The sequence below is a fragment of the Sinohyriopsis cumingii genome, chromosome 2 (genome assembly GCF_028554795.1).
Source record: "Sinohyriopsis cumingii isolate HCF-2022 chromosome 2, ASM2855479v2, whole genome shotgun sequence".
Taxonomy (NCBI): Eukaryota; Metazoa; Mollusca; class Bivalvia; order Unionida; family Unionidae; genus Sinohyriopsis; species Sinohyriopsis cumingii.
In genome coordinates, this window is record NC_142962.1 from 116,569,902 (window position 1) to 116,858,259 (window position 288,358).

Here is a 288,358-nt window from a genome sequence, read left to right on the forward strand (position 1 = left end):
AATCGCTGCACGGGCATTGGACTAACATAAACTGTAGCTTGTACCATTCATGTTGCGTGATTTCCAACATATACATCTGTAAAATTGCGAAACGCTAAAATGCACTTTCTATTTGATCAACGTTTTCATAATCCCAAGGGCGCCCGCAAAATATTTTTAATGGGAGTGGGGGGAGCCCATGCACAATCCACTCACCGCATGCCAAAATCCCCTCGTTACAGAAAAGTGGTTCAGAGTCTAAAATACACAGTTCTGGTATTTGATTGTCAGAGCAATTTTGTGGTTCACCGTTTGAGTTGAATGACAATTGACCATTTTCTAATACTCTTGTACTGTTAGGTTGATTTCCATTTCCTTCTTGCTTTAACTAATGTAGAGTGTATGTACATTTTATGTAGAGTGGGAGAGAAAGAATGGAGGTTGAGGTTGAGGCGGAGGGGAAGTAGAAGGAGGAAAGTACGACTAAATGTGCAAACTATATATTATCGAAGGGCAGATATATTTCCTAAAGGGAAAATGCAGCTGTTCCAGGGGTGGTTTCACCAGTGGCAATAGCACTTGTACTGCCTTTGTTAACATATCAGATTTTTCACACTGATTAAAATTAATATCCCATTATCAAATATATAATCAATTGATACACTTTGGTGACACATTATACAGTCAAATATTATGATTACATTTGTGTGAAGTATTTAGAAGGGGTTAGTGAACTTCGTAAACCGAGGCCGACGTTTGGAAACATTGTTTACAGAGAAAACGAAAAATATGTTTACAGAGAAACCGAGAACTATAGATCAAGCCTCAGGAGTGGATACAGGATATCAATTTGTGCGGTGACTCGATATCATTAAGGTATTGATTACAACAATATTGTGTAGGCGGCGATTTTTATAGGAAGCCAGGGTCCAAATGAAAGTATTGGTTTTTAATACTGATTTGTTGTTATTTTTTTACCTGCATGGTATGAGTACGTCTTATAAATGATACGTTAGCAAGATACATAATCATGCACAGTACTTAGTTTAGTTCTTAATATCTATTATTCGCTCTACATAATGACACAATAGCTGGAACATGTCGAGGGACAAGTAACAAAGTTTCCATACGTTTCTACCTAAAGCGATATGTTTATCATGGAACAGTAAAGAACATTCACAGACATGCCCAACAATTACGTAGTTAGCTAGGTAATACTATGCAGTATAACCCTATAGTGCAGTCAGCTTGTCACCCTAATTTGTTCGCTTTATTCACCGATTAAATTTGTCTATCTAATCACGGGATTCTGTTTTCTCTAATGTGTATTTTGTTTATTTAAACATGTGAATTATTATAAGCATGATTGCTTCCCTGTGCCAAAAATATAAAAGCTTATTGTTCTAGACACGCATCTGTGTTTGTTTATGTGTGTGCATGTTCTTTTACCTGAATATCGATCATACAGTAATGTAAAGTTTTGTAAATAGAGCGCTTTCTTTTATGTTTATTACTTGACTTGTCTTTCTCTGTTGTGTAAGTGCCTTAGACATTCAATGAGAGTTGAAAGAGCTCAGGTTAGTTAAAACTAGTTTTACGCTATTAATTACTTGTTTTATTTCACATTTATCAAAAGTATGCTCGGTCACGTGCGCTTGAAAGAACTATTTTTCGCCATAACAGATTATATGACTTTGGATAGTTTTATGCTGTTTCGTGCTAGAAATATTATTTGTTCCAAACATGCCTCTTTGTGTATTTGCTCATTTTCTTTGAGTAACTTTCACTTATGTCTAAATATTTTTATGTCCGTACTTTTAGTCCAATTCCCTCCTTTGTGCGAATTTAAATTCATACCAGGATACCTGACTAGTTGGAACACAGATTTGGTATGCAATTCATATGCAATTATTTAACAAAGATAAATTATTGTATTATTGTTGTTGTTGTTATTCTAGGGTTTAACGCCATTTTTCAGCACAAGATAGGCTATACATGGCGGCCAGTATAACTGGTGGAGGAAGAACCCTAGAAAACCCAGGGAAGAACCACCGACCCACGAGAAGCTACTGGCAGGCTTTCCCACATGCTCACGCTAGCCGAGTCTTGGACTCGAACCCACGCAGACAGAGGTGAGATGGCAGCGATCCGGAACGGTGAGCGCTTTAGACCACTCGGCCACTCGTGGCCCCTATATATATATATATATATATATATATATATATATATATATATATATATATATATATATATATATATATATATATATATATATATATATATATATATATATATATACATACATACATACACATATATGTGTGTGTGTGTGTGTGTGTGTGTGTGCGCGCGTGTGTGTGTGTGTGTGTGTGTGTAAAGTGAAGTGTCGAATTTTGAATTGTATTGAACGTTAAAGTTGAATGCATTGAGGATTAAAAGTTTATCACATTACTGAAACTGAAGCTACGGATGGGTCACATCGAACTCTCTTCTTTTCTCCACCCATGTCAGTGGTAAACTGGAAAGGCTAGAATGTATGACTCAGTGAGATTGACAAGGGCATTACTACGCTGTCCTGAGAAAGTAAACTTTTGAGCTACCAACCATAACCGCTTGATAGGAACCCATGTCAAATTATCATTTTCAAAGGGAAATTGATATGCCCTGTACTTCACAGATTCTATGCTGTCTGAACTCTGACGGAAGAAATGATTATCTTGGGAAAAAATTAGGAACCGCTGTTTACGATTGTCCAGAGTAAATTAAGGCGTACCCTTTAAAAATAATGTCTTAAAATTCCTGAAGTTTGTTGCTGTGGACGCCTAAGAAGAATAGCATTTTCCTCGTGGACGTAGGACGCACAGTTTATGTAAGAAACAGTATTAAGGTACGCACTTTTAATTTCCCACGTAATATTCGATTTTTGATTGTTTGTTTTATGCACAATGTGTTGGTATGACTAGGATTCATATTATGTACCGTTTATTTAATTTCTCTGAAATATGTTGAATCTAGTGTTGTTTTGCAATTAATCTCTTTAATTTTACAGTTACTAGATGACTGACAGTTTTGACGATTGCTTGGTATCCAAGTTTTCATATGTTTACCCCTAAATCTCTGTATGTGCCACTTTCTACATGTATAGGGTTATATGAAATAATTTCCCTTGTCTGTTATAGGGTTATATGAAATAATTTCCTTTGTCTGTTAGGACGATACTGATTATCGTGAGTTAACAATAATTGCACAATTATATCTGATTTTATAATGTTTAAATAATCTTGCAAATTAGGTATTGCTGTGAGTTATAATTTTGTGAATTTTATGCAATAGTAACGGAGCATATGGAAGCGTAGGTAACGAGATACGGTAACGTTGGATATAACGCCAACGTGTTAATTATGGCCTGTCTCTGCGAAACGAGAGTGATGTTCTATCGGATTAGCTCAGAATTTTTGCAGTGTGGATAGCTAGTATGCTTCTGAGTAAAATATGACGGAATTTATGTACGTGTAGAAAGTGGTACATACAGAGATTTAGGGGTAAATTTGTTCTTTAAGGAACAGCTTTCTGGGGAGAGACAGGACAGTCCAAAGACGGAAGTCCAAAGAAAAAGTGACTAGTTCAGAATAAAGGACAAAGAAGTCCCGAATTGGTAAAGCTTAGCGAATAGGAAGGTTCGAGGAAACAAGAAGACGTTGATACAGGGTAACGGGAGGAAGGTGATACAATCAGTCGTGGACATTGCGCTCTTGTTACCACTCGTTATTATGATGAAATAATCCAAATTAGACACTGCTATTGAATTCTAATGACATAATTTAGATTTAATTGGAACTGCCGCTTTTAATTTGATTTGATTTTAAAAAATTCTTGTCTAAGGGGGTTCGTATTTTATTATTTCTTCCCAATATTATTGCTCAGTTCTCTGTTGAAATTCTATCTTTCCGCCCCTATCTGGCTGTACTATCGAGGGAGGTCATCCTAAAGATAACGCCATCCAAATCTAATGAACCACCCAGCTTACTCAGAGGGCAACGCTACAATACATATATATTTGTATGCAAAAAGCTCTAAAATTGATGCAAGAGTAATATAATACCAGTATTGAAGTATTTTTCTGTAAAGCATAATATTGCTTAATAATTAGTAGAAAATAACTGTATTAAGCTTGTATGGTTATATTTAAATTAAATACCAAACTTTGCACAAAAATACTCTTAATACCACTCGACGTTCTCCGTAGAAGTACGTGAAACTGTAGCGAAGATGTCTGCAGCTTATATCTTATGGTAAAAGTTGGGAAACATGCCTTCTGTAAAATGACTGGCAGAAAAATGCACCTGCATCAGTTCATGGCACATCTAAGTCAGACAGGCTAAATGAATTGTAAAATCTTTAATTTAGCAGTGTTGGATATCAGTTTTTAACATATTTTAAGTACAAATGGCGGGCATGAAGCGCAGGTTTCATATTTCAAAGACTGTCAAAAGACTTTAGGTATAGAGTAAATATTAATTCACTACCTGTTATAATATTATCCATTTTAAAATTATTTGTATAATTGTTTTAGTTTAAAATTGCAGATAGGCACATGAAAAGGTATGTCACAAGTTACGGTCATAGAGACAGTTCATTTCTGTATATATACAGCACTCTCGTTCATGCAGACCTCTCGCGTGTCACTATGGCATCTTTGCCAGTAGATGGTCTGCTGAAGGTCTATACAAACGACATACTCTGTCATTCCCTCACGTCAAGAAATAATCTCGAAATGTTTTGCACGAATACATATCACCTTGATAGGAGCAGCAGAGGGGCTGTACAGACCGAAACTTTTTGCACAATAAACCCCTCCAGGAAACTATTCCTCGATAGAGGGCTTATTTCGACGAAATAAACCCTTCTATTCAGAATACAGGACAAAAAAAAATGTCCCCCGAAAACTCGAAGAGTTTCCAGGGACAAACTCGTTGAGTTTGCACTGACAACTTGGGTTACTTCAATAAATCTGAAACAGTTTCCGTGGCGGGGTCGTTATTGAAAAATCCATGGGTCGGGTCCATCCCCTCTGCTGCTCTGGGAAATGAGTTTCCAAGGAAAAACATTTTTATGTTGCAAATAGTGTATCAAGTCCAATACGGTATCTTGTTCTGGGATCGTGTAAATTTATTGTCACAAATCCGTGAGGTTTTCTTTGAGCATGACTGAAGAAATTTTTAAATTTATTTAAATCCATATCGCCACCACACCAGGTTTGATGAATATTTCTCAGTGTATGTGTATCAACTCCATTGAATATCGCAAGAAGATTACAATTATCCCTGATTACTTTAGGAATTTGTGTATAACGCTGAGTAACATAAATCACATCAGTGTTTTTGTGACGTCCCCGGGAAAATATTCTTGCGGGATTTTTTTGCTTGTCCAACATAACATCATCATACACTACTAGGTTGTTAATTGATTCATCAAGATCCTCGACGCTGGGGGCTTCTTTGATATCAGTGATAAATTCAACAACATCCTCACCGTCTTTACTCAGCGCGCTTGCACTCTCATTAAAATCTTTTATAACGTTATAGCATCGTTGATCATCTACAGATGGAGCTATCAAATACAGTTTATCCCATTTCATCCACTTCATTATCAAGTTCAGCAACAGCTGTGTTTTACCTGAACCGGATGGCCCAATTATAATCGCGCGGATAGAGTTTGGTAGCACTGAATTATGCTTAACTGGCTCTTTCTTTTTTGTCGCAGAAAAATCTGTAATTTCCATTTGTATATAAAGAATAATAATTATGGATCTATATTGTGTGAAGTGTAAGGCACGAACCCCTACGAATGATCTAACAACCATTACAACAAAAAATAACAGACAAGCACTTTCTGGTAAGTGTACGCGATGTGGCACAAAAAAATTTAGATTTCAAAAAAAAAGCGAGAATTTAGCGGAGGTGACATTGCAGCCAAACTTGGAAAGCTCCCCGGAACTCCCTGGGCAAAGTATCCCGGAGAAAAACATCTCCCAGGATACAATTACTGCGGTCCAGGGACCCGACTAGATATCAGACTTGATGAACAATCTAAACCAAAACCGGGAGAGTATCCGATAAACGCTATCGACGCAGCGTGTCACATACATGATGTTGCTTATCGAAGTAAAGATCTACAAGACAGGCATATCGCGGATGTGAAATTAATTCATGCACTAAGCGCCATAAAAAATAAATCATTTAAGGAGTCACTCGCTAATTGGTTAGTAAGATCAGCGATGAAATCTAAATTAGTATTAGGCGCTGGATAATTAAATAAAAATGCAAGCGATTTATTATTCCCCAATCGGATACTGGAGAGGTAACTCAGCAATTAATAAACTCGCCAACGCGGCATCAGTAACACGCGAGGTTGCCAAAAATTGGCTATCAAAACAAGCAATATGGCAAATCTACTTACCACCACCTCGACAAATCAACTTTGCACATTTTGATGTTAGTGTGCCCAATGAAGTTCATCAGGCTGACATACTATTCCTGCCTCATGATACTGTCCGTAGAAAAATATACAAATACGCGCTAACAGTAGTTGATGTTGCCAGTAGATACAAAGAAGCAGAACCGTTAGCGACTAAAACAGCGTCCGAAGTCGCCTCTGCGTTTAAACGAATTTATCAACGAGGACCTCTAAACTGGCCACGATTATTACAAGTTGATCCTGGCAAGGAATTTCAGGGCGCGGTGTCATCACTGACAAAGCAGCATAACGTTACCATACGACGAGGACATACTGAAATTCATCGGGATCAGGCAATTGTTGAGCGATTTAATAGAACACTCGCTGAGAGATTATTCGGATACCAGTACGCGAGGGAATTCATTTACGATACGAGATCTCGTGAATGGGTTGCAAGACTGCCAAACGTGATAGCCGCACTGAATAATGAAATTACCAGAACAACAAACATGAGACCTGTAAATGCAATCACAAAAAAATATATACCCCGCGTCAGTGAACGCGGACAACAGCAACAAAATGTTTCAACGCAGCCAGGGACGCTAGCGTCCCCACTGCTGGGTAATGTCACCGTTAGGTATTTATACGAACCAGGCGAACTAGAAGGAGGAAAAAAAAGAGCAACCGATCCCACATGGAGTGTTACTACACATAAGATATCCAGCATAACCAGATGAACTGGGAGAAACGCAATCTACAGATTAGATTCGACTGCTCCTCAACGCGGATTTAAACGCGAGCAACTTCAGGTGATTCCCGAGGATACACAATTACCACCCCGATCACTAAAGTGATCCGCACTGAAGTGATTCAATCATTTAAATAACTGCAGCAACACCTCTGCGTCGGTTACACTCAAGACAGGTCAACATCACATTTTCACGTGTATGACCGCGACTGCTATCTATTCTATCTACGGTGAATTGCCTTGGGTCGTTTTTCGAATACTGCCACAGCAATAAACAATTACAACTCGCACAGTGATTATTCTGCTGTTGTTGTAATTGTATTACAAATTCAACATCCAAACTTTGTTTGGGATCAAACTCTCTACCATTTTTTTTGTCGCTCTGTTTGTAACCGGCTAATTTCTTTCTTATTGTGTCATCAGCGATTGAGCTGTCGTTGACAACATCATCTAATACAATTCTTCGTAACTGACCTATCCTTCTTACTCTTGACACGGCTAAATAAACTAAATTTGACCACTCGATGCGATCATCAACAATCCAAACTGTTGTATCTGAAATAGTTAGTCCCTGCGAACTGTGGATGGTCATAGCGTATCCTAGCGTCCACGGGGATTTGCTCATTTTCAGTGCCTGTTCAACAGCATCAACATCAACTGTGACAATATCATTTAATACTAAATTCTGTTTCTCCGGACCCGACGCAGTCAGGCGCCCTGGAATATCAACATCAATATTCTGCAATCGCGTATCAGCTGGTCTATAACACAACGGCACTGGCAACATGGGAAATTTCTTCTGATGTAACTGAAATAACCGCTGCTGAAGTGTGTCCCTGACTATCTTTCTACTTGCCACAATTAAATCACCTGGTTTCCACCTTTCCCAAAAGTCGCTCAGCGAAGTCTCTGGAATTATTTCACGCATTATCTCACACTGGACTTTATTGGTTTGTAGCCTGATCAGTGCCTTAAACTCTTTCAGCGTTTCATCGAGTGCTCTAACATCGTTAGTTATTTCCTCATAATAATCTACAAAAGTTTTCAGCCACTCGTGTGGAGATTCACCTGTAAATGGGGGTGGTTGACCATGATCGCCGCACATCACCACTGCGGTATTTTTCTTTAGCAGCCAATCCAGAAACTGTTTTAATGTATCCAACGGCACAGTGTCTATCTCATCCCAGATGATTTTCTCGGGAATATATTTCGTTCCCATTCGTTCAGGTGTCCACGTGCCGCCGCTGTATTTGAAAAAACTGTGATACGTGCACGCGTTAACATCCCGTTGTCTCATCTCCCTGGCAAGTCTGTGTGTGGGTGTTAGCACAATCATGTCAGAGTTTCTAAATAATTCAATCGCTCGAGTTGTTTTACCAGAACCACCAGGACCGTTCAGATAAACTGTTTTGTGTCTTGTAACAGGATCGTGCACCGGCGGCAACAACGAAGTTGCCCCCGACGAAACCATCGAAGATATTTCTGCGCTGCGATACTCATCCTCGATTTCAACATCAGCCGATTTACAATATCCGTGTAACATTTCATTCTTTATTCTCCACGAGCCCCACGATGGATCATCCGATATAACATTATCCAACAGCGCTGAGTGTTTTTTATCAATATAAAATGAATCCGTTGCAACTCTCACTGCGGCAACAGGGAATCTATTGATCATCGACAACAAATTTATGGATACATAAGCCAGCATCGAAGATCTCAAATGTATGTACTGAGATGATTCTCCGTCAATATAACTAAAAACAGTCCCTAGTTTTTCCCCGTTTGACAGAAACACATCTTTGCGGTTACAGAACATGTTGTTCGTGGCTGCATCAGCGACAATAAGATCCAATTCAGTCTTGTCCATGATTAATCGACTGTGATGTTGTTTATGATCATACGCTCCACCTTGAGTGAATTTCCCTATTATTCTTCGTCCTAGATCTTTTGCTGTGCTTTCATCATTTCTGAGTTTGCTTTTAAGTACTTCAGGAGCTTTCTTGATGATAGCGTCGATAGAAGTTTCTGGATATTCTCGTGACCAATCTTCGATGACTTCTTCTAACGTAACCGGCGTTGGAGTTGGCAACCAAACTTCGGTTTGACGACAATAACATATAATCGCTTCGCTGACCGTCAGCGACAACAGTATTCGACTGTCAAGCATGTATCGCAATAACACTATCGGTGCCCATCGCTTCTCAACGAAATGTCTGCCAAACCAAACATAACACACAGGATGTAAATCCTTAGCGAATTTAAACGACGACACACAAGCAAATCCGGTCAAGTCAAAATCGGGTAAAACACCGTTGACAGCTACTCTTGTCATGGTATTGCCAGCGTGGCCAAACCGTTTAAAATATTCGCTGCATTCTCCACGCCCAAGGAAACTTCCTGGATAACACGCCGTCATGTCCACGGATATCATACCGCGGTGATCATACTGAGTATTCCACAAACCGCCGTGTCCGTATTCGACACAGCTCTGCTGGATATCAGCAAGAAAACTTTTCGGAGTTGGTCTCCATGAATTTCGTTCCCGGGCTACATGCGCGACAACACCCGGTACAGTAAAACAGTGTGTCAGTAACGTATCAGTGTTGCCAGCATGATATTTTTCTGCGAGTTTTTTCATTTCCTGCTGTAACGCCATTGTTCTGTATATTTCCCCGTTGGGTCTCACAAACTGATCATATTCTCCATCTTCGCTACTTCTGAATAACCACACAGACACTGGATCGGTTTTACTTATCTGATAAATAAAATCAAACATGCTCCCAGAATTGCTTTGCAATTCCGGATAATACTTCACAACACGGTCTTGCGGAAATATCCTAACCGAGTCAGTCCAGGCGTGACTGTTATGATCGATAATAGTTATTGGTGTTCCACGGGAATTGTATTTACACTCATACAATACCTCACCGGTTAACGATGAAACCGTTATAGGAAATTTTAGTAATCGCTCTAGCTCAGCAACATCATTTATTGACGCTCCTTTATCCGCTACTCGTGTCGCCCACGCTGTTATTTTAGTTTGTCTTAGCGGTGTTAGGCCGTTTCCTCGCATTGCATTTTTAAAATGTTCCATTACTCGCTCAGCTACACAATTCAACACCGACACCTTCATCGGTTTGAGTTTATCAACGCGTGGTTTCTTCATCGGATAAATTCCATAAACAACTGCGGTCACAGGATACGCTCTGGCATAATATGGTATATCAATCCCAACAAGTACTCCCGGTTTTGAGTCTTTACTTAACAGAACGGTTTTTCCACGAACGCCTCTGGCATCAAGAACAGGGTCTAGTTTGTCTCTGATAATCCACGTTCCCTCGCCGACTCCAACAATAAATTTTATCTGTACGAAATATCTTCTATCGTCGAGATACCCAATTATGTTACGCGCGATTGTATCGTTCATGGTAGCATCAATGATACGGTCACGAGAAATGCTTTGCATTTCCCGAGAAACGCTCGCGTTTCCGAGGATGATTGTATACGAAGACCACGTGTGTGCGGCACCATCACGACGAAACTCTTCTTTGGCATTCTTGATAACACCAATTACCTCTGCTAACTCTCTTCGTCGTGGATCAGCGGTTAACCGGTCAAGATCGAATCTAGAACCTGATATGGGTTTTATTCTGGATAGTCTTTCAAAACCCATTATTATAATTAAGACAAATATTTAAATAGACAAATATATTATATGATGAACCAATGCAAGTGGATCAAACTAAATTCATCAGCGCCGTGTAGCAAACCCTGCAGAGGCGAATACTGTGGACAACATGCTCAACAGGTCCGCGGTGGGAGTCTAGGACCGATACCGTGTATCAGATGCGGCATTGGAGTACGAGGAAAAACGCAATTATGTTCAGCGTGTGGTGGAAAACGCTATCGAGAACTAAAACGGTATTATGATAAAAAAAATCCAGACTGTGATAACGCTCTCAAATGCGAGCGTGATTACATAAATAAGTTTTCAGACAAATTATGAATTAGACAATGATTTGCTTATAGTATAATGAATCAAGAATTCGTCCGACATCCAACTATTCCAAATTATGAGGCAAACCGAGATGGCATAGTGAGAAACTACAGGCTGAGGAAACAAGTTGGTACAGTTGATAATGCTGGTTATTTAAGATTTACTGTTAGGAAAGGGAGGTATTTATGTCATCGTTTCGTCTATGAGGTTTTTAACGGAGAGATCCCTAAAGGCCTTGTCATTGATCATATTAACGGGAACAGACTTGATAACAGTATTGAAAACCTTCAAGCGATCACTCAGAGCAAGAATACCATACGAGGAAGAGTTAAATGTAAAACAGCTATAAGAAGAGCAGTGAAATCTGTGAATGTTGAGACTCGTGAAGAAATAATATTTCAATCAATGAGCGCAGCCGGTAGGTATTTCGGCATTTGTCCACCTTCTGTACAGCATGTCGCAGATGGGATCTACAAAACAGCATTTTCAAAGAAGCTCAAACAGAAGATTTCATTCTGTTATATAACTCTTATCGTTGACACAAACGACGATAACTCCTCCGAGAGTGTGTAACGCTTTGCAGAGTTGTCGTTGCTGGTCAGAGGATTTGCTCCCCCTAAGAAAGCCACCTTGATAAAATATTTTATCGAGTTCATAACATGTAATCATTTATTTACCGTAGAATATATATTTTTTTACAAACAATATCCTCGTTTTACTGAATATATCCGACTGTTTTGCTCTTCTGTGCTTGTTATATGACCGCGCTTAAGAAAACATACAATTAAAATATTTTAAACAAGTCCCGCCCACTGCTAGAGCGAATTTCCAACTCGCAAGTAACAGTTGGGTTATATACGAAATCGCTCCCTAAGACCTTTGGGTCGATCGAAAGTCAGCACGCGCAAGCAAAACCATAAATTTAATCCGCCAATGGCGGGTGTCTTTTGTGCACCATCCAATGGTCGATTCAATGGATGGTTTTGCTCTGCTGCTGACCGTAGAAAATGACCCACCTGTGTATGTTTGTGTCCTCATAGGATAAGGTCTTAGGATAAGTTAGGATAAGATTACATGTTCATTGTGCCTTTACTTGCTGTCATACTCGAATCAGAGGTTAAAGGTTGTCTGTTCTGTACCGTCTCTTAGGATAAGATTACATGTTCATTGTACCTTTGCTTGCTGTGATACTCGAATCAGAGGTAAAGGTTGTCTGTTCTGTACCGTCTCTTAGGATAAGATTACATGTTCATTGTACCTTTGCTTGCTGTGATACTCGAATCAGAGGTAAAGGTTGTTTGTGTTGTCAAATAAATGTTTGCCGGGCCTGCTAGAGAACTCGATCCTAGAAGCCAGGGCTGTCTCGTCTTGTAAATAAATGTGCCTCTGAGTCACTTGGCAGTCAGAGGGGTCCGTCCTTAGGATAAGTTACGTGTTATATGTTTGTCCTTGTCAATTCACTAAACACGTCCTCTTGAGCCTATAGAACGTTATTTGACGATCTAGAGGCTCTTGCAGGGGATAAAGTGTTTCGTGTTACATGTTGTATTGTCATGTCGGAAGCAGTCCTCGTAGGGTTCTAGAACGTTATTTGACGATCTAGGCCCTTGCAGGGGATAAATGTTTCCGACTGTCTCGTTTTGTTTTGGAAAGCTAGCGTTTCTCATGCAAAGTGTTTCTATTAAAAATATAAAAATATATAATAATATGAATCACGAAAATATAAATACCATACTTGTTGAAATTAAAGAATTACAACAGCGAGGTTTTAATATTTTACTAGACACTGAAACAATTATGTCAGATTTTGAATCCTTGAATGAGCTATCACGCTTGGGGAAGAACAATCTCCCTGCTCGTTATAGGTTCATTAAGGGTTTGCAAGATCGTGTTTACAGATCACTTGCCGGGATAACTGAAAATCAGGTATCTGAATTTATTCCACTGTGCCGTGCAGTTGAGAAGATTCGTCTTGGATTGTCACAAGAGTATGAGACTCGAAAATTAATTAGCACCAGGGTGAGACGGTTAAAAGGTTATATAAAGAATCTAGACACGGAAATGCCTTGCATTTCTGACAAAAATACTAGTGTTTCTGACTACGAGGCCGACAAGGAAGTATAAACCGCATAGCGTGTGACTCACAGCACAAAGTGAAAGTAGAACCTGAGAACGCTAGCGCCCCCCCCCCCCCCCCGCTTGGAGTGTAAAGCACATTTCCACGGGTAAAAAAAAAAGTGTATTATTTTTTTTGCCCTTGGAAACTCAAAGAGTTTCTCAAGTGAAGGGCGCTTTCAGATTTTCAGGATTTGCTTAAGCGTTTCAACATCAATACAGGAATGAGAATAGTTCATAATCTGTTCTCGTTGACACCAAACTATGATCATATGATTTTGCTGTAGCTCTGTTAATTGTGACGGAGTTAACAAGAAGTCTTCGTCACCATACACGTCAATAACTATTTTAACGGGGAAATACTGTTCTGGGAATGTCTGTATTTGAAATGCGGTTTTTATTGCCTCGTAAAGAATTTGCTTATCATGAATATGAACTCGTGCATGAATGTACTCGGGTTGATACATTATACACAACCGTTTTTTTTTAAATGCGTGCTAGCACTTTCAACGATAACTTATGCTGGTTTTGATAGGGTATTTGCACGATAAAATGACGAAAATGGATCAGTGCAGAAAAAAAAACTATTATAAATATTATGGATCCCTTGACTTAGGACTTCACCAGTAAGTTTATACTAACAGTCTCGTCACGCAGGTCCAACAAATTCCCCCTCTGGTCGGTGAGTTTGAAATTTATCGTTGACAACCACGGGTTATGACACCGTAGATAGACCGGATTGATTGGTTCTTGCACAATCAGAAAACCAGGGGGGTCTCTTGGTGTGAACGTATACAGGATAAACCCCTGTTGTGCCGTCGTAGTATCTGATGCGCTGTAACTGCCATCGATGACGTCACATACAAGATTGACCGCAATAACATCTGTGATATTTACGATCCCGGGTGAGATGTGTCTGCCATCGGATGCTGTACTGTTGTCGTGCTTGAGAATAACAGGTTGTGGTTTTATTCGTTCGTACGCGGCAAGAATATCTTCGAAAGATTGATCGATGAGATCAGAGACTGATTTTCTCAGCTCGGGCACGTTATATCCAGGAAATTTAAAATCTGAAATATCATTCACTTGAATACCATATTTAATTGCAAAATCTGCTCTGGCTATCTGTCTATAATTATCATCGATATAGTCTTTAAGATCCAGTAAAGCCTGAATTATTCTTAGATTTATAGTTTCCATGGCCGATGCGAGTTTGTTTAGTTTTTCTATGGTTGTGATAATATTATCACGCGGACTTGTTAAATCAGAAATATAATCTTGGAAATATACTCGCAGGAGTTGTAGCTGTTGTTTATGTACTAGATTGATCGGAATAAATAATTCAGATTCTATATCATCTAGACGGTAAACACGGAGCTCCTGCCCCCCCTTAACACGTGGAGCTTCTATACTCCAAGTATCGGGCATTAAAGTACTTTTTCTTGCTAGTAATTGATCTGCAAGGAGTAAATAATAATTGTACTCGAGGTCGTGTAGTGCTTCTTTATAGGTCATAAAATCCGATTTTTCAGGTTTTGGTGGACGAGGTTTAACCTCGGGGGCCTTTGGCCATCCTAATAATGTTCGGATTGAGCTGTTATAAATATCCACGGCGTATCCTGGCGTTGAGATTTCAATGACCGCAGACAGCGTTGGTTCATGAGCTGTTATAGATATTTTGGCTTCCTTGCCGGTGATTCGTTTTATTTGGCGTTGTATCTCATTATTGATTTCTTCGATCTGATAACTCCCAGTGGGAAGTGTAATTGTATTCCAGTCAAGTTCACCCTGTTCGCCGGAGTCGGCTTTGCTTTTCCCGAACACGAATGAATTATTTGGCTGCAGACCACCAAATGATGCCGACCTAACATTGGGCCAGCTGTGATACACACTGAGCTTTGCTAACGCGATTTCACTCACTGGAATTGGAGTTCGAAAATTAATACCGAATTCTGGTGTCGTCGAGGACACTGAGATCATTGTGGTCCTTACCGGTGTTGTGTTTGTGACTATTTGTTGAAGCAGTTCTATTGACATTATTTATTTGTTTAGTTTTCAAATAGTCATTGTACGCATCTGACATTAGTTTGAATTCAGAATCTGATATCGTAGCGTCGCTACTTTGCACGTCTAACGATGATGATATCAGCGATGATAATTTCTGATATGCGGTCGTGGCTGTATTTAATTTTGTCGTGTAATCGTGTAATTTTGTGTTAGCACATGATGATATTTTTTTTGCTATGATGCCGAAAACTCCAGCTGTTGTTGTGGCCGCGGAAACACAGATCGTGGCGGCGACTGCTGCAGTTACCGGAGTGACCGCTGATAGTATTGCTCCGGCAGATGCAACAACGGCAGATACTGAATAAACCATAATATCCAGCACTGTTATGCGGCGCTTGTATTTTTTTACTTTTTGACTAGTTACTTCGATGACAGTTTTTAACTCAGATTGCCACTCACGGACTTGATTGTATCGATATTGTTGAGCATCTGGCGTCGTTGACATTATTCAATTACGCGGTAACCAATTGAGGCGTTGCAGCGACGAATTCCAAACAAAACCAGTAAGATGTTGCTGTTAAACTATCGTCCTCGGCTTCAAGCATAAATGTTTCCTCGGTTCCGCTGTTTAGTATTACAGTGCAAACCCCGGAATACTTATCGGTGGAATGTCTCCAAGGATATGTTGTGAAGATTTCAAATTTAGCGGCTGAAAACACAGACAACCTGTAAACACCAGTGGCTGTTGCTATATATTTGATAGTGTTATTTTGTCGTGACCATGTTGCGAATCCCGATGATACCGTGAATACGATGTTGGTGATATGCCCCGGAGTAACTCCAGTGGGAACTTTAATCAAACTGGTTTTGTTAACGATATCAGGAATACCCGATACGATATCCTGCTGTGTTTGTTTGATCGTGTTAATGTCGGTCTTTACATCAGCGAGTTTTACATCGACGACTGGAGGAGTCCCAAAGAACTTATCCACGACCTCATCAGTTTTTACGAAGTTTCTTCGAAATCTTGTAAACGCGCCCACGTGAACATCATGCTCTGCACGCAGCGTATTTAGTTTACCGTTGACGATGTCCACGTATTGTTTGTTTGACGCATCCTGGTCGGATTCGGGATTCGCTAACGCGGTTATTTTGTTGCCGCTCATGCTGAGTTCGCCTGTCATCGTGTCACCGGCTTTTTTCACACATTTATCAACACCTTTATCAATACTGTCTTTGATGCTTGCGATTGATATATTCGAGTCCTTGATCCGGCCGCCATCACTAAATGCAACGAAGTTATCCTTGGTAGCTCCAAGAACTCTGCGAATTATATCATTCCACTTAATGTTGCTCGTTCTTAGTTTTCCTTGCCTGTCTTGGAAAATAGCAACTTCATCTGGGTCAACTCCAGCTATATTCAAAAGATTATCGACTTCATCTTTGGTCGCATATTTTGAGAGATCAGCATCTGTGCTTGGTTTACCTCCTCGTGTGAAAGGTCTTCCGTAAATATCCACCATTATTCTTATTGCTGTTTTTCAAATGCTAGCATTTCTCGATGCGGTATATTCATACACTACTTTATGAGGAGGAGTTGCTGGATTTCTTGAGATTGCATCAAGAACATTTAAAACCTCCCTCCCACAAATGGGCGGATCAATTAATGTTTGTGTTGGTAACGTCGACTGCCACACTGGAACATTAGAAAATCTGCTGACATACTTGAGAAACTCAACTGGCGGTGCTAAACCGTACGAATCAAAATAGATAATTCCACGTGGATCGATCGCGTAAGCAACCCAGTGAGTTCCCGGACCATCTTTGTTGTCGAGATTGATAATGCCAGTTTCTGGATTATTCGGTCGTTGCGGTAATTGATCTCGCATAAATACGCCTCTGAAATGTTTTACACGCAATTTTTTAACAGCATCGAGTAAATCAAAATTGCTCAACGGCGTTAGAATTTTTTTGGATACCATGATGGTGGAGTTCCTGGTAGTCTTAGACCGCGTCCCTTTTTTTTCTTGTATCCTTTTCCCGTTGCCTTTTTTAGTGCCATTCCAGCTGCAGTTCCAACTGCACCGAGTGCTGCGGCTTTTGCTACGGCTGGTGCTGCCGCGGCAATCAACGCCGGTATTGCTGCGAGAAGAGGAAATATTCCACCGGTTTTAGTCATGTCCTTGATAGCTGCAGCAGAGAAATCAAGTCGGACACCGGTTTTTGCTGTTAGTGCCTTATTAAAATGTTTAAGCTGAGTATTAGTCAACGACAATTTGTTTGGACCACCAGTAATCTGATCTCGTTTTAGTGTTATTGATGTCCCGCACGTGCTTGCGTTCTTTGATTGCAATTTCTTCGTTTGACCGGAAGTCAAGGTGACATTAACATGACTGTATGACATTATATCCTAAGTTTGATTTTAATTGCGTTACATATTCTCGATTGGAGCGTCGATGACCCTCATTCGTCCGCCAACACCTTCAAGCAGCATTGCTTTATTGGAGAGTATGACAGCAATCGCTCTGTAACCACCAGCAGGAACACCTACACGAGCTCGGAAATGTAGGTCGACAACAGATTGTTTAACCAGATCAAGATGTTCCAGCGAAAAGTAATAAATCGGATATAAACTCATAAAGTCTCGCTGTGATATTTGCAGGCCAGTGTCTACATTAAGGTCGCGCCCCATAAATGACATCAGACGATGATACGCGCGTGCGACACGATGATGTTCGAAATCTATTAATATATCCTCAGATGGCTCCTGATGCCCATTTATTCTCAACGAAACTTCAGAAACTCCAAGTGTATCAAATACCATTGGATTTCTTTCCTGGCTATCTGTTCTAGCACGGTATTGAAATGCAATGAAAATATGTCGTGGTGCTGATACTCCTTGTTGCGATGATATATGCCATGTAAACAACCCACCATTATCACCCTGAATAACGTCTGTGGTTGTTGTTTTCCAGGATAGCAGTGATTTACCGCCCGTGTCCATGAAAGACAACAGTCGTTGTTCTTCGGTGATTGACGGAGACAACACTGGCATCCACAACCACAGTTTAGTTAGTATTACCTGACCAGGGGCAACAGCAGCATCTCGCCAGATAGCGTCATTATCATCAGGTTTTCGCACAAGTACAACTGTGTGTTTGGCACCGAATATGACCTTGTGGACATCTCTGCAGAATCCAAAGATGTGAGACAATGGAATCACACCTGAGAACTCTTCATCTCCACTTAACATCGATCTACGTGTTGCAAAACCCAAATTAAAATTTTCGTTCATCGATGCAACTGCGTCACCGGCATTATTCATTGTTACATTCCTGTTCTCGGGGCTGTCGGTTATATCCTTTGCAAACATCATTGATGGTCCGGCTGATCTGGTGTAATCATCCGAGTATCTCGCCAACCCGAGAATTGTTGTGGCAACGTCGACGTTATCATGAATTGTTTCAATTTCTTTTCCATCTATCATGTAAATAGCGGATTTAAATAACGCCATGATGCCGTTGTTAACAAATCCAACTCGGTCGCCGATTCCGTAGTTAGTGTTATCATTCTTTAAAAGCCTACCTTCAACTTCGATGAAGGCCTCAGCGGGCAAGAAGTATCTACTTGTATCCTGGACCTGTAGTTCAATTCTTCCGCGTTGGTTAGGATCACGTGCTTCATAAGAATAATATTGAAAATCACGTACAGAATCATCTTTAAGTACTGGTTTGGACATATCAAACGCGTCATTGGATTTTCGTGCAAACATTATTATTATTTGTGATGATCTAATTAAAATGTTATCGTCACCGGAAACCACTACCAGCTATCAAATTAGCAGTTACACTATCTTGCAACGCTTTGGAGGTAATTCCTGCTGTTGCGATCTCAGCTAATTTCTGATTTACGGCCTTATTTACTACGCTACTAACATTTGCCGGCATAGCTTCAGTGGATGGTAGTTTTACTGGCACCAACCTCTCGACTGGGTTTTTTTTTCGTATCAGCTGTGCTAGTCGATCCTTGATTGATTGAAATGCTTTCCCGGCAAGACTACCAACAGTGCCAATGGCTTTATCCTTGACAACATCAGCGGCTTTCATCGCGAATTGTTTTGCTAACGGTCCAGCTTTCGGAGCGATTCTTGTGACTAAATCCCTAACAACATCACCGACTCCATCTCCGTAAACAACCTCGTATACTGGTAATCGTGAGTTTACTACTCTGACACTTCTTGGTCTGCGAAAAGAATCGTGTAGTATCATTTTATTTAATTATTGTTTATCTAACTGAATTTGCTAGCAAATTTAATTATTAGTCGCTGTGGTAACCGTCTGCGAGTTCATCAATGAGCCCCCGGTAGATGCTGATATCCATGATGCCACGCTGAAATAGTCTCTGACAGATATCTGCGGCTTCATTTATAATTTCCGGAGAATTGTTTCCGGCACGTCTTCCTCCGATGAGAACTTCCAACCGTGATACATCATCGATGATATTATTAGGGCAGGCAATAAAACCGGATCCTAAACCCTCCCCTGTTGATGGTACAATTCTTGGGGATAAAATGTCTTGAGGCAAACTTTCAGAAGATGTTGTTAAGCTAATTATCGGCGACCTAGTTTGTTTGAATTTTTGGCCCCGCGGACTTCCTTCAGATGCAGCCTCGTATTCACTTAACGGAGTTAGGTCAGGATCTATTGCTCTTCGCCGTGAAGGATATTGTTGTCGTTCTGTGTGTTGCAACGGTGATTTTTCTTCTTGAGGTTGCGATGGTGGAATTTCAAGTTTACGTATAGCATCTACAAGTCTATCGTATTTTGTATCGTCCCTGCTGATTTGTTTTTTATTTTCACGTATACGATACGAATATTTGATAAAATTATCATCTGTCATAGAACCGTGTTCTGGGTTTAAAGACACATCTCTTCTAATCAATCCTAACAGTATTGTCTCAGGTAATTTCTCTTCTGGTACATTTTTAAGAAGTTCAATATAATCCGGCGTAAATCTTTTGGCGGGGTCAGTAATTCTCCCTGTTACTCGCTTACCAGCAGGTACTGACACAACAACTTCATCGGGTGGAGGCGGGGGTTTAAGTCCAGCTGAAATATCCTGTAAAATTTTCCTTTGCTCTATTAAAGCCTCTTTGGTAACAGCTGCGGATTTTTCAGTAGCTTTGGTCACGGGTTTAAATAATTCCTCCGTAGTCTCTGCAAAGCCTTCCCGTGCTTGCTGTCTTAGTTGTAATTTTTGTCTGACACTATCACGGACAGGAAGAAATTTCTGAATTGCTTCGAGACGTTCTCGAGCTAATCTAGTCGTATGTGCTTCTCCAATATTTGCCATTATTTATTTGTCAATGATTTAATTCCGCTAACATAAAAATGTTTTTCCTTGGAAACTCATTTCCCAGAGCAGCAGAGGGGATGGACCCGACCCATGGATTTTTCAATAACGACCCCGCCACGGAAACTGTTTCAGATTTATTGAAGTAACCCAAGTTGTCAGTGCAAACTCAACGAGTTTGTCCCTGGAAACTCTTCGAGTTTTCGGGGGACATTTTTTTTTGTCCTGTATTCTGAATAGAAGGGTTTATTTCGTCGAAATAAGCCCTCTATCGAGGAATAGTTTCCTGGAGGGGTTTATTGTGCAAAAAGTTTCGGTCTGTACAGCCCCTCTGCTGCTATAGGTCAGATGATCCACTCCCCATCCCACGCGACACACACACACACACACACACACACAAACATCCTACAGGAGTGCACCACATACGTTACGATAGAAAACGCAGATATTGTTTAGAATATAACTTTGTCTCCTTCCGCGCTATAATTTACCGTAGTATACCATGTGAACAATACATGGTCATGAAGCTGGGCTGTTGTTAGGTTAGACAGCAAAGATAGCCTCAGTACACAACCTTTTACCACCTGTTGAGTCCGAGTCAAAGGCTCCTCTATTCAGTACTCCCCTTTAATGGGGGTGATCGTTTTAAAATTGATGAGTAGATACGTGTGAGGTTTTGGAGTGGTATCGTCATAATTCTGCCAAGTGTTCCTAACTGTTTGGTTAGTTCTTGTATTGTAGATTCGTGTCTTGTTCTTATAAATTATATATGCTCTAATTTGTTGAAATAAAATATTAAATAATACTGACATTACGATTGTGTCCTTATCGTGTAAACCAAAGGTTAATTTATTATTTGTCTTCTCCTAACATGTCATGAAAGATGACACGATGTTGTTGACTAAAGGCAGACTCGGTCCCATCGTATTGGCGAGGAACACCTTCTATAAATGAAATCGAGTCTGCTCGACTTTCTTTGAGTGATGTGAAAAACCGATTGCCACTTTTTGGTAACACTAGACGATCAGTTAGAGTGGACGATCAAACAAGTGCCACCTGTAATTGATCAAACATTAGACGAATTCGCTTTTACCAGAACCAATTCCAGCTATCAACATGCTAAAGGGAGGACGAAGATACAATGCCTATCAACTTTCATGATAAAACTTTTTGTCAATCACTTTGAGCATAGAGGAAGTGGAGGAAGATGGTGCTCCCAATTCCGAGATTACCTTCAAAGACACAGGACATTTATGCATTTGAGATACGTTTAATGTTTTTCTTTTCTCCAATGTTTTAGTACAAAAACCCATCTTTATTTGAAAAATTAAAACACGAAAATGCATAAGCCACATATAATAATAATAATAATAATCATCATCATCATCATCATCATCATCATAATGAGGACTTTGTATAGCGCCTAATCTTTAGAAGCTCTAAGCGCCTTACAACATTAGACAACACCTATAAGATAAAAAAACATATATAATGATATGATTACAATAACAAACACCATGAAATTAGAAAACATAAAAAACATGCTGAGAATATTTAAGATAGGAAACATTATTAGGTCTTTAAGTTTGTTCTTTCAGTGGAAATAAGTGAGTTTTGAGAGCACTCTTGAATGGGATCACTGTGTCTTTGTGTCTACGTTCAGTGGGCAATTTATTCCACGTTGCTGGACCCTGGTATGCAAAAGAACGATGTCCATATGACTGTGTTTTCATAGTGGGAATAATGAGTATATGATTGTTAGAAGAGGAGCGTAAGTATCTTGCTGGTTTGTACACATGGGTGAGGTCGGATAGGTATGTTGGACTAGTGTCCGTCATTGAAACGTAGCACAGAGAACAAATTTTGTGTTTGATTCTGGATCGAATGGATAGTCAGTGTAGGGTACAGAGCAGCAGGGAGGTGTGCTCTGATCGTGGTAATCGAAGTATGATCCGAGCATCTGTGTTTTGAACGTTTTGAAGTTTCTGGAGTAGATATTGAGATGAACCAGACATAACTGAGTTACAATGGTCCAGCCTTGAAAGTACTAATGAACACACAAGCGTTTTAATGGCATCAACTGAAAGATATTTGCGAATGGTGCTGATGCGTCTCAGCTCAAGATATGCAGCCTTGCACATGTTCATGACATGTTGGTGCAATGTGAGAGTACTGTCCAGAGTAACACCTAGGTTTCGTACTGATTGTGTGAATTTAATGTTGGTGTTGCTGATATTTATTGTTTGAGGTAAAGGATGTGAATGAGAAAGTCTTTGTGTTTGATCAGAATGGCCTCAGTTTTATCATCATTCATCTGCAGCTTGTTACATGTCATCCATGATTTCACATCAGAAATGCACCTCTCTACACCTTGGATGGTAGCATCAACTTCAGTTGGGTGGTTAGATTTCTATATTTGGGTGTCATCAGCGTACAATTGGTGAGACACTGGATGATGATCTATGACACTTGAGAGGGACTGAGTGTACATAATGAAAAGAGCAGGTCCAAGAACAGCCCCCTGTGGAACACCACAACATAGATCAACTGGTCTGGAGTGTATTCCATTTGCCGAGACAATTTATTACCTGTTGACCAAGTAGGACTTGAACCACAGTAAGGCTGTATCATGAATGCCAAATACATGCTGGAGACGGTGAATTAATATATCATGGTCTATTATGTCAAATGCTACAGACAAATCAAGGAGGGTGAGAACTGTAATCTTTCCGCTATCCAAATCAGAGAGAATGTCATTAACTACTCTTAGAAGAGTAGTTTCAGTATTGTGGCAAGGGCTATATGCAGATTGTACATTGCTAAAAAGACTGTTTGAATTCAGATGAGATACAAGCTGGGATAGAACAACCTTTACTAAGATTTTTTATATGAATTTGAAATTAGAAACTGGGAGGTAGTTCTTTAAATCGTTATGGTCTAGTGTTGGTTTCTTGAGCAGAGGCTTTACAGTGGCAGTTTTGAAAAATGATGGGAATTCCCCTGATGAGAGAGAGGTATTAATAACATCAGTTAGTGAAGGCAATACTGGATCTAAGCACTCAAGCAGCAGTGATGTTGGAATTGGATCAAGTTCACATGACTTTGGTGCACTCTTCATCAGGATTGTACATACGAAATCCACAGAGACAGGTTCAAATTCTGTATCCCAACTGTATGGAGACGACAAGTCAATTGAAATTGTGGTGTCAAGGTTATCGAGAAGGTAGTTGGAAGTGGTGCAGATTGGTTCCTTGACATTAGCTTGTTAGTACTCTCGAAGAGCTCTTTGCAGCTGGAATTTTCCATGATCTTAGTAGTGTAGTGGGCTGATTTCGCTGCATGGACTATATTTGTGACATTCGTCCTAGCGGCTTCATAGATGTGCTTATGAATAGTGAGTCTAGTGGAAAACCAAAGTCTCTCAGCTTTACGGCGGTCTCTTTTAGCAGTGCGAAGCTGGTCCCTAACACTGCTATACCATGGAGAACACTTTTGAATTGATACTCTGCACTTGGTAGCTGGGGCATGTTTGTCGAGCAATGAACGCAGGCAGTTATTGAATTGTTCTGCTAATTCCTTTTGTATGGAGAAATTATATGCAATGTTTGTAAAAACAAAACACAGAAAGAATATTTTTATCTCAACCCTTATTTAACAGTTCCTTTTTTAGTGATATGTACTTGGTGTCAACTTTTAGAACAAACTTAGTGGAGGCGATTTCGAAATATAAGCTGATAAATGATGGTAGGTTTAACAAAGCCCACACGATATTATCTTTATATTGAATTGGACTTGGATCGTTATCAGATATTTTGTATTTTGGTTATGTTTGATCCCAAAATAAGTATTGAAGGAGTTCGTTGAGAACAATGAGAGAAACAGAAGTTTGCTCACGGATGCCGGCATCATGCAATAGGTATAGTGTGGACCTATTATATCCATATGTTGCAATGCATCCCCACTTTGAAACTTTCTATTCAACCCTTGTTCGACAGTTCCATGTTATGGACTTGCTCTATCAGTAGGAAAATTTCGAAAACTCTTTGTCGATCCGATCTGGAGAAACCGTGAGCTAACTACTTGAAGGGTGTGTGGGCGATGGGTAAAATACAAGATACATAAATATAGGACGTAACATCTTAAAGAAGAATGATCGGAAGGCTTCACTGAATGTTTATTTCTAGGCATATATTCGACCTGTGGAATTTTGCGGAGAGGAATAAGCGAAAACAGGGACATCACTAGTCACATGAGTACACAACTTTCGCTTCCTACATGTTAATGACATCAGAGGTCCTATAGTCATGTGATATCAACAATGATCATTTTCCAATGTTGTTATACATAAAATTCAAAAAATTTAAATAAAAGTCACATAATGTTTGTAAATAAATATAATGCACACTTAATTCTCAACGTATTTATTTTGAGAACAGCGACCAGAAACCTGTTGATATCGTAGCAAGGTGGAGACAACCAGATTCTTCAAGTATTAAGCACGTGTCAGCGATGTTTTTGTAGGTATCGCTTGACTACCGCATTGACATGTTCTCTCTTCTTGGTGAATCTAATTTCTTCAAGTTGCTGCGACCATTACCGATTTCTGGTTTGTTCATTTCGGAATATTATTTTGAGAAGTTCGTATTCTTCCGTCTTTCTATAAAAATTAAATAAATTTCATTTATATTTTCGAATTGTTTAAATACAAAAACATTGGAATGATTTCTTTTGTTGATATCACGTGAGTGTTAGACCTGTGATATGATTGACACGTAGGTTGCGATAGGCAATAGACTCTGACCCTACAACCCAACATAAATGACCAAATGTCTAAAATGGGATGGCTAGGGTCAGAGGAAACTCAGATTAGTTTTCCGTCAGACAACATAATATATTTAGTTAAAATGGAACCGCGAATAAAGGCGTAGTCGATTAGAGCATCAGCATACTATGTAAATGATTTAACGCCTACAAAGAAATCATTATATATTTATCAGTTTGGTCAAAATTTCAACATTAAAGTAACAGGTAATATTCACTATAAAATGCCTTTTATGAAATTTGATGCAACCAGAATGGTTGTAATGTAATATATCGGAGTCATATTGACATGACACTGAAAATTAGAAGAAACAGAAAGATTAAAAATAAAATGAGTCAATTTCGATCAAAATCTGTTAAGTAGCTTTGAAGTTAGCAGCACCAAAATCTTATTAGCTTTTCCTGATTTTGCTCAGATCACATATAAGGAATACTAATTTTAAATAACTTTAATTTTTTTAACAGTATTTGAGACCTTTTTCTACTATTTTCTACAAAACACAAATAAATTAACATTCATGCTTAAATAAGTACAGTCTTAAATGAGATAGAATAAATATTCTTTTTAAATTTGTGACCAAAATATGAGCTAAGTTTCTTTTTTTCTTCTTCAGAACAAGAAAAATCTCTCTAGGTTAGCACAATATTTCATGCCTGTCTGTTTACGTATCAATAAGGTGCATACAAAATAATGCTTAATTTAAATTTCGATTTTCAAATGCTACTTAAATGTTCCAAACCAGCTATCTTAATGTATAGCGTCAACTTCCACATATTACCACATATAAATAACAACACAATTGCCTTTAAATTTGAATTATAAGTGATCATTAAAAATTAAAAGCTTTTAATCTCTTAACTGACATTAGAACTCTTTATCTTAATAAGGCTGACATAAGTTATCTCCCCTGAAACTGTGAACCTGAAATACTTCGAGAATTTCTCAAACGATTTTGACGCCGCCTTCTCTTTCGTTGATATTAATGCGTCCCCTTTCTTTTATTTTAATTATTTATAAACTTCAGTGTCATTTTAAAGGTTATGTACTAGAGAATATCAGGTTATATATTTTATAAAATAGATCTATATACGTATTAATCAATATTATTGTTATAAATATAAATCGTTGGCTATTATTTAGAGAGATATAAATTCATTTCAATGTTTTGTTCTTACTGTTGGGTTTTCACATGGAAATTTCAAGTTCCTAAACACTAAAATATCGGTGACAATATGCATCAAACCAAATTAAAGGGCAACAACTCTCAGATCTTTCCCAGATGTTGAAAAAAAATTGCTGGCAGGGCGAGATGAAACTATTGATCAATCTACATGAAAGAAAGTAATCTGGAAACATCACCGTGTGCTGACTCGACTTTCGCGCCTGTATCGATCCATGAGAAAACTGCGTGGGCGATCATCCTCCGGAGTCAGTATTACATGTAGGCGTTGGATATGAATCACAAATCTGCCGCCTGCGATTAAAACTGTGCAGACGGCACAGTGGAAGAATGTCAGCTGAGGCTCGAATAACTACGGGGATATTCCGGCATAGCAAAGATATTGTCATATATGCGAATGTATGAAACTATTGAAAACGAATATTAAGCATTGGAACTTGTTGGCATAATTGATAGATTTGATTGTTCAATGAATTTACGTTTGGGAAGGGAGCGTGCGAGCGCGCAATAGAAGCTGAAGCTGAACACGTACAGTAATTTTTACATAAGGTGTTGGTAAATTTGGGACCAAATGTTTTACGGTCGAGTTTTTGGTAATACCATGTTCAAAATATTTACAATGTTATGGGAAGAATATCAAAGAGTTGCGTTCAGAATATTTGCATGCAATTGTTATCTGTTATGAAAAGCAAATTATTTAAAGAAATTCAGTTATTAACGGATTACTTTTATCTTGATGAAAATTAAATAATAGTTATAGAAAACTTGCTCACTGGCAGCTTGTGAAAATATTATTATTTTTTAATTATCATGTCTCGTTTGAAGTTTTACTCGTCAGGTCATATTAGAATATACGTTCAAAAACAAAACATGTACATGAATACCTTCTTTAGTGACTACTTGTATATAAGGACAACCCGCTTATAAAGATATATATCCATTGGTCCCCTGGTTCATAAATTCCACTTTCATCTGGTTCCTCTGGATGGATTTTACACGATTTACAGTGCATCATAAAGTTGATTACATTTCTGTTTGCTTAGGACTTCACCAGTAAAGATTTTACCAACCTCCTAGAGTTATCCACTTTAATATGGTTGTAATTATACGCGCTGAGTAGACACTAATTGGCTGTCGTATGAGAGACTGAACGGTGAGGATATACGTTTGATTTCATCGATAGGTTATGTTAAAAAAAATAAACAGTCATTATATACTTATCTAAGATTAAAATAACTTTCGTTTATTATTGTTTAATTCCGTGAATTCATGCCCGTAAATGAATACAAGTGAACTGAGTTGAAAATATTTTAGCATGAATGGTTGTTGTGTTAAATTGAAACGTAACATATTTGCTTAAAATAACACGATTTTTCACCGCGGAAAACAGCAGGTCAAGGCCGCCTAATTATATGAATGAAAGCTTGAATGCCCTTCACGTGAAAATGTTCCACTAAACTCAGAATGAACTCTGACCAATCAATAGCAATGCAATGAGAGGACGTAGTATTCACGTACATGTATTGCTACCATTCATTAAAACTTTTGATCTGAATGACGTATTGACTGACATGCATACGTGATGCCCGGAAGGGCCATTGTCTAAAATTATATAACTCCAAGCAGAGTTTCAGACCCAGCGTTTCGGGCAGCAATTAAGATATTCAAGAATATCTAGTGACATGTTTATGCTTCATGCGAATATGAAAATAAGTTTAAAAAGTAGTAATTTGACTAGTAAAGCTCGAACCCTCCAATATTATGTGCAATTCATGGCTAATTTGTATCACTTTCAGCCGTACAGTACTAAGAATTCGTTCTTAAATAATTTAAACGATTTTCAAACTTTGAAATGTTAAAAGCATTTGTCAAATTAAAAAGAAAGTTTTTCGTTTAAGCCTATTCCGAGGTTATATTCTTATGTCACGTGTTAGGCTCGAATAAACAGTAACACAAAAAAGATTAAAAGCAAGGTTTGAAAAAATATAATAATTTATTTCCTTGGAAAATTCTGTAAAAATGGAAAAAATATGAACTTACGGTTTTAAGAATCAAATCCAAAAATAATAAAAGAATCATCCACGAATGCAATTTTTAAGTCCTAATAGCAAAATGTTCTAATGATTTCAAGTTCGAATCCCGACAAAGAATCCAAACTGGTAGACGATGACGTATGTTGTTATCTGTAGTTTTGAAGTCCACAGTTCCTTGTAGAACCAAGAAGTATCATCTAGGTTTTGGAAATCTGATAAATTTTTATAAAGACTGTCCTTGTTCAACAATTTCACATGAGCACACATATTTACCAGGAAAAAGAATTAATCCTTTTGAATCCAAGTAATTTAAAATAACTCCGAACAGCACAACATACAACTTCCAGTCTAAGAGTCCAACTAACTAAGAATATCTCTCCAAAACAAAGGTTATATCGTATTCTAAAACGCAGAAAGGGGGTCACATGACCATGTTCCAGAACCTCGTAGAAATTATGTGCTTGTTAAAGATTACGTACACCTAATGAGGCCCTGACGTAAACCAATTATTTTGCTCTAAAAAATAAAACAATTTAAGAAAAGGTATTTACATCTTAAACACGTAGTCCCATCATGACCTCGACAACAATCAATCATTTCAAAATAGAAATAGAACTTATTTACGTGATTGCTACTAATTTTGAATCAAGGTCAGGATCTATATTAACACCTGGTGTTTACTAAAACAGTCAAGGTCAAACTAATGTCTCGAAAAAGTATCATCTCCAGTGAATAAATTTACATTACAATATCATGTAATAAAAAATAAAAGAATTTAAAACTGAAAAACAATTAAATTGAAATAAATATATATTAAATCAGATATAACTAAATCAAATAGACATAACACTTCCCCCATAAAGAAAAAGAAAGATTTATACATAAAGCTTTCGTTTTGCCACAGTCTAAATTATATATGAGGTTACAAAGAGCTCAAATAAATTACACACAGTGTACATGAAATAATAATATCTTTTCCCTTGATGTTCCTGATGTCAAGATTATATTCCTGAAACAACAATCTCATCCTTAGTAGTTTTTGATTTTGTTCCATCTTGCCGATGAAAGTAAGGGGGTTGTGGTCACTAAATACAATAATCGAAGAAGGAGCTGAATTTGGGTAAATTTCAAAATGTTGCAATGCCAATATCAAATCCAAATATTCCTTCTCGATTGTTGAATAATTTCGTTGGTGCTTATTTAATTTCTTAGAACAATAGCACATTGGATGATCAATACCATTTTCATCTTCTTGAATCAAACTTGCTCCATCCCCAACATCACTTGCATGAACAGACAGTTTAAAAGATTGGCTAAACTTTGGAGCTGTAAGTACTGGCGCGCGTTTAAGTATGGCTTTCAATTTGTCAAAAGCTTCCTGATATTTTTCAGTCCAAAGGATCTTGTTTTTCTTACTCACTAAATTTGTCAGAGGTTCAGCAATTATAAATATATTGGAACAAAATTTTCGATAGTATACGGCCATACCTAAAATTCGCATCAGTTTCTATTTATTAACTGGCACGGGAAATTCAGATATAACCTTGACTTTAGCATCTATATTTTTAACTTGTCCATGTCCCACAATGTGTCTTAGAAAAGTTACACTAGCACGGTAGAACTCATTTTAAGATAAATTAATTGTCAGGCATGCATCAGTGAGTCTGTCAAAGAATTTCCGAATGTTTGCTAAACGTTCTTTCCAGGTGTAGTTGTAGATAATGGCATCATCAATATAAGCAGCACAATTGTTTAGACCAGAGGTAATCAAATCTATGAGACGTTGTACTTGGTGACCCATTCATACCAAACGGCATCACTTTATATTGGTAAAGTCCAACTGGAGTCACGAATGCCGAAATTTCCTTTGCTCTTTCTACAATTAGATAGTTCACTGACCCTTCGTCATTAGCAGGTACCTCGGGATGTCTCCATTTTCTCATTAGAATTCCATTTTTAATGAAATAACAGACATGAACTTCTGCAGCTTCAGTTTCACTAACGGCCTTCTGAAACAAACAGGAGTACTCAGGATCTTTCTCCTGTTCGAGAACAAGTGATTGTCAGTTATCACCCTGATTAGAATAAAGCGAATGAGTCACTGAGAGAGGATCACTGTGATCAATACCTTCTGATGGATCCGAAGAAGAGGTGAGACTGACCCCAGCAAAAGCCTGACCAATACATGTGTCAGCTTAAGGAATATATTCCTTATCAACATCATTCTCAGGAGCTTTCTATGCCATACCTCTGGTAATTGTACAAGCTGGGAATAAATTAGGGAATTCTTTTTCAATTAGATCAACTTTCTGGTCCGAGCAAGGCATATCAGTTACAAGTGGATTAACCACAACCTTGTCTCCAGCTAGGTCGTTGTCTAGTAATAAATGAATGCCCTCAACAGGTAAAACAGAGACCATTCCGACTGTCACGGGTCCTGAGACTAAGTATGATGACAAATTTACACAATGGAGAATAACATTAACAAAGCTGCATTCTACTTCCAGATATGAACACTCTCATTAGAAGAAGACTTCTCAGGAAAAGGCAAAGTACCTGACAATAAGAGACTATGAGAAACTCCCGTGTCCCTTAAAATTTTAATAAGGATAGGATTGGCCGAATCACCCAAGAGTGATATAGAACCCTTCGATATGAATGGTTCATGATTCTCCATAATAAAAGCAGACTGCGGTTTATTTGACCATACAAAGGTATTGATTTCAATACACGACCGTGACCATGACCTCTTAAAAATATGAGCATTTGGAATAGCTCTGTCGTGATTCTGATGCTTATTTTTCAATTTGTAGCAATAATAAATAACATGTCCTTTTTTCTTGCAATAGGTACATGTAGGAAGAGACAAGGATCTTGAATCAAGCTTCTCTGAAGTTTGATTTTTAGAAGTTGTGCCAGATTGAGTCTTAGAAGGACTAGTAATATCTTAGAAGGGCTAGTAGTAGAATGAAATACTTTTCTTCCAGAAGACTGTTGAGTATAAGACTTATTTACAAAAGGAACATTATAAGTTAAAGAATACTACTCAGCAGCACGAGCAGCATTCTCCAAGATTTCAATATGATGCTCGTCAAGATAAAACTTAATGTCAATATGTACACAGTTTTTGAAATCTTCCAGCAATACAAGTTATTTGAGACTTTCATAATGTCGTTCAAATTTCCTGGCTAAGCAGCGTCTATCAAATAAATGCTCTTTTTATCTAGCAAATTCGACATGAGTTTCTCCAGCTTCATTTCTTTAGCTTCTGAATTTTTGCTGATAAGCTTCAAGGACTAACGCATAACCCCTTAGGATGCATTCTTTAACCACATCATAGTTACCACTTTGGTGAACCGACGGTGAATTGTAAATATCACTAGCCTTACCAGTGAGTACACATTGTAATAACTGAGTCCAATGCTCCCTTGGCCATTTCAAATTTTCAGCAACTGTGTCAACACGAGTAAAGTATTTGTCTATTTATTTTCCTCTGAAAGGGCTTCTAATCTAATATTGTTTGCATGATCAAAACTTAAATTTGGATTTGAAGTATGAATGTGTCTTTCACTTGCCAGTTCCATTTCTTTTATAATAAATTGATATTCCCTCTCTTTCTCTCGTTCTTCTTTTTCTAATTGCATTTGCATTTGTTCTTTTTGTACTTGCATTTCTTTTTCTTTTTCTCTTTCTTCCGCTTGTTAATGCATTTGTTCTTTTAGTAACTAATTTTCCTTTCTTTCTCTTTTTCTTCCTCATCGAATCATTTGCATCTGTTTTTCTTTCTCTCATTTTTTGTCTCTCTCTCCTCTATCTCATTTCTTTTTCTTGTAATTGCATTTGTCTTTCTTTCTCATTTTCTTCTTTCTGAAGTTCCAGCTTCCTCAACTCCAATTCCATCTTGTATCTGAATTCTAATTCCTTCATTTTTATGTTAGAGTCTGATACAGACTTACTGATTGAAACCAAAGCACTTTTATCCAAAACATTCTTTTCTACCAAATACTCAACCAAAATATTTAATTCCTGTTTTGTTAAGGAAGCCTTTGCTTCAGAAGGATCGTATTTTCTGGCAAGTTGAATCAATTCATCTTTTTCTAAAAGATCTAATTGTTCCTGGGTAGGATTTGAAAGAAAAATTTCCACTTTTGATGACATTTTAGAAAAATCTTGCCGATTTCACTAAAAAAATTAAAAACTTGAGGAATTCAAATTTCAAAAAACAAAGTTTTCTGAAACATTCTATCCAAAATTCAAAATTATCCCGGACTAGCCGCCCATTCTTATGTCACGTGTTTAGGCTCGAATAAACAGTAACACAAGAAAGAGTGAAAACAGTAAGCTTTGAAAGATTATAATAATTTATTTCCCTGGAAACTTCTGTAAAAAATGGAAAAAATATGAACTTACGGTTTTAAGAATCAAATCCAAAAATAATCCAAGAATAATCCACGAATACTATTTTTTAAGTCCTAATAGCAAAATGTTCTAATGATTTCAAGTTCGAATCCCGACGAAGAATCTAATATGGAAGACGATGACGTATGCTGTAATCTGTAGTACTGAAGTCTACAGTTCCTTGTACAAACAAGAATTATCACTCCGGTTTTGGAAATCTGAATAATTTTTTAAAAAACTGTCCTTGTTCAACAATTTTACATGAGCACACGTATTTTAAGGAAAAGAGAATTAATCCTTTTGAATCCAAGTAATTTGAAATGACTGAGAACAGCACAACATAAAACTTTCAGTGTCAGAGCCCAGCTAGCTGAGAATATCTCTCCAAAGCAAAGGTTATATCGTATTCTAAAACTCAGAAAGGGATCACGTGATCATGTTCCAGAACTTCGTAGAAATTATATACTTGTTAAAGATCACGTTCACCAAATGTGGCCCTGACGAAGCCAATAATTTTACTCTAAGAAATAAAAAAATTTTTTTGCATCTTACACACGTATTCCCATTATGACCTCGACAACAACCAATCATTTTAAAATGATAATAATATAACTTATATACGTGGTTGGGACTAATTTTGAATCAAGGTCAGGGTCTAGATCAACACCTGGTATTTACTAAAACAGTCAAGGTCAAACTATTTTCTGGAATAAGTATCATCTCCAGTGAATAAAATGTACATTACAGTAGCATGTAATGAAATATAAAAAATGTTTAAAACTGAAAAACAATTAAATTGAAAAAAATAAAAAATAATTAGATCTAATTAAATCAAATATGCATAACATTATATGATCATAATTTCGAACAAAACATCCAGGTTGGGAAAGATCACAAACATATTCTTTGTTCTCTGTGTACATCATAGACTTTATATTAGGAGGGTAGTTGTAGCTAAATCGGTAGAGTATCGGACTCGCAATCCAAGGGTAACGGGGTTGAAACCCGTCCAGGAGAGCACGGTTAGGCCTCTTCGGTGTGCCCTTGGGAAAGTCAGTTTGTTCCCATATAGAAATTCACGTGTTTAAAGTTATGTTAAAACCAACAAAAACATCACTAATACAGAAAATTCGCAGCCGAAAAGTTCATTTTGTTCAAAATTGATAGATCGTAAGACGATGAATTCTGCGTTCTATGCAGAAATTAAAATTGTGATGGAAAGATTGCAAAAATCAAGATATGAATTTAAACTGAACTGTGAGCAATTCTTTTGGTCATTTCAGCTTGCTTGATGTTTACACCAATATCATATTTAGACCTTGGTGTTAAGCTTAAAATGTTTAACATCTCATATATGAAGGGTGCGAACCGGTCCGATGACAGCCAATATTATTGTATAATAGTTATACTCATGGACGATAACGAGTGATAGACATAATGTGTACGAATAATAGGCATAATGTGTACATAAATAAATAATGAAAACTCGACGTTGCATAAAAGTGGAGACGTAATTTTATGACATTTCGACATTTTTGTACTTTCAAAGATTTTCGCGGCTGTCAGAAATCGCGAAAATTAACTGAACCAAATCGAATTTGCAAAATCGCGAAAACATTTCCTCCTGCACTGGAATGAAATGCATGTAACTGGAAAATTGCAAAAACGGACGAATTTTAGCAAGCAAAGTGTACAAAATTGGAAATTCACCAACATTTGACATTTATACCTGATATCTCATTGTAACACAACTTCGCCATGTTTCCGGGTTTTGCACATATCATCAGTTGGCTGTGCGTGGGTGTTTGACATTAATTTATGAAGCAGTTGACAGGAATCGATCGAGCAGTTTAAACACTTCCCCGTAATAAACTGAATGGCACACGCGAATAGCATGTCCGTCGTACCCATCTGAGAAAAACATCGACCTTGCTCTGCAGTTTCACGAAGCACTTGCAGATTTATTTCTACATTGTTCAGCTAACTTGAATAAATATCAAGTAGACCATGTTCCACCAAATGATAGTACTATCGCAGATCTGTGCATTTGTAGTAGATGTGCAAATATACAATAGCATATATATATATATATATATATATATATATATATATATATATATATATATATATATATATACTATTGGGCTATAAGCGATCGGTTTGGTTTCCTCTGGAAATATGAATGAGGTTTTTGTAGTGTTAGCAAATATGCCATTCATGGGGTTGCTAGGCTAAGTGAGAATGGTTGTCAGATGCGTTTGCTTTCTCATCGAGGCCCTGTATGGTTACCTAGCAACCGCCTGTCCACACTTAGCCGCTCAGGAACTACAAAGGATATTTTGGATGGCTTCAATTTAATATGTGCTAATAGAACTGGGCCATGAAAACAAACACAGATTTTGATCTTATATCGACTGAATTTATATAACTGGTTTGTTTCTAAAGTCGGCACCAAAGCTGGCAGTTACATCCAATAAATGATTATTAAACTAAAAGGCCACAATTGACTGTTTTGAATGCATTGATTATTTTCTTTTTAAAATGAGTATTGACAATGCGCAATATATTGACCACTTAAATTTGGCAACAAAGAATGATTTGTTATATTGGTTGTAAAATCATGCTCGGTGGGGTATTTTATGATTTAGAATATACAATGAACTTGATTCAAGTGAAAATGATTTCAGACAGGACAACTTATCATTCTAGACTTAATTTCTAAATTGAAAAATGTGTCCTTTACAAACATATTTTGGTTAATTATATACCAAAAAGAATTATATGGGACTATTCATTGTTTATGTTCAAGAATATAGTATATAATTTCATTTTATTCTTAGTAAACTATACATATTTTTGTAAAGCACATCTTTCGCAATTATTTGCATACAAACAACCAGACGCGCAATGAAGGTCACATGCATATACATATCTAAAACAGATAATTTTTTACGTTGAAAGGAACAACGTTTGAAACAATGAACCCTATTATTATTATTATTAGTATTATTATAATCAACCACCTCTCATAAGAATCCATTTTTATCGTTTAGTAAACGTGGCTGCCGAAGGAAGTTTTGAATTTCTATCAGGAAGATCCAATTCCTCGTTCGAAATGAACTCTTTTCGAAATCGTTCGGTTCAACTTTGCTCCTTCATATGACAGGTGTATAAAATAACAATCTGACTTTAAAAATCATCTGTTGACAGCAATGAGAAGATATTCTGTTATTACTGCACGATAACAAATATGCATTGGCTCTATTTCTCCTCAAAAAAAAAAAAAAAAAACCGGAATAGGAGTTCCCTATGTTCTGGATGTACAGTAGTTCTTATTAAAGATTCGCTCATTCTGATTATGCAGATGCTGTATAATGGGAATCAGAAAATGGGTATCAGAAAATGCCCTTTTGATCAAACATAGAAAGAAAGAACTAACTGGTGATCATCCTGCTAATTCTTTATATATATATATATATATATATATATATATATATATATATATATATATATATATATATATATATATATCTTCTTACACACCTCCACCTGGTTCGGAATATAGCTCTGAATAATTGCCTGCTAAAGTAGAACTAGCTAAAATTGTATTTTTTCTCCTTCGTGACTCAAGCGACATGACTGCTACTGTATCAAATATTGGAAATAACATTCTTTATAGAAACCAAACATAAATGTTCGGTCTCGATAACTATAAAATGGACTACATAGACATGTATGGTATGTACCCTGTGTTCCATTATTCAAAAAATAGAACGAGGTACTATTTGGTTTTTTTTGAACGTTTGTACAAATAGCAATATGTTTCTTTGTAAGGAAGTGTATGTTTAAAGATGAAGTAGGAAATGCACAACCCATGGTAAATACCCGTTATTTATTAGTTACTAATTAATCTGAATTATTTAAGTGGCTTCCAATTGTTATTACATTTTAAGTGCTTGTTTTTAATCATCCGTTTTCAGATTTTCACTTGGATATGCCTTAGTATATAACATTCAAAAAGTAATCAGCAACGTGTATTACGCAAAGAACTTGACGATTGTCGGATCTAAGACGGAAAGATGAATTTCGCGCAAATATAAATGTTCAAAAGATGAATGATTTCTATTTTGAACTGCAAGAAGTTATAATAAAAATAAAACAAGTCGAGACAATGTAAATAGAATGATAAAAGTAATAGTTTTATTTTTTGCTGAACTGACATTTCTTCATTAAGGGCATCTGTCGCGAACTCCTGGATTGGTAATGTGCGTTTGAAATCCAGAAAACATGACCACTTGCTTAGAAAAATTCAAGAAAGTTTAAGAAAATTCTTTCGTTTTAAATTATCACTTGCAGAGGACAAAATGCATTTTACAATAAAAGATCCAAAGTGATACTAGAATATGAAAAATAATATTGGCAAGAAAAGCCGTGATCAAAATCTTGCAATGAAAGATATGTTTGAAATAGTCCAAGGACATAAACGTGTGGACTCAAGTAGTGAGGAGCTAAGTATACCTCCAACGGCGGAAGCGGTGAATGGTGTCGAGATCACGTGTCTGGATGACCCAATTACAGCTGAAAAAAAAGTTTTAAGAATTTGTTGTTAAAAATCTAAAAAAAATAATAAATCAAGTTCAAATGATAAAATACTGAATGAATAAACAAAAGCTCAACTGCTGAAATGTTAACTGTGTATATACAACGTTGTGATATATTCCATCGGCATTATGGAAAAGTGTTTTAATGTTATATTAAAGATTTATAATGATATTAAATCAAGCATCTGTGTGGATATATCAGTAACAATAGGGAAAATCGGTCTCCAACATTGTTCTCTTTATTCCTAAAAGACTTACAATTATTTCTTATTAGTCATTGGTTGTCGAGGTTGTGCTTTAACCCACAAACATAATGATTTTGTAAATATATTAAATGGTATCTGCTTTTCTACACTGATAATACTGTACTCGTTGCAGATATTCATACCAACCTACAATGTATCCTTAATACATTAATACATTTATTAGATATCGCATACACTGGAAGTAAGTTGAAATAAACTAGCTGAAACATAATAAATTTAAAGGTTTCATTCCTGTAGAAATGGTCATGTGAAGGTTTGCTGTTTTATTCGTTTGTCTTGTCTATGTTTTTTATTTGCCTTAAAAAAAAGACGCGTTCAGAGTCGAAAACACTTAGGCTAGTTAAATACTAGTTTTGCACTGTTAATTGTCAGCTTATTGCATATATATATATATATATATATATATATATATATATATATATATATATATATATATATATATATATATATATATATATATAAGCACGCCTCATGTTTCATGATAATGGAAAATTCTCCAATATCCAGAAAAATCTAGTTTCTATAAATAGTAAATGTATGTATTTACAAAGTGTATGCATAATTTTGCACGTGCCTATTGTTTGGCAGATAAAATTGTACGATGAGATTATATAAATGCTTGTTAAATCTGGGGATTAGTAAGATCTGATTTAGTTTAAAAAGGAAGAAGAAAAATCATATTCCTTCCCAAGAAGCATATTGAATGTCAAAGAATCTGCCCCTCTGTATATGGTATCTGGTGAATTTGGTCGATGCCTTACAATTATCAACATTAAACTTGCAAGATTAAAATACTGGGCTAGATTAGTTAATGGTCATGAAGAAAAAGTATCTTATATATTCTCTCTTGTACAAATATTTTTAAGATAATTGCTATGACATTGAATGGATCCACGCAGTAAAAGCTATAATAGATATAATACGTATGAAGAAACTAATGTTTTAAGCCAGTTACATGGTTCACACATACAGTAGAAATACGACTAAAAGTTGAGCATCTAAAATTAATACTTTGACTAATGATCTTAGAATAAGTTAAAAAATATGTTAATTTAGAAAAGATATAGTTTTCATTATCGAAAAATAAATCTTAAATCAAATCAATGGTTTCCTGTGGAAACTGGTACGAGGAATAACGTTTCCTATAAAGGAAAATAGTGTATACTCTGCCAGTTGCTTGGTATTTCATTTCCAGGACTAACGTTTGCAAGGCTTAATCAGCTAATGCCTGCAGGTAACATACAACAATGACAAATGTGTGCAGGTTCTTTGATTGTATTTTCATAATCTTGTAATCCATGTTAAACAGTACATTATGATATCGCATGCACTATTTATATTCATTTTCTAATATAGCTCAAATATCGTGAACTGTACAACCTTAATGTAATAGTCATGTCTTGTCCGGTCTTGAAGGCCCTTATTCTTAACACATTAATCGTAATATTTTAATTGATTAACGACTGATTGGCACATCCTAGGTGATGCATTAAACACTCAAGATAGATCCAAATAATAATAGTAGTAATAATAATAATAATAATAATAATAACGATAATGATAATAATAATAATATCGAATGAAAAAATTTAAAATGTTTTGCATTTACATAATTCTGATCCTGGTAAATCCAATATATTACCCTTTTAATTGTTAGTAAAAACATATGTGCCTTTTTTCTCATCCTTACAGCGACAAAATCTGTTACAAAATAACCCAAATCTATAAAGGACTGCACTGCAAAGTTATAGTAAGAAAGATAGAGAAATTTAGAGGTGAGAGGTAAGATAGATAGGTCGATAATACAACATACAATCTGGTTTTATATACATGAGTGCTACTACTACTGATAATAATAATAATAATAATAATGAGCATCCTATAATTCTGAGTGAGACTGATGATTGTTTAACATTGATAATGCCAATACAGGAATAGTATGGTCATATTTTCATGAACATGATACCTCCTTTATGTTGCTGGACACGAAACGTATTATTAAAACAAAATTAAATAGATAAAGCAAAAGGTAATTAATTTAATAATAATAATAATAATAATAGTAATAAAAATAATAATGATGATAATAATAATAATAAATTTAATAATAATAATAATAATAATAATAATAATAAAAGAAGAATAAATTTAATAATAATAATAATAATAATAATAAAAAGAAGAAGAATCATATTATTATTATTATTATTATTATTAGAAAGTGCACATTTTAGAAACCTTAAAAAGCGTTTCTCTTACTTTGCATATCTATCTATTTATCTATCTATCTGTTGCTCTGTCAGTCCCTATGTATGTATGTATGTATGTATGTATAGATCCAAATAATAATAATAATGATAATAATAATGATATGCATGTATGTGTATGTGTGTATGTATGTATGTGTGTGTGTATGTATGTATGTATGTATGTATGTATGTATGTATGCATATATGTATGGATGGATGGACAATGCACGCAAATGGTATCTGCAGGTGCAATTGCTACAAACGTTAGACTTAGAACTTATTGTTATTCGTCAATTAAAAAACCTCTTTGTGTTCTTCTTCCGAATGTGATGAAATGAAGAGAAAAAAACCCATCAATAATCTAAAATAGAAAAAGGTAGCTTTTAAGTCTTTCTCTCATTCAGTTTTTAAGTGTCTGCATAAAGTAGAGGTAACGTCTTCCCAAGATATATACATTTTTTTGGTTTCTTCGTTTTAGAAATACATTTTTAAAATAAACAAAATTTGCTGTTTTCAGGCAAAATTTTAAATAAATTTAAAATTTCATCATCTGATTGATTTGGATCTGGATTGTCAAGCACCACCTTCCTGCAAGCAGCCAAACAACGATAATGCTCGATGTTATGATAAGGATTCTATATCCGCTTAACAAGAATACAATTTTAGGAGTTTCAATTTAAAATTTCTTAACAGAAAATTCTATAAATCTTAAAGTCATGAAAACTGATTTCGACCCAAAGGGTTCAAATAAAAATCTATCCATTCGGCTGTATTCTTGGTCTAATTTGAACAATTTGAAACCATGGGACTGCCTTGCGGAGCTTCTCTTGGTCGAATTTAATTTTCTACCGCTTTGTGAATTTTCGGAAGAAGATAAAATACATTGGTCTTTAATTGTTCGAAATCAAGTAGTCGAGTCCTGTGCATGCTGCCAATCACAGCAGGGAACATGGAGTATTCTAGTTTAGAGATAGGAAACAAAGTTTTTAGAGACAAAGTAAGTTAGCATGTTCTTGATGAAAGAAAGGTGTAGCAGAGTTAATTATCAGCTGGAAGAAAAACATTACATTCGGAGATGCCTGTTATTGCCAAACCAGCCTTAATTTTCTGTATAGATAGTCTAAGCACCACTCGTTTGACTATCATTAATTTCTACGGCGACATTTTTAACCTTTATTTACATGTACGGCTCAGACTTCTTGTCCAAATGTGTCAGGTGCTTGATCTTGGCAACAGGAACATACTCTGTCCTGTGGTGGCATGTGTTTGTCGAATAAATGCTAAACTGAATGCGTCGATTGGTATAATCTTCTTACAAAATTTACGTATGGACCCGTATTCGTGTACGTCCGCATGTTTGGATGAATTGGTCCAGTGAAAGGTCACGTGATAGTAAAACTGGGTGCATGAGTGCATACACAATCGGCATATGGTTTGTCAGAATGTCGGCAGTTAAAGGTGTCAGGCGTCCATGCTGTCATTTTGTCAACTGAGTTAGGGTGGCAGTGTCCAGTTTCGTAAATTGGCCCCTGGCTAATTTCTTAACTTAAGGCTATGGTGTGACTTTTTCATTTATTATTGTTTACTATTTAAAGATATGGATATATTTGTGAACTAGTTGTTTCGGGCTCGTGTTGTTCTTGAAACTGATATCAGGCATGTACACCTTCCATAGCTACTCTGCGGTATGTTGCTAGGGAAATACCAATAGTCGGCTAGGAAGAAGAGCTAGCATCCCATAATAGTAAACACGTGGGTTTGGGACAAGTAGAAGATCTCAAAAACGGCTTGAATGACAACTGTTTTCGATTGCTTCAGACTGTTTAATACACACTGTTTTGCAGAAGTGTCATCTATAAAAAGGGCTTATGTTTTCACTTTGAGCATCACGTGGTGTCAAAAATGACCTTCGGACGTGAAAATTGCCTGTAGAAATTTGGGATTGGGGTGCATAAACTTCTTCTGTCCTGAACTGCCATTTACTTCTCTGGTCAAGCGGATGATATTCTTTATGCTTTGTTTTAATATAGGTATCTAAAAATATGGACTTTTTTTACCTCACTTGTGTATTTGATTTTTTTAATGATTTTTTATACTAGGTCGCTGTTTGCGGCATGAAATTTGTACATAAAAACTGGCCCCTGCCCCCTTAAGGAAAGTTGATAATTTTTGTGTGGTGCAGTCAGCCACATCTATTATACTTTTCTGTTTCTTTGTGTACATTTAAATAATTTGTATGCATTAGCTTCATTATATTTCCTTCCTTTCTCCATATTTCACTTATTATTGTATGTAATGGTCTTTGGAGAGGGAGGTAACTGTGTTTTGTACCTCAGTGTGAGAACCGTTTGCATCATGAGAAAGTAGCATATTTTGGGCCTAGCTTACTAAATATGATAACAAAATGGTGACCATAATGTACTGTCTTGGTCTTTCTTAGCTATCAAGGTTTGCACCCCTATTTTTATGAATATTATTCACATTTCAATACAGACACACAGAAACAATTAAATAACATGTCAACATGCATTCTTAAAAGTAAGTGAACTCCACAGGCGCAGATAGACTTCAGAGGAATCATATATAAACATACTGTCGTGAATGTTTAATGTCACCAGTGGAACGGTCTTAGAAATAATGATTCATATGGCATATTTCTGGCTATATTTTGATGAGAAGAATGAAAGTTTTAGCACACCAACATAGTTTCTACCTTCATGACCCCATTGTGAAGTTGACTGAAGAGATTCATATCTCACACTTGGGTGACAATAGGAAATGTTTCAGTTTCTCCTCTGAAATTCGTATGTTTTCACTGATTATTAAAAGTACATCACTTGTTTCTTTTCTTCTTGCAGGTGTCAGTTTGCATGGAAAAAGATTAGGATTAATCGGTTAGTCATGCTGAAAGAAACAATAGGTTCAATCTCATCCAAGTACTCATTCTGATTTAAGTGCACAAGAGAGTGACTTTGACGGACAGATTTAGCTTCTGCAGGAGTTGTTTAATGGTACGTGCTTATTAAAAGCCAAGCAGGTGAAATGCTTTTTACTTTCAACTGAATTTCCACGGTAAATATTTCTTCTATACCGTATCTTATTATTTACTATGATTTTGTAAACTCCAGAAATCAATAAAGTCAGTTGTAAGTGAATTGGTGTCTGAGAAGAAATGTCTCTGTTAAACTGTATTGAGTAATTGTATATGTATGGTTGATTTCAGTGGCTATGTATCAATGAATTCATTTGATATGGCGCTTTGTAAGTTTATCAGGGTCCCACACATCATTATATCAATATTCCAGCATGGTCTAATGTTAATTGATTCAACTTTGATCTCTCCAGAGTAGCTAGATTGTTGCTGTGATCACACTCCTCCCCCAAACACACACACACACACACACACACACACACATAATCAATATTGATGTTGCTATCAACATCTCCAAAATTATAATGAAAGGTTAGGAACTGCTGGCTTTATATCAGTCTAATAGTACTTCTAAAGCACATCATTGACTTAAATGTGTGATTTCTTTTAGTTTGCTAGAAGAGTTTATAGAAATGTTTACCTATGTTCATGATAACTAACCTATCATTTCTGTCATTCCGTCCTAAATTTTATAACTTCCAAATCTCTTCTTGACATTCATGAAACATTGTAAAGGAATTTTGATTCTGTCCTGATGTTATGGTGGTAAACAAAGACTAAAAACATTGTAGGTTGCAAACAATTTGAAATCTTTCAAGAAATGCAGTCAGTTAACTCACAATGTAAATAATGCAGTGCTTTTTGCCGCAAAGTAGTCACTTTTCTAATAGCGTATACCATTTTTAGTTTTGCGCACAAAACGTTTTCCTTTGTACCATTTTACTAGATAATGTCTATATATGTGATATGTACACAACGTTTGACATAAACCGTTTTCAGCCAAATTCTTAAGGTGGCAGAGTCCAGTTTCGTAAATTGACCCCTGGCTAATTTCTTAACTTAAGGCTATGGTGTGACTTTTTCAGGTATTATTGTTTACTATTTAATGATATGGATATATTTGTGAACTAGGTGTTTCGGGCTTGTATTGTTCTTGAAATTTGTGTCAGGCATGTACACCTTCCATAGCTACTCTGCAGTATGTTGATAGTGAAATACCAAAAGTTGGCTTGGAAGAAGAGCTAGCCTCCCATAACAGAAAACACATGGGTTTGGAGCAAGTAGAATATCGCAAAAAACAGATTAGATGACATATATTTTCAATTACATCAGCCTGTTTAGTACACACTGTTTTGCAGAATTGTCATTTAGGAAAAGGGCTTGTGTTTGCACTGTGAGCATCACATGGTGTCAAAAATGACCTTCGGACATGAAAATTGCCGGTAGTAATTTGGGATTGGGGTGCATAAACTTCTTCTGCTATGAACTGCCATTGACTTCTCTGTCCAAGTGGATAATATTCTCTAGCTTTGTTTTAATATAGGTATCTAAAAATATGGACCTTTTTGATCTCACTTGTGTATTTGATATTTTTATACTAGGTCGCTGATTGCGGCATGAAATTTGAACATAAAAACTGGCCCCTGCCCCTTAGAGGAGGTAGCTACACCATACAGACCAGCTTTAGGAGACGAGCTGCTTCTGCTTGTACGCCTGGCGTAGTTGTTAGAAACGGCATGTTAGTAACAGATTATGATATACAAAATTAGGTGTATCGGTCCTATTGCGGAAAACCTAAAAGTAAGTCCCACTGGTGGCGTGGCTAGTTTGTTTGTTAAAATGTCTTTGTTCTGGTGTCTGCCAGTCTGATTAAAGTGAAACTTCTAAACTGCAGCTCTTTGCCACGAGTTTTATAACAGTGGTCTTCACTCCCGAAACCGTATTTGCCAAAATGTGTTTGCACTTTTTCTTGACCACTGTTGTGCTTTTAAAAGGGTATCAGACACACAATAGTTAGACAGGCAATTTTACAGACAGAGACAATAAATAGATTCTTGTTGTATTATCTCTTTTTAATTAAAAAGTGCACCAGTCTGATGAAACACTATGATATATTTTTCCAAAATGTAATCCAAAATTCATTTTAAGGAAGGAAAAAAAAAAGAAAGTATTATTATCCATTTAGTTGTTCCTTTGAGAAAACGTTGCCATTTCTGATAAAGCAAATATCTACATTCTCGTGCCGCATGATGACCAAACACAGATCAAACAGACCAGTGTCATCCAAAGGTCTATCAAAATTACAATTGTATTGTATCTCGAAATAGATATCAATATCTATTAAATAATTTTAGGAACTGTCTTATTGTGCATTGAAATATCTTTGGAAGGCTCGTTCTGTAATGCAGTATTGTTGGCATACCTGACACAATCTTCGTGTTTTCTAAATAATTCGTATAGAACCACGAAATATTAGGCACGGCATGCACCCAACAGTATTGCGTTTTGACGGTCTCGGTAATTTATATGTTGTATAAAATTATCGACCAATCAGATAGTCCATTTCAAACAAAGCCCTAGCCTTTATTGTTGGTCAGTTCAGATATTAAAGTTTAGCGGCAATGAACGCGGAATAACATAATTGACTTTTTTAATAATGAAAACGACAAATATTTCAGAATAATGAAAGCGGCAAATTGACTGGTCGATAGCAATGTCCCTATAGCATGACCGACCATGGGAATCGGCCAGATTACGCAACAAAGGTGTGTGTGTGTGTGTGTGTGTGTGTGTGTGTGTGTGTGTGTGAGAGAGAGAGAGAGAGAGAGAGAGAGAGAGAGAAAGAGAGAGAGAGAGTGAGATGAATACAGCATTCAGTAGAAAATCAGATACGGTTGGCGCACATTGATCTTGACCCCATATTTTACCTTTAGTTTTGTTTATCATGTCAAAATAGCTACGAGACGATTTTTATTTAGATAAATATAATATTTTTTTTCTTAACAAAGTTCAACTCCTTTATGCACGTTCGTGTTTAGACATAAGCAAACGAAATCACATTTCAGTTCAGTAGACAAATGTCTGCCACACATGATCTTTGTCGAACATCTTAGTCACTAAACATTTACAGAGACCACCGGACTCAGATTTTTCCTCTCTCTAAATGCCAAGCAGCTTTCAGCAAGAACCTTCGGTTTGGGATAATAGAGCGTTTTTATTCAAGTGTCCATTTGCAATTGCCAGATCGAATGTTTCACTCTGAATATGAAAACGAATTACACAATATAATACAATATCTTAAACAATCGCTTCGTACGTAAGAAACTAATTGCAAATGCATGTCATTTACTACTTCGTTTACTCGGCATTTTGAAATTCAGTGTCAGTGAGATAACACGAGAAAGAAACCGAACAATACTTATAGTTTAGGTTGTGGATTTTAATTTGTGCATGAAACGAATTTCAGTTTCTTGACTTACCAAGTGTGTTGTGTGGTGAAAGTCTGCATCATCACATAGAGTTAGTTAGGTCTGTAAGAAAAGAAAATGGAATGCGTTGTAATTCATAGCAAAAAGTTATATTTTAAGACAAATCAAATCATTATTGGTGTGTATTCTAATGCATAGCATAAATGTTCATACGTCAAGACGAGTCGCAACTTCATGATCAGTTCTACAGGTCATACTTGGAATGTATGATGATAATACCGTTCGGACTACTTCGGTTATTTACGAAACTACGATTGGTGGAGAAGTTGCGAATGCATGGAACTATTTTTTCATTCGCAATTTCTCTGTCAATCATAATGACTAGCCTATTGAAGAAATAGCCGAGGTGGTCCGAATAAACTTTTTTATTCTTTCTAATGCTAAGAAATATCTAGAATGTGTGATTTTTCTGTAAATTACTGTGACAAAACATTCACGAGGGTTACACTTGTCACAAAAATAGCAGAGGACATTTCAGTTCACGTAAAGATCTCCGGTACCTTTCATAAGTATTTAGAGTAGACGAAATCATGTTGGAAGACAGGCCGCCCGCTATGGCCAGCGATGTGTAAAGTTTGTCATATTAAAAACGTAAAAGAAATGTAGTTCGCAGTAGACAATAAACGGTCATAGGTTGGTATTTCTACAACAGAAAGAAGTGCATTGACGTGACCTAATTTGATTATTAATAGATCTTTGTGCAATAAGAAGCATGGGAAGGAAGAGTGTGTGATGTGTGTGATTAGGATTTTTAAAGTCGCTTTAACACTATTTCAGTCATATCGCTACGATGTCTGCAGTGTGACAGTTTATAGTGATGTCCAGTACTGGGGCAACATGCCGCAGACATGGAACATGATGTCCCACCCAGTCACATTATCCTGACACCAGGCCGAATTTTTAAATTAAGCTTCTAACCAGTGCTTATAAATTTAAATATTTTGTAATGATAATAAGATGAATGATAAGCTAAAGCTAGACAGTACGCGGTTGGCGTAATTATAAAAGGAAGAACGTCAGTAAGTATTGATAGCGAGTACTAAATTCATAATACTGGGGAAAAGAAAAACCTATAATGTGAAAACTTACTCAATCAAAATGTACGTTGGAATAATATTAACTGTCAAAAATTGTAGGCTTTTGGATATTTCAAATAAGTACTGTACTTTCTCACATCATTTGATATCAGAGACATTTACCATACTCTAACTAATTGACCCGTTTCTTCCAAAAATATAGTCTTGTACTAAGTGTTAACACATCATATTATGTGTTATAATCGTTAGTAGTGAAGGGAGGCACATTAACGACAATGGGAAAATACATTACAGACCCTCTTGGGCAGGTTTAGCGACAAGACTTTTCATATCACTCTCGACACGTTTAGCGTCAATGGGAATTTAACATGGGGAATATTGGGCCTATATACCGACAAGGGAAAGATGGGGTGTTGCATAGGCTCAATATGCGGGGTGGGTACACAAAGATACATAAGCACACATATATGGCAAAGAAAACAAATATCTTTTTGAGGTATATTATTGGCCCTGAAAAGGGCCTTTGGGTTTTTCTTCTATTTTCTCCAGTTTTTCAACCATCCCCTCACTTTTTTAATAACTCCTTTCTTCTTCTTTTCATGGTCTGGTATCAGTCAGGATGTCCCATGAATCTAAATATTTCCTGCACATTCATCCAGGTTTCGTTCATTTTGTCGAAGTCCTCTTTATTCTTTCTGTTTTCTTTGTCCTTTGTCCTTTCTTTATTTATCCCAGGTATCTTTAATCTTTTTCACCTCTTCGTCTAGCATCATTTCTCATAATTTCTGCTGCTTTCTTTAATTGATCTAGCCCCCCACTTTACAAAAGACCACTCTGTGAAATTCAGTATGTCTTGTAAAAAGAACCTCACTTTGATCACATTATCAAGGGCCTGCTTCAATACTCCCACCCTCACATACTTATGCTGAATGCAGCCTCTTAACTTTTCTACTTCCTCCACTATTATGCCTTTCACTAGATCCCTTATTAGTTTCAGTCTGGTCACTTGACTGTCACAAAATCGTTGTTAACTGGATACCTCCATTCATGTTCAAGACTTTCCGCTATATAGACTGCATCATCCATCCAGTACTAAGTTGCTTAACAAATCCATTTTCCAAAGGTGTTGACTAGTCTGCGCTGGGTAGTCAGATTTGCTTGCTTGCTTAGTTTGATTATAGAGGCGTTCGCACATGTTGCATGTGCCCTTCAGTCAATATCAGCACGGCGGACTGATAATTATTCGTGGGGGAAGGAATTCGTGACTCATCCCCCGCTCATTTATGTGCTCAAAGAGCTCTGCTGATTTAGCCTCAGGTCTTGAGACTATTTTTAAGTCCCTAACGACCCAAATGGATACCTTTCATGAGTAGGAAATCGTTCCACATCTCCGTCATGTACGAATCTCCGAGAGAGGCCAAGGCCTACTTCTGGACTTGCTCCTGTAGATGGTTATTTGGTAGAAATCACCAGGGCTGGCTTCTCATGTGTAGTAACAGGGTTGTGCTGCTTGGCTGGGGAAGGTCTTTTTATCTTGGGTTGTATTAAATAAGTCTGATGTATTTGTTTCAGCTATCTGAACTCTACCAACATATCTAAGAGTACAATTACCGTTTGACTTTCACGGTATTCCTTCTTTCATAGACCTTGTTACTTCTCTGCTACTGCTTCTTCTTCATGTCGTTTCCTTCTTCTTGCCTCTTTTTCTTGCTGTTGATGTTAAAGGAGAAAAGATTGTTCTGCTACTTTCTGCTGCTGTAAACATTTATCAAATTCTTTTTGGGAAAAAGAGAGAAAATCAACTAAATCCCAGTTAAAATCGGTTTCTTCTGGAAGAAGGACTGTGTTGACTTTGGTAGCCGCTACTATGCCATCGCTTCTCGTCTACATGGTCAGTGCATCCCAATTCATCGTCTTCTTAGTTTCCGTCATGTTCGTAAACTCTGTCGCACTGATTCACTGCTCACAGACGCTAGCGCATCTATAAAGGGAATATGACGTCACAGGCAACCATCTTCGGATTGGAAGACAGACTCCGTACTGAATTTTGTAACGCGTGTTGGCATAGGTGAAAAAACTCAATCCATTTCGATACGCTCTTCCACTATAAATAACATCGGTTCACTTCGTTCTATTCACCTGTTCTCGTAACAAGATATGAACTAACGTTGAATCATCGACCCTCGTATCGTCAATTCTGTTCCGTACGGACTTACCCATGTATGTCAGATCATCATGGACAATTAAACAATTAAACGGATCACGGATACGAGCCTTTGGAAAAGAGACATCTATGTTGAGAGACAAGGCTGTCTGAAGAGAGTTTTATCTACGGTCCAGAAGTCAGAAGAAGTTGGAGGAAGAGGAGAAGGCCTATGTAATTCCCTCTATGTTCACGAAATGGTGTTAACAAAAACACCAAAGGCTCTTTTCATAGCCAATCCACTGTAGCTTTGCTCCAAAACCTTTATTCTCTTGTCTAATTTTTTTAGTCGAACGTATATTTTAGTTGTGATAGATTGAAGTTCATCTATGTATATGTGATGTATATGTCAATGTATTTGTCTCTATTGTATTTGTCATTAGCTAAAGTAGCGAGTATACAGGTAAAACCATTGCCACATTGTTGCCAATGTCCATACCGTGACGTCATCTCACCTGTTCCATTCCTATTGATCCTATACAACAACTCAAGTTTACCTTGTCGGTATACAGGCCCAATATTCCCCATGTTAAATTCCCATTGTCTCTAAATGTGCCGAGGGGTGATCTGAAAAGTCTTGTCGCTAAACGTGCCAAAGCGGGGTGGGGTCTGTAATGTATTTTCCTATTTTCGCTATAAATATAGACAGAGAGTCAAAAGCAATTGTAGAAAAAGGAAAGAAAGAGAGACAAATGAGCTTAACTGCCGAAAGAGGAACGAGAGACAGAAAGAGAAACATAAGATAGGCTAATACATATGCCTAGAAAAAAGAGAGAGAAATACAAATGCAAATACAAAGAGGACATGAAGAAAGGGATTTTAGTCTAGATTAAAAGAATTAGAGCTGGCAAGTGGAAAACACCTCCACCCTTAACACAAGTTCAAGTTTTGATGATATCTGATATATTAGATTAGTAAACCCTTTTATAGAAAAGGAAGTAGATAAATATATTCAGTTTGAAAAAAGAATGGTTGAGAATTTAAAATCCACAAGAAAGCATTGGTTTCTATTATTACAAAGTGTACTTATAATTACTGGCAAAGAATGTGAAGTCTACATTTCACTCTCAGTACACGAAAGTGTTTAAGAAATGTATCTTGAAGTGTTATGAGTTCATACATGAGGCATATCGACGATGGTTTATGAAGTGTATAAAAGAAACTGAACATATCCAAGTCGAACTAGCAAGAGCAAAAATAAATTATTCGATAGGTGGTGCTCAGGGAAGAAGGTTGGTCAAGACTACAATGGCCTCAATCGACACATACTAATTGAAAATTTCAAGAATTGCGTTCACGTTGAAGTTAGGACCTATTTTGATGAGCAAAAATCGAAACGTTAGAGAATATTGTGAGTACAGCTGATGATTATTCCTTAAATCACAAAGTTTTGTCAGTAATTATTAAGCTTATTAGGTTATTGTTAAAAAACATGTCAGTCTCAAATGAGCACTTTTAAGTCACTATTTGGCACAAGTTTAGGGATCAGGTTTGTGATACGACTGATCAGAAAGCCTTATCTCTTTCTACGTTCACCTGTTGCAAGAAGAAGTGGCCTTTTATTTCTGATCGCTACAGCTTGCAAACTAAGAAACATAATCCAAACAGAGCTATTCAAAATGATTTCATATTGAAAGCAACACATTGTTGGGTTAGATACGCTCTGATTTTATGATGGACAATTATGAACCATTCAAGTCAAAAGGTTCTATATAGCGTATTAGCAATTCTGATAATCCTATCCATATGAAAATTTTAAGGGACATGATATTTTCTCAGAGTCTTTTGTTCTCAGGTACTTTGCCTTTTTCTTGAGAAGTTCTTCAAGTGAAAGTGTTCTTATTTAAGGAGTCGAGTGTGTCTTTGTTAATGTTCCTTTCCATTGTGTACATTTGTCATCAGACCTAGTCTCAGGACCCGTGACAAACAGAACAGCGACGTCGTTACATATGAAGAGTAAGAATTCATTACTAAGCGATGACCTGATAAGTTTGGGGTTAATCCATTTATAACTGACAAGCCATGTTTGGAATAGAAAATCCATCATATTTTAATGAAATTCCTGATTTATATCCATGTTGTACATTTACTAGAGCTATGTCGAAGAAAGCTATCGAGCATGATGATGATCAAGAACTTACTTCTTTAGCTAAAACGTGGATTGATAAAGTTTGTGATGAGGTATTTTTCTTTGCTCCTGGTATGGATCAATCGACAGGTATTGATCACAGTGATCATCTTTTTAATTCAATCTCTTTATTCTAATCAGGGTGAGAAATGACACTCATTGTTGAAAATGAACGAGATCCTGAAACCTCATGTTTGTTTCCGAGGGCTATTATGGAAACTGAAGCCACAAAAGTACCTATTTGGTATTTTGTTTAAAATGGGGTCATTGTGAGAAAAGGAGATATTCTGAGGTACCGCTTGTGACAAGTGGTTAGTGAGATATCACATAAATATTGCTTCTAAGTCGTATAGACAGGAAATTCTTGGTCTAGCCCTTGAAAGTCCTTACCCTCGACATTTAGGGACCAATAAGCCTTATCACATGTCTGGCATGATTTTATTTGGCCGAAAATCAAAAACGATGTTTTGAAATATTGTACATCTAAGTCACACTTGTCAAATGGTAGAAAAAGGCAATCAGATGATACCCGAGATTCGCCTGCAGCATGTCTATGCATCTGGGAAACCATTTAGCAGAATAATGGTAGACTGTCTAGATCATTGCCTAACACCACGTCAGGCAACCAATAATTGGTAACCATAACAAGTGCGTCCACAAGATTCTTATGGGCAATAACTTTGAGGAATATTAAAACTAAAAGCTTTGATTAAGTTATATTTACAACAACTTGGCCCTCCCATATCTGTGCAATCGTATAAAGGGTCAAATTTTGTATCTGCAATTTTCCAGCAAGTTATGCATTACTTAGGCATCCAGCAATATGTCTTCTGCATATCACCCTGAAAGCCAATGGGCTTTAGAAAGATTTCATCCAACTCTGAGAAATTTAATTCGGTCATATTGTTTGATACTGGAAGATATTGGGACGAAGGTCTTCTTTTAATTACCTTACTTTTATCTACAGGATAAAAAACACAAGTTATACATTATTATGGTTGAGTTTGATGTTGCAGGAATACCATTTTGTCATTCAGGCACATCATGTGTTTAGTAGTATTTTATTGCTTCAAATACTTGTTGTGTAATTCGTAAGACTTCATCTTATCTAATTTTTAGTCATATGTATATATGACTAATAGATAAAAGAAAGCTTTCCAGTATAAATATTTCGTTTTGTTTACGAAGGGATATGTTCTGTATTTTGAACTTGTATTATTTGTCGTCTTTTCTTAAAGAGTATATGTTATATATGTTTGTATTTTGTTCTTGACCTTGTCCTATATCCAGTTCACTGTGTACCTGACAGGGGATATTGATTTTGTAAACAACATAATACGTAGCTAACATTTCTCAGTGAGTATTGAGTAAATTTTAGGATCATTAGCAATAGAGGTAAACATATTTATCTTAACATGTGTATATGACATTCGAATTCCGCATGCACAAAGTAGTGTACTAGATGTCTCCCATGATTTTATAATAATTTAAGTAATATATCTCCTCTTTTTGACAACTTAGACTGTTCTAGAAATAAACATTTGACTGTCATCCTGGTTCCATTTGTGTGTCTTTGCTTTTAATATAATGTTGTCTATTTGAGAAATTACACATTGTTGCCTTAACTTGTTGAAGTGGAATCAGTCTTATTGTTGTGTCCCCTTTTTCATTTGGGTGGAACTATTTATTCAAATTATTATTCACAGGAAATAATAAGTGCAATCAAAAGTATTCTACAACTGGATTATTAATTTGGACTTATTATGAATTCAGACAAAAACATTTTTGGATAATATTATCTTGATACATCCATTGAATAGTAGCACGTGATCACAATCAAGGCCGTTGGCACATTGACACGTTCAAGACTACGGCACATCGACACAATCAACATTTCAACCTATTTGGAATACCACTGGATTTCACTTGGAACTTAATACAATTGGTACTGTGAAAAAATTTGTATGACTATTTGGGTTTAATTTCACAATACTGTAAGTTCTTTTGAAATTTTAACTTTGTGTTATAGGGAAATAAATCATATGTTGAATTTTACAAAAACATTTTGTGGTATCGTGATGTAATATTATACATATTACATATCACTAAAATATAATATGTTATATTAATTTAAATAATACAGTAGTTATGTGTTGAACAAAAGCAACTCTTCTTGTTGCTGCATACTGAAGCAATCAAAGTCAACTGTTGACATTAACGGATCAATCTCGGCTGTCGGTTCAAGTCAAGTCTAAGCAAGTCCATATTAATATGTCAACATAATGGATTTTGTCTGGGAATTGTTGTTTAAGCATTGAAGCTAATAATTCGGTTACTGGGTTTGATTTTATACATGCATATATATATAAATTATATTTTTCTCTTATTATGTTTTTTCTTCTTTACTTTATCTACATATTAAAGATTAACTTACATACAGCGATACTGATTTTAATTAATTACCTTATTACAAACTTCATTAAACAAGGCTTCCAAAACATACGCCATAATTTTATGTGTACTGAAAAATAATAGTTTTTCTTCTTAAAAATATTCAGATGTCATTAAAAAAATAGGATATATAACTTGTGCTGGTTTATGGTAAACCATTCTTCTTGCAAATTAATCTGACTTCTAATTAATTTTTTTAAGTCAAATCAACACGATATTTAGATCGAACTGTTGATGACATCTGTAATGCAAGAAACGAAGCAAAACAAACAAAATATAACTACCAGTGTCATAACCTAACTTACAGCAAGCTGGCTATATTCACTACAAACTGAGTACACTTTTTTTACCTATTTAATTGGGTTTGTCTGCATGCTATGCGTAAAGGATGGACACATGCTAGCAGGATCATCGAAATCGATGCACAAGATGAACGAGACATTACAATTTTGTTTGCAATAATCAGTCCTAATGTTTTTATAATGATTTTGATACGTTACTTTCAAAGAATATTTGTTTCTCTTAGCACCATTAAAATTATAATAATGGGGTGCAATATTTTCTAATTAATTAGCAACATACCGAAATGAAACTGAAACTTTACATGGACTTAATTAAGGAGAAATGTTAAAACGTTGTCTAACTTAGCGATGAATTCCAACATGCAGGTGATAAAACCACTTGCTGACTACATCATTTTGCCGATGCACACGATCCTATCGCATGTATATAAAGTTCCGGTGTCATACGTTTCACATAGCTTTTGTAATGTACATGACCCATACATTAAAGAATTTCAAGGAAGTAGTCGGATAAATATATACCATATATACCATTATATTACCTTTAACGTAACGAAGACCTTATTTTCCCCTAGCTTTCAAAGAAGTCCGATGATAATATGATACAGTCAGTCAATCAACCTTTAAATATAGACACATACAAAACTTTGGTTAATGATAATTTTAAGGGTGTTGATGGTACCAACAGTTTCTGAATTTTGATCACGAACCTGTGAGTGGAGCAAGTGGGTACTGGTGAATTTACATACATCTCAAATGCCTCTCGAGTTGTATGTTTCATACATCTGAAAACAAATTTAGCATATTTGGTCAAGGTATGCTTGCGGGGCCTTTCACATCACAAGTGAAATAATTCCTTATATCAAAAAAGATTTTCCTTTTATTACATATTTTTCAACGCAAAAATCTTCGATTTCCATGGATTTTTCTCCATGATGTGACAATATGATTAACGGCTGTACTACTTCATCAATAAAACGAAGTTCCGAATTTAAAAATAAATAAATTAGAACACTGACGTTTTACAAATTTAGATTGTACATATGATAAATAATGTATCCTGTTAATTTAGATTGTACATATGATAGATAATGTATCTTGTTAATTAAAACATTTCTCGTGTAGATTGTCATCACTGTTGGGTTGGTATAATGTTGCTGTTGTTGTTGCTGTAGGGTTTTCAGCACATGATAGGCTATACATGGCGGCCAGTATAAATGGTGGAAGAAGAACCCGGGAAAACCTCGGCAAGAACCACCGGCCCACGAGAAGCTACTGACAAATTTTCTCGAGTACCCATATTGGCCGATCCCGAGACTCGAACCCACTCAGACAGGTGAGACGGCAATGATCCGTTACGGTGAGCGATTTAGACCACTCGGCCATTCGGGTCTCATGGGTATAATGTAGAAACTTGACAGAAAGGTCAACATAGATCAGAACGTAACAGCTTTAAACATATTTTGTTAAGGTTTGTGTTGCTTATTTGTTTAATTTTGCATTCAGACACGAATTTTTCCATGTTGGCTAGCTTGCTGTCCATTTCGGTAATAGAGGCCTCACCCAAATTTCGATTGTCACTTAATTCGTTATGCAAAAGACAATAGAAATGATTATGGATGTACGACGGTCACAGTTATTGCCTAATCAATCTTATTACTATATTTGTAATCAATATATTTTCTTAAAAATATGTACCGTTTGTCGCTGAGTGTAAAAGATATACTATACAGTATGGGTAACAGACAATATCGAATAACAACAACAGGTCGTGAATGTTCTTACAATGAAAATTTGCATAATTCACGTGGAAAGCAAAATAGGAAAACAGTTAACATTTGAATCCTGCCTTCTCATATTTGGAGTTCAGTTATATGCGTTCTCTTTGAGTATATAAACGGATGCTAGAGGGTCAACAGCCATAATACGTTCATAGAGCTATTCATCATGAGAGGGGGAGAGACGGGGGGGGGGGGGGAGACAGATAAACTGAAATAGGCCTAGATATGGAAATACAGGCCTGGATAGGATACATAAGTGTTCATATACTTTATAGATATTTAGAAATATAAAATGAGAAAGTCATAAGGGATGACAAGGAATATTACATTATTGGCGATATTAGAAATGATTTACTTAATGAACAGAAGAGCAAATACCTCTTTATAGTTTTGGAACGACTCATTTAGTAATGGAACCCACTAGAATAACAGCAAATTGAAAAACTCTTGCCGATCATATGACTACTCACACTCCAGAAAATGTTGCTAAGTTATATATCCCTAAGACTGGACTGAGTCATGACTATGCCATTCTCCTTACTCGAAAACATGCATCAAAAGTCCTTAAACATGTTCACAAATCAAATTCGTACATTTGTTTCAATATTTTAGCAATACGAACTGACGGATGGATTTTAAACAAATTCCATAGAATACTAAAACAAAGTTGGATTTTAGGCATATCAGTTGACTTGTGTTTGAATGTAATCAATCAACTCGTACCATTTAAAATGTATAGAATAAAATATGACCGTCATCCAGGCTCAAGTACTCCAAAACATTGGATGCAAAATTAAAATAGTGACTACTTGAATTCTGCAGGTAATAAAGAGTATAAAATCGAGAGAAATGAAGTGACAAATATGAGCAGAAAAGTTAAAAATACCTCTTATCAAAACGCTATTATGAAAATTAAGTTTACCTGTGTGGAATTTATATAATGAATAGCAGATAGAAAAACCACTAATAATAATTCATCAATTAACAACGATACTTATTTTACAACAACCTGTACCAATGTCAAATATTTTTAATTTCTTATTTCAAAATGTGGTCTCTAAGCTTGTAGAATCTAAAACTGTATCAGAAATCTCACGATTCAGTAGATTGTATGGTCAAAGGTAATCTGAAGATTACAGACTTTGAAAATCTGGAATATGTTTAACATTTGTCCTGCAATGATAGCAAGGCACTGACATTACCAAATACATACGAAATTATAAGACAGGCAGAGGGTTTCTAAATGCATCAGAATGTGTTATTACAGATATAGTCACATTCGTCTGTAATCAAAATTTGCACAACTGGCAAATGCCACCATTTCTAGAAAACAGCATAGGTAACAACACTCAACAAGAATGGACAAAAGATGTGGTAGAAAAATTTCGACTCTTTGTGTGTGTGTGTGTGTGTGTGTGTGTGTGTGTATATATATATATATATATATATATATATATATATTTGATTTGATTTGGAAATCATTATCAATTAAATATCAATTAAATCTGTTAATGTGGTACAGTTCAATACACTGTTGGATAATGGACACTTAGAAAGTGGCTGTAGGTGGACACGTTCCTGAAGCTAAAGGTGTAAGGTGTGACACAATACTTGGAAGCATTTTTTTGCTCTTCGTATAAATGCCCTTCCCCAGAAGGCTGGACATATCGCATGCGCGAATGACTAATATATTGACAGTGCTACTCTCTGATAAAGTAGCTGCAAAAATGAACTAAAAACAATGTTCAAATGTTATTAAAAGAGAATTCAAATGTGTGGAAGGAAAATGCCATGGTTATAATATTTAAACAAAATAAATGTTACATTATAATCACACAGGGCTGTATTTTTGATAAGCCAAAATGAAGCATAAAGTTTATGTCAGGTTAACTTTAGAAATGTTATTCAAAAGCAGGAAACCTAATAAAACTAAACCTAAAATCAATGACATCCATGAACTTTCAAATCATAAAAACAACGACATATCTATTTTGAAACCTTTTACAATATTCTGATAAAATTATATAGAATAATAACCTGGAACAAACAATCTTCTTGTATGCAAAGATTTTTATGGAAGATATCTCAGTTGAATGTAATAAAAGTCTTTTAGCTAATAGGACAGGGCCTGTCCACCTCATCCTGCCACCTGTAATATCATATGCTATATACACTTCATCATATTGCTTTTAGTTAATAAAATTGAGCCAATTCATCTCATCCTGCTACCTGTAATATCATAGGTCCTATTCACTTCATCCTGCTACCTGTAACATCGCAGGGCCTATCCACCACAGCCTGCTACTTGTTGCTAATAGTAGGCATATCGACCTTAACTTACTACTTGTGGCTAATATCATAAGGCCTATCCACCTCATCCTACTACTTGTAGTTAATAGCATAGGGCCTATTGTTCACCTCATCCCGCTACTTATAGTTAAAAAGCATAGGGCATATTTACCTCATCCGCTACTTGTAGTTAATAGCATTTCGCCAATCAACCTTATAATGGTGCTTTTAGTTAATAGCATAAGGCCTAACAACCTCATCCTCCCACTCTTAGTGACTATGATCGGGCCATTCCACTTCATCCTGCTACTTGTAGTTAGCAGTATAGGGCCTATCCACCTGAACCTATTACCTATAATATCATAGGACCTATCCACTTCATCCTGCTACCTGTACTATCATAGGGCTATTCCACCTCATCATGCTACTTTTAGGTAATAGCATAGGGCCTATTCACCTCATCCTGCTACCTTACCTTTAATATCATAGGGCTATCCACCACATCCGGCTAATTATTGTTATTAGCAGGCATATCCACCTCATCCAGTTAGTTGTAGTTAATAGCATAGAGGTTATCTACCTCATCCCCCTACTCGTAGTTAATACTAAAGGGCCTATCCACTTAATCCTGCTACCTGTAATATCAAAGGGCCTATCCACCTCATCATGCTGCTTTTAGTTAATAGCATAGGGCCTAATGACCTGATCCTTCTACCTGTAATATCATAGGGCCTATTCACCTCATCCTGCCACCTGCAATATAATCGGGCCTATCAACCTCATCATTCTGCTTTTAGTAAATTTAGTTAATAGTATAGGGCCTAATCACCTGATCCTTCTACCTGTAATATCATAGGGCCTATTCACCTCATCATTCTACTTGCAGTTAATAGTAGGCAGATCTACCTTATCCTACTACTTGTAGTTAATAGCATAGGGTCTATTTTCAACTCATCTCGCTACTTGAAGTTAATAGCATATCGCCTATCGACTTCATCATATTACATCTAGTTAATATGATGGGAACTATACACCCCATCCTGCAACTAATCTTCATGCAAATGTATGTTGTTACATATTATGCATGTCTTGGACATTGACAGTAGTTTCATCTACAAGTGTACATGCAAATTAGTATGGGTTTGTAACTTTGTGTACATGAATGTATATGTGTGTTTGCGTGTGCGTGTGTGACTGTACATATTCATGCATATATATGAGAGATGAGTAGTGATCGATTGCACTCTGTGTATATATATATATATATATATATATATATATATATATATATATATATATATATATATATATATATATATATATGTACGTATATCTTACAGGACCTCAAGGTAGATTAGTTCAATTAAGTAACTAACTGAGTTACCCTTTTTAAATAAACGACTTTGTTGTTTTTATTATTATTATTATTATTATTACACTCTGACAGCATTGTTCGTCATTTCCAAAACCTCAGTGAAGGTAAAGACTGCAACTTTACTTTGGACCTCAGCCAACAGACACACACTAAAATATATCTACGACCTAAATTCCTCAAATAAAAGTATATATATTTGATTTAATTTATATTTAATTTAATGTAATTGTTTGTTTGTTAGTTTAATTTTTTAAAATTCCATTATATGTTATTGTATTGTAATTTTATTTACGGGATTTGACATTGTCCAGAAATTTGATTTAGTAATAAACAACTAATAATAGAAAATTTGTATCTAATCTGATCTAGTTCCTGACCTTCATTCAGAACCAATAAGAGTTGTGGTAAACGACTTTTTATATTTTGTTTATTCTCTCTCAGAGTACAATTCATAAAGTGAAATCGAGGCCATACTTGGAGTACGTGACAATTAAAATGTATAAATTAGGCTTTTCCAGAGGATTGGCCCACATCTGGGCATCTGTTTTACGTTGTAGCTAGATTTATTATTGACGTTTTGAGAAAGAATAGTCATTAGTGCCTTAACACTTGAGAATTTAGAGTGTTTTATGTTGTGACCAGTTCTGGGCTAATTATTTTGTTTTCTTCAATTTATTTGGATTTCAAGTTTGTTTTCCCTGGAAATACTAGTGCTATAAATTTAAGCAGGATTCAAAATTTGGAGAAATTTTATTTTGTGATTCAACAAAGAACAGCTGACACATCAGTACGACACACACACACACATGTATGTGTGTGTGTGTGGTGTGGTGTGGTGTGTGTATGTGTGTGTATTGTAGTAAAATCGTATGACCAAGGAAATGTGTAACTAACGTATATGTCTGTCTTTGGCATATCTGACATATTAACGTTTCAAAGAGTATATGCTTCTTTTAGGCTAGATACACCATTCGGGCAGCAACACTATTAGATACAATAAGTCACAAGCAACAACATTAGATACGCCACCAATAACAATATTAGAAACACCATGCCAATAGTAACAATATTTAAAACGCAATAGCACCACAAACAATGTTAGAAACGCCATGTCACCAGACACAATATTACATCTTAAAAGGTGTCATCGCCTCTCGCGAGGAAGCTTTGACTCTTAATTCGCCGTGAAACAGTTTATGATGATTGTACTTAGTATTTATATTTCCCACTTTAATTTCCTTGAAATGCAGTTAAGAATGTTAAAACATTTTGTTTCAGATTTGTTAGAACATACTTGTTGCTGAAGTAAGAAGAATCACATAAAATCACACGTTGTATTTTTGGACGCGATAAATCGTCCACAATCCAAATGGATTACCAAGATTTGAAAAATACAGCGAAAACCACATACATAGTTTTAAACCTATCAGAGGTAGTTAAAGTTACAAAACTGATTTCCAGCGTTTAGACTAAATCAAGTTCGTCGTCAGAGGTAGAAGCAAGTTAGCAAAGTAATGCAAATACGTGGCATATAATTTGAGAGATAACCTGGAACATTTACATAACTGAATATCAGTAGAAATACAAAATGTTTAAAATATTGAATAATTACATAAATCAGATAAACCACTTATGCTAATGTGAAAGACACCCACCCACAAACAACGACACATATTATGTATTTAACGGATATAGATGTATATACATATTTCAACATTGATATCACAAACATCATTAACAAGAATATTCGTCATCACTCAAAAACTCACTGGGTCCCATGGAAATCAATGTCTTGTGTACAAACTTTGAAAACTTCCAGTAATCGCAAACTCAATCCAAACATTCTGGCACGCGCACTATCTTGAGAATTTGCTGAAAAATGTTTTCTTCTTTATTTTTTGTTTCAAATAACTGTATTCTAACCCGATTTATAGCAATAAATAAATAAAAGAACCAAAGCAAACTAAAATAAAGCCTATATTTTATCAAGCCTAAATTTAATCATCTGTGTTAAAGGTATCAGTCAATTATGGATAAATAAGATATTGTTATGGAAAATATTTAGAAGCATCATAAATACTCATAGAAAATAAGAAAGGGCGTATAAATAACATTACAAAAACGTGAAGAGGGTTGAAATACCATAATAAAGACTGCAAGACTATGGTAATAATTCAGCTTACGGACACATGGTGGCCGAGTGGTCCAAAGCTTTCGCCTTCACCAATCATTGCCACCTTACCTCTGTTCGCGTGGATTCGAGACTCTGTTCGGCCAGCATGGGTTTACTGTCTGCAATGTGTAGCTTATCTTGCGCTGAGAAAAAGCGTTGAACCAAAAACAAATGAAACAGCAACAACGATCAAATTTAAAATCAAAGTATAATAACATTTAAAGTCAAACATCACGTAAGCCTGAACAGTATGAAGCATGGAATTGGAATATTTCCTTGCATGGTTTACGACAAAAATAATTTGAACGCACATTCAAGTGGCGTACGATAATTGTATTTTATAGGTTACAGAAGCAGAAATAAAGATATAGCCTTTACGAAATACGACAAAAGTACAGTTTGATCGCAAATAGACAAGACCAATTAAAATGTGCTTAAATTCATAATTTAATATCATTCATTCTCTATTATTTATGTGAAAAAGAGTATGGTATATGTTTAGAAATAGTATTAAATATCACCTGCCACTGAAGTACAGTTTCATTTATCCAAATGTCTACAAACTCCTAAAGTTATCTGACGGAACATTTGTCATATTAAGAGCAAGATACCGTTAAATAATTATATACAATCTCCCAAGTGACAGTACTTCAGATTAATATCTAGCATACATCCTTGCCCAACACTCACTGCGTCACTTGCATATTGTAGAGTTTCAGAACTCAATGACAGAACACGACGACATGCCATTTGGATGATATGATCCCTGCACTCAGATAAAGAGCTATCAAAACGTAGAGAACTTGATGATCATGTGACCTAACCATGGCGGAGATTACACAAGCTATATAACACCACCGCTATCAAGACTTTCAAACACCAAAAAAAAATGAGATGATTTAAAACTGTTGACTGGCTGGTTCGTCTTTTGGTGCAGTAATAAACGGACAGGTGTTGCAGCAGTCGTAGCTGCTGAAGCAGACTTGGAGGAGTATGCACATTGGAATATAATAGCACCAGCAGATGCTGTACCAACCGAAACAGAATGGCAGAAGCAGCTCATCCACAATATGATAATCCTAAACTAAGGTCAGTCAATCCTGATTTTTTCTTCTAGCCTTTTTAAGTTATCTTTGATCGGCATGTTTCGATTGCTGTGTTGTGCACTGGTTTTACGGCCAGTATAAACTTCATTAAAGAACAACACAGCTGCAGGAAATATAATCAGAGGCTGCATTGACGAAAACCGTAATGTACCTGTGAGAAACATGTTTATTACACTAGAATGTATTTCTGGTATAGGGTGTAGCGTTATAGCAATTTCGAAATCGAGTCAATGTCTTTCGATGTTAAATAGAAGGTGTAAATCACTCCGCAATGCGAAGTAACCTCGTTTCCTATTCAACACACCCATTTTGCATATATTATGTGAGACGCATATGAAATTTTGCTTATGTCAATTAGGTTCAAACTTTTCATTGCTAAATCGGGTGAGCTGGGTAAATGCTAAAGATAGAGAAAAGACTTTAAAATTTACTATCAAACAAAACTGAATCTGAAAGCTGTATTGTATACAACTTTCCAGATGGAGACGACCTCATTGAACAACATTCTACCAGGAAAATCAATACCGTTATTCAGCCCTTAACTTTGCGTGGGCGTTGTAATAGCACTTCTACATGTTCTAGAAATTGATATATTTGTATCGCAAAATATATTGACAAGAAAGTAAATGGTAGTTTTTGTTCAATAATTAGTTATTTAATTAATGCAATTATATAATGATAATATGATACGTGTGGAGATGGTGGTGATGATGATGAAGAGATGGATACATACATATCCTAATGTGAAATTACCGTAAAGTTGTTTTTTAAAAGACAATTGTTTTTTTTTTTTCAAAAGTATCTATGAAAGAATTTGAGAGATCCTGAAGACTATTTGTGCTGTAAAACACCATTTCTTAAATATCAACAAAATAATTGGTTAACATTAAATTTAAAACAATTATTAGTGAGTGAATATGTATATATTCGATAACCAATAAATTAAAAGACAAATCAAATGCTTGAGGGAAATTAACGAATAATGATAATTATATTAGCAAAGTCTGTATTGTTTTTGTTGTTCTTACAGCTGATGCTATTACTATTAGTGAAACAAATAATAATTTTACAAAACATAATACTAATAATATTAATAATAATAGTTCATCCAGAACGACAGAACTGTGCTTTATTTAAGGCGAAAAATAAAAACTAAATACAACAACATAAACTATATTGTATTCTATAGTATATCATACTGATATTTGTCGACAATTTTGAAAGTGACATAATGCGCTCAATAAAGTAACTAAATATAATACTGCATACGATCTAATAAGGAATTGATTGAACTTGAAATGAAATCAGATTATTATGTTTACAATGTTATAAATGTGGCAATCATGTTTTGGCATCAACCAGGAGTTCACGACACACTTATAATTGAAGCCATTTTAAAAACTTTTACAAAACCTTATTCCCAAATAGATATAATATTTCTAGATAAATATCGTACATTTGCTAAACAAACAAACAAAATAAGCAAATAATCTTTATAAATTCCGACAAATTTTAATTTTTTCTATGAGCTATTTAACAACACACTGCAAAGGCGGCACTGCATGCATTACCTTTATTCCCGTATCCGTTGTGTCCGGAATAGCAAGGGCTAAAATCTACACTGCAAATCTTGATTTTCACAGACGAAAATGTAAGTAGGTATAGTCACCAAATGTAGATTAATATTTTGGTCCCTTGGAGCTGTAGAACAGATTTTGCATTTTGGGAAACGTCTGTAACTGCGCCGTCGCTTATATATAAATAAATAAATTTATATATATATATATATATATATATATATATATATATATATATATATATATACATATATAAGTTTACACGTTTAAACTTTATTCCATGCCAATGCCTTAATTGGTTAATTGTGCATATAGTCAGCATTGTCACCGCAGTCGTTGCCATGATAACCTGGTCAGTTTTTAGGTGAGAGTCGGATAATAGTTCAACGCGTTTCAGGTCTCGTAATTGTTAATTTAATTTTACCCAACATTTAATTTCAGTTTTAACGACATGATAAGGCACGCGCTAAGATAAGAATAGTAGTTCCAAGCCATATCAGTGGATTCTTTGACTAGGAACATATAAAAACCTAAATCATTGTTTCTGTTTTTTTTTTTGGATTCAAGTTTCTTTTTCCTTAATTGTGCTTCGTTTCCTGTTTTGTTTTGTTTCGTTTTGTTTATCAGGACATTCGTCCTAATAGAACAATAAAAATGTAGACCTTGCATAAATCATCTGACCCTACAAAAGGCGACTTAAAGAATAAATTTTAGGAACTCATTTTGCAATAAAATAATATTAATATTACTGGTAATAATAATTGCAGCAGCAACAACAACAACATCAATAATAATAATAATAATAATAATAATAATAATACTTTATTCAGTAATTTAGTCTACCAGCCCATATTATAAAATAAAATACAAATAAATAGAATGCGTGCCATGGTTTAAAGAAGTTAAATATGGTGTTCATCATGAATAGAGATACATAGTATCCAATAATCCGTGTATTATTTTATAAATATGTTACTACCTCTAAGTATATTATTCACTTTGTGGATAAGGTGTTGTACAATCTAGGGTAAACTAAACATTTATTCAGCTTTTTTTACTGACTACTTCATTTAGTTGACCTGCCATGAACGTTGGATATTACTAGGTGATCTTTCAATCCTTTCATGTTTTGATGAAACAATGCGAGGTGCTTTCTGAATGATTTTGTGTACGTGTCTTCGTTTATTTAACTATTTCAGCCCCAATTTGTGCCTACGCGTCTTGTGTCGTTTGGAAAGTGAACGAAGCGACTCGTCATAATTAATGCACCACGAAAACTGCTGAGCTTTATTTCGAAACATTTTGCACTTACTATGAAGCCATTACTTCGAAATCGTGAGGAGGGGTACATATGCATTTTAACCATAGAGGAGGGTTATTTATCCATTTTAATTATAGGAGAGGGGTTTATATCAATTTTAGCTCGAGCGGACGAGTATACATGTAAATTTAATCAATCTTATTTAGGCAATCTATTCTTCAACAGGTTTTTAAACATAACAGGGGTGTAATTCTGTAAAAGATAATTATATTGAAACTGTTAAAAAGCTATATCTCTAATGACAACTTGGTTAGAGAAGAGATACATAATTACTTCACGTTTACCTTGCCTTGAAATTCAGAATTTTCATATTCAAACACTTTGTATGTTAAGGACGAATGTGTTATAAATAATGTTGTGTTATGCAACATTATTGACAATATAGTAACGTGCAACAAGGAGAATCAATGCTTTTCTTTGCAAATGTTTCATTACTTCGCATATTATTATCGTTTCAATTTTGAAAGTTATGGTCGACATTTTAATCTCTTCTCAGGAGAACTTAATTATTTTTCTCCTGATCCAAAAACACGCCACAGCAATGAATATTAAGTATTACATACCTATCAATTTTGATTATTTTCCTTGAACTTTATGCCAACCATAACTCGACAATATTTTAATTTTGACATATTTTGTCATTATATATATGAACATATTAAATACTCATCCAGCAAAAAAGGGTATATTTTCTATGGATTTGGTACTCTGGTCAGCAAGGTTAAGTTCGTGATAAATTCTTTTGTCGCTTATGGTTCTTTTCATTACGAAATAGTAGGTTTCAATATTTTGTTTTCATTTTTGAGCAAGAAATATAAAATATTCGTTGATTACCTTCCTTGCCCCTATATCCTGAGAACAAAAAGCAACCCACAGACAACGTTAAATTGGATAACTTGTATGACCTATGAAAACATTTTTTTAAAAATTTGACCATAAGTAACTTTAAATGAAATCAATTACTTTCTAAACAAACAAAAATAAAACAACGGGGAAAGCGTTGGACTGCGCATTAATGTTTCTAATGCAAGGAAGTTAGCTGAGGAAATCTTGCTTGTGGGCCTTATTGTCAGTGGTAATCGTTTCTGAAAAGATATACTACTTACGATGAAAATATTAAAAACTGAACACATTAGCATATTTACAAAACTATTGGTAGAAACCTAAAAAGAATTTTTTTAAATAATCTATTTTGATAGTGTTTTTTATTTACGGTTTGGCACGTCACTATCGTACGAGAAGGTGCTTTTACGCCAGCGTAGTTAGGTATCCTCAAAATTATGTCACAATTTCTGTATCAATAATATGTATATAGATAGAGAGGTAGATAGATAGATGAAAGAGTAGATACTTAATACATGGAGTTCATAATGCAAATCTTGATTTCGATACATTTATGGTCCCGGTTTCTTCAGATTTTGGTCGAGTCTATAACAAACTTTAAATCTGATATCAGAGACGTATAGAAATATCCATTTAATATTTGTTCTCATATGATTCCATAATGAATCACTCATACAAGGACATTGCTGATAATATGCTTAATTTTGTACAACATTTAAGTTGTCCAAAAAAGCATTCTTGTAATCATTTTGATCCACATTACATAAAACAACGCTATTTACTTAGAACTTTCACGGAAATACTTTTATAATACAGAATGCAGGGATTTGCTTTTTCTCGTAGCATTTTTATTCATGTTTCCACTCATAATTCATGATCAAAGCTTCTGGCTGCATTTTTCTAATTCCGGCATCAATTAATAATTCTTAACCAAGGCTTTTTGCTGCTTTCTTCAAATCGTGGCATCCATTCATAATTCATAATCAAAGCTTCTTGCTGCACTCTTCAAATCTTGGAAAAGGTTTACGTACGTTCAGGTACATTTGATCGACTAAAGAGAAAAAAAAATTACAAGATCTTTTCTCTTAACGTTCTGATGCATTATTTGATATTTCAACACCTATCATTGTTCCTAATGCCAATTTACATACGGCAGTCGAAGGATTTAAGTGTTCCACGTAGATGAAGTATTAAACTGGAGAAACTATATTGAAACCCAACTCTGAACGCTTATCCACAGTATAAAAGGACTAGCTCTATAACCTTTGTAGAACATGCTGAAGGAAGAACTATATTAACTTTGTAAAAAGTAGAAGGAAAAACTCTATCAGCTTTGTAAAACATTGAAGGAAAAACTCTATTAACTTTGTAAAACATTGAAGGAAGAACTCTATTAACTTTGTAAACCACTGAAGGAAGAATTCTATTAACTTTTGTACAACGTTAAAGGAAGAACTCTATTAATTTTGTAAAATACTGAAAGAGGAACTTTTTAACTGTATACAATATTGAAAGAAAAACTCTTTTAACTTTGTAAAACATTGAAGGAGGATCTCTATTAACTTTGTAAAAACTGGGAAGGAAGAGCTGTATTAACTCGGTAAAATATTGAAGGAAGAACTCTATTAACTTTGCATACCACTGAAGGCAGAACTCTATTAACTTTGTAAAACGTTGAAGGAAGAACGCTATTGACTTTATAAAACATTGAAAAAAAGAACTGTTAGCTTTGTTAAACATTGAAGGACGAACTCTATCAGATTTATAAACTATTGAGGAAAGAACGTTTTAACTTTGTCATTCGTTGAAGGTAGACCTCTATCAACTTTGTAAAACATTGAAAGAAGAACTTTTAACTTTGTAAAACATTGAAGGAAGAACTCTATCAACTATGTAAAACATTGAAGGAAGAACTATATTAACTTTGTATAACACTGAAGGAAAAACTATATTAAGTTTGTAAAACATTGGAGGAAAAACTCTATTAAATGTGTAAAACATTGAAGAAAGAACTTTTAATTTTGTAAAACATTGTAGGAAAAACTCTTACAACTCTGTAAAACATTCAAGAAAGAACTATATTAACTTTGTAAAACATTGAAGGAAGAACTCTATCAACTTTATAAAACACTGAAGGAAGAACGCTATTAACCTTGTCAATCGTTGAAGGAAGAACTCTATTAACTTTGTTACATATTGACAGAAGAACTCTGTCAAGTTTGTAAAACATTGAAGGAAGAACTCTATCAAGTTTGTGAAACATTGAAGGAAGAACTCTATCAAGTTTATTAAACATTGAAGGAAGAACTCTATTACATTTGTAAAACATTAAAGAAAGAACTCTATTAAGTTTGTAAAGCATTGAAAGAAGACCTCTATTAACTTTGTAAAACATTGTAGGAAATATTCTATTACTTTGCAAAACAGTGAAGGAAAAACTCTATTAAGTTTGTAAAACATTGAAGGAAGAACTCTATCAACTTCATAACACACTGAAGGAAGAACTCTATCAACTTTGTACAACACTGAAGGATGAACTATATTAACCCTGTAAAGCATTGAAGGAAGAACTCTATTAAATTTGTAAAATATTGAAGAAAGAACTCTATTAAGTTTGTAAAACATTATAGGAAGAACTCTATTAAGTTTGCAAAACATTGAAAGAAGACCTCTATTAACTTTGTTAAACATTGTAGGAAGAATTCTATTAACTTTGTAAAACATTGAAGGAAAAACTCTGTTAAGTTTGTAAAACATTGTAGGAAAAACTCTATTAAGTTTGTAAAACATTGACGGATTAACTATATTAACTTTATAAAACGTTGAAGGAAGAACTCTATCAAGTTTGTAAAACATTGTAGGAAGAACTCTATCAACTTTGGAAACCAATGAAAGGAGAACTTTTAATTTTGTATAACACTAAAGGAAGAACTCTATCGGTTTTGTAAAACATTGAGGGAAGAACTCTATCAACTTTGTAGAACATTGAAGGAAGAACTCTATCAACTTTGTAAAACACTGAAGGATTAACTCTATTAACTTTGTAAAACGTTGAAGCAAGAACTCTATCAACTTTGTAAAACATTGAAAGAAGAACTTTTAACTTTGTAAAATGCTGAAGGCAGAACTGTAACAACTTTGTATAACATTGAAGGAAGAACTATATTAACTTTGTAAAACATTGAAGGATGAACTTTGTAAACGTTGCAAACAATATCGAAGGGTGAAGTAGCACCTCCGCATCTTGTTTCGCTGAGGAAGGAAATGGTAGAACTTGTCATCGTTATCAATTAATATAAGTTTCACACGTAACATGTATATGGGATAGAAACTGAGATAAAACGCCTGCAGAATTCTCTTTGTCACTATAAGACCTAAAGCAAGATTTGGTAATACAATTTGCACTACATTTTGCCCCACAACTGATAAACATAGATTTGCATATTCATCTTTGCCATTTAAATATTTTTTTTGTTGCATTTTTAAGTCAAGGACTTTTGTTCCTATGCTTGCCAAACATTTATTATTTGTTTCCAATAAAAATGCGCTGTTTTCTTTTTCGACAGTTGAAACAATAAATCTGCAAGGTTATTTATATAACAACATTCCTGTTCAAAACTATTTGTTCGGGAATTCCATGGCAAGAGATGTATTTTCAACTACTTACGAAGTTACACTATTCTTTACTTTGTTAACGATTGTCTTATCAACAGCAAGATCAGACATATGTTTGATAACAGTATGTTAGCTACGGATATATATTAAAATAATATGACCACTTTGTTATTTATACAGCAATAACTCAATAAATACCAACGAAGTTTACTCCATTCCGTCAAGAGATCAAGAGAGCGAGATCAAGAAACAAAGATTAAGAGAGAGAGAGGGAGGAGCAAAAACCTCTGAATTTCTAAATTAACAGAAATTGAACTTGTATTGTACTAGGTACGAAAACTTAGAATGAATATATGTTTTAGGTGGTATGGTCCAGCTATATATTTCAAAGGTAACTAATGTATTTGAGAGAGAGAGAGAGAGAGAGAGAGAGAGAGAAATATTGTTGTGGACGATAGTGCATTTCACACATTAACTCAAAGGATATAGGAACACGTTGCATATATGGATCAACATGTGTCTTCGCCACCAGTGAGAGAAAGCTCGATTTATCAATTATCTGCATATTACTGTAAAACGAATGATATTCAATTCTAATAAAAACAGCTATTGAAACAAGATTCCAAAGTTTATTATAATTATTTCATGAAAGTGGACCCAAAACTAAGAAATTACAAAAGGATAAATTTGTATACATTATAGTGACGTCTTATCTTGCTTAACCTAGTTGGGTAATCTCTTGTCTTGCCAACTACTCGTCATAGCTTTCTATTTCCCCATTACAACTGGGCAAGCACTTGTCTGACCAGCCGATAGTGATATCTTCCTATTTGCATAACTTGTCTTGATAATCAAGAGTGATATATTTCCCAAAGGCATTAGGGCGGGCTTGTGTCTGGCCACCCGACAATGGTATCTTCCAATCTGCCCAGCCCAGTTTGGCAAGTTCTTGTCTGGCCACCCGAAAGTGACGTCTTTCTATTTGCCTTATCCAGCTGGGGAAGCTCATGCATAGCCACTGAACATTGATATTTTCTAATTTGCTCAAACCAGCTGGACAAGTTCTTGTCAGGCCACACGATAATATCTTTTTATTGACTAACCAAGCTGGGCAAGATCTTGTCTGGCCACCCGATATAAATATATTCCTATTTGTTCCAACCGAACAGGAAAGCTCTTGTCCAGCCACCCGATAATGATAGCTTCTTCTTTGTTCAACCTAGTTTGGCAGATTTTTGTTTGACTAACCGATACTTATATATTCATAATTGCTCAGCTCAGTTTTGCATCCTATTGTCTGGTTATGCGATTGTGATATCTTCATTTTTGTTAAAACTAGTTGTGTAAATTCTCGTCTGGCCACCCGATAGTAATAGCTTCCTATTTGCTAAGCCCAGTTTGGCAAGCTATTGTCTGGCTACCCGATAGTTATATTTTCATATTTGTTCAGTCAGTTGCCTGGTCACGATATTTTCTAAACCCAGTTGGGCTAGCTCTTGTCTGGCCATCCAAATATGTAATGATTCTCACCTAGATGGCAATTGAAATAGTTCGCGATACAGTGAAAGTTCAGGTATGCCAAAGTTGACTGACAGTTGACACACTCATCCGAGTGGTCATTTTGTGGTCGAATATTACTTGTTATAAATGCTATATGTGTTTGCATAGGTCAGCTTAATACGTACATATATTATTGTAACTTTAATTCTGTGGGTAACTTATGCAAACACACACTGCCAAAAGTTTGAGTTTATGATATGGCCCTATGTCGTACACTTTCAGAATAGAGTTAGTTATTTTTTTACAAATTCGAAACGTTATCAGCTGACTTTGACATCTCGTTTAACGTAATCAGTCTTCGTCTTGCGACCGTTGAAGATCCAATGAACAGATATCATATATATATATATATATATATATATATATATATATATATATATATATATATATATATATATATATATATATATATATATACACACACACATATATATACATACACATATATATACATACACACACACACACAGACACACACATATATATATATATATATATATATATATATATATATATATATATATATATATATATATATATGTGTGTGTGTGTGTGTCTGTGTGTGTGTGTGTGTGTATGTATATATATATATGTGTATGTATATATATGTGTGTGTATATATATATATATATATATATATATATATATATATATATATATATATATATATATATATATTCCGCTTTATGTAATTCGACATTTAATCACTATGCTTGATTATTGAGTAGTTTCTCATTCGCTCTCTTTCTCGACTTCTGTGTGTCTTTTTATTGACATTTCTACTGCAACTAGCCACCATCGCGTGAATGTTCTCTTTGATTAACTAAGCGGTCTATTTTATGCAATTTAAAACAGCCTTCATTATAAACATAAGATATGGCTAGTCAGCTAATTCCTAGGCTGTCTTTTTGAAGGTTCATATACTTACTGTGCAAAATGCATTCTTTGTTATTTCAATACAAGATTGTTGTACGAAAGTGAATGTCTCTTGTTTCTCACAGAGAAACAACTGTTTTAATTTTGTGGCTTCCACAAAGCCACGAATTTCAGGCCCCTTCGATAAAGACAATAGTATCCAACTACCTTACAGAGAATATGAACTTAAGAACTGGAAAGAATGTAAGTACCTGCATATCCTCGAATGCTGATGCTTACGGAACTTAAACAGTCTGTGGTATTCTTCGGTCAGGATTTCTGAATTCCCTAATATTTTATAACATATTACACTTTCAAAGAAAAAATCGTTCCCGAATAATCTAATTGTTTTTTCTTCTTAAAAAAAGAATTATTTTTTTGGGTGGGGTGGGGTGGGGGGTGGGGGGGAATATAGTTCCACACGTATAACTGACAGAAACTGAACAAATATTAAGCTGATATTAAAGATCTATAAGCAGTTGTTCAAACTTTATTGTTTTTTTTAACCTAATATTTCATATTTGAAAGCCAGAAATTAAGACTGTATTGGAACTATTTTAATATGAAGGTTGAAACTCAATTGGACTTAACAGCTCAAAATCCAAGTATTTTTCCGAGCAATATATTATAAGGTTTGCTACAGAGCTTTTAATATTTGGGACTGGATTGACTGTCGGCTTTACTTTAAATCTGCGTGATGCAATGGACATTTCCATCAATGTAGCACTTGGCACTTAACGCAATAAAATATAAGCTTCCACACACTTTCCCATAAGTGCAAAAGGTTAATATTCTTGTAATTTCATTTTGGTTGCCAATTACAAGCTAAACTGCTTTTTCATCAGCACAAATGTGTATCTGTCATTTGATATTATCTGTACATACATACATACTTACACCGGGGTACATTTCCTTGCTGACGGAATCATGTGTTTCGTCTTTTTCCAAGAGTAGAATACTCTTTATTTCTCAGTAATTCTCTATTTCTCATGTATTAAATATCTCAGCAAAGTTTTGTGCAATGTAAAAGTAAACAAGTAGATAGTATTGTTTTGCAAATATCTTAAAATACGTGGGAGTCTCTTCATTAATCTAGAAAGTTCTATATCTACTAAATCAACCTTATATGGTATCATGACAAACTATCGCCGCGATTTCTACAAAATGTGTCCAAATCTTTCTTTAACTCTCTTACCTCTATGACCCTCTTCTACTACATAAAGTGGGGGACTTTTAATTTTAACATCTTATCTCTGTAATGTAGTATTTTAATTAAACATTCTTTATATTATATAATTTATTTCACCACAAAGATATGAATTAAATAACATTATACATTTATATATTGTCCATTGGTTTATTATCAGTTGCGGATGATGTTGAATTCCTCTTATAGTATATTGTATTTCAAATGGCTACCATAGGGTATTATCATCATCAACATAATTCTAATAAACAGTCAGTAGAATCAGTATTAGGGATAGAATTACCCCAGTAAGAGTGTTTAGAATCACCATTGCTTGGGCATGTCTTCTTGCGCCTGCTGTTATTGTTTGCCATTACTTGTTTCGCAAAATGTAACCTTTCTTATTTGATGATTTTGATAGATACATTAACCTATTAGGTCAGTTATAGATACAGCCTTAGTCATTGGTTCAATTGTAGATACATCCTTAGGTATTGTTTCATTCATAAATGCAATCTTAGGTATTGGGTCAGTTATATATATAACCGTATGCATTAGTTTAATTAATGATACAATCTTCATCATTTTTTCAGTTATACATACAACCTTAGACATTGGTTCAGTTGTAGATACATCATTAGGTATCGTTTCATTTATAAATGCAATCTTTGGTATTGGTACAGTTATGGATAATAGTTTAGGCAGTAATTCATACGTCACCTTTTCAGCAAATACATTAGTGACCTTTTCAACTAATATCTTAACAACCTTTTTCATACAAACATTCGCTCTCGTATTCTCTATATATTATTGTGGATGCCTCAGTGTACTTCCATACATCAAGCAGTATAAAGAGTATACGGATATCATAAATAGTACATAGAAAGCAGGATAAAGAGGAGTTTCCGGATATCATAAATAGTACATATAAAAGCAGTATAAAGAGGAGTATACGGATATCATAAATAGTACATATGAAAGCAGTATAAAGAGGAGTATACGATATCATAAATAGTACATATGAAAGCAGTATAAAGAGTATACGGATATCATAAATAGTACATATAAAGCAGTATCTAGTAGTTTAGTTAACAGAGACGCCAATGAGCAAATGTTTTGATATTTGTATTTCATATTAATTTTAATTTTACACTTTTTCTTAGGGGTAGTACAGAAAAGTTGTTAAAAAATGTTATATCGAGAAGTATAGATAGGTAAATTGGTATTTGTGGTTGATAATATTTAAGAAATGTAAATTCTGTCAGAGGCCTGAACGAATCATAATTTTTCACGGAATAGAAATGAAGTCATTCACCAAAAAAAAACCCATTCATTTGTATTATTGAGTAGATGAACTATACAAAACCTTATTCATTTATTGCGAAGGAAAAATACAATAGAAGACAGTGTCGTGTGTCTTACCTCTAATTTATAACCTTATTTTATTTGTAGGATTCTATATAAACATATAAACATACACCTACAAAACAACATGATTAGTTTAAAAGGAAGACATGATACACATACAAGACATCAATGGCGTATAAAGCTGGGTTTCAGTCAACGTCATAGGCTTCCATTATTACATCCCTTTAAATCAGTGTCCACCAACTTTTGATGACCCTGCCATAATAAATTTATATGAAGAAAATTGAAAATGCAAGTGATTTTATGTATTCCATCCATTTTAAAACAATAAGATAATTTAGTGTATAGCCAATAGTATATGCAACATACTTCGTATTCCTACGGTCTGAATATTCAATACAATACCGTTTAAAAGTCATTTTGGCCTTCAGCCCATAATGCAAAAATATATTCATATAAAGAAAGAACATCTGAACGAAATACCTTTAAATAACTTACAAACAAATAAAGTCTACTTTTGTTTATGCTTTTGCAATATTTGACACACACATTTTGATATACAAGTGACACCAGTATTTTAATTGTTTTAAAGTGCACTGATCATACCGAGAAATGTTTATAATTAGTTCGTCCGTCAATTTGAATATTTTAAGCAATTCATAAATGCATCGAATTCATCTTCAATAAATAACTTCAAAGAAAGGTGACCCAGAACATGACAGACAAGTGTTTTAGGGCAGACAAATCTGATAAGAACTGGAGTACTTATTGTACAAAGTCCATGTATAAATCGCTCTAAGCGGGGAATCCTTAGTTCTGTTTTTGCAAATTAAGTACGGAAAGAGTACTAAATCACAGGAATGTGGATGCCTTTCTCAATGTTTGTTAACACTGCTGCACTGAGAAGAATTTATTAATGTAGTACCAATATAACCTCAATAAACTCAGTCTATCGAAAGTAATAAATTCTTTTATGTATGTATATGGTTAGAAAGATAGGTCTGTAGGTCGGTATCTTGGCGAGTAGCTATATATTTAGGCATATGTCCCTCTCTCCCTCCTCCTATTATATGTTTGGTCGTCCATCTATATTTGTTTCCATATATAGTCGATCCATATCGACCCTCCTCGTAAAGTCCAATAAAAAAGCTCATTTAATAATATATCCGCCATACTGGTTTCGATCAAGTTTTGTTTCGCTCTCTTTTAGTTCATTTCAGTGAAAACCCATGCTTATTGCATTTGACGCAGACAATATGGATATGCCATCTTCGTTTTTTTATAGCATTTTTAGAATAATTGTAGCCCTCTATGGCCTTCGATAAGGTTTAGAATGACATTTTTGCGAACCAGAGTCCATCCCACCGGGCCTATTGCCTATGTCAACAAACCTGGCAATCACAATAAAATAGAATTCATAAGGCATTTTAAACAAAACATAAGACACCAACCTCCCACTGTCCCTGATTTTTGGCATGTGATTATAAACACATCCCTAGTTTAGACAATGATCACTTGAGTATGGTCTTTACTAGTCTGATACATCGTCATTTTACAGACAAGTTTGTCTGCAAATGTTTCCTCGATTTCATGGTTTCATGAATACACAAATAAATCACAAATGCTGATTCTTTAGAAAAGCAAAGTGTTGCCTTACCAAAATTAGTACCGTCAAATTGTTTCTTTCTAAAACATGTTTACGTAAAGGTTGCGGTGTAACAATGACATTGTGCTTGAGATCTTAACAAATCCAGATCAAGCGTTAATTTCCAAATCCATCTGCTATATTTGCTATTTCGTCTGAGAACACCAACCCAATCCCCCGTTGGATTGGGGATATAGAATGGGCCATATGCGCACCCACACGTGTCATAAGAGCAATTAACAGAGGCAGGAGCCGCTTTGGATCAGTGGTTAGGACTCGCGACTGAAACGAAGTGATTTTGAATCCTGCGACTGGATTAGCCAGGGGCGTCAAACGTGGTGTGATCATTTTGCAAAGCACTTTATTCCAAGTGCTTCATCGCTGAATAACTTACATGTGTTGTCTGCTGTAAAACACAGACCCTCTTCTGCGCAGGGAAATGTCGTTTATGAAAGTGTACCAAAACTATAAAACCATTCAGAACAGGCTAGCGGTGATTATATCACATCTGTCATTGTAAGTAGATGAAGAAAAATAAGAATATTAACACAAAAGCTTTACAGATAATCTTATCCTGGTAGATTATGCAACAATTTTAATCCATTTTATCTCACTACTGATGACTTGTTACTGCCAAATAAATGACCCTTGAACTGACCATTCCGACCGAGAAGCATGAAAACACTGTGTTTGCAAAACGGAACTAAAAACATTACATGATGATGGGACTGGGTCCACATTGTCTCAAACGGGAATTAATGTTACGCCATCGGATGAAAATGTTAAAAATGTTGGTAAGTTTAATATTGTGGATTGGTATAAGTACGAGGGAAAATGTAACACTAAAAACAACACCTATCATCCAACACACCATTTAGAGTGACCATTACCCAGTCCATAAAGCCCAAACAATAATAACACTTCGTCTTTAATTTATCACTTTGCTGAAAGAATTACACACCTAAACAGAGAACATTGTCATAGTTGTCAAATTAATCATGATAGTCCGAACAACATTCCAAAATGCTTGATCGCGAGTGAATAAAAACGTTGGAAGGCTCATCTACAAGGCGCATAGACCTGCAACTTTAAATTGTCATATTAAGACTTGTGCAAACATTCCTTACATCCGCACCAGTCTTTGAAAACGAAAAGCATCGAAACTATCTCGCAAGGGAGGATCGAGACTTCCAGTTCAATGACTTAGTTGACAAATATTTTCAGAAAAAGTGGATTGGAAATCAAAGAAAAATAACAAACACCTGTGAACGTCATTACAGTCTGAAAAAATTGGTATATGCTAAAGGTGAGCAAACTCAACGAGAACTTAAAGACTTTGGAACCTATGCCATCAGCAGCAATAACAGTCATCGTCCAGGAATCCGTCGGGTAGCCGCCTAATTCCATAACGACTACAGTGATATATACATTGATTCTTGTGAATTACCCACTCTGAAAGACATCTCCGACTTTTTGAGACAAAATGCTGTATACAAACTGAATATTTGAGATTACAAGGAACAGATTTGATTGTGTATGGACAATGTTCTGTTAATTTTTTCATCAACGGAGTTTGCACTTTTATTAGAAAACTTACTGACTTGTTTTAACATGCTTTATCTAGATATTCTTACTAAATAGAAAGGTTCATTTGTAAAATTCATTTTCATTAGCACAGACACGTTGTGTGTATTGATGGCAAAATGAAACTCTTCTCAACCATCTTTGGTAGTCTAGTCTTACTCCACTACGCTTTCAACCTTGTAAATACGTTCATGTTTAATGTTGTTATATTCGTAAATAAAGCGAAAGAGACTCGCCCAAATCTCTCTCTCTCTCTCTCTCTCTCTCTCTCTCTCCATAATTAATGGTTCAGTAAATGGATGTTTTTCCTTCGCGTCTGTAATTCTCACACGTTTTGCCATCGATTGTCCATCAGACAACCCATACGGAAACGAATTAATGTGTTAGTAATTTAACAAGCCATTATGCATATGAACAGGTTAAGGCACCACCTGATTAAGATGTTAGAAGAAACTGGAGAAGAAAACCACAATTTTCCTCCAAATCGCCTTACATTAGCCTCAGAATTGAACTTACTAGCCCAGGAGAAGAGGATCCCTCTTCTTCTAATATGGAAGATAATAGAACACATGCTAGAAACTGCAGGGATCCAGAAAGGTCAACTGAAACATCGGAAGGAAACAACATAGACCCAGCAGCTGAGCGTCCAATCTATAAGTACCCAGTACGAAGATAGGACACAATCTACATAGTCAATACCACCACCAATCAAACCTCAAGCATGGAAGCTAGGAATCAGCCCGCAATGCCATCTGTAACAAAAACATCATCTCAGGAGATGAAAAAAGAAATGAAGGAAGTAAAAAGGATAGGAGAAAAAGAAAACGACTGTACCAGGAAGGACCCAGAGATAAAGAAGAAGAAAAACCCACCTACCTACTGCAACAGAAATATCACCAAAAACCGAAAATCGGAGCAAACAGAGGGTCAAATTTCAAGAAGCGACAGAGTGTAAAATTCAGCCCTCTTCATCAACGTCGAAACAAATGCGGGAGATATGAACAATTTTTTCAGGTATTTCTAAAGACAAAACACTAAGCAGACCACTGTCACCAGTATCTCCTAGACTAAGCAAGTGATCTGAGAATAAATGGCATAATGGGAACCCAGAAGATACTGCGCTACACATAGAGGATCTCCAAACAGTCTCAGCAACAAAAATAATAGTTCCTATGTAGTGGGCAGATATCCAGGAACCTTAGAGCAGTCGAAAACATAAGATAGCTGCAGGACAAATGTAGTAGCTGCCCAGTTACCCTTCTGTAGCTCATCTTGAATTCTCTTATCGAGATACGGGAATTACCAAATCAGCGAATCACACTCTGACTTCCGATGAGCAGCCTCACAGTAGACGAATCACTTACTTAGTACAAAGGTTTGCACCAGATGGAAATTTGAGCTGCCCCACCGACTGCAACCGTACCTGTTTCTAGTGATACAGGGTCCACCTCAGCCCATGTAAGGGCTAAATGAATTTCACAATTGCTTAGGGTTTTCACTTTGGTTTCGAAGCTTAATTTCGAAAAGGAAAAAATGATGTGCAAAACAAGCAAACTTTAATTGTATTTAACTTGATAAATACAACTTTTCATTACTACTTCTTTGTTGTGCTCAGTATGCAAACAGATCTATTCAGAACTGTCGAAAGGAAGAAGAGATATTTGCAAACATGTCGGGGTTTATGTTTCTTTGTTTTCGTGTATTTTCTTTTTTGCTGCGATATACAAAAGTAGTTGGGCCGGATAATTTGTGTAGGCCACGGATAACATTTATGGATGTATTTTTACCCAGTCCAAATATCTATATTTCTCAAACTTTTCAGCAGATCTACATTTTGCATTATCTTGATTATAGTACATATATAACACTGTGGCTTTAGAGATGGAAGATTATAGGTCCTAAAATCTCAAAAGGTTCTAAATCATATTGCTATTCTCGAAAAGAGAATTGAGGAATTTCTGACTTCTAATGAGCTCATTGACTATTTCTCAGAAGTAAACAGTGCTTTTGAGAATTCAAGATATTAAAACTGTATTTGAGTCGTTTAATGTAAATTAAAAATTGATAGCTATAAACCGAATAGTAAAAAACGTATTGAAAAATTCAATTAATGAAGTAAATTTTAAATGTTTAGTCTAATGGTCATGGTATTGCTATCTCATAAAATCAATAACACTCAATCTTTATATTATCGATCACAAATAAAGAATATAATTTCTGTTCTTGATACTTTCATAGAGTAAGTAGTTACCAAAGATGTGTCTAACCGGTCAATACCGTAACGTTTCTACTTTTTGCATATATAATTATTATACGGTTCAAAGTCGGTATGGTCTTAAACCTAGTGTTTGTTGACATTTTATAGATGCATTTACTTTACCGGATTTTATTGTGTATTGATCTGGTACTTTTTTAGAAACTTTACACAGCTTTTTGCAATGAGATGGTTGAATGTCGACCCAAATCAGCATCAATAAACTCTGCCTTGTAGGTTACTCAAAACAAGTAACTATTCTGGTGCATTTAGGCTTGTTGGGTTTCTGTCATTACTTGATGCCAAGTTTAAAACTGAGAATATAAATTATCTAACTTTCCAAAAGAGACTGGCAGATGTATCATGAATTGTTTATGACATGTCCGTCCATCACTTTGCTAATTTCATACAAATTTTCATGGACTCTTGTAGCATGAAAGTGTCATCTAGCCGCGTGATATATGTACCTGTGTACCGTGTCTATTTTTTTAAAATTCACACATGGGATTGTACACAATGAAGATGCTCACATGAAAGGAGAATCTTTAGTATAAGCGTCGGTAATGCTGCTTCAAATTTGTCCATGGTGTCAAATACCAATAGTTCTACTAATTCTGTTATCGCTGGTCTTTTAAGCATAGAGTCAAATACGATGACGATATAGATCTGCGAGGGTTAAATTAACTGAACACTGTAAAATATATGCTTTACTTCTTACTTCAGGGACCACTAATCGAGTCATAAAATATTCAAGGGATGACCAACTATAGCGACTTCAAGAATAAAAATGGTGGGGGGGGGAGATGTGAGCTTGTAAATACAGCGAATGTCGTCACTTAAGCTGTGAACTAAACAAATTAACATTGATAAAAATATAAAATGAACCGAAATTAAATGACTTTTTGGCAACCATTGAGTGCAAAAATGCAGACTACTAATTCCATGTTGTATTCAGTAGCGCATGTGCTTTTCGGAAAGCTTTGTAAATCAATATACAGTAAAAATAACAGAGCACATAACAAATATAGAAACATTAAGAATTCTTCATTTTTAAAAGACTAACACAAACCTTCCAATTAAAATATGTCAGAAATTTGATTGTAATACTAATACTTAACTCGTAAGTTTAAGTCTTAATGACATTAAGAAACAATTTAGAAAAGCGTTACATTTTCTTAATTCTAAGAATAATCACGAAAACAATACCGAAACACATTTGAACCAAATTTAAGCGTAATTTTATTTTTAGTAATATATGCATTGCTTGTCAATGTCTACGTTACCCATGCCATATAGAATCTTCTATAGTACTGATTTTATTTTATCAATATCATAAAAATATACTTTACAGCGATAGGTAAACCACATAAGGGTACATTCTGATATAATGCAAATGGGCTTGATGTTTGTGTATTCGTTTAATGTAGCAATTGTCGCACTGTTTGCAATCATGTAACATTTACCGTTTTGCACCAAACCATAACATTCGGTTTACCACATTGATAATTTCGAAGCAAGAATATATCTCAAACTTTTACTAAAATATCTGATTTGATTCAAGGTTTACGTGATATAGTCAAGAGCAGATAGGGGAGGGAATAAATTCTGATCAGAGTGTATCCATCACCTCCTATTCTAACATTGGGCCTGAAACAAGCAGAACGTTTCCGAGAGTAAGTCTTCTTTTACAGTTAGATAGTTGCAATTATGCTGTCGAACCGCTTGAAATGCAGGAATAACTTGTTCCCCCATAAAGTATTACATCCCACAGAGCCTTTGCCTGCCTGTGTACGCGCCCCACTCCCATTCAAGAAATGTTACTGCGTCCGCGTCTGAGAGTTGCTAATAAAATTAAGTTTAATTCACAGCAATAAAGATTAAACTATCTTATGTTGCTTTAGATGGAGATGAAAAAGTCTGGCCATACTTACAATATTCTAAATTTACACGTACTTGAAAGAGATTGGAAGAGCCATAAAAATGGAAATGAATGACAAGCGAGATTATTGATCAGGGAAAATTCATTACCTTCGACAACAATCTTGCGTGCTCCGTCGAAACGACCCACTGGCTTCATTAGCTTTTAATGGATTTCATTCACAGAGCATGTATGTATGTATGTATGTGCGTACGTACGTACGCACGCACGCACGCACGTACGTACGTATGTAGCGCTTATGGTACTCCAGCACAATAAGTAGCTTGATCACAATTCATGTAGCAAGCACATTTCCGTTACATGAAGAATTCAAGAATGACTGCTTAGGCAAAACTTTGCACTTGAAATAGTTTTCAGATCAACTGTAAGCATTATATTATAGCTACTAAAAGAAACTGTAGATTTTCTTTTTGTTATATATTTGTAAGGCCAAAAAATCATTGATTTGCATGGATTTGCTTCTCCGTTCTGATTCAGTGCGATCAACGACCGCATTACTACACCGATAACAAGAGCTTCCGATATGTCACACTAATGCTGAGACCGAGACAATTTGCTCACAAATTTAGACTATACACATGATGCTTCGAATTGTGTATTTTGTCAAATTAATGCATGTTTTCGTGCTAAATGAAGAAAGGTAATGTTCTTTAACATATATGTTGCTCAGATGGATATACAGAACATTGCGAACAACATTGCCGAGGTGGTGGTGCTATGGCAACGTGACAGAATGCTACAACAGGATTCAGAGAGTTACATGTTGTAATGATTACGAGCTACCTGTAAGGACTTTGGCTGCTATTTTGTTTATATTTGTATCTGCATTCAAACGTGATTTTTTTGGCTTGTTTTACTTAAGTTTTTTTTTCTGGGTGGGGGCAACCGTGCAATCTATTTCTGTAGCAGGCGCTGAGCCCTAATTTCGATTATCTTTTAATTTCGGTTTGCAATCGACACTAATGAATGCCTGATTTCTCCATTATTTTCAGGTATTATTATGATTGTGATGACAATAAAATTGCCAGTCAAACAATTATATTACTATATGTAATCGCTACGTACTCCAATAAATGAAGCTGCAAAACTTGAAATATGAAACGCGACTTATAACACCTCAGTTTGAATCAACACATGAAATTGAAATCCTCGACATAAAACACTGAAAGTTCACATGCAACTTTCTCATTGGTCTAGCTTTTTTGTCTACTATGGCGCCTCATACAAATCTTATATACTCGTCACCGACTCGAATGTAGCGCACCCAAACTAGTCCTTTCAATAGAAACATTGTATCAGCTCCTTACCTTACCTGTAGTACCGACACAGTCGAACATTATTTATTTCATTATCTGATATGCATTGATGTAAGAAATAGATAATTGTAATGTTTACAGTGCCTGATATTATATAATGGTAAAACTAATGGAAGATGGCGTGGAAATCAAAGAAAAGTTTCTATACGTTTCGATCTAAAACATTGTCTTCCTAAGGAGACATTATGTACCTAACATTCGCAGAAACACACACATACAAAGAGTGAAACCTGGAGAACAATGCGTATTTATAGTCTGACATACAGAGGAAAGACCATGCAGAATAATGAATGGGTCTAAAATGATGATCGTAATATCGCGAACAAATTTTTGATCCTTGCTATCATCACAATACGACTTCGCGTGACCTAGGTCAATACGTCATTGCCAGGCGATTGTGTATCATGGGACCCCATCAATCGGTTCCATCGTCGCTAAGGGAATTCCTCTGTTATCTGGCGATCAAACTTGGTCAGTTCCGGTGTTTGTCAAAGTGGGAGCTCTATAGATATTATGAACTTTTGAGAGAGCGACAGGTATAAGGTGAAGTTGTTTGCATTTTCAACATGCATGGTTTAGTGAATTTTGGAATACCTCTATGTTTCTTTCATGTATTGTGGTTGAAATTGTTTGGATAATATACTTGTGGAAATTGAACATGATCTAAATGCATAACTAACCAAAATGTGCTCTCATGTGCTTTAAAAAAACAGCCTGAATTAGTCTAATGTTCACTATCTTTAGCAGTTATTACAAAAGGGAAAACGAACTTCGCCAGACTAGAAAATACCAGCTTCTGAAAGTGCAATGAATGAATTACCAAATAAATAAAATGTAAAAAAAAATAAAAAAAATGTATCTATCTATCTTTTTGGATGAGTACTATAATTATCGGCTAAATGTAGGTCACTATCATCTTAATTTTAGACTTGAGTACATCTCTTTTTATTTGGGAGGCCAAGTTAGTAGGAAGCGAGACATAGCGGTCACTTTTCCGAAGGCGGCATCTGCGTTGTCAACAATTAACGGGGTTATTTTTTTGGGGGTGGGGGTGGTATATTTCCTACACCCCTTTACAAATTCTCATGATACATGGCATATATAATTATGACCCTAAAATAATTAATTACATAACATGCTAGCTAGCCCCTTTTACCTTGGGTTCAAGTTCACTTCAAATTTGCGTTAAAGCTTCGGTTGTTTTTGCCTGTGCTGATATTTTCTAAATTCCTTAATAGATTCTCATTATACTATGCATTCGACATAACAAAAGTAAGACAATGAAACATGCTTCATCAACCTTATGGCACCGGCGACCAGATCACAGTTGTTTAAAGTTTACAATCAGGTTTGGGAAAGGGTTTTCATTTGCTTGTATTTCCAAAATCATTTTGACTAGTTCAAAAACAGAAAGTGTCATAACGAAGCAAAGAGTTCGTTTGTTGACAGATCGCTCATGTGGCCTAAGTGGTTATAGTGTCCGCCTCGGATGTGGAAGATCGCGCGGTCGAATTCAGGCCGAGTCACATCAAAGACATAAAAATGGTACTAGCTGCTGCCTCGCTTTGCGCTCAGCATTAAGATGTTAGTGTTAAGACTCGTCGGTCTGGTGTCAGGATAATGTGACTGGGTGGGACATCATGGTACATGTCTGCAGCATGATGCCCCAATGCTAGACACCACTATAAACTGCCTCACTGCAGACATATTAGTGATATGTCTAAAATTGTTAAAGTTATGTTAAAAATCTAAATCACACACACACACACACACACACATTTGTTGACATGCACAATTGCCATTTGACCTTTGGGATAAAGTTGTTTTATTTGGTTTTGTTTTGTTTATATTTTCTGAACCACTGGATGCATTTTCTTCATACTTCTGATGACTCATAACGAAGCAAAGATTCTTCTGCGACGCACACTCTATCCCATTTGATATTTGGGTCCAAGTCATGCAGGAGCTTTGCATTAAGGTTTCAGCTAAGTTATTTTTTTCATTCGCTTTTATTTCCTAAACACGCTGGTGGATTTTCATATATGGTCGTTCCATCCTTGGATATTGGGGTCAAGGTCACACATTTTGCATCACTGTGTCGATTGTGGTTTCAACGTGTTCCAGGCTTCCTTTGTTTTGTTGAGTTTATCAAGTTTATATGCATCACAAGCATCGTACTTGGTGTAGAGACATGTCTTAGCGAGTGCAAGGATGTTGCAAGGTTGTGACACATAAATCAGTGCACTAGAACTATAAGTAACAAAAATGCGCAAGATTGTCATAGGCGGCACATCGCTTTCTCACTTGAGAAATTCACACACACACACACACACACACACACACACACACACACACCACAACCGGGCCCAGCCATTTTAGAATGGCGCCGTGACAGAATTTCTTTTCTCTTTTTTACTGCCTGTCTCAGTTTTTTAAATTCTCATATACTATCCTCAACAGAGAAGCTGGCATCCAGGTTTCATATATACTGATAAATACAGGTTTGATCATGAGCACTCAAAAATTTTAAGTTATTGAATTTTTTATATCATGGTGTTTGCATAGGTTTACTATGGGAACTGAATTAATAGTGAGTCCTAAACAGATATCCACTGTTTTACAGCGACCACTGGGGGGGGGGGGGGGGTCATGTTGTGGTCACCTTTATATTAGCCAATGGAAATGCAGCTTTCAGAAATCTGAAAGTGAATCTAATCGTTCGGCACACTTTGCTACTTCAGCCGTAATGCTCAGTCTTCCAAATGCGAAGATATAAGACTTCATCTGATTTGATTAAACAACTAGCGACTATAGAAATAGCGTAGTCACCAAAACATATCCCCTATGTGGTCGCTGTCAGACCTTCACGTAGGACAGTGGAGATCTAATTTTAATCAGACTAGCCAAAGGCATGCCAGAAACTTTCCTCGATCCCTTTCCACAACATTATGCTACAGTCATTACACAGCCATAACATTTTAATGGAATTCAAACAGAATTTATTATTATTACTATAATATATATATATATATATATATATATATATATATATATATATATATATATATATATATATATATATATATATATATATATATATAGAACGAGAGAGAGAGAGAGATAGATAGATATATAGATAGATAGATATTCCCATCATTTTTTAAATATTTTATATGATAGCTGATATGAATCATATTCGTATCAAAATTAACTCTGTACACATTTTTATTTCTTCTTAAGATAAATCAGTCAATTTATTCTAAGACTACCACCTGACCATGAAAAGTCTTACAATTCTTATTTGCTAATTAAAAGCCTAATTCGCCTAATTAAAAAACTAATTGGCCGACTTAAAAGCTTTTGCTGTATGATAAAACAATTTGGTTTAAACTTTGATCAGCATATTCTGGGAAAGGTGTCGGATCGTCTATCACAGTAATAAAGGTTTACAATGTATTAGCGCACAAAAGCTTCTTGAAACAGCCTTTCATTGTCTATTAGGTGTCGGCTTGTATCTTAACAGTTTTTACACCGTCTTCTTAAAGTTTGTTACAAAATTCAATGTTTCCTGATCAAAACAATATGTTTTCGTGATCTTAATTTAAATAGCATTAAGTTTACATATTAATCAGTAAATTGATTTAAAATTTCAATATGCGTTGCTTGTGGTCTTTTCTCTATGCATGGTGCATAACAGAGACATGAGTCACTAGAGTGGTGGATCAAGAAATATCGTGTGGGGGGATGGAAATAAGTGGGGTATTGATCTGAGGAACGGAACCCCCTTACGGGCTCAGGAGAGCGAAGCCCACGGAAGCTCCTTCTGTTTGGACTTAATTGTATCCATTTAACTGTAAGGGAAACTTACAAAAGGAAACAAAAATTAAGACGTTTCTCAAGTCTACTGTTGTCGTCCTATATATTTTGCATATAAAATTGCCTCACTTATCTTGGCCTTTGTAGAAGGAAGTCCTTTGGCAAACTTTTGACCAATGTCAATCTTTACTACTATAATAGTACTAATGAATTATATTTCTCGAGCTTAGTGTTACAAAGTCATACATTATCATTTTCGGACCCCAATACAAGAATTTTATCAATATGAAATGGTATCTTGGCTCGTCATGTTTGCCGGTCACCGATTCGGCAACACACCTGGGTCACCGGATTAACTCAAAGCTGACGTCGCATGACGCAATACTCGATGCATGCAAGAAAGGGAAAAAATCTTTTCACGGTCTGTTTGGTATTGGCATTAAACCGAATGGTTTAAATCCTTTGGTTGCTGCAAATGTAATTAAAAAGGTAATTTTCCCTTCAATGTTTTATGGAAGTGAATTATGGTGTAACATTTCAAAAAGTGACCTCGCTTTATTGGATAAAACTCTGAGGTATTTTGCCAAACATTTACAAGGTTTTCCAATACATACAAGATCAGACATTGCCCTGGGAATGCTAGGATGGACATCAGCGCAGTCCGAAATTGATAGAAGAAAATTGATGTTTTTACACAGATTGTGTTTGATGCCTAACAATGTACATACTAAACGTGTGTTTAACGTTGCGTTATTTCACTTCATTCTGAGCGGATGCATGTCAAGCTGCGGGTTAATTTCAAATTTATATTATACCTCAAAGAAGTTTGACTTGCTCGGGTATCTAACTGATTATTTACATTATTCTGAAATTCCAGATAAACATAATTGGAAAGAAATTGTAAGGTCAAAAATTGTTGGTCTTGAAAATAGCCTCTGGAGAGTTCGTATGTCTAATCAAGCAGATTTTGATAGATTCTCTTCGATACACGAATACTTACGACCTGCCTCAGTGTGGCAGTGGGCTAAAACTAGACAACACACTAAGGTATTTACATATGTAGCTAAACTATGGGCTGCTGTTCCACAAACACAGCTTGATATGTGTATTAGATGTGGGAATGTTTATACAGACTTGATACTTCATTGTTGTGTTAGTTGTCCTTATATGTCGAACTTTCGAAATTCTTTCTGGGATTTCCTTACTGATAAATTTCCCCTGAGCCTGCACATTACGTTATTTAATGCAGAAGATGAGCTGCAACTACAATATCTTTTAGGTAAAAGGTTACCATCAGGAGTAATCGACAAAGAAAACTCCAAGCTATTCGTCCTGTATGCAGCATACTTTGTCATGCAGTGTGCAGCTATCTTCTGTAAATAAGGTACTGAAACTTGCAACTTATGAGTTGACGAACACTTTGTTGATTGATATTGTGTAAGAATTTGTATTCCAATATAGAATTTTTTTTTTTTTTTTTTTTTTTTGTTTTTTTTTTTTTTTGTTTTTTTTTTTTTTTTTTTTTTTTTTATTGATTGTATTCAGATGATTTATTCTTATATCATGTAATCTTCCATGGAAGGAAATAAAGATGATGATGATGATGATGATGGGAAAGGTGTCGGATCGTCTATCACAGTAATAAAGGTTTACAATGTATTAGCGCACAAAAGCTTCTTGAAACAGCCTTTCATTATCTATTAGGTGTCGGCTTGTATCTTAACAGTTTTTACACCGTCTTCTTAAAGTTTGTTACAAAATTCAATGTTTCCCGATCAAAACAATATGTTTTCGTGATCTTAATTTAAATAGCATTAAGTTTACATATTAATCAGTAAATTGATTTAAAATTTCAATATGCGTTGCTTGTGGTCTTTTCTCTATGCATGGTGCATAACAGAGACATGAGTCACTAGAGTGGTGGATCAAGAAATATCGTGTGGGGGGATGGAAATAAGTGGGGTATTGATCTGAGGAACGGAACCCCCTTACGGGCTCAGGAGAGCGAAGCCCACGGAAGCTCCTTCTGTTTGGACTTAATTGTATCCATTTAACTGTAAGGGAAACTTACAAAAGGAAACAAAAATTAAGACGTTTCTCAAGTCTACTGTTGTCGTCCTATATATTTTGCATATAAAATTGCCTCACTTATCTTGGCCTTTGTAGAAGGAAGTCCTTTGGCAAACTTTTGACCAATGTCAATCTTTACTACTATAATAGTACTAATGAATTATATTTCTCGAGCTTAGTGTTACAAAGTCATACATTATCATTTTCGGACCCCAATACAAGAATTTTATCAATATGAAATGGTATCTTGGCTCGTCATGTTTGCCGGTCACCGATTCGGCAACACACCTGGGTCACCGGATTAACTCAAAGCTGACGTCGCATGACGCAATACTCGATGCATGCAAGAAAGGGAAAAAATCTTTTCACGGTCTGTTTGGTATTGGCATTAAACCGAATGGTTTAAATCCTTTGGTTGCTGCAAATGTAATTAAAAAGGTAATTTTCCCTTCAATGTTTTATGGAAGTGAATTATGGTGTAACATTTCAAAAAGTGACCTCGCTTTATTGGATAAAACTCTGAGGTATTTTGCCAAACATTTACAAGGTTTTCCAATACATACAAGATCAGACATTGCCCTGGGAATGCTAGGATGGACATCAGCGCAGTCCGAAATTGATAGAAGAAAATTGATGTTTTTACACAGATTGTGTTTGATGCCTAACAATGTACATACTAAACGTGTGTTTAACGTTGCGTTATTTCACTTCATTCTGAGCGGATGCATGTCAAGCTGCGGGTTAATTTCAAATTTATATTATACCTCAAAGAAGTTTGACTTGCTCGGGTATCTAACTGATTATTTACATTATTCTGAAATTCCAGATAAACATAATTGGAAAGAAATTGTAAGGTCAAAAATTGTTGGTCTTGAAAATAGCCTCTGGAGAGTTCGTATGTCTAATCAAGCAGATTTTGATAGATTCTCTTCGATACACGAATACTTACGACCTGCCTCAGTGTGGCAGTGGGCTAAAACTAGACAACACACTAAGGTATTTACATATGTAGCTAAACTATGGGCTGCTGTTCCACAAACACAGCTTGATATGTGTATTAGATGTGGGAATGTTTATACAGACTTGATACTTCATTGTTGTGTTAGTTGTCCTTATATGTCGAACTTTCGAAATTCTTTCTGGGATTTCCTTACTGATAAATTTCCCCTGAGCCTGCACATTACGTTATTTAATGCAGAAGATGAGCTGCAACTACAATATCTTTTAGGTAAAAGGTTACCATCAGGAGTAATCGACAAAGAAAACTCCAAGCTATTCGTCCTGTATGCAGCATACTTTGTCATGCAGTGTGCAGCTATCTTCTGTAAATAAGGTACTGAAACTTGCAACTTATGAGTTGACGAACACTTTGTTGATTGATATTGTGTAAGAATTTGTATTCCAATATAGAATTTTTTTTTTTTTTTTTTTTTTTTGTTTTTTTTTTTTTTGTTTTTTTTTTTTTTTTTTTTTTTTTTATTGATTGTATTCAGATGATTTATTCTTATATCATGTAATCTTCCATGGAAGGAAATAAAGATGATGATGATGATGATGATGGGAAAGGTGTCGGATCGTCTATCACAGTAATAAAGGTTTACAATGTATTAGCGCACAAAAGCTTCTTGAAACAGCCTTTCATTATCTATTAGGTGTCGGCTTGTATCTTAACAGTTTTTACACCGTCTTCTTAAAGTTTGTTACAAAATTCAATGTTTCCCGATCAAAACAATATGTTTTCGTGATCTTAATTTAAATAGCATTAAGTTTACATATTAATCAGTAAATTGATTTAAAATTTCAATATGCGTTGCTTGTGGTCTTTTCTCTATGCATGGTGCATAACAGAGACATGAGTCACTAGAGTGGTGGATCAAGAAATATCGTGTGGGGGGATGGAAATAAGTGGGGTATTGATCTGAGGAACGGAACCCCCTTACGGGCTCAGGAGAGCGAAGCCCACGGAAGCTCCTTCTGTTTGGACTTAATTGTATCCATTTAACTGTAAGGGAAACTTACAAAAGGAAACAAAAATTAAGACGTTTCTCAAGTCTACTGTTGTCGTCCTATATATTTTGCATATAAAATTGCCTCACTTATCTTGGCCTTTGTAGAAGGAAGTCCTTTGGCAAACTTTTGACCAATGTCAATCTTTACTACTATAATAGTACTAATGAATTATATTTCTCGGTCCGGAAGAAACTATCTTAGACCACCGAATGTCAAAGCAATAGTTATTTTCGTAAGAGCGTATTTACGTTGCTCTTAATTTTCTACATTCATGAATTCGTCTCAGATTTTTTTATCGAAGCAATTAACAATTTAAAAGACGCTTCTTGAACCTTCAGTAGCTTTTAGAATCATTCGTCAGCTTTTATGGAGGTATGCCCTTCAACAATAAGTGAAACCAGCAATTTTGCTATGCTGCCTTTTTTCCCGTACACGTATGAACGCCATAGCAAGGATTCCGAACAATAATAATAATTCCAGTTTAAGTTTTCGTCAAATGAATTATATCAATCTTCTGTACGTTTCTTACCCTGTGCAGCTGTAGTGCATTTGTCTTCCTATTAACACGCTTTATGTTAATACCCCCGACGCACCCCATCCCACCCCTAAAAATATCAAGGTTGGTATCCTCGAGGTCATCGCTTTGCTATATAAGAGACCACTGCGGTGGCCTAATGTTTAGAGCGTCCGCCTTGGATGCGCGAGGTCGCGGGTTCGAACTCCGGCTAAAACATCATAACAAAGACTTATAAAAATGGTATAAGAGCTACTTCGTTTTGCGTTCAGCATTAAGATGTTAGTGTTCGGACTGGTCGGCCTTGTGTCAGGATAATGTAACTGGGTGGGACATTCTGCTACATGCCTGCAGCATTTGATGTCTCTAACTAATATGACAAATATGACAAATCACTCCAATGATATACAAAGATTGAAATTAATATATTTACAACGTAAACATCAGGAGTAGGGAGTAGAGGAAGAAAGAGAGAAAAAGTAGGAATATATATTTTATCAATCAGTGTAATTTACTCTTAGCGTTACGAGCTCTCTGGGGCATTATATTTATGGTACATTTTGGACACAGAAACAAACGACGGACCATCTGCACCGTCCTACGCGTATACTTAAGAACGATACAGATTATGGCTATTAGTATTTGGTGTCAAAGTTATTAACAATTTCCAGAAGATCCGAAGTGTTTTACTTAATGAGAGAAAAATAAACAGCAAGCAATGCACATTTATGTAGACCATATATTTATAAATAATGGCATGATCTCCGCACCAACCCCCACCTCCCTACATCTTTTTGTGTCTAGATAATTTAGTACAAACGGTTATGAAATATAAGGATAACATAAATACAAAGATTAATGATTTAGCGCATAGTTTTATGTCATATAAGGTTAACACAGGTACGAAGATTAATGATTTAGGGCGTAGTTTTATGACATATAAGGATAACACAGGAACAGAGATTAATGCTATTGCGCGTACCATTATGAGATATAAGGATAATATGAGTACAAAGATTAATGATTTAGTGCGTACTGTAATGAAATAAAATGATAATTAGGTAAAAATAATAATGATTTGGCGCGTACCATTATGAAATATAAAGATAAGATAGGTACAATGAGAATCTATCTAAAGAATCTCATAACCATTGCACTAACGAAAGGTCATTTGTTCTTAATGGTTAAGAACAATCATTGACATCTTCACTGGATCTTAGTTGCCATTAATACACATAGTTTCGATAGATCCAGTGGCCTAAGTGGTCAGAGCGTCCGCCTCGGATGTAGGAGGTCGCCAGTTCGAACCCCGGCCGAGTCACAGACGTTTAAAAATTCTACTAGCAGCTGCCTCGCTTGGCGCTTAGCATTAGGAGGTTAGTGTTAGGATTTGTCGGCTTACTGTCAGGATAATGTGGCTGGGTACGACATCATGATACATGTTTGAGCCATGATGACCCTGTGCTAGACATCACTATAAACTATCAGACTGCAGACATCGTAGCGACATGACTTGAAAATTCTTAAAACTACGTTAAAAATCCCAATCATACAAACACACATACAAATTTTTAGATCAAAAATTAATATTGAGGACAAAAAATCGAAGGTTTAAAATGTCGAAAAGAAGTAAACTAAACTTGTGCTCTGACTACAATTTAAGTTGAGATATTATTAAATAACTTACTCATCGTATACACAATACTGATGGCATGGAATTTTAATATTTTAATTGCACGTTTAACTTCCCAAACAAATAAGGGAAAATAATCTACTTAGTGTTTAAAACGATTACTTGCACCGGCTGGCACAAAAGTACTCATAAGAAGTCGAGTACTACCTAACATTAACAATCTTCTATTACCACTACGAAATTCATATGCAGAAGTTTTCAATGTGTTGAACGCACGGCCTTAGAAATTTATCTGGAATGAATCAAGGGACGATTTATCGAAATATTGTAATAAAAGATCGCAAATCTGATGGACTAAAAATTGTAAATATTTGTGAAATTTATCCATGCACTAAAACTAACATGAATGATAAAATGTTGCCATCAAATTCAAAATGTAAATATTTACAAAAAATCTCAGTAATGAACATAGATCATTATATCTTTAACAAATAAGGAATGAAATCATTTCTGCGCAAATGATTTTAGAAACCTTTATAGAACACAATAAGAAAATTTATAATTGAAATTAATAAGCATTTTTTAACAGACGCAAATATTGTGATATACTGTGAAAGTGTTCTTTCAATTAAAACAATGGTTCGAGAAAGGAATAAGAATGACCTTGTGAATGAAGAAGGTACATGGATAAACTTAATACTTTTCAAAAGCAGGTGTTCTCTAGTAAGTAGCTTTATACTTCTCAAGGTATACTATCACAGCTAAATGTAATAATACAAAGTTAAATATAACATTTGATATTATTCTGTGACAACCATTTACAAACTCATGCATATAATGTGGAATAAGCAATTTCGAAATGTTGTAGGAACGCATAAAATACAAATATCTAAAAACAATTATGAAATTCCAACTGCAGGGAAAAAAGTATAAATTTGGAATTTTGATAGTTTACATACAACAAACTGGATTTTTAAAGTTACAAACTGCTTCAGACTTTGTGGGATGCAATTCTGGACATTTTATATAGAATTATTACTATAAATGTTTTCTTAATTTTAAAACAAATGATAATTTCAAGGAAGCTTAGTTCTTTACGATGAACCTATGAGTCATATCTTTCTTGGGGGGATTGCTAAATGTTTCAAACTTTTCACAACTATATGTTGCGAAGGATCCACTGTAATTGCCCATATGCCTCAATATGTATGCTTCTTGATTTGAAAGTAATTGCACATATGGATAAATATGCATACTTGTTGATTTTAAAGTAATTGCACATGTGCCTCAGTCTTTTTACTTGTTGATTTGAAAGTAATTGAACATATGCCTCAATATGTATACTTGTTGATTTGTTAGTAAGTGACATATGGCTCAATATTTATACTTGTTGATTTGAAAGCAATTGAACATATGCCTCAATATGTATACTTGTTGATTTGTTACTAAATGACATATGGCTCAATATTTATACTTGTTGATGTGAAAGTAATTGCACTATCCCTCAATATGTATACTTGGTGGTCTGAGAGTAATTGCACATATGCCTCAATATTTATACTGTTGATTTGATAGTAATTGCACATATGTCTCAATGTTGATACTTGTTGATTTGATAGTAATTGCACATATGACGCATTATTTATACTTGTTGATTTGAAAGTAATTGCATATATGCCTCAATGTTGATACTTGTTGATTTGAAAGTAATTGCACATATGCCTCAATCTTGATACTTGTTTATTTGAAAATAAAAATCATAAGAAAATAAATACAAATAATTTTCATTGAAAATAAATTGCATATTAAAAAATTGTTTAGGTGGTTGGGGTTGGTAGAACATGACTTTTAGATAAGGCTTAGGTAGAAACAGCACAGTTTTGAAAGTCACAAGATGTCAATATCTGACTTGAATTTCCAAGTTCCAGATTGATATAAAATAGATTTTGCTGCTTGACTATATGATCTAACTCGAAGTTACTAATGTGGCAAAGTTACGATTTGCGTGTCAGCTAGAATAACAGTTACATGTACTTATAATATTGCAGATTTGCAGTTACTAATCCTACTGTTTAATTATGTCCCAGTGTGTGTGTGTGTGTGTGTGTGTGTGTGTGTGTTCAACTTTATATTATCACATGTGGAGATATAAGATTTCGCATCATGCCATGCGACGTTTGATTGTTTGGGCCTACAAAAGTTGTACCTCCAACAACAAAAAGGAGTATCCTGTGAGCTAGAGGACACACGGTACTAATGGTAATGAAAAATGGGAACCAGCCTGGATATGGGTGAACATAGGACACACGGTACTAATGGTATGGGAAAATGGGAACCAGCCTGGATATGGGTGAACATAGGACACACGGTACTAATGGTATGGGAAAATGGGAACCAGCCTGGTTATGGGTGAACATAGGACACACAGTACTAATGGTATGGGAAAATGGGAACCAGCCTGGATATGGGTGAACATAGGACACACGGTACTAATGGTATGGGAAAATGGGAACCAGCCTGGATATGGGTGAACATAGGACACACGGTACTAATGGTATGGGAAAATGGGAACCAGCCTGGATATGGGTGAACATAGGACACACGATACTAATGGTATGGGAAAATGGGAACCAGCCTGGATATGGGTGAACCTAATAAAAGAGTATATATTGGTTAGGCTGACTAGGTTTGTTTTCTAATGTAAGTTATGTTGTAGGAAAAAAGAATATTTTGAGAGCTTATCCTATTTGTAAGTGGAAAAAAATAGAGACATTGTTTTATTGATGGAATTTCAGTCCTTTAACAGTCTTGAATTTGGAACACTCATTACTAAAATTAGCACCTGACTCTTTGGTGCGGAATTGAAAGCACATGTTTCAAACACATGCAGGTTCAGAAAATACCGCGGCTCATATCCTTTCCTCTATACAGAAGCTGACATCCAGGTTTCATCTATACTGATAAATATAGGTTTGATCATGAGCACTCAAATATTTTAAGTTATTGAATTTTTAATAGCATGGTGTTTGCATAGGTTTACTTTGGGAACTGAATTAGTACCGTGAGTTCCATAGACAGCCACAGCAATACACAGTGACTCCACATATACAAGTGCAATTTACTTTACTATAAATGCAATCACGTGGTTCTATTTGTGGATAACCAGCAAAATTAATACATTTGTAAACCACAGAGTGATATTAGGTAGGATATTAAATGCACAGTCAGATATATCAACTGTTGCCAAGAAGGGGGGAGGGGGAACAGTGTGTAGATTTGACTATGTTAGGTGGAGTGTTTAACACTTTGGTTTATATCTAAGTGATGCATATATAAAATTTATACAATTTACCATTTATAGAGTAATTACAGTAGGCAATATGATATTTCCTAGTTGTCTTTTGAAGCAACATTATTCAGATATGATCGCTGAACTCTTTTCCACCATGCGTAATGGTGAAGATCTCTCATGACTTTGCATTCCTCTAATTTCTTTCAATGAATGTTCTGAAAGTACACATTTTGCATTTTAATGGATTATGTATACTTTACTTTAGTTTCAAATTATATGTCTTCTGGGGGAATTTTAGGTATTTTTGTTATTTAAATCTCTTTTTCTGTAATAAGACATGTACATATAGATGGTTACCTTGACCTTTTACTCATGAATTACATAATATGAAAAGGATGGTAATATATTTCAGCATTAAATTGCAGAGCAATAAATGGTGATATTAAAAAAGATGATTCTTATTAGACAGCTTTATTTTAATATTTTTTTCTTATTTTCTTAAATAAAGCTCAAATATTTAAATGTTGCCTGAAATGCTCCACTGGTCTTTAGGTGAAGATGAACTTGCAATATAATGTAATATTCACAAATGTAATCTTTGACAAGCAGACTATGCACATTGCTTACTTATGTATTGAACTAGGGCTGTCAAGAAAATCAAAGGTGAATATACACGATACTAATGGTATGGGAAAATGGGAACCAGCCTGGATATGGGTGAACCTAATAAAAGAGTATATATTGGTTAGGCTGACTAGGTTTGTTTTCTAATGTAAGTTATGTTGTAGGAAAAAAGAATATTTTGAGAGCTTATCCTATTTGTAAGTGGGAAAAAATAGAGACATTGTTTTATTGATGGAATTTCAGTCCTTTAACAGTCTTGAGTTTGGAACACTCATTACTAAAATAAGCACCTGACTCTTTGGTGCGGATTTGAAAGCACATGTTTCAAACACATGCAGGTCCAGAAAATACCGCGGCTCATATCCTTTCCTCTATACAGAAGCTGACAACCAGGTTTCATCTATACTGATAAATATAGGTTTGATCATGAGCACTCAAAAATTTTAAGTTATTGAATTTTTAATATCACCGTGTTTGCATAGGTTTACTATGTGAACTGAATTAGTACCAGAAGAACAAACAGCCTTACATTTAAGACAAGGAAATTTATCTTGGATATTGACATTTGACCACACGCCGTTCGCTTCTCGCTGGAGTTATTTCCCCTTACGTCATGGACCACAACGACAAAAAAGCCAGGTGTGATGCATTTGCTGAATCGGACTTGCATGGTTTTCAGATAGGTTCTAAATAGTTAAGAAACTGATAAAAATGTAATTTACTGTTACAGATTATGTCAACCCAATCCTACTGCTTTCTTGAGTCATGTATATTTATATGATCAGGCCATGAAAGTTAGGTGATATTACGAAAAGGGGGTTGGGGTACGAGTTGTGCGGAAAAGTGAGTCTAATCTTCTAAACGTCGATTTTGGAGCATAATACAATTATATTAAAATAAGATTCTTATTACATAAGAAAAAGAAAATTTTATTTTCCTATTTGAATACCGCAAAAGCTGTTTTTATGACTTTTGTTGAGAGAAAAAAAACTTCTTGCCAAACTTTTTAGTGCCACGATATTATATTATACTTAATTTCTTTTTATTCAGTAGGAAACGAAAGTAAAAGCAAATTTCATTTCATACACTAATTATATAATCACAATGAGAACAATAATGAAAAACGATGTCGCTTTTCGAGACATTTTTTGATAGTGTGTGCTTTACTGTCCTAACCTATATGCCTACACGGTTATATTTCATCGATCCGCTTATTTTAAATATCCACACATGGATATGAGTTCAGGAACATGGTGTTCCCCTTGAAAATTATGTTGTGTATCTGCTTTTTGAAATAAGGTTTACGTTATATCGGTTCAAGGCCTGACCTTGTTGACCAGCTTTGTATTATCTGAAAGCGAACGTGTTTGCGAATTTGATGGGAAAATGACCTATCGTATCTTAGGTTTTTATTTAATGTTCTGATAAACACAAATTTATTCATTCCTATTTTAATATCAGTCTGATGGAGCCACTTTTAGATGTGTTCAGATATAATTTTACAGGAATCTTTATTTATTTAAGTAATTCAATGGAATTATTAATTGTTCATTGACTTTATTAACACGACCTTGGGATTACTGTGAATTCATTCAAAGACATTCTGGATAATATCATTTTGATACATCAATACTAGAGGTACATCAGCACGTTCAAGACTATTGGAATTCATCCAGAACACTCTTCATTCTTGGACTTGTGATATATCTTTTAGAATTTGTAATTTAATACATAATAATGTAAATTCTTCTTAAAATTTAATTTTATAATTAGAATTAAATTATTTGTTGATTTTACAAAACTTGTTGTTTTTGCTTGTTTCTGTTACTTAAAGACTATAGAGTATTAACAACCTCTAATCATCAAATATTACATCCAAGAGTTCTACAAACTTACACCGGTATAGACAATGTCTTTTTTACAAAGACTGAAAGTCAAGTCACGATATTCACACATTTGCGGTATCATAATGCAACCGCCATTACAAACATATTGATTGGGCTCCATGTTAGTTAATAACTAACTGAATGGGTAAAAAATAAATTAACAAAGCAACAGTGCCTCACAGGCGCTGTCGCTCGGCTGGTAGATAAGAATTTCCAGGAAATCAAATTAAAACCGTTTCTTCCTTTTAACTGCTGGGTGCTAAAACCATCTCATATTCTTGAACGATAACTTCAGACAAACGAAGGCATCTTGACATTTTGTAAGAAAACTTATGTCGATATGACCACACATTCAGAAGGAGTGACGAAAACATGATTTCTTTTTCATTCAGTAAAGGTGACCTTGGTCCTTGACCTTATGACCTTCAAATCGATAAGCTTCTTCTTTGCACAAGTGCAAGCTATCCACATTAATAGGTAACCGTAGATGGTGGAGAACTCATGTCGAAGCTATGTTTTCTTTTCTTTCTTTTCAGTCACAGTGACCTTAGCTTTTGACCCTGAAATAAAATAGAATTCTTTCGTACACCTAGTACAAGTGATTAACAATGTTTGGCAATTGTAAATACTGGACAACTAGAGTGCAAAAATTGGTAAGAGACAGACGAACGGGCAGCATATGTGCCGCCTTATCGCAGGTCAATAAAAGTAAGAAACATACTTAAATCATCGGGAACGTCGCTGCCGAATTTCTTGAGGTACTGCTACTCCCTTTCTACAGTATAAGGTTAGGGTACATTTTCTGTGATGAATAAAATAAACCCCGAATATTCCGACCTCGATTCAGAACTGTGTGTTTTGGTTTCGAGAATTTCCATGGAGCTCTGCTTCAAAAGCTGGGACGCTTTCTATATATTTTGAATGTATAGATTCAGATCCAAAATTTGGAGCGTATATGTTGGTTCCAGCTCGGATGGCCTGGTTATCATGTATCATGGTATCATGGAAAAAAAGAAAGAAAGAAAGAAATAGAAAGAAAACAACCACAAAAAGGGAAATGACAAAATACTTATACAAAAGTATGTATCGGATTGTATTATTTACACACATGTGTTGTCTCTGTGATGTTAACCACCTTAAGACATATTTCGTACAATAAATAAGAAACATCGAAGCAAGTACTGACTGAAGCAAAATAGGCTGCAACGAAAATCTAAAGCAAAACGTCCAACATATGCATTATGGTAAAAAAAATTACTAAAATAATGTCAGTATAGACACTTTCACGTGTATTTGAACGTATATAATATGATGCCTAATACTGACTAGCTTGTTTCAAAATATACAGCCGATTAAATCAACACTGTTAAGCTTATGTTAAATCATAGGCTCTGTAAGATGCTAGAATATAAACTAATTTTTTCAAATAAATTTGTGTTACTGCATGATTTTTGTCAAAGAGAGGAGTCTTTTACAACCATACGCTCAGAAATTAATGCAACGGCCAGAAATTGATCTTTTTCATATTTCTTGGACCATTACTGGCATCAGCATTAATATGAACGTATCTGTGCGTTCGCGTCGTTGCTTGTACTACATTTAACAACTGTGATTTCTTGGGAGAGATACAGCTTTTTTAAAAAAAATGCGGTAATAATGCAGATCGAAAAACCTCAGTCTTTGTATGCATAATTGCTCTGTATTTCCATTGATAACGCTTACGTTGTACTGTGTGTACTCGTTCAAAAGTCGGGTCCAACTGCAAACAAACTAAACAGGCGCAGATCTTCTGTCCCGTAATGCACCAGTAGATCAGGCCATATGTAGTTGTTCTTTTTTAACTAATCATTAGAACAAATAATACACTATAGTTAAAAAATGGTTAAGCGACGTATTCTAATAACCTAATACTGAGAATTTGACCAAAATTTACACAACTGTTTGAAGGCCCTAAAATCCTACACAAATGATGCTGCTCTGTCATCAGATATGACTGAAATTGCTAACAATAGAAACCTTGAAACGATTTTTCGTTTCATAATCAATCAACATATGTTGAAGAAAGTTTAAAATAGCAACCTAACACCCCAGATATCTCCGGCAACTGCTCTTCCATTTGGTCATCAGGAAGATGTCAGACAAGGTGAGAAATCATTGACCCACTTTGTTCTCTTGTTGCCATGTCTGTTCAACTAGTGATGTGCCTCTTCTTTAGAAAACATCACTTAAGGAGATTTCAATTTGAAGGATAACTTGCCCACGGACAAGTGTAAACAAAGAAAATTTTGCTCAGAACAGTTGTTTCCCCATAACGATTCATTACTAAGCAATAAAATATGTATATATGTTTAAAAAATTGTAACGAAATATAAACATCATCAAAACGAAAGAGATTTTTGTTAAGACAAGTGCAGTTTTAGTAGAAAGATCGGTCTCATTGGTATTTACAAATTGCATTGTCTGGAAATAAAGACTAGAAATAAAGATAATAATCCATCTCTAGCGAATAGCGAAGTATTCTTTGCAATACTATTCTGCAAGGTACACTTTTTATACAGGTGCAATTCTGGGTGAAAATATCATATGGTATCAGCTACCGTAAAGGTAGATAAGCAATTAACAAACTTGCATATCTCATATTATAGGAACGTAACAAAATAATCCACGTTTTTAATTCGACTGAAATAGAAAATGTGCTGTGGGACCAAAAATTACATTCGAGTTTTCAGGTTCGAATCTTCGAAGGTAACTAAAGGCTTTGCGTCCGGATGAGGCGTGGCATTAGTATTATGTCGAGTTTTCCAGTCACTGACGTTCGACTGTTTGAGGTACACTGTATATCACGCTTTAGAAATTGCTATTGTAAAAAGAAAACATGTTTGGATTTTCAGAGTTGAATGTTATACTCGAGATTCTCTAGTTAAACATATATTAGTGTAAAGCAGCTCTTAAGGGTGCATATTCGCACAATTTAGTTGGATATCCTCTGACCCATAAGGACAATTTCTGTATAACAAATTTACTGCGAATTAATAATAGTGTCATCAAGTCATGCCACAATCTCTACGTAATGATGTATAATACATTTTAGTCATTTTATCTGGACAATTGTAATATAATTTCATACAAATAACTATTCACACGAATATACGTACATGCTAATACACACACTTACACACACGTTCACACACGCACACACACGAAACAGAATAGGTAAGAACAATGTTGTCATATTTGCGCTAATTGTAAGCCATTTTAAAGATCTAGTAATTTTAAAGCAATTGAACACACGCACACACACACACACACACACACACACACACATAGAGTTACATATATGAAATACAAATGCAAAGACAAATAAGTGTATCACCTGACGCACTGGATCTCTAGAAAGTGGTTACATATAAGAAACAAACAGTGATGACACCCTACACTGATAGAGTGAACTAGTAGTACACAGTTAATGTGAACTAGCCGTACACTTTTTGTATCTACGGATCTATTAGTAAAAAGGCTAACACTCGCGAAGCAAACAAACACAAACCGAACAATGAACGCTGGAAAAAAAAAACGTAAAAAGAAACAAAATGATATTATTTGCGTCTTCGTGAAGTCTATCTCTCTATCTCACCCTCTCTCTCTCGATCGATCGATCGACTGATCGAATGATCGATCGATTGATCGAATGATCGATCGACCGCGCTCAGCATCAAGAAGTTATTATTAGGACTGGTCGGCCTGGTGTTAGGATGTGAGTGGGTGGTACGTGATGATATAAATCTGCAGCGCGATATCCCAGTGCTAGACATCACTGTAAGTTGCCACACTGCAGACATCGTAGCGATATAACTGAAAATTTAAAAACTACGAAAAACTTCCAAGTCAAACACACACGCACGCACATATTATCAAATGCGCACTGAAGGTGGAACGGAAACAAAAAGAAAATAAAAATGGTGCACCTTTTAGTCAGAAATTTGAATTTAGCAAGTGCGTATAATTTATCTGATCCATTCATTTTGTCCTATCCAACTAGGCTGACTCGTCCTATCCAACTAGGTTACGTCGTCCTATCTAACTAGACTGACTCGTCCAATCCAAATATACTAACTGGTCAATATACACCAAAATTTTTGAAAAACATTGCTAGTTGATGTTCTCTTCGTTAACCGGTCGTCCACTTGAAAGAAATAATGGAACAAACTCTGTGAATATTACAAGAGGCACGGCCACGACATAACATGGTTGAATATAGAAAAACTTCGCATGCCATATTAGGTTGTTCAGTTAACAATTTTGGATAGTATTATGTGGCATGCTCGTTCAATACCATCGTAAACAGGAAGCGTTTTTGGCATGCAGGACACGAATGAAAGAAAATATCAAATAAATAAGTGAAGAAACAAAAGGCACTAAAAAAAGAGAAGTCAAGACTTTTAAATTACCTCTGTCGTTTGTTTCGACATTAATAATTATGAAATCACATGTGAAATTTTAACTGCAACTGTACGTGTTAGCCGGCATATAAACACTAAATCATAACGAGTGGAACTAATGTCGGACACATTAGTGCGAGAGTCAACTAAACCAGTGGTGACATAGATGACAAACAAGCTTCAACTTCATCCCTGATTGTGCCTTAGTTGAAACATAATGCTGCAGCGAGAGAGCATCACACGTCTTTCTCCATATTTCTTTGGGCCGACTTCTGTTTCGTCTCCTATCAGGGGTCCAATGGACGGCTCTCTGGGCGGTGCATCCAGTGGCATTTTGTATACTTGTCCCAGTCATTGCCATCTTCCTTTGTTTACAGTCTGGACAATATATAATATGTCCTCTAATGATGATCTTCATTTCTGATCATGTTTGACCATGATATGCCAAGACTCTCCTTCAGAAAACACGTTTCTTAAGAGTTCAAGCTTTGTGCTATTCTTGATGCTAGCTTTCAGCGTTCAGTAGCAGCAAATCCTGGCCTTGGTCTTAAGTCCAAGTGGACTCGACTTCCATGAATATTTGCGTCTTCGAAGGTTTGATTTGCTTTATTAATTCTAGATGCTCTCTCTCTCTCTCTCTCTCTTTGAAAATATTTCCAAGCTGTGTGAATTCCTCAACCAACTCATTAATCACACAAATTAAAACTAAAATACTTAAAGTTATGGTTAGCTTAGAATTTATGTACAAGTACAAATCTTGAATTATATATAAAATATTAAAAGCGGAATAAATAGAGTTCCATCTTTTCACCAGCGGGGTGTTTGCGTTTGAAACCTGTCTATAAAGGCCACGCCAGACATTTGTATAAACTGGTATTCTTGAGCAAGTGACCTTTATACACAAGTAAATATGTGCAATAGTAAGTATCAAAAGGACTGTGCTCTATAGAGGTGACCTATATAGGAGATTCTGATTAAATTTTATTTAGTTACATAAATACGGTAGAAGGAAAAATTTGTCGTGCCTCATAGGTCGTGAACTTCCGATTGCCACAGAAAGGAAACATTAATCTTTGCTAATGCATACTGCGCAGAGTGTCCGCGGCCACTACACACCCTCGAGACTATTAATAATGGAAGTACAGGTGAAATATAAATACCTTTGTCAAAATTACCTAAGATGTCACGTCCAAAACCTTAAGTGTGGAGACATTTCCATGAAGATTGTAAACAGTACATTAAATAATAATAATAATAATAAGAAGAAGAAGAAGAAGAAGAAGAAAAAGAAGAATGTTACTTATCTCTTATTCGGACAAGGTGGTTTAAGTAGGCTAACACTATGATATAATGGCGAAGGATTAAACGCGCTCACGAACTGGATGACAATGTGTTTAAAAACACTGCTTACATAAATCAAAATATTATGTATATGTTGTGGAAATGGTGGTTCGCATCAGAATATTATTATTTTAAAAAACATTTGTATTAAGGCATATTTTGAACGACATAAATACCAACGTTTCCAAATTCATGTTGAACACGATGGAACACAATGAGGGATCATTCGAAAAAGTTAACCAATATATCCTCTGCGGTGAATTTTGATAATGGAGTCTTAGAACTTATTTCTGTTAGGGGCACAAAAAAATCTTTTCTATTAAAATGGATATCCAAAATAACAATATAGAAAGAAAAGAAAATTAAAACGTATTGCAAGTATAGTTATTAAGTAGAAACGAACGTATACCAAGCACCTACAGCTTCCTTCTGGATGAGAGCCGCATAAAGATTTTTGAATATACCCGTGTGATATAAATGTAACCGGATAAAACCAGGTCGGTATGTAATACATGTCTGAGCTATATAATTCATAGAATGTTCAATCGGAAACATCATGAAGTATATATATTCTCATATCATGGAGAGGTGTTTTATATATAAATGGTATTTTAAGGTCAGGACAAAAAGTCGTATACGAAATGGTAAATAGTATCCATCTGAATGATTGGTGTATTGAAAACAAAGTTTGCTTGCAGATGAACTTGACATGACTTCTCCGGAATTATCTTTACATCATCTACAGTGATGATCTTATGACCAAGAAATATAGAATGTTAACTATAGCAAAAATGAAATGTGATCGTTGTATAAACATAATATGGACAGCTAAACGTGCATAGCCTGTAACAAATTATTATTTATATTGTAAACTACCATTTTAACGTGCTAAAAATTCACGAAGAGGAATGGGCAGTGGAAAGTAATATTAGCCCAACACATATCCTACTAAACATAATGAAGACAGTTAAAATCGGAAAGTATTCGTATTGGTGCAAAACATAATATTTTGAACATTTTCTTTCTTCACATGCTTAACTTAAGAAATTTTGGTCTTGTATAGAAGCATATATTTTTGTAAAGCAGATATTTAAGCTGTAAAATGAGTAATGCAGTGTGTTGTACCACATTTAAGTAAAACTAATAACTTGCTAATTGTAATAGGAAAAGTAAGTACCACGAAGTTTCAATATGGAAACATTAAAAATGTGTATCGTATTTGAAGATGGTGGCTCTTAGAAAATATTAACTGGAAAATTTCATTTTGATATCATTAAAAGATAATACATATGCAATATTAGAATATCCTTTAGTGTGTATTTAAATTATGATAAGATACTGTATACAATATTGTAGTGGGCATATTATTACGATCATCTTTCATATCAATGTAATAATTGTTTTTACTAATCGAACATACTAGAAAATGTTTTACATTTTATATGATATTATGAGCAGCAAATAATGTAAGGTGGCACATTGGATGATTTTCCAAATATGCACACTTAGGCTATGAGAAAAAAAATGTACCTCATTATTATTATTAGTAGTAGTAGTAGTAGTAGTAGAAGTAGTAGCAGTATATACAAATAACAGCATATTTACACAATATAATGAATGACCTAATTAAGATTCACACTGTTTGCTTTGCCTTGTGTATATTTGCTTACTCGCTTTTGTTTTGTTTGGGTTCTATTCTTTTTGTTTGATTATTATGTTGGTTATTTATTTTTTTCAGCATTCGGGTAATTGTTTTTGCATGAAATTTCTAAACTTAATTTTGCTCCTTTCTTTTTCCATTTTAATTCTCTAGGAATTGGTGTCTAAAATAGCGGTCGAAAAAGCAAAATGGAAGGATACACACACGACCTTCTTTCCGCGTGTCTTGAAACTACAAAATGCTATGAACAAACAAACAATATTTTATAAGTTTCCATTTTATTTTTGTAAAATCATATAGTTTCCATTTACTTTTTGTAAAATCATATAGTTTCCATTTCATTTTTTAAAATCATACAGTTTCCATTTTATTTTTGTAAAATCATATAGTTTCCTTTACTAAAGATGATAATTTACATATCAAAAGATAGACATAAAATGTTAAATTGTTTAATGATAACAGAAGGAACAAATTTAACATTAAGCCGCACTTTTTGTTAAGATAAACGCAGCACAATGCACCTTTAGATTTTCTCAAACGGATTAAGAACTATTACTAAGGATTTGTTGTTATATTATTCGTATTGCTACTCACTGTAATCATACTATTTGAGAAGTGATATAATTAGCAAGGACTTTGGTGAAACTCATCATGCACACGGAATCTACGATAACATACCGTTTTGTTATAGCATCTTTCTACCTTCGTTGATGGCATCAACGGTTTTTATATAAATAATTTTAACAATTTCCATGAAAAAACCACATTGAAACAATTATTGAAATTAATATTTAATTTTTTCAATTTTTATTCAAAATGTTCCCTTTCTGAAAAATATTTATCATAGTTCTTTCTCATTTGATTGTGGCCGGGTGGCCGAGTGGCATAAGACGCTTGCCTATACATATCACTAGCATTTCACCTCTGTCCGCGCTGGTTTCATTCTCGGGCTGGGCCAACGTGTGTATTTGAGAACCTTTCCAGTAGCTTCCTGTGGTTCCGTGGTTCTTCCTGACATTTCCTGGGTTCTTCCTCCACCAAATATACTGGTCGTCGTGTATAGCATATATTGGGAACAACGGGTGGCCGAGTGGTCCAAGGCGCTAGCCTTTGCAGATCACCGACGTCTCAGCTCTATCCTGTGATTTAAATCTATAGTTTTTGTTGTTGTAATTTTTGCTCATGACTGTAAATTGTAGTAGTAGTGTAGTCTGACTATACAACCCCGTTTGCTTGTACCCACCCCCCGCCGATTTCAATAACGAAAACGTTAAACGATATAAAAAGTGCAGAGAACTAAGTCAACTGAATCATTGATTTATAATTTCTAACCTGACTGTGACCAGAATGGCACAAATACTGGCATCCCTTGCACCTTTCATGCTTGACGAACTTTCCATACCAACACGGCGCCATACTGCGTACACTATGGGCTAGTTTATTTCCCTCAGACAACATAATGACGTAGTTTATCCTGTTCGGTAACTGTCGGATAATTCCGTAAATTACACAAAGTTGAGAGTTTGGAATTATATCCCTTTTGCATATATGAACATAGAAATTAAAGGGCTTGTTAAATGAACATGAAAGGCAAGTTTGTTGTTGTCATTCTTTTCATTTGCCTGAGTCGACATTGTAAATATCAGAAGCAGATGACTTATGCATGTACATCTGTAGTGGTGCACACACCCCTTTGCTGAAAAGGAACTTGTCTAGGAACTTGAAATGGATCTCGAGCGTGTCCGTCTATTATATTGAAAACTTCCGTTAAGCATGAAACGCGCAGATGATGACGGTGTTAGGGTCACTCTACTCACAGTCAGGTTAGAATTATAAATCAATGAAATGAATTGACTAAGTTCCTTGCGCTTTTTATCACACTAAAGGTTTCCATTATTGAAATCGGTACGGGGATACAAACAAACGGGTTGGTATAGGCAGACTGTAGTAGTAGTAGTAGTAGTAGTAGTAACAACAACAACAACAACAACAACAATAATAATAATAATAATACTTTATTCTCTAACTTAGGCCACCGGCCACACTACAAAATACAAGTTAATATAATGTGCGTCATGGTGCAAAGAAGTTAATTATGGTGTTCATCATGAGTATACATACATAATTTCCTATAGTCGGTGCATACTATTATTAAGATGTTGCCACCTCCATGTTTATTATTCACCATTCGTTTGAGTTATCAAAGACTGTCTAAGACGAAAAGCCGTATGGATATAATAAGGTTTCTTATAATTAACATATTACTATGATTCATTAGAGATACAAATATTTCTACAGACAGACAGAGATAATAAACTTCATTAAAGCACCCTTTCTTAAATGGTCATAACCTGGACAAAGGGAAACAAAAAGTATTTCATCTTCTACCAAATAAACATTATTTTTCCGGCATAATTCACAATACCTATTATTTTTCCCAATCCCGCTGTGCCTACAGATCTCTATTTTCAGCGAATGCGCTGAGCACCTAAATTTAGCAAGGAACGTCCTAAGAAAATATGATAATCCACGATAAACCGAAGCGAAATAACCTGTACATGTTAGGTCCATGTACGTGTAATAAATCCAAGTCCATGTAATAGAACCACGGGATAGATTCTATTTGTAGAGCGTAAGAGTGCCTGCAGATTGCATAGAATCTATAAATAGCTGCTTTTATAGGTGTATACGAGCATTAATAATAGTATTAATAATAAGTCTGTGTACTAATTTTAGGTCGTTTTTCATTTGATAGATTGATAAGGTTGGCTTTTAAAAGAAGTTATTTCCTATTGGATGGGTTGGTCAGGGCTCTTTTACGATGAAGGGTATTTGCTACACGTCACGTAATGAACAGTAGAAAAATGCGTTCTAGAGCCGTAAATGCGTTGTAGAACTGTATGCTTGTATATGAATGGAGAACTGGACAACGGATCTGATTTCTATTTCGGATTCTTATTTCATATGTTCTAGTGTTAATTTCAGTCTGCAGATGGATTTAATGTTTTTTTTAGGTATTAATTATGAGGAAATATTTCTTTAGATTATTCATTGGAAATAAACAGTGCTCATTGGATAAAACCTTTCCTGGGACTATTGTGAATTGATTTGTATGTGTTCAGGACGATGCCGTTTGGATACATCAGAACTGTTGGCAGACGAGTACATTCGAGGATTCGATTCTTTAGGACTTGTGATAGAAGTTTTGGAATTATTTTGGATTTAATTCATAATACTGTATGTTCCTCTTAAAATTTGATCTTCATACGTTCATAATTAAATTATGTGTTCAATTTTACAAAATAGTTTGGTTTTGCTTCTTTCTTTTTAGTTTTTGACCATAGAGTCGTAACAATCCATGTGGGTTCGATTTCCAGACTCGGCCAGCATATATACAGTCAGCCATGTAGAGTCTTTCATGTACTGAAAATGGCATTAAACTCAAAACAACAACATAGCATATTTTGTGGTGAAAATGGCGCTAAACCCATAATAACAACAACAGGGTTCTCTTTTCATTCCTTAATAAAATTTGTAGATCGAAATAAATCTAACAGAAAGTATGCAACTGTTCGATAATAGGTTTTGTCGTCATATTTTTCTTTGTTGGCTTTGTTTGTTTGTTATGAATGCTGCTTGAACGCTTGCAGAAATGTTATTATATTGTTCTCAAAATTTCCCTGCCATTTTCAAATCTAGATACTCGACTCTGAATTCACGGATAGTGAAGGGGGTTATGTAACGTTATCATCAGGACGTAGTACAACAGTGACTACAAACTAAATGTAACACGTCATGATTCGGGACTTAATTACAATTTTTTTACTTGCAGGAAGATTGCTACACAAGGCATAAATCTTTCCAATGTATGTAATAAAAACTGGACAAAAACCACTAAACACACCATTGAAAAGAAAAGACAACACAATTATGTGATTGGAGTTTAGGTAGTGCCAATGACCATGACATATAAGTAGGTTACAGGGACATATGAACAGACAGATGCTACACTCGGTACGGGTCAGATATTTTAATAATACGCTTTAGACAAGTAACAGAAGCAAACATGAAGGTCAATATATAGCATTTCCATGATTGTTAAATAATCATTCGACCAACATGGCGCTGATAACAATTATAGATAGTTCTCAGATGACGTCATCTGCCGCTGTATTTGTAGTCAGCGGGCAGATTTGGCTTTATATTGTGTTTGGAAACTGAAATAAATTCATTGAATCTCAAAATTCTTTTACGAAAATGACATACATAAACAGAACGCAAATCTAGCTTTACGTTAGTATCTATATTTGTGATTTATAAGTTGATTTTGCTTCACTGTGACTTGTTAAAAATCTTAATTTTTTTTTTGTGATTGCATATAGGAGAAACTGCAAGTTGCCGATCGTCCAGGTAAAACGGGCAGAATATCGTCTGCCAGTGGCCTTATCGGGAAGCATCTATATCCCACTGAGAATCGAAAGCTCTAGACTCTAGAGCAATGGCAACAATGAGTATAACTCCGCTGACATATTTATCAGCAAAAACAACTGAACTGATAAAATCAAGAGATATTTTTATTTTGCTCTGCATGATTAAAGACCTCATTATTACACTAAATGGTCATCGAATTTGCCACCATTTCTATCAATAGCAGAAGACACTCATACACAACACATTGCTTTGTACTGGATAATCGAACTGTTCTTTCAGAGCATTAGCAATATTTACTAATTTAGTTTCTCGAAAATAAGAGTTCACAATAATAATAATAATAATAATAATACAATAAACAGCAACAAAAGAAGTAGAGCAAGAAAAGGACAATAAGAAAAAGTGGTAGGGGATTATATAATGTAAAATGGTTTGAATCAATGTCAGCTCATTCTTTTTCCTTTCCCACATCATATCAAAGCACCAGTAAATTCAGTATCATCGATGTAAAAGCTGTAACCGAAGACATGCATATTCTGTGTAATTTGTATTATTCCGACCTCAGTCATAATGCATGCGAAATGGACCGACATGTAAGAGCCATCAAGCTTTCATACATATAGACTAGAGGAAAGAGATATCCTTTAACCACTCAATTCTTGAACAATCAATTATTGCATGCAGTCTTAAGTTTTCTTGTGACAATTTAAAAGATAATTAAAACGAAATTAATTCAACTCAAACAAAATTTTAAAAGTTTTACATTTTTGAAATAAGATATTTCACGTTGTATTAAAAACCACCTTTATTAGCACTATAAATTACTGAATTTGATAACAATTAATACATCTCAAACTTTAGCTTCGTTATCACCATTATCTCAAATTGGAGAGAACTTTCGCTTTAGGTCATAGATAGATAGATAGATAGATAGATAGATATTCATTTTACACTAATCTAATGTATAAGTTATGCATAGGGGGAATTTTAAGTTACAATTTTATATTTACATTACAGCGATATTCAATCGCGCATGATTCAACTACAAATATATGAACAATAAAATCTGCTACAATACAAATTATATATTCCATCTCCAACTTTGATCTTATGAAATAAATAACGGTGATTCGAAAGAGAACTCTAACCTGTCTCTTTTAGAGATTATTAGTTTTTTTAGGTGGTGAGGGGCGGGGGTGGAAGGGAGTACGGAGGTGGAGGAAACAGATAAAATATTACTCCTACACTTTTGATTGCAACTTCTTGTGTTCAGTATCATTTACTGATGAGAAAGCTGCAAAATATCCAGTATTAATTTGTGATGTCAAACTTCAGTACTTTTGCAATGCATCAATTTAGGGTAACAAAATTGTTTCCTTATGACTCAGTCTTAATTTACACATCTGTGCCATAGACTATGTGTATTAACTGAAATCGTTAATGTATACGGTGTTAACAATTGCTCCATTAGAGACCTTTTACCACTCAAAATTAATTGTTATTGAAGAAAACTAATGCAATTTGTTCGGGTTATGTATTATTTTGTCAAAACATAAAACTTCTTGTAATTAATTGTTTCAATTATTGCTTTACATGTGAAATACATAAACGAACAATGTGAAAGACATCTTATACAAATTATCTGGAGAGAGAATTTTGATTGTTTGATAGTTTTCCATTAGTAGAAGAAGAAACCAAATATTGAATATAGAAAAACACTTCTTTTTCTCTCAAAATGTTTAAATTTTTCTCAAGATTCCTGATTAAATCAGGCAATGAGGTTTTTTTTCTTCCCTAAGCTACCCCTGCTATTGTACAATTAGGAAAGATGCATTTTCAGAATTTCATGCGCAGAAGAAAAATGATGTCATAAAAAAAAGACAACAATGAAACATTAAAATGCAAAATATGAAGTTCCAAAATAGTTCGCTGAATAAAATTCATGGGGCACAAAGTCATGACAGGTTGTCACCATTAAGCATGGTGGTAGAGACGTAAGTGATCATATATAAACATAATGTTTCAAAACATAACTAAGAAATATCACACCGCTACCCATAATTACTATATAAATGGGAAATTGTGTAAACTTCATATATCATATTGTATAGATCTTAACTAATATACAAACCACATCACCTTGCATAATCAAATCTATACACTCTTCACACTGCACCCCGTTCCCCTTTCAATGCAACAGTTGCCATATCCAAAAGTGTTAAATATCACACTGAAGGTCACTCTGAGGAATACAAAAGATATTACTTTTGCTTGTTATCCGCAATATAATCATAATGTTGCATTTATAGTAAAGCTAATAGCAAACGTATACGTGAAACCACTATAACGCTCTTTTGTCTGTTATTATAAGACTCAAGGTACTAAATCGGCTCATACAACAGACCTATGGAAACACCATTATATTAAATATTTTAGATTTACGAATGCCCTTGATAAAACCTTTAATTATCGTTATAGACATATTCTTGATGCCAGCTTCTATGTAGAGAAACCCAAATGAGCTGTGGCTTTTTAAGAGTTAAATATGTTTGAAAACGTGTGTTTTAAATTCTACTACAAACAAGACTTTGCTAATTTCAGTGATGAGTTTTCCAAACTTTTGTCATTAAAATTGCTGAAATTCTACCAATAAAACATTTTCTCTATTTTGTTTTCAGTTACAAGTAGGATAAGATCACAGAAAATTCTTTTTAATGAACCCTTACTTTCATGATCAACCACTTCAGGCCAGCTAAACTTGCACGTATTCTACATTATGTTCACCCATTTCTAGACTGGTTCCCATTCTGTCATATAATTAGTATCATCAATCCTCTCACGGTAATAATATATCTCCCCTAATAAACCCATGCAACCGCCATGATATGAAGCATGCAGCAGCTTTAAATTACTGAATGCTCATGATAAAACCTATATTTATCGGTACAAAAATAGCCTTGAAACAAGCCTCTCGGTAGAGAAACCCAAACCCGTAGGAGCTGATGCATGTTCTGAATCTACACGTGGTTGAAACATATGTTTCCAATTCCGCAACAGAGTCCGGTTCTGATTTCCTAACTCTTGTCTCTAAAAGGGCTGAAATTGCCTCTATTTCCTTCGTCCATATCATTAGGACCGTGAGTCATATAGGTTGTAAGGGACAGTATTATGCACAGATTTAATGTAGCATCTACCGGCCTAAGATAAAAACGTCACAAAAAGTAAAATACTCAAGTGAAGTAAAAAAAAGATCCATATTTTTCGATACCTATACTGAAACAACAAATAAGAATAATATTCAATGAACAATTAGAACAAAACGAGTTCATGAACCCCAACCCCAAATTTATACCTTCATTTTTCACGTCCGAAGGACATTTTGAACACCTAGTGATGCAGTGTAAACACATGTCATTTTCCATGGTGATAATGCTAAAAACAAAAAACAGTATGCATAAAAAGAAGTTTGATGCAATTTAACATAGTTGCCGTCCATGCCATTTTGTTAGATAATCTATTTGCCTTAAAACACGTCTGCCGCTACAGGGGGCATTCTAACCGAGTAATGGTATTTTACTGTCTATATACTGCGAAGTAGCAATGGGAGATGTACATGCCTCAAATCAGTTTCAAGAAAATCACAAGCCCGAAACAATTTAAAAAATATATTCGTAACTTTATTATTAAACATCTGCCCATGTTACATCATATCCTTAACATTAAAAATAAAAAACAATTCGATAAAGGGCCAATTTACGAAATTATTCCCTGTCACCATAGCACCAAAACCAAAAACCTAAGTTCCGAATCTTTGTCGTTGATTACATGTACAAGCATAAGGAATCTGCTAACCCCAGATGACCAGTTTAACTTTTCGTTCCAGCGCATTCCTTTCATTGAGAAATTTATCTATTAAAGTTGTGTAGTGTTTTCCCTTGAATGAGCTTAAGTCCATGATCATACAGAGCTTGTTTGTATCGATCCAAGATCCTGATAGTCACATCTTGTCTACCGTATCTACGCTTTTGTTTCTTGCGATCACTGTGTGTCCAAATATAAACCGTTTTATAATGTATGCGTCAGTAACACAGGAACATATTTACCGATTTTTTAATGGCAAAATTATCTTTGCAGGGCAAAACTGCTAATCTATTTCGGAATGAATGCGACTATTTTGAATATTATGTATATTGAAAATGGATACCAAAATTTAAAACCAATTTAAATTAAACCTAAATTGTCTGTTGTTTCCGATGCATCTACATTTGTTTCAACTAATCTGTTGATTTATATACTGTAGACTTAAATGTTGAGGTCATGACCTTTACGTCATTTTTTTTAAAGAAGAGATATCATTGAAGCAAGCACGATCTAGACGCATTCATTCCAAAGTGAATCAGAAGATCGCATTGACATACGACAATGCTACAGAGTTATACACATGTACATATTTCACCCTCAACTACTTGTAAATAGTGGTAGGGTGAGCTTCGCTTCATTGTACTGTATTTTAATACATAATCATGCCAGATTTACCTAGTACTTGTATATGTGCGATTTGTGACGTCAGCCGTACTCGAACATGGCAATTGCATCAGTTTTATTGTTATTTGTTCTTTATTGCATCATTGTTGTAACTGATAATGTAATGAAAAATACATACTCTTTGCTGCGCACAAAAGCTGCTCATGAGTACTCCGCCATGACTTCCATCCCTGAGACACAGCGTGTTTTCCATTTCGGCACACGTCTGCACACAACAAAACCACGAATGAATGCCCTCTTTTGTGCTGACCGCATACATCACAAAACAGAGACTAATAATTACGTAACGAGAGCTGACAAACCTTCAATTTATAAACGATAGTCAAAGAGATAAAGGAAAAACTTAACCTAGAACGATTGTATGCCGAGTTATTACTTGTTTCAATGATTTGTTGTGTAGCTAAGCAAGAGCCTCTGCTGCGTAATCATTTTATGCTTCGTCGACAGGAACATGAAGAGCTCGCTCCTGTTAGCTATTGAGTTAAAGGTACTAAAGTATACATTTCAAAAAAGGCTTGGACCTTTTCATACTAGCTCAGTTTAACACAGCTCGAAGAGAGAATTAATCGAGGTCAGGTTGCAAAAGAATATGGTATTACTCAGATTCCACTATATGCTCGATGTAACATTGTACCAGTACTAAGAATACACTACAAACGAAATAGGTCACGATTGCCACTGATCCATTGGGATTGGTTTTGGTCTCGAGCCGTACCGATTGGACTGCTTTCTTTTCTTTCACAACATTTGCCTATTTTGTGCATGCTTGTATTATAACCTCTTCGTTTGAAATCTTGGATCCGATTAAATCTAACAACTCTAGGACCTGAGTTTGAACTTGCAATTTTACTTCGACCAATAAAAAATATCGTTAACATTCAAAAGTCATTTCTGATTGGCGGTAGAAGGAACTTAATCACATACTCATGCTCAGAGTTTTCCGATCCCTAGGCCTGGCCCCACGGTTATGACACACTGTACGCCCAAAATAACTAGGGGTAAAATGCCAAAGTAATTTCAGTTTTTTATTTTATTTATTTGGCGTCCATTCGGACATTCGTAATACATGATATTACTAATATTTTATAAAGTCTAAATCCACTTGGAAAAAAGTTATACAAAATTAAATTTCTAAACGTTTTAGTTCCGTTCAACACTGATGACACCCAAATATACAAATCTAGCCACCCAAATGAAGTTGATGCTACCATCCAAGGTGTACAGAGGTGCATTTCTGATGTGAAATCATGGATGACATGTAACAAGCTGCAGATGAATGATAATAAAACTGATGCCATTCTGATCACAACACGAAGACTTTCTCATTCACATCCTTTACCTCAAACAATAAATATCAGCAACACCAACATTAAATTCACACAATCAGTACGAAACCTAGGTGTTACTCTGGACAGTACTCTCACATTGCACCAACATGTCATGAACATATGCAAGGCTGCATATCTTGAGCTGAGACGCATCAGCTCAATTCGTAAATATCTTTCAGTTGATGCCAACTAAAACACTTGTGTGTTCATTAGTACTTTCAAAACTGGACTATTGTAACTCAATTCTGTCTGGTTCATCTCAATATCTGCTCCAGAAACTTCAAAAAGTTCAAAACACAGCTGCTCGGATCATACTTAGAGTACCACGATCCCCGTTGCTCTGTACCCTACACTGGCTATCCATTCGATCCAGATTCAAACATAAAATTTGTTCTCTGTGCTACGTTTCACTGTCGGACTCTAGTCCAACATACCTATCCGACCTCATCCATGTATACACACCAGCAAGATACTTACGCTCCTCTTCTGACAATCGTATACTCATTATTCCCACTATGAAAACAAAGCCATATGGACAGTGTTCTTTTGCATACCACGGCCCAGCAACGTGGAATGAATTGCCCACTGAACTTAGACACAAAGACACAGTGATCACATTCAAGAGGGTTCTCAAAACTCACTTATTTCGACTGCAAGAACAAACTTAAACACCTTATAATGTTTCCTACCTTAAATATTCTCAGCATGTTTTTTTTAAAAAAAAAATGTTTTCTAATTTCATGGTGTTTGTTTTTGTAATCATATCATTATATGTTTTTTATCTTATAGGTGTTGTCTAATGTAAAGCGCTTAGAGCTTCTAAAGATTAGGCGCTATACAAAGTCCTCATTATTATTATTATTATTATGCCAAGGCAGTTCTGTTACTATATTGCAAGGTTTATGCTTTCGCATGAAAGTATATGTAAAATAAATAGCGTTCATCCTTATCTGCCTGCTGAGACTACTCTCTGCCATTCATAACTTTTATGACCCTGGATAATAAGGAAAAACACCAAGCTACTAGAATGTTTATCATTGATGTGTATATTTCTTGTTTTTTTTGCTAGGTTGTTTTTCCCAAATGAGATTTTTTTATCTGTAAATTTATACAGGGCAATGCAACATATATATATTAGAGTTATTACACAAGGCAATGCAACATACACATATTAGGGTTATTACACAAGGCAATGCAACATACACATATTAGGGTTATTACACAAGGCAATGCAACATACACATATTAGGGTTATTACACAAGGCAATGCAATATGCACATATGAGGATTATTTGAAACGTTCTGAATATTTTGCTATCAACTTCTTTCTTTGAATCTGTTAATAAATTTAACGTCGATCTATAGATAACATAACGACCATAAAATAATATGCAGACATATGCGTGCGACGTAATATAAGTAAATGATAATGACATAAAAATGTCGGAGAAAGTTGTAAAAAAAATAAATTTCTAAACGTTTTAGCTCCGTTTAACGTGTATGCCAAGGCAGTTCTATTACTATGTTGCGAGGTTTATGCTGTTCGCATGAAAGTATATGAAAAACGAACAGCGTTCATCCTGATGTTATCGGAGAAAGATAACAATTCTGATCTGGAGCAAAGAAAAATATAAAATCCGGGCGCTCTAAAGGTGCTCCTAACTGATATCAGACCGACCTGGATAACGTTTACCGATGTTTATCTGTCATGTCCTACATTTTTAAGTAGTTTTATCATATTAAAGATAGTCTAGAATCCGTGGAACATGACCCACGTTCTGGATGACCGTTGTCCAGGATTGGTAATGTGAACTGCTGTGAATAGAGCAACTGACACAGATGCTTGACGCACACTGAAAGATATTTCTTTTATTTCGAAGATAAATTCCTGAGCTGTTTTAATATATTAAAGACTCATTTGAAGCTCAAAAAGGTTTGAGCAATATCTGAACCGCATTTATTGACGGCTGGTCAAAAAGAAACAGTGTTAAAATCACTGAATTGCTACTCCCCAAATAAGAAAAAAGAGTGACCAGTGCGTTTGAATGAGATTGTCGCGGGTAACGAAATACTGATTTACTTTCTTTTAACCCGACTGAAGCGAAAATAGTAAAGTTTGTATCGAAGAAACCGAGCACGGATCACAAATCGCTCGACACAGTCGGACCGCAGTGTGGTTTTAGTTGTCGCCAATCTGCTGTGTTTTCTCTGCTAGTCTAACTGGACATTTGTATGCTTCCAAAGTGTTGCCAAAATGCTGAGAAAAAGTAACCACCCGTCCAAACATCGGTACCTGAGTTATCAATCTACTCCAAAGTAATGTACCGGCGCATAAATCCGCCGTCGTCATGGCCAGATCAGCTCAAGTGTTGGGAGTCGGGTGTCCACAATTTCAAAAAGGGCCCTGACTTTCCTCTAAAGGGCACCAATGCAAACGTCTATGTGTCTATTTACTCAAAGTGTGCATAGTACCCCCAAAACAGCACAAGAAGAAAACTATGGTCAAATTTCATTTGACAAGTGACTGTACGTTTGTGAACTTTTTTTTAGCAGGGGAGGGTTTTCGACCCATCCTCCTCCCTATTGCGGCCATGGTCGTTACATATTTTCTGTAGAAGCACAGCATCAGATTTAGGTCAAAGTGATTTTTGGCTCAATCCTGTTATCAACGATTCCCTTGAGGGTCAGAGTATTTGAAGTGCACGTTTTCTATGTATGAACAACATATCAAAATGTGAATTTAAAAAATGGCATTTGAATGTTTGATAATCAGACCGAAAAACTGTTTATTGGTCTATGTGGAGTGCATGAAGGGGATGTTCTAATGTACTGTTTATTAATAAAGAATTTTGTTGCAGAACATTATGATATTTAGAACCTTGTAAAGACCCTTCGTACTGTGACTGCTGTTAAAAGAAATTTTAAACCAGCAGACGAGGTACCAAAATTTAGCGAGAAAACATAACAATGGGGAACTTGAAATTTAAGTGGTTCAATCCATGTGCACAGGTATGCTCAAAGGTCTGTTTTTATATCAGGTTGTTCAAGACTGATTGATTAATTCTTTTCAGTTATTAACGCTTGTATATGTAAATGAGAAAATACAATTTGCATCAGCTACGAGAAACCAAGTTCAATCTATACGCATTCTACATACAAAATAGATTCCTCGATGCCATTTGACTTCGCCATCCTTCTGTGGTCGAACAGTATACTACCAGCGGAAACCGTTGTACTCCTTACCACAGAGCATTACAAGTTTACGGCATATTAATGCAAACATCACATCTGGTCAAGTAAAACATATACCGCGTGTAACGGCATAAAACATATAAAGAGCATGCCTGCTGCGAACAGCACAAACTCACACTTGCCATCACATGAGTACACTAATAGATGCGGGAAAATTCTCTTCTTTCCATCTAAAATGTTAAGCAAACAGTATAAACCCTGATAATCCCGACCCATTGGTTCAGTGTTGTTTCTATTTTGGTGGGCGTTTCATATGGGTAAATACTACTGCCGCAATTGTAGATGAATGACGATAATAATGGCATAGGATTATGAGATAGTCGCCCATAATTCGGCGCAGATCATACAGGCTGATAATCAATGACGGCCCCTATAGGCTCCGCCAAATGCAAGAAATTTCTCCGACACCTCTATATTGAAAATAACAGTACAAGGAATACTTACCTCCGTAACACACTTCTCAACGTTCATGCGCGGAGGAAATATGCATGTCATGCATAAGGGACCAATACTTTACCACATACGCTGTGATTTTCTTTCCAACCATTCTTTTATCTCAAGATTGTTCTAAACAAAACTATAAGGATATGATTAATATTTGTTTTACAAAACAGAGCAAGAATATTTCTGGTCAAGCTGTCTGGGGGCTGGATTTTCTTTTAAGCAATTCTACCAGACTAAGGATTAAATGGTAGGTCCCTAACGCCATAATATAATAGGATGGATGGCCTTGAGCTTTCTCGTGTAATAGAGCTATCACACGGTTAATCTCAGCTTCCACGATGTTGAATCGATTTTTCATTCAGCTTCAGCACAGAAAGAACGTCTCTATGGGATATTCACAGGACTTAATTTATGAGTCGCTCACTGATGCAGAGTGACTCATTTGAATCAAGGAAGGAAGGGCACATGTTGACTTATCGATGATTCAGCCTGCTACAATGTCTCCATTAAACAGTGCTGTTCGCTGCTCGGAAATTAATCCATTCTGGTATTTTTACATCTTCATTCATCAAACATCCCTTTGAAGAAAAGAGCTCAATGAATTCCAAAATTGCCAGCTAACAAGAGCTGCAACATGTGCAATATGTGTTATCAATATTTGTTCGCACCGAGATTCTACACTGACCGGATGGGTGGATGGTGTGGGGTGGATGTGGGTTGCATTGCAATCCCTGCACTGCTATTAGAGTTTGAGTTTAATTCGTCTATGCATTTCAGCAAAGCTGTTCGCATTGTTGGCACTGCAAGTACACAACTTTTACACTACTGCAATACAATGCAGTTTGCAGATACAACGTTATTAACACTGGTGTCGTTAAAAATGTACTGATAACCGGCATTCATATAACTCTGCAATGATATTTGCTTACCGTTGCAACAACATTGTAATACCGGTGGGACTGTTCTTAATTTTTGCAGCGGTAATTTTACCTTTACAAATTGCAGTTCCAAGGGCAAAAAAAAAATTTTGCGACGATAAACATTACCGTCAGAATATGATGTACAAAAAGGAGTAAGCTATCTGTAGGTTACAACAGGATTCAAATATCATAGTAACGCCAAATTTTGTTGATACATCAATAATTAATGCCCATACATGGATAAAATGTACTGTTGTAACAGTATTTTAATTTACAACGATATCCACATATCGTTGCATTTGTGTTCTAACAGTGTACTTTTCTGGCATATCCATTGCACCAGCATATTTTTCCCATGCAAAGTTAATTTTTGTGTGACAGCTATGAAAATTAGCGTTACAACAGTACGATTAGCCGTTGCTGCAATATAATATATAGGATCTCAAATGGGAAGATATTCAATATTGAATTTATGAAACTAATTGAATAACGTCCAGTTTTTGCGAGTTTCACAAAATTTAATATTAAATCCTTACTCATCTGAGATTCTGCTTATCAGATATTTTCTATGTTATTGAATAGTTTCGATAAAAAAAAAAAAATGAGTTTCATCATTTCTTTTAATTCTGGTACAGACACCACACCTTTCAATTCTTGCGCGTAAATAAGATAGTCCTAAAAGCGAATTTAATCAATAATAGTTTGATAACCAGTAACATGGAGATTCTTTAACTAATTCTAATTAAAAGAGCAGCTGTCCTTCCAAATCAATAGAACATTTGTCATTGACATAATGTTTCTTTAATGGATCTCAGATGGAATCTTCTGTGATGTCACACAGTTTAGTCAGATCAGGTAAGCTGGAGTAATTGATGCGTCATTTACATGGATTTCGAACAGGCTATTAAGAATTTTTCAACCAAAATTTGTGTGTATTTCACTATAGTCAGTATTGGACACTGCAGTGAAATGTAGCATTCCAGTTTGTTGGACATTCGTCTATCGGATGATACTGAATGCATTACATTACTATATAAATTCAAGTTCGACCATTCAAAACAAATTCTTTTTAAGGATAAAACTGATATTTTCTGACTTACCAGGAAATATGTAAGATTGTAAAATAATCTAATTCTTGCAAGCAAAATAAAGATGACAGACTTATGTCATGTATATATCATATTTTGATACTGTCAGGCCCTTACAATATTTATTTATTTATTTATTTATTTATTTATTTTAAAAGTAATCGTCTTTTATTTAATCAACATTATGATTAGCCTGCATAAATTCAGCACGTTCCTCCTTCTACTGTGACATCGACTATGTATAGTAATTTATACCAGTGCATTAACTTAGCATTTTTTTAAAACAAAATGTGAATTCTAATGTTGTAATACTTACGTTCATTGTCAACCATAAACGTGACAGGGAGGGCAAGGTTCCGCATAAAAGAAACCATAAAATTGCAGTAGGCTGTTTAATGTAACACGCACTTTATAACTGTGGTTGAAAAAATAGAAGAAGAAGAAGATGATGATGATGTTGATGATGATAATGAAGATGATGAAATTTATAATCACAAGAGTTCCTGAGAACCAAAGTGTGAAGTGGTGATCTTGAGGTACCATTTCGGTGTCATTTATATTAACCATATGGGAAAGTACTAAGTTTACACTATTAATTACAAAGTTAGTCAAAGTGTTTTACTTACAAAACTAGCCGAAATGATTTACTTATAAAACTAGTTGAAGTGAAAGTGACTTCTATTTAGTAGCAGAAACTCGAACACAGTATCGGATGCCCGACTGACTAGTCTTTAGATTTATTAGAAGTGATGTGCAAGAATATAATGTAACTAATAATGGATATAAATGCACTCCTTTAACTACATGAAGGATGCTCGGCGTTTACATCTACATGAATACCGTGAATATCTGATGAATACCGTTGGAATATTCCCACACGACCTGCAGAGTTTCTTCGATGCAAATAGCATTATAAATGAGGGTCTCCAATTAAACAAATGTTACACAAGTACCTTTTAGCGTCGCTTTTAGGTGTGTGTGTGTGTGTGTGTGTGTGTGTGTGTGTGTGTGTGTGTTGCACCTCTGTGTGCATTGAGCAATATATTTTAATATGCAAGATGGAAAGACATAACAATTTGTTTTCGACCAACCTATGACTAACAATATCTGTAAGATAAAGGCAAACTGAGTTCCATTTCCAACCTATGACTAACAATATCTGTAAGATAAAGGCAAACTGAGTTACATTTTGATTTTCTGTGAATTAATACAAGTAGCATATGATTACTACAAACGCAAATTATAAGCCTGAGACTGTGTTCAAAAGAAAGTTTGCCACAAACCAACCTGGAAATAAATGCGCAGAATGAGCAGAATCTAAAATTTTGATGTAAGTAACCACCGAAACTCCAAATTTCAGGAGGCAGTATATTTTAGGTTTCAGGAATTGCGAACAGAAAATAATAGGGGTAAGATTTCAAGACTTTGTTTTAGGAACGAGATTTACCAGTCGTAAAAACTTCAAATGCAGATTTACAATTAAGAGCATTTAATTTATGCTATGTCACGAATTAGTGGAATATTAGGAAAATTTATTCACTGTCCGGTCAATATATATCAATAACGTTATAATCAAGAAATTCGAGCAGTTATCAGACACTTGCGTGGACTAGTCGTAAGTATGGCCGTCTCGGATGTATACAAACCAAAATTCAAATCACACAATAAGCATATGAGTTTTCTTCTTAATTTTTTTCAATGCATCGTTAGTCTTAAATTGATAGGATGAACTATGTTACTACTGATTTTTTTATGTGCGAATACAAACAAAACACAACAGAACACAAACAGCAAACCGTTGACATTATCGCGTGGGGTACGGTAAGAAATCCACTTCCTCCTGTTATACTCACCGGTATTGCTAGCCAGTTCGTTTTAGCATAAACTAAAAAAGAAACTGCGTGCTCCGACTGAGTAACGGATACGTGTCCTCCCGTGAATGAAACGTTAAGTATGTACTTCTTTCCCTCTTTCATGCATACTATCCTCTGTGCATTAAACTGGGTTTTGATTGTCACGGATAATGCAATACCTAAACGAAGTGAATATTTCTTCAGGACTAACTGAGTCAGATCTAAACCGACTTTACCGACGTGCAACATGTGTGATCTTGATATGTTCAACAAACTTATCAATCACTGTATGGACAAATACAGTTAATTATTATCACTCCAATAAATAACTCTCTAGATAATCTGATATATTCTACTTTAGATGTTCAAATTGCAAACGTTCCTCCTGTCCACCTTCTCATAAGTTATTCTTTTAATCTCTGAAGAACGTTAGGACTAACACCATAGAACCACCAGTTATCAACCAAAGCACACGCTAACAATGCGTAGCCGTTGCAAATCACACCATGAGAAATAGAAAGAAAATAACAAACAAACAATCTCAATAACTTCTGTTATAAAATGTTACCTCCACTAAAACCAATATGGATTTGCTGCTGCAGTCTATAGTTTTCTATTTATAGCTTCGCACGAGAATTTGTGGCATTAAAGAGCTTAATCTATTTGGGAAACTCCGCCGGAAGAATACTTGTCTGCCAGTATCGCGTTACCGATCAATACATTCCCGGAAAATAAAGTAGCTTTAGAGACAGCGATAAATGCCAATGCTTGATTGTCGTCGATGACGTCAATCGTGACCTCTACTATCAGTTTAAATTCTATCCTTTCAAAGTGAAACTGGTTGACTTACTTTATTATTCAATAATAATATTACAGAAATATGAAAGGACATCGTAAACAATTAAATACATTTGTTTTTTCTTCTATATGTTGTGACATTTAATATTTTTGTTACTCACAACTGACATTGTCAGACACTTTTTACTTTCTCAGGATGGCCTTTCACAAAGTCTATATGATGTACTCAGATGCAAAGACCTTTTTCCGTGTGCTGCACAAGATTATTTTCCATGCTCTGCACTAGATTTATTTTCCATATGGCTATGCTGCGTAGATGTTTTTTTATGCATAAGTTTTTATTTTCCATGTGCTGCATATAATTTATTTTCCATATGCTACATAAGATTTTATTTTCAAGTACAAGCTATTATTTTCATGGATAAGCTGTTATTTTTCATATGTTGCATAATATTTATTTTCCACTTGCTGCATAAGATTATATTTCCCATGTGCCACATCAGCTTTTTTATCGATGTGCTGCATCATCTTTTATTGTCCATGTGCTCCATAATATTTATTTTCCACGTGCTGCATAAAATTTTATTTTTCTGTGCTGCATAAGATTTTATTTTTCTGTGCTGCATAAGATTTTATTTTTTGTGCTGCTTGAGATTGTATGTTTCTGTGCTGCATGAGATTTTATTTTTCTGTGTTGCATGTGATTTTTTTTTTCTGTGCTACTTGAGATTGTATGTTTCTGTGCTGCATGAGATTTTATTTTCCTGTGCTTCATGAGATTTTATTTTTATGTGCTGCTTGAGATTGTATGTTTCTGTGCTGCATGAGATTTTATTTTTCTGTGATGCATGAGATTTTATTTTTCTGTGCTACTTGAGATTGTATGTTTCTGTGCTGCATGAGATTTTATTTTTCTGTGATGCATGAGATTTTATTTTTCTGTGTTGCACGAGATTTTATTTTTCTATGTTGCACGAGATTTTATTTTTCTGTGCTACTTGAGATTGTATGTTTCTGTGCTGCATGAGATTTTATTTTCCTGTGCTGCTTGAGATTTTATTTTTCTGTGCTGTATGAGATTTTTTCATGCATGAGATTTTATTTTCCATGTGGTGAATATGATTTATTTTCCATTTGCTGAATAGAAAAGGACTACTTCATTTTAACAGATTAATTTATTATTTTTGGGCTTATGCAGGAAGCACTCGTGCGTGCAGGAAATATACTGGAACGGAAACTGAGTGTGTTGAAGTAGCATTAACTCGTATTAGTCGTTTAATTATAGACTGATCGGTCTTTTTATATGTTTGCAATTTTTCATAATGAATTGTTACAATATACGATTCTCAGGAAAAGTATTCCCTATTTATGTGGATTTTATTTACTTTATACTGAAATAATACATGGGGAAACGGAAAACAAACAATCAAGGGAAAAAATCACTAACTATCGCCCCTTCACTAATGGGGCGCCAATTACACGTGCACAAAGTGAACCGCCAAAGCAACCAGTCTTGTACACATTACGTGTCTCTCAGCAGCACAGTTTCAGGCATTCAAGTGCAAGTTCGAGATAAAACTTTCAACCTCACAATAGCTAAGATACATCATTTGATACAGTTTCGGCATCTCGAGATGCATATTATCAGAGAGATTGTATTCTGGATCGATTCTGACCGATGAGAAGGGATACCGACTAAATTGTTCTTTCTGAACCAGGTGTTGGCATTCTAAACTTATGCCTGGTGCGATACTATGATGTCCTTAACACAAAGCAGGCGAATTATAAATTATCTGGGATTTTACATAGTAAAACTACTTTGCGATACAATTCTTCAATCGAAATAACTCATTTTCATAGATTACACCTTTGAAAATGTATACAACGATTTTATGGGAAAAAGCATGTACTGACACCAAGACTATGATAAATATGTGATCCTACATGATTTAAAGAACTTTGTATAAGTGAAGACTGGCAAATAATCCATCCAATAGCAGAATTCTTACAACATATCTTAAGGGTTTAATGAGTTCCCTAATTTTTGATAATCCTTCGTGTTTATACAGCGGGAACCAAGCTGCAGTTGAATATATATATATATATATATATATATATATATATATATATATATATATATATATATATACAACCACGTACAACGTAAATGTGCAAGCACAAAAAGGCAACAAACATATAGCATGCGCAATGAATAAGGCAATATCTACAAGAACGGTTCATTAGAAAGAACGTTTGACTTAAGAAGTTAAATAATATGTTGCAATAGGAGCAGAAGACAATAAAGATACTAGCATACATTTAGTGAAATAGTCATCATTTGGGGATGAATTTCATTTCAACATAATGTAAATATTTATCTCCGTGAAACGCATTCGAAAACATTATAAACGGACTTAAAAGTTCTCTAAAGGTACTCTGGGACGCCTTGATCGAGAGTGTTAGTACATAATGAGGAATTTACTAATTAAATACATACTTCTGAGTATCACAAAGCAAGCATAACTGAAATAAACTTACTCGTTGTTAATTTATTCGTACTGTCCTTCGGCAATATATAATTCCTACGCAGCAACAGATGGGACATGATAAAGTTGGTGTCAGCAAAAACTAATAAACTGTCAGCTATTTCCCATCTCCGGGCTGTTCTTTTTCGTCTTCTACATGGGCCTTCTATATTTAGCCCGAGTTAACTATATTTAGAGACTGCAAAAGTTGTGACTCATAAAAGGCATCACATGAATTATGTGAAACATTGAATGAAACTGCCAGCCATAATATCGACAATATGTTTCAGGAGGCGCGTTAGTTGTTATTAAAATGCTCGACAAATAAAAAGTGTCCAAGAAATACAAACAAGTGCAAAATATTCAAGATCTATAATAAACAAAATACCAAAGCGATCTATTTTTAACAAAATATGACGTTATTCAATGTATCGTTTAGAAACAAACAATGCAATGATATATTTTGCACCAAAAATGTTCAAAAAATCAACCAAAAAGAAAAGAAAACTTACCACATTTTGAGCTACATTATCCAATTCAACAACTTTGCATCATTGAGCCTCGGAATATTAACCAAACAGAACTGGAACGATCGATTCGACCCAGCCACCTACGCAAATCCACGTTGCTAATGGTTACAAGACAGCTTAGTACCTATTTCTGACGCAGGCAAGGTCTGGAGGAAAACTTGTTTACCGTTAGAGCTGGGGCTAAGAGCTAAAAATAGCATCCATCACAAATTCTCGCATCTGAGGCTATCATCAGTTGCTGCTGTTATGCTACCACTGAAGAACTGCAGCCAGCTCTGTACAGCTTACTATTTTATCCACATCAAGACTGAAGTGTTGCTATTTCTAGTTCACTAATTGTGCATTAGCCGTGTATATTGAAGACGTGTTACTCTGGTAATATTTCCTCTTTCGAATTAATATGGAAAGGTTTCTTCAAGAAATGTATCTTTATTACCAATAAATTTATATTTTGAAATGCTTCAGAGATTAGTTATATTACTGTTTTTGTTGTTGTTGTTGCCGGTGTTGTTAACCGTTTATAAAAATTCTTTCATCGTTATTATGAAAATATTCCAATATTACTAGAGGTTTATCATGTTAGTGTGTGAACAAATGAATGGTTGGTACAAACAAGCCGGACCTTATGTAACTATTTTAGTACTAGTTGTTTTAAACAGATAAACTACACAACTAGTACATATGCAATATCCATACAATATCCATGATTACTGAGCTTTCCATTTACGAGCAGCGTTGACAAAACTGACCAATCAAACCGTTTCCAAATGTATATTCCAGTATGATATGGCTGTAGTTGTAGTGTTTTCTGATGTTCCTATAATGCTACCCATGCCTCCCAGCCCTCTCTCTCTCTCTTTACACACACACATACACACACACACACACACACACTTTGTAATTATCATACTTCCATTTATATCTCAACACAACTTTTAAATTGCTTTAAAATAGTTCTTGGCGTTTTTCGCGGCACGAAATCGCACCACAGTCTCGAACTTATCAAATGTAATTCATGGCTTGTACTAGCGTTCCAGTTCTCATATTTCTAGATGTGTACGTCAAGTTTTACGTGAATATGAGTCGAGAGAGTATTTTTAAACAACTCTATTTGTCTCAATTTAGCAGAAAATCCCGCAAGTGTGCAAACATTGTTTATTGACCATGGGAATAAATGGACCTCTGTAGAATTCGCGTATTCTTCATTAATCGCACCCCATAGCTATAAACACCGATGATTTCTTTATTGTCCAGTGCTTCAGTCACAAATACCTTCATGATTAGCATCCATAGTACCATAGTACATTCAACAATGCGTTGCAGCTTTTGTATCAGTACAGTCTTCAATGATTTCCTACATTTGATGCCTAGTATTATCTAAATAGTCTCTCAGTTATATTTCAAATTCATTCCATTGAATACCTACATCCAAAATGTCTAGGAGAAATGTTCTGATTTGTGCAATCCTGTTATGTCACTACGTGCGACACGTTTCTGTTAGCTATGAATGCGCATGTTCTGTTGCTTGGAATTGTTTGGTGCCAATCACGAAATCGTAAAATTTTCAATTTAAATGTAATATATATATATATATATATATATATATATATATATATATATATATATATATATATATATATATATATATATATATATATATATATATATAGTGTGTGTGTGTGTGTGTGTGTGTATCGATGTACGATTTATATTAATAGTCTTTAACTGGGAAACTGAAAGTCTAAATGTTCAAAGGACAGGTTAATAAAAGTTTGATATGAGTTTCACATAAATAGTATCACCAGTGGGTTCATAACCATAATTTACTCTAAAATTCAACAGAGCGTAGGTCTTCGTCAGAACTCGCGCTTGTGCATACACAGCTGAAATTTCCAAATATATATTTAATTTGAAAGTTTTCCATCATGAAAGTTATTTGCTCTAACCTAGCGATGATACTTTTTGGTGTCTTAATATTCTCCATGATGTCTTATTTTAGTTCAATATGTTTGCAATCATTGTATTATTGTTCACGTGTGCAGAGGCATGAATAAAAACGTCATTTGCCTTGAAGAGGTGTTCTCGTTATTTTCAGCACACAAGGGATTGCTTGTCTTCGCTGCATGAGAAAGTTTGGAATTTTTTTGCTGGGAATAACCATATCTGCAGTTTGCCATTGAAGCCACACTTACATATACATACATGCTTTTTGCTAGATTTAGATGGTTCGAATACATAATTATTGATCATAATCTGCTGATTATCAATCGTGGAACTATTATATACAAGAGCAGTAAGAGATTTAGATATGTATCGATTCGTGGTTCTGTTTTTAGAGCAACCTGCTAATGGTATAAACGATGATAAATTCAAAGAGACAGTGAAACTATTTTTTTGTTTGGTGGTAAGGCAAAACCCAAATTTTTAAGAAAATATTTTTATTAGCATGAGTAAATGGACTGTTTATAAGGTTTGATGAAATTAAACTAGAACCAATATCCAAGCTTATAGCCCCTGCCACTTCAGATGCATTTCCAAATATAATTATAAATCTAAAACCCCTGTGCAGAATCAAGGATTCAACTGATACGCAATCTTCCTCAATTGTTAACAGATGCATTATTAAGAGCCCCTTTCACCTTCATATCAAACGAATAGATAAAGATTCTATATTCATTTACCATTAATGCAATAACAAAATTAAATATTTCTGCAGCTTGACTAATAAAGTTTATAAAGAAATGTAATATAAACGTTACGTTCGTATTTCACTAACACGCTACTAATTTCAACATATATAGGGTAATTTGAAGTCAGCAAACTGTGATGAAGCATAATCAAGTTTATAAGTAGTACTTACCATTTACGGCGTAGTCTGAGAATTAAATATCCGTTGAACAGTATAAATAGAATCGACCAACTTCTTCATGCCTAACAAAATATATCAGTCATGATTTGCAGCCTCAGAAATTAGTAAATTCAGATATATCACTAAAATCCAAAAGTAATATACTTCCAGGTAATTCATTGTGGAACTTACTGGGTATTTAATCATGGTCATACATCCTTTACGTTATGATTATCCAGCTTGTTTTAATCTGGTCAACTGAAATATTTATAGGTGACTCATTTATTAAATTTTGCGTTCAATCCAGTTTCGAATGCTCTATATTTCCTTCTGTTGGTGATTTAATAGTTTTTACTTCCTTTACTAAATGTTAGAGCCTTTGTATTGAATTAATTGTTAGTTAGTTTCGTAATTTCATTTGTTTCCGATAAGTTTTGTTCTATCTCATCAAAGTCTTTTCTTAATCGTTTAACCCTTTTGTCTAATTGGTCAATATTTTGTTATACCACACCAATAATATTGGCTAGCTCTTGCTCTGTATTTACCAAATTATCTGTTAGAACTTGTTCGCTTTCTTCTATTGCAGCAGATAATGCAATTTTGAGAGTTATTAAATTAAGATATATAGAATATTTATTTTATTGTAACTCTTAAGTCAAAAGAACTGATAAATCGTAAGTCGTTTCCATAGACCTAATCATACTTTCACTCGCATTTATTTTGTTTTTTTCTTTTCATCTGTTTTATATTTCTATCATAACTCTTCTTTTGTGAAATCTATACAATGCTTGTATTAGCGGTTTAACACAGCGTCCATTAAGATCATTAAATAAGTTTCTAATTTCCTGATCGGTTTGTTGCATTTCATTATTTAGCTATTTCTGTAATTGATCAAAATTCTCATAGTAAAGTATTATAGCGTTCTTTACTGCAGTCTTTTATTGATTACTGTACTGTTTCATTGTTATCAGCTAACTCGTCTATCGGAAAGTTTATCCGTTGTTCAAACGGATGTAAGCGTAACTGAATATAATTCCCTCCGGCCTTGTACATCTCCCACATTTCGCAATGTTAGTGCAGAATTAGACAATGTATTAAGTCACAGATTAAACATGTCCAATGTATCTAAAATATTAATCAGATGATCATTAATCTCTCTTTACAACTTTTCGATTTGTGTCATATTATTAGCCTCGAAAGTCATATGTACTTGTGCGTTAAATCAAACTTAACTAACTGCATCACACTTTTCTATCGAATCTGTTACATGATGCTGTTACTCAAACTTAAGTCGCTGTGTAGTGATTGACTTAGTGAACCATTTATCTCATTACTAAATGTGTATTTCATAGTACAATCACTAGGACCTCTCAAAGATGTTTCGGGGGAGGGGTAGTATACCTTAATGTGAGTTTACGATTAAACGATTAAACGCAAGCTCACATGCCGTTCGCGAAACATAAAAGATAAAGTCATACCGTGCAAATACATCTTGTTTCCTCCTTGGTTTTAATGCTGACAGTTATTCTGTATATTTATGTAGAGTATTAGTAATATATGAAAACGGCATAAATTGCATTTTAATAATTAATGACTCTAAAAGACTTTAACAGTATCCATTGAAGTAATTATTTGTGTGATCTAGTCGATGAAGGAAATATACAAACTTGTAGACTTTAAAAACCCACAAACTGTATCCGCGATGAATGTTTGTACATGTATGTATGTATGTATGTATGTATGATTGTGTGTGTGTGTGACCGTTCTTCATTTTCGTTTGTTGCAGTTATTCCCTCCTTGAATATATTCGTGTACGTTTCCAAATTGCAGAAATCAGCTACAATTAAACATTTTTATTTTCATTCTTATCGTTAACGCAACAGGATGTATTATTTTCTTTTTATTTGAAACATTGTAATAATCAGCAATGATAAAATCTATTTTGAGTAATTAAATGTATAGTTTACCATCTCTGTAATCAGATATGTTTGGAAAATATAATTCATTCGCAGGACATCCGTGGACGGCATTATAAGTATGCTTCGACACTTTCATATATTTTTCTTTAAATATCGAAATTTTTTAAAATCACTGGTTTTACTTATCACGTGGAAATAGTCTTTACCAGAACTGTTTGCACTCTTTATTCCGCTTTCTTTTCGCAGTAATAATTATCTTACTTTTTGTTCTGCTTTAGACATTGTGCTGGTGATTGTAAAATGTACTTTGCTTTTTTCATTATTTTAATGAAAGTTTATGTTGTGCTATCCGATAATCAATCATTAACTGACTGAATGAAATAAGAATAACAAATTGAATGATTTCACTAATGTTCATGTTAGTTGGTAAATCATATTTTGATAGTGCTTATTTCCTAAAATGCATAGTGTACAAATAATTAAGAGTTAAACGTAATGTTTCACGGTAGGTAGGGATAACTGCGTTGTAATTTTCGCATGCAATTTATAATTGTGAATGTTAATATCTTTATGTCTTATTTCTGGAAATGGTTTTAATCCTTCTGATCCTTTAACTAATTTAACTGGTTCTTTTCTCGTGTGTTTGTTTTTAACAAATAGAGCAGTTTGAAAATAAAGGTCGGATTCTGACGACAACAACTACACCATCTATGAAGTAAATAATTCTGGATTTTTAACGTAGCTTTAACAATTGTTCAGTCATATCGCTACGATGTCTGTAATGTGGCAGTTTATAGTGATGTCTTTTAGCTTTGGGGCATCATGCCGAAGACATGTAGCTTGATGTCCCACCCAGTCACATTATCCTGACACCAGGCCGACCAGTCCTAACACTAATCTCTTAATGCTGAGCGCCAAGCGAGGCTTCTGTTAGTACCATTTTTGTAAGTCTTTGGTGTGACTCGGCCGGGGTTCGAACCCTCGACCTCCCGCATCCGAGGCAGACGCTCGAACCACAAGGCCAACGGAGCGGTCTCTTCTGATTTTTCCTATCCTGAAACTTTTTCATTGGACGAACACACGATGTTATCTAGTGAAAACGGATCAAACGTAATAACATTCCATCGGAGAAAGAAATTCAAAATTGCAGTAGAAAAGTATATTATTTAAAACTTATCTTTATTCGTTGACTATATTTAAATCTTATTCTTTTATTTGTTTTGAATAAGAATACTATTATCCTGTTTTAGTTAGACTGTATTTTATTATGTACATTAGATACTTTCACTGCGTCAGAGTGATACAATTGCATCGATTGTTAGACATCTAATTTCGGTGTCCTTGTTAAGATTTCTGACATCCTAATTGTGGTTCCTAATGTTTCTTCTGTTGATTGCTAAACTTAATGTGCTTTAAAATTATCGTGCTAGCACTTAATCATAATCTTTGATGCGAATAGCAAATGGCAGATGTTGTTTAAATAGAACAGGCAAATATACATGAGATCAAGACAATTCAACTACAGCTATATTTGCTACTATATCGACCATCATTTATATATACTACACATTCATAGTTGACATTATAATCAAATATATTCACCTACTGCTACTATGTCACTTAGGTCTATCTGACACTGACACTGAAATTTTAAATAATGAACATAGTGAAACTTTGTCATTTTGGTCTATCTGACACTGACACTGAAATTTTAAATAATGAACATAATGAAACTTCGTCATTTTGGTCTATCTGACACTGACACTGAAATTTTAAATAATGAACATAGTGAAACTTTGTCATTTTGGTCTATCTGACACTGACACTGAAATTTTAAATAATGAACATAGTGAAACTTTGTCATTTTGATCTATCTGACACTGACACTGAAATTTTAAATAATGAACATAATGAAACTTTGTCATTTTGGTCTATCTGACACTGACACTGAAATTTTAAATAATGAACATAATGAAATTTTGTCATTTTGGTCTATCTGACACTGACACTGAAATTTTAAATAATGAACATAATGAAACTTTGTCATTTTGGTCTATCTGACACTGACACTGAAATTTTAAATAATGAACATAATGAAACTTTGTCTCTCAGACATCATAGAGATCTTCAGAATGAAACACCAAACAATACACGTAACGAAAATTCAAGATTTTAATTACTGCAAAAAAAATGTTATTCGATATCTCTAATGCTGGAACAGGACGAAGTGGATACTGCTTTGGACACATTTATGGAAATTAGATGACGCAATGCACGATGAAGGTAGAAAGAAAAAAAAATGCAATGTACATGTCAGATGTGATCATCCAGATGTGTCCTCAATTAAACAAAAAAAGGCTTGACTAACACTGTCAATTGGCAAAGCATCCTGCAAATGGTGGACTTAACAACAATTTAGATGTGTTAATACGAGGTGAAATTTGACTTGATACAAGTACCGTAGGAACATGTATAAAGCACAGCTAGACATAAACAAGAATTACTTTAGGAGAGGTATTCCGTATCTTAAGATCGCCTATCGCACCTCCTGCCCATGACTCTATATGTTAGGTACCATTTTATGTTTTAGGGCATGCCAAACAAGAACATGTTACCATTGCAAAGTGTGGGTGCACTTGCTCTGTTCGTAGATTATTTAAGTGAACTCCAAGCGCAATATTTAGGGTACACAATTAAATAATGGTGGAATGTAGTTGCATTGCTCCATTGGAATTCTTATATGTGTAAGTTATTTGCTATTCTTCACTTGGCCAATATATTTCGATAACTCATCTGTAATTAACAACAAACTTCATCCTAATACCTCAAACTATTGTCCACATGAAGGTTTCAGTTTTGTTTACAAATCCACAAGATAAGTCTTGAGGTATCCATGTTCCTGTGTATTCGACGGGTACTTGTTCGTAAGTATCATCCTTCCTCTGATCAGAACCTTTAATCTGAGTCAGCCCATGTTTAAATATATATTTGTTAACATTTCTAGTCTGCAAAATTGATAAATGATGTTAACTTGAGAGCCAAACTGACCTATGTAAAAGCACCAACTCGCATATTATAGCCATTTACTAGGTTAATATCTTGCAACACTTGAAAATTTAAATTCCATGCTGAGAAGATAAAATTATTGCATTTCTAAATGGCGTTTATTTAAGACAATACGGACACTGGCATTTCGATGATGTCTCGATATCGATAGCTTTCTATCACCAATTTATTGACCCTGTGTACTCTTGCATAAGATTATATGCGTCAGGGAAAAGAAAACTTGTAACACTGCATGGCCTGAAAGCTAACAGCAAATGGTTGTGTTAATTGTCTTTAAAACTACTTTTTCAAACGGTTGGTGCCGAAATAGCGTTGATGAATAAGAGCTTTTGGAATGTCGCAAAGCTATTGGAATAGAAGTTGTGTCTACTTCTTCCTATAACAAATTATTTTTGGAATCAATAAACACACATCAAAAGCGTTTATCTGAACACACAAAAATGAAATATAAATAGTGCGATATTGCAGAATAATGAAATGCTGGTTTTAAACAGATACCAAACACCAGATTCCCAGAACAAAACTTTAATTTACATTTATTTGGGATGATCATGTGAATAATAGGCAGATCAATTAAACAAGAATTATTTTCATATTGTATTCGAAAAACAGGTATTAATAAAGGGGTGGAGTACGAAATTATTATTTTGTATTTAAACTGATCTGCAGGTATATTTTCATGGACGGATTTTATAAATATTTAAATTGAATGGGAAAGCTACTATTTTATAACAAGATAAGAACTGGTTTATGCTGTCAGTATTAAACAGATAGCTTGAATATCTCTAAAGAGTTCGTTCACTATATATTTTCAAAAGCGGAAACGTATCTAACAAAGTTAGTTTCGGCAGATTTGAAATATACCATGTATACAGTTAATATGTTTTATTTGTATCGATACTGAAGATGAATATCAAATTTTCTATGTGCAGAAACTTGACAAGATTTATTCCTTCAAATATCTACAGTGATTGTAAATATACTAAGTTTTGCAACATTATGCAAAGATCATAATATAATATATTAATTGCATACTATTCCCATTGACATCATTGCAGATCACGGACGACTGTGTAAATTATAAAATAAATGTTCTTCTATTTGTTTTTACTCTTACTGATGAAATAGGTAACCCATGTCTTAATAGATTTAAACACTGTAAAGTATTTAATTTCGTTTGTTAATATAAGTTTATTTTTACTCCGTCTGTAAGTTATTATAAGTTATCTACGGAAAGAACCTGGGCTGTTTTTCCACGAATTATTATATCTGATAATGAATTTGATATTTTAACTGATTTAACATTCACAAAACGTTCGTATATTTTCTTGATATCTTTTAAATCCACAGTTCTTGCCTCTTAAATAGTTACCAGTCAAATTCTTTTATGAACCGTTCGCTACACTAATGTTTAGTTCTTGTTTATATCCGTCCTATAAGGGCTATAGGGCGTCTTCTGTTACATAAATAGGTGTTGCTGTCTTCTGTGAAACATAATTGTTTATGTTGTTTTGTTTTATCCATTTACATAAGAGAGAAAAAAATGTCTGAAGGTGGACTTGTCAAGAGTTTCGTATTCCTGTTTACGGTGAGATGACTTTGATGAATATTGTGATAACGAAGTAACAAAATGCAAATCAATGCTAGATCACATATTCTTATAGAAAATATTTCAAATGAATTTTTTAAACTCGTCAGACAATAGCTCAAAAGCTAAATCCAGAAGTAGTTGATGAATACAAAGATATTAGCAAACCCATTCGCATGTTTTTGTTTTGATTGTAAGTTATAAATAAGTTCTTAACTTCTTTCTGAGTTCAAGATCTAGCTTTATTTAAAAACTTAGAATGATATTGAAGCGATATTGTGCATTGCATCATTTTCATTTAATTTTATCATAGGTTTTTATATAAGGTTGCAAAAAACAAAATTATTCAATCCGTTTCCTCGGCTTCGGTGGCCTAGTGGTGAGAGCGTCCGCCCAGGGAGCGAGAGGTCGCGGGTTTGCGGGTTCGGGGTCAGACTTATAAACATGGTACTAGGCGCTCAGCATTAAAAGGTTAGTGTTAGGACTGTTAGGACTGGTGTCAGGATAATGTGACTGGGTTGGACATCATGCCATATGTCTGCTTGCAGACATCGTAGCGATATGACTGAAATTTTTTTTAAACTACGTAAAAATCCAAATCTCTCTCTCACACAGGCACAAACAGATATACAAATACAGACACAGACGCACACACATGCCCAATTCAAGATCAGTCTTTTTCAGATATAATTTGAGAAGAATCATTTCAATTATTGATTGGAACTGCGAGGTATTCATGAACATTTTGGGATTATTTTAAATTATTCAAAGACATTCTGGATTAGATCATTGCACTGTTGGTACATCAGCCTATTCAAGTCTATTTGTACATTAGCAAATTCTATAATATAATTAATTCGGAACAATTTATACGTTTGGATTTTTGATAGAACATATTTGAATATATGGGATTTCTTTTAAACGTTAAGGTTTTAAGCTTGTGAAATAAATTAATTTGTTCATTTTACTAAACCTGTTGGTTTCGCTTCTGTACTGCTATTTAGTTTAAGATCATGGAGTCGTAACACTTCAACACGACTTCTACGAAAACATGTATGCAATATACATACTAGCACACATCATAAGTGTAGTTAACATGTTCTCGCATTCTACGTATTCTTTGAAAGACTACTAGAAACCAAACTGTTTTGAATGCGTTGGTTTTTCGAGTTTGACTTTTGACTTCTGTTTTATGAGTGAGAAGATTTGTATGCATCTTATAAAGCCAGTACGCCTCTTAAAGTATGAGTATGTTCTAAATACTGCCAATTTGTGCTCTGAACTATATGTGCCACACTTGACAGGAGATCCTGTTTCGGTTTGCTTCGTCAATATAGGAGATACCGCAATAGTAAGATATAAGCACCTCACATTTCTGCACTGCCTCTGTAGTTATTCTCAGCTCAAGTTTGCATATCCAGTATGGATGAGACTGCGCCAGGTGAAGAGACCCTGTGTGAGATTCTCAAAAATCATTGTAAATGGTTCTTCTGCCCACCCTGAGATTGCTTTCCCTCGTTCAGCTCGCTGTAGATGATCTATAGTAGTCCCTCCTCTGACATTGTGGTCACGTGACATGACCATTGTATATGAGTATTCACCAGCAAAGTGTGGATGCTTGAAATGCGCGAGAACCTAAGTGTCCGGGACCCTGTCCTGCCATATAACCCTCATCTATTTTCTCAGGCAGCGAATGTGAAATGGTTCATCTTTTCGGAAAAGCGTCTGTACATCGTCCAATTTTCTCGTGTATTCAGCATGGTCATCAACACAACGACCTCATGGACCTTCCATCTGTTTAAAGACATAGCCTCTGCACTCCCAAACATTTGCGATTAGTCTGCCAGAGGCTATACTTGCTTTAGCAATTCTTGCGCAGGTTTCGTCATTGATGTACACTGCACGTAACAGTTCGCTGACAAGATGTGTGAACTTGTCCACTGCCGGGAGAGTTTTCTTATTTGCTGTAACTGTAGGCTATACATGATGCTTTCCTGGTTCAAGTTGATGCATCATCTCTGTCGTCTCGAAACTGATTGTGCGACTTACATTGTCATAAACTGAAGATAAAAGGTACATATTGTTACATATCAAACTCTGATTTTGGCGTTCAGTCAACAGTGGTTAATAAATAGGAGATTGGGAACAGTCACTTTCTCTCACATTGTCTTTGCATGCAGTGTCCTCAGATTTAAAGGTTTGCCATCAGTCTGGTATTCTATGTCGACTCGGTGTCATAAGCACGGAAGGCATAAGTAAGAAGTAAACGTTCTCTTAAGATATTTGGAAACTGTTAAAAGTAGAAAAGAGCATTTAGTTGCACATCACACAGTCGAGAAATTATTTAGAGAAAATATTGCAAACATAGATTAAAATGGTAATGACAAACTGCTATTAGAAGAAAGGATATAGTGATTATTTGAAATGATTATAAGGTGTGTGGCCTTTGCTACTTGAACCATTGCAATAGCAGTGAATGTATCAATAGCTGCGCTGTCTATTGATAACAATGTGAGAGGTGTTATAACTGGTGAAGGGGGATGCTGATCCATTAAGAGGTAAAGATGGCTTTTTTTGTCAACAAAATTAAATGGGCTTCATTCAAATTGACAATTATTTGCATGAGTTAGTTAAGAAAGGTACTCGGTGTTACAGCGAGTGTTATGTGTTGGCTGCTTCGGAGTGCTGGCCAAATCCTTTCTATCGTGGCCGTACATATTATGCAATATAGTCCTGGAGTTTCATTCGAATGTATTTTATCTGGTAGCTAATCATGCTGTACTGAAATTAGCATTAACTATTCGCAGCCTCTTAAAGAGTGGAAACACAGAAAACTTAATGTTTTGCTTCAATGTGTGCAACTAAATTGCACTGTATATGTGATGTGATATTTTGACTTAATCTAGCAGTGCCTTCACCTATTAGACCGATTTTATCTGGAAGAAAAACGGTGTGTCCAGTATATTTATATGCTAGATCATATATCCTATCCACGATAAAGGTCTGCGTATTTAATATTTACCTGTAACATTATTTAGTTTTTTGTTGTTGTTTTACTATTTGACAGTAATATATGCACTATATATGGTTTCTTTCTCATTGATATATCATGACTTGATGCTATGTTAAAACTGGTATATAATATCTTAAAATGGCTAAAATATATTCCTTTTTGACAGAATTAAAATATGTTGACCTGATAACGGTATTTTACATTCAGACATCAGATTTAGCATGAAATATGTACACTGATTTAATTCATTTCGGCCAGCCAAATGCCAAAAAGAATTCCAACAAACAGATATTGTCATATATACTGCCTATCTGAAGTGAGTCTGCAAACATTTGTTGTCACACTTCGCTTTGGGTCTAATAATAACAGACTCATCGCTGTAAACTTTTAAAGAGTATTTATCTGAATTTCTTTAAGGTGTGTATGTGAAAACTTGAATATCAGTATAATATATGTTTTCATCTCGTTCTGTAAGTTTGATATCTCTAGATAAGAATAAAATGCAGTGCTTACAATTTTTTAAAAATAAAACCTGGTATTCATTAATTCATACGATTTTGATATATCATCCAAATTATAACTTTGGTCTATCGTCGATTATTGTGACAATTGGCTTTTCATGTGCCAAAACAAACCACCAAAACACAATGAGCATCTATTTACTGTTTTTCCAAATTCGCATTTAATTCCTTGTTGATCTATCTCTTAAGCCTTTACAATTTCTTTCTTGTAAACAATCTCTACATCTCTGCTATTCCTGTTCTTTATTTCTTTTCTATCCCATGTATCACTTCTTCTTGTTGCATTTCTGAAGTTTAATTTCAACAATTATTGAATGTCAAATGAAAGCTCCACACACACAATTATATCATCAAAATCTATATGCCTGTTGTGCACTAGGTATTATTTCATCCATATGTTAAAAATGTTACAAATATTCTACTTGGATAATTTTGTGATAATTATTCGTGAAAGAAGGTTTAATAGATGAGGTAAAACTATACATGGTAATCGTTTTGTCCAGGAAGTGTATAGTAACGGGAAGTGTCGATATGCTTTCTTGGAATCAAATTTGAAAGAAGTATAAATGTTCCCATGACTCCATCAAAGTCTTTTTAATTTGCATTACAATATATCTTCATCAGAATATCATAATCGAGAGTGTAATATTTTACATTGTATCTGTTTTGTAACATTTCAAGATAACTTGATAAAATGTTTAAAGTTGTTTATCTCTTTTGATTTCTTCTGCGATGTTATTTATTTCCTTGCTTTGACAAGGCGTACAATGTAATTTTATTCGCATAATCAGGTGCAGCGTTTTGTTGTTTACCTATGCTTCTGGACGTACTTTCTTTCTCCCATACTATTTTTGTGATAAACACAAATTCGCATGGCATGCACGTTTCAATCCCTTAATTCTCTAACTCTGTCTTGTTATTGTTGTTCTTTTGTTTTTTGTTTTTTTGGTTCTCTTAATCTCCACTATACCTGCCATATTCAATAAACTCGTTATCTTACGCCAAAGGTTCATTCAGAATTTGTAATACTACGCTCTTAAATGCATTATATCATATAATGTGCTTCGTACATTTATTTAATTGTATGATAATTTCAACCGGTCCCCAACAATTATAAGATTCAATATATATCGTATCTATTTCATTACTATGTACTTGTTACCTTTGCTCAAAGTTGTTTTTAAAATCTTGTCAATTATACACATGGCATCTTGTTTGTTTTATAGTGATACTTCCTATTCGTAAAACATGCTATCTTTATCCTCTCCCTTCAAGTCTTTCAGTTCGTAAATGGATGGATCAACTGAAATAATTTTACTGGTTTTAACATTTTCTTGGTACCATTCGGAATGTAGCCGTTTACAAACATTGTATTATAATATGATGTCTATTTTAAGGATTTTAAATTTTGGTGTTCCAATTGTATCAACTGTCAAGTAATTGATTAAGTTAGTACATGTGTTTTATTTGCTTTCCTAATCGCTGTCAAAATGTATTTATATTGATTGTGATATGGTACACGTCAACAGTGTTTGTTTGCAGCTAATCATCCTCATGACCATCAAACGCTTTGGTATCGAGATTGATTTATCTCTCGCTTATGTTCTGTGAAGTCGATTGTTCAGGTATCCATTGTTTTAGTTATTATATCAAATATTAGTTTTTCATTTTAACTTAATTTTTTGATGTAGTGTTTGTTGTTTAAGCGATTCAGCTTTCAAAATTGTGGTATATATGTTTTAAAAACGTTATTTGTCAATCACATAAAACAAAATAAAACACCCAAAGGATACAATGCCCGATAAATGGTAGTTTGGTGTTATAAACAAGCGAAGAGGGCGACTGGTCTAAAACACGTACTTTAAGTTCCAGTAATTTACAACGTTTATTCGCCAATGCTTAATAGTTATGTGTTAACTCGCACTTTGTTTCCAAAACTTTCGTCTCTGTATTTTTGTCGAATCAATACTAGATTTAATTTGTAAATTTTAAGAGATCTTCGAATATTTTGTAAATTTGATTTGAGTACAAATTTATGCATTTACCAACGTTAAAATACATAATATATTTCTTCTTCGAAAATTCTTTGTTTTTACTATGTTGATTTCAGGTTTGATGTTTGTTTATTTCGGTTTTATCATCATTAATGCGAGTTGTAAATCTTCACCGCTGCTGAAACAATGAAGTTATTCCAGTTTTATAATTTTAAATCATCAAATTAAAACGTTTATTCGATTTCATGCTATTCTTTAACACAGCTAGCTCTGACTTCATTTTTGTCCCGTTCAAACGTGAACATGTAGACATTATCTCGAGATACTGACATTTCGCCTTTGTGCTAATCACGCAAAGTATTTCATTGACATTTGTGAAATGTTGAATTCGATATTATATCACTTTGCCCTATTGTTTGTGATGTGTAAAGAATTTGCAACGATAATGGATGTAAAAAAACACAAATATATTGATTGTTACTATGTAAATATATAGCAAGATTCCAGCTTATTGACCAAGTGTTAGCCTTGATGGCCTTGGTAAATATTTTATTTCCACCTTAATGAAGGAAAATAAACGATATTCGCAAAGACAAGTTTGCATCCAGTCACCAATGTATGCAGCTATGGCGGAAGACTCATCTGTGACTTTTTCACCTCCCTATGAACATGTCAACCACGTCCCAAGTGGAAGTTAAAATATACCATTTAAGTGTTTCCAGATTCGCGAGATTCCGAAGCCCTGCGAAATATCAAGTAACCATTCCATCAGGTTATTAGTGATTCCCACAGCTATCTATACTTGCACCTGCGATGTGTATTGCTACGACTATATGACCTTAAAACAAGTAGCGAGAAAGAGTCAAAAGCAAAATAATTTGTAGAATTGAAAAGTAAATGATTGACTGTGTTGTGATGATGTATTAACAATAGAGAAGAATTGCTATGACATAATCCCAAAATGCATTTAAATGAATTCAAGGTAATTCCAATACTGATATCAATCAAAATGTCTTTGAATGTTACACAATCATTTCCGTATAGCTATTATATAGCCAAATAGTCTTTAAATGAATATAAGAGCACTATAATTCCAAGGAATGTTTATATTAAATAAATGAATCAATCTTCTCAGAACCATTGTTCATTATAAAGAATGCCTAATTATATGTATGAATTCTCATATTTGCAAATCTAATACACAATAGCGAGCGTGCAGTACGATTCTTTGAGTAAATCATGTCATTTGGGAATACTCTATCAAAAAACAGATCAACTCTTATAATTATTGCTAATAACAAATGAGTCATGCTGGCCGCTCCAGAACTGATGTCCTTGTCGGATCATGTGATGTTGACTTGCACTTATAGTTCGACTCGACCTTGGAACTCGTGAATGAATCAATTTCAATTTACGCATTTGATACGTGACTCATTTTACAGTACATACGATCGTAGGATTTTAGCATTACAAATATCATTACTCGAATGACTCTTATAAAACTATTATTATGAAGAAAACACACATACTCTTGATATATAACAATATATAAATCATTACCTGTACTTCTATTATGTATTTCGTGTAGGTAATTGCTCATCTGATGTATTTATGTTATAAAAAAATAAGCAAGGGAGTTAATTGTATTAGCTTGGAAACAGACTACAAATGTGTCACATTTTGGAGAGACTCATTTCAGTGTACTTTATTTTGTGACCATTCTAGTATATTATTTTGTGCTGTAAATGACAGCTTTCTAGTTGTTCAATTAAAAGTATGTGATGTATATAGTTCAGAAATCCCTCGATTGTGCACTGCTAACCTAAGTAAAATCTTATGACGTTATATACAAAATTTCCAGTCGATGAATCGATTATGAAGTAATGGAGCAGCAACAAAATTAATAATTCCCAGGCAATATGGTTCAAGTCAAACACAGGCCATAAATATATTCAATGTTGGTTATAATAATTAAAATCCAAATTGATATGGTTCTTTCTTATATTATATTTGTTTCAGTCCATATGGCCTTTCCAAAATATTATTATATGAAAAAAACATGTTGTGACACACCTGACGCACAATCACGTATACAAAGGAACGGGAAAGCATAACACAAATTCTTCGTTTTAATCGAATAATGGGGTTAGAGTGAATTCCTCAGATGGTACACATTAATCACAGGACAAATAAACAAAACAAAAACTGTTTCTGTATATTGCTTTTCTCAATCAGGTTGGATGATGAACATGGTGGATTATATTTGGTTTAGTTTTAATGCGTTAAATTGGTCTATATTGTTTGCAGTCTAATAATAATCGGGGGAGATTATCTCAGCCCGAATGGGATGATCACGTATGGCCACATCTGACCAGTTTAGTTTTGAAATACGCTTTTGGATTTCAAAAGACAAACTATTTGTCTTTATTAGCTAATTCTGAACACGATATGTCTTAAGGTCTCTTTCTTAGTTTTTGTGTTATTTTAAGTACCTTTGGTAGATAATTACCCATTTCACCGTTTTTTAAACTTTTTTTTATTAAGCCCAGTGGCAGTGTGAACTGGGCGGTCGGAAAGGGTCAATGACCCCATCGGTGCCAAGCAAAGGGCGACGCCGTCGAAAGCTCTTTCTTGCAGCTGAAATTTCTTAGTATTTCACCTCACCTTAGTGTAATGCGAGCGATTCTTTACAAAACCTATATTTAGATGGATGTGGGTGGAGGTTGACATAAAAGATGATCTTTGTGGCAAAGTAGGGTGCTTCAAAAGAACATTGTTCACGGGCGCCTTAAACCAACGCGCTGCTACTGGTTACGGTAGCATTCCTGAATGTCCTGTTTTTTTGTCCTCTTCTCTTTGAGTGTCATGTTTATATTGATTATCTGATATGATGGTAAATTTACAATCTTTGTTTACAGTGCAAATATTAGATTTTTCGTATTTCTGTAATAAATGTTAAAGGAAACCTTTAAATGCAAGGTTTATTGGTATATTTAGTGTCGTTCGCTGCACCTTTCATTGCTGCTTTCTGAGCAGCTGCACATAACCAGTTTAAATGATTATTTGCTAAGCAAATACAAATAATATATTCTCTCTATATATATAATTGTTATATATGTGTTATATCTGCGACTGTTTTTCATGACGTTTATGCGTGTGTGACTGTTTGCCATATTGTAGGCATAATTTGGAATGTCTTCTCTGGGATGGTTATAGCAAAATCAGATTTAAACGAAAAATGGTAAGAAAATAATAGCTGTACCGCATATGTGAACCCTATGCATTCCAAAAGCAAGTTAACATATAATAAATGAGCTGTTTCACTTTCCTTTTTGGTTTATGTACATGTTCATTCCAAGTTAATTGTGTAAAGATAGCTTCTTAATTTACTGTACTATTTACCAAGTATGCTTAAAGCACACAGTTTGCAATGTGTAATCCCTAAGGTATTCGAGACGATTTTGTTTGATCCAAGACTTTGTCGGAAGGTGGGTCGTGAATCTACCCCGTTTATCTCTGACCCAGATTAAACAGGCTTCTCCAGTGGTTTGCAAAAAAAAAAAAATAATATGGAGATTAATTTGATGTACGCCTGTGTGGGGGGGGGGGCGTGCGTGATGTCGCGCAGCTCCCAACACCCTACAGTTCTAGACCGACTTTGAACATACGATACGAGTGGGGGGAGGTCCTTATATCAGCTTATCGGTTTTATAATTCCACTTTATCCTCTGATTATGGATTATATATGGTTGGGACACTTTTGCATATGTATAATAGTATAAAATGCGTAAATATTTTGTGTTGTTTCTAACCTTATCTCTGTGACATTCATAACAAACGTTTGACCCACACATGTAACGTTGACCTTTGACATTTTACGCTCCCATAACTATGATGTTTTATGTTTTTAATTATATTTACTTCTCAAATCCAATAACAATATATTTTTGATAAAAAGAAGATATAAACGCAATGAAATAAACATTTTACCAATGAACTTAAAAGTTAAAAGCTATTCAATATGTGACCTTAAATTTTGACTTTTTGTTTTCTCATCCCTAAGGATGGTGTATGTAGGTTATAAACCTCAGATGCCGAAGCACAGATTCCCACTCCCACACCCCCAAACATCCTACTACTGGCGCAAAGTACCCCTGTAACCTTTGTTACGCACATTTAAGTTGCATTGTTTGTTAGGTTTTTATTCACTATATGTTATGGGTTAGGTAAAATCAAATTTATAATTAACCTTGTCCAAGGTCAAGTTCAGTGTCAATCTGACCAGAATTATTTTTATTTTTATTTTGAATTCTGCAGACCTCTAATAGACACGTTATTATTATATGTGAGTGTAGGTTAACTATTAGGATCATTATCTTTGTCCAAGTCAATGAAATTATGTTTACTGTGTTCTTTGTTATAATTTTAGTTACTGACTTTGTTTAATTATATAATGGATTGTTCTGAAAATGAACTGTGTCCTACATCCTGGTTCTTCTTTTGTGTCTTAGGTTTTTAGAAAAAATATAATCTTGTTTATCTAGAAATGATTCTTTCATTCATAAGTTCGTGAGGCAGAGTCATTCGTTGTGTTCAGTTCTTTGTTTGGGCTGAAAGTATTTAATTCAAATTAATCTTCACGGGAACTACAAAGTGCTCAGTAATATTTTTGTAGAGAGACATTTACTTAGAAATACAGAGAATTCAAAATAAGGAGACCTTGGATTATTTTACTGTGATTCAACAAAAGACTGTTGGCACATAATTACAATTCAGCACATTGGTTACATTAGAGACTACCAGCCATTACAGGCACATCAACATCGTCAGCGTAGGAAATTATTCAAAATACCTCAAACGGTTATTCAAACTTTATTCTTTAGAATTTTAGTTTACAACTTTTTGATCATTTGGGATTTAATTGGCAATACTGTAAGTTCCACTTACATTTGCTCTTTGTATTCTATTGAAATAAATAATTTGTTGAAATTTACGAAGCTCGTTGCTTCTAACTCTTTTCTAGTACTGAATTTAAGACCATAGAGTCGGTATACCTTAACATTTGACATTTTGCCCTCTACAATAAAATGAATAAACTTCTTTTCGATATCTGACAACAATTTATTAATTGCAGCAATAGAACGTGTAACGTAGAAGATTTTTTTATATGAATGGGATATTAGAAACTGGGCGGTAGTTCGTTCAATCGTTATGGTCGAGTGTTCGTTTCTTCAACAGAGGCTTTACAATGGCAGTTTTGAAAAATAATGGGAATTCCCAGGATGATAGAGGGGTATTAATAACATCAGTTAGTGAAGGCAATGCTGGATCTAAACACTCAAGCAGCAGTCATGTTGGAATTGAAGCAAGTTCACATGACTTTGGTGCACTCATCACGATTGTACGTACTAAATCCATAGAGACAGGTTCAAATGCTGCTGATCGTTGCCGCTGAAATTCTGTACCCCAACTGCATGGTGATGACGAGTCAATTAACATTGTGTTGTCAAGCTTATCTCTAATGGTTTGTACTTTGTCACGGAAAAAGTTTTTTAAATAGGTCCGGAAGGTCGACTGGAGAGAAGTTAGTTGGAAGCGGTGTACATGTGTTCCTTGACATTAGCTTGTTAGTAATCTCGAAGAGCTCTATGCAGCTGGAACTTTCCATGATCTTAATACTATAGTGGGCTGATTTCGCTGCATGGACTATGTTTGTGACATTCATCTTAGTGGCTTCATAGATTTGCTTATGAATAGTGAGTCTGGTGGAAAGTCAAAGCCTCTCAGCTTTACGGCAGCCTCTTTTAGCCGTGCGAAGCTGGTCCCTAACACTGCTATACCATGGAGAATACTTTTGAATTGATACTCTGTACTTGGTGGCTGGGCATGTTTGTCGAGCAATTAACGCATGCAGTTATCGAGTTGTTCTGCTGTAGGAGGTAAGCAAGTTGTTAGGTTTGATTGGATGTCATTCATTAGTTTGGTTATATTTATCATATGGAGGTTTCTCTTAGTGGCAAATAAAGGTGGAGGGCTAGGGACTGATACGTCAAGACGGCATATAATGCAGAGGTGATCTGATGCAATGTCATGGGATAACAGGGAGGACCGGAGAATATTATCATCAGGTCTATCAAGAATTCAGTCTAAAATGTGATCATGTTTATGGATGGGTTGGTTGACTGACTGTTTGAGGTTGAAAACATTAATGGACTCTAGGAGTTTTTATGTGTTTGGGTTCCCGGGACAGTCAAAGTGAAAGTTGAAATCTCCAAGAATAATCAGGTTGCCACCTATCGAACTTCCATACTCCAGGAGATTCGGAAACTGCTCCTAAAAGATAGATTCGGTCACCTTGTTTATTCATCTAGAAGGAGGGCGGTATAGGCAGAATAAACGGACTGACCTTTGTTCCAGTGTGAGTGTGGTTTGGACTAGTTCAAACTATGTGTTGTAGAAATTGAAAGTTGTGGTGTGGTTAAGACGTTTGATCACGGAGTTCATAGTGATGACAGCAATTCCATCTCCGCGAGAGTGGTGGGGAAACGACTTGGTGCAGTAACCGGTGGCTGTTAGATCCGCGTACTTGGGCTCATCGCCTGATGTTTTTAGCCATGCTTCTGTCAGGAAAAAGACGTCCATATTCTGATCGTTGATAAAATTAACTATTTCTGTGCGCTTTTCTGGTAGTCCTACTGATTGGGCATTGAATATTACGATACGCAGAGGCATCTCTTTGATAGTTGACACAAAGGTTGACGATTTAATAGGGATTTGAATTATGTTATCTAAATTAACGGTCGAATTTTTCAATTGTTGAACCGGAAAGGGCATAAGGGAGATAACTGGAATTCTTCTTCCTCTTCTACACCGGCCCGCTTTGAAACAAGGTTTTTTTTTTTTTCGTTTCTGTTTACATTTAGGTAATGATGAATGTAATCCCAGTTGGTTTAGTCTAGAGCACAATGTAGTGTGGAGAGTCAAGAAGTGGTCACTTAAAGCAATTAATGAGGGCCCATCATAGCATAAAAGGGTTGACTGGCGAGTATCACGTGATGATGGTTTGTTCAACAACAAAGGAAGTTGTAGCAGTGGAGCATGACAGATGAGAAAAAGTCTAATTGTTCTCGTTTCCAAAACAAGGAGATGAAGAAACACATACGAACTGAACAGCCAATGCATGATGAACACAAAAACGTAGACGAAGACAGGCAACAAGCACATATATTATAAAAAACGGCATGAAAAAACGGAACAGCTGTTTCAAGCCGGTTAAGCGATAGCGGCCATCTTATGGGCATATATATATATATATATATATATATATATATATATATATATATATATATATATATAAAGAGAGAGGGGGAGAGAGAGACACAGACAGACAGACAGACAGACATACTTATTTTCAGTGGGAGAGCCAACATGTAGTGGTCAGATGTTAAGTTTAACGAAGTATAGAAAACATGTTAATAGGTTAAATTTGGGTAGGGACAGGGACCTTTAAGCGCGGGCGCCCATGATAGATATATTTGGTGTTTATCGGAACGGATAAGACAACTGGAGTAAGTCGGCATGCCTAAGGAGGCATCACGAAAGTAGTTCGCGGCTAACTCACTGGCAAAAATAGTACCCGTACCCTTTCTGTCCAATCTGGCATTTTAACCACCGAACCACAAACAACAAGCGATTGATTATTGATCGATATATATGCACCTTTAGCAAAGAATATTTTGATACCGCTGAAAAATGTATGCGCTTTCTTGTGTGGAGCCGAAATAGTTTTAGTGGCTTTAACGCCTGTAGGGAAGAGGGTTATTAGGTCAAAATCATTTGGCTATATATGTGTAAATTTCGCACAAAAGTAAACCTTTACATAGTATAATGAAATTCAAAGACATATTGTCGATCTTGGAGTGTGCTTAAATCTGAAAAGCGTGTGTTATTGTTTAAATATTTTTGCATTTTCATCTATAATAACTTATACCCCATGTGTTTTGCATAATCAGGGATTTATTATTCGGCAAATCCTTCGAAACTTAATGATTGTGTGCATCAGGTATGATGACAGGGGTAACCAGAAACCCAACATGTACTGGCACAGAAACCCAGGTCGTCGCGGCAAGTAAATGTTTGATTAGGAGAGATGAAAGCGGTTGACGACTGAAAAATAAGACGGACAGATGACAAGTTATGCCGTAGCATATTTTCTTCTTAGGAGAACATAATTAAACATGTCAAAAATGGGAAAAATATCACAATTTCAACATGCAAATGAAGTTCTGAATATTACCTTCATAAAAATTATTTGAAAGAGAACTATTTCATACTCAAACCAAGAGAAATGCTAAATATTAAAACCAATATAAATATTTAATATTCAGACCAAATGAATCATGTTGGCATAGAACATATCAGCAATATGATTAAAACTATTTTCTTGCAGCCTCTGTATGCATATTTTCCGTGATGGGGATATCAAATGGTTGGTTATAGAGTTTGAAATACATATATACTTTTTGGCTGTCTACACATTTATTGTGACTCTCAGTACTAAAATCCTGCCTTCATATGCAAAAGGTGGACAATTGTGAGCAAATGAAAACTGCGAACAGACATTGTGGAGTTCCTGTCCTGGTTCCTTCAAAGTACTATTTATCTTTTACTCATTACCAGTTACTGTACATGTACAATACAATATCTTCACCTATCACTTTATTCAAATCTTAACAATTGTTTCTTTAATAGTTGTACTACTTCAACCTGTAACTTTTTACAGTGACAAATTATATCACCGCTGGCTCACTAACTCGAAACCACGTGCAACGGAACGAAAAGAAAAGCTTTCAAAACCTGATCATATTGAGTCCAACATTTGTAGCAAAGGTATAGCAGGCTAAAACTAATATTTTTGTCGCGTTTGTGATATCTCTTCTTACCCGTTTTCTTCCTCTTCTTCTTCTTCTTCTTTATCATTATTATTATTATTATTATTATTATTATTTATAATATTTATATAAGGGAGTAACATAGTTATACACATCTTTGCATAGGGATCGAAAACTTGCGCTTCGCAAACTTGTGCTACATTGACATGTCCTAAAAAGAATCAGATATGTCCTTACATCGATAAAACCCTCAGTCGTATGACAAACTCCCAAAACAACAAGAGAATTCCAGTTAATGGGATCCCTTGCAAAAAAGTTCTGATCACTATTCCAACTAACATCACACAAGTTTGCAAGCACTGCAACTATTCTTGCACAGATGTAATAATCCATGTATTTATTTGCTGTCAAAGAATTGTGCGACAAATCGAAATATTTTGGACACATGTGATAAAGAATTTTGACATTGATCTCGGTGTTTTCCATCATATAATATCAGATGATGAATGTATTCAACATCTCGTGCGTAGGGAATTTCCTAACAGTATCGGCGTAGATAAACCCGAAATCAGAAGAAATTTTATAATGTCTGCTTCACTGTTCTCTGCGTTTCTAATAACATGGATTCTTTTCATAATAATGAGATAGATCTGGAAGAAATGTCCTTATAAAACTTGGTAGTCATATCTTCTTGCAAACTATTTATGATATAATATATAAAATAGTACTTACTGTGCAAAATTAATGATAACGTGTACATTAATTAAGTATTAACCTTCCTTTAAAATAAATATCCTGCTCTCATATTGGAATTCTCAATAGATAGCTACGTTTCTAACAGACCTCTCTCATTTTCATTTATGCTAATTACATTCAACTAATGCGTTTTAGTCTATGATTGTATCCATTTTAGCATATGTTTATCATTATATCTGAATAGAGACAATAAAGAGTGATGATGACAAATTGTTTCGTTTATATTTGTACTACTTCACTCCTTAACCTTTATTGACAAAAACAAATTGTATTCTTTGAGGCATGAAACCACGTGCAACGGGACGAAAATGAAAGTTATTAAAAATCTGATCATAATGTCCAAAATGGGTAACAAGGGTATAGCAAGCTAAAACTAATATTTGGTTGCCCTGTTTGTTATATACTTCTTTTTATCCGCTTTCTTCTTCTTCTTCTATTATTATTATTATTATTATTATGTTAATAATATAGTTATACACCTTTGCATACAGCAGTTATGTAGTATTTTGTTTCAAATTGCTGTTCTATGTGAATTTATCTGTATATCATTTTTTAGAGTAGACACTAATATATTTTTGCTCACAATTTAGTATTTTACATACAAATAAACCATACAGTTTTAACTGTTCCTCATAGCTTTCAAAGAAATTTATTTACAAACATTGTGATAGCACTGCCCCATCGATGAAAGCCTAATAACCAATTAAAATTATAATTATAACAAATCTCTGATTTTATTTTCTATACGTTTACTAAATATTAACTATACTAGTGCACAATATATACTGCAACAAAATGATTTATACGGAAGTAACAAGAGTCTTCCACTTGCTGCTCTTAAGTTTAGAAAGTGACATTAGTCATGCAGATTAGCAATTTTCTACGAGATGTACATTACAAGGTCATTTGAACAACGTTGGATGTATGTTGAAGTAGTAATTTGCAGAAAAAAAATCATATTATTTTGCTCTCAGAGAATTTCTCTGCAAAAGAAAAGGGAAAAAGGGAATAAGAAGAAACCGAAATCTATTCGGAGCACCCTGGCTATTTACTTTTCAGACAGGTTGCAAAAGGTTGTTATCGAAGGCGGCACTTCGGGCTTGCAATATGTCAGGGTTGGCGTGCGTCTAGATTCTATAACTGGACTACATTTATTTTCATTGATACTAATGATCTTGTCACTGGTATTTTGTCTAGTATACAAATGTTTGCTGGTGACACTTCGTTATCAATGACTGCTGAAGGTCGAGCCCTAACTGATGGTGTTCTGGACGAAGGCGTATATAAAATTGTTTGTGGGTTGATCCCATTCAATGATATATCCAACACTTACATCCAAACGCGTTTTTCAAGGACAAATAAATTTTAAATAATTGTCAAAGTCTGTTGCAAATAGAATCCCCCCCCCCCAATTGTATAGTCCGAACAACTCTTTATTATACTGTTGTAAGTTATGTTTAAAAAGAATATCTAAATGGAAACAATTATATTACTTACAAACACAAAGATAGCAAACATTATACATGCAAAACTTTACACAACAACAGACTTTGTAGGAATAATAGCCATTTATTACATAGCTTTTTCCCTATCACCAGTTTCCATACGAATTAGTTGTTTTGAAATTCTAATGAAATTTGTCGTTTTTTAAATATTGCAAATTAAGTCTGCCATTATAATATCTACATTGCTACATTTATTGCTTTGCTAAAACCAACAAGAAAATTTATAGCTTGGCCAGACTCCATTTTCGCTTTGATTTCGAATGTAATTCTTTCCTTGAGAAACATAAGTTATTGGTTCGACCACGCTTACTAATAATCCATTTTAACAAAGTCAGTGACATGTGACAATCAAATAACAGACGAGATATTGCATCAGTACGTAACATACACAAAGAACAATAATCTTTTTGGTACGAGACGCCGTAGCGGACAACGGTTGGTCCAAGGAGAAAGTAGCAGCTAAAATGTTATTGTGCTATGTCATGAATTCCAATTTCACATGCTGAATCATATTGTTGGTGCTGATAATTACATTTGATAAATCGAGTCTTTAATTTATGTCTTTTGAAAGGAGGTTGAAACTTCCCTTTCTATGTGGAGTGTTTGGATTTCATCCGCTGAATTACACAACGGTGGTTTGAATATCAGTCTTATATGCGGTGAATAAAATCTTTCTTTATGTAGAAAGTTTCATTTCATATGTCGAGCTTTTACATTTTATCTGTTGAATTTCACAGCAGTGGTTGAAAGTTGCATTTCTTGTGTCGCGCTTTTAGTTTTTATTGTGTATTATATAGCGCGGTGGTTGCAAGTTCTGTTTCGCCTGTACCTTTTATTTCTAGATATCGTCTATGTCCAATAAAACTGTTACTCGAACAAGTGCGTCTTTGCCTAATCACATCTGAACGTAACTGGGGTGGATACGGCGGTGAATTCCATTTCGTTGTCGTAGAAACAATCCCTGGGTGCTTTCGCGCCTGGAGGTGCCGCCAACGATTGGGTGCTTTTACGTGTCAATGCTGTTATACCAAGCTGAACTCAAGTTGGTACCGGCACATCAGAGTGATACTAATTATATATTTTTTCCGAATCTTAGCAAGATTTTATTCGAGTGCAGATATTCATCGACAAGTGGAACAAAACAAGTGGAACAAAATCGTCATCAATGTTAGCATCCGCTGTCAATCGCTCCAACATCCAAAATCCTGCAACCTCATCACTGCAGTCAGAAACAATTACTTATATGTAATGATACATTTAATCCTAAACATGAACACCAAAAGGTTTTGTATCTAACTGGATAGACATGAAGTGCTTCAAACCGAATTTCAGCTTTAGCTATCAATAATGCGCATGTGCATCATTTTGTATTACTGGTGATGGGTCCGTTAATTAATATTATTTGATCATCAGCTTGATTATTTATCAAAGCTGTTAACTGACTCCAGCTATTATAATAACCGGATATAATACATTAATACGATCCGGACTCTAGTGCCGTCAAAATAGGCTATTTAGGTTTATCAAACCATTCACATTGTCTTTTTTTATTTGAAATTTAGCCTTTTCGTCTACTTTTTTCAGCATTTTTTAAGAATGTTGTAAATGAACTTATTACGCATTGTTGTTGCTGCACATTTATAATTTGTTCATCAACATATAGCTTTGTTGCAGCATTAATTGTACGCTGATGACACCCAAACATACAAATCTAGCCACCCAACTGAAGTTGATGCTACCATCCAAGGTGTAGAGAGGTGCATTTCTGATGTGAAATCATGGATGACATGTAACAAGCTGCAGATGAATGATGATAAAACTGAGGCCATTCTGACCACAACACAAAGACTTTCTCATTCACATCCTTTACCTCAAACAATAAATATCGCAACACCAACATTAAATTCACACAATCAGTACGAAACCTAGGTGTTACTCTGGACAGTACTCTCACATTGCACCAACATGTCATGAACATATGCAAGGCTGCATATCTTGAGCTGAGACGCATCAGCTCAATTGGCAAATATCTTTCAGCTGATGCCACTAAAACACTTGTGTGTTCATTAGTACTTTCAAAACTGGACTATTGTAACTCAATTCTGTCTGGTTCATCTCAATATCTACTCCAGAAACTTCAAATAGCTTAAAACACAGCTGCTAGGATCATACTTCGAGTACCACGATCAGAACACACCTCCCCGCTGCTCTGTACCCTACACTGGCTATCCATTCGATCCAGAATCAAATACAAAATTTGTTCTCTGTGCTACGTTTCACTGTCGGACTCTAGTCCAACATACCTATCCGACCTCACCCATGTGTACACACCAGCAAGATACTTACGCTCCTCTTCTGACAATCGTATACTCATTATTCCCACTAAGAAAACAAAGTCATATGGACAGCGTTCTTTTGCATACCATGGCCCAGCAATGTGGAATGAATTGCCCACTGAACTTAGACACAAAGACACAGTGATCACATTCAAGAGTGCTCTCAAAACTCACTTGTTTCGACTGCAAGAACAAACTTAAAGACCTAATAATGTTTCCTACCTTAAATATTCTCAGCATGTTTTTTTTAATGTTTTCTAGTTTCATGGTGTTTGTTTTTGTAATCATATCATTATATGTTTTTTATCTTATAGGTGTTGTCTAATGTTGTAAAGCGCTTAGAGCTTCTAAAGATTAGGCGCTATACAAAGTCCTCATTTTTATTATTAGCATAATGAACAAAATCTTTGTTCAGCGCAACCGACACACTAGTGATTTTGATTCCACTGGTTTCAGAATGTCATCCATGTTCTGTGAGACAGTGTATTTGAGCATGACAACAATATCTTGAATGTCCACGTTTGACGTTTGCAGTTTACCAGTCCGATCTGAAAAAGATCACAAGCTCAGTTGGATCAATGTCAGCTACGAGACGACTAGTAAACTCAGTCAAATCCGTTTTGGTAGAAAACCTGCTCAAATTCACATCTGAGCAATGTGATCGGGATGCGTCAAGTCCGTAAAGGTTACTAGACGTTTTTTGTGTAATATTAAACGTACTTCAATGTGAAATCAATAAGTGCTTGCGGAATTGGGCTTGAGAAAGCTCTGGTTCCTGATAGTGCATGCAAAGCTTTAACAAGATGATGATATATGGAGCCGTCCAACCGAGTTTTTACCGGTATAGTAGAATAAAATAATGGTAAACGATTGTGTCTGCATCGGGTTAAATAATTAACAACTTTAACTGGTGGCTTAAGTCCATATGAGTCAAAATGCAAATCATGTCGAGATATAACCACGGATGCAACCCAATGAGTGCCAGGTCCTGATATCAAATCCAGACAGACAATACTGGTTTCACGTTTCCGTGGCACAGTCCATGCAAGTTCTCACATAAAGACACCCCAAAAATATGTGACTGATTTTGCCATGGGGCGTAAATTAAGATCGGTTAATAGCGTGCCCATCTGCGTGTTGTAACGGGTAATCGAAGACATCTTACTGGGGGTATTCGGCAACTTGTTGCTGGCAACCGAAGGCCTTTTCCTTTTATAGATCTAAGTCCACCTCTAGAAACATCGTACATTTTTCACTGACTGCCTTTTGAAAGCTATCTCTGATGCTCTTCCGACAGCCCCTAACGATGTCGCTTTTGTATCCCCTGACAATGCTGCTGAAAAAAACGTTAGAGTTGCTGCATGGAATGGGAATATTAAACAAGTCCTTTGCGATTGAATCACCTCTTACTGGAATACTTTAAGCAACAATGAGGTGTTATTATACAGGGAAACATTTCCCGTTAAGTTTGCTGAATAAAACGTATATGTGACCCCACGATTGTTTTGATTGCGTTCTTTTTATTTTTCGCAGCTGATTTTCACTATGGCAGAGCATTTCGTCGTTATTGAACATTGTTATTTAAACACATAACAGGTTTAATTACTTTATCAATTTCTAGTCAATTTTCATCAGGAACATCAACGACCCTGAATAAGCCACTCGCGCCCTCCAACAATAGAGTCTTATCAGATAGACTCACAACATAACATCGATAACCACCAGTGGGAGCTGCACCGACACGTACAGGAAAATGCATGTCAACAACGGATTCCCTGAACAGCTCCAAACGTTCCAATGAGAACTAATAAGTCGTGTAATATGTACGAAAGTCGTGTTGGGAAATCTGCAGACCGCTGTCGATGTAGCGATGCAGGTCCATATACGACCAATGATTGTAATATGCACGTACGGTTTGATTATCTATGTAGTAAAGCAAATTTTCCTCAGAGGGTTCCTGATGACCGCTTAAAATCAAAGAAGCTTCAGTAACTTGAAATAGGTCAAATATCATCTTTCTATGCTCCTGGTTATTATTTCGATTTGCAAGTTGAATTGCCATACAGCTGTTTTAGTTGTAATAGGACCATGTTACGTATTTACTTGCCATTTAAACTGTAGCACAATTTTGTTTACCGGTTGCGCATCTGTGGTATGCGCTAGTAAGTTCAAATTGCACAAACAACAAAGGTGACTTTCTAGACAGCGAAAGAGTTAGTACAGGCATCAGTGTTAACAACTCGTCGTTACCAGCAGCAACTCCTCTACGCCAAACTGCACCGTTGGTGTTGTCCTACGAAATAAAGTGACTGTCTGTTTAGCTATAATAAAAAAACAACACGCGAACATATCTGCAAAACTCAAATATGTGACCTTGCGAAATTGTACACAAGAAGCTCAGTAAGTCTCGCTGTACAAATAAAAGGTTGTAATTGGCATTGGCGTTAACGACTACTGCTTGTACATCAGTGTTATCGTTTCCAGATTGATTTCGAGGTTGTCCAATAGTATACGGTCTATGATCTGCGTTATTATTTGCATCTTTGACAAAAATCATTGTTGGACCAGCTGTTCTCGTGTAATCATCGCTGTTCTGGCGAGTTCAAGTATCGTCGTGGCAACATCAACATTGTCAAGAATTTATTAGATTTTCTTTCCATCTATGGAACAACGTGCACTGTGGAACAACGCCATGAAACTATTGTTGACAAATCCAACATGAGCATTGGCACCATAATTGGCATCGTCGTGCTGCCTCACATTGAAGAAAAAAAACCTGCACGTGTCCTGCACTTGCAATTCTACCTTTTATTGGTCAGGAACCCTGACCAAATATGAATAATACTGGAAATCTCTTTTGTTTCAATTCACTAAAACAGGTGCGCCCGTGTCAGATGCGAAATCTGATATAGTTTGAAATGCATCATTCTTACACTTTAGTTTCCACTTATACATTATTGATTTTATCTAATACATTTTGCTTGACGGTCATAATTCACTCCCCATTGCCAGATTTGCACTCACCGAATCTGACAGCCGCTCAAAGTTGAGCGGCTTCATTGAAATTTTACTAACCGGACTTGTATTGTTGCTGTTTATGGCAACGTAACCGCTTTTGGTGGCGCTCGAGTCTCTATAATCGTGTTTATGATCTCGAATCGATTGAACTAATCGCAATGCCAGATTTTCCACTGATCCGAGGTAACAATTTTGATGGTATAAGAGAATCTTATTTTGACTTGTTTAGCAATTGGTGCAGCACGCGATGACAATCCAGCGAGCACCTTGGTGCAACTATGAGTAATCTACGAACAATGTCGCCGAGGCCAGTTCCATATTATGTCGCTTAAACGGGTATATTTACGTTTAAAACACGCACACGTTTCACAGGTGCACGTCCGACGGTCATTATGTTAAATATTAGGTAGATCTCTAACGTACAGTTGTATCGTCAATGCCTCTCGCTTTAGACCTGCTTTCATGGATACCGCTAATGGCGCACTGGATAAATCGACCTGCGTCGATGAGGTAATCCTGACATTGTCAGGTGCGATATGATATGCAGTCCCTTTAGGTACTGCACGCAAAATATGATAATTTTCGGGAATATCTTTACGCCAATCAAAAACTGTTGTTTACGACGACTATCCAATGTGAACTAAATTTTGCGGGGATTCAATGGTGACGACGGAGCTGAGGGTGGGCTGATGTTTACGTATTTAAATTTTAAAGAAATTCTTCGTCAGACCTCATCATTAATTGAGGTAATATCATGCACAACTGTAGGAAGTTCTACCATACCCTCAATTGATCCATGATCAGGATAAAACACAAGTTAGTTGTTTGCGGGCAGACCACCAAACGGTTGTGATCGGATATTAGGCCAACTATAATAAAATCTCAGCGACAGTAGCGCAGTCTCTAGTGTGGGAGATTCCCCAACGATAGTAGTTGTGGCAAGAGCCACATTAAAGTCTTGTTTTGTTGATGAGATTGTATTGATTGACGTAACGCTGGCGGTTGTATTTACAACATGTTGGAGCATAGATTTCGTGTAGCACACGCATTGTATCAACATCAAATGTCTCATCAGAACTTATCATCCGTGTCGTAATATACCTCAGTAATATCTTCATCAAGTTCATGCATGAAAGCGCGATATATTTTTCTGTCCATAAGGATATTGGTGAACAATCGTTGACAAATCGATGTGGCCTCATTAATGACTTATAATACGTTGTTGTCCATACGAATTGATCCCACGAGTGTTTGAAATCGATCCGTGAGGTTGCTATGGTCTCAGTTTTCTTCTTCCTGTGTACGGTTTGATTGTTGCTCTATTAAATGTTCTTGTTCTTCTGGCAATTTTACAGATATTTTCGTGTAACGTTTACTGGTGGAGGCACAGGTCCAGGCATAAACATTCTTATATATTCCATCTTTGTATGCATTAAGCGTTTTAACAAAATGAATCTACTAATTAAATGTAACTTCTCTCTTACCAGTAACCTCCTCAAACATTACGTTAGTCCATTGAGTGTTCATGTATTTATCATTTGTTTTTTATGGTATTTTTTTATTATGGAGCGACGTGTATTGGATCTTCGAAGACCGCCTTGCGTTGTTTTCAACTGCTACTTGTACTCGGATGGTACATCTGGTGTTCTGGCAACTGCCTCTGTAACGTCTTCATAAAGACCAACGGCTACTCAAATTTATTATCTGACTGGCAAGTGTGCAATAGTCTCTGAGGTTGCCTTTGTTGCTTTCTTGGTATACTTAGTGCGTTTAGCTATTTTACGAATAGGATCCAGATCCTCTTGTGTTCCCGTTAGCTCTGAAACTTTTTCCACGGTTGCGCTTGTTACCCTTTTTAATGTCCCCGGAAAGTTCATCAATTTTCTTTTTTGGTGCAAATGTTTGTTCAAAGCCCTCTGCAAGATATTCTCTAACGACCTGTAATAACATTACGAAACAGTTCCTGAAAATATTGATTTGATGTTCAAGCATCACATCAGTGTACACAACAAGATCTTTTTCACTTGCAATCAAGTCGTCAGTGGAACGTGCTTCATCGATGCTGGAAAAGAAATTAATGGTAACGTTGTCACTCTACGACGCTTTATCACTCAGCACTTTTTGAAAGTCTTTTAAAACATTATGACATGGTTGGTCATCGGCAGACGTCACAATTACATACAAATGATTCCACTTGAACCATCGTACAATCATATTCAATAACAGCTGAGCTTGTCCTGATCCAGCAAGGCCAATAATAAGTGCATGACCTGAGTTTAGAAATAATTACCACGCTTGAATGGTTTCGGTGTTGCTTGCGCGGAAAAAATCATTGTCAGAAAAATCTGTAAATTTTCTTTTTCGTGACGCCATTGAGTAATTGGTGTAAAATACAATCATGTCTTCAAAGTGTATGCGATGTCGCACAAAAACTCGTACCGCGAATCCAACTCGAGTTCAAAAATGTAATGGATGACGTGCGATCACTTGAACATAAGATCGATGTTGATCAAACAAGTTTACTTTCATAGGAACATCCAGGTCTCTCGTTGGACGGTTTAGAAAAGTCACTGGCTTTTGACGTCGGCGCTGCATTAACAAAGCTATCGTCAACACCGTGGACTAAATATCATTACGAAAAACATATACCTGGAAAGAATTATTGTGGCCCTGGTACACCGCTTGATATACGACTTCATTCAAGTAAACATCCAAAGCCTGGAAATGCAACCGTAAATCGTGTTGACGCTGCATGTTACCGATGTAACCTATTTTGTTAATAAAGAATCAAATGATATGTATGCGCGTCAACGTACCAACGTAAATTGCATCCATGACTTGAACTCGATTAATTCTACACTTGAATAACGAAAAGCCAAATGGATATTCAAAAAAGGAGGTATGAAGAAAAGGATTGTTTGGGGGTGGATACTCGGTTCTACCAACATAGTTATAATTATACAATGTAAAATATATTAATGCAGACAAACAAGGATACAAAAAGCCGAAAATTATCCAAAATATACTGCAGTCTGTGTGTGCATTCGAATGGTAAGCCGCTGTGGAAATGTTAGCAAGGGCGGCAAAGGTCACTTATGGGGTTGATCGAAAATGAATGGTCAAACAGGCGTTGTGGCAAATTTACCTACGGTACCAAGAAAAATTTCACGTGGATGGATTGATGTCCAACCGCATAGTGAGGCTCAACATAATGATATGTTGTTCCTTACACATGATCTTGTATGTGTATATATACACACGTTAACCATATTCGATGTTGCAAGCAGATATAAATTGGCGGAGCCGTTGACGTGAAATGATCCTACAAATGTTCCTGATACAGTGTGACGCATTTATGCAGACACACCACTAATATCGCTACGATTACTACAAGTAAATCCTGAAAAAGACTTTCTCAGATCTGTTGCTCCACTGTAGTCAAATCATCGAGTACCAGTTCGTGTTGGACATATTTATATGCACTGTGGCCAAGCTATTGTGGAACGATTTAACAGCACACTTGCCGAACGGTTATTTGGGCATCATTACGCTCAGGAATTCTTAATGATGCCTCGGAGTACAAGCACTCGGGGTGGGGGTGGGGTGTTTAAAACCTATAGCGGTCTTGGACCAAAGAGCAGTCTCACGAATGGAAAACATGGCTTCCATTTTGTCATAGCAACAATGAACAGTGAAATTACATGTGCAGCTGGGTTAAACCAGCTAACGTAATTCGAGAAAATACTGTGTTTGTTACAAAGAAATTTTTTTCACAGTCGATACCGTTGGAACCGCTCGGAAACAATTTTGTTATTTATCTGTGTGCACCAGAAGATTTAGAATGTAGGCAATGTTGCGATACTGACCGTATATAGTAAGTCGATGTATTCACTATCGATGAATCGATTGATAATCAAAGACAACCACCACGTTGCCTTTTGGGGCCTACGAATGAAAGAGTTGCAAACCCTTCCAGCCGAGACTTTGTGCAAGTACAATTGCAAGCCGTTCAAGCAAGTACGGAGCTGCCACAAAGAACTATTGTGATGCACTAATGAATCAAATCACTCTTAATGTGTTTCATAATGCATGATGACCAAATGCATAAGTGGTAATGTTATCGGGTAATATCCATCACTTGGTATCATGCGGTAACAAACTCACTTTGGTGCATATACATCCATGAGATGTTTATTCGATCGGATCATATTTACCACATGTGCGAATTCACATCACTAGGGAAGACATTCCACGTACATGTCGTGCGGGAAGTCGCTTTGCACAATAAACCTTGAAACATCTTAAACCTTTATTAAAAAAAATGTCCGCATCATAAAAAAATCCGAATACATTTTAGGTTGAATACCCGTATATACTTCGAATGGTTTACCCGAACACTCATCCTTAAACTTACCAAAAACATTCGTTCGCAAATACGCTTGAGGTATCTGCTATAATTGTCATCGGTGGTGACACACGTATGAAACGAATCAGTATCGTTATAAAGCATCTTCACACGATCCTGGTAAAAGGACTTAATCTTGTCGCAGTAGAACTCATACATGAGCAGCTTTGACAATCCAACACGGACGAACCGACATAAATAGACTCTGTCAGCATCAGCTTTGCTTTTCCTTTTAACATGAATGGCAACAAGTCCACCATCAAGGATATTTCGGGATGTAAATGTCGGGTCAGCGATGAGTGTTTGAAGTTTATAATATTAATCATCATGGACAAGATCCACGCGGATTCGTTTACGCAGATTCTCCATTTTTTCTCCGAACACATCACTGTTCTTTGTTACAATAAATCTTTTTCAAAGTCGTTCTTGGCATGTGTGCGCAAATCTGTATGAATATGTATATACGGCACAATCCGATGCTGCTAAAGAAATCCAAGTACTCGATGGATAGTTGTTACAACCATTCCCAATCGCAAGTACAACTGCAGATTTCGTACGTGTACGATATAAGTGGTTCACGTCCTTAGACTTGGAACAAACTTGGTGCATTCAGCATACTTACATCAGGATTAATTCACGACTGAACACTTATACAGGGATAACAACCTACCAGGCACCGTCGACGCTTCTGGTGCCAGTGGATAATCGTTATGAGCACGATTAAGTTGTTCAGAGTATTCTAGAATAACTTCCAAAAAGTATCATTAATCACTGTTGCTGTTGTAGTCATGTACTTAAAATGAATTCCACCAACAGGTAACAGTTCTATCATTATCAGTTCATAAAGGTTATTGAAATCAAGATACATGATATAACTATTAGGAGCAGCGGGGGTAATATCCGTCTATGTTTAGGATGTTTGCGCGCGCATATCAATGACTTGTCATTGAGATTCCACCACGAAGCAAGCGCTTGATGAACACATGCTAGTCAGTATCTGCGAGCAATTCCAACTAGATTTTAGTTTTTGATAACAACGCTTCCCAAGCCATTCTCTGTGGTGAGAGGTAATGTGCCGAATCGAACTTGCACACATGCATGGTAGCGTCACTAAATTTCTCAAACACATCAGCGAGAAACAATACATCCATGCACATGTTCCGATCGTGATAGTCACCCATGTTTGTGTATTCAAAAGCAGACCAAAGTCTGCATGTTCATAATCGTTGTTTTGAAATATCTTCACGTGACAGCGACGATTAAAATGGGTGGCAACTCAGGTTTAAAATAATGTAATGCGTGGCAAATGAGGTTCAACAAATTTGTCCCAATTGCTGATGTAGTGGTACACTTTTTAACAAGTCAGTGTTGTGGCACAATCGATAGATTGATTACTCACTAACTTGTCCAATGACGAATTCAGAAACTGTAACGAATCGATGAACTACAGTCGACCTAGCCGAAATGTCATGTATTTTTCCATGTTGTTTGGAATAACACCTATTGGTGTTTTTGATGCCATGGTTACTGCTTGCATAACTATTTTCTGGGGATAAATTCGTAATTGAAAATACTTGCGCTGTGTGTGGCTCCTCTTTACTCACCAGTGACTTACAATGGTCATGAACTTTGAAAATTTCAGTTCCATCAAAAGCTCATTTCCACATCCAGCAATAAGTGTCAGTAAAAACATTATAGTTATTATCGATGGTCATAATCATGTCTGCTGGTAGTAGTGAAGGGGGCCACTTTACGGACAATGGGAATTAGCATTAAAAACACCCCTGGGCCACTTTACGGACAATGGAAATTTAACATGGCGAAAAATCGTGGGCCACTTTACGGACAAGGGAATTTAACATGGCGATAAATCGTGGGCCACTCTACGGACAAGGGGAATTTAACATGGGATTTTTTTTTTTTTTAAAAAAAATTTTTTTTAAAAAAGGGGTAGGCAATGGAAAGGCTATCTCTTTTCGAGAAATATGGCTGGCCCTGAAAAGGGCCTTTGGTTTATGTTAATATGCCCTTAGCATAAAGGGCATTTGCGACATCTTCTTTTCCTCAAACTTCGTCTTACAGCAGGGCCATACATCAGAGTCCTCTTGAGGCAACCTTGTCTCTCTATATAGACTCTTCTTATCCACAGGCTGCTGTTGGTCCTGTGGACAACGGTCCACTTGGATCGGACATACATGAGCATGTCCGTCCTGAACATCATTGTTGACACAAGGGTTGAAGATTCAACGTCGGTCCACATGTTGAGGCTCCGAGAATAGGTGAATCAATGCAGTGAACTGCGCTTATTTATAGGGACAGAAAGGATTGAAACGGATTGAGTTCATTCACCAATCCGAACACGCGTTACAGAATTCAGTCAGCCCACATCCAATCCGAAGAGAGCAGTCTGTGACGTCACGTAGTCAATATAGATTCGCTAGCGCTTGTGTGCAGTCAATCTATGCGACAGTGATTCAACATGACGGAAACTCAGAAAACGATCCAGTGGGGTGCACCAGCAGGGGAGACCGCCCAAGGGAACCCGGACTTACTTTCAGAAGAGGTGAATTGGGATTTTGTGGATTTTCTCTCCTCGCAAGAATTTGTTCCGGAACCTTCGTTACCTTCTTCATTACCGCAAGTGGAGAATTTTAGACAGAGACAGAAAGAAGAATTGGAGAAATTTATACAACGACAAAAGGAAGCGGAACAGGCTTTTCTCCTACAGCAACAGCAACAAGAAGAAGAGGTAAGAAAAAAACAACAGCAAGAAGAAGTAGCAGCAAAGAAACAAGAGGGTGAAAATCAAACGGTCACGGTACTGTTGGACATTTTAGCGGAGTTAAGAAGTCTGAAACAAATGTATCAGACTTCTTTATCACGACCGAAGAGAATACGACCTTCCCGAGCTAAACACGTCAACCCTGTGACTAAGCCTACCGTACCACCCTTAGTGATTTCAACCCAATCATTATCATCATCATTACGCAGTCCAGAAGTAGGCCTTGGCCGTGGCAAAGGCTTAAGGCAGTTAAAGTTGATTGCTTAAACTCACCCCTTCACCATAAAGAAAAAAGGCCCTTTTCAGGGCCACCCACATTTCTCGAAAAGAAATACAATTTCAATTTGCCAATAACTCAAAAAAAAAAAAATAACTCACCCATTTTACCCTTGTAGTACGTGTCTGTGTATGAGTGCGTGAGTGTAGCTTCTTATTTTAAAATCAAAACTCAAAGACTCTTACCTTATATCATTCATTTATTCTTTTCTCCATTTTTTACAATCCAATTCACAATTCACATCACAACACTTTAATCAAAAGTTCATTGATTTCTCCTTGTTTAGTCTCTCTGTTTTTTGAATTTCTTCACCGTCACACTCTTTTCCTCTTCTTCTTCCTCCTCGCTTTCTTCCCTTCTTCTTTTTTTCTCCTGTTTCTTTTTCTTCACCTGTCCTCTTTCTTCCTCAGAAGAATCCCTCTCTTCCTCCGAAGAATCCCTCTCTTCTTCTGAAGAATTCCTCTTTTCTTCTGACTCCTCTTGTTTCTTTTTTGGGCAATCTGGAGACCAATGTCCTTTTTCTTTACAATGATAACAGGTATCTTGACTTTGTCTTTTTTATCCCCTGTTTTTTTTCTTTTTTGACGGTCTGGACACTCTGAAGACCAATGCCCTTTCTTCTGACAGATATAGCAAGTATCTTGACTTTTATCTCTAAAGGAAGGAGAGTAGTCCGTAGGCTGGTCTGAAGAGAATTTTCTAATGACCCCTCGCAAAGCTCTGACGAAACGTTCCATCTGGTTAGTCTCTTCCATCGTTGTGCTCGGCTTGAGAGTGAAATGAATAGTAAAAGGACAAGACACACACCCTTTTATATACGCTGGTCTGCTATGACTATAAAGTAGTTTATGGTGTTTGAACTTAAGTCATTTGACTTTTTGCTTTCAAGATGAAACGATCCCATTCATTCGAGAAGAAAGAAGAAGAAAGTAAAAGGCAGAAACGTGATTTATCGCCTCGTACCAGGGCTGAAATCTTGGCACAAATTCATGCCAGTGATTTTGAAGAGGACATGAGTGAACCAGAATCCGAACCCTCTAAACCAAGTTCACCACCCTTAGTCAACCCTGAAAAGTACTATTCCATTCGAGAGACGGAAAAGCGCTCCTCTAGAAAATTTAGAACCACGGCTTACAAATACACGGTGAAGTTTAAAGATTTCAAGGCTGAAGTGCCGTTAGAGAAAGCAGAAGTGTTCATCACCGAGGTGTGGGATTCTTTGCTCACTGCACTCAAGCGACAATGTCAACCCAAAGAAGACGATCGCTTGAGACTTTCCATACAACACGACGGTTTGAAATCCCCTGTTTGGATCGAGTTTAGCACCCCTGCAGAATTGACTGCTTCCAAAGTCATGGACAAGATTCAACACGTACAACAATCTAATGATCAGTTTGACATCACCGATGGTAAAGCCACACTTGACATGACCCACGTCTCTCCTCCTCAAGGGACAGGACGCAAAAAGATGTTATTGGTGGACGACCTTCGCAACACCAAAAAGAGTCTCGTTCGAATTAACAACCCTCATGACCAGATGTGTTTAGCCCGTGCCATCGTGGTGGGACGAACCTATGCCAACAAGAACGACACGGTAGAATGGAAAAGAACCTGGGACACTATTCAACGTTCCGACCGAGCCAAACAACGAAACGAAGCAGAACTCCTGTTACAACAAGCCGGATTGCCCAAAGACACACCCTGTGGCATTCCCGAGATGCAAAAATTGCAAGATGTCCTAGCTCCACGCTACACCTTGAAAGTGCACCCTCAAGAAATGCGCGGGCCTCTATTGTTTCGAGGCCAAGACTTTAAGGACGGAAAATACATTCACCTTTATCATCACGATGACCATTTCGATACCATTACCAGTATCACTGGATTCCTGGTATACAGATATTACTGTGAGAAATGTGACCATGGTTATAATAATCGAGAGCAACACAAACATTGTGGATGGAAATGCTCAGGATGTTTGGCCTCTTCACCCTGTCTGAGCGAAGAACCAGTGCCTTGTTCCACTTGTCTGCGCACGTTTGTCAGCCCTACCTGTTACCAACAACATCTGAAAACGCAAGGTTCACAGAAGAAATGCGCTTGTCAACTGCTGAGATTGTGCTCTACGTGTGAACAAGTCATACGTACCAATAATACCAAGGCACACGTATGTTCAGGAAAGAAAAAATGTCACATTTGTCACCACATCGTGGACTTGGAACACCAATGTTACGTGCAAAAATACCAACCCCCACCAGAGAAAGAGGACGGTCACAAGAAGAAAGGCAATTTCATCTTTTTCGATTTCGAATGCATGCAAGAAACCGGCATTCACATTCCTAATTTCTGCGTGGCTCATCGAGCGTGCGAGAAGTGCATTCAAGAACCTATCTTCAGTCATTGCCCTCACTGCAGCAAGATTCCCGGAGGGCGTGAAAAAATCTTTCGGGGACCAAACACGTTAGCCGATTTTGCCCAATGGGTCTTAGACCCCGTCGACAAGACATGGAGCCAAGAGGACATCGAACGTTACCGACATTGTCATCGCCATGCCACAGTGATGGCTCACAATTTCTCCGGATACGATGGACAGTTTCTTCTCAGATACTATACGGAACAAGGCACCGAGCGTCCTAAAGTGACTTTGAACGGAGCCAAAATCATTTTCATGCAAGTGGGACAAGTACAGTTTAAAGATTCGATGAGCTATTTGGCCATGCCTTTGAGTCGAATGCCTAAAACGTTTGGAATGACAGAAATGGCTAAAGGGTACTTTCCACACTTTTTCAATACGGAAGCCAATCAACACGTCGTTCTACCCCATTTACCAGAGGCTCACTATTACGACCCCGACAACATGCGTACCGAACAACGAGAAGCTTTCTACGCTTGGTACCAGATTCACGCCTCGGACCCTTTCGACTTTCAGGAAGAAATGCTAAAGTATTGTCGTTCCGACGTGGACATTTTACGGCGTTGCTGTGGAAAATTTCGAGAACTGTTCATGGAACACGGAGGGGTCGATCCTTTGAAAGAAGCTTGCACCATTGCCAAAGCGTGTTCCTTAGTGTATCGACAACGATTCATGCCTGAAAAGACCGTGGCTGTCATCAGTCCTCAAACGACCCACTTTGTCAAACGTCAGTACTCGGTGAAAGCCCTACGCTGGTTACATTACTTGTGCGACAAGGAAGACAAGTGGATTCAGCATGCCCGCAACGGAGGAGGCGAAAAGACCATCGGAACGTATTCGGTCGATGGCTGGGACTTAGAAAACCCCAAGATCGTGTACGAGTTTAACGGTTGCTTATTTCACGGATGTCCCGTCTGTTACCCTGACCGTGGCACTAAAAATCAGTTTTTGCAACGAACCATGGAAGACTTGTACCAGGACACTTGTCAGCGACGCCTAAAGTTAGAACAACAAGGATACCAAGTGGTGGAAATGTGGGAACACGAGTACGATCACCGTATGAAAACCGATCCCGAGTTTAAACGCCTCGTGGAAAGTTACCAGTTCATGGACCCGCTGAACCCGAGGGATAGTTTGTACGGAGGAAGGACCAATGCCACCTGTTTGCTGTACCAAGCCGACGAAGAGAAAGGAGAAGAAATCAAATACTTGGACGTGTGTTCGCTGTATCCCTACGTGTGCAAATATTGTCGCTTTCCTGTAGGGCACCCGCAATTGCTGACGGAACACATCGACCTGAAAAACATTCGACAATACGAAGGCTTGATCAAGTGTAAAGTTTTGCCTCCCACGAACCTATACCATCCCGTCTTACCTCACCATTGTCAAGGCAAACTGATGTTTCCCTTGTGCCGTACTTGTGCCGAAACGTGCAACCAAGACCAACCTTGCCATCACAGCCAGGAAGAACGGGCCTTGACGGGAACCTGGGTCAGCGTAGAATTGTTCAAAGCTCTGGACATGGGATACCAACTGTTAGAAGTGTACGAAATTTGCCACTTTCCCAAGACACAACAATACCGCAAGGGTGACCCCACGCAGAAAGGCATTTTCGCCGACTACGTGGATGCCTTTTTGAAACTGAAGCAAGAAGCCAGCGGCTATCCTTCCTGGTGTCACACTCCCGAAGACCAAATACAATTCAAAGAGAAATACTACGAACAAGAAGGCATCACTTTAGACCACATCGAGAAAAACGAAGGCAGGCGATCGTTTGCCAAAGTGATGTTAAATTGCTTGTGGGGTAAAATGGCACAACGACCGTGTTTACCCAAGACGGAATATTTGACAGAACCTTCCCGCTACTTCCAGATGATTCACGACAAAACCAAATACATGAAACACGTGGACGTCGTTCGAGAGAATTTGATCTTGGTCAATTACGAAGAAGATCTGGACTTTGTACAAGACGACCCTTTTGGAAATGTCATCATTGCGGCTTACGTGACAGCCCATGCTCGCTTAAAATTGTACGAAGCTTTAGAACTGTTAGAAGAACGCGTCCTGTACTTTGACACGGACAGTTGCATTTACATCCATCACCCGATTCAACATCACCCTAGCATCGAAGGAGACCGTTTAGGAGCCTGGACAGACGAGCATCCCGACGACAAGATTCTAAGTTTCGTCAGTGGCGGTCCCAAAAATTACGGCTACGAATACCGTGACAAACAAGGAGAAGTACACACGACGTGCAAAGTGAAAGGACTGACTCTGAATTATCGTACCAGTCGAGTGGTCAACTTTGGGGTATTGAAAGAAGCCTTGCAATCGGGAGAGGATGGAAACTTTAAAGTGACCACTCACCAACCGAACAAGATTGTACGTTTACCCACTCACCACATCGTCAGTCGACCCCTGGAAAAAGTCTATCAAATCGTGTACCAGAAGCGAGTTCGACTTCCCAATCATTTCACCTTACCGTACGGTCACGTCGGTATTGGTCTGTATATAAAAAAGGAACCCTAGGCAAGATCGATAGTTCATTGTGACTACCAAGACCGAGCGAACAAGATGAATACTTTGAAAGAGACATCGTTCCAGTTTGGGGATTGTAAAAAAGCTGTATCTTTCTCTAGTGTGACTAATACTGGATGGATAAGACCCAGACATTGCGACGGAAAATGTCCGGAAGGAAACTGCGATTGTCCATGTGGTTACCATTGTAATTGCGTAACGGAGTTTGCAGACGAGTGCGATTGTGAGCCTTGCGATGGGACCGATGCTGTACCTTGTGACCTGAGCGATGCCGTAAAGCATCATGGGAACTTTAGTGCCCCTACCCCTGTCATGGAAAGTGATGCTGTGCGTGTCAAACCTGTGGGATGCGAAAGCGATGCTGCTCGTCCTCTTGGACATTTTACTGGGTTTCGTTTTAAAGGGGAATGTCGACCTTCACGTTTACCTCCCTACGGATGTCATCCAGCCCTGAGCAAACTCCTGCCCATTTCACTCAACCCTCATCGAAACGAACCTGTGAAAAACGAATATTCGTTTCCTGTGCGTTTGTCGGAATACTGCGACTTTGAAAATCGTCTTCAATCGTTCAAAGGAAAATGGCCAAAGTATCTGGGAGGACCGACCCCCGAAGAATTAGCCAGAGCCGGATTTTTCTACTTGGGCGAAGGAGATAAAGTCAGGTGCTTCAGTTGCGGTGTGTCACTTCACCACTGGGAACCGCAAGATTCGGCCTACGTAGAACATGCTCGATGGTCACCGAATTGTCATTACTTACCTTTAGTGGGACCGAGACATTGAAGTAACTTCTTACCATAATAATCTGTTCATGGATACTTTACAAGAGAACATTTGTGCTTTGCCTGTGGAGTTGAGAGAACGCATTTATCGAGAACTGGTCAAAATACAAGTGAAACGTAAAGAACAATTGCATCCGATACGTCACCGGTGTTTGAACCACTGGTACCTGAAGGCTATACAAGGACTGATTCAATTGAAAGTGTTCCATTGGACAGACATTGATCAACGACCTCCTGGTTATAAAAAGGAATGGTTTGGTATTGACGATTCTATCTACTACATTGTAAACGTACTGCATCGAATTCCAGAGGAAGAGTTAACAAATTACCAACATCTTAAACACAATGTCAACTTGGTGAAAGAGGAAACTTCTGAACGAATTGTAATGTGTAGATTAGTGACTCAACGATTTAAATTCGACACTGAAGTGAAACCATGTTTGTGCAAAGAGTACATTTCTTGTGTCAGACCAAAGAGGATTTAGTATGACCTATTCATGGATACTTTACAAGAGAACATTCGTGCTTTGCCTGTGGAGTTGAGAGAACGCATTTACCGAGAGCTGGTCAAAATACAAGTGAAACGTAAAGAACAATTGCATCCGATACGTCACCAGATCTTTAACCACTGGTACCTGAAGGGTATAAGAGAACTGATTCGTCAGAAATTCTTTCAATGGTCAGACATTGTTCAAAACTTTGAGGTCGCTAATGATCGACATGTTCATGATTATGGTTACTTCGAGATTCACCTAGTGCAATGCATTGAGGAAGACAAGTTAAAGGATTACCAACATATTTTACGTGGAATCTACTTAGAGGAAGAGGAAACACCTAAACGAACTCTGACGTTTCGGTTACAGTATGCAAGATTTAGATTCCCTACTGGAGAACGAAGATCTCTGGCTAGAAAGTACGTCTATTGCATCCGAAAAAAAGAGAATATAAAAACAGGCTGCCATGCCACGGTTTATATCACATGTCATCCAACAGATTCCGTGGAAGGAACTCAATGACCATATTCAAACCGTGGATCATTACCATCAATTATTACAAGAACTGTATCCATTCAATTTTGGACGACAAGTGGTGTGTGTCTTAGTGACTTGTTTTCTGGGATTTCGTTTACCAGCCGATTCTTTGTGGACTCTTTACGATCAGTACTTACCACCTCCATGGCCTTAAATGGTCACGAAAAACTCCTTTTGCTCAAAGCCTTGCGTTTTCATCTGGATACTTCTCGACCTCAACAGGAAAAAAAGATTCGTCAACTTTTAGCGACCCAAGACGTGTATGACGATGTGTGTGTAGCTTGTGACTTACACCCTCATTGGACAGATGTTCGTGATTGGAAAAAGGGGGGTTTTGAGGCTTGGACCCAAGAAGTGGCCCAGTATGCACAAGAGTTGTTCAAGGAAAAAAGTTACTTTTCAACCTGTGTTAGTGACGGTGCCAGAAGAACCCGTCACCGAGAACAACCACTCGCTTCAGGACAGGACTGTCATGGACATTCCTGAAAGGTCATTCCGGGAGGACACTTGTGTGACAATACCTCATGTAGAGACTGTAAGAACATTACACACTGTCCCTAGGACATCTTGGTTACCCAAAACATGTTGTACAGACACTTGTTTATATTCCACTTTGATCGCTTTGCTGTGTTTTATATTCCTGTACATCACTATTTGGGTTGTATGTATTTTTGTCTTTCGTGTTCATATTTGAAACATTCAATAAACGTGTTCTGAAAAAGTATATAAACTCTTGTCTTGTTTGTTTTTTCGTGTCACAAGTGACATTTCTCATACCATGGCTACCTCTGCTGTCTCTGCTCCCTCTTCCTCTACTGTCAAAGTCATCGACGAACACTTAGATCGTGCCAGTTGGGAGGCTTTGTATCTTCGCCATCCCTTTAACATGCTCATTGCTGGACCTAGCGGTTCAGGCAAAACCGAATTCGTCAAACGTTTGATCGAACATAAACATCATTTGATCGATCGGCCCCCTCAACGGATCGTGTGGTGTTACAAAGAGTGGCAATCGGCGTACAGCCTCTTGCGAGAAAGTCAAGGCGATTCCATCGTGTTTGTGGAAGGCATTCCTAAAGAAGACGATGGCATCGTCTCTGACTCCCGTCTAACCCATTTGGTCATTTTCGACGACATGTTAGGAGAAGACGAAGAAGAAATTAAATTGTGGTTCACGCGCAAAGGGCATCACCGTAATGCCAGTGTCGTTTACATCACCCAAAATTTGTTTCAACAAAGTAAAGCCCATCGCACCATCAGTCTCAATGCGCATTACGTGGTCTTGTTTAAAAGCCCTCAAGATAAATCGCAAGTGCAAGTCTTAGCCAAACAGTTAGGAACGCCTTGGCTGACTCAGGCGTACGACGATGCCACTCAAACTCCACACGCCTATTTACTCGTCGATTTGAAACCTACGACTCTCGAGGATTTGCGATTTCGTACCCACTTGTTTCACCACTGGTGCCAAGACGGAGGGCCTGTCCTGTACACGTCTCCGTCCTCGACTTCACTTCACTCCTCCCATGAAAAAAATCTATAAAAACCTCAGACCCTTTTTCGTCTGTCTCATACAGTGTGAACATGACGTCCCTTCAGTCGCATCTTCCCGTCAAATTGATTCGTGCCTTGTATGGCATCAGCCGAGAAAAAGATCCACAAACACGAGCTCGTGTCTTAGAAGCTAGTCTCAAAGAAGTCTTACGATGGTTCACGGTGACGGCACGTCAATTACTCCAAGGAATCATTCAGATTCCTCATCAAACCCAACGCTTTTTCGATCGAAACAAAGTCGCTTTGGTCCAACTGGCCGATCCCCGCATCGACACTCAAACCAAAAAACAAATCATTTTGAAACCTGGAGGGAGCGGTACTCTAGGAGGGGTCATCATTCGCTCACTCTTAAGATGGGATCCTAATGCCCCCAAAGTTATCCCTAAGACAAAAGTCCAACGAAGCCCCAAGAAGAAAAAGAAAAAGACCAAGTCCCCAAGAAGAATAACTTCTCCAGTGGCGGGACCCTCCTCTTACCAGACACCACCACCATCACCCCGGAAAAAGAAAAGAAGCCCCCAGAAAAAGAAACAGAGAAAAAGTCCCCAGAAGAAAACTAGTCGCAAGAGAGGCACTTCGGCCAGGACGCAACCTTACACTCGCAAGCCACGACCTGCCACAGCGTCTCCGGCAGCCTCACGTTTGTCCACTTCTCCGTTGATGTCACCAGGAACTGAAGAGTACTTGGAGACGTTGATTACACCAAGAACTTCTCCGTTGATGACCCCCAAAAGAATTTCCCCAGTGGCAGGACCTTCCAATTTAGCGGCAGTGGCTGCTGCTCACAAAGTACCTTCTCCCAAAATCAAAGTTCAAGAAAGATCGGGCATGTTACAAAGTTTACTGGATTTGTCCAAGCAAGAACTGGCTCGATTTAGTCCGTTACGTACCCCTGCACGACGTGTCATGCCTGTCCTCAAACTGATAAAACGTAAAGACAATCAGTGGCGACGCGTTCCAGTATAAAAAAGGCCTGTGACCGAGTAGGGTATCAGTGTTTTTAGGTGCTCCTAAAGACTCAAAGATGTCACCCTCCAGAAAACCCCAAGGAAAGAAAAGAAAAGGACTACCACCACGTTTAGCCAAACATGGGGACCTGTTATCTGTCCTGTCCAAAGCTTCTCCACCCCTACGAAAAAAACTCATTCAATCGGCCTCCAAAGAGGTCATCGATACCGTGTGCGAATGTTGTTTGAACGTTTTGAAAGGCACGATCCCTTTGTCCAAACACCAGAAACAATGCTTAGGCAAACATCGTCACGTTCTTCGGAAAATGGTTCAAAAGAAAATTCCCATTCGTCAAAAAAAGAAGATGTTGGTCCAACGTGGAGGCATTTTACCTCTCTTGTTAGGCCCCATACTGAAAGGAGTCTTGGGAACCATGTTGGGAGGACTGGTGGGAGCAAGATAAAAAGGCCTTCGGAAGTCCCAAGATCTCAGAATTCACCCCTGACAACCCCATGGAAGGACGAAAACTAGCTTTAGTGCCTTACAAACGATGGATGGAATACCATCGGTGGCAAGAACAACGCACCCCGCATTTACCTCCCAATCCCAATTTGAGCGAGATGTCCCAGTTACAACACGAATTGCAATCCTTGCTGGATCGCCAAGATTTGTCCGAAACAGAAAAATCTCAAAAGTACGGTCAACTCTTGCAACGACTGCAACTCTTTCACCAGAAAGCTTTAGACGAAACAGCTTTACCCACTCTGAAAGATTTTAAGACCTTGATGAAAAGTCCAGCACCATCATCATCATTACCACCACCACTACTGTCATCCCCAACCGTCACCAGAGATGCTACCCCACAAAGACCTGAGGAAGAAGAGACGCGCGAAGTGTTTCAAACACCGTCAGCAGCTCCCATTTCGAGTAAGATTGCAGCATCCTTATTGACCCCGTCCCCCACACCCCAACGAGAAGAAATGAAAGCTTGGGTTAAAAAGATGATGTCCACGCCTCCTTCGACAGAAGTGAAAAAGAAAGAAGGGAAACCAGAAGCGAAAAAAGAAAAGAAAACCAAAGCCATTCCATTGCCACCTCCACCACCACCACCACTACCTTCGACTTCTACTCCCGTAGCCCATCGGACACGTAAATCCGTTTCCAAACCACCCTTTCGACCCACCCAAAGTAGCATCACCGAAGAGTGGGTGACTTATTAACACACCAACACAAAATAAAAAATGGAAAAAGTCTTAGCCAGCATTTACTACGATCCCTCGCATCCTGCAGGTTACGCAGGAGTTCAAAAATTGTATCGTGCTGCCAAAACGCGACTGAAAAGTCTCCGTTTACCTCAAGTGCAACGATGGTTACAAGAACAAGCTACCTACACTTTACACAAACCCATTCGACGCAAGTTTGCCAGAAGTCGCACCCGAGTGGAAGGCATCGATCATCAATGGCAAGCCGATTTAGCCGATGTCTCTCATTTGGCCAGCTACAATCGTGGTTACAAATATTTGTTTTGTGTCATCGACGTCTTTTCCAAATTTGCCTGGGTCGTGCCTTTGACTTCCAAATCGAGCAGCGAGTTAGTGCGAGCCCTGCAACGGGTGTTGAAACAAAGCGGTCGTCACCCTCTTCGATGGCAAACGGACAAAGGTACCGAATTTCTGAACTAAGCTTTCCAAAAAGAATTAAAGAAACGTGACATTCATTTTTTTACCACCGAGAATCCCGAAACCAAAGCCAGCATCGTGGAACGTTTTCAACGCACTTTGAAAGAACGCATGTGGAAATATTTTACGCATCACCACACTCTGAAGTACATCGACATCTTACCGCACCTGGTGCAAGCGTACAACCAATCTTACCATCGAAGCATCGGACGTGCCCCGCAAGACGTGACCCCCGAGAACGAAGTGTTGGTCTTTGAGCGCCTGTTTGGTACGTCCCCGACGAGGGCTGTCCCCAAGAAAAGTGGAGAGTTGACCGTAGGAGATTGGGTGCGCATTGGCAAAACCAAACGCACTTTCGACAAAGGTTACTTACCTAACTGGACGACCGAATTGTTTCGCGTCACTGGACGAGTGCATGGCCGTCATCCTGCCGTCTATAAATTGGAAGACATGAACGGAGAAGTACTCAAAGGAACGTTTTATTTGCCCGAGTTACAACGTGTCACCAAAAAAGAAGACGACGTGTACGACATCGAAAGCATTCTCGAACGCAGAACCCGTAAAGTGGGCAAACGACGTGTCAAAGAAGTCAAAGTACGTTGGAAAGGATATCCACCCAGTTTCGATTCTTGGATCGACGCTTCGCAAGTCATCGACTATAAAAAGAAGAAGTGACCATCATGCCCTTTCACACATCAGACGCAGCTACGTCGACCAGTCCTTCTTCCCCTAGTTCTTCTGTGCAAGATTTACAAAAACAACCCTTGTGGGTGTGGTGTGGAGAACGTGTGCCTAAAACGCAAATCGTCTTTTTCTGCCAAATCTTCGTCGTGTATTGTGTCATCGGGGCAGCCATCGCCAATTTGAGTTTGCAACAAGGAGACAAACAATTGTGGACCATTTTATTGAGCAGTTGCATCGGTTACCTACTTCCCAATCCCTCCCTGAAATTCTCCTCGAACGGGAACGTTGTGTCCAGTGCCAGTGTCAGTGCCAGTCACCACTCCAACCACAACCAGAACCCCATTTTGGGCGGAGACACGCCTCTGACATCCACTAACCCCTCGGACAGCCACAGAACTCTGGAATTATGAGTCACCAAAACCAATTTTACTTAACCTTACCCAGTGACAGTTCCATGGAGGTGTTTCCCAACAACAAGTTGTGCTGTTACACAGCCAAATTACCTCAGGCCATCCCCTTAGATCACGAAGCCCATTGGGAAGTGGCTTTGGTAGAAATAATTCACCCAACCCAAGTCTTCAATGTCATTGACAATCAAAGTAAATTTACGGTGGAAGTTTATGACGAACAATTGCAAAAGTGGATGAATGAGAATAACAAATATCCCCATAAAACAAAAAACAAAGTCAATCCAAATTGGATGGACTATGAGTTGTTCATTCCCTCGGACTATTATTTTAGTGGTCAACATTTGGTCAGCGCCATAGCCTCCAAGTTAAATGGTGTGTTTGGGGAAGCTTTTAAGACTTTCAAGTCCAAAGCTGTCACCCTGGAATACCACAAAATAGCTCGTCGCTTCCTGATGAAATTTCCTGAGGAAAAAATCATGGGTTTCTATTTTTGTGATGAATTGTTTGACATGTTGGGTGGTGACGTAAAGATGAGGAAGAAAGTAGAACATACACTAAAACAAAAAACCGTCATTTACAGCAACGAGTCTTTTGGCCAGTATTTTCGTGCCCCGGTAGAACTGAACCAAGGACTGAATTTGATCTTTGTGTATTCCGATGTGGTGGAATACAACGTGGTGGGACACACCTCCGTGCCGTTACTGCGTGTCATTCCTTTCAAAGTGGACTCTGCCACGATCGCTGACGAAGAAGGTGGAAACACTTACCACGTTCACCGCGAATTTGTCCATCCTCACTATTTGCCCGTCAGCAAGTCGTATTTGGACACGGTCAACATTACTATAAAAGGAGATTTGGGACAAGATATTCCATTCACCAAAGGAAAAGTCACGGTGAAACTCCATTTTCGAAAACGGTTCTCTCACGACTCGTAAGTAAGTAAGTCATGTATCCAGTGTACCGAGGGGTTGCTCGACAGCGAGGACACGGTTTAGGAGACATGTTAAAATCGGCCTTTCGTTCGGTGGCTCCAGTCTTGAAACCGATGGTGACACGAGGATTGCACGCCTTGAAAGATGCGGCACTGACACAAGGCAAAGAATTTCTCCAAAATGTCATCATCGACAAACAAAACCCTAAAGAAGCCTTCATGAGGGCTGGCAAAAATGTCTTGTTGCAAACGGGCAAAGACATTTTAGGCCGACGAGACACACCTATAAATGCCCTGCACGCTACCGAGTCAAGCATTCAGCAAGGACAAGGCAGAAAGAGACGACGAAGAAGAAAACACCCTTTCACCGGACTTCAAGCGAGAAAGGCCAAAAAAAGAAGAACCGTTCGAGACTTAGACGTTTTCGATTATTGAGACACAGCAACAACAAAAAATGATGCACCGAGAGTCTTGCGCCTGTTCCAAGACGGAACTGGATCTGTTTGCCATGCCCCCCACCATGATGACGATGCAAGAATCCCAATGGGTGGAATTTCATCCCGTCTCCTCATTGACAGCCTCAGCTCCCATCGAGTTTGAAATCAAAGGACAGCCCGAAGATTACATCGATCTGAATAGCAGTTACTTGTACTTGAAAGTCCAAGTTCTAGATAAGGATGATGGTGCAGTAGAAGACACTGAGATTATAGCTCCCGTCAACAATTTCATGCATTCCTTGTTCAGCTCAGTGGACTTGTACTTGAACAACAAACTGATCAGCAGCAGCATGGATACTTACCCTTACCGTGCCTACCTGGAAAATCTCTTGACGTACGGACCTGATGCCAAGACAAGTCATCTCAATGCCTGTGTGCTGTGGGTAGATGACGAAGCGGGCAAGTTTAAGATAGCTGACGCAGGTGACAATGACGGCTTTGTGGCAAGACGAAACAGAATCACAGGCAAAAAGAGTTTAGAACTGATGGATCGTTTGCATTTGGACATGTGGTTGCAAGAGAAATATTTGCTGAACGGGGTCAATGTGCGCCTGAGACTGAATCGTAGCAGTACCGCTTTCCATTTGTTGGCTGATGAAACTGCTCTTAAGGGTGGCAATCCTAAAAGCACAATCCTACAAGCCAGACTCTACGTACGGCGCGTGGAAGTGTTACCTAAAGTGGGAAACGAAATCAGTCAGACGTTGAGCAGAACGACCGCCAAGTATCCCATACGACGTGTGGAAGTGAAAACGTTCACCATTTCTACTGGACTGAAATCCATAACCGAAGATCATCTGTTCCAAGGACAGTTACCCAAACGTTTGATCCTTGGTATGGTCTCGAATGCAGCCTTCAACGGAGCCTTCACTGAAAATCCTTTCTATTTTCAACACTTCAACGTAAAGAAAATCGAAGTCAGTCGTGATGGCAAGACCTTGTGTACCCGACCTTTCGAACCTAGCTTTGAGCCCCCAAACATAAATTACTTGAGATCGTACTTGTCCCTGTACGAAGCCACCGGCCAGTTAGGAACCAACACCAGTCACGGCATTGATTACGACGAATATGCAGGAGGCTATGCTTTGTGGGGTTTTGATTTCACTCCAGACCAAGGCAGCGACGAAGGACATTTCCACCCTATAAAATCCGGCCAGATTCGTGTGGAACTTCAGTTTGCAGAAGAACTGAAACAGACAGTGAACGTCATCCTGTATGCAGAATTCGATAATACCATAGAAATCAACAGTTTGAGAGAAGTCATTCTAGATTATTAGAAAGCCATGGAAGACTGTTATCCCTCTTTACCTAGTGGAGAAACTTTGGAGATGGAATGTGAGGAGACCGTGGAAAAAGAAGAATCTCAAGACAAAGACGAAGAAGATATCATGATGAAGTCGAGATGGCCAGAACAAGAAGCCCATTTAGTCTCCTGTTTTGCCAAACACTTGGTCGACAAAATGACAGAATTGATCAAGAAAAATTGCTATGGATGTCAAAACGATCATCCCAGTCAAATTCAACACGATAAATGCCTGATGTTGAGTCAAGAAGAAAAATTGGACGAGTATCTGGACGAAGCTTGGAGTCTCATCTCGAACAAAGACGTGTTGCACCAGTGGTATAAAGACTTGCGTGAACATTCTTGTCCACCATTAACCACTCAAGAGATCCATCGTATCGAAGCTCTCCTGAATCAGAGTGAGGAAACAGAACGAATAACCGTTTATTCGTCAGACATTTTCAAGCAAAAAGTCAGGATCGAATTGACGACTTATTATTACCTGTGAAGAAGAAAACAAACACAAATCAATGGATACCTGGGAACTTTATTACCTTTTGAACCACAGTTCGTATACGTCTTCTTGGAATCCTGTCGTCTGTGCTAAAGATGAACTCCCTCATCGCAAACCTAAAGACCATCAAGCTTACGTGATCAACACGGACGACAGTCATCTCCCAGGAACCCACTGGGTAGCCGTCTACTTTCCTCAAGAAGGCTGTGTGGAATATTTCGATTCGTACGGATTGCCCCCTTTGGAAGACGATATCATCGACTTTATGAGAAGAAATGCTCAAACCACCCGATTCAATAATGTGAAATTACAAGGCACAGATTCCTTGGTGTGTGGACAGTACTGTGTGTATTTTCTGCATCATCGCAGCCTGGGCTATTCCTTAGAACATTTAGTGACTCATTTTGATCCTCGTTCTTCTGCTAGAAACGATGTGAAAGTAGATCGATGGTTTTGTGACCATTATGCTTATCTTTTGTCTCATGCTAGGAAACGTAGTGTCCATCAATGGCCTAATGATTTCCAACAGTGGAAATCACAATTTCATTCACAACGTTGTCAGCCCTGTTTAAAGTAGTTAGTAATTGAAGAAAAAAATGTTTGATGTTATAGTGTTGGATTATTGTTAAAAATGTTAGAGTTGTTGTTTAGTGTTAAGTGATTTTTGAATAAAAAATGTTGTGTTTTGAAAAAAATGACTTTGTGGTTTGTTTAGCTATAAGAATGTTGGATTGATGCTCTTTCATTTCTTACTATCCCTCTCATGAACGTTGCGGCTCGAAAACCGTGTGGGGGATGTTTTCCTTCACGTCCGCGCTTTCACTTTAAGAACCGAGTTGTTCCCAGTCTAGCCATCCATTGTCGACTCATCCTCCTAAGAAGATGTGCTCCAAACTAGCTAAGCTCAACGAAGCCTACGTGAATTTGCATAGGGTCAGACACAGTCTGATACCGAAGCCAGAAGAAATAGAGAATGTGAGAATGTTAAAAATCACTGAAGACCTGATAGAAGAGCTCTTCAGAGAAGAAATGAACAGGGAAAAAGAAGAATGGACAGAGAAGTACAGACTTCAGAGACAGCAGCAACAGCAGCAACAACAGCAGCAGCAACCTGAAGCTGACAGAGGCTTTGTCGATTGCCGTATCGACACCAAAGAGTTCTTCTTCTCTTTCCGAAGAAGCAGACCTATCGCCAGAAAGTCTATCCTCAGAGGACATCGCATTCTTAGAAACTAAAAAAAGAATGCCATAGCAAAAAACAAAAAAACAGCCCTTTTCAGGGCTACCCAATACTCTAGAAAAGAAATAACGATCGATTTGCCAGTGTGTAGGTAGAGTAGTGTGAAAATAAACACTAACTCTTTCTTAAAAAATGTGAGGGTATGTGTTTGTGTGATTGTGTTTGTAAGTGATAAAGTAGGTTGGTATGGATAGTAGATTAAAATGATGTTTGTTTTTTGGGCTGTTTGAGGTGTATATTTTGGGTTAGATTGGATTGCTTTGCGTATGTGGATAGTCTATTGAAGTGATGGGTAGCATAAAAAAGTGAGCGAGTGTTTCTTTTAGGTCCGCGCGTTGTTGTTTCTTGGTCATGATCTAGGTAAGATGAATTTTATGTTTTCAGGGGATGTTTTCCTTCACGTCCGCGCTTTCAGTATAAATTGAAACTAGTTAGGCAGTCCAGCTACCCTTGTTGATTGATCAACACCAAAAATGAACACGAGACTGGAGAAACTGTTGGAACTTCATGTGCATCTGGAATATGCCAGGCGCATATTAAATGAACTGGCCGCTGAAGCCATTGTCGAGGAGGGAAGGATAAGAGAGGAGGAAAGAAGAAAAAAAGAAGAGGAGGAAAGAAGATATAAAGAAGAGGAGGAGGAAAAGGAGAGAAGAAAAAATTTCAGAATCCCAGAGAGTGAAAATTGGGATTCTGAAGCGACATATCCTGCCTCTGCTCTCTCCCCCAAAAAGGTAAAAAGTAACTGGGGGATAAGATGTGTATGTGGCGCCAGGCCTGGAAGGTGCCACCATTAACCAGGTGTCCATGAAGTTCCAAACAAAACAGCCCTTTTCAGGGCTACCCAATACTCTAGAAAAGAAATAACTATTAATTTGCCAATGTGTGTAGGTAGAGTAGTGTGAAAATAAACACTAACTCTTTATTAATAGTGGAAGTGTATGTGTTTGTGTGTTTGTAAGAGCTCAGGTATGTTTGTGTGAATAGTAGATTATGGGTTTCTTAGCAAATGTGGAGAGTATAGTTAGGGTTATATTATATGAAATGAGAAAGTAGGGGGATGTTTTCCTTCACGTCCGCGCGATGTTTGGTCATCATCTAGGTAAGATCCATTTTATGTTTTAGGGGGATGTTTTCCTTCACGTACGCGCTTTTCGTATAAGAACCCACAGTATTCGTCGTTCAGACCATTCTGCAAAGAATAAAAAGAAGATGGCGTCAAACCAAATGGACAAATTACAAACCTTGCAAGACGTTTTAGACAACTTAGGAATAATGGAACAGATGCTATTAAGACTCGTTGAAGACCATTATTCCTATAGTCCCCATCGTGTAAAGATGGAAATTAACAATTTAAGGAAAGCAAAGGACAAGATTAGTGGTGTCATGAAAGAGATCAAGGAGGAGAAGGAGGATGAAGAGGAAAAGATAAGAATAAGAACATGGAACGAAAAAATTGAAAAAGAAGAGGAAAATGAGAAGAGGAAGAAAGAAGAAGAGGAGGAAGAGAAGAAAGAAGAGAAGGAGAAAAAAAAGAAGAGAAAGAGTGTTGGAGATAAAATAAGAAGTTGGTGGAGGAAAAGAAGAAATTAGAAGAAGAAAACCCAAAGGCCCTTTTCAGGGCCAGCCATATTTCTCGAAAAGAGATAGCCTTTCCATTGCCTACCCCTTTTTTAAAAAAAAATTTTTTTTTAAAAAAAAAAATCCCATGTTAAATTCCCCTTGTCCGTAGAGTGGCCCACGATTTATCGCCATGTTAAATTCCCTTGTCCGTAAAGTGGCCCACGATTTTTCGCCATGTTAAATTTCCATTGTCCGTAAAGTGGCCCAGGGGTGTTTTTAATGCTAATTCCCATTGTCCGTAAAGTGGCCCCCTTCACTACTGCTGGTGAATGGAGCTGCTGTTAAATCGATTTCTCCGTAACTTCAAGCAATTTAAGAAAAACTTCGACCAAATCACGGTCACCATGCATCTTTGGTAGCTTAGTGTGCCCTTCATATTTGACAACAGAGTAACAAAATTCTCACGGGACTTGTTCAGCAACATGTTTTATATTTGTTTGTGTGGCCGATGGAACTATCGCTTAGGGAAGAAGAAGCTGGACGAGTCTTCCACTAAAACGTTGTGACATTCAGAGTCCGTACTGATGATATACGGAAGTTACATATTTTGTTGCAGTGCAGTAATTTTGAAAATATGTTTGTCCTGTTTGCGCATTATTGTTCGCTGTGGTTTCTCGCTGATTTAACCGACCGTTAGCAGTTGTTGGTGTTAAATACGTGATTGCAACGTCTGCATTGAAACGTTTAATCCTTGTGCTTACTTTTAAGCAACCGGACAAAATTCTTTATCCATACGTAGCGCGACAGTGATTCTGAACTAATCATATCATCCAGCAACAACAAATCAATCTGGGTTCGCTCACGCAGTCTATGTGGGGATAGTGAAAGCGGGAAAAATCATTTATATCAAGTAATATATTGATACCTGGGTTAAGTGTTTCAGATTTGTTCAGTGTGACCTTAGTAACCAGCACAGGAAATTATATGTAAAAAAAAATTAAGTTTCACATAAGTGCTGCCGGTCTTAAATATCAATAGCCAGATATAACGCGGATACCAACACCCATTTAAAATATCGCTTGTCAAAATTCTTTGTATTTATCACTAACAGTGGCGGTATCCACTTTGGTGTTGGTATATAACTGGATCCACGAAACGGTTGATTTAGGAAATATGAACCTGGATTTGGGTACATCGGTCAAGAGTCCATTCTGATCCTGCATTAGCGTATGTTTAAAACGTCTCGAAAATCTTTAAGTTCCTTGTCCACTTCGTGAATGATAACTTTGGTATCTTTATGGTTCAAGAATATGCGAGAGCAGCTGTGCGTGAATATACGGTGACACATCGTTGTATATTGATGCACGGTTAAGTGGCATAGATTATGACCAGGCATTGTACGTTTGTGGCCTGATGAATCAATTATAGTCTTCAATGTCCTTATATACCAATGATGCAATCTAGAATATCTTTCAATGAAAATTCCAAAATAATGTGTTAACCCACGGTCACTGTGCACTTAGGAAATAAAATGAACATTTAAATAAATAATTCTTCTCGAAACATATAAACACAACTCTAAATTTTGATAACAAATGGATTCCACTGACTAATCTTATGATATGAACGAATTTTTTATCAAGTTCACACACACACACACACACACAAAAAACACACAGATTTTATTACATACATCACCACTTGACCTACGATGCAGTAGAATGTTCTGGAAAACTATTTGATCCCATTGAAAATTCCATTAACTCTTAAACAATGTTAGGCCTTGAACTCAAAGGTTAGTATACATCTTGTTCATTATTTACAACCATTAAAAGTCGGGTATGCAAACGCTGCATCCACAACCTTCAATCACGGACAAAAGATTTAAGCACACAATATAGCAATAAATTACGAATCTACGACTATTCCTTTATTGATATGCATCATTGTCTCTTTGAATTCATGTTTGTCATCACTTCATAGAAAATTTGTCTTAAAATGTTTGTTGGGGTGTAACATTACGAAGTTAAGACCTATCTGCGACACGCACTCTTGCCTCTTGTATCTTTGGGTTACGGTTATATAGAAAATTTTCATTCAGTTTTAGCTAAAAGTTTGTATATCCTTATGTGCCCTAAACATCTTAACAGATTTTGTTGATAAACTGGGTGAATCCTTATAACAGTAAGACATTTAATAACGCAATATACTGGTTCAAATTTTGACATTGTCGTCATGGTCAGACCTTTTATATCAATGCCTTGACTGTGATTTCAACATGATAGCCAGGAGCTTTCTTTTGTTTACTTCAGTTTTCCGAGGATTATAGGTATCAGATCTTGGTTTGTGTTTGGATACGTATTAGTCACTGCAATACCCTGTTGCCAAATATGGCAATTTCAACAGAAAGGCTCTATCAATATTGTGACAAATCAGTCTGTGAACTTTCTGAACATCAAAATTTCACTACAGTGCGCCGAGAGCGGCACGACTTTGTCCTACTTGAGTAATGTGGCACGCAGTTTTCTTTGCCCTCGCCAGGCCGTTTTATACTTTGTACCAGGTCTATTTTCTAAGTTTGCTTTCCCATTTGCAATATGCCCCTTTTCACAAACGTAAATAGTCGTGTATGTGCTTGATTCAACATTTTTATTTTAAGTCTGCTACATTACGTAGCAGATCACCGTTGATTATCACCACAGTATTATACTTAAAACTGGTCCTTGTTTATTGGAAGTGACTGCTCTCTGTGGTGTGTACACTCAATTGAAAACGTTTTGAAATGCAGCTAAGAAGATATGATTAATGGGATTATCTTTCCAAAACGTGATTTTTCTTTGCAAATGATGAACTTCATATGAAACATTTTATTTTGGGGAATTTTAAAAGTCACCTACTCCACTTATACATTTCCCAATTTTACAACATAAACAAAAACAAGAACAAGATAATAGCAAAAACAAAAACAATTCATATCGAGACAAGATTCGCTTTTGATCATGAGATACGCGTGTAAAGTTCTCTTTTTTGAAGGATAATTACCACGTTTTTATTAGAGCAGAAGAGAAATAATTTTGGGGCACACAAACTTTTCTTGCTAAAAATGTGGGACAATACACTTGTTGGTTATATACGCACACCAGAAAATTAATACACTATGCTTCAGTCAATAGACAGCAGAGTTACCTTTAATTTCGCTGTGTTACCTCTGGGACTTGTACTATATAACAAGGCAAGGTAAAACCCAGCAAGTATTCAATTTTCTAAAATAAAAATCTATTTCCCTAAATATAAAATCAACCAAAATGAAAGAATTACAAATACCTTACACCAGAGGTGAGCAAACTTTCCAGTGCAAGTGCCGCATACACAAAATTTACACCTTGTCGCGGGCCGCATAGTTCATTAAGTAAAATAATTAATATTTGAAATAGCAAAAACAAAAGGTTTTTCTAAATAACATCATAATTAATTTTCAGTTGTTAATATGCTATTAATAATTGAAAACTTAAACTTAAACTTCAAAAGAAGCAAATTGATTTGATAAACAGAGTAACATAAACAGTGCGAATGATGACTTGTTCCTAGGCCGCATGAAAACCCTTGGCGGGCCGCATGTGGCCCGCAGGCCGTAGTTTGCCCACCCCTGCCTTACACTGTATAAATTCCTGAAATTATCCTAAACTGTACTATCAATTTCACATTAAACTGGAAGCTATCAAAAGATACTCCGAAAGTTCTAATGTGCTTGTGTGCTAACACCACTGAAGAATCTCAGTTCTAAATCCAAACGTTTTTACTTCAATGTCATCCCGTGAACGTAGAACAATTGCTAATGTCATAGAAGGTTTCATAACATCTATCAGAATTTAAATATCGAAGTCCTTGAATAATTTCACATAATTCTCAAGGTACTGTCTGTTTTAGAATAAATATTTTCCGCTCTGGAAATCTAACGAACAACTTATAAACAAATCTCGATTTCTTCTCATAATTATTACAAAATCTGCATATTACTGTGATTATTGTTCTTTAATCGTGACCAATGCCGCGGGTTCGGATCTGACCTTGTTAGCTAACGTGGTTTGTTCGAAGGAAGTCACTTTACTCCATTTCTTCAGTACGATATAAACTTCGTTTGCTGTTATGCCGTGAAGTACTCAGTAAACCCAACTTTGAAACGACTTTAATGAAAGTTGACTACATACAACTGTCGTGTAAATCAACCAAAATTCTCGATTAATTAGGAGTAGATCGGTCTGTCATCCATAAGTTTAACTGTAGTATCGGTTTAAATATCCATTTGCTTTCAAAAACGTAATTATTTTTACTTATTTTGTTGACTTTAAATAGCCAATCGATGTTACTAACAATACTCATGAACAGTATTCTGTACAGTTTGTTCTTAAATTTATGGATCATGAAACAGTTTCATTTAATGATTCTACATACATTGCAGATAACTTACATCTCCATTTGACTTGCACGACATGCCTTGCATTATATCTGGGGAACATTCATTCATTCATTTATTTTAGACATTTTGGAACATTCATTCATTCATTCATTCATTCATTCATTCCACAAGTTAGACACATGCACTACTTTCTGATTCAGCAAGAACATTTGCCAATTTGAATGCATATGGCCGACCGGGGGGGGGGGGCAACCGGGGATATATCTCCGGGGCCGCAAGGGGACCCGGGCCGAACAAAACTTTTTAAATTTATAAAAGAAACATTTTGTTTTAACAAGAACTAGGAGAGGCCCTGGTGTTTCTTATCCCGGGGCCTGCGATCGCTCTCTACGTCCCTGTGAATGCAGTATGTAATCATCGCGACCTTGATTGCAATAAATTTACCTCTAGTACAAAAGTTAATACTCCTTTCTTCAGCTTAGTGTTTTATTGCGAAACCACACAGTTAATTGATATTCTAATTCGCTCACAGTAACATGGCATTCTAAATATGTCGGGAAAAGGGGAAACACTTGTCAGTGAATGAAAAGAATGGTAAATCTACAAACAAAATACACAAACTTAGTCAAGACGGACATAAACAAACCAAATTGTAAGCTCGAAAAATAAACTCAGCCTGTACCAGTTCACAACCATCTTCGCTGTCCAAACGGATGTTGTTTCATATCGTCAAAGGGAATGAACTGGGTCGAGTCATGACCTTTGGCTAGTGAAGACGGCTCACAGAAACACACAAAACACCTCTGTTTGAAATTTATCAGCCGAAATTTGGTATATGAAATTGCCCCACTCAACACACACAAGTTCTCACTCCAGCACGAAACCGATATATGAGCTTAGAATTATACATAACAAGAGGGAATTTAAGTTGATAAAACAATTTGCCAAGTTAGATCATGAAATATATGATGGGCTTTTTCTTATGTTACTCTAACGACCTCTACGTGGTCCTGATATAGTTATTCCAACCCATCGTCCACGTACGCAGCAGAACAAATAAAACAATGAACGTAGTTTATATAAATGGGACCGACCATTTAATTTTCTTGAAGGTAGGATGGATTTTTCTTCAACCATACAATATTTGTAAATTACCTCAAGATTTTCAGATATTTAGTTACGTTTCCTACAAGCAGGAATAATACTTTTTTAAAAACTATTTGGGGCCAAACTTAATTTTCATTGTCTTTTTTATTTAGTTATAAATTTATAACCGTACCCCTACACAGCCCTTTGCAAATTAAATGGTCTGTACATTAGAATACGCAATCTATCACTCTTTATACGTCGCTTGCTGAGCGAGATTATACGTCCATACGAACGGCAAAAGCAAGCAAGTGACTGCCAAAAATTCCATAAACAAAATTAACCTTAAAAAAAATTATATATATATATATATATATATATATATATATATATATATATATATATATATATATATATATGTGTGTGTGTGTGTGTGTGTGTGTGTGTACAATTTTATATTTTCAAAAATGTTTGTAACTATAATATGGTATTAGATAAATATGCCCATACCGTTTTAACTGTCGAGATATGTAAATCGGAGTGTCGAAGGTCAGAGGAAGGCATATAAATGAATGACGTTGTCCCCTTTAAAAGCCAGTTATGCTCGCCTCCATTCCATGTCTTGCTACTGAAGCAGAAATAGTATACAAGTTTTACATTTTTGTCGAGTCGTTTTGGTGAAAGCTGCACATGACGTTTATTTGCGTGTCCGTCTGTCCGCACATTGCTTAACATCATTGTTAAAGCTGTACCTACGACCTTTCTTGCTAAATAAATCGGCATTGCCTAAGCTAGGTGGCGTGCTCGACAGGCAGGCTAGTTATTTAATTGATGACATGTTATATAATGTTGAGAGAGAGAGAGAGAGAGAGATTTTTAACGTAGCTTTAAAAAAAAAAATTCAGTCATATCGATGTCTGCGGTGTGACAGTTTATAGTGATGTCTAGCTTTGGGGCATTATGCCGCAGGTATGTAGCATGATGTCCCACCCAGTTATATTATTATGACACCAGGCCGACCAGCCCTAACACTAACCTTTTAATGATGTGCGCCTAGCGAGGCAGCTGTTAGTACCATTTTTTAAAAATGTTTTTGGAATGACTCGGCCGGAGTTCGAACCGGCGACCTTCCGCATCCAAGGCGGGCGAGAGACAGAGATATACGTTGTCAAGATTGATATATTTATATAATGATAATGTGCATTGTGGGTTGATTCACCATTCAATATCAGGCTAAATACGAATACTACTGGATTAACCCAGTGATTATTGATTTTCAAAGAATTCAGTCAAATATGCAAGCCTTCTATCATACATTATTAACACGGACAATTATGAAAAATAGACTGAATTAGAAATGAAGGCGAACCGTATATAAGCCATAAATATATATTATGATGCCAAATGTCCACCTCTGACAAGCCCTTATTCAACTAAATACAGCAATAAACGAAGCTAACCCTTTTCATACCATAACGATTGTAATTATTCCACTTGAAGGATGGGTGAATGAACGCCACGAAATCGATAGATGAATTACTACGCATAGCCGCGGTGCTGGCCCATTCATAGTGTAAACAATAGAATGCAAGCATTGTGAGCGATAAATAACAAGACCTTCAGCCAAAGGGGCGTGGCTATCTCATCTCTTTACCGGATCTATTTGACGTCACAGTACATTCACAAGTATTCATAGTTTTGTGTCGACTGTGACTTTTTGATTCACAACTTAATGATTGACAGTTGACCCCACAACCCCATTGGTCAAAAGACATCTGAGATAATTTACATGGAAAACATCAATGCAATTTGATACAATACCAAATTTCCGTTTAATTGCTTCTATATTTCCAGCCGTGGTAGCGATACAGCATCATTAGTGCAGTACACTAGTATATTTTGCTGCCCTACCTCCTAGTATGTGTCAGTTAATCTATGAACGCGTGTGAACCGTTTCGTATGGATATTTGCATAATTGGGTTGGAACTATATTTAAACCGATGTCGCCATCTTGGTTAAAATATCCTTGCGCGAGAGTTTAAAATTTTAAGTTTAATTCAAGTCTTAGGTCCTATCAAAACGTTTTCCGTTTGTAATATACATCTGTAACATATACATATAATGCATTTTAGAGATTTATTTAAATCTTAATTATAATGAGCTCATTTGTGGTCCTATTTTGTACTACGGAGTACTACAGAATGTATATTGAGTGTCCTGTCCATTTCCTGTCTTTGGTAGATGAATTAAGAAATGAATGTGAATGTAAAGACAAACCCTAAGTGATTAGGCGATCATGGAGCTTAGAAGATGACAGAGAATTCAAACAAAGAGTAAGTATTTTCATTTCAATGCGAGATCAGTGGTTGAATGCGGCTCTATTCGTCTGAAATTTAGGTAAAACTGAACAATTACTCGAGTGTCCAATATGGAGGCTGCCAGCATTGAGAATATTGGTAACCCTTTAATTGACGAGGGATTTAAACCAATTGAATTGTTTTGATCCTGCAAATTATGGCTCTGGATGAAAATATACTCATTTTTCTTATATATCCTATGTTTTATTTGGGTATTCATGCAGTGTTTGGCCAGCAATTTGCGTTTGATTTAGTATGTTTTCGTGTCAAGAATGTGGGATTGTTTCATTCATAAAATAACATGAATGAGGAAAGACGGCGATGGTCAGTTTGGCGATAGTGAAATGGTGGTTTGCGAGGGCGAGGCTGTTGTGACTTGAAATGTATATATAGTTTAGATGTAGAAATTTAAAGCGCCCATATATAATAATGGGATCTTATTACGAATAAAACATTTCGTAAATACAGGAAATGGGTGTAATTTGATACTTGCAACATGAGTCGATAGGCGTTCATCTGTTCGAAACCGTATCAAATTAATGATTGTATCTGCCACCTAGTAATATTTAAAAGGGCATGATGTTATTATTATTATCAAAATAATTCCAAGTGGAAGGTGCCCATTCCTCAGACCAATGACAAGGTATCAAAAACTCGGTAAAGGATGTTTCATTTCTTAATTTGTTTTGATTGAAACAGTATTTATTTGCAAAAGTTAATGGAAAAGGTACAGACATTATTTTTGAGCTCTCTCCAGATTAACAGTAATATTTTACCGTTATAATATGGCAGATGTGAGCAATGAAGGCAACCTATTAAAGGCATTGAAACATACTAACAAGGTATTAAAACTGAAGTGTGGCCTTCAGTATTGTAATCAAATCAGACCGCAACTAATAATCATGTATAGCAGAAACATGTTACTGTGTACTTGCAAAACAAGTGACAGAAAAAAATGTTGCCATTGATGGGATTGGGTAATAAACTTCTAATAATTTGTATCCACTGATTTGTTTTTCCTTACAGGCCATTTTAGGATGGCATCATGCCAGACTTTTGTTTCCAACAGCTTTCCATTTTTTACATTGCAAAATATCCCCCATTTCATTCTTGCTAATAAAACTGTGTAAGCACCAGTACATGTGCCTAAACCTTTAGCTGATTGTTCTGTTCCCTGATTAACACCATTCTGTGATGCATTAACAGTGGTAGAGGAGGTTTATATGTATTTCAATTCCTCAAGGCAGTGTGTCCACTCATTTTCTTTCCTGCAGACATTAACATCTACATTTGTATATTTGATTTAATTTCAATATTTGTTATGCTCATTAGAAGATATATATATACCTGTGCCCAAATCTTGAACTGTTTATCAGGTCAGTGCTTATTAGCTTTGTTAGGCGATGGTTAAAGAAAGTTTTTGTTTATTGGAACTGAACTAATTCCTACAGTGTGTACACTCACAGAATAATGTTTTTACATGTTGTTGAGTAGACAGAAATAAAGAAATTCGCTTTTCCAGCATGAATTGTCTTTGCAGCCAATGGCTAGGTATAGTTGATCTTGTTTGTTCCAGATGACATGTTGATTTTCTCCACTTGTATAATATATGAGAAATTTAAGTAAGTAACATAGGTTGTATTGCTTCTGAACGTGCACTGTGCCATTCACAAAAAGTATCGGACCATTTTTAGTTATTGTCAAGTTATAGTTTGAAAATATTCATGTAGTTTATCCCTCAAAATTAAACCTAAATATCAAATAGAAAATCTACATTACCATTTTAGCAGTGGTATATTAAATATTACTAACTGGTTAAAGCGTTCTTTTGTAGGTTTTTGTAGGTGTTTCCGATGAACAAATAAACACAGATCCTGCTCTTTCAAAATTGAATCACAGTTCTGTAGAGGAATTTAAAGCAAACAGAAAAAATATACTGTCTTGTAAAATTAAGTAATTGCTTATATATCACATACAGTCATATTAATTAATTATTATTATTATTATTTTTAAAAGTTCGCTTGTATCTAACCATGCACTGAATATCCTTTCAAAACATTGCTGCCACCTATATCTATTGCTAATGAAAGTTGAAGAAACATTTGAAAGACCACATGAAGAATTATATGAAACAGGATTTTGTTAAACTTAATAAGTAACATAGAACTACTCTCTTAATTTCCTAAGTTTACAATAGTATTATTAATATGAACTTTGAATGTGTATATAATTCTTAAAAGGGTACCTTATTTCACTGTCAGTTGTTATTAATAAATATTAATAATACTAACAACAAAAACAGTTCCCAGTGAATCAAGGTGCAGTTTAAAGTCATATACTTGTTTCAGTTTTCCATTGCTTAGTTTAAAATGTCATTTTGGGGTTGGGATAATTACCATTCTCTTTTTTAGATTCTGGGGGTAATGATAATTATCATGTTGTCTTAGAGCTCTAATAAGTTCCCAACTTTTTAATTGGTATTTTGTGGCACAACAAGAGTTGGTTATTGACTGCCAGTTGGAGTTAAGTTCCAATTACACATGATAGTAGCCGACCTAAACCAATACAGTAGCCGGATTCAAGCGTGTACCCTTTTGAACACACATCCAGCATTCTTTTCATGGAGTCCCATTGGCTCAGATTGGTAAACTGTGCACATATAAATATATGAAGGCTGTTTACATTTATTTTCAGTTTGTTGTTTAATAAAATGTAATTTTTATAAGCTACTCCATAGCACAGTGCGAGTTATCATCTTCTTTTGGCAATGCTTGTCATGATAACTTGTAGTTGGGTGATGTTCCTTTAGGGCACTTTCCCCGATGCTGGGGCAAGCACAAATTCAGCTCATGCATATCATGTTTGCAAGGAACATGTATGGGCAAGTCCAAAAATTAGAGAGAGGGAGAAACAGAGCGGTGTTCAGTTTATAATGCTTTCATGTTCTGCAAGCTTTATATGATCAAGCCACAGTACATATATCTGCACCTTTATTGAGCATTTATATGTATTGCATTCTTCTGTTATATAAACACCAACAGTTTCTTCCAACTATCAATACTTATTTCACATGATACATCTTTTAACTTAATCTGTAACATTTTAAATGTAATTGAACAGATTCAACTACTTTCAAGCAAAGTATACATTGCTTGCTGACTCTAAAACATTGGCTTGTCGGAGATGGTTTTGATGCATGTTGCTAATTTCAAGATTACTAGGTGATATTGCTAATTTGATTACTGTATAACTCCTGAGATTTCTTTGACAGGTGTAATTGAAAATAAAAGGCATGCATTTGTAATGATTTGTTATGTGGGTATCTTTTAAGCTGCAATTGTTGTAGTGAAAACCTAGCACCCACATTCCATGTTTATCATACATCGTTTACATCATGATTGTACGAGACTTTTACATACTTAGTTTATCAAATAATTATTGTGCTCTAAGCCAGTCCATGATGTATGAAGTTGCCTTGAATCAAGAGAAATTATGCTGTCATGACTATTTTAATATGTTCCATCTGCACTTAGAATGAAAGTACATGATCAGTGCAAGTCTTTAGCTAAGCCATTTGAAGAATTTGAAAAAACAAAATGTCATGATGATTATGATTTGGATTGGTGTATTACTAGTTGTGTTGTGTTTTGTTCAGAGAATGCTCCTTCAAATAAAAAGAAATACATGTAGCTTTTAAAACAAAGGAGTAAAATACTCAATTTTTTTCTTATCTTGAACTTTGTGTGGTTACAAGCCCTGACATCAGCCATAAAGACAGTCAAATAAGTTTTTTGTTGGTTGTGTGAACAAAGTTGGTCAGTCAAACAGTTCTTTGCTAAGCTACATCTTTTGTTCCTTGCACCATGTCATTTGATTCAAAATATTTTTTCAAAACCCAATTAAATAACATATTCCATGTTTTAATAATTTTACACTTTCAGTTAACTCATTAAAAAAAAAAAACATACAGAAAATTGCTGCATGGTAATTCTAGTTGTGTCTTATTATTATGGTTTGATGTACATTGTGCTACGGTTTTTCACAGAATTGGGATGTCTGCTCATGATATACATGTAAGCCTTTACCTTAAATCGAGGTTATATAAATGTTATTTCTTTTGGAAGTAATTTTAGTTAAAAACATTATATTAAACTTGCAGGGTTTTGTTCTAGGACTGAAAATTTATGGGGAAATTTTCTTTCCTTTAAAATAAGATTGGAATGTTTTGAATATTGGGATTTCATGAACAAATAAAGGTAATCCTTGATGTTCGTGAATTCTGTTGATTTTGGGTGCAGTTTTTATAGAAGTTTGCATGAATCACATGTCCTAGAATACACCCTGAACTTGGTCCATTTAAATTTACTTGTAAAAAGCAGAATTTAAAATTAAAAATAGGTAAATTCAAAATTAATATTTAGGAATTGGAATTAAGAATTGAAAGTACACATGCCAATATTTTTTTTTTTATGGCTTCCTTTTTTGTGTTCATACACAGGTTTTGCATGACATTTTTAAAATCAAGGTAACATTTTTCATTGTTTGTATTCCTCCATATTTTCATTTAGCTTCATCTTGATGTCACTGATCAGTAATTCAGTCCACTTTCTTGGATGTATATAATGGATCATTAAGGGACTGTTATCATAATATGTAATATGTTCAACAAGGCTTTAAGTTTTAGACAAATAAATGGTATACATTTGATGTGAACTTGCATTATAGTTGAATCTTTTTAGCCATGTGTTAAAATTTAAGTAGATATGATAAATCAAAATTCATTATTTGGAATGGGTTCTGTAATAGTACCCTAAGTATAAGGGATGCATTGGTTTAGTGAGGTCAATTCATGGATTACTTGTGTCATGAATAAGAATACCATGAATAAGAATACATTCACAGCTTATATCATATTTTTGTTTATTGCATCCTGTTGAAAATCATTGTCAAACCATTTAATCCAGTCTCAGTGTTGCATGATGTTGGTTCCTTGCCCTCTGGGACTGGTGTCTCTTTTCCATCCATCAGTGTTTTATAATTCCTTTTAAAATTGTTTAAAAAAAGTTTTCTGTATCTTTTCACAATAATTTTTCCCAAATATCCCCGATATTTAAGTGGGAGAAGTATGTACCAATTTTTGTTTCTTTTCAGAATATGAATTTGTCATCGTAATTTATGTATTCCATATATGTGTGTGTGTGTGTGTTTATGATATCTAAGTTGTTATTTCAGTGAATTGTTTTATTCCTTTTTTTGGTGTATCTAAGTACTGAAGTAATGTATTGAAGAGGTATTATTAGCACATTATGCATGTATTTTTATGATTTCCTTGTACAGTCATTATATTTACACAGGGAAATTCAGTGCCCTGTGAATACCCCGTGTGAGATTGAAAAATATAGCTTTAAGGCCAGTGTTGGCTATTTTAATCGTGGAGTTGAACCTGAATACTGATACTCGATAAAGATACATGGGTATTGTCCAACTAGTGATCTTAAGAGAATTTTCACCTTATTATCCACCTCCATTGAATTGTATTATGCCTGTCACCCCATGAATGAACTACATGTACAATAATGCCCTATTGCTAAGTTTTATTGGTCAGCAGTTTAATTGTTGCATGCAAGATGTCTGGTCTGTAACCCTTTTCATGCCACATATGTACAATTCTTCCTCAGAATAACTTAGTCAAGTGTCCGCTCCATAAATGTGTACTGCATCAGACACTACGTTTAATTGGTTCGATGTTGACAGTGAGAAGAGGGGGGCAGGTTACAGTAATGAATACTCATTTTGGAGGGAATAACTGACAATAAATAGCCTTTATTAATGAAGTTCTTCACTTTTCTATCCAAGCTCTCTTTGAAAGATCATGTAAAACATTACTGCAAGTGGTTTCAACACACATGTACTAGCAAAAGATTGTGTATTTCATCACTCCATTTTGCATCAGGATTAGTTTTTGTTAAAGTGGTATTTATTTAGAGAAACAACTTCAAAAGTCAGTTTTGTTGTAGAAATTGTTTTATAAGATGCTATGATTTCATTGAAAAGTATGGCAAAAATTCTGCTGATCCTTAAGCAAACCTCCGTGTGCCAATTCAGGAATTTTCAGCTCGCTATGGAACTCCTATTCTCTATAATGAACCTTGTCTGTGAAACTACTGGTATGCACCTAGTTTGCTTGCTTCCTGCAATGCTATTGTTGTGAATGAGTATGATAAACCAATAATTAATGTTATATATTTTCGTTATGTACTTATAGTGTTCTCATTGTTAGTTTACTTCCAACTTGATTTGATAATTGGCATGTTGGTACAATGCAGGTCAACTTTTTATTGATTGTAACAATGCAACCACCACTTCTATGAGTCGTAAATCAAAATGCAGTCGGAGCTTAATTAGTGTTGCACATAGGATCCCATTGGCCGGGGACACTGTTCCCTACATCCCTGACTAGGGGTCGACACAATTTAGAGGTAAATTTAATAATGTGCTATTAGAAAAATGAAATATTACTTGCTTTGACTGTTTTGCCACCTTAACTTTGTTGTCTGCACTGTGGTATCATATTTTCCATGGGCACTTGCAATATTGCAATGAAAGTTTTATGAGATCAAGTACTGATGAAAAAAATAACATGTTTTAAATATCTGGTTAATCTGAAATGAGTTGTAGAATTTTCTGTTCTTTGTCCTGCTCTCATTTGACTTTAATCTAAACACATATACCAGCTTTTATTAAAATAAGTGCTTGTGTTTATCATTATAATGAGCAATATATCAGTGCTTCATTTACCAATTTTATTAAAGTTTTGCAATTTTGGGGATATGTTTTATAAGCAAAAAAATGGGATCTGTCCTTGCCCATGCTATTTTAAGCAGGTTTGTGTTTTATATATATATATATATATATATATATATATATATATATATAAGAAGCTCTGCATGAATAAATGAGGTAATTATAGAAAACTGGTCATTTAAAGAACTTTATAATTCCATGGTATTGATGTATTATGCATTTTGAAATTTTACATGTTGATTCATATTAAAATATGTGTATTAAAAAATGCGCACAGTAGAGGATATTAGCTTTTCTTGAAAATGAAACAGACTTTGGACATTTTTACTAAAGGGTAATTTTCCTTGTGTTGCGGCTCAAACATGTGCCTCCCGCACATATGTATCATGCGTATGCACAGTGTGAGATTAGGAGGAAGTTCAGGACATTCACAGGTAGCAAATTTTGTCAGAGCTGCATGTATCCAGCACTCATACTTGATATCTTTACTTGCACGGCGACGACAGCTCCATGAACTAGATGTGATTGACTTGTAAAGTCCTTGAATTTAATTTTAGGAACGTAAACATTACAGTAGAATAAACTAATAAGGAATTTAATTAAAAAAGCCTTTCAATTAGGAGTTTGTGTTATTTACATATTTACCAAAAACATTTAATATATATTGGCAAAAAAAAGGGATAAAATAAGAGTGGACAGATTAACATTCTTTGGTGTTCTAATTAGTATACATTTGTACCTATTTATGCATTCCTAAATTGGCCTGTGGAGAAAGTTCAGTTTCCATTTTTAAAAAAATACTCATTGGAAACCTATCAGATTTTGAAAAACAACTCTCTTTGGCATTGATGCTCCCTGGCTTAGAACTATTTGTACTTTAAATGTCTCTTTGAGTCATTGTGAACTGTCTTTGTGATGAATACCAGTTATAAGTTTTTTGATTGCTGGACTCCATATTTGTTATGGAGTATGTGTATAATTACAAACATGCATAGAACGTCTGAAGATCTCCTCGTCGCTTAATACACTGACAGCCCTGAAAGCTGAGAGTAGTGGCCAAGTGGTCTAAAACGCTCTCCGTTACAGACCACTGCCATCTCATCTCTGTCTGCATGGGTTCGAATCTTGGATTCGGCCAATGTGGGTATGTGAGAAAGCTTGCCAGTAGCTTTTTGTGGGTCGGTGGTTCTTTCTGGCCTTTTCCCAGGTTATTCCTCCACCATTAATACTGGCCGCCATGTATAGCCTATCGTGTGCTCAAAAATGGCGTTAAACCCTACAACAACAACAACAAAGCTGAGAATGCTACTAAGGATCCAGATTGAATTGTTGGTGTTGAAGTTTATGTGATGAGAGAGAGAGAGAGAGAAATGTGTCTTTTTGTAAGAGTCAACAGTACAAAAAAGTTAAAATGCTTTTTAATGAAATAACTAACTGGACAATATGTTCCAGTCACATGAATACAGTTGTTCAACATAAATATTCAGTACTCATTTTAAGACAAGTTAAAGGGAAAAGATAACTTCTGTAGCTTAACTACAAGTCCATTTTGAATTATGGTAATTAATGGGGTGCACTGTTACAGACTGAATGAAGTTGGGTGTAGGTTCCAGAATTCCATCATGTGAGAGGTTATGATTTTTCAATATTTTATGAAAGATGGTCGTGCCATAAAATTTTTGTAATAAGAGTTTATACCTTTTATTGCAGTACAAGCTCATTCACTGGGACCGTTGGCAACTAGATATTATTCAGTAACCAGCAGTACACTTCTAGCTTAAATAAAACTGTAATTAAGTGTGTTCTGGTAATTATTGGTGAAGGCTTATTCTGCTGCATGTTTTGCATTCGGAATATAAAGATAACAACAAATATTCTTGCGCTACTCGATGTCACATTTTGCAAGGTATTACAGTTTACTGAGCATGAAATAGTTTTAATTTCCCAATTTGGAATAAGATTTGAGTGTGTCCATACAATGATACTAGTGTTACAGATCATTGAGGCATTTGGGGCCCCGAGTGGCCAAGTTGTCTAAAGCGTTCACTGTTACGAATCACTGCTATCTCACCTGTCTGTGTCGGTTCGAGTCTCGGATTTGGCTAAGTGTGATTATGTGAGAAAGCTTGCAAGTAGCTTCTTGTGGGTCGGTGGTTCTCTCCTGGGTTTTCCCAGGTAATTCCTCCACCAATTATACTGGCTGCTGTGTATAGCTTATCTTGTGCTGAAAAATGGCGTTAAACTATACAACATTGAGGCATTTAGTACTGACTAATTCAGTAATGGGTATCATCATTTAGAATTTGATTACACATACTTTTAAATGGAAATGAATCACTTTATTTACATCATCATACATCCATATTACTTTAGAAGGTTATTACTTAAACAACCACCAAAAAATCCATTTATCAAAATTCAGTGTTAAAAGTATGTAGACATTTTTGGATTAGGTCAGCCAAAAGATGTGATCCAGTACAAACTGGATTGGTTGTCACACTTTGTGACGTCACAATGAAAGCTGTATGTGTTTCAAAAATTTGTACTTCCCTGTCATTTATTATGATAGAGACTTGATCTCTCATCTTGGTTTAATTTAGTCACTTCGTCGTCATTGTAACACTCCATATCGATCAAATAATTTTCATCCAGAATTTTTGGGATGACGTTTAAGGTGAAAAGCAGTCAGGGATTGGAGTTTAACAGACTAGATTATGAAAATGTAAATTAAATATGGGGGATGGGTTCATGGTTTTAGTAGAGTAACATTATAACTAGAAAAAGAAAAATGTAATTTGTTAAGTATGTCTGATTGTTTAAGTAAATTATGTTATTTTTTATAGTCTGTAGAGTAGCTCCAACAAGCTAATGATTCCTATTATGTAATGGAATCTTTGCTCAAAATAAAATATGTGTACTGCTGTCTATATTCAGATACATTTTAAGATACAGCATAGATTGTGCCATATTACTTGTGTGACATTAAAGTTTTTGAGATAACAGTTGTATATGATGTACAAATTTAAGAGGCAATTTTATTTTCATGTACAAAATCTTAAAACTTACATGCTGTTGTGGAGCATTGATGTAGCCTAACTTGATCCATAGAGGAAAAACATGTTTGCATTCTCAACATTGCTAAAAGACGTACACCATTGTGTTTTCATCATTGCACCCCATGCACTTTCAGTTGAGAAAATAATGCAGAAAGCTCCAGTCCAGAACACTGTAACATGGCACTTGATTTGATGGAACACTGAAATGTGTACACCAAAGGCTATAGCTCAAGAGCCTGGCTTGAAGAGGGCATGGAATATTGTCTGTTGTTCTCTTTTTTTTTTTTTAAAACTTTTTGTTTGAACTACTGTAATAAAAGTGACTCAGGTTCTTCTGCCATAGCCAAATAACGTTCGTCCTTACTAACCAGAAAGTTTTTTATAATCTGTACGAGAATGAAAAACCAAAGAGTATGTTGTATCGCTGTCAGGTGGTGCATGATATGCATTGCCATCATCATAGATGTTCTTATTGGATGGTCTGTTATCAGTTGCGTATCTGTCATCCACTTGTCCACTGTCTCAAGTTTGTTATTTCTACTCCATCTTAACTACTTGTCGGCTTGCCATGAAACTGAACGTACATATTCATCCCATGGTCTAGTTGGTCATAAACTAAAATATTATGCCACTTAGATGCCCATTATTGCCACTGCAGTGACCATATGGAAAACCATGTTATTGCCACTGATCCTGAATGGGTGGCCATATCAACATTTGATTTTCGCTGAAAGACTTCCTGATGTCAGCTTGAGCAATGGTGCCGATCTGATGGCCAATATGGTTGTCAGAGGGGCATTCTTGTTTTGGCACAGATTCATACTCTTTGATCAGATGTATTTTTATAATTGGTAAGAATTATTCAAATTGTTATTTTAAAAAAAGCCTCGTTTGGCGCTCAGCATTAAGAGGTTGACTGGGTGGGACATGATGTCACATATCTGCAGAATGATACCTTAGTGCTAGACATCACTATAAACTGCCATCGTAGTGATATGAAAGAAAATGCTGAAAGCTATGCTAAAAATCTAAATCACAAACACATACCACACACCAGAACTGTGCTAGAATGAAGGCCATTAAAATGAGGAAACACTGCATTATGATCATTCCTTAAGTGTGCATCTTTGCACATCACTGTGCTTGCACAGTTTTTGTTAGGAGTCATTTCCCTTGTTAACTTCAACCTGATGTAGTTGACGGTAGAATCTTGTGAATACAATTGGTCTGACATTTTTCAGTGCACACGGCACTGTGTGTTGTGATATGGAGTCTATTTAGCACTCAAGGAATTAATGAATGGTTCTTGTTTAGTAATACACAGTTTACCTGGTGGGAAATATTACCTGTGATGACCCAGGTTTGGCAACAAATGGAGTAACGGCTCACAGCTGTATATGCCAGAGGGGTTTACTTACAGTGCAGTGTGCCCTTAAAAAAAATAGTAGTGTTTATTAAGAATTAATGTCAAAGTTTGGACTGGAGTACATTGGTCATCTTTTATTGTCAGTATGTTGTGAGAGTGACCAGTTTTACTGTCTTGGAATAGTTAATATATCTTCATTTTTCATTCTTGAAGGATGAATTGTTGTTTAAATGACTTAGATTTATATTCTCTTTGTTCACTGCAGGATGAACATAATTCTGTTCATATATGCTACACAATTTCTTTTTTGTTGATTTTGGACTTTAGTATTGATCTGGAACTGTTTATATCGATTCAAGTACAAATTTTGTAGTATTTAAATGAATTAAAGTATTGATTTTATAGTATTTATATGAAGTCAAGAATAGATCTAGTAGTATTTTATATGAATTCAAGTAATGTTTTAATCATTTTTATAAACTATTTTTACTCTACTCTTTTCTTCATCTCTCTTGTGAAATTCTATTATTTACTTGTGCATTTTAATGCTGTTCTTTTAAACTTCTTTTCCTTTATCCATTTTATCAATTCACTGTAGTCCAACTCTGACTTGCAGATTATTACAGACATCGAAAGCATTTGCAAATTAGCATTTTGAAAAACAGGATCATGGATCTTCGATAACGAATAGTTCTTAAATTTTAGCCATCAGTTTAAATTTCTCTTTCATTTCTAATTTATAATCGATGTTGACATGTTTGAAGAGTTGACCATCCTCTCCCCCATGTTTTGGTCTTCTGTCCTATCCATCATAATACAGTATGTATGTAATTTGGAAATGGGAATCACCTTTGAATTTTGCAGGTATTTGTTTCTCTTCGTTTTTTTTTTTAAGGTTATTTTATGTAACACAGATTCTTTTTTTTATATAAAATGTCAGTTTTAAAAATGTAATTGCTTTCCATATTAGAGGCCAAGATGTCTAATTTATTTGTTATTTATTATTTCAACATGTGACTTTAAACATCTAAGAATTCAGGAAAGAAACACTTCTCCTGTCATAATTTTGGAGAGGGGGAATTTTTTCTGACTTTGTAATAAATGTTTGCCTTTCATTATTGGCATCAGTTTTCAATAACAATAAACACCTTTGTAGATAGATGGACAACCTGACTGACAACTGTGCTTGTCCTGTAGACTTTTCACTAGTCCTTCACAAGATGACAGGTTATAACTGAAACTACTGGTACTAGCCAGTAGACAGGATATTTGCTAGCCTCTGACTATTTGACTACCAATAATTTCAAGCCATGAATTATTATTATTATTACAATCTAAACTGTGTTGAGCAGTCATAATAGTTACGGAGAAAATAAAACAGGTGATGCTTAATATAGGCTTGTTTGTTTCAAAATGTAGGGACTTTCAGAATGTGGCTGTTTACTACACGTGATCTTTTTGGTTGTTTTTACTGTATTTAAAATTAATATCATGGTACAGTGGAACCTGTCTTGAAAGACCACCCCTTCTGCCAAAATATAATGGTCTCTCATGACAGGTGGTCTCTCATAACACATTATAACACTATATAATCTCTAAATCTGTACATGGAGAACCTGGTCTCTCAAAACAGGCGGTCTCTCATAGCAGTGGTCTCTCAAGACAGGTTTTACTGTATCTACATCTAACAAGGGTATAAATTATTTTTAAAAAAGGTCTTTTCTTCTGGAATCAGTATCAGGTCCCCCAAAAATATGCATGTTTCTGGTTGGCTGACCATCCGGTTTTCTTTGCCGACCCTAGCACACCAACCCCACCCCACCTAAAAAAAAAATTCTTTCTGATATTGATTTGTGTATCTGAGCTGGTATAGCCCAGTACTTCGAGTGCTTATTACATTATATATATTATTCATTTTAATATATATATATATATATATATATATATATATATATATATATATATATATATATATATATATATATATATATATATAAAATATCTACCTACCCTAATTTGAAAAACACTGAAATAGGAAGAACACATATTTATGGGGCCTCAGAAAGCAAAAGAAATATTGTAAAAAAGGAAGGAATATATAAACAAAGAAATGACTTGCACATAGTTAATGGCAGTTTTTGCCAAGGAAGTTACCTTTTAACTTTTTTTCTCTTGGTTTAAATAGAAATGACATACTGTAATCTTTGAATCATTTAAATTTCATGTCAGAATTTGTTTACAGTGAAATTTAAATTACTAAATAAATACTTAAATGGTTCATATTTGAATAAAATATTTCAGAAAATGTTACCATGACATAATGATTGAAAATATCAATTAAAATAACATCATATTTTTTATTTATTTTTTTGTGGCTGGTCAGTTTCAAGGAAAGTAAAGACATCGGCACCCATTGTTATCCAGTTAATTGAACATTTGTACGGAATATTTCTGATACTATTTATCATACCTATACTGTTATCCAAAGTATACTGTATATACTCAGTTAAGTCAAACCTCATTTAGCAAATATCCTTATCTTCTGCAGCATGATACGCCTGCAGATCAAGTTCTGTGCTGTTCCAATTACTCTTAGCGAACTGCACATACCCAGATCCACCTGCACCTTATGCGATGGCAGATCTGGGTCTGTGCAGATTGATTCAACTTATTAGTGAGTACGTACAGTACAGAATTTCCTTCAGTGGTCTCTTCAAAGGTCTTGAGAACAACTTGCAATTGTTGAGTGTATTTGCTTAGCCCCTGGGGGAGTGGTTGATACAAAGCTGTGTTAAACAACATGTTTGTGGGATCACTCCTAGCTGCATCAAGTACAAAACTGATCCACCTTGCTGTATAGAGAGGTAATGCTGTAAAAGTTGTGATTAGAATACACAAAGAAATGAAGTTCTTTTCCATATTGGTACAATTGTTTATTTGGAAAGTTTGAGTTAGACTCGGAGGAAAGAAATTATAAAAAGAAATGGTGGCTCTATGTGTTGTGTATATACTGGTAATGAGTTTTATCACAACAACCAATTGTATAGTTGCATAATCTTGAACAATTTTGACATGGATAAAGAAAAATCAAGAAATTAATGAATAATAGTGAAATAGTACAGAATGCTATATAGGTCAAACATTAAAACATGCCAACACCTGTGGGCTGCATAACTTTGTGCAGGCAAAGGGATGCTGGAGATATTGCATAGACACTGGTATGCGTGGGGTACCACCAACAATACAAATTTGAAACTGAAGGAAATGAATATATTGAGTCTTTTCAACCCCCAAATCAAATAACTTGGCTTAAAACTATATGGAGAATTTAATGAATTTATCTAATATTTCACTTGAAAATGTAATGGAATAATATATTTCACTTGAAAATGTAATAGAATGATGCAATTTGCCTTCATTGAGTTTTGAGGAACAGATACATATTTCTGATATATATATATATATATATATATATATATATATAGACAAACACACATTATGGTGAGTATTTGTTGTATTTGAATAATATTTGGCCTGTAGGGCTTCAAGTATATTAGCAGCTGACATAATTGTCATTAGCAAATCTAACCCCTCCCATTTCATGGGGATCTGCTTTTACCATTATATCAAACCATATTATGAAGGAGATCCTTCTGGTAAGTGTACCACAGTGGATTGCCAAGGCATCATTTTTTGTGTTGCTTTATAGATAGTGTATAATAAATAAGATTTCTCTTTACAGCTAGCATTTGTTTTGATTAAATGTTTTGTCACTTTTAATGTCTGCTGTTTCCCCCCCCCCCCTTCCAAGTTTTGAATGGCACATTATATTCCACATGTTGCATTGCAGCAATGCAAGATGGTAGATACAGAGCTTAAATTCTTGTACGAGCTGCTGCCAGACAATGCAAATTCACTGGTGTGGTGGCTTTATTGGCTGAAATTCGCCAAGAAAGATATAAAAAAATAATTGATAACCTTGTCATTTGTGGGAATGTAGTGTGGATGTAAGTTTCACCGTTTACATATTTGTCTGCATACATCTGTTGAAATCATTTCATCCTGGCGGCCATTGTGTCCAGAGTTGAGAATATGCTTATCTCATGTACCTCAGACCCATTTTTTAAAGATGTTTCACTAAGAATTTTGAAGAAATGTAAGTTCTAGGTAACTTTGATTTCTTGTTGTTTCTTTATTGTTTTTTTGCTTTTTTTGTATTATTCCAGAATATTGCAATTTGTATTACCGTTTCTGTTTTGTACTGCAATTCAGAAATTCTGCTGGTTTCTAATGGTAACCATACTCTATTCTACCTCTTTTCTCATCACTTTAACTCTTTTTTGACTCTTATGCACAGTCACTGTGCCCAAAATATAAAGTCAGTGTGACCCACAAAAATCTGTTTACATCATTTGTCAGTACCTTAGATAATTTTCAGGCCCATTGGGTATTTCACCTTCACAATTAATTGAATGAAATTATATTTTAAAATAAACTAATTGGATATTTTTCAGTTTTAAATGATAATCACTTAAAATTTTACCGAGTTGTTTTGTTTATGTTCTCAAGCGAAATCATTTTCTCTGCACCCATTTATCATTGGAGATACTGTCTACCAAGGACTTCAATAGATTTGGTGAACCCTCATCAGGCTGGACATTTTTTCTCTTGGTATTTGGTACATTATGCATACATCTTAGCCTTTTCTCTCTATTACTTAAATCAATTACTTTCGAATAGGGTAATGGCTGTCTCCACAAATAATGTAAATAGAGTCTGATTCAACAAATTTATCATTAATACCTTGGAGAATACTTCACATTAATGGTACTGAGGATGGTCTCAGCTGGCTGGAAAAAGTTAAGAATTGTTGAATTTTTGGATAAACTTTCAGGCTTTGAATGTTGTCTCCTTCATTTTCCCATCATTTGTAGCATCTTTCTGATGTTATCTGAAAGCTTGGTTTTATGCAAGAAATTCACTAGTTATTAGTACTTCTGAGAGAGTGACAGCTGAAAGGTGAATATGTTTGCATTCGCAACATGCACATTGGAGAGAATGTTGGCACACCTCTATGCTACTTTCATTTACTGTGGCAGGAATTTCTTACACTGTATTTGTTAAAATTATACATGATCTAAGCACTCAGCTAACCAAAATGACTGCTTCCATGAGCTCCCAAAAATCTGCCTGAATTAGTCAAGTACAGTATCTTTAGCAGTTATTACAATAGGGAAAACAAATTTTGCCATAGCAGCTTATTTAAGTGCAATGAATGAATTAACAAAATATTTAAAAAGTAAAATAAAATGTCTGCTCATTTTTTTTAATACTTGACCTTCAGAGTTTATGAAGTGAATGTTTCATGGTAGGCACTCATCTGAATTGAATCAAGCCTATGATGTAACCTCAACCCAAATTACTCCCATCAATCATACACCAAAATAAAGGGGATTTAAAGTTCTTGAAACTGTAGAGTGCCACCATTAGTATCTTTCTGATGTTTCTAACAGTGGCCTAAGTGGTTAGAGTCAACGTCTCGGATGTAGGTCTCAGGTTCAAGTCCCAACCGAGTCATACCAAAAACATAAAAATGCTACTAGAAGCAACCTTACTTGGCACTCAGCATTAAGATGTTGGTGTTAAGACTGCTATTTCTAGTGTCAGGATAATTTGTCTGGGTGGGGCATGAGGCTATGCATGTTTTGTAGCATGATGCCTCAGTGCTAGACTTCACTATAAACTGTTACATTGCAGATATTGTTGCCATATGACTCAAATTGTTAAAGCTATGTTAAAAATCCAGAAACACACATACTGATGTTACCAGAGAATAATATTAGACCATACATTTAAATTAGCAGTTTATTTACACAAATATACACATGCTGGAAGAAACACTTGGGTGTTTTGACTGTTTTAATAGAGTGAAATACATGGATATACTGCTTATCTGGGGCACTGTTTAGGAAGATGCAACTGTCATGATAGAGTCCCAGTTTATGCAACTGTCATGATAGAGTCCCAGTTTATGCAACTGTCATGATAGAGTCCTAGTTCATGCAACTGAAAAGCTTCTTTATGGTCTTTGGTTGTTTTTTTAAGCAGTTCTTTTTCCTTTACATTTTAATCAGAAAAACGTTCTCATGATATATATTTTAAAAATTTGAGAATATTAAATTAAAGTTATGTAATGTTTTTGATAACCAATGAAAATAGACATACTTTTCAGCATACCAATAACCAGAAATCTGTCTCTGTTGCAGCAGCCTGGAGAGAGCTCATGTCAATGCAGTAGTGATGTCATGCCAACTTGAACTGCATCAGCATGTGCTCACTGCTTGATGAATCTGTAAATGAATACAAGACATGACAAATGTTGTACATGAAATTTCTGAGAAGATAAATCATCTTCCCATTGATTTCATGTAGGTATGGCTCTTTGTAAGGTGGTTCAAGTCTGCCAGGCCCTTAGTGTGTGGCTGTCCTATGCTGACATGGTTTTCGTGAATTCCAACTTTCAGATAGGCAGTGAGCTTTGACCTCTCCTCCCAACATGGAAGCCAATATATTTGGTGGAAGAAGAACCACTTACCCACAGGAAGTTACTGGCATGATTTCCCACATGCCCATATTGGCCGAGCCAAGAACCAAACCCATGGAGACTGAGTTGATGTGTCAGTGATCTGTAATGGTGATCACCTTCGACCAGTTGGCCACCTGAAGACACTATTTGCTTTGTAATCTCTGATATTTCATTACAGCTGATTTCATGATAAATGGAGTTTCTGAAAGTTCATTTTAAATACTGGGTATACTTGGAGTATGTCTCTTTTATTTTGGAGGTTGTAGCTGTAATTTCCTTGACTGACGGTTACAAAAATAAGTCACCACTCAAGTAGTTAGGGGGGTCTGCTCATGATGTTGGAGATCGCAGGTTCGAACCATGGCCAAGTCATACCACAGACTTATAAAAATGGTACTACTAGCTGTCTCACTTGGCGCTCAGCATTAAGAGGTTAGTGTTAAGACTGGTCTGCCTGGTGTCAGGATAATGTGACTGGGTGGGACATGATGCTTCATGTCCGCAGCATGATGTCCCCGAGTTAGACATCACTATAAACTTTCACACTGCAGACGTCATAGCAATGACTGAAAAATTGTTAAAGCTATGTTTAAAATCCAAAACACAAACACATAAAGAAGAGGTTGGAAATGATATTACATGAAATGAATGAAGGTGGAAATCATTGGGGCAGTGCTATTCGATGCAGATTTGCTGTTATGACTAGTAATAATTTTGTCTTATTTCTTCTTTACAGTGAAGAGTACCTTGTGCGTGTTCCTGCACAGGTTATGATGAGGGACGATTCAAGTGGAGGATGGGTCCCCATGGGAGGGGGTGGCCTAAGCTATGTGGGGCTAAAAAGAAGATCAAAAGAAGATAATTTATCAAAAAATGAATATTTAATATATGGAGAAAGAATAGCTGATAATTCGGTGAGTATATCAGTTCTGTGTTTTAGATCCAGTATGATAAAAATTCAGATCTCGGATATAATGAAGATCTAATATGCAATGGTCAGAGATTGAAGATCTAATATGAGTGATGAAAGTCTGATCTGGTGATAAGGAATTCACATTCCACTTAAATTTTTAGTAGCCTTTCAGATTAAGTGTTCCGTTTTGCCTTGTGGAAAGTTATTAGCAGTGATATGATGAAAAATGTTGCTTTTAACTTCTAAAAATATGAAAATTATAATTTGATTGGTCTGTTTTACTCGGATTGCATTTTAGATCTGTCATATATAGGTGATAAACTATGTATGCCCAGATCTAAGATGATGATCTGTTTACATAGATCTGAGATAATCTGTGTTTACATAGATCTGAGATAATCTGTGTTACATAGATCTGAGATAAATTGTGTTTACATAATTCTGTCGTATATAGGTGACAATCCATATTTGCCCAGATCTAAGATAAAAATGATCTGTATTTACATAGATCTGTCATATATAGGAGATATCCATGTTTGGCCAGATCCAATTTGATCTGTGTTTACATAGATCTGTCATATAGGTGATATCCATGTTTGCCCAGATCTGAGATAAAAATGATCTGTTTTTACATATATCTGTCATACATAGGATATATCCATGTTTGCCCAGATCCATTATGATCTGTGTTTACATAGATCTGTCATATATAGGAGATATCCATGTTTGCCCAGATCCAGTATGATCTGTGTTTACATAGATCTGTCATATAGGAGATATCCATGTTTGCATTATATATTTTATATGTAGAAGATAGAAGTAAAAACTTACAGGTTCCTTGATCATTATATATGAGTGTGAAATAAAAATCATAAATGTTTTGTGTTACTCTGTTCAGTTTTTACATTTCTTCTTTAGAATATAAACTGTATTGAGTGTTTGCAAGTAAATTCACTTTGATAACTGTAAACAGTCAAAATATGAATGAACCATGACTGTTGTAATGGATGAAATGTCTGATCAGCTCATAATGAAATAGTTTTCGATGTTTTCTTTATGTAATGGCAAGACAATTTGCACCGAGTCCTATAGTCACTGACATTAATCCTCTCATTCACTATTTATTCTCCCCAGTATCTGCTTTAATCTTTCACTTTTAGAAGTAACTAAGAATAATATAAAACATTTTTAGTTGCAACTCACACTATATCATTGGGAAGGGGGGGGGGGCATTAATTGTACAATGTTTGAGACTTCTGTCGTGCTGTGTCCATTGTGAATGGAGATATATGCTAACGTTTTATGTTTAGTTATGATTCTGTTTTATTAAATCAAATATTCATATCGTTGGTTTGTGCAGTGAGAGTTGTCAAGACATCAGAAGCCAAATCAAGTCACACTGATATATTGGTCTACACATTTGATGTTGCAGTAAAGTTTGTTTTTTGAATTTTAGAAAATTAAAAATAACTCAGAGGAAGTGTTATGCTATGATAAAGATTAATTTAGATTACAGAGATTATATGAGGAAACAGTATTATCTGGCTGTCAGACTTGTGGTCTGTTTTGGGAATCTAACAGTTGTTAGTTGTAGCAAGATCGTGAATTAATGGAAATTCTTTGCAGGCAGCAGAGCATTAGTATCTTCATGGAACTCTTGTTTTTATGTCACAAATATGCACAAATCAAAGAACGCAATGCATCATGCCAGAATGTAAGATTAATTGCATATGTAATAAATATGACTATAAAGGGAATGTATTTGTACAGTGTGCAGGTAACATGCAAATTTCTGGTAATGAATTTAAGCCTTTTACATAATGAACAACCTCGTATCTACTTCTTTTGCAGGTGGTGCTCAACTGTGATCTTACAAAGGAAATTAGGTATACAAAAGCCAATCCTAAATTTCATCATTGGCATATAGATGATAAACGATTTGGTTTGACCTTTGAAAGGTACGACGATGCCAAAGCCTTTGATAGGGGTATAAAGTCAGCAGTGGCAGACCTTACAGATGGTAAGTCAGCAATTTCTAAAGTTGACCACAGCACTAAAAGAATTTTCTGTCAAGGCATATGAATTGTCAAGATCAGTGTGAAATTTAGAATTCGTGTAATTTGTGCATTAAGGTTGCAAAAGAAAATATCGTCTCAGGTTGCACATCTTAATATACTGCAGGAATTATGTGCATAGGCATCAGTGTTTGTGTTAAAATAATGTTCTGAAGCTCATATAATGAAAATGTTAGTTTCTGACTTCCATTTATGTTAACAGTCTCACGATTTCGTGGGATTTCATTGGCTAAATTATGAAAGAAAATGAAGTTTATTTCATCTTTGTGAAAATGTTAGAACAGTTTATTTACTAGTGCATTATTGTTGCCAAAAAATCTAACAATATATGACTCGCATGCTTCAGAAAAGGTTAACATGCTAATTTATGTTAGAGAATACTGAATATAAAATATTATGGAAGATGTTGGAACTAATTTGATATGCATTGACTTTAGAAATTTCCAAACAGTCCTCAGATTTTGTTCTGAAAAAGACTCAGTTATTAAATGTACAAGAAAACAGCTGCACTTTATAATTTTCATTCTGGATCTGGCTTTGATTAAACAGAGAATTCATTATGAATCTGCAAGGACTGTTGACTAGGAGGAAACTTTGGTTTATTTTTTGTAGATGAACGTCAGAGCAATTGTTGCGAATATCATGGAGTTATCTTTGCCTTTTCCCGGTATTGAAAGTGTTTTTAATTATTAAAAAAAATGTTGACTAGATTATTAGAAACAAATTGTCATGAACGAAGTACGAATTTCCAACATTCTTCTTTAGAATTTATTTATTCTGATTCAGCGATATTGTTTTAGCAAGTTTATTTGTTAGCAGTATTTTGTCAAATAAAATCAACATGTGTATTGATCCGTATCATCATGGGGTCCCAGGTGGCCAAGTGGCCTAAAGCGCTCACCTTTAATGATTTCTGCCATCTCATCTGTCAGAAACGGTTTGAGTCTCAGGCTCAGCCACTTTGGGTATATATGCGAAAAGTTGCAAGTAACTTGCTTTAGGTTGGTGGTCCATACAGATGTTTTCCTGGGTTCTTTCAGCAGTGATACTGGCTGCCATGTACAGCCTATCATTTGCTGAAAAATTGCGTTAACCCCAAAAACAAGTGTCATGACATGTCATAAATCTCATGTTACACTGGGATATGTCACTTGGCAAAAATAACATAGTCATTGCATAATGTGGATTTGTAAATAGAATCTCAAACTCCAGTTAATCAGACATGAAATTCATCAAACTGGTTGAATAATACAAATTATGCCACCTACAGCAAGCATCAGCTGATGGCATATTTTCTAACTTTTTCTATAAATTGCATATGAAATAAACACTGACGTAAGGTCATCTGTATGTAAATCTCAAAATTCTCATGTTTGTTGATACTTTATTTTTTATCTCTCAACGCTGCTTCCATGGCTTGCTCATTTGGTAAGTGTACTTGTAACTGTTTTCTTTAGAATTAACTTTTTGTTTAATTCTTTTACAGACTATCAGTATCACACTTGAAGAATAAGTTCTTTTACTCGAGTTAGGTATAGCTTACCTAGAGTGAGGTAGTTGGAAATTCTGAAGTCGCTTATAGATAGCTGAAGTTGCAAAGCAAAGGAATATTAGTTCTTAAGTTTGTCATGGTCTTTTTCATGTACATGTATTGTGTATTACTGTCAAATACTAGATAGGACCTATGTTAGTCACAGATAACTGAAGTTGCAAAGCAAAGGAATATTAGTTCTTCAGTTTGTCATGGTCTTTTTCATGCACATGTATTGTGTATTACTGTCAAATACTAGATAGGATCTATGTTATTTGGCACATCAGCTGACTGTTAAACAAGATCTTTGAGAAATATATTGCCTTAAATGGTTGATGTGTGCACTGTTGTGTTGCTACAGATCTGCCTGCAATAATTGTGACATTTTATGAATAGGTGGGATTGGTCCCCCGTGTTGCTCATAGCAGGGTTCTTACGGTCTTTGACGGTCCATGACAGGTTGGAAAAAATGAGGCAGCATTTTCAAGGCCTTGAAAGTTTGGGAAGATCAAGCAGATTACCCTGAGGTCTTTAAAAGTCTATGAAAATTGAAATAAACCCAAACATTTTAATTTCTTTCCATAATCACAAATAAAATTGTCCAAGGTTATTAGATTCAGATATAGAGTTTTCCTGGTTTCTGTCTTTTGATTAATCATACTTTGAATTTCATCACTAAACAATATTTTAGTAATTTGTATACAAAATGTTAATAAAAATAGGTCTTGGAAATCTGAAATCTATGTTTGTGGTCTTTGAAAGTTTGGGAAAAGTCTTTGAATTTATCATTCAGAATTCTGTATGAACCCTGCATAGGATGCCAAGTGCAGGGGTCACTGTGTCACCCTCATTCCTTGTATGGAAGATATGCAACATTTTAGAGAAAAACAGGAAAATAATAGTAAATAATGCACTAATAGTGATATAAAAATGAGATAATCTTGTTTGCTTTACCATCATTGCCACATTGACTTTATGGTCTGCACTGTACTTTCATATTTTCCTTAAAAACTTAATTATTGTAATCAAAGTTTATTGTCCTCATGTAACCCATGAAACCATGTGGTTAATCTGAAATGATCAGCACAGTGGACTTTTTTTTACTACAGATCTTGATCTCTCCTTTAACATTACACTTATCATCTAGCATATTTTGTAATAAATACTTTCATTTTCTGAATTACTTCTCTTTCAAAACAAACAAATTATCAATTAAATGTTAAGTTGTTTATTTGTGTAAATGTCTCTTTTGTCAACCTAAAAATAAATTGAATCTTCCTTGTGATGGGGTAACTTTGACCTCAAAAATATGTTACACTAATGGCTAGCAGACACTTTACGTGGCAACTCCTTCACAAACTTTGAATAATTTTTCATTGCCAGATACATTGTTTTAAAATGGATATTTATTATCATCTTACAGTTTTATCCCCATTTGCGACTTTGGATATTACTAGCACCAACAGAGACATGGGTGGACATCCACTGATGAAAAGTTGCAGGTGTATTTTGTGATCTTTTTTTCTGATGAAAAAGCATACATAGAGGGAATACACAGTCCAGATTTGGGGAGACATTGGACAAAAACTTGGGAAACCCTGAAAGCCAATGCTCAATGTGCAACATTGGGACCACAAACATACCAAATTATCAGACTGTAGTAGTGTTAACTTTTTATGGCTGTATGTCCAGATAAACTTTGCTTTTTTGTTGGTTTGGCATTGTATTTGGAGCATTCGTGTTCCATGAAAACATTATATACTGTAATCTATGAGAGCTTGTTTTTATGATCATTGTTCATATTTTTCTTTCAGGTGGTATTTTTAAACCAGATGTTGAGGAGGAAGTGTTTGAGGTAAGATAACATGGAGCAGAAAGACACTGCTGTCTATTAAATATCCACATTAAACACACATACTTGAACTGTTGAGGTGTTTTCACTACCATGTGTCCACATTCTTAAATGCACTAAATCCAAATTCAGAATCCCATTTTGTTTTTAATTCCAGTGTCACTGTATAGCAGAAAATTGTTGTAAACCATAGAAGACTAATGTATGTAATATGTAAATTTAAATTGCTTAGCTCAAAGAAAAGTACACAGTGTAAATGTCATTATTCTTAACAGGTTTTTGTGTGGGAAAAAACAATATCTTGCCCATGCTCCATACATGCCAACCATTATCCTTTTGGCATAATCATGGTGCTTTTCACACTATTGTATCTTATGCTCACATGTATCTGGATTATGCTTTTTTGGGAACATTAAAAAAATATAAAGAAATAACTCGAGTTTGTCATTTTTATTATCACTTCTTTAATCACACTCATCACATAAGCTTGAGAACATTCAATAAATAAAAAAGACTTCTGCATATGAATAGCATAAGATAGATTGCCCATCCCAGACTTACATGTGGTTTCGTTATTTTCTATTTATGGCAGCTTTATATGACACATTTTCAAGAAAGGTTGGGTCTCTCCAGTTTGAAACTTGCCTCACAGATTCAGTTTATTGACAGCATATTTGTGTATCCAACTGGTCTGTACTTTCAAAGAAAATGGGAGCTAATGTTAATCGGGTTTATCGATGTGACTTGAGACTGAAAACTGTTCGAGCAGAGGGATCTTTCTAAACTTAAAATCATGTAAGGACAGAACAATATTACTTATGAAAAGAATTTAAAAGTGTTGGAATACAGCAATCAGATTGTCTTGATTATTGGAGAATTTGTTGACTTTATGATCATTCAGAAAGTTAGAGGACTAGTTATAGTCAGTGTTGTATATAAATAATTTGTCAGTATGTTTTGTGTTTGTTTCTGATGCTAATCCACATGGAATTTGCCCATTTGTTACAATTTTAGCAGCTGTGTTAGCAGCAAAAATAAATGTACATTTTTTTTTCTTGCAGTTGTAAATTGTTAAAGCTACGTTAAAAATCCAGGTCACACAAATAGTGTTGTAATGATAGCATGCAATATATAGAGTACGCTTTTATGCGCTGATCACGCTTTTTTGCCACTTGTAGCAATAATTACACTTATACCTCTTCTGGGATTTGTATGTATGTATTCTTCTCCTTTGTATGTGGCCGCCTCATTTGTCTAATGCATTCAGATGTGTTTACTGGTGATTTATCATCATACATCTTGATCAGTATGCAGTATTTCATCCTGTAGATTTAATTCTTGCAGACAGATGTTAAGGCAGAAAAGTTGTGCATATAATTCTAATGCAGTATAATAAGTGAGGTGTGAGATACCTCGCCAAGGGAGTTAAATCTTGTCTTAGAAAAATTAAACACACTTTCTCTGAACTACACTGTGTTTCTTTTGAAGTACAGCTCGCGCGATTTTTTGTTCCGTCACTCATCACAGCTTTAACCTGCCATGATGGAACAGGTACCCAGCAACTTGCCATGGCTACTCTGGGGGTATGTGTTTTGCACTTCCCATGTGGAGGTGTTGGAAGATGTCAGATGTCAGTGTTATCCACAGTGAAACAGCCAGAATATGAACACACCACAGGAAAGACTGAAACATCATTTTTCAGAATTGGGTTATCTACTTTATAACTTCATAATAATAATAATTTTGTTGAAATTCTGCACATCAGGAGAATTATCTTCATGATCATTGTCAAAGTGTTGTATGTTGAATTTTCTGTGAAAGTTTTATTTCAGCTTGGTGACTTTATAGCTATTTGAAATGAATCAGTGAAACTTATGGTCACTACAAGGTGTGTCATGCATCACAATGGCTTCCCTATCTTTAAGGACAAGGTCACGGGTTGATAATTTATTATCAATCATTTGCTTTTTTTGGTTTATTAAATGACAACAGTTTAAGATAAATGGATCAATATTATCACTAGAAGATGTGGTTCATCACACATCAGAAGCCCTATTGTCAAGGTCAAGGCCACAGCTCATATTTGAAGGTTTCTTTTGTTTCTACTTCATATCATAAAAACTGTTTGAGATACAGGGATGAACCATGGTGCACTTGAGTATGTTTCATTTTGATGGCATCTCATTCATTACAGTCAAGGTTTATCTCCAAGGTCAAGGTCTTGAATCAGTATTTTCACCAGTTGCATATACTTTTCCTCTAATGCATTTTAAGATAGTGCAGTGGAATTTGGTTACATTTGATGGCGTTACAAAATGTGGTCCATCTTAAGAGTGTTCACCTAATTAAGGTTCACTTACCCAAATATAACTTCCGTTGTTCTTTCTGCCACAAGAAAAAGTGACATTATATTCCAGGCATATGCAATTATATACATATATAAAACAAACCTCCAGTGGAGCCATTACACATTTCAAAACAGTTTTTCATGATTTACATCTGTTGTAAGAAAATTGTGAGTTAAAATTGACATTCCTGGCTTGAAAATCATACAAAATGGAAAGGCTTAAGCACCATTTAGTTACCCTCCATCTGGCAAACAACAGCTGTTTCAGGAAAGCAATTTTTTAATTGTTTAATTTCTTTACAAAATTGATTTATTGCTTTAGCATTGCCTGCCATAAATCTTTATACATAACACTATTGGACAGCTTCATTTTGAAGTACAATATATAATTAATGGAAAGCAATGTATTTACCTGGTGAGTATTAAATGAAATGTTGCATCAATAGTGTAAAGAAAAGTTAGAATAAACCCAGTATGAATCGAAACCGTATCACAAACAGCATAACATTTGTTGTTTTTCCCAATCATGGTATATTGTATTTTGTAAAAATCCAGTAAATGTTATTTGTAAAGAATACTTTTGTACAATGCGAATGCCTATTCTGATATTGTATGCTTTTACTACAGTTAACTTCATCATTACTAAAAATGGTGTGTATCCACCCTACCATTTTGTTTCTTAAGAAGAATTCATACTGAACTTTCACATCTTTTTCAATTTTGTTGTAAATATTTTGGGTAATTGTCATTCTTAAAATCCACCCTAGTGCTGCATCACGAGGCCTTAGTGTCAAGGTCAAGGCCACAGTTCAGTATTTTAATATGACCCCAAAATGTGATGTCCAGTTGAGAACAAGTTATCTATTCATATTAGTTTATGGAAGATATTTAAGAAAGGGAATAACACAATTTTAAGCATTTTATTATGCTTATAAACATGAGTAATTGATAGAGTTAACATCATCACACACACATATGCTAACGCTGACATTTTGATGACCAGACAAACATCAGATAATAAGTTTGTATCTTTAAAATTGACCAAAGATCTTCTTCAATGTTTAATGCATAGAAAATGATCTATCTGCATTGCTTTCAGGGAGGGTCAGATATGTTGAGTGTTGTTGCTATGTCGACTGCTGTCGTATACTTCATAATGACTGAAGTCAGTATGGTAATTACGTATGCAAAAAGTAAAATTGGTTTTTTCTGGGCTTGCTTGCTTTGCATATTTCATGGAAACCCAGAACGTATTGCATTACCCATTTCTGTCCATCCCATGCATACATATGTTCCTTCACATTTGATTTTTATATTTTCTGTTGTCAAAATATGAATAAAGACCCTTTTTAACAATAGTTTGTCCTTGCATCTTGATAAAAGGTGTCTGAAATCACATGATATTTGCAGGGGCATCCATGTCATTTTGACATGTTTTTTGTTTCTCTTTTATGTGTTGCAGGCCTTCAAAATTCTACAGCATTTAGATTTGGGTTTTACTTTGTGTAAATGTGTTGTCTTTTTCAGATTCTAAACCTTCCTATGTCGAGGAAAGGAAGTTCATCCCAGAGCACAGCCTCCACCACAACTAGCAGTCCCCAGTCTCCCAGTTCTTTCGTGTCAGCAGTGACAGAACCTTTCTATAATTCACATAACTCCCATCTTCATCATCTTCACCGAGTACACTATGTGACTTCTCCACTCCGACCAGGCCACAAACATACATCACCAAATTCTAGTGACAAAAGTAGTAAATCAGATAATAGTATAGAATGTAGCTATGGACAGGATGTATGGGTCAAAGCTGATGAGCCCACATCATTAAGTAGTAAATCAGAACAGGTTCTTTTAGATAATTCAGACAATGTGGAATTGAAGGAGTATTCGTATGTATTTTTTGCAAGAAACAAACCACATGAATACAGCTATCCAAATTTAGAATCTATTCAGAAACCACCAGCCAAACGAGAGGCCACAAGTAATATTAAGAAACAGCTTCAGACTCATATAACAGACCAACCTAAGCCTCCATTACCTATAAAAAAGAAAAAGAACAGAAGAAAATCAAGCATACAACAACAAAGTGGAAGACTATTAACACGAGCTCGGTGCAAGCACTGTCATGATATGTTTAGTCATGAAGAAAATCATCGTGGAAGTTGTGAGGAAGCACCAGACAGTGTTGAGAAATGTATTGAAATTGTGACTTGTGTATGGTGTCCCAAAGGACTTATTTACCACTGTATGTCAGATGCCGATGGAGAATATGGTCACCCATGCACATGTGATCCTTCGGACAATTCAAACTGTAAAAAGTGGACAGCTCTATCCATTTTATCTTTTATTGTCCCTTGTTTATGGTGCTACTGGCCACTTAAGGCATGTCACAAATGTGGGGTTGCGCTTGGATGCTGTGGGGGACGACACAAGGCTGCTTGACTCGTTACGAGTTGCACCAGTGTGTGTTTAATGTACCGGCTGTATTTGGTTGACAAAGTGCCTAGTTGCATTGTTTTCTACATGTGACAATATGATCTTTATATATATTATGAATGTGTTATATAAGTTTTCATGGGACAGAATTGACATTTTTTCTTCAGTTGGTCATCCCAAGTGCATACATTGCTGTTAACTAGGCTGTGAAAGTTTCTTGTAAACGCCTATAAAGAAACAAATATTTGAAGGTTCATTGTTAAATTAAAAGATGATTCCCTTTGCGTATCATGAAAGTACACTGGATGATGGTATCAAATTTTATTTACCATCAGTTTAATAATTATGCTTATATTCAAAAAAGTTGAAATCGTGTCTGAATGAACTGTATGAAGAATGTTTTCAGATAAACATACAAAATAAATTCTTCATTATCTGGCCATTCTGGGGAGGTAATGTTATATTTATATTTGATCCTGCGTAATCTCACATCAGTATTAGGACACTATATTTGTACAAAGGTGGAATGAAAAAAAAACAAGTATTCGAGATAAACTCAAATAAAGAAAACTGTTTGCAAACCAGGCACTTTGTTGAGCCATTCAGAGGCCATGAACACCCCTGGAAGCCGCTTCGTGTCGTAACTCATACATCAAGCACCTGCATTTGTTGTCACCCTCATAATGCACTTTTACCGAAAGAGAATGATGTACATTGAAGATCATTACCATTTATAATTGGTTATCAGTCAAGTCCTACTCATTGCTTCTTACAAACAGCATATGTCCAGATCTGCAGGTGCACAATGCAATGGCAGATCTGGGTCTGTACAGTTAATAGTTGGACTAGACTTAAAAGCCAGTATAAATGGTAGATTATATGCATCTTTTTGAAAGTGGACATCGTCGTAATGTTTGCATAAATGTTTGTCTTTTTGCTCAGTACACTTATCAAGGGGGAGAATATTTCACATAAGGATTGGTATACATTCTATTAGACAAAAAGATCAAGACATCACTTTGGTCATTAAGTAGTCATATATGCCTCAACAGCAATACAGCTGTGAAATATTACCTTTTTCCATGTTGGTGCATATTGATTTATTAGGCACTCAAAGCAGGACAGTAACATTTCTGATGACAAAAATTGATGAACATCATTGACAAGTCTATATATATATGTTTTAGTTTTGTGTTTACAACACTGCAACATAAGTAGTTTGTTTCATGTTGAAGTAGTTGTAGTAAAATGCATTGCCCAGTCTACCTGGATTGATCCGATGGTAGGATTTGAACCTATGCTATTCCATTTGCAAGCCTGGCATGTTAATCCTTGAGCCACTGTGGCTCCTTTGTGTATATCACGAATGCAATTGACAAAGAACATTGATTTGTGTGCATGTATGTGTGTAGATGCACAAGCACACAAATATTGGTGGGGTGGTTTTGTTGGGTTTAATGCCATTTTTCAGTACAGGATATGCTGTGCATGGCGGTTGGTATGGCGGTGGTGGAAGAACTCTGGGACACTAGGGAAGAACCACTGACCCATGGGATGCTGTTGGCAAGCTTTCTCAGATATCCACACTGGTATGAGCAGAGACTCAAACTGATGTGGACAGAGGTAACATGCGAGTGATCTGTACAGTTGACTGCATTAGGCCACTGCCATTTGAGACCCATGTTTTTACATAGATTGGTCAGACTGGCTATATTATGTTCAATTTATACTCAAGTTGTAAAATCATCTTAACTTGGGCCAACATTGTAGCAGGAACTTTTGTTTATTCACATTTTAAATTGGAAGGATGAACAAATGTGTGCTTGGGAAAGGTTGAATTTATGGTCCCATTGTGGCAATTGTTAGCTCTGCTGGTCATAGAATGGAGGAGCTTATGAGATGGCATGTTTCTATTGTCCATCCACCTGTTAGCACAAGTTTGTTGTCACTGTTTCTACTGGACTATTTATAAGATTGCATTGAGACTTTACACTCACAATCCAAGGTCTTGTTGGTCCTAATTGATAGTGGTGATCCTGAGACATCCAATATGGCTGTCTTGAAAACCTTGTTATCCCTGCTGCTCCTAAACAGATAGTCATATCAACAGGTCCTAAATGGAAAGGAGTCAATCTGATATTCAGTATGGCTACCATACATGTACATTTGCAAGTGAATTTTGATTAGACTGGTATGTAGTTGTATTCCAGTGAACAAGTTGAAAGTCCACACTCTTTGATGTTGATTATAAAGTCAAAGGTCCAGACTCAGGGTGGAGTGGGTTTGGTAGCTTGATCTTTTCTGAAACAACGTCACTGATTTTCTATCAAACATATCAGGCTTAATGTCAAAGGTCATGATGAAGCATTTTGTACCACATTTAGAGATATTATTTGAACATACAGACATGGACATGTACAAAATATTACCAAATTTGGTATGTTGTAGTTTCACAAGAATATGAGATTGTTTCAGTACTCTCCAGTTGAAATGGTCTTATCTTGGGGTCCCAGGAATTTTTTTTTTTGAACAGTAGAGCAACAGGCCAGCTTCCTGTTTGTTTTTGATTCTTGCTCAGGTTTTCCCTTGTTCTTCTTCCACCAGCTATACTGGCTGCCATGTATGACCTGTCATGTGCTGAAAAATTGTGTTAAACCCAAAACATTTGACAACAATCTTACAGGAACTCTTGTTCCATTGCAGTGTTCACTCACTTAAACTTTTGCACTTTGAGAGTCATGCTGGTAGGTATTAGTACCCGTGTGGTGGCAGTATAGCTCATATTGTTTGAATTCATTAGGTCTCGGTTCAGTGTCATTTAGCTTTTGCTTTTCGGTCCTCATATTATGCAAGAATGACTCGTAACTAGACAGACGCTATATTCTAGCACCTGATGACGTGACTTTTCTGAGAATATCACTTTTGCAAGTGTTACATGGGTTGGACAGGATTTGTGTCGAGCATGCTGATCTCCACTTTCTGAAGGGTGCTTAATAAAGTTATCAAATAGAATTTCTGTCATTTAAGCAAACTCCCAGACGGTCATTCAAATCAAATATTTTTGATTTTGAGCATTATACATTTCTCTTTTATCTTCTGACGCAGGCGTTGTGTTCTTTGCTACCATATATACTCGCTAATAAGTCGAGTTAATTTGCAAACAACAAAGATCCTGATATGCCATAGCATAATTTGCATGCAGATCAGGGTTTTTGTTATTCTGCAAATTACTCCTAACAAACGGCTCAGACCCAGATCTGCTGGCACATTTTGCGATGGCAATTCTGGGTCTGTATAGTTCACAGGTGGACTTTTTATAAGCGAGTATATACAGTAATCACATTGTGTTGGTTGCTGAACTGTTCCACTATTGATGTAATAAAGAAATTGTTCTTTTTGTGTGGTCTGCATACAGCAACTCACAGCTCACTGCCTATTTCAGAACCATTTCTTGTCTTGCTATCAATGTGTAAAAGTTCATCATAGTACTGCTCGTAACTGCAAAATTACTGCACAATAGTATCTGGACTTGTGCCTTCCCAAGTTTACATGTTTAGAGTGTAACAAAATAATGTCAGTTATCCGTTCAATTATTTTGGCATGCCTCTTGACCACAGTACGGTGTTTTCTTATGCATAACGTGACCCACATTGCAAACAACTTAAAACCCATATCAGCCATCACATTAGGTGACAGCCGATCAAGGTTTATGCTGTATATTTTACTTCAGGCAAACTATATTAACTTGATCTGCTTGCATATTATGCAATAGCGGGTCTGGGTGGATGCAGTTCAGATAAAACCACGAGTCTACTTTTAGTTATTTTGTATTCGTGTCAACTGTGCAAATTTTGACCAGACTATTTAGTATAACACTTAAATATCAATTTTTTAAAAAAAGACCAGCATCATTATGCCATATTAACCAGTCAAGATTTATCATGATTGTTGTCAGAGTTTACTTTGCAATTACGTATGATTTATTTACTTATTATGTGCTCGACTTTTTATTATGAGGACAATTTTACAATAATTCTTGTAGAAGAGGACAAGCAGTGGTGCATTTTATGTGAATTTTGTCTTTTTTTAGGTTGTAATGCACGCTCAGGTTGTGCAACATGTTAAGAGAATGATGGGTGATAAAACAATGGATGTGGGGTCATTGTTACATTGGAATTATTGAATATGGTCATGTTTGCTTGTGACCCAATGGTAAACTTATTTAAATGCTTGAATTTTGACAGAACATCTATAATTATTAACCTTAAATTTGTATTTACTGGTAATTATTTTTATGTAGAATAATGTTTGGGATTATTGAATTACCTTATATAGCTGCTTATAGGATGAGTCCAACTGCAAACTGCGCATACCCAAATCTGCCATCATATAGCATGCCACCAAATATGGGTATGTGCAGTTTGTTAGGAGTAATCAGTAGAAGAAACAGCATAAACCCTGATCTGCATGTGCATTATACTATGGCAGATCAGGATCTATGTTGTTTGGAGTTCAAGTCTACTTGTGAGTATATATTGCAATAAATTCTGTTGCAAAATAGAATACCTTATATGCCACTTTTTAATCGAGTCAGACTAAAAAATAAGTTTTGAGGGGAAAGTTAACGTTTGCTGTCAATGTGGTAGTTGTTACTACTGATATGGGGATCGTAAGATTGTCCAACAATATTTCTCATATTACACAATATTTTCATTTTCATAAAGTAATATATTAAAATTAAATACCAATTCAGATCTTGCTTGCATGCATATAAAGTGTAAATGTTTCTAGACTCAAAACTTAGTCAAAAGTATGTTCACTACATGTGCTTTTGCAGTAGTTATGATTGTTTTGTTACAATCATAATCTGATGTTAATGCATTGTCTTCTTTTACAGTGTAGTCAGATTAGAGCTGAATATTCTTAAAACCTGATACAGCCTGTGACCTTTAAATCTCATGCACTGTATCATTTTGATCCTTCTGCATAGACCCAGATCTGCAAATACTTGATGCAATGGCAGAATCTGGTCTGTACAGTTTGCATTTGGACTCTAACTCATAAGTGAGTGTACATACGGTATATAAAGGAAAATGTGAAAAAAGACGGTATGAACATCCTCCAATTGAGTGCTTTGCAAAACTATGCTGATGTACTGTGAAAGTAGTAGATGGAAATGTGCCATAGTTTCTTGTCTCAGTTATGAAAGAAATTCACACTTTATATGCATACAAAAATAACATAAGAATATGATATTGATCAGTATGTCATTTTTATTATTTATGAAATGAACATGTCATAACGTGCGAAAGGAAACTGATTTTAAGCTAAGTGTGAACAATCACATCCTATCACTACAAGCGGTGCCTTGATGAAATGCAAATAATGTTCAGCAATTAAGATTTCTGCTTCATTTGAGAAAAGATGGGAAAGACTCAACTTACAAGACACTTGGTGGAAGTTCATTCTTTTTACAAAAATCCTTGAAAAATGGTTTGGACAACTGAATCTTTTGAATAGAAAAACTTGTGTGACACCATGTTTGAAATCTCATAATCTATATTTGCACCAAGTTTTATGACCTGATTTGAATCTTTTAATTAAAAATGCCGCTGCAGATCAGTCCCATCAAAGTTTTATGGGCACTATACAATGTGAGGCATAACCATTGTGATTGATTCATAGCTTTCATCGGATTTTTCTTTGCCTGTTTTAGTCTGTCTTTAAAAAGATATTTCAAGTAGTAAAAAATTTAAAAACCAGTAATAAAACTCTTTCCTACGTATTTTTTTTTAATTTACTGAGTTTAAGCTTGGGTCACAAGTTATTATGATATATCAATAAGGACCTTTGCATGGATGGCCGAGATTTTCAATCAGGCTGCTTACCATATACATTTTAATTTTTTTCTGCTCCATTTTATTTGGTTGTAAGAAAATGTTTTCTTTGAAGCTTCATATTGCAATAGTAAAAGTGTAAATGGAAGGAGATTGGCTTGTAATTTTTCTATTCATTTAGTGCTGTTACTTTGAGAGAATAATTTTGGAAGAATTTTTAAAATCTGCTTGTGCAGTTTCCTTTCTTTATGTGACAAACACGCGTTTATAGCTTTGAAGAAGTTGTGCTTAATGTGAAACATACAGCGGAACCCACAACTATTTTGTGTACTGAATAAGACTTTTCATTTTTCTGTATTGGGGGGGTGGGGGTGGTTTTTGGGATCAATTAAAGCATCTATAGAAATTTTACTCTGACTGCTCCCTCCTGTGGAGACAGAAATAAATTTAAAAGAATTGGATGCATGTAGCTGTAAACATTTCTTTATTATTGTTTCAATTTGTTTCATTGATGAAACTATGCCGCAAATGACTTGCATTTGAGATAAGGCACTTACTGATTTTAGGGTCCAGATGTCAAAGTGTTTGAAGCGAATTAGTTTCCTGCAGTTTCTTTATCAGTTATTTAGCTTATTAAGCTGGGCTTTGTGCATGATTTGCATTTGAGAGAAGGAAGTGGCCTTTTCATTTTGTTTTCATAGGTCAAGGTTACATGGACTGAACAAAGGAGAAACTATTTCCACAATACTAATTAAGTTGTGTATCATATGCTTTGACTAAACTTTGTAGATGGCTTGTATTTGAAACAAGATGCCACTTAATTTTGAGGTTAAAAGATTACAGTAAGTGGTACCACAAGAAGGAAAGTTGTTTTTAAAAAAATTACTTGAGTCCTGTGTCACAAACCATGAGCCAACTTGTGGATGGCTTGCTTTTAAGATGAGAAAGGTACTGATTGAATTTGGCATCAGTTTCACAAACTCGATGAGAAAAAAAGTTTCAGCAAAATAACTTGATTGGCATCATTTACAGTCCTCTTGTTTTCTTGTTTTATACTACTTTTGATAGCAGGCTGTTTATTAAAGGTCAGATATGGAGGATTCTGTTTAAACTTGTCTTCCAATCTTCCTTTCCTGAAAATGCCTCATTTATTCTTACAAATTTCTGTTCCAATATTTACAAATAATTACATTAAAATGTGTGACACGCATAAAATTGCCATAAGCATTACTTACCCCTGATATGTATGCAGAAGTGACATCTCAGTTGAACAAAGTACATTCTAAGGTATAGATTATAGTGCAGGGAATGTGCATTATGTTATAAAAGGAACATTGATCCTTTAGAAATTAAAGAAATTGAAATGGCTTATATTACAGTTAGGATCAATATGGATATCAACAGACTGAGAGAAAAGATGATAATTACTCGTCAGAATTATACACGTAGTATCATTCAGATGCAGAGTGTGATCTCAGTGTTGAGTGTATTTTCTAACTTGTTCCAATATATGTCACATTGAGAAAATTAATTGTATCAGATCCATTTTCAGAGTCAGAATTGTTGACGATAACACTTAAAAAATAACCTGAAGTTCCTTGAAATTTTGTGTGGTGGACCTGCCCTACTTAAATTTTATGTCCTGAAAATATTTCCCCATTTTCTACTCAGTATATGCTGCTCCTGTTTCTTTGTGTTGAGTCTGTAAAGTAAATGGTTTGTAGGAGATGTGTGGTTGTATTTCAGATTTCTGTCATGGAGATGTGTGGTTGTATTTCAGATTCATGTATTGGATATATTTTATTGTAGTTCAGATTTCTGTCATGGAGACGTGATCGTACTTCAGATTTCTGTCGTGGAGATATTTGATTGTAGTTCAGACTTGTGTCATGAAGGTGTGTTCATAGTTCAGATCTCTGTCATAGAGACATGTGATCATACATAGTTCAGATTTTTGTCATGAAGATATGCAATTGTACTTAAATTTCTGCACCATGTAACAGGAATTAAATATTCTTATTTTTGCCTTCTCTCTCGCTTCATCACTGGATCACAATTTCTCATGATTATTTTCTCAATAATATGTGTAACTCATCTTTAACATTTAGAAGGATTTTTGAATATTTGTTTGTTTATAACATGTTTGAAGGAATAAAAAGACTGAATGAGCAGCAAGGTCTGCTTGGAACACTAGTAATATTTCCTAATTTGGCATAGAGAAATTTGTATGGCTGTATTTTCTGTGTCTGCTTTTAAAAATTCAAAAAAGAAAAGAAAGGCCCATTTTCTTTTTCACTCTTCAGTACACTTCTATCATAGTGGCTGGTCATTTTATTTAAGAATGATGTCACACATAAGTGCAAACCCTCCCCCCCCCCAATTCATAATCAAGGGAGGTAATGCTGTTGGTCATTTTGAGCAGTCAAGATGTTCATTTATTTTAAATGGTGAGTTTGAGGCTCTTCAGATGGGGCTGTTATGTTTAAATATACATGGGACCCAGGGAAGGCACATTTAATGTGGGGTACTCACCCATAAGACGCAATTTAGAATTTTCTCATCATTTTAGTATGAACTCTGAAATCAAAGTACCCTGGCATATATTTGGCAAAAACTGCCTTCCCTGTGTACCATGTATGCTTAAACAGATCAGTCCTAGGAGGAAAGTGGAGAAATAGATTTTTAATTTTTACATAATGTTCTAGAAGAATCGTGTACAAATTTACAGTTTGAAGGTTTTCTCCACGATTGACCATTAATCACTTAATCCAGCCTGTGCAGTATAATGGGTGAATCTCAACTGAAGGTGCTAGGTTAAAAATAAATGAAGCATTTATCAGGAAAATCGATTTGGTCTGCTTGGGTTTCATAGCTGATCATTGATTTGTACACCTCATTCCCAGTTTAAGCAAAAACATTTTAAAAAATTCAAAGGGGACATGTTCAAATCTTTTATTCTGTTTTATATATCCAACTAGAAGAATCTTTTTGGTACAACCATTTCCATCAGGGTTTCAGGGTTTTCAAAAAATATGAAATTAATATTTGCAATTTTGTTATGTTTTCTGTTAAGATTTTTCTTAAAAATGGTTGTAGATTATTTTCTTTAATTTCAGTGCTGATGTATTTTTTTAACTTAAATTTTTATTTACAAATGAATTAGCTGTTGTGATTTTCTTTTACTGAATGTTGTTATTGCACCTGTGCAAAAAAAGACTTTGTCCCCATATACACAAACTTCACTTTAAACAGTTTTCCTTTAACTTTTTTGCCATCACTACTATACAAGGTTCTTTAATAATGTAAAGATCTTTTATCAAAATGTGTTTTAATAAAAGAAATTTTATAAGAATATCATTGAGGTAGCTTCCATTGAAGTTAAATAGGTATAATTTGTTATGACCAGACGTGAGAATAGTTGGGTGAGAGATGATATTTTATTTTGTATCTTTGCAAGCATGTTAAGTATTGTGTAACTTTTGAATATCTGACTTCAGTTGCTGTCATTAAAGAAATATTAGATTAAGCTTGGATAATAAAGTCAGTCACAATTTCAGTAAAAATAACAATTTCCTGTAGGATTGCATTTGACAAACTCCATACTTAAACATTTTGTCTTAGTTCTTCAAGGTAGGAATGGGATTGAATTCAACTTATTATGTAGAATTCAAAATGACCAGTATGATTGAGTATGACCCATTATCTACACTTAGAAGGAGAAATGGGTTTGCATTTGACCCAGCATCAAGACTTTTAAATGAACAGTAGAGTTGCATTCGACTCATTAGCAAAACTTTTAAGGGAACAATGGGATTACATTTGACCCATTATAAAGACTTAAGGGAACAATGGGATTACATTTGATCCATTATAAAGACTTTTTAGGGAACAATGGGATTACATTTGACCCATTATAAAGACTTAAGGGAACAATGGGATTACATTTGATCCATTATAAAGACTTTTAAGGGAACAATGGGATTACATTTGACCCATTATAAAGACTTAAGGGAACAATGGGATTGCATTTGATCCATTATAAAGACTTTTAAGGGAACAATGGGATTACATTTGACCCATTATAAAGACTTTTTAGGGAACAATGGGATTACGTTTGACCCATTATAAAGACTTTTAAAGGAACAACGGGATTACATTTGATTATAAAGACTTTTAAGGGAACAATGGGATTACATTTCACCCATTATCAAGACTTTTTAGGGAACAATGGGATTACTTTTGATCCATTATAAAGACTTTTTAGGGAACAATGGAATTACATTTCACCCATTATCAAGACTTTTAAGGGAACAATGAGATTTAAATATGGCCTATTATCCACACTTCAAGGGAGCAGTGGGATTACATTTGACCCATTAAAAAGACTTTTAAGGAAGCAGTGGGATTACATTTGACCTATTGTCCAGTCCTAAATAGGTTGAATTAATGCAGAATTTGGATGAGGACAAAAGTTGGAGAAATATGGTTTTCCTTGTCGATTGATTAATTGTCAATTCACCTCTTGGATACAAGGCTACGAAATCATAAAATGCTTTAGCTGTTAAGATTGAGACTTGCAGCCAGTTATAAGTGACTTTTCAGAGTAAAGTTCTTTGGAATTGGTGAACAAAATCTTGAGGTTAAAATGGACTGCAAAAAGATTTCCAGGTCATATCTTCAGCATGAGCTGTTTTGGGAATTCTGACCAAAAATAATTCACCGCTTTTTTTTTTCCACTAGCAATAACAACAACAGTCAACTTGGAAGAAAGATGGTAACTTTATATCTGCCATCTTGATTCCCATAAATAAACGTGACTAAATGTGGCTGCAACTTCCCCACTTCCTATCATGATGTGTACTGTCTTGCTTCTATTAAATCAACGATAATCATTACCTACTCTTTGGTTGAAAGATTGACATCATTTATTGCTGGTCCTGACTGAGGCTGGTAAACTGCTTGAACAGTTGCCAAATGTAAAAAGTGTTCATGGTCACAGTCACCAAAAACATCCTTTGCAGATGGTCAGACCTGATGGAGAAAAAGACATAAAAAATGTTGGGAAGTACAGCAGTATAATGAATTGAGACTTTATAAATGGCAGGTGTTGGTGATTAACTTGGAGATTAGGGCTGGCACATAGACTGATTCTCTTTTGCACCATATTAGTAAACAATTCTTTTTCATTGACTGAAATGCAGTGAAAATAATTTTTGAGAGATTATTCCTGTTACTCTAATAAATCCTTTGTTTCACAAAAGTTAGAATATGTTTTTCCCTGTTTACTTGTGTTCTCATGCAGTTTTATAATTGAGAAAAGATTCTAATCATAAGACTAAAGTAAGTGATAACAACTGTCATGTTAAGATTTTAAAAAAAAGTAAGTGATAAAATATTTAATCTTATGAATAAAATGAGCCTTTAGAAAGAGTTCATCCTGGTTTTAGGTATAGATTCAAGTGTTTTTACCTGACACATAAATTTTAATTTGGCTATTCTACATTTTTAGTTCATAATTAAAAACCTTTTCAAGGCAGGATGAATGATGTTTATTTAAAAGAATTGTTTCTTCTACTATAAGTGTTGTCTGAAAATATTAACCAATGGCAATGTTATAAAATAAGAAGTCTATCTAGTCTTTGATTTAACAGCAAATTTTGTTTTGAGAGAAGAGAATGAGAATTAGGGCTGTAATATTTGACTCACATGTTTGCATTTAGTTCCGTGTTAGGAACTTCTTGTAGTTATTCTATAGTTGTGAAAAAGATTTGCTTAAACAGAACATTTTATAGTGCTCTCGGTTTGACCTTCAAAACTTTGGTTTGTGTCATACATGATGTGTCTTTTCAGATGGAATCTAAATGAAGGCTAAGACAAATAAGATGATTTCTTTTTTATACTTTTGGATCCAGTATAGTTTGAGAGGCATTGTGTTGGCAGCTCAATACACGCATAGACCAGCCTACTTATGCACTTATATAAGTCCCTTATTCTGGGCATGATTTAGCCAATAATGCATTAAAATTGCCATGGGTATCCAACACACACACACACAGGGAAAACAGTTGAACCTGTGGTCATTGTTTAAAATTAGAAAGATTCTGATTAATGGCATATCAGCACATGACAGACTAGTATGTGTTAAGTGCAGTCTGAATGAAATGTCATGTCCAGATAATCACCACCTTAACTGATGCAAGCTTGTACGGGAAAAATTCCAAATTGCAACCCCGCTGGTTGTGAGTTTCCGATCGATATACTGTTCACCTCAAGTATTTCCTCGGATTTTCTGTTTGAAATTATTTATCAAAAGAACAAACAGAAACAAAAATAATTAGGAGAACAAACTCAAGATTTTTATGAAATATTACTGGGCAAATGGGATTTAGCTGCCAAGTTCATTGACATGAATGTCGGCATATATATTTGCTTTAGCTTAAATTTCAAAACCAATTGGTGGATAAATCAAGCACATGCCTACTTGGTTCTGACAATCCAATATTGACTTTTTTTTAAATAGCAAATTATTGTAAGCAATTTTTTTTGTTTTCTTATCCAGTTAAAGTTTGATACATGTCAGTTCTGTTTATTTTCCAGTTGTTATTGAGCTGACATTGCTTTTCTGAAAGACACTAAGCACGGAATTTGTAAGAGATTTTGGAGTAAGGATAATGAGATAGGCTCGTATTAAAATGTTTCTATAGAAATTTTAGCAAAATTTATTCAAAGTGCTGTTTTCCTGTTCTTACTTGAATTTTAGGAAATATTTCTTTACAAGATACATAGTGTTTAAAAATAATTACATTTTAAAATTGTTGTATTAGTTCAAGTTACATTCAAGGGGATGCCTATATTTGTTAAAAATCTTTTGTTCTTTTGTTTGAACATTTACTGAAAGTAAAATATTGTAGAAAGCTTTTTCTCTTTAGCACATAAAATGTGCTTATATAAGGACATTGTTTTTCTTATATGTTAACTTAATATTATGTATCGGATATAATTCATCTTTTTGAAATTATAGTTGAATGTAAGGGTGAAATTTTCATTCTTTTATTTCTTCTCATGATTATTCTGTGAGCATACAAGTGTATCGATATGTAAATAGCTTTGTTTTGAGTGACTGTGGGACCCATTCTTCAAGGCAGGATTGGGATCGAATTCAGCTTATTATGTAGAATTCAAAACGATACGTATAGATGAGTTTCACCGATTATGTATACTTAAAAGAGCAATGGGTTTGCATTTTTACCCATTATCAAGACTTAAATGAACAGTGGAATTGCTTGGGAGTGATTGTGTTGAAGTGTTTGAAGATGTACGAGAGATTGTAATTATAGTGATTTATATGTTAATGCCTTGAATACAATGATGGACAAGTTCATCATGTAATTTCGATGCACGGCTTGGCAGATGCCAGGTTACAAATAATCTGTGCCCTGTGTCTTCAACATGTCCGAACTTAATTGTATCTGTAATATAAAAGAAGCTATGACGGGGTCTCACCAAAGCCATTTTATATGAACTCCATTAAATCAACAATGTACAATAGATAGATCTGTTCTGTATTGCAAGATTTATTGTCATAAGGATTAGTGTACATAACATAAACACATGCATTACAAATGTTATTAATAGCTCTGCTAGTGCAACCACATAGATTTCTGCCACTAATTTAGTGTAGACAAACATGCAAATGCAATCTATTTCCAGGTTTTCTGTAACACTCCTAATTGAAAGTGATGTTATTTCCCATCAGCAGAAAATATGTACTGAAGAATTTTGCTAATTGTATGTAGATCAAATACAATCCTCATGCAGTTAAAATTCTTTGGCTAACTTTGTTAGGGTATGTTGACGTAAATTTAGTGGCGTCCATTTTGCATGCATATTGGTAACTTGCCTGTAACTCTCGGATAAAATGCATGGATATCTTAAAATATTTGCCAAGTTCTGAAAGCCGTGATGAATAATTGGAGGATTAGTTTTACTGCCAGATCTGTTTAAATATTTGAATATATAACTCTGTGAATGCTAGAAATGTAAATGGCAGTTAAGATTCAGTATTGGTTTTTTTTGTAATTAAGGATTAACTTTTTAACCTTTTCATTGGCATTATTTATGTTATATTCATTCTTTCATACTAGCATCATAAAAGTGAAACAAAATCATTCAATGAACATTTTTTTCATAGGAGGTTGTATTTTATCTGCTTTAAATATTTATCAATGATCATTTTTAATTAATGAGATGGCTAGCACTGTTAAATATTTCAAAATAGAAAACTGCATTGTACAATCGTTCTTAAATTTGTAATTTCAGTTGTGTTAATTGCTGAGTAACTGGTAGAATATCATGTTTAGAAAACCTGAAAATACATTATAGCATGTTTGTTTTAATTACATTTCTCTGTGGCTTTTGGTAGCTGTCAGGTACTATTCTCAATTTGTTTTTTAACCTCCCAATGTTACTTCCAGGCAGCTGACGATGAGACACTAAAACTACAACTGATTTTTTTACTTTCAGATATTTGTATTGGCTAACTTGTTTGTGTGCTGCAAGTATATATATATATATATATATATATATATGATACCTAGAGTTAAATATGGTGATTCAGGTTGATTCATAATTGTGGTGTCTGTTGTTTTTTTCTTTCTTCCTTTCTGTTTTTTTTTTTTTACAATAGAATAAAATTGTTCCTATACTTTTTTTCCTCAAAGATATCAATATAAGAGTTTCAGTGCAACACTTATTGTTAAGTTCTGTATTAATACACACTTCTGTCTGCTTTTCAAACATGGATTCCTGAATGTTATGTCAAAAAACGTTTGAGAAATTCTTAGAAATAAGTTTTGCAATAAGGATAATGGCATGAGTATTTTTGCTCATTTTCATATATTTACTCAAATATGAGATTTGTTTTCATTGTTGTCTCTTTAAAAAAAAATTAAATCATGCACGTGTATCTTAGACACAAATTTTGTTAATATTATTGTTAGAATTATATTTTATTCTGTAATTTGAGCCACAAACAAGTATGTAAAGTTGGTCACAATGCACAGAGGTACTGATGCATATTTTCATGGTGTCTACAAATAAATTATCTTTTTTTTACTTGTTTGATTTTTATGGATGAGATATTTCAGAAACAAATGGACCAAAGATCTTTGCAGCCCCCACAACAATGAATTTTTTGAATGACTAAAAATGATGAGTGCTGTGACACTGCCTTAGTTAATTTTATATTCTATGATTTAAATAGGCTGGTACTTTCACTCATTAATCTAGTAGAGTATTTCTAACAATATTATTATTGAAATATTTTTCTTTTGGACATATTCAGTTACATATAATTAGGTATGTAAACAAGAACTTGATAATTAGCTCTAGGTATCATGATTGACTTTGTGGTTTTTATATCTGGGAATGATTGTGGCTAGAACTATCGGTGTAATGCAGAGGTTTTGTTCACAAGAAAATTAATGTTATGACTGAAGAATGTTTTAAATCTACTGACATAGTTTAAGATACTACTGTATTTTATTATTTAATATACTAAAATTATTCATTACAAATAAATGAGTCACAGACTTGCTCATTACCAGCTGTTGTTCTTGTTGATACCCCATCACCCATTCCCACAACTTGTTTGATCAGTCCCTATTTTTATATACAAGAAATCACATAAAAATTCTCTCTCAACATGTATTATTATTCCCCGCCTCTTCACACATAATATCTTTGTTTCCATCCATTGGTCACACTTTTGTTTTGACATCACAACTTTAAAGCCACTCGAGGTTGTAGAGTGAAATTTTGCCCATACATTATCATCGGAATATGTGTTGCATACCATATTCTGGATCCAGTCTTCATGTTCAAGGTCAGTACTTGGTATTTTAAGTTTTTTCACTCTTTCTTGCTGCTCTACAACTAGTTAAAATTGTGCATCATCTTTAGATGGTTTATTTTGTACCACATTGGAGATCAAATTTTCAAGGTCAAGGTCACAACTCTATTTTAAATTTTCCACTTCACTTTTCACTCTGATCTATAACATTAGAGCTGATTGAGATTATCAAATATAACTTGGGTATAATTATACATGAGAATCAGAAAGTGTGCATACCACATTGGGGATCATATCTTTACGGTCATGGTGACTACTAAATATTTTAAGTAGTCCACACTTTCCATTCCATACTGTTACTTAAAAGCTGTTAGAGATTAAGGAGTGAAACTTTAGATACGTTTGAAGCATTAATTGAAGGAGTTTTGTATACTACATTGATGGTCTTATCTTGAAGGTTAAAGGTCCTGAGTGGCTGTGTGGTCTAAAGCGCTTACTGTTCAGGATCACTGCCGTCTCATATGGGTTCGAGTCTCAGGCTCGACCAAAGTGGGTACGTGAGAAAGCTTGCCAGTAGCTTCTCGTGGGTCATTGGTTCTTCCTGGGTTTTTCCTCCACCAGTTATACTGGCTGCCATGTTTAGCCTATCTTGCTCTGAAAAATGGCATTAAACCCTACAACATCTTGACATTCAAGGTCACACGTTAGTATATTTGTAAGTTTTCCATCACACTTTACATTCTACTCTGTTATTTTAGAGTCCTTTTAGCTTTTGGGGGTATTAAACTTAAGAATACTTGTGCACTAATTAAAAAGTGTCCTTTATACCACAATGCTTGTTATATCAAGGTCAAGATTTCCATTGCACCCTCATCTTTATAATTAATAGCAGTCTGAGATTAAGAGTTGAAACTTGATCTAATTATATATTATTAGTGGGTTGTTGCATGCCACATTGTGGATCCTGTATAATCATAAAGGTAATGGGTCAGTGTTTAAGCTCTCTTTAATCCTTATCTTTCTGTAACAATGTCATTTGAGATTAAGCGATGGAAGTTACTGCTATATTTGTCCTATACTACATTAAAGGTTATAACTTTACGTTCATTTTCCCAGGTCAATATTTTAAGTTCCACTTTATCATTTTCCCTTCAAGTCCATAACTTCTGAACTGTTTAAGATGCTCGAGTTAAATTTATCATTGACACCTTGCACACTGTCACCTAGAAGATGTGTTGCATTGCACATTTTGGGTTCTGTCTTCTTGTTGCCATTGATTTAGCTTTATATCTTAAATGCTTTTCAAAGTTCAGAAATGATACACTTATATTTCTACACTCATCATACACTTATATTTCTACACTCATCATACACTTATATTTTATACTCATTATACACTTATATTTATACACTCATCATACACTTATATTTCTACACTCATCATACACTTATATTTCTACACTCATCATACACTTATATTTATACACTCATCATACACTTATATTTCTACACTCATCATACACTTATATTTCTACACTCATCATACACTTATATTTTATACTCATTATACACTTATATTTATACACTCATCATACACTTATATTTCTACACTCATCATACACTTATATTTCTACACTCATCATACACTTATATTTCTCAGTTTGATGGTATCCCTATTGCAGTCAAGGTCTGTATTGTATATGCATTCCACATTAGGTGTTGTTTTCAAGGTCAATGCCACCGATTAGTTTCTCCTTTTCTGCATGTTACTATAATGCCCTTTGTGTCAGAGACATGAAACTTGGTTTGTTGTCCATTACCACAACAAATCTACAACTCTGTCACGTGGGTCATAGACAGATTTCAACATTGTATACTTTGGTGGGGGACATAATGTCACTGAATTTGCTTGTTTTGATATTTTTTGAATGATTCAGTTTATGGTATTTTAATTGTCGAGTTGGCATTTTGTTTACCCACCACTTTCTCTCTAACACACACACACACATATACACACACACACACACAAATATTTCACAAAGTCTAGTTGGTCATAAATGAAAATGACTCTACTGATGGTACTAAATGACAATCATAATCTGAGATCAAATACAACCACCACAGTGGACATCAAATACAACCACCATAGTGGACATCAAATAACAACCACCATAGTGGACATCAAATACAACCACTATAGTGGACATAAAATACAACCACCACAGTGGACATCAAATTCAACCACCACAGTGGACATCAAATACAACCACCATAGTGGACATCAAATAATAACCACCATAGTGGACATCAAATACAACCACTATAGTGGACATAAAATACAACCACCACAGTGGACATCAAATTCAACCACCATAGTGGACATCAAATACAACCACCATAGTGGACATCAAATACAACCACTATAGTGGACATAAAATACAACCACCACAGTGGACATCAAATTCAACCACCACAGTGGACATCAAATACAACCACCATAGTGGACATCAAATAACAACCACCATAGTGGACATCAAATACAACCACTATAGTGGACATCAAATACAACCACCACAGTGGACATCAAATTCAACCACCACAGTGGACATCAAATACAACCACCATAGTGGACATCAAATAACAACCACCATAGTGGACATCAAATACAACCACTATAGTGGACATAAAATACAACCACCACAGTGGACATCAAATTCAACCACCATAGTGGACATCAAATACAACCACCATAGTGGACATCAAATAACAACCACCATAGTGGACATCAAATAACAACCACCATAGTGGACATCAAATAACAACCACCATAGTGGATATCAAATACAACCACTATAGTGGACATCAAATACAACCACCACAGTGGACATCAAATACAACCACCAGAGTGGACATCAAATGCAACACCACAGTGGACATAAAATAACAACAACCATAGTGGACATCAAATACATCTAGTCATTGCTACTGAGTACTCCACTTTAATTGATGGTCCTATTGATATGGAGTCAGACTTTTTATGACATCTTACTGGTCTGAAAAAAATGATGCTGACCTGAAATCCAATGTGGTCACACACAAGTGTTATTAATCTTCCTCTTGAACTGATAGTCATGTTGACATATTTTTCACTAAGAAATGTCTTATAAAAACTTTGGTGCTAAACAAAAATGTTGAAATTACATTAAACATGGCTTGTGTTTCTCCTATTATTGCAGCTTCTAAATGGATAGTCACAGTGCCATGGGGTTTTCACTAAATACTTTTTACAACATGTGCTTGTTCCTAAATGAAAATGGTGTCAATTAAACCATTCATTATGGCCACCATGGTACCTATCATGGAAACCTCTTTGTTGCTAATTCTCCTTATAAGATGGTTGCATAGACACAGAGCTTTGATTTAAAGACTTCTATTGTTATCTAAGGGATCGAAAATGAAAATAGTACTGAGCAGAACCCTGCTTTGATGGTCCGACATCTTGTGAATATATTGGTCCTAATGAAAAATATGCCAACCAGACCTCAGATATGAGAGTTATAGTAGCCATCTTGAAAGGCTTTCAACGGCTTCTTCTTTTAAACACATATTCTTAAGGACATGGGGTTTTTATGACTATGCCTTTAAACAACAACATGTTGATCCTAGTAGTATCATTATAGAGTTTTTGAATAGTTGTTACTCATATAAGTCATAACCTTCTATCCTCCATGACTTAACGCTTGAATCACAGGTAAGTATATGATTTATGCAAGTGGTGAGCCTCCCCAATTTAAGCTACTACACTAGATGTTAAAGTCATGTCAATACACTATGACCATTAGCAGTAAATACAATTGATTTTGACTATACTGAATATAATTTTTTATGTGAGTCCAAAATATTATCACAGGAATAGGATTATTTGTCATGACTATACCGTATATACAATGTCTTGCTGATATTGCTTTCTTTGTAGAAATATTTTATATGGATGTTGGCAATATTTCTATACAATGCATTTTGTAGAGATTGTTTCATTTAATATTATATTATAGAATTACTGCAGCACATATTATAGTAATTGCAAAATCTTCATTGATTGATGTGTATAGTATTTTGAATGGTTTTATGAGATTATCTAATGTGGGAATCATATTATCTGAACAGCTGAGTGCCTGTAATGTCACAGAAAGGATCATTATTTCTATTTTGATTTAAAGCTTTAAATGGATAATATTTAAAAGGCTCAAAATATGAATTAATTTCAAACATGTATCTGGAAATCTAGATAAATTAATCAAGTTAAGTTTCGACTGAAGGAACCACTATGTACAATTGGTTAAGCTTATAACAAAAACAAAAAATAACAACACCCCCCAAAAGAACGTCCCACCCCCCGAAATGTAATTGCAAGATAATGTATTTTATATTGCTGATATTAGCTATGTCACCATAGAATGAATCTAGTGACGACGACATTAAAATGTGCAGTGTAGACAGTAATGAACAATTTAATAAGAAATGTGCTTTCATTATTACACTATATGGAAACACTAACAGCACTTTCACTTAAATGTTAGTACACCATGGTCTAAGAACTAAGTAACAGAAAAAAAGCAAATAAACAAAAAGTTTTATCAAATTCAACATTAATTTATATCCTCTGAAAAAAGTTTAAAAAATTAAAATAACATAAAATATGATGATTGAAATTCTAAATAGTCCTAAAAGATCAATCACAAGTCGTAAGGAATTAAGTATTCAAATTAATTCCGGTGGTGTACTGAATGTAATCTAATATATTGTGCTGATGTGCAAATAGAGCTAGCAGTTTGATTTATTACAATTGTATAATCCAAAATGTCTGTAAGTGAATTCATATTAATTCGAAAATATATTTAATCCTAAATTTTTGAACACCATGTAATTCCATTGAATAATTAAAATAAATTAATTATCTCAAATAATAATTGAACACAACTAAATGACTCCACTTAAACCGACATTTGAGATAGGAATAATTAATTCACAGGTAAACATCCCTTATATAAAAAGAACTAAGACGCAATTTTCGAACCAGGATGTGGGTCAAATATACATTTCTACCCCTTCCGAGGTAATAGGCCTCAGTGACTTGTTTACCAAACAAATTATCTTATCTGAGAATACAATCGCACCATAGACAAAATTAGCTATTTAATATTTAATATTTCTTTTACTAAATGACCCTTTCAATCTATAATTGTACAAATTAACACATATACTGTACAATTACGTAACACCATTCCTCATAATGAAAACGAAAGATTTATACAATAAAGCTACTTCCTTTTCTTTAGAAAGATGTTGTTACCCTAATAACATCTTTCTAATATATAGGGTAACATCAAGACCTGAACGTGTGTGTGAAAGAGAAAAGAGCTTTCCGCCTGTCAGTCCTGATTCTTTAACATAAATTACATTTTCACTTTCTTCTTTCTCTCTTCACACATGCATTTGCATTTCTCTTCTTTTTCTTTCTCGCTTTGCATTTTCATTTTTTGTTGTTTATTTCATATTTTTCATTTACATTTGATTTGCATTTCTCTTGCTTCTGTCCCATACTTGCATTTGCATTTCGTCTTTTTTTCCATATTTCGTAACTCTAGATCCAAGTGGCTTTTATACTGTAATTCTATTAATTTACTATCCGAACTAGATAGCTTTCCCTTGTCCGCCAAATAATGAACCAAGCTTTTCTTTATCTCTTGCTTCGTTCAAGAAGACTTCGCTTCAGAGAGATCATAATGTTTAGAAAGCTCAAGCAACTCGTCCTTCTTCAAGGACTCTAACCCCTCCTGCATATGATCTAAAACAAAGCTCACCACTTTGGATGACATTCTGAAAGCATATTGATTTCACTACAAATTTCTCAAAATGTGTGAAATTAAAATACCAGGGACTAAGAACATTCCAAACAAAAGTGAATTTAATTTGAAAGCAACTGTAATTTCTCAGAATTATTTTAAAGAAATTCGTATCCCGGAAGAACCCCCAATTTTGTTGTTACTACTCTATGGTCTTAAACTAAGTAACAAAAAAGTGCAAAAATCAACAGGTTTTGCAAAAATTCCACAGCAGTGATTTCCTTAGAATGCAAAGTGAGAAATTAAAATAACTTACAGCTTGATGAATGAAATCCTAAATAGACCTTAAAGTTCAATCACAAGTCCATAGGTATTGAATATTCCAAATGAGTTCCGGTGATATTATGAATGATGTTCAGTATATTGTGCTAATGTACAAATCGTTTGATTTGCAAACAATATTGATATATCACAGTGATATAATCCAAAATGTCTTTACATGATTTCACAGTAATTCCAAAATAGTGACTTAGTCCTAAGGTTTATGAGTACCCTGTAATTCCAAGGAATATTTAAAATAGATAAACCTCTCAAATAATAATCGAATACAACTGATTGGTTTCATTAAGACTGATGCTTAAAACTAGGAATAATTAATTCTCATGTAAACATCCCTTATAAAAAAGCAAAGACAAAATTTCAAGATCCAGGTTGATGGTCAATACTCATTTCTAAACCATCCAAGGTCAAAAGGCCACAATAATATATTTACCAAACAAAATTACCTTTTCTTCGAGTACAAACCAAAAATGGACAAAATTAGCTATTTAATGTTTTTACTAGATGACACTTGCATCAGTCTATAATCATAACAATAAACACACACGCACACAACCACACATTATATATATATATATATATATATATATATATATATATATATATATATATATATATATATATATATATATATATATATATATATATATATATATATATATATATATATATATATATATGTGTGTGTGTGTGTGTGTGTGTGTGTGTGTGTGTGTGAGAAATACCTATCAACTGAGCAGTATGAGCGGAAAATGCCTGACCAGTCTTTTGGGGCCAGAATCTTAAAGACAGTCACGAACTGTATGTGCGTACCGATGTTCTGCTGCTGATGGACTTGTTTGAGACATTTCGTCACTCATCCATTCGTGTTTACAAGCTTTACCGTCAGCGATATCGATCATAATCTGTTTGCCAAGCGTGAAATCCGCGACGGAATTTCCACGGATTCGCTGCTGATATTACCACCAATGACGTTTACAGGAATATGGGTGAAGCATTATTGGCCGATGACGTAATTGTTATTCAGCAACACCAATAAAAATCATTGTGGGGAAATCTATCAAAGACAAATGTACAGACAAGTTCATCGAAGAATAGGTGGGACTGCGACCCAAAATGTATTCGATAGTGATTGGTTCATTCAACAAAATTATAAAGGCAAAATGAGTTCCACGAACCCGCAACGGTTGGGAGAAATGTTTTGACCTGATACACCTGCATCAGCCTTGGGTATGCTAGTGATGAACGTATTTAAATACCTTTATCCGTATCTGCGACACACGATGAATCATTAGACGTCAGCGTCTTACCTCTTAGAGTCTACTGACAGCACTTGTATGTACGTTCGCGTACACGATTATGTAGGAGAAATCAACTATCAGCCGGATGAACTTCACTCGGCGTTTTTACATCACACCATCCACGGGAAATCTTTCTTGGTACGGGTAGATAAATCTGTCGTAATGCTTGTTTGGCCAACCGTGGCAGAGTAACCCCGTGGGTGACCTTTGTTGCGTTTGATAATTTTTCAAAGGAGGCTTATGACACTTCTAAGAAGGGAGATTGTAATAGATCGAGTCCTTTTTTGTGATATTGCAGTTTCATTTCATGTGGCTATCTAGCTAGCGACCACCGAAAGCAATCTAAGCCTTCATACCTCCTTTGACAATCTTTCTCCGTCACTTGGCCCTGCGATCGCGTTCAAGTTATTAATAATAATATATATATATATATATATATATATATATATATATATATATATATATATATATATATATATATATATATATATATATATATATATATATATATATATATATATATATATTAACACGTTGTCCCCTATGATTAGCACTTGATGCTTGGTACTCGAGACCATGATGGTAACATGCAGCATTGACGCATTATATAGATTCTTCTTCAGGCCTCGATCGATTATTAGAATCGAGTCGTATATCCAGCCGAGACCGAGGTCTGAAATAATTGTATCCATGTAAGTGAAGGAGCAATATGTGTTTTTCACCAAGGTATTTGCTTTATGGTATTCCGTTTAGCTTCACTTATACAGCAGCGACATCACTACTCACACCTTTAGACATACACTGACGTCCACTGGTGGATCTGGAATGTACCACGAACGTGAACGTCTTTGCTCCACATAGGTTACAGGTTTCCGCGATTGCGGTTTTGTTATTACTTGTTTAAACTCCAGTTGCCTTTGCAGTACGACATTTCTTCCAGCATTATAAACAATATGAAGGCACAAGTATGTTTTACAAGTAATATTCAACACGGCATCACTAAAGAGAAAAGTTGACTTTACCGTCATTGATTTGTCTTTGCGCGGTCAAAGCTCAGATCACTCAAGCGTGATGGCATAATTCCAAACTTAGATCACGCGATGAGTAGTGGCCCGGCCGGATATGTGAAAACCCAGATGGTGTTGACCATGATCATGTGATGGGGAACATAGGATCGGCTGCAAGTGATTGAACTATCTGCTGATGATCAGCCGTGATATAATGTATGCTCCTGGAGTGAATAATCTCGTCCTGTACGATGATGCCATCCTTTGACATTAAGAGGACACCGCAGTAATATTTTTCCGAGGATGATGCAAGATCACAGACGTGATTTATGTAACACAACAATAGCCACACGTGCCTAAAGTGATCCGCGACAAGTGCAACATGTTGATGATTTTTCATGGCACTGACGGGCATGATCTCACAAACATTTATTGGACTTTGTGTGCTGCTGACCACTCGTCGGAATATGATTGCTGAGGACGACCAGGACCTGTATAGTTTTTCTCACTCTTGAAAATATCGAGGTGGTTTAGACAAAGTAATTTAACAGCCATAATAATAAAAAAATATATACAATGACCAATTCGGCCAGCCAGAAGCCACAGACCGACGGTACAAATCTGCGTTTCATCAGTTAGAACGTATATGCAAGTACTGGACTGCACGTGACAAGGATATGTTGCAGTTTGGACAGACTGCATGGGAAGGCATCATAGAGGACTTTGAACAAACGTTTGCGCCGCCGATTAAACAAAGAAAAGATAATGTAGCCATGACCGCGGAAACTGGAAAAAAAGTGTAAAAACTCGTGGAAACAATGTCTTAGTCCAAAAAATGATCCGATACCACATTTAACATGCACGTGCCTTTAACGATAAATAGAAGTGCAAGGTTTTCAGTATTATTCTTACCTGGCTAAGGATTCTAATCAAAAAGACCGAATATAATTAAATTACAAGTGCATGGTGCATCTATGCATTTTCTTCCGTGTGCAGCTTTCTTGGAAATCGATTTAAAAACGTGTGCAAAGCGTGCACTCTGGTACCAATTACGACCCCAATACCAAGGGTGGATTTGTTAATAATGACATCATGGCGTTCTTCAGCAGCACACTTTATTTCATTAATGGAAATGACATAGAAGCATACTTGAACAACGTTGTCATTGCTACAACGACTATAGCACTTTTCCGATACCGTGATTACTACTCGAGGTCCAATAGCTCGTCTATAACGTTTATAAAGGATACAAATAAACAAAAAAGGTGACCAGATCGAGTATTTTTGGCATGAACTTAAATCAGATGCTTTTCTGAACTCAACCCAATGGTATGCCTGAACAACCTGGTGCTGCCGGTACCACTATACAAAGTAGAAACCTGACTTACAGTAATGGATTTGACAAGATAACAAATTAAAGGACGTTCATTGTCACTTTTGTGTGCAATTACTCTCTGTCATGTTTACCCCGACCCAGAGTAGCCCAGTTTGAAACATGCATAATCAAGGTAATTCTGAAGGGTCATTGTTTGATGTCGAACATTGCCGAAGGCTAGCACTAATCCGTTTCGTAAGACTGTTGTGGCTAGAATCGAAGGACCGGACATCAGAGTTGCGAAGTCACAGACAGCCAATTATCACCTAGGTGTCGAAATGTTTCCAAGATCAAAAGAAATTGCCTGAAGAAGTGGGAGTGTCCTAACTTCTTTCCCCTGCAAACAGACAGACAGGTTGAACTGGCCGCTAAGACGATTGGACAGGGGCACAGCGCCACCCAATCAGAATCGAGATAGGGGGGAGACCTTGATTTGGGTAGAATGATATCCCTGCGTTTTCCGGCAAAAGTTAGTTCGCTGAGAGAAATTACCCAGAGAAGAGGTTAGCGTAACTCCGAATAGCCATTCGTTATTGGCGGGAAAATCTTAGAGCGGCAAGGTCTAAGTACAGAAAGCTTCAAACGGTCAGTAGAGATTTGTTCGGTCTTTGTGGAATGCGACTGCATTTTAATTGTAGGTCGTATGTATCCTTTATTATTACTAGAATCGTAGTACGAAGAATTACTTTGTTTTGTTAATATGTTTGCATATTTTGAAGAAATGAGTTGATATTTGTAAAGAATTATATAGCTTGCTAGCCGTCGTAAGAGTTAATATTGTAATTTACTATGTGGGTATTTTATAGTAGACTAACACATATGTTCATATGATTATAGATTTTGCCATTGTTGAATATTTGTAATGTACAGACATGCGTCTGATTTTGTCAGATTGTAGTACGATGAGATTAAATATATATGTGTATATACTGACGTGACGCAATGTATTGATGTCTGTATAACAATTCGCTGATACTGTGTTATTACGCCATTGTTTACCCAGCAAGAAGTGTGGGAATTTCGATGTGTATGCATGCGTGGCCGAAACAGTGACAGCTATCTGATGGTTAATTGTCGATATAGTGTGAGGTGAGGTTCGATAAAGCATTTGTTAACGCCTTGTGGTTTTTCACAGGAAGCTTTGAGGGACAGACCAGTTAAAGTTTGGTCCCGTTGTCTCAGATAGAGAGACGGAGGAAAGGAGGGAAGGAGAAGAAAGGAGAAGTTGAAGTCTGGAGCGAAGCTGGAGGAGATAGTAGAGAAGAAACAGAGACAAAGAAGGAGTTAGAGGAACGGAAAGAAGGAAGAATCAGCGGGAAGAAATAGATGAGTAGATGCAAGGACGGGGGAAAATCGAACTCACACTGTAAATCACGGGATGAATTAGGCTGTTACTTGGTCGAGGGAAAGACGAGTGATTGGAAGTTATCGTTTTTAAATTATCACATTTATTAAATTGTTATTGATTGAATTTCATCTTCGTGTTCTCTATAATTTAACCGTCGGCATTGCTAACTGGGGACTCAGAGCTGTAAATCTACATCATCACTAATTTAACTTTCTAACCTAACGAGCCAGGGTGGAACTTTCAATTTAATTTAATTAAATTATATTGGGAGAACCCCACCCCAATACGACAGAACGTCACACTCTCAGTCACATGTTCAAGTTTTATTGATAAATTTGCAAAGTTTTTAGGAGCCAGACTCAATCAATTTATACCGAAAACCTATCTACAATGCTGAATTGGCATACTGTTGGTGTCAGTGATGGTAATGTCCCTGCAGTTATATGGGTCATCAGGGATGCACTGAAGAAAGTTTGCTTGACTTCGTTAAAATCACAAGCTGTTATCGCTTATGAGCGGAGACCAAAATATTGACACAGTTCTGCAGATTTCCTAAAATGACTTCACTGGGTTGCATAAACACCTGGACCTAGTTAAGGAATCCGTGGTTGATATGCACTTTCATGCACGTGTTCCTTAACCGCCTGCTCGTCCCACTTTCCCCAATTACTGATGCATTGCTATGATTTTCTTTGAAAGGATGTTGTTGGAGGGCGTGGGTGATTGGATGAGGATTATTGACGTCCCAGTTGAAAAAAGGCAATGGGAGGAGGAACCTCTGGAGGCCACACAGCGTCTCAAAGAAATGGAAGGGTCTGCATCTATTTGGGACGAATCGCAGAATACCCCCAGACATAGAACTTTGACTGCCCGGTAGGACTCGCAAAATGTCTCGAGTGCATTGACCAATTTTGATTTACTCGTTATGAGAAAGTCAAGCAAACATTTCCTAGGTGTGTTAATGTGGGATGAACTTGTTAACCTGCACGTTGGTCTCATTGGGTTGATACGAGGCAACCGCTCTACATTTCTTATATTTTGACTCGTATGGATGTGCAACGCCACTTGAAATTGTTCATAATTTACACAGAGGTTGTGCCACTCGACGACGACCGCTGTTGTATTCAACGCTGCCGTTACAAAGTCCACACACGTTTGTTTATTTTATGTTGTCACTTAGAAACTACACTTGATAGTATACGAAATGACAGCAAGGAACGCGACTCTGGTGTGTATCTGGCCAGATCTCCCATCAAAGCCGAGTTTTAGCTGACGTCGATCTAGGCAAGCTTGTGATTTTCAAGATCCAAGATCAAACTGGCAAACTTAAAACGCCAAACTCGGACGTTCAACATGTTGTTTAAATCTCTGAAGCACCGTCGCAAAACACCCTGCCTGAAATCAATGAAATTTCTTGTGTGTCGATTGTAATTTACTAATATCACGTGTCCACAAACCCAATAAAGCTACATAATGTTTTGCCTTTACATTATTATCAACATCAATAGTCTCTAGAAATGAAATTCAGTTAAGAGTTTAACGTTGTTTTTTCTGAGTTCATCGTGGTATAAACTGTCAGTTGCCGACTCACACGGCAAATAACGCCCGAAGGGCGTTATGTAAGCTGTGTGAGTCGGCAACTGACAGTTTATACCACGATGAACTCAGAAAAAACAACGTTAAACTCTTATAATTGAAAATTTAATTATTTGTTATGTTATTTTGTTTGCATCATTAAAAAACAGAAATCTTAATTGAGCGTAGTAATACATGTTTGTGGTTTTTCTGTTACGTAGCTATTTATAGCACTTGGGATGTCCAGCTTGATCGCAATAAGGTCATCATAAGACCAGTCCTTCAACCAATGGAAGCCAAATTTTTTCAATTATTTTTTGTTTGTTTGTTAGAATGTTGTTGTTTTTTTTAATGCTTACTTAATGTCTGCCTTAAATGGCAGTGTTTATCTTATGCTGTACACGTGACTCTATTTATAGAAGTGGAAAAGTAGTTCTCCTTACAGTTCATACAGAAATGAACGAGATTCGTTTTGATCACGTGGTAACATTCTGACCAATGGAAATGTTACTTTCCTGTACCAGCTACTGGCATTGCAATTATTTTCAAAGTGAAGAAAATTGGTTGGTTGGAAGTGCGTACAGGTGTTACAGATGAACAAGGCTGGCCTTTTGAGCAATTAGTCTATACGAAGACATTATTAATAAAAGAACTATGATAGCTCTCAAATCTTCTAACGCAAGAAAATAATCAAAGCGGAATTAAATCATCAAGAGAACTGAGATACTTGTAAAATACAAAATCATGTTTGTGGCTGTAGATGCTACATGTTGAATCACTGTCTCGACTACTGTTGGTCTTAGCGTTGGTGAAATTCTGACTCGGCAAGTATATCTGTCCAATTTGTTGTTGGAGGTGTATCGATATCAACCGGTGTCGCTGGTGGTGCTGGTGTTATATTATAGTTATAGCTGCGTTCGCAAATACTTATCTATTCAGAATTCTCTAGATGTCAGAAAACAGTCTCAATAAAATTAGCAAACACTACGCTATAAAGGATAAAATAATTCAGTTCGAGACTGTGCTACCGGAAATGGGAAAACAAATCGAGACCCCCGTGCACATATTCGAAACTTCGGCATTTGCGCCCAAAACAGATGATTAATTTCCAGGCAATGAACATCGATTAGTAATTACTATTTGCCATTGTATAACACTCTACCCATTTGTGTACTGACCTGAATCGAACACCTAGTGTAGTATCTTTGCTTGGGGTCGCCCGCCGGTGAAGGCTCCAAAGTGACTCGCGCGAACCTGCGTTAATTATGCACTCGCGTGTAAATTCGAGGGTAAAGTCATGGGGTCTAGAAGTCTTAGACCTTCTCATTACCTAAAATACAAAATCCCAAAATGATACTACTATCCTAAGCTAACATGGCGCTGGTCAGGTCTCCATTATGATAAAAAAAAGGAAGCGTTTGTGAAAATCTTGTCATCACTATTACTATGTTTGGAATTGTCGCATTGACAAAGGACTTTCATTAAAACACTTCTCACTCTATACGTAGATGTTCATACATGAAATTGGTGCCAGTGTGACCTAACTAAGTTTTGAGAAAACTCATGGCAGCCACTTATCCTGAATCAAAATTTTATTAGAAAAACAACAAGTTTTCTTGCAAGATATAGTTATTAGTTATTTCTGTATTCATCTGGTGTTGATTCAAGCTGTCTTGACGGTCATTATGTAAATTTTTATTATGCTGATTCTCTATAAAGGATGGTCGTATAGACCTGGAGGTTTTCATGAAAGCATTGTTAGTACTTATCTGTCCCTGAATGAAAATGGCGATCCTCTAACGTCTAATACGGCTCCATTGTGGCCACCTCAAGAACGTTTTATCGCTACTACTCTTGCGCGCAGTGACCTGGGCATTTTAATTATTAGAAGAAAAAAATTATTTATTTAGAAATATTTACTTGAATCTGAATGAAACCGTGCTAATATTACCACCAACATATTCACCCTTTTTGTGGGAGTGTAGAAAACCAGACTTATTTGATATAGAATTAACTTAAAGTGAAATTTGACCGTATCATGTATTTAGTTGCATTCAAATGAGAGAGAAAAAAAACCAGTCATCACTTTGACATTGACTTTAAAGTCAAAGGTCCTGACCCGGGTTTTTAGCTGTTTTGAGCATGATAGTATCAACTAAAATGAATGGATTTTTATTAAACTCAGTTGTTAAAATATTGATGAATACACGAAATGATACAGCGTCAGTACCTTGGTTTTATTTTCTTCTCTAAGTCAATATTGTTTATAGATTTAAGCAAACTTTGCATGTGGGTATATATTGTTTTTGGAGACAAATTCAATGATATCCTCTGTGTGATATTGGGTTTAAGTCTTGTGCCATCGCAAATAATTTGTTACAAAATGTACCTGTATCTTGTAAAGATATTAACTCAAATATGTAAACAAAAATTGTTCCTAAACTTAGCATTTTGGAGTTTCTTAGAATATTGAAGATGGTTTCAACACTAAAGGACATAAGACACGGACCTATTTTGAATTCCCGGAAATTCATTTTGACCAATAATTTGTTAGTCCCTTGAAGGACTCCTGTTGAGATCTTTGGAACTTCTCAGATTCATTGTATCTAAAAGTAACATTTATAAAATTAAGTTTAGACCCTGGATACTACCCCAAAAATTTAAATGAGCTTTACCAACAGTTATGTGGTCTAATTTATTTAGTTTCCAAATAATACCAAAAAGCCTTGATTGAGTAGATTAGTAGAACACAAATAAATGCACACATTATATAAAACAAATTAATTCAGATTTGACATATCACATAAATTCGGTTCTAGTTATTTTAAAGAGAGAACATTATATACATATTAAAATATTGAATACTGACATTTAAACTAAAATTTGATTTGAAAATGATGTGCAGTCTAGACAAAATTTGTAGCGCTTTTAAAGAATGCCAAATATAACTTCGATGAATAAAGTACAGAGAATGACAAATATGACATCGATTAAAAAAGTATGGAGAATGTCAAATGTGACTTCGATGAACAAAGCATAGAGAATGCCAAATATGGCTTCCCTTAGGTGACTTGTTTAGGCTCGAATAAACAGTAACACAAGAAAGAGTGAAAACAAAATGTTTTTAAAAATACAATAATTTATTTCCTTGGAAACATTCTGTAAAAATGAAAAAAAAAATATGAACTTAAGGTTTTAAAGAATCAAATCCAAAAAATAATCCGAGAATAAAATTATAGTAGTCCTAATACCAAATGCTCTACTGATTTCACGTTCGAATCACGACGAAGAATCCAAAATGGAAGACGATGACGTATGCTACAATCTGTAGTGCTGATATCTACAGTTCCTTGTAGAAATAAGAATTATCACTCCGGTTTCTGATAGCCGAATAAATTTTTATTTTAAAAAAACTGTCCTTGTTCCACAATACTACATGATCACACGTATTTTCCAGAAAAATAACAGAATTTATCCTTTTGAATCCAAGTATTTTGAAATAACTCCAAACCAAATAATTTGAAATAACTCCATACAGCACAACATACAACAGTTTAACAGCCCAACTTCTACTGAGATTAATTCTCAAAAACATGGGTTTATGGGCTTTCTAAAATGCTATCAAAGGTCACGTGATCATCTTCTGGAATTTTATAGAAGGAAATACTTGTTACATATCACGTTTACCCAGTGTGATCCTGACAAAAACCAATCACTTCTACTCTAAGAAATAATTCTTTTTTACAAATTGTTTATATCTTAAAGACAAAGTCCCATCATGACCTTGGAAACAACCAATCAGTTTAAAATAAAATAGAACTTGAAAAGAGATGAAAAGAAGTAAAATTTAAAAAAGCAATTAAGTCATTATATAGTATAGATTTCAGGAACGTTTTGCAAATCTTTTCGCTATTATCTGTACTGACCACGACTGTAGTTTCAATATGGAAAGTTTGATAGCCATCGGGTTACAGGTATGCGTGTAATGTAACTGTTAGTCAATGGACGCGGGTGGACTGGAAGACCAATCATTGCAACCAGCTCCAACCCCCCCCCCCCCGCACGGGTCTTGTGATGTTTGCCAGGTGTATTGTGCGCAAGACCTAATGTATATGAAAAATATAATGTTCCTTGCATCATGCTTTGTCTTTGTGCAACAAGATACAGTAATTGCAATGCAATGGGCTCAATACCAATTGAATGCCATCACCTAAAAGTGCTACATCAATATGCCTATTTTAGCTCATGTGACTACAACTGCAGGAATAAAATGGTTCATGGACATTGAAATGAGGGTCTTCTAACTTGTTAAATAATTTACATGATATTTTGCTATTCCATTCCGAACAGCACTTTTATGCCAATTTGTATTGCCAACAGCCCTTAACATATTTATGTTGAAGCAGAGAGTTAATACAGTGTGTGTTATTTAAACGGGTTATTTGTGATACACGTTAAGTATTTCTTTAATATTTTGAACAAATAAAACAGACAGTGTATTCAGTACTTTAGGCCTCAGTTCCATAATGCATAAAATATTAAACAGAGTATAATACACAGTGGGCCTTAAAAAGTATAATAAAATATGGCATCCGGCCCATAATAAATAAAATATTAAACAGAGTATAATGCACAGTGGACCTTAAACAGTATAATAAAATATGGTCTCCGGCCCATAATAAATAAAATATTAAACAGAGTATAATGCACAGTGGGCCTTAAACAGTATAATAAAATATACTTTTTAACAGCTGATCTCTTAGCTTAAAAGCAAAATAAAAAAATATTTAAACGTCGGTAAAACAAATTTAAGTTGTTATAAAGGAAAATGAGTAGTTCAGAGACGATTTCATATGCTATACTATGTGATTTTTAAATGCAAATGTGATTTCATGTTTAATGATGGAAGTATATCTTTATTGCTATATAATTTTGTTTTAGATGAATGCATACAATATTTTAGCAAGAACTATTAATAAAGAATACAATATATGTATATATATATATAAAGACTGTCTCTACATTTAATGATAGAGCTGTATTAGATGTGCAGGCCATAGAAGTATCTACGAAATATGACCTGGTATAATATAAGATAATGAAATGCAAGAAGTAATGTACTTAGTAATCAATTCACATTTGCGACAGAAAAGCCGTTCAAGTTACTTCACGGACGGAGTGCTACGTTTGGGATATTGACGCTGCTCATAAAATTAAATTAGCTTTGCAAAGACCACAGTTTACAGAAATATATTTAGCTTTCAAATGATACAAGATATGTCTTACGTTTAAAAAATACGAAGAAACGAGTGAAAAATAGCAGGATTAAATCGTTGGCAAAAAGCGCATAAAACTATTCAAACATTATTTCCAATTATAAATGAACCAATTGATCGAACATGTGTACAGTTTACAAGAAATATTTTATCGACCATAAATTTCGCCTGTATAATAAGTTTCAGTAACCGACTTAGCAAACGCGGAACCTGATTTGAATAACTTTGTGCCCCCCACCCCCACCCCCCGTGATTAACACGCGAAGCCCTCTGTGGGAACGATATCTGGAAATAAACTTTTAAACAAGTTTCATATGATTTTGAACTTAAAGGTTTCTTCCATCGCTTTAAAGTTACTTTCTCTCAATAGATATATTTTTGAAAGTTACTAACGCGCGGTCCCTTGTTAGCGCGTGTGTGCCAAATCGGTCAAATCTGCCTAAGGCCGGCCCTGATCAGTTTGCTTAAGTACGAACACATTTATACAAACAGAGCCAGCAGAAATATTGTCTCCACTTTGTCGATGTCACATGCACAAATGATATCGTTACTCGCATGATCTGAAAGTTCTCTGCTTGTAGATATATTAATTAATCATACAAATGATAAAACTGATTCTTTTAGTGCTAAATGTTGACAATATATCGCAGAGACCTCACAAAATATAAGACCAAACCGCACTTCGAGATTCAGTTTGATAACGTGTGCTTTTGCGCTTGATTCTCATTATGTTTGTCTCCAATGAGTTCTCGCTTAATCACTTATCTTCACGTGATTTCAGCTAATTCTTTTGATTTGTTGACCATATGCCAGTCGGCTAAATATTTCTTTGAGTAAAGTAAATGTACGACATTCTTATTTTGTTTACCATCAAGTTGTGAATCGTGATGTTTGTTTCGGGCTGTTTATCGTTCCCAAATTTAGGGTGTCTAATTTAATTTTACTTCGCCATTTTCCCCAGGAGCAGAAGTGATTCACGAGTGATGTTCTTGCTTCCTTCGAAACGTCACTGCCACCATTTGTTGAATTCTGCAAAGTTCAAGCAGCACTGTCTGATTTTATTTTAACATAATGTCTCAGCGAATTCGTAAAATGTAACGTATATACTGAAAGTCTTTGAGACAAGTTTATGCCTTGGTTAAAAAGTTATGAACATCCTTAGTGATAGGTAATTAGTATAATGTCACTCGCTTGCCACGGGCATATTTACTGGTCGATTCAAAACCAACAAATTCAGATATTTTGAAAAAAAATTTACGGATTTGGTTCACCGTTGGAGTCATGAGGGCGGTCTTGTCATTTAAACGTCACCTTCTTCGTTTTTGTCTGTTTAAAATGCTATTTAGAAAACAGTAATTTAATTACTTCCTCTCTGACATGACTTCCTTTCAATCTCATTCTTCTACAATCACCTTAGAGCACTGTATATAATCGCTGCATTAAAGTAATCTTTTTGAAAACAATACACAAAACCACAAGTTCAATCACCATTTTTTATAATCCTGCCTCAAAAAACTGTTACGATGGTTTACTTGGACAGTTCGTCAGTTGCTACAAGGAATCATTCACATTACACTCAAAACACTGCGTTTTCTTGAAATACGTAAGATAGCTTTGACACAAGTGACCTATCCAAGAACAAACAAAAGAAACAACGAAACCGGATGAAAGTAGATTGCTCGGAGGAATAAATAATCATTCTCATTATAGTACCATAGTCAAATTCAAAAGAGCAGACTCCGAAGAAACGACTAAGAAGATGGGAAAAGCAGCTAGTTAACACTTCACGACATCGTCTTCCACGAGGAAGACCAAAATAAGCTTCTACTTCACACTCAAGAAAGAAATACTGCAGCGAGAACGAGCACTTACAAGAAAACCTCGACATGTAGGCATAACACCGACATTAGCTTCCGTCTCATCATTATCATGGCAGCCTCCTCAGTTACTGATGATGCAAAAAAAACCAAACTAATTTGATTGAAGCATTTTCAAGTCTAATGAAGAAATGGAAATTCATCGGTTTATGACTCCTTCGTCTTCTGTTGTTCCTCTGCCTGCTTAGACAGCTGCTGCGGCCTAAAATGTCGAACCCACTAAGATAAAAGTACAAGAAAGAACACGAATGTGACAGAATTTACTCCATTTGAGCAAACAAGTACTTGCACAATTTAGTCTTTTGTCAGAGCCTCTTTGCCCAGTGCTGCCCAGAATAAAGCTGATTTTACGTCCCAGATTTTAGTGGAAAAGAATTCCGTTATGAAAGTCGTGTTGGACTAGAGTCTCTTCACTTCCTCTGAACAAGGTGGCTTACTCCAAAAATTCAGTCACAACACCAACGACATTCACAGATACAAAAAATGCACAAAATCATAAAGGAACAAGGGTAATTCCTCCTTTTTTTAGTCATAGATTGGGTTATCTTTTCCATTCTCACTAAAGCAATGCTCCTATGTGAAAACAGATCATCCCAAAACTCAAGAAGAAATCGTCGATACAGAGTGATAATATCGTTTAAATTTATTGAAGGGAATGGCTCCCTTGACAAAGACTTGTAAACAGCGATTAGGGCGAGATCGTTAAAAGTAAATCTAGTTAGTGAAAAGAAACTACTCGTTCAACGATGTGGTAGTGGTGGGGGTCGTCGGATGCTGATAGATCTGTTTTAGCCAAAGTGGCTGCTCCCTGTTCGAAAAAATTGAATGTCCTCTTTTAATAGGAATGTTGAAGAGAACATTATGAGGACAGTACTTTCTAGAAGAATAGCAAACCTGGATATCTCGACCTTATGGAAGGATGATCATTAACTCGATTCCTTTGCCAACGGTGTATGTAACTCAACCATTAGTGCAAACAACAGATATCTCACTTATCTCCCAATCCCAATTTCACAGAGATGTCGTACTTACCAAGAGAGTTACAATCGTTTATAGATCGAAAAGATTTGTCAGAAAAACGGAAAAGCAGCACATGCAATTATTGGCACGTATTCAACTGTTTAATTAGAAAGTTTTTACGAGATTGTCCTTAGGGATTTCAAGAATTTGATGACAACCGAAGAAAGACAAACATCACCCTCAAAGACGACGTCAGGCAAAGTCACCTGCATTGAAGAGGATAAGATAGAACAAGAGTTAGAACAATTTCAAACCTCATCTGCTGGAACATCGTTTTCTCAAAGCCTGTGTCTAAAACATGTTGTTGACATCCCTTCCAGTAGAAGAGACAAATAAAGAAGTGAAAAAGAAGTAAGGAAACAAAACGATGACCTTTGTAGAAACGTCCTTAACCATTCCTACTGCTTGTTTATGTAACCTGTACATCGATTGTTCTGGCAACCATTGTCATACATCTTGAAGATGTAGACTTCCGAGTTTGATTTGGGCTTTAAGATATAATTTTTGACTCCTCCTTAGCCGACTAGATGGTCAGGATTGTAGTATATACTTGCCAGAAGAGTGTCAATGCTGAAATTCAATAAGTAACCCAGTATTGGATGCCCCTTTGGCAAATGCGGCAATTTGGATTGCTATGCAGGTTGTGCGCGGTGTCGAGAATGTCTTCCTAAAACGTTTTCCGTCAGATCTTGGCGTACCATGAACAATTAAATTGTATTTGAATTTACCCAGTAAGAGTTCTATGAGCGTGTTTTCTAAGAACTCATTTTTGTTGTTTCACGTCGATTTGTTAACACCCCCACCCCCGAAATATCGGATTGTTTTTAGTCTCTGCTAAATTCCATATATGTTTCGAAATTGTAGCATTACTTTAGTCTCTGTCTGATATTTAATTTTTTCTCCGAATTTATTTTTATTCGCCGCTTAGTTCATTGACATTTTTGCAATTGTAGTACTACTTTTAGTCTAAGCCCTCATTTTTACCCTTTTTCAGATATGCTTTTCGCAGCCTCTAGTTTTGAAAACAGACTTGATAATGAACAAGTATATAAGTTTGGTGTAATTTTATTTTATTTTCTGACTGGATGGTTGAATATTGTGACATAAATAATGTGGGTTGTATTTCGAGATGAGTCACTGGGGATGAATTGCGACATAGATTCGTAATGGAGTGGTGGAGAAGTATATAAGAAAAGAAGTGAACAATTGTTCTTCCTATTCATGTTACTGATGTTATATTTTTTCAGTCTGCAGACGTATTTACTGTTGTGTTTAGATATACTTTTAGTGGAATCGTTTATTTATTTACTGGAATTACAAAGTTTTCATTTGACTGTTTGGACTAAAGCTATATTTTGGGATCATTTTGAATTCATTCAAAACATTCTTGGCAATGCCGTTCTGATACATCATGACTTCAGCTTTAAAAAGAATCAATAGAAAAAAATCAGAAAGCAGAAAGAGGAAGAGAAATGTAACTGAAGATAGAAGAAAAAGAAAGAAAGTTTAGAGAAAAATGCAAATGAAATTGCAAATGCAGCAAGAAGAGAAATGCGAATAAATAAATGAGAGAGAGAGGAAAGAAGGAAGGAAGGGAGGAAGGACGGAAGAAAGGACGGAAGGAAGGAAGGAGGGCGGGAAGTAAGGAAGAAAATGGAAATCCAATTTAAAAATTTGTAGAATTAGAACTAGCAAGAGGAAGCACTCTTATCTTTTAAAGAAAAGTTCAGATTTTGATGTTACCAGAAATATTAGGATAGTGCCTTCTTTTAAAGAAAAAGAATTGGATGAATATTTTCCACATTTTGAGAAAAGTGCTGAAAATTTTCAGTGGTCACGAGAGCTTTCGACGTTATTAAGTTTACTTATTGGCAAAGTTCGTGATGTCTACATTCAATGTAAGTACCAAAAATTGCTGATTATGGTGTAATTAAGGAATGTATCTTGAAGGGCTATGAGTTGGTACCTAAGGCATATCAACAAAGGTTTATGAATTATACCAAAATAAAATGGGCAAAACCCATGTCGAATTTCTAGTAGAAAGGAACAACAATTTGACAATGGTGCTAAGCTAAAAAGGGCGATAAAGATTACGATAAGGTCAGACCACTCCCATTAATTGAAGAGTTCGAGAATTGCGCCGACAGGGTTGTCAAGACCTACCTTGATAAGCAAAGGTTCGAGACTTTAGAAATTGCTTCTCGTTAGGCAGACACTTATTCCTTGACTCACAAAGTTTTATTTTGTCAGTAAGTCTTCCACCCAGCAGCTCTTTGGTGAAAATCTTTTCAGTCTCATATGAACAATTCCAAATCTCAATCTTGTAAAACGTTTAGATATCAAGTTTCTGATAAGGCTGATCAGAAATCTTAATCTCTTATTATGTGATACATTTAACCTAACTTCTATAGATTTAAATTGACCAAGTCCTACGATGTGTCCTATAAATGTAACACATGCTTAGTAAAAATAACTGACCAAGAAAACTCTGGATAGTTTCCAAGTAATCTTTCCAGGTGTAGTTGTAGAGGATGACGTCATCGATGTAAATGTAGGCGTTACAATTTTCTAGACCAGATATAACCATGTTCATTAAATGTTGGAAAGTACAAGGCGAACTTTTCATCCTAAATGTGATTACTTTATGTTGGAAGTAACGAATGCCAAAGTTTCTTTTGCTCTTTCCGCCAGTAGAATTGCCCAGTTTCCTTCAAAAGGTCAAACTTGGTGATATATGGTGATATTTTTGTGAATGCAGTCATCGATTCTTGGCAAAGGAAATCAATCTGTTTTGGTCACACTGTTCATCTTTCTATATTTTCTGCACATGCAGAAAGTATTATCTGGTTTAAACACATGACTACATATTGAACTCCAGTCACTTTTTCTTGGTTTTATGAATTATTATCCAGTAAATACTCTTTATTTCTTTTTCAAAAATTCCTCTTTGAGAGGCTTCATCCTGTACGGATGCTGTTTCACAAGTGTGAAATCTACAATTTCAACATCTTTGTAGTACTCATATTCAAATAAGGGCTGTTTTTATTCATACTTTTTTGTGGCTGTAGATGTTACAGTTTCTAATACAGAATATTCAATATTTCCGAATTCCGAAACTGTTAACGTCTAGATCATTAGAGTCCGATTGCATTCCATCGCTTAATTCCTCTATGTGAGGGACAGGTACCTGCTAAATTGGCCGAATGATCAAGAGGATTATCTCTATGAACATAATTTTTAATATATTTATATGGCAAAGTTGTTTTGGTGTTTGCCTCCCAGGAGTCTTACTGATATAATTTAAGTCACTTACTTTCTTTTCAACTGTATCAGGGCCATAATGTTAAGCCTGAAGCGGATTTTGAAGTATGGATAAGAACTCTATCAGCAGGCTGAAAACTCAGTTCGTTTGTACTTTTGTCATACCATAATTTAATTCTTTACTGAGTAGAGTGAAGAGTAAGTAGTTCGTGCAACTTATCAAGCTTAACTTATGTTTAAAATCTAAAACAATGTCAAGAAGATTAAGCTTTGAATTTTCAGTTGAATGAAATTTCTTTTTAAATGTCCAAAACCTAGTACAAAGGGACTACATCCTAAGGATTCTTGAACTGATTCCCTAACAGCAACCAACAGTAAACGAACACCTTCTTCCCAATCTTTAATGATATCAAAGCAATATATAGACCGAATCGACATTTCAAAACTTGATGAACTCTTTATAAAGCCCATTTACTTTCAGGGTGATAGGCAGAAGATTTAAATTGCCCGAGAGCTACTTCATACATAACTTGCTGGAGACTTCCAGACATAAATTTTGACCCCTGATTAGATTTTGATCGATTTGTGAAGGACAATTGAGTAAGAAGAAACTTTATCAAAGCTTTTTATATGGTTTTAGTTTTTATAGTCCTCGAAGGAATTGTCTCTGGGAATATCGTAGACGCACGCATTATGGTCAACATGTATTGGTTCCCTAATTTGGTCTTAGGTAAGGGGCCGACACAGCCTACCATTATTCTGCTAAATAGTTTATCAACTGCAGAAATAGGGTGCAGATGAGCCTTAGTTATCGTCTGATTGGGTATTCCTATCATTTCGCATGTGGGACAAGATCTACAAGATTTACAAACATCACTTTTAATTTTCGGCCAATAAAAATGATCCGGAATCTTGAAATAAGTCTTATTGACCTCTAAATGGCACCCAAAGGATTTAATGAGCAAGAGTAAGATTTTCCTGTCTATACGACTTAGACACAAGACTTTGATAACTCACTGACCACTCGTCACTAACGGGTACCTCAGGTGGTCTCCACTGTTATCTATATATTGATTGAGACATGCCAGAAACAAAACGACCTCATCAAAAGCCTGATCAATAAATGTGCCAGCTAAATGAATAATTTCTTGATGAACACCATTCTCAAGAGCTTTCTTTGTCATAGCCTCTAGTAACTAAACAAGCTGGGTATCATTCAGGGATTTCATTTTTAATAGGATCGCCGTTCTGATCTAGACATGACGTGTTAGTTATATGTCGATTAATCACAACCTTATCTCCAGCTAGGTCATTGCCTACCCTCGAAGTGTAAAGACGAGACTGCTCCAAATGTCACGGGCCGTGAGATCAAGTCTGATGACAAATTTACACAATGGAGAAGAACAATTAACAATTCACACTCTATTCCATGAATCAGAACTCTTTCACTAGAAGATGACTTCTCAGAAAGAGGCAAAGTACCTGGTACGAAAAGACTGAGAAACCCCAGTGTTCCTTAAAATTGTAACAGGGATAGGATTTGCAGAATTCAGACAATGCCATTTTGGAAAGTATTATCGTGAAACATGCAAAGACTGTTAGTATATCTTCACTCTCCAGACCATTGGAACGTTACCACGCTGAGACTACAGGCACATCAACACATTCAATATTGTGTTATGTATAGCTGTAGTTTTGTAACTGAATGTACATGATTTTGTCTAGTTTTTGTAACTTGTATTCATGACTGTACATGATATTGGTTATCTATAGCTTGATTTGGCGAAGGTGCATCGGGTCTTTTCTTTTATAAGATACTAAAGAACGTAAAATTATATTGGATCTATAAATAGAAGCTTATGTACGTCTTCGCAGTTACTAATAATATAATTATTATTAAATAAGCTTACAAGATTCGGCCTTTTTCCGATTAGAGAAATCTGTCAGGTCCAGTGGAGTCTTAGAACAATTAAGTTAATTTCCATTGGATGGGTTTCGTATCATAAATAGTATTTTGAAATATTATATTGAGTAGTAAGATCTGTGACATGAGATATATTGCGACAGATTCAGATTCATTAATATTTTGTAGATATTTTTATTTCCTGTGTTCTTCTTGCAACATCAATCCTGCAGACGTATTTTATGTTGTGTTCAGATATTATTTGATAGGAAAACATTTATTTGGATTATTCAGTGGTAACAGAAAGTTATCATTGGACTATAACATTATTCTGGAACTATTGTGAATTATTCAAAGGAATTCTGAATGACGCCATTTTGACAACGTCACGATTCTTGGCGAACAGGTACATTTCCGGTTCTGAATTTTATACGGAACGTTTCATTCTTTTGGACTTGAATAGAACGTTTTGAGGATTATTTTAGATTCACTTCATAACACTGTAAGTTCCTCTTACAGTTTCATTTATAATTTTGATAAATAAGTTATTCGTTAAGTTTTACAAAACTTGGTTTCGGTACTTTCTGTTACTTTGTTTATGAACACAGAGTTGTAACTTATAGGAATACCATTGGAATTCAATTTGAACTTCATACATTTTGACTTGTTATAGAATCTTTTGGACTATTTAGGAGTAAATTCACGATACTTTGACCGCTCCGGTGGCCTAGAGGTTAGAGCGTACGCCTCGGATGCGGGAGGTCGTGGGTTCAATCCCCAGCCGAGTCATACCAAAGACTTACAAAAATGGTACTAACAGCTGCCTCGCTTGTCGCTCAGCATTAAGAGGTTAGTATTATGACTGGTCGGCCTGGTGTCAGGATAATGTGGCTGGGTGGGACATCATGCTACATTCCTGCGGCATGATATCCCAATGCTTAACGTCACTATATACTGCGACACTGCAGACATCGTAGCGATATGACTGAAAAATTATTAAAGGTGCGTTAAAAAAATCCAAACTCACAAATCACAATACTTTAAGTGATTTTTAAATTTTCAATTTGTATTCTAGAAAATTAATTACTTATTGAATTTTACAAAACTTGGTTTTCACTCTTTTCTGTTACACAGTTTAATGGTTCGTTAAATGATGCTGTGAAAGTTTGCATATAGTCGAATAGTTGACGTAAATGACGTCATGCCGGAGACTGAGAATAAAATCATTTGGTTGGATAACATGAGGCACGTGTCGAAAGTAGTCTTTGCTTGCAGCCTGCCAAAGAGCTACACATGTGTTCTTAATTGACGTTTCTTATGTTACAGGACGGTTTTTGTTCAGCTCCTTATCACAGTTCGATTTTAGATTAGATCAGGATTGAGATAGTCAGTTCAAAATTATGGGTTTCTGATGCAAAGAACCACAATGATAATTTCACATTTTATTATTAAGGTGATGACTGCATATACCAAATATGTTAACTTTATTTTAAAAACTATATTGTAATATTATAATTGAGAACTGACTCTGAGTAAATTGACACACCTCTCGCAAAAGTCAACAAGAAAGTGGCAATCACAAGGTGACGATGTTATGAACGCAATAAATACCGGAGTGTCTAAAGTGTACACTGATGTTGATGGGTGTCAAACAATCCCTTGATTTTATGAATGGGTAAAACCAGTAAGTTGTTTTCCGCCTTTACGCCCACAGTCACGTCTGAGAAGAAAACAATAAAGGCAGAGAACAGCCTTGGTCTTAGAAGGATTACGTGGGGATAAAAGGTTACTCGAAATTTATGAATTAGTAGCGAGCGGCCCTATAATCCGCCTGAATAAAAAAGCTAGGGTCCATTACAAACCGTGCGTTATACAGTTGATCTTCGCCAACAGTCATATCAGAAAAGAAAGAAAGAAAGGACAGCAACTTGTTGGTCTACTCAGAGGTATAAAGGGATAGAAACCACTGAGTCAATCATATACACAAACATGTCATCCATCAGTTTTTGATCCGTTGTAAAATTGTAGATTTCAACAAGAATATGTGTCCTGGATAAGCTGGGCTTTTTTTGTGAGTGGACGAGAGAGAGAGATAGAGAGAGAGAGAGAGAGAGCAAAGAACATTCATTATTTACTTACAATTATCTGGCATAATTTTGTGTCCCACTGAATACGTGTTAATTTTGCACACAAAATATAGAAAAAAGATATAATAGAGACACATTGATAAAGCACTTAGGTTGGTATATTTATTCATACATTAATAATACATAATTTTACACTCCCATATGGTGGTAATGGAGCTTATTTGGACATTAATATTGATAATCTAGTTTGCATGATTCTGCCAATGGCAAGGGATACATAATTGTATTGCAATTATAGACGTTGAGATTGACCCTACATAGTATCTATGTGCCACACATGCTGTTTGTATCAACAAACTAGAGTCACAAACAATGTCTGACGTCGTCTCAGAGGCATAGGAAGAATTGCCAGTGATTAACATTGCGTGTAGATATTATGATCTGTTTCGAAATGTAACTATAAGGATCTCCCGAAATGTGAATGGACATTAAATTCTCATTTCCTCCCCGAAATTTATGATTAAAGACAAATAGATTCTTGTAATTATCAAATTCAAAACACGAAGAATCCAAATATAATTTATTATTCACAAAACTACCATCTGCAGTAAAGATTTATACACTTGCATTTTGAAATAGACCGTATTGTCACGATGCCAATGGAGTGAAAGTCGATTTCTTTTCTTGCCTTAATATGGAATCTGAATTAACTTATTAATTGTAAAATGACTTTGGCATTAAGAGTTCCATTATAAATAAGTTCTAGAAAATTAAAATTCTTTCACTCCAGACAAAGGTATGGCTTATTTATCTTATGACTACGAAAAACGTAAATTTGAACAATAGTTTATAAGACAATTCTGTTAATTCTGTTAAAACTACAAGCTCCTAAGTTACGTTTGAGAACTTCTGATGTTTCAAAATGAACCGTCGCTTTTCATTAATACCAAAGCTGATGTGTTAATTTTCAGTGTTAAGATTTTGGATTTATGTCCATTTGTCTGAAACTAATGCATGTACTGTCATGCAACGTAACATATGCACTGTAATTCACTACTTGTAATGTGCAAACATAGCTGAAGTAACCTATTGTCTAGGTCATGTATTAGTGCTATCATTACAGCATGCTCGGGCTTAGGTTAGGACTAGGTCCAACCTATCGATAAATGGTTAGGGCTAGAACAAGATTGATGGCTTAGGATAGAGGTATAGCTAATGTCAGGTTATGGGTAACGGGTAATGACTACAGACAGCATTAGGCTCTATGTTGGAGAAACGTTTGGGTTAGGGGTCATGCAGTGGAATTCTTATTTGATAATGATCCTACAAAAGTCAAGCCATTCCAGACAATTTTGTATTTTGCTGATTAAGATGGTCGAATGTGTGCATGTAACTCATACTCATGTAAATGGCTTGAATTATGCCTCTCAGGTTATAAAATTACGACATTATAGAGATTTCCTAAAGTTTATCTATGTGATGGTCCAAAAGGACCATTTCTGCTGGGCATTTTCTTTGAACATAGTCCACTGAATCAGCTTTACAACCTAAAAATAATACCAGACATTACGTCGAAATGATTTGACACCCTAAATATATTTCCAGGCATTACTTTGAAACAGCTTGAAAAGCCTAAATATCCTTCCAGGCATTATTTTGAAACAGTTTGATAGGCTATGCATGCTTTTTGGCATTACGGTGAAATGGATTGATAGCCAAAATATATGGGCAGATAATACAGCTTAAATATCCCTCCAGGCATTACTTCAAACAAGCTTTGCAGCCTAAATATCCCTCCAGGTATTACGTTGAAACATTTGACAGCTTAAGCATGTTTTCTGGCATTAAGTTGTAACTTCTTGACAGCCTACATACACGTTCAGGCATTTCACTGAACAGCTTGACAAGCTAAATATACCACCAGGCTTAACATCGAAACAGCTTGACAGCCTAAGTATCCCGACAGGTATTATGCTGAAACGGATGTATAGTCTAAATAACCATCCAGATATTACGTTGAAACATTTTGACAGCCTAAATATACTTTTAGACATTACGCTGGAACTGCTTGACAGACTAAATATACCTTCATGCATTACACCGAAACGGCTTGACAGCCTAAATATACGACTAGGCATTACATTGAAAAGCTTGACGGTCTAACTGTACTACTGAAATATGCTGAGCTTCATATTATTACCGTGAATAAGATTCCCAGTTATGACAGGTAATAGGCATTTCACTGAAGCGATATTATCATACTAAAAAGAAATCAAAGAAATCACATGACAATAATATTAATAGCTGAAAGATTTTCAAAGTAATATTCTATAAATATTTTGAACAAGATTAAACAAAAGAACACATCGGACAGACTTAACAATGGAAAGCTCCAAAACCAGGCCATTAATTGACTATAGGAATATAAGTAGATCATTCTAATTTGCGCGAATATTAATTGTCTGATATGTACAATATAAACTGGACGAACATTCATTGTCCGATATGCATCACTTAAATGGTGCGTGCAAAGAATCGTTGCCAATGGCAGTCAGACTATTGAAGTGCAAGCAAATGGTAACAGGCTGTTTAGGACCATGGGTAATTGGGACCATGGATTATTTGGTCCAAACTACGGGATGGTTCGGACCATGTGAAATATTCTTAAGTTTCGTCTTGGATTTAAATGTGGTATCTACATTAGTTGAAACTGTGATATTTCTTATTATTTCCCAAGTACATTGAACAGTTAAGATCTGCATTTAAGGAAACATAATACCAATTTTATCCGAGAAAATGGGTTTGTTCAATATAATAAAATGAAATAATGTAAGACCGTTTATCCTGCACTGGCAATGTAATAGTGAGCTGTAAATTGACTGTATATAGCTTGGTACCCGGCACAGCTGATATATTTTTACGCTGATATTGGTCAATTCCGATTAATTCTCACTATTAGTGAATAAGAAACACCAATTTGTTTTTAATATTGATCATACAGATCAAAACAAACGAAAGAGATACTGAAATGAAGCTAATTCTTTGATTTTCTGTTTGTGACTGATATTTTAGATATAAGTTTATAAAGAGCATGATTTAGTATCGAGGCTTTCAAACTGCAATTAGCATATATTTCAACTCAAATTGTGTTTGTAACGGAGTCCTCATAGGGCAACACGTTGCTAGCTGTTATAAATAACAAAAAAGTATGGAATCCCATAATTCCTTTCAAAATGGTGACCACAAGCGTTTTAAAACAAATTATAATATAATCTTTAAATATATACAGCATTTTACATTATACTTTCTGTAATTTTCTTAGACTTTGATAAGTAAATTATATTTTGAGCAATCATTGCTACTACTATCAACATATCTATGCAAGACGAAACGTGGTATATATATGTTCAATGTATATCAACAGGTAATATTCCAACACGTTACGTATAATGTATATCAACAGGTAATATTCCAACACGTTACGTATAATGTATATCAACAGGTAATATTCCATCATGTTACGTATAATGTAATATTCAAACACATTACATAAACCAAAAAATATGAGCATACGGTTCATTTATTTCTTTTCACATGCACTTGTTACTCATAGTCACTAGAAATCTTTGCTGACAAATATTCGGTATAATAAAATTCATATTACATTTCTCAGAGGCTGATATATGCATATTGTCACCTCCCCCTCCACAAAAATACTAGTAATTGTCCATCTTTGCTGGACACCCCAGTCAGCAATGCAATTTTAGAATAATGACAATCAACCTGTCAGAAATGAAAATTAAATGTGAAAGTTTATTCAATACTTAATCTTCTTATAATACCAACCAATAATTGCATGAAAACACACGTTTATATCGTCAATCGGTTCAACATGTTACAGAACAAAGAGCTACTCTACCTAAATAGTACCGACAACTCTTTACTCTTTATATTCTATGTATGTGAGTGTCTTTTCTGCTTTCTTTTCATACATGTATTGAAGGTAAGAAAAAAATATACATAATGTACATAAACATATGATGGACTAATCTACACCTAAATAAGACTAGCTGAGTCAACATAGTATTGTACTGTCTTAAAGGTAATATATTTAATTTGCCAAAGGATAGGAAATAAGATGCTCTCTGTTATACAGAACCAAATAATTGAGTCCTATTTGTATATTAATTTTAAATTACCAGTGAACAAAACGTGGCCAACAACAATATCTGTTCATCTTTGAATAATAACAATTGCCTAAAAGTTTCCTTATTGACATTTTCCTGAAATCATTATAAGTCATTGTTTCATCATCTATCTATCTATCTATCTATCTATCTATCTATCTATCTATCTATCTATCTATCTATGCATGTTTCTATCTATCTATCTATCTATCTATCTATCTATCTATCTATCTATGTTTCCTAACTTTTTTACTATCCTTGTCCGTTTCCCGTCAATTATTTACTTTTTCCTTCCTTCATTTTACCTTTCTTCATTATCCCTCCCCCTCCCCCTCCCCGTCCCTCTCCCTCTCTCACTCTCTCTCTCTCTCTCATTCTCTCTCGCTCGCTACATAATAGATAAGAATCCATGATACGGATTATATAAGCTGAATTTTTACATTTATACAAGCGTATCAAATAATACATCATGAGCATGTACATATACACAATTTACATATTGCACACGTATAGTCAAAACTTTCAAACGGATAGGGGAATGGAATGTTTCAAACTCCCTGTATATAGTCTTGATTTTGTAAACAAGTACATAAAACAGAGAAAGATTGTCTTTAACATAATGCAACCATATATTCGTGACGAATGAGCGAATTAAAGTGTCCGTTGTATTGAGTTGGAAGAATTTAAACTGCAATGAAAATATACTGCGACAGCAAGCACCATAATTGATGGGCGTTTGCTTCAATTTTTATCTAGCACCTCCTTTACATCTTCATGATATACAATCAGAATCAGACTGCTTCCCCAAAAACAACCGTAAATGCCCACACCTGTCCCAAATAATGACCATCAGAATATAGAATCTTTATGGGGACTGATTTATTTGTCTAATGATTCTTTTCCTCATTCAAGCGAGCAGCTAAAGATCGGGAGTAGAGTGAAGCCACAATGTTAGTTCAGGTCTGTCCTTGTCCATGGACAACGAGATCACGGTTTAAAAATACCCAATAAGTTTGAACGTTATGCATTTTATGTCGTGGTACGGCTATTTGGGGTCCATAAGCAACCAAAATGTTATCACAACTCTGTATAGTACTGACCTCGCCAAGGTTTAAGAGGTGAGGTTGTGCGGAATGCAAGTAGGTAGCACGCTAAGTGTGCTGTTAAATAGAGAGACGTGTGATGATGACAAATATAAATCGAAGTCAAAGTGTTCCGTCAGCAAATATTTCATGTGGAAGTTGCCTCTACTGAGAATGGCCTTGCCCTGAACATTTCAATGTCGATGGCCAAGAATTTTTTAAGCAATGTACAATGTTAAGTATATCTGAAACTCTTTTTTTTATAGGACTTTTGTTTCTAGAGGCATGGTGTCAGTTTCAATTGGCAACAGAGGCTCACGCGTACCTCCATCATTTTCATCGGCATATCTTATGGTCTCGGCAGTATCGTGGCGACTCTCCAGGAAGTTGTTTGTTGAGTCAGCGTTCGCACTAACGTCAAGCGTTGACGTCTTTGTCAACGTCGATGCATCTTTAACATAATCGCATACCGGAAAAGGACATTCAGGTAAATCAGCTTGCATCACCTCGGGATCCTATAAAAAAGCAAAAGACATGTTGTTTTCTCATATCCCTTCCTTCATAAAAAATACTGTACAAACAAAGAAATTATATTAATGTATGTTTCCTTTCAGTCCCAGCTCTATGACGTGTGACATTAACCTTAAAGATTAACACCTGACAAGTGTTCTAGTTAACACACATACGTGCACAAAGTTTTATGCATGTATTTTTTTTAAAAATGTTGCGTTCAAGTGCAGAATGAAACACTGGAAACACATACCTTCTTCCTTGATCTTGAAAACATGGATGCAAATGTCATACAGAAAACAAGTTTTAGTGTTGATATATAAGCTCAACGGGTGTTATAAATTTGTCTCAGATATCGTAAACATTACAATCTGGAATAGGCTGTGTAATAGACGGATGAACGAGGGAACAAAAAGACAGTTGGCGGTTGGATGAACCAAAATGTAAATATTTTGTCTTCCGATTAAATGTCTTTCACAATGTATCCTTTCATGCCATAATATTCCTTATTTATTTGGGCACTAAATACAAACCTTTAAACTATGTGGCTGCTTTCTTTTCTTGGAAAACAAAAGTTTAAAAAGGACAAATAGCATAAAAATGTATATTTAAAATTTATATTTAATTTAGCGAAGATAAGATATTCATATGAACACAAAGAGGAACCTGTGGCACGGATATTGTACTAAATATATTTTATTGTACGCTATGATTGGATGGGATTGGGCACAAACAATAACAACTTATTATTATGTTGGACTTGCTTTCCCTACCTGCAGTGTGTACTGGACTTGAGTCAATTTTAATAGTCGATGCATAATGAAAACAATCAACAGTTTACACATACTAGGATTGTTCTTAATGATACAATCAACAGCTTACACACTCTTGTATTGCTCTTATTAATACAAACACTAGCTTACACTTACTAGTATTGTTATTAGTAATACAATTACTAGCTCACACACTCTAGTATAGGTCTTAGTAATTCAATTACTAGCTTACACACTCTTGTATAGTTTTTAGTGATACAATTACTAGCTTACACACTCTAGTATTGTTCTTAGTAATATAATCACTAGCTTACACACTCTAGTATATTTCTTAGTAATACAATACCAACTTACACACTCTAGTAATGTTCGTATTAAAAATAATCATTTCGATAACCACATTCAAAATGCTCACTGAAAGTTCTAACTTGAAACGGTATTATCTGTATTTGTTGTTTCTTGTATGTATTGACATTTGATGCAAAATGTTTACTCATTACTTTAAAATAATATATTTTAGACATCATCTTCGGATCTATTCGAGAACTAGAAGTTTATCTAATTTATATCCATGCCCTCTCGAAAATTGTGCGATTGAAAATAACTTGGTTCAAGCAGGAACGGAAGTCAGTTACTACCATTCGATCCTGACACGTAGCGCCAGCAGAAAAACTGGTCCAGCAAATCTTTATATTATGTTTCAGCATATCTCTGTGTTTGTTTTCGTTATGTTTTTCTTACAAAGAAACTTCTTTTTCCACAATTACACAGTTTAAATGGACTGAGCTATTTGTTTAATTGAGAAACTGATTTATTATTTGTATCATCATCATCATTTTGGAAGATTATTCCGCTGAATGGCTAGTAGAATTGCTACATTTTTAAAATAAGTATTTTGTCAAACTTAAATATTTAATATAATTATTTAAATGATAACATATAATGCTGAAATGAAGGTAGGGATCAATCTCTGTCAGGGCATAGCACCACGTGACTGAAATGAAAATTTCAATTAGCTTATCATCTCAGATATTTTTATTTTAAAATATTTTCAGTTATTTATTCTAAAATCTTTTGTACATTAACTCGTGACCTTCTTACACCAAAGAAAAAAATCTTGATATGAAATTATTTTTGAAGAAAAACTAGCAATAGTTTTGTATTAAATTACTTTCGCTGTCTTTCATTATAACTAGAATTCTTTATAAATATCGTTATGCGGTAATGTTAAAGAAGTAGAGTAAATTGAGCTTTAATATCGATAACAAATGTTTTACTTCCAATAAGGGACAACTCTATAATAAAAGCGGTTCTTGGCATTTTTAAATGTCACATGGATATAACCAAAATCTGAATGTAATAGACCGGATTTTCCTTTGGTGCCATTTAGTCAGGAGAAAACTGAACAATGAAGCCAGATGGCTATACACGGGCTAAATTCTCTGTTAAATAGGGTCCATAACTCAAGAAAATGTTGTAATAAAGTGCTGAAAATTGAACTTGGCCGTGGTTATCGTAACAGGAAGACTCCGTTTTATTCCGTTTCAATGCATGAAGTTCTTTAAAATGTATCGAGCGGAAACAGAATTTGAGCCTGATGGATGGGCAGACTCACTAGGTGTGACTAGGTGCGAAAAGGACAGTGGGAAAGACCGGGAACTGCAACTATATATTATGTAAAATGGAGAGAGAGAGAGAGAGAGAGAGAGAGAGAGAGAGAGAGAGAGAATTGTAACTACCACCTTTAATCCTTTACCTGTAAGCACATCCCCAAATGTTCCAAAATTTCTGTAAATGAGGGCCGGATGTCGGCGACACAGTTCCAACACATGATCATTATCTTGTACCTGAAGAAGACAATGCACATATCTATCTGACCATAAAGTCATTTACATAGAAACTAATTTTACTATATTTAAGAAAAAATGATGAAATAGGTCGACATACAAACCACACATCGTTAAATTCATTCGAGTTCGCAATTTTTTTTTATACCCATGATAAACAAATGTTTTGCACATTTATTTCACACCTTGTGCTGTCAAACATGAGGACTCCCTAATCCGCACCTTATAACATAGCCTCCCTAAAAGTGCACTAAAAGGTCACATAGTATTTAGTCAGGAGGAAGTTAAATACAATATATCACAATAAAAGTAAATATTTTATTGTCAGCTGTAATACACACATTCAAGTTTATGAAATGCATATTGGAAGAAACTTAAATTAATTTACCAGCCTATCGGCGCATAGCAAAATATTTGGTACTCTGTTTAATTTTTATTTCCCACGAGTAGACGGATTCTCTGGCTGTGAAAGAATTATCTGTGCAATACGGCATTTTTTGTTACATTTTTCTGTGTTATCAACCTTAGCCACCAAGTATGCACTATATTACTCTGGGCAGTATTCAGAGCATATAGAATTATAATAATCTACACTTACGTAATTCCAACAAATGATAATAATGAATGTTGTATTGTAAGAAATGTTTGCCATTTTAATAGAGTATATATGCAGATAACAAAATAAATATAGAAATTTTAATACTGTATGTAATCTGATAATTTTCTATGTCAGACGTACTCACGTGGATGCATGGAATAAGCACCATCGGGTATTATGTGATTAGATGTTCCAACTTAAGCGACCCCCGTTTTTATAAATTTCTGGTGCAAAGATATTTTGCGTGCCTATAATGTTAAGAGCGTTAGACATTTTGTTTCTTGAATCCTATAGTATCAAGTATTTATAGTAGCTAAGATGTTTGGTTTTCTTGAATCACTTGTCACAAAAAAATTATGAATGAAGGGGTGTGTAACCAAAGACTGAATGTGCCCTCCCCCCCCCCCCCGACTTTTACAAGAAGAAGAAAAAAACCAATGCAAGCTATAGGCCTAATCCTAAAAGCATAAAACAGATAATTCAGCCATACTCTAAAACTCAAATCATAAACTATAACAATATTACAGTGTCAACAATGCCAAAAGTAAAGAGGAAAATCAAAAGGTTACTTTTACAGGAGTCACTAAAATATTTCTCACAGCATGGGTGTAAACAAGTGAGAAAAAGTAGAAAATTATGTCCCAAAAGCACAAATTAAAACACTTTTTGGGGGAAAAGTACAATCTTTTTGAGAAACAAAAACAGGTTCAGACACTGCTGCTGAAGATATTTTAGTTCAATACATGTTCGTTAAGCCAGAGAACTGTAAGCTGACCCATATTCCAGATACATTGAATAAAAGGAGGTTAAAGCAAGTCATAATTAGTCCTTCTATTAAACATTTATTAGCATTCAATTTTTTCCTCTTGGGGACATGTACTGTACATATTTACATGTACTTATTTTCATGAAACAAAGTAATCTAAAGTCTAGATTTCATTCAAATTACAAGTGACAAGATATTGCGTAAAAGGTCATTTATTTTAAGTGACATGGATCTTTACAAAGTTCCGGGTGGTAAGTTTTAGAAAGCAATACATGTACAAAGTGTTAAATTTCAGACTGATGGTCCAAGGGAGGTAACTTATCCACTCCAACTAATAACTTGGCAAAGAGAATTGTCAATTGGATTAGAAATTAAACCATTTACAAAGCACCCTGCAACGTAACATATGATAAATGTTAGATTATACGTGACAAAACAGGTAATACATTCATGCAGGAAAAATCTGAGATGAAATAACATTTGTTTCAAGGTGATGCAGAAAATATTTAAATTCAGTGTGATGTAGTAGCTAATGGGCATTGGTGAAGGTTCGTGAGGTTTATTTTCTATAATTCTTTGGATTATTCATGTGTCTGCCCAAAATTACTCCAAAAATGAACAATTAATGTCTTGTACTTTCTCAAAAAACGACTAATGACACTGAAATGAATGCAACTACGCACTAACTTGTCATGGATACGCACATTACCTCAACTACTATGGGATCCAGCTAATCATCAATTTCCCTTATAACTGAACGCTAATATATTACAAATTAAAATATATATTTAAAAAAGCCATTATGACTTAGATTTTCATACAAATCATGCATGGTTACATCAGGGTTTAGAAATATTTTGTGTACCTATGAAAAACATGTTTTCTTCTTGACTTACGGATCTGAATAATATACTTACAACCTAGGGGGACAGTTGGTGGGCGAGTCTAGCCGTCCTCCAGCGGATACAAACTGCATGACGTCTTGATTTGTCTTGCCTGGATAGGGCATGTATCCCAGGGTAAAAATCTCCCAGAGCAGCACACCGAATGACCTGTTAATTACTGATTTTGTACCTATTAATAATTAAATACTGTTTGTCTAATCTCCGACATTTTTGGAATTCGATTGGAAAGGATGTATCGCAAGGCAAGGCCTGGTGGTCTTTAAGGCTTCCCCAAGTATGTTGATACATGTTAAAACCTGGCAATTAGTGTATAACCCTTACACACACCCACTCACCCCCATATATATATATATATATATATATATATATATATATATATATATATATATATGCAGTTGGATCAGGCTTGTACTCAGTTATATACTCATAGGTTGAACATATAACGATCCTATAACTTTGTCTCTTCATGCAGATTTGTTTTCTCTACAAATTCTCCTTGAATTAGCAATACCACGTCATCCCTTGATACATTATAGCTCACAATGTGTTATGTTCTTATTACGCGGTAAAGAACAGCTCAGTTAGTTGTTAATTTCAAAACGATATTGATGGTAATTGAGTAGGAATACTAAGCTGGTCATGGTATTATTGTATATACAATGGATAGATAGATCACCTCCTTCGATACTCCGTGACCTTACTTTTGCCTTAATAGTCCACACTGAGTGTATGTGATGTGGGGCAATAATCAATACAAAGTAATAACGCCATCGGTAAATCAAGCCAGCCACATCATCACCTGCGTTACATAAATTTTAATTCCGTAGTTGCTGTTTTTCATTTTGGTTTGTTAAGGTATGCCAATGGGAATTGAAGTTGCTTACTTTTATGATTTTTTTATATCTAAAAAAACATATTTGGTAGTGTGCTTAAATATATATCACGAATAATATTTATTGTAACGATTTGTTTTACTAAGTAGCATGCCTAACTATGCGTTTACTTGAATGATTTCTTACTTGTGTTCATTGGCTTTGCAAACGTTTTCCCAAAGCAAAACCTGTTGGCTAACAGTTACCTGATTGTTTTAAAACTGTAAATCAATCGCCTGTAAGCATCAGTTTAGTACCTGTGTGCGGAGACGTCAGTGATTTGCCATTTCCACCAGCACCATTTGGAACTCACCCATGCTAATCGTCTTATCATCGATGGTCAATGAGCAGAGTTTATTAATTATAGTGCGTCTACTTTGTGCAGCCGTAATCGTGAATTTAATCGTATAGAACTGTTTTACCATTCGCCACCAGTCACACGGGATATTATTTATATATCTCCAATAGCAATTCTGATTGGTGTAACTATAGTTGTAGTAGTCGTGATTCCTGACACACACAGATTAACTGTGGTTGCATAAGTGATTCCGCAAATAGCATCTACAAGCGCACGCATACGTTGTTTTTCATAAGCAACGTATTTCTTTTGGTGATTTCATCCCCTGGCTGTTGTTCCGCTTCGATTATTATCTCATGTCGGTAACACTGAGGGTTTTCAAAAGTCCTATAAATAATATAATTTCTCGAAAATATTGTCTTAATCAGGTGCAACACGCACACGTTTCTGTAACCAACTATTCCTTTGTCCTTTCACAACTGTTATACAATTACAAGTAAAGCTCTGCCTGAGGAATATTTAGGTTTCCGGCAATTGTGAGTTATGGAGGTCTATGTGGTAGACGAATTTGTCCGCCTCGCGTTAAAAGATCAACACTTTCAAGTGGGTCAAAATAAAATAGATGAATGGGTGTATGCTACTAGAGGAGTTCCATGTCCTGTTCATGAATTCAGGTTTATAATGATGGTTTCCATTATGTGTTGGATCATTTATTCAAGGTATTTCTATCATAAACATACCACGGAAACGCTTGACAAACTTTGCCATAGCGAGTAAAAATCTTTTACTTTGTTAAAAAACTATAAAACCTAAAAATACGTATAAAACGCACTCACGATCACGCCGTTATTTACAAACAATTAAACTCAATCGATGAAAATGTCCAGTGTATTTAATTTGCATTGTTTGTTAGCTCTTTTATTCATTATATGATGTGTGTTATGTAAAATTATATCATGTAGCTGACCTTGTCCAAATTCAATTTCATTGTTTATCTGACCAAAATCATTATTTTTTTTAATTCTATAAATAACTAATACATAGTTCATGTTCTCTATGAGTTTGAGTTTAAAATCAGGACCATTATCAATAGAAGTAAACATATTTATTTTGGGCTGAGCGAAGTATATTGTGTTTCCCATGCTTGTTATTATAATTTTAGTAATAGACCTCATAATTACAACTAAGATTTTTCTAGAACTGTTATTTTAGCCCTAATCCACGTGATTCTTTTGTGCATTAGTTTCTTTTATAAAATCTTGTTTACTGGAAAGGTTTATTTAATCCTGCGATGACTTCTTGGCAGAAATCATGTATATTGTTGCATTCAGATTTTGATTTGCGGCAAATAATTCTCTGGAAATACAAAGTGCTCAGTTATATTCTTGGGTAGCTACTATAACTGACAACTACAGTGAATTCAAACAAGGAAACATTGGATTATATTACTGTGATTAAACAAAAGACTGTTGGCACATAATACAAATCCAGTTCGTTGGTACATTAGTGCATTAGTGGCTAATGGCTACCACAGGCACATTAACGCCTTCAGCGTTGGAAATTATTTGGAGTACCACTAAAGTTTATTCATAATTTTATTAATTAGGACTTGTTTTAGCAATTCTATGATTATCTGGGACTTAGTTTGCAATACCATGTGTTCTTTATTTAAGAGAAGACGGTAGGGACATTTTCAGGATGAACACCGTATTATACTCAGACAATGGCCATTCTCGTACAGTAAAATCAGATCGGTGAGAGGATAGTTTTTGACAGGGATAAGTTGTATTTTCTTTTTAAAGACATGGAGCTTGATAATTTGGAACATATGAGGAAGCGGAGGTAGCAGGTAAAGTAAGGGCCGAATTATATTTGTTCGTTTTTTTGTGCTTTTATTATGCAGTCTTTGTCCTATGCTTTAATGGCAAAGTGCAGCATCGTTTATCATATAAGCGTAAAATGTCCGTATGTTATATTATTCTCCTTTGAAAGACGTTAGGTTAATAAAACTAAATTCAAAAACACTTACCAAACATCTGTCTTGGTCGTAAACACACCATCTAAAAAGGCCTCTGGTGGCATCCATTTGATTGGAAGCATAGCTTTTCCGCCCTTTTTATAATAATCTGACCTGAATGAAGAGCAAAGATAAATTTAATTGTAAATTATCTGGTTTCTTACGTTTCGTGACAGGTGACCTGCAATGCTGATTATACATACTGTATAACATCCTCCTTTGGTGGCTTTATAATGTTGGTTTTATCGTTGGGAAATTCAAACAGCGGTGAAATTAAAGACCACGAATATTATATTAACATATACATGTACAAATAGCGAGCCACACTTTCAGCTACAGTGGTCATACAATGATACAAGTAAATCTCCACCAACACAATCATGTAAGAAATCTGTTATAAATTGGCAAAATAGATAAGCAGATATAAAATTTCATGCGCTTTATAATCTTTTCTTTCGTGTGTGTGTGTGTGTCTTTATATATATATATATATATATATATATATATATATATATATATATATATATATAAAGTATACAAATATGGCGAATAACAATGCTTTCAAGTGCACTGGATCCATCAATGGCATTAGTTTGTTTATAGCTAACCTGTAGATATCTCTGGCCATTCCAAAGTCAGCTATTTTGGCCATTCGGCTGGGGCCCTTGGTTGTCAAAAGACAATTTCTAGCTGCGACGTCCCTAACAATGAACAAGACAGATATTCATAATCAAGCCTTTACATTAGATCCTATCAATGCTATACGAAAGGTGATACGTGTAAGGAGAGTTTTAAGCAGTGAAGTAACACCAACCATAGACAGACAGATGGTGTAAAAATATCAGAGAATACATGTACAAATAGTCTGGGTCTACGTAGTTAGCAGTTGATTGTGTGTTACAAGTGGGTCTGTATGATACTTCGTATTGAAATAGAATGAGAAAGTACAATACTGAAGCAGATCAGGTACGCAGTCTTCAAACTGAATAGGTTTTGCAAATGATTGCATGATTTTGTTTTGTTTTGGTTAACTTCTGTATTTCACTGGTGATAGCATTTTATTTTCATCGCTTATAACGCATCAGAAGATTGTCATTTTTTATGAACGGACCAAAGAGTTTATTAAAAATATATTATAAAAATATTGGGCAGAAAATATGAGCAATCTTTCCAAGCTGTATAACTGATCCCAAGATATATTTACGTTTAATAAGATTCTTACGATTGGACGAAATTTACCTGTGTATGAAATGTTTCTCTTCTAGATGTTGGCAGCCTTTAGCAATATCGATTGCTAGTCTCAATAAATCTAACACAGTAACAGTAGATGTTTGGTCCTACAAAAACAAACAGTTCATAACTAATTAGTAGAAAGAGTCATTTTACAAAGAATAATTCCAAGCTGTATGGTTTAGTACTGAATTATTAACGTGTGATGCTGACTTTTGATACAGAAAATTGTGCTGAAACATGTAACAAGAAGTTTTAAGTTAGATACAGCTACAATTGGTTCTTGCTTTTGTTTCCTTTTGATCGTCACATTAAACAAGGTAACTATTAAACAAAAATCTTATCAGGTTTCGTAGCCTCGTAAACTTTAAGATGTGTGAAAAATTAGCTGTGCCATAAATGTATCTACTCTATATTGCATCATAATGTGATTCAATTTTTAAAGAAACTGCACACACTTTACTTACAATTTATTCAATACTCTTGTACATTCTGTTGCTCCAATTTTCCTAATAATGTTCCTAGATGTAATTGCGCTGTACAACAGAGGGATAATGGGTAATGATACTTAATTTAGAAGTTACTAACAATCTCTCTCTCTCTCTCTCTCTCTCTCTCTCTCTCTCTCCGAAATAGTTCTGGCTTACATTCTTTGGTCTTGAATCCCGCAGGAAAGTTTTTAAATCGCCTCCCTCCAAAAGCTCCAGTACAATATAGCGAGGATGCTCATCAAAAGATACGCCTAAACATTTCACGATGTTCTGGTGATTAAACTTGCTGTGAGAGATATATGTAAGCATAAACAAACAAACAGGTATTAGCATACCGCGTACAATATTTACAGAGATGGAATTAACACGTCATAGAGTACATGCTGAGTGATGTTGCTTATATGTTTGTGTTCCTACTTATGCTTATATGCATAACTGTAATTATAACAGAACCTATTTATCTACCTTAATATATTTCAGTCCTGGAATGATAAGTAGTCTATATTACGAAAAAATTACAATTACAACATCAGCGATAAAACAATTTTCTAATTTTAAAACGAAAGCATTAGAAACAAGTAAGACCAAGAGATAATTCCAACAGATTAAATAATTGATAAACAAGTACACGGCTGGAATTTTATTAAAAACGTAGAAGTTATTTTAATGGGATAAGTGAGTTTTGTTTGTTGTTTCTTACGGGAATTGTTATGTTTCTTTATGTTTAATCAGACAGAACCGGTTTAGAACGTTAGTCACATTCGTCCAGAACATGGTCACGTGCTTATGTTAGGTTGATAATACAATTTCTTTCTGACAAAATGGATTTCAGATAAATGTAAAGCAATGTATTGTGATGTTAAATGTAATATTGTTTTACTGTGTCGATGTTAAGCAACTTAAATGAGTGTTACATGTACAGGACGTGACGCAATATATAAACCTTAATATGACCGCTTCCATCAGGAAATCCATTTCTGCTTGTTCTGTGCTCAGAGAGGGTAAGCTCTGAAAAAGTAAAGTCATAAACGTCAGATAGAAAGATATTTCACATTTTTTTATGCGTGAAAATTTTCAGGTTGTGAAGACATTTTTCAGACATATTATGACGAACAAATTAAAACGTTGTGTAAAATATTAAGTTTTTCCCTTCATTCAAAAATTTAATTCCGAATTAATACTTTGGATGCATGGCCTATAAGAATAATACATCATGTAAAGAATTAAGATTTGTGAGGAAGTTCAAGAGAATCATTTTTTTTCATTTGATAGATACATTGGATGTCATTTCTGATGATTGTAAAACTGCTGTGGAAAATCTAATGAGCAAGATGTTTTATTATTATTATTGGTTATTCCTTGAAAACTATTCTTTATGAAGACAAAGATAGCGACAAACAATGGCACGCCTTTCTGGCTAATGAACTCAAAATACGATTTGAATTATTTTAACATTTTTTTTTAAATAAGAAATCTATTATTCTGAAAACCGTGTATTCCAGCCAGGTGTTCTATTTATATTGCTAGTAATGACTGTTGCTAAGAGTGAAGGGGACATTTAAACTGTCCTAAAATAAATCGCAGCAGTTAGCCAAACGGCACTCGGGAATTTAATAACATGAGATGCACTAATTACCTTAACAGCAACGGGCAGTTCCGTTTTCTTAGGACATATCTGAAGTAGTCTCCCCTCATATACTTCTCCAAAAGCACCTTGCCCAATCATACTGAATATACCAAAAACCAGATATTAACCATATCTATCTATCTATCTATCTATCTATCTATCTATCTATCCGTCCGTCCGTCCATCCATCCATCCATCCATCCATCCATCCATCCATCCATCTATCTATCTATCTATCTATCTATCACAAGGAAAAATGTAGCTAATTCCATGGTTTTACCAACTATAACCTACTGCTTAAATGAAGTATATATATATAAATATATATATATATATATATATATATATATATATATATATATATATATATATATATATTATATATATATATATATATATATATATATATATATATATATATATATATATATATATATATATATATATATATATATATATATATATATTACCAAATAAACAAATCAAGCTAATGATTTGAGCTAAGAAGATGAAACGTATCTTCAAATGCATGGATATTTTAATGCTAATTTCCTGTAATTTTGTTGGACAATTAGAAATAATGCATCAGTAGCCAGAAGGCCATACAGTGCACATATAGCAATAAGTACATTTTAAGAATAAAACGAAGAAAATATATTTATATAATAATATGAACTGCACTTATTTGCGATTTGTCTGACCAGAGCCCTAAGGAAATATTCTTTAGCCACGTTCTGCTTTCATATTTCATTTGTAAACTGATAAATCACAAGGTGAATTTGACAACATAGAACAAAAATAAGCGTGTTTTATCATTATAATATCCGTACCATATTAAAGGGAACGCAAGATCTCTCTCTCTCTCTCTCTCTCTCTCTCTCTCTCTCTCTCTTCGCATTATCCATATTTTGCACAATTCATCCTCATAAATCTCCAGAAAAAAAGAAAACAGTTGCTCCTATCCTGCTTTTAACCACAATTTGAGACCCATTATTGCAAGAACAAAGATACGTTACTCTAAACTTGATATGAACATTCCATCAATACATCTTAGTCAGTAGTTGATGATTGACGAGTTGCGGAATGAATTCTCAAATAACAGCATCCGTACCCGAATCAAGGGACGAAATGCAAGTGGTAATTTGGGCAAACAAATTTTACACTAATTTAAACACTAACTTTCGATGATAGTTAATCCTACTGGAGATCGAAATTTTAGTTTTCAAAAATTATTTCAAACAAGCATGAAGAAATTTAATTATATGATATTCTCTCCATGTTCGATATTTAATGAAACGGTAGTAACAGAGATTAGACCAGTGGTTCCCAACCATTTTTGTCCGCGACCATAAAAAAAAAAATTTTCTGAGCCTGACGACCCCGTTTGTAAATATTGATAAAACAAATTCTGGTAACCCTCTATGACGTCATGGCGACCCTTATTTGGGTCGCGCGGAACAACTGAATTAGACAATGGCCTTCGTGTTATGCACCCGTGATTAGATTTCTTTGTTGTTCGCGCATTGTAAAAATCAAAATAATATTTTGGAGAAGGCGTTTGTGGCGTATCATGCAGGCCAGAATGACAGCAATTAAGCGAAAACGCAATGGGATTTATAATAAGTAGCGAACAAAGATATTGGCTAGTTTAAATTCCATTTTTGGATTAATGACATAGATGAAATTAGAACGATAAGAATAATCATTAAAATAAATTTTGCTGAAGGACGAGAAAAAGATTTCTTTTTTACTGACGTTGGAACGTAAATTATTGAAACATTAGTACAGCCTCATACAAATCGGATTGTGTGGAATGTTTGATTTTATTGTTGAAGAAATCAACTCACAAGTTTGGTTGGATTCGAGGTCAGAATTAAAGCAGTTGAACGGAAACCCATAGCAATAAATACTTACCTAACTATTGTGATCTTGTCCCTTGGTAGTTCCCGAAGCTGCTGTTCAGGAAACTTGGCCACAGAAAAGTCATAGTTAGGATTGAATTCCATCATGGCGCGCCTCGCAGGGAGGCTTTCAGCGTTGGAAACACGCGGTCTGCGTGGCCTGTGGAGGCATGAAGTGTTCTCCTCGGAAGTATTTGATAGCATTTCCAAACGAACACTCTGGACATGCTGCGACCGCTTAGTTCGTACTGCTGAAGAAAATAACTTGTACGTTTATACCAACGTGAATATGAAGACATAGGTTAGCGCGAACACCAAAGAATAATATCATTCATTTATTCACAGCTCAAGAATGTACTTCATGAAATGTTGCCAGCAGCAAAGTATTACGACGCTTGCTGTAGATATGGAATCATTCGCACAGCATTAGGTCGTATCGTCTGTTTCAAACGGTAACTTCGATTACGGACCGTTTCCGAGATATTGTGCAATTCATTTATTTTTATAGATTAAAATGAGGTAAAATTATAATTTCATTTTTTATGATTATGAATTTATAATTCTCAAATATACCCCGAAAATTCAAAGCAAAGGACGTTCTTTCACAGATACGAGCTTTATACTTGTGACAGTTTCAATGAGACTGTAGGTAATGACCTTGACCTTGTAATAGCTTCATACACACTTTAGATACATGGTTCATCCTTCTAGCATTCACACAAATTGTAGGTATTGTCTTTGTCGTTCTAATAGCTTCAAACACGGAGTTTATCCTTTTGACAGTCACATAGACTGCATACATGGACTTTGTCCTTGTAACAACTTCATACATTTTTAGGTACGGAGTTCCACCTTCTAACATTCACATACACATTGTAGGTATGAACTTTGTCCTTGTATTATTATTATTATTATTATTGCATTATTAACCAATATTCTCGTCAAAAATACTGAGCTGAATATCTCCCACAATATAGTTTACTGTTGGTTTCCCAGCCATATTGTTAGTAACGGTAATGAAAAAGCAGATCCCAAGAACCATCTAATTTCAAAATACCGTATACTGATTTTAAACCTAGTATCAAAGAGTCTTTACGTCAGAAGAGGAAGGCATCGTAGAATGATGCAGTGAATAATAAAATTCACGCCACCAAGCCAACCGTAGGAGAATGGAATCCTTCCTACAGAGCCATCTGTAAGAAGGAGGTAGTCATTGCAAGAATTAGAATTGGTCATACGTATATAACCGACTCCCACATACTAAAAGGCGAAGACCAACCAGGTTGCATTTCTTGCAATGAACCATACACTGTTAAGCACATTATGATAGAGTGTTTCGACCTGCAACCTACGAGCTATCAGTATTACAATGTGCATGACATGAAGGAACTCTTTGATACAATAAACCTTACTTGTATTATAGAATTCCTGAAAACAGTGAACATTTACTCTAATCTATAACTTTTATGAAATCACCTTGAGCATTTTTATGTTATGTATAAACCGTCCCTTATTTTCAATAACCTTTCATCTGTCTATATTAACATGCACCATTTACATTCATCGTTGATAGGGAAGTTTTATATATTAAACTTACCATCTTATCGTTTTACTTTCAACTATTTGGTTTTGATATCGCTGAAACTTTTTATTATTTTCAAATGATCATACATATAACCTTTTGTATGGCGCTAAATAGCTTAACAGTGCTGATGAGCCGTACAAATACAATAGATCGATCGATCGATCAATCAATCAATCAATCAATCAATCAACCAATCAATCAATCAATCAATCATGTTCTTTTAATGTCTTCAACAACACTTTAGATACAGAGTTCATCCTTCTAGCATTCACACACACTTTAGGTATGGACTTTGTCCTTGTGATTGCGTTGTACACACCTTAGATACGGCGTTCCTTCTTCTAATAGTCACACACACTGTAGGTATTGACTTTGTCC

The 288,358-nt window shown here is 35.6% G+C and overlaps 2 protein-coding genes and 1 long non-coding RNA gene across 31 annotated transcripts in view; 1 reads left to right on the top strand and 2 right to left on the bottom strand.

Moving 5' to 3' along the window:
- Positions 1-37,268: 37,268 nt before the first annotated feature.
- Positions 37,269-129,885, bottom strand: LOC149805671 (uncharacterized). Of its 28 annotated transcripts, XR_016419749.1 has the most exons (6): positions 129,576-129,885; positions 65,043-65,221; positions 62,435-62,508; positions 55,458-55,532; positions 46,618-46,668; positions 37,269-37,668 (listed from the first exon to the last, which is right to left on the bottom strand). It is a non-coding gene; the product is annotated as an uncharacterized LOC149805671 (long non-coding RNA). The 28 variants fall into 28 exon arrangements; XR_016419751.1 differs by lacking the exon at positions 62,435-62,508 and having other exon boundaries at positions 129,576-129,882; XR_016419754.1 differs by lacking the exon at positions 55,458-55,532 and having other exon boundaries at positions 129,576-129,881.
- On the top strand, positions 63,249-238,827 carry LOC149805672 (sprouty-related, EVH1 domain-containing protein 2-like). 2 transcript variants are annotated; one of them, XM_089950322.1, is made up of 5 exons: positions 63,249-63,454; positions 212,975-213,152; positions 215,003-215,171; positions 218,572-218,612; positions 222,484-238,827. In XM_089950322.1, exons 1-5 carry the CDS (start codon positions 63,411-63,413, stop codon positions 223,393-223,395), a joined length of 1,344 nt encoding a protein of 447 aa, XP_089806448.1. In that variant the 5' UTR covers positions 63,249-63,410; the 3' UTR covers positions 223,396-238,827. The 2 variants fall into 2 exon arrangements, with proteins under 2 accessions (XP_089806448.1, XP_089806449.1); XM_089950323.1 differs by lacking the exon at positions 63,249-63,454 and adding an exon at positions 194,283-194,402.
- A 33,025-nt stretch (positions 238,828-271,852) lies between these two features.
- The window catches only part of LOC149805673 (uncharacterized), a 293,351-nt gene continuing 276,845 nt past the window's right edge, over positions 271,853-288,358 (bottom strand). The window contains exons 12-21 of the mRNA XM_089936655.1: positions 286,409-286,646; positions 284,504-284,594; positions 283,811-283,875; positions 283,024-283,153; positions 282,386-282,483; positions 281,755-281,847; positions 281,159-281,260; positions 277,972-278,106; positions 275,600-275,690; positions 271,853-273,075 (exon numbers count right to left, since the gene is read on the bottom strand). Of these exons, the coding sequence (XP_089792781.1) occupies positions 272,821-273,075; positions 275,600-275,690; positions 277,972-278,106; positions 281,159-281,260; positions 281,755-281,847; positions 282,386-282,483; positions 283,024-283,153; positions 283,811-283,875; positions 284,504-284,594; positions 286,409-286,646 (1,298 nt within the window). The 3' untranslated portion in view covers positions 271,853-272,820. The remainder of the gene's footprint in view (positions 273,076-275,599; positions 275,691-277,971; positions 278,107-281,158; positions 281,261-281,754; positions 281,848-282,385; positions 282,484-283,023; positions 283,154-283,810; positions 283,876-284,503; positions 284,595-286,408; positions 286,647-288,358) is intronic.

Bases quoted from the DNA above. Each gene is read 5' to 3' on its own strand.
- LOC149805672 (XM_089950322.1), top strand. From the start codon at position 63,411: ATGGCAGAAGCAGCTCATCCACAATATGATAATCCTAAACTAAG. The intron at 215,172-218,571 runs GTAAGTCAGCAA...TTTTTCTTTCAG, and splicing joins AGTGGCAGACCTTACAGATG to GTGGTATTTTTAAACCAGAT. The intron at 218,613-222,483 runs GTAAGATAACAT...TGTCTTTTTCAG, and splicing joins TTGAGGAGGAAGTGTTTGAG to ATTCTAAACCTTCCTATGTC.